The sequence below is a fragment of the Salmo trutta genome, chromosome 26 (assembly GCF_901001165.1).
Source record: "Salmo trutta chromosome 26, fSalTru1.1, whole genome shotgun sequence".
Classification (NCBI taxonomy): domain Eukaryota; kingdom Metazoa; phylum Chordata; class Actinopteri; order Salmoniformes; family Salmonidae; genus Salmo; species Salmo trutta.
Genome location: NC_042982.1, coordinates 10,397,920 through 10,686,277, shown reverse-complemented (window position 1 = coordinate 10,686,277; position 288,358 = coordinate 10,397,920). Strand labels below are relative to the sequence as shown.

The window sequence follows — 288,358 nt, the reverse complement described above, 5'->3', positions numbered from 1 at the left end:
TATGTACTCAGAATATTGCAAAATGTGCTTTCGCCGAAAAGCTATTTTAAAATCGGACATAGCGATTGCATAAAGGAGTTCTGTATCTATAATTCTTAAAATAATTGTTATGTATTTTGTCAACGTTTATCATGAGTAATTTAGTAAATTCACCGGAAGTTTTCGGTGGGTATGCTAGTTCTGAACATCACATGCTAATGTAAAAAGCTGTTTTTTGATATTAATATGAACTTGATTGAACAAAACATGCATGTATTGTATAACATAATGTCCTAGGAGTGTCATCTGATAAAGATCATCAAAGGTTAGTGCTGCATTTAGCTGTGGTTTGGGTTTATGTGACATATATGCTTGCTTGGAAAATGGCTGTGTGATTATTTGTGTCTATGTACTCTCCTAACATAATCTAATGTTTTGCTTTCGCTGTCAAGCCTTTTTGAAATCGGACAATGTGGTTAGATTAACGAGAGTCTTATCTTTAAAATGGTGTAAAATAGTTGATTGTTTGAGAAAATTGAATTGTGGTATTTTAGTTGGTTTTGTATTTCGCGCCGTGCGATGCCATTGGCTGTTGGCTAGGGGTTCCACAGGCGGAACGGGGTTCCGCTAGCGGAACGTCTGTCCTCAACAGGTTAACCAACAATGCAGTTCAATAAATAGAGTTAAGAAAATAATTACCTAATAAATGAAAGTAAAAAATGTAATAAAAAGCAACACAATAAATTAGCAATAACGAGGCTATATAGAGGGGTACCAGAACCGAGTCAATGTGCGGGAGTACAGGTTAGTCGAGGTCATTTGTACATGCAAGTGGGGGTAAAGTGACTATGCATAGATAATAAACAGCGAGTAGCAGCAGTGTAAAAACAAAGGGGGGGGGGGGTCAATGTAAATAGTTTGGGTGGCCATTTGATTCATTGTTCAGCAGTCTTATGGCTTGGGGTAGAAGCCATGTGGTAGCAGAGAGAACAGTCTATGACTTGGGTGATGGAGTCTTCCTCTGACACAGGTCTCTGAACTCCTCCCTATAGGCTGTCTCATCATTGTCGGTGATCAGGCCTACCACCGTTGTGTCGTCAGAAAACTTAATGATGGTGTTGGAGTCGTGCTTGGCCACGCAGTCGTGGATGAACAGGGAGTACAGGAGGGGACTAAGCACGCACCCTTGAGGGGTCCCTGTGTTGAGGATCAGCATGGCAGATGTGTTGTTGCCTATCCTTACCACCTGGGGGCGGCCCGTCAGGAAGTCCAGGATCCAGTTGCAGAGGGAGGTGTTTAGTCCCACGGTACTTAGATTAGTGATGAGCTTTGTGGGCACTTTGGTGTTGAATGCTGAGTTGTAGTCAATGAACAGCATTCTCACATACGTGTTCCTTTTGTACAGGTGGGAAAGGGCAGTGTGGAGTGCGATTGAGATTGCGTCATCTGAGGATCCGTTGGTGCGGTATGTGAATTGGAGTGGGTCTAGGTTTTCCGGGATGATGGTGTTGATGTGAGTCATGACCAGCCTTTCAAAGCACATCATAGCTTCCGACGTGAGTGCTACGGGCGGTTGTCATTCAGGCAGGTTACCTTGGCTTTCATGTACACAGGGACTATGATGGTCTGCTTGAAACATGTAAGTATTACAGACTCAGACAGGGAGAGGTTGAAAATGTCAGTGAAGACACTTGCCAGTTGGTCAGCGCATGCTCGGAGTACACGTCCTGGTAATCCATCTGGCCTTGTGGCCTTGTGAATGTTGACCTGTTTAAAGGTCTTAGTCACATCGGCTGCAGAAAGCGTGATCACACAGTCGTCTGGAACAGCTGGTGCTCTCATGCATGCTTCAGTGTTAAAGCAGCATTCAGACTGCTTTAACCAGGCTAGATCTGCAGGGGTGAGAAGGAAGAGATCTCCCAACAACTCCTATCCTGTCAATGTGTGTTAATTGAATATCTGGATAAATCATGGCAAATACATTTACTTCACCGATACTTAAAAATGTATTAGTGGGCTGGTAATGAGCAAAATCCACTTGCCATTCTCCAAACAATGTCTCTCAGTCCCTGAGTTGCTGGGCCAAGAGCAGCTGTTTCTTTCTGTGTTTTCATAATGAATAAATATGATTGAGCTCCTGGGGTGACGTCAGCCATGTTGCAGCACCACTCAACACTTGTAAATGTCGGACATGATTAGGGGGACGAACCAGGGGAGTACATAGACTTTGTTGTGCTCTGCCTATCTACAACAAGTGTTTGTTATTGTACTTGAATCCCTAACCGTCTAACACTCTAGTCTGCTATGTTTCTGCGTGCTTTCAGCCTTATCAGTGTAGTATGGAGAGAGAGGGGCCCAATGAAGAGTGGCGAATGACGCGTGACGAAATGAACTCAGGGATGTTTGTGGTTCGTGGTTCAGCTCTGGACCTCACCGGGCTGCTGAAGAAAGGGCTCTTCTGATGTAAAACTGAGATCCCTGATAGCGACAAGTTAGGTGTTATGCAATCCAGTAGTAGTGAGACAAAAGCAGGAAGTCAGAGAGACAAAGAAAGCATGACGCATGCATAGTCACATGCCTGTTCCTACACTCTGCTCTGGCTTCATTTCAGGGAATTGTGTTGGGCCGCATATGACATGATGACACTTGCTATATAATATGTGTAATACATGACCAACTCTCGTTGATGCTATACAGATAGTGGGATCCAGAGATACTCTCTGTGCTACATCAAGTCTTCACACAGAATTTCAGTTAGCCTTGGAATCCAAACCCGAGTCCACACTATTAGTGAAACAATAGTGAAACGTGGCATGGATTCAGTAGCAGGAGCAGAAATAGTCAAGATTTCGATTCCATGTCAGTCTGGGGATCAGTAAGAGAGGACAGAGGAAAGAGGTTGTGTTGTGAGGGGTAAAGTATGGTGACCTCTGACCTCAGAGTACTGGAAGCAGGTCAGTTGCTACAGTACCTTCGCTATTCTATTCTTGACTTCAACACGTCAATATATCAGTCAACATATTATCAAAACGGTTGATTCGTTAAGTTAGTAATAACCTTGGTTAACCCAGAACTGAAGTCTTGCGTAATTGGTCAGCTGCTAAATGAAGTTCTGGGTCCATATGTGTTAAGAGAAGAGATGCTAGAACCAGGAGCGGAAACCGTAATGAGGAGCTCCACCCTCTCTCAAGTCTACGGGCCGAATGTCCCCTCCCCTTTCTGAAACTCGGAAGATGCTAACACCTGCGAAGTCGTGATTTGTACAAATAACCAGAGATGAAAAACCCAAGCACCGGATCTATTGCTGCTCGTTAGCTATCAGTGTCCATCGTGTAAAGACAGATCTACGGTACCATTTATGTTTACGTAGTCTGCCCACTAGAGATGAAGTTAGTAAGTATAGTAATCTGCATGTAGGGTCAACATTATTCATCTCTTCAGAGGGTGCCAGGCTAAACCCCATTCCTATGTCCCCTGTAATTTCTCCTCCAACTAATGGTTTTGAGCTGTGAACATTAACAAGGAGCGCTGAAGCTTTCCCACAGAGCAGGGCTGCATCGCTACACCATTAAAACTGTACACAAACATGTCTGTCCACTCTCTTTCTCTGCACTCAACCTCCCATTAAAACTCCCAGTGTTCACGTGGAGGCTAGCACTAGTGTCTGTACTAAACAAGCCCTCCTCAGCCAGAACAAGTGCCATGCAAACACCTCTTTGTCTTCATGTATTTACGAAGTGTCTAAGAGTAGGAGGACTGATATAGGATCAGGCCCCCCAAATCTTATTCATTATAATTTACAAGGTAAAACAGATCCTAGATCAGCATTCCTACTCTGAGATGCTGTGTGAATACAGGCCCAGAGCTGCATACACTTAGCAGGGCACAACATTGGTAAACGTTCAGACCAAAATACTGTATTTGAACAAACATGGCTCTCTGATACGTAAGGGATCACGCCAGCTCTATTCATGATATTTCCATTGGCAATGTTCCATAACGTTTGCCTACTGAACGTGCCCCAGACGTCTGACAGAGGGATGGACAGAGCACTCTCACTAGGAGGGAGGAAGAGAGTGAAGGAATGCCCCGGCTGCCTCTCCTGTCTCCTGGGAAAAGATAGAATACCTGCTGGCTTTCGTCCAGCGAGACAGCCCGTTGACAAACCTGCCGATCCATCCAAAACAAAAGCCCATTTCTCTCTCTTTACCACATGTCAGCTGTGCTGTGGTTTCCCAAAAAACAAGCCTGCATGGATGTGATGACATCAAAGTTTCCATGGGAACCCTGCAGCCCCCCCAGAAATAACAGGCAGCTGATGATGTCATCGTCACTTCAAAGTAAATTTAATGAAGTGCACATGGAGCCAAGAGAGAGAGAGAGAGACAGAGAGACAGAGAGAGAGAGAGAGGGAGAGAGAGAGAGATGCACTCTTAGAAAAAAGGTGCAATCTGGAACCTTAAAGGGTTCTTCGGCTGTTCCCATAGGAGAACCCTTTTTGGCTCCAGGTAGGGTTCTACCTGGAACCAAAAAGTGTTCTCCTATTAGGACAGCCGAAGAACCCATTTGGAACCCTTTTTTCCTAAGAGAGTGTAGAGAAGAGAGAAAGAGAGAGAGAGAGAGAGGGTGAAGTATGCTAATAAAATGTATTTAATGTTACTAGCATTTTTGGCACGGTTTCTGAGGTACGTGCAGAGACATCCCGTGATGAGGTGGATTGAGAGGTTGGCTCAAGGTGAGAAGGCTGATAATTACCATTTTACGGCAGGGGTTGCATAACTCCAACCCTGCAAAACACTATCTACACTGAACATACCAGGGATGCAAACTGGTGAGGGCCCAAAAAGTGAGAGCACTGAAACATGCAAAAAATCCCTGCTTGAGGGAAATGCAGGTTTTAACTAATTAAACAGCAAAGAATATGATCGACATGATCAGTCTCTGTGTGTAAAATAAAAAGTTCTTAATGTGAACCTAACTCACAGCTAAAAAATGTAAAGAAAGAAATCCAATGTTATTTGTTGCCTAGACATAACTGCAAATGAAACTCTTGAGAAAAAACAATACACTAATATTGCAGTTAGCCATGACACTAATATTTCAGTTAGCCATGACACTAATATTGCAGTTAGCCATGACACTAATATTGCAGTTAGCCATGACACTAATATTGCAGTTAGCCATGACACTAATATTGCAGTTAGCCATGACAGCCTTTATAACAGAACACTTGTGACCACACACATGAATATTGCACTTGGGGAAAAAAACATCTTAAAATAGAAAGAAACAAACAGGAATTCTATTTTTGCTCTAATATACTGGCCACTATAGACATCGATCAAGTGCACAAGGCTACATGTGTGCAAAAATAACGTTCACTGAGTAAAAAAATGCAATAATCCCCTCGCTAACACAGGTGTTACTGTCAAATTCATCACAGCAAAAGCAATATCTTTGGGCTACATTGCACATTATTACATTGTACACTTTCTGCCTGTGGACATCTGTTCTACCCTTTGTTGGCATAATTGATCTCTTTCAGGTATAGAGTACACCTGGCATACCCCTTTTTCTCCACTGTATTGAAAAAGTGAGAAAAAGGGATAGTGTGTGGTGTTCCTTTCACGTCTGTAGTGGCATCCAGCTAAAGCCAGGCCCAGCTCCAGCTCCAGCTACACTTGATCCCTGAATCACTTGTTTAACAAGCAACGCCTCATTTTCACCTAATTCTCTCATTCTGAAAATGAACCACATACTGTAGAGGGAAAACCTTAGTTAACAGATAGTGGTTAGTTCGTTAGCTAGTTAACTAGTTAACATTTCACACAGATTGCCGGGGTCCAGTAAGCAACTAACGCGTTATAACCTGAGGAACGGCAAGGAGTCATATACCAGTTAATACTATAGCGAATTGGTTAGGTTACTAATGTTAGCTCATATGATGTTGTAACGTTAGCTAGCTAAAGTTAGCTGTCTGGCTTTATTAGACAGCAAATTTTCATAAACTCAATAATTTGATCAGACAAATAAGCTAATGTTGCTCAACATTTCTCTGGCTAGCTAACGGAGAATTCGATCCAGCTAGCAAGATTCTTAACAATGCTAACAATACTTGTTCACCTCAAACTTTCCAAATGCTAGTTGTTTTTTGGTTACAGCCCATGAAGTATGCTTCATCACCTTCTCACCCCCGTCTCAGTGGTCAGGCTTCTCACCTAACGCTACCTCTTCGTTATCGTTCAGTGGACGTGCTGCGGTAACTGGCAAGCTGTCTTTCCACTCTGCTGTCTTTCCACTCTCTGCTGTCTTTCCACTCTCTGCTGTCTTTCCAGAGTGCACACTGATGCTGTAACTTGCAAGTCAGATGTCTCTTCTCTCTTCAGTCGCATGCTGCGCTGCATTCTGTTATATGAACGATTGTCTGAGCCTTGGATACAGACAGTATTGCTCCAAATGAGCATCACTCGTTTACTACAGTCAGTAGAGATCCAAAGCCCCCCCCCAAACTTTTCTCATCGGATCTACACGAATCACGTAGCCCACCTATGTTGGATTCAAAACGGCGAATTTTGCCGAAAGGTAACTAGTTTGCATCCCTGACGTACCCCTAGAAATACACAGGCAGTGCATGAGAAGGTGACAAATATAATGAGATCCCTATAGGAGAGTTTAACTTAATCTAAACTGAAAAATACTGTCACATATCTGCCATACATAGCCTAAAGACAAGTGGGCTAGTACTGTATTATAGCTAGCAGAGAGAAAGGAGAAGGAGTGATGGAGGAGTGGAGGAGAGGGGGGAGAGGAGGATGGGAGGAGAGGGGAGAGGGGGGGTACATTCCCCAAACCCAGCTAACCTACTGAGATCACTGGCTCTGGATAATTACAGCCCTGCTCCCCCCAGCTCCCAGAGTCGGGATGGGCTGGGCCATACCGCCCGTGTCCTCACACACACACACACACACACACACACACACACACACACACACACACACACACACACACACACACACACACACACACACATTCATGCACCACACACGTGCAAACACATGCTGTTGTTTTCGGCACATTTGACCAATAACATTTGATTTGATTTAACATGCAAGCAAACGCACAAGCATGCACAGACGCACATGTAGCGTATGGGAATGTGTGAAACTTTCTCCTCAGCATGAAGTGTGGCCTCTTGCACAGTTGAATTGTTCACTTTTCGGTTGCATCGACTGGTAAGATGCTTCTGGAGGGCGGTCACGTGTGCTCGCAAAGCAGAGGTCCGGGGTTCGAGCCTCGATGTGAGCTGAATGGAGGAAGTGGTACGTGCTAACCAGGCAGCATGACGTCTGTTACACACATGTCGTGTCGCTCTGTCATCCTCATACACCACGTTTAAGATATCCTCAGAGACAGGAAATTACATTTAAAAGACAATGACCACAGGCTCAGTGGAAAGTGGCAAATCATGAATGAGAGATGAGTCACCTCCTTGGGCCTGCTCTATGGGAAAGGGGGGAAACAGACTAACCCCTACTATCAACACCCTGGGTACTCTCAGTCCACTGTCTCCAAGAGGCTAGATGTAATCGTGAGAGCTGGAGCGCATGTGAAAGATTGTGACACACACACGCGCACACACACGCTGAAACTTTCCCATGTGCCAAGAGCTATCAGTCTGTGTGCAGCTTCAACAAAAACTGATACTTCAGTGATGATGGATTCTCAAGGAAGTGAGCAGTGCTGATGTCATACTCCCAGGCCGAGCCAAAACACATCTCTGTCATATCCATCAATTGTTCCCCACAATCTGCTCTCCTATATCAAAACCTCACAACCTTCTCCCAGGCCTCCCTCCTCTGGCAACCAGACGATCCCTGATTCAGCATGATATCATCCACACACACACACACACACACACACACACACACACACACACACACACACACACACACACACACACACACACACACACACACAGAAATCAGCAGGACAATAAAGGTTGTCCGTCTGTCAAACTTAACATTTTTCACTTAAAGACCCTGAAGTGTGGTTTGGAAACAACATCACTATTTGTCCTGGCAATGAAGGTCTGTCCTCCGGAACACTCATGAAAAAAGAGAATGGTTTTCATTGAATTTGTCCACTTTAAAACCACTTCAGCTTCTCCCTCTCTCTCAGAGTTGCTTGAGGGCATAGTAGCGCTGTGGCGAGGATACACAAGATAGGTCCTTAAAATAACCTACCTAAGGCTACTTAACACTGCAGAAACTCTGGAATCACACCTTACATTTGTTTTATTGAACCTTTATTTAACTAGGCAAGTCAGTTAAGAGCAAATTCGTATTTACAATGACGGCCTACCCCGGGCCAAACCCTAACACTGACGATGCTGGGCCAATTGTGCTCCGCCCTACGGGACTCCCAATCACGGCCGGTTGTGATACAGCCTGGAATCGAACCAGGGTCTGTAGTGACGCCCCTAGCACTGAGATGCAGTGCCTTAGACAGCTGCCCCACTCGGGAGCCCTTGTTGATAAAGACACCCAAAATCTCTCTTTTTATCTCTGTACATTCTGTTGCACACCAACGGGTGTTCAGTCCTTGCACACCATATAATGGATGGTGTCATTCCAAAACACCTCTTCACTGCAGTGAACCTGCTAATTACCGAGACAGTTGAACGTTAAAATGATTGAGCGTGACTTTCACCACTAAATAAACTTCCACAGTTCGACGAAGACACGTCAGGGGAAAACAGCTCCTCACATTAAAAGCCTTTCATTATGGCGTTAGCTATTTGCTGCAGTCACTGAGAGCCAAATGAGGCCCACTATTCTCAATGCTTCTGGGGCTTGTGCAATGCAGGTGAATGTGTGTGTGTGTGTGTGTGTGTGTGTGTGTGTGTGTGTGTGTGTGTGTGTGAAATGTTGGACTGTATGGGCACAAACAGAGCGACTTATTTTGGCAACGCATGAAGCAGAGTTAAAAAACAGCTTGAGTGATGAATGACAGGCTGCTAGGAGTGGCGGACAACCCAAAGATCCCTCCTCACTCACACTCCCAGAAAAGGCTTTTGAGTTGCTGTGGATCCAGTGGTGTGTGTGTGTGTTGGTGTGTGTGTGTGCACGAGGCAGGCTGCCCCTGCCAACTCCTAATGAATGTGTTACTGAGGAGGTGAGTGATAACTCTTAGACAGATGTGCCTCAGCTCACCTGTGTTTGTATGTGTGTGTATGTGTGTGTGTGTGTGTGTGTGTGTGTGTGTGTGTGTGTGTGTGTGTGTGTGTGTGTGTGTGTGTGTGTGTGTGTGTGTGTGTGTGTGTGTGAGTGTGTGTGTGGTGGGGGGGGAGTGGGGTATGATGAACACATGACATCTGCCTGTGGCACAGATGAGAGCTCCAGGATCTAGCCCAGCCGTACTAGAAAAAACTCATCTGAGATTTGACAATAAACTACAGTTTGTAATGAAATACAGGAATGTGTCTTTGCCGTATCGGTTACTGCCACATCACTGAGCTTTCTACATTTATAGAGGTCTTAGGTCTGAATGAGGTTTCTACAGAGATGAAGCACTGTGGTCAGACAGTGGTGTTGACGCTGTGGTGGGGCTGTTAAGCATGAAACACACTGAGAATCTCACTGCCGATATACTGCCGATAGGTACTTACTTTACTTTACTGACTTTATTGTCCCCATGGGGACATTTTGTTGCAGTATCATGTACATGTTTAAAGTGGTGTTTAAATATAGTAGACACAAATTGACAATACAAAATTAGTAACAGTTACATACAGTATATACCAATGAAAGAGACTAGCCTGCTGGCCTTACTGGTGGACAGGAACATTAGCCCGAGCTGTTTAGGAGGGATATCACACCTGGCACAAATGATTGTCTAGTTGTGTTTTTCCTGCTGGGGGGTGCCCTATACCTGCACCCAGAGGTGAGTAGTTCAAAGTTCAGGTACTATACTGACTTTGTTTTACACATTTTTCATTGAGAGTATTTTGACTTTTTGCATTGTTTGTTGGTTTGGCTTGGGTCTAAAATGTTTTTGTGAGCCTTGCTGAGGGCCCTGAATTTAAAGATCTCATCACCTTGCTTGCTGTGGTGATAATCCTTCTCAGCATATTGTTCTGGCTGACAGTGGCATTGCCAAACCAACAAGCAATGCAAAAAGTTTAAATACTCTCAATTCAAGATTTGTAAAACAGCATCTGTAAAGCACAGTCAACATTAAAAGATCCCAGCTTTTTGAGAAAGTACAGTCTCTGTTGACTCTTTTTGTAGATCAGGTCTGTACATTTACTCCACTGAAACTTATTGTCCAAGAGGACACCCAGATATTTGTATTCCTCTACAATCTCTATGTTCTGACCTCTGATAGATGTTGCAGAGGTAGGTGTTGTACACTTCCTGAAGTCTATGCACATCTCTTTGGTCTTGTTGGTATTGAGGACCAAGTGTGATTCGTCACACCACTCCACAAATTCATTTAGTACTGGGCCATGACAGTGGGAGGCCGTTCCTTCTCTTGCTAGAACAAAAACGGTACCTGCTGCGTGCCAACCCAGTAGCAACAAACCTACCGATTCTACTTGTCGAATAGCAATGCTCGTCAGTGGCCAATAACTTGACTTTGAGCCAGTCAGAGAGTACAAACCCCCATATGGGGGAGCCAACAATATATATGTATTTTAAAGATGGCATTTTCTGCGTACATCCACAGATGAGCCATTCACACTTCATATGCAATGTAGGCTATGGATTATGGAGAGTGACTTAAATTGTTTCTTCGTTATCTTGCTAGGTAGTTATTTAGCTGAGGCCATCTGGCTAGTATCAACAAGGGCTTTCTACAATAGCAACATTAGGGCAGATAATGTTGGAATCTGGACCATAAGCAATACACTCATATATGCATTACCAAATAACGCTACTGCCACCTTCTGGTTTGGAGTATTTTAGCAAGGCTGAGTAGCTGAAGGTCTTTGCTGTGTGAACACATAAGAGATTGACTGCCGACACTCTGTTCAGAGGTGCTAAGTACTTTCGGCAGGCAAACGTTTGACAATCCTACCGGTGCGTCTGAGCTTTTAGAGGGGAGACACCCTTCTGTGCGTCTGTCACAGCTGAAGACCAACACAGAGGAAAAGGGCTATTGGTCTGATAGGAGGAGTGAAAAGAAAGGCAGGGGGAGAGATCAGGGCCTAATGTGCTTAACAGTCCAGAGAGAGGAGTGTGAGAAAGCCATCAAGACCACACCTCTGTTAAAATGAAGAAGCACCAGTAACCATAACGCCCTCTGCTTCCTCCCCTCCATGTCCACCCCAGGCCCTTCTCTACTATCCCCTCCCCCAGACCCTCACTACCCCTGGTGGTGCTGGAGGTAGAGCTCGGTGTTGCCAGATTAGGCAGTTTCACACCAAAAATAATGGGATGCAAGAAAACACACAAACCCCGCACACCCAGCTCACAGAGCAAACTGTTAAAATGTGGCTACTTTTTAGTGGATTGGCCAGGATTTTGGTTCCAATTGTGCTAGAAAGTGTCAGTAGAATCTGGCAACACTGGCAGAGCTATACCGGCCTTGGGATGGGGAAGAAACCCAACCAGCCTCCGAGCAGCCTCCAAGTATGCTTCTATATTTTCCTTTAAGAGTGGAAAGCATCAGATTTGTTCATGTTTAGCCTCTGGAAGACTATACAGTACCAGTCAAAAGTTTGAACACACCGACTCATTCAAGGGTTTTTCTTTATTTTGACTATTTTCTACATTGTAGAATAATAGTGAAGACATCAAAACTATGAAATAACACATACGGATTCATGTAGTAACCAAAAAAGTGTTAAACAAATATGTTAAACAAATATATTTTATATTTGAGATTCTTCAAAGTAGCGACCCTTTGCCTTGATGACAGCTTTGCACACTTTTGGCATTCTCTCAACCAGCTTCATGAGGTAGTCACCTGGAATGCATTTCAAATAAAAGGTGTGCCTTGTTAAACGTTCATTTGTGGAATTTCTTTCCTTCTTAATGCGTTTGAGCCAATCAGTTGTGTTGTGACAAGGTAGGGGTGGTATACAGAAGATAGCCCTATTTGGTAAAAGACCAAGTCCATATTATGGCAAGAACAGCTCAAATAAGCAAAGAGAAATGACAGTCCATCATTACTTTAAGACATGAAGGTCAGTCAATACGGAAAATGTCAAGAACTTTGAAAGTTTCTTCAAGTGCAGTCGCAACAACCATCAAGCGCTATGATGAAACTGGCTCTCATGAGGACCGCCACTGGAAAGGAAGAGTTACCTCTGCTGCAGAGGATAAGTTCATTAGAGTTACCATCCTTAGAAATTGCAGCCCAAATAAATGCTTCACAGAGTTCAAGTAACAGACATCTCAACATCTGTTCAGAGACTTTGTGAGTCAGGCCTTCATGGTCGAATTGCTGCAAAGAAACCACTACTAAATGACAGCAATAAGAAGAAGAGACTTGCTTGATCTATTTACAGTACCAGTCAAAAGGGATAGAGTGCAACTGGACATGCCTAGCTCTGGAACACAGTCCTAGTGGTGCTAGGATTCGTCACAGATTTATTAAGCTCTTAATGAAAGAAGAGTGAAGACAATGGAGGGAAAAACAAACAGAGAGGAAAGAGAAGGGGAAGCTGCTGGTACTTTGGGTGACGATGATGAGTCGTGTCTTATTTGCTGAGGTGCCAAGATAATTCACTGCAGAGGACTCCCACATACTCCCACATAACTGATAGACCTCTGCTGCTAAGAGAGGCCCACACTCTCACACAGAGAGTACACACACAGAGTACACAATGTACCTTTTGGAGTCATGCACTGTATGACCTGACTGCACACACACACACACACACACACACACACACACACACACACACACACACACACACACACACACACACACACACACACACACACACACACACACACATACACACACACACACACACACACACACACAGACATAACTGATTAACTGGCTCCCTGAAGGCCTGATAAAACACTGTCTGCATGACCTCATTTCCTGTTGCAGCAGCCAGAGGGAGGATGGATAGACAGTAATCCGTTGAGTGGTAGAGGAGAGGAGAACACACACACACACATTTCCACTCAGGGTGTTTTACTGGCTGGGAATCTGCCCCCCTGACCTTTCCCGTGTCATGCTTTATGGGAGGTGGTCTGATCCTGATCTGTGACCCCCACATTGGCCTTTAACAAATTAAATACATTTGTCCTTTGGGGGTTAATAATGTTTTCCATCCTATCTATCTATATACAAGTTATAAAATTGAACCTCAACTCTCAGTCTCAATTACAGTTCCAGCGAGTTTAAGAGTGATGTCTGATGTGACGACATCATCAGGTTTTCCAACTTCTATCCCTCGTCGCTTAAATCATCCTTCCATATGAATTCATTTTAAATAGTCATTTGCCTGCTGACGTCTGCCTTTAAATTACTGTATGGCTATGTAGGGAAATGCCTTTTTGGAAGTAAACCCCATCACTCAAGCTTGTGGCGTCAAGCGAGTTTTAGAAGATACATTTTCAGTGGACAACTTTCTTCTTTAATCGGTGCAATGTGCCGAGGAGTGAGGAAAAACCTGGCCACATTTCCTGGCATGTCCTGGGAGAATCTACACCTCCTATTGGGACCATGACGTCACATCAGTCCTTAGAAAAGCTGCACCGATGAAAATGCTCAGACTGTAATTACCAGGAATTGATTCTTCAAACAGGTAAGATGACAAAGGTACCCGGGAGGCCAAGGCCAGACTCAGCGAGAGGACTGAGGTACCCGGCAGGCCAAGGCCAGACTCAGCGAGAGGACTGAGGTACCCGGCAGGCCAAGGCCAGACTCAGCGAGAGGACTGAGGTACCCGGGAGGCCAAGGCCAGACTCAGCGAGAGGACTGAGGTACCTGGGAGGCCAAGGCCAGACTCAGCGAGAGGACTGAGCACGTGGGGTGTGTTCCAAAGGGCACACTATTCTCAGTGAACTACTTTTGACCAGTGCATTATATAGGGAAGAGGGGGTTGTAGGCCTATTTACCATGTTTCTGTTCTATTTACATTTACATTTACATTTAAGTCATTTAGCAGACGCTCTTATCCAGAGCGACTTACAAATTGGTGCATTCACCTTATGATATCCAGTGGAACAACCACTTTACAATAGTGCATCTAAATCTTTTAAGGGGGGGGGTTAGAAGGATTACTTTATCCTATCCCAGGTATTCCTTAAAGAGGTGGGGTTTCAGGTGTCTCCGGAAGGTGGTGATTGACTCCGCTGTCCTGGCGTCGTGAGGGAGCTTGTTCCACCATTGGGGTGCCAGAGCAGCGAACAGTTTGGACTGGGCTGAGCGGGAACCGTGCTTCCTCAGAGGTAGGGGGGCCAGCAGGCCAGAGGTGGATGAACGCAGTGCCCTTGTTTGGGTGTAGGGCCTGATCAGAGCCTGAAGGTATGGAGGTGCCGTTCCCCTCACAGCTCCGTAGGCAAGCACCATGGTCTTGTAGCGGATGCGAGCTTCAACTGGAAGCCAGTGGAGAGAGCGGAGGAGCGGGGTGACGTGAGAGAACTTGGGAAGGTTGAACACCAGACGGGCTGCGGCGTTCTGGATGAGTTGTAGGGGTATTTATTTCCTCCCTGTACTTATCTGTTCAGCACCTGACTGCCCCCCCGATTTAGATTTTTTCCCATTGATTATATACGTCTGCCAGTTGATTGAGATAACGAACTTCAATTTTTAAAGAAACCGGTTGACTTTGTCTTTTAGCTAGCTAGGTCTTTAAAATGTGCACTAAGAATTAAAACAAATACCAAATCGATGAAGGATGATGAAGACTAAATACATGAAATGTAAAATGTTTGAGGGCAGGGTTTTGTTCTTTCTGGATTCCACTAGAATGACGCTATTAGAGATCTCACACATGAAGCCCTACCTAGACTGCAAGGGATTGCTTTTTTCCCTCTGGTCTAAAATCAAATATCGCAATGCCCCAGGGCAGTGATTGGGGACATTGCCCTGTGTAGGGTGCCGTCTTTTGGATTAGACGTTAAATGGGTGTCCTGACTCTCTGTGGTCACTAAAGTTCCCATGGCACTTATCGTAAGAGTAGGGATGTTAACCCTGGTGTCCTGGCTAAATTCCCAATCTGGACCCTCATACCATTATGGCCACCTAATCCTCCCCAGCATCCAATTGGCTCATTCATCCCCCCCTCTTCTCCCCTGTAACAGGTCATTGCTGTAAATGAAAATGTGTTATCAGTCAACTTACCTGGTAAAATAACGGGCAAATAAAAATGTGGGTGGGAACTAGTGTGCTTACTAGTGTGCTTGAGAGCACAGACAACCTTCAACCGTATCATAACGTAGTCTTTCTGTTTGGGATAATGATTTAAGAAAATAAGGTAAAATAAACGGACTAAACGTATTCTTGGATTCTTCTCTTTTATTGGATTGTGCCAGATTGAATTATCCCCAGGTCGTCAGTAAGTGGCATCAAGTACTTTTTTGTATTTGTTACTACAAACTGGTGAGATGACAGAGAGGTACCGGGAGGTCCAGGCCCAGGCCAGACTCCGTGTAATAACTGAGCACGTACTATAGCGTGTGTCCCAAATGACACTCCATTCACAGTGTACTACTTTTGACCAGTGCGTCGTACACTGAGAGTACAAAACATTAGGAACACCTTCCTAATTGTCTCAAGGGTTAAAAATCTTTCTTTAACCTGTCTCCTCCCCTTCATCTACACTGAGTGAAGTGGATGTAACAGGTGACATCAATAAGGGATCATAGCTTTCACCTGGATTCACCTGGTCAGTCTATGTCATGGAAATAGGAGGTGTTCCTAATATTTGGTACACTCAGTTTATAGGGAATAGGGGGCCATTTCAGACATAAACCAAGCCAGAGACATGCACCAAAGAAATGGTTACGAGGATAATGTTTATAATGTGACCCCTCTGCTTGCCCCTCTTACTCGCCTGTGTCTGTCTGGATGCCTCTCCTTTATCACTGGATCCTGGATGAATATAGCCCACTAACGAGCACTCAGACAGGTATATTACCACTCAATCTCGGGGGACTAACTCCCATACTGTATATCCCTTTCAGTTTCCATGTAAACAAACATGTCAACAGTCCGAGGATTAAAATGTTCAAAATATATTGTTACTCAACATGAAACGCGAATCTCAAATCTCAGTAGTCAAAACAACTTCAGCTTTCAAATGCTTGCCATTAAAATCCCCACTTCCTATCACCATGGTGCACTTTACAGTTTAACTTCTCAGCCTGGCCTCAGAGCCATACGGAACACCGCCACTTCTCGGTAAAATCGCACAGGGCCTTTAGAAACTGAAGCCTCTTCTGGTCTAACTAGCAGCTGAGAGTTCATACTCTTACTCACATTGGCCCACATAAAATAACTATCCTATGACACTTATGTTTTTCTGATCGTACTTCATGTTTAGCTGTTGAAAGCCATATGAATCACACTATAGCCACTTACACTTATGTTTTTCTGATCGTACTTCATGTTTAGCTGTTGAAAGCCATATGAATCATACTATAGCCACTTACACGTTTCAACATGAAGGAAAAAAAGTCCATGCATGTGTCTTTCACATGACATCATCTCCTCCAAGCTGCTGCTTGTATTTATACCTTTCATTACACACTTGGTGAGGCCAGACCTGGGTTCAAATATTATTTGATATATTTTCAATTAATGTAGCTGCCTTTGATTGAGCTTGCCTGGTGCAATGGAAGCAATAGAACAGTGACAAAACTTTTGAAACGCGCCCATCTGGTACTCCAGGCAGTAAAGGACTCCCACAGAAGACTATACGTAGACGGAAAACTCAGAGTGGATCCTGCTGAACAACTAGCAGTGAGTAATGATAGGATGTGTAAACAGAACACAGAGGGATAGAGAGCAACTGGACATGCCTAGCTCGGGAACACAGACCTTGTGGTGCTAGGATTCTTCACTGATTTATTTAGCTCTTAATGAAAGAAGAGCGAAGACAACTGAGGGAAAGACAAACAGAGAGGAAAGAGAAGGGGAAGCTGCTAGTACTTTGGGCAACGATGATGAGTTGTGTCTCGTTTGCTGAGGTGCCAAGATGCATGTGTCTTTCACATGATGTCATCTCCTCCAAGCTGCTGCTTGTATTTATACCTTTCATTACACACTTGGTGAGGCCAGACCTGGGTTCAAATATTATTTGATATATTTCAATGAATTTAGCTGCCTTTGATTGAGCTTGCCTGGTGCAATTGAACCAACAGAACAGTCGCAAAAGCTGTGAAACCCGCCCATCTGGTACTCCAGGAAGGCTAACGCAATCATTCAAGGTTTTGGAAAAACTTCAAAGAGTATTTGAACCCATGTCTTGGTGAGGCCAGTTCAGGCAACATGACCCAGCCCAGAGACGGGTGGATAAGCAGCACTGGGAGATGAGGATCCTTTGGCTGGGACTGTGTTCAATTTACATGTGGAACACAATATTTTGCCCTCGCTATCTAGTCAACAAAACAGTTCTGAAACTTCACAACAGGTCAGAAAACTGAATTGGGACGGGGCATTGAGGGCAGTCAGGATCACTCTATCCTCTAGAGACTGCTGCATAATAAGAGCACAGGGTATTTTGTTTATAGTACATAGAGTAATGAGTAGAAAATGGTCCCAGCAGACACAGGCTGGAAGTTGAGTTAATAATAAGAAACTGTGGGATTACTTGTGAGGAGAGAGGTCAATGAGTGTTGGGTTATAAGAGAACAGCCACAGACAGATGAATGCAGGCAGACAGGCAGACAGGCAGACGGACACACACACACACAAATCTTTCCACTTGCTCTGCATGGATGTTGATTAAGTTAGTGCCAGTTAAAGTGTGTGGACTGTGGCTTTGTCACAAGGCCCGGTATGCTACTAATTCTGACTCGGGTGGACTTTCCCTGGTCTTGACCTCAACATTACACCCTGCTAGCTAGGCTTTCCATAGGTCTGCATGGAGACAACATGGCGACAGGGTCACTACCTGTCACATAGAGGGCAGACACGCACCTTGTGTGTGACATAATGTTCAAACATACACAAAAACAAGTTGATGAAAAGAGAGACAGCATGGGCCTCCCGAGTGGTGCAGTGGTCTAAGGCACTGCATCGCAGTGCTTGAGGTGTCACTACAGACCCAGATTCGATTCCAGGCTGTGCCGGCCGTGACCGGGAGACCCATGAGGCGGTGCACAATTGGCCCAGCGTTGTCCGGGTTAGGGGAGGGTTTGGCCGTCCGGGATTTCCTTGTCCCATCGCGCTCTAGCGACTCCTTGTGGCGGATCGGGCACCCGCAAGCTGACTGCGGTTGCCAGCTGGACTGTGTTTCCTCCGTCACATTGGTGCGGCTGGCTTCAGGTTAAGCGAACAGTGTGTTAAGAAGCAGTGCGGCTAGGCAGGGTTGTATTTCAGAGGACGCATGGCTCTTAACCTTTGCCTCTCCCGAGTCCGTAGGGGAGTTGCAGTGATGGGACAAGACTGTAACTATCAATTGGGGAGAAAAAGGGGATAAAAGTACAAAAAAACAGAACAGCAATAGAAGAGGAGGGTCAGACTGTCAGAAACAAAAAGACTGACTGAGGCACAAGGGGCCAAAAATGAGACAAAAGCTATGGCCAGGGGCCAGACATATGAAAACGGTTAAGGATACTAGAAGCAAGTTCATTTTATGAGGGGAGGTAAAATGCAGTGGTGTAAAGTACTTAAGTAAAAATACTTGAAAGTACTACTTAAGTCGTTTTTTGGGTATCTGTACTTTACTTTACTATTTATATTTTTTGACAACTTTTACTTCACTACATTCCTAAAGAAAATGATGTACTTTTTACTCCATACATTTTCCCTGACACCCAAAAGTACTCGTTACATTTTGAATGCTTAGCAGGACAGGGAAATGGTCTAATTCACACACTCATCAAGAGAATAAACATCCCTGGTCATCCCTACTGCGTCTGATCTGGCGGACTCATTAAACACATGCTTCGTTTGTAAATTATGTCTGAGTGTTGGAGCATGCCCCTGGCCATCCTTAAAAAAACAACAACAAAATGGTGCCGTCTGGTTTGCTTAATAAGTCATTTGAATTAAGTATATTTTAGCAATTACACTTACCTCTGATAATTAAGTATATTTAAAACCAAATACTTTGACTTTTACTCAAGTAGTATTTTACTGAGTGACTTTCACTTTTACTTGAGTCATTTTCTATCAAGGCATCTTTACTTTTACTCAAGTATTACAATTGGGTACTTTTTCCACCACTCGTAAAATGCTGTAGCTTTTTGTACACATGATGTCTGCAGCCTCTTATAGACACTAAGGTCTTATCCTGAGCAAATTGTTTAGTTAGTGTGACATCTGTGGCATTTGAAGGGATTACACAAGCAGCATTAATGAGCTCAAGCGAAACCACTACTGTGCCTGTGGCCTTAAACTACACATAACTTACCCTTGTCTCAAAAACTGGGCAAGTGAGGTTCAATGAAGTCAGTTTAATCCTAGCCAACTGGCACAACTCCTACTGTTTCTGTTCCCTTCCTTATTGTCCTTTCTGTTTGCTCTTGTTGAACATTGATTTCACCCTCCGGTAAAAGCTACTCTACCAGCACATTTACCATCATTTACCTTATAATTAGTGTTTTTCTCCCAGAACAAGCTTTACACTCCACCAGCAGGTTCACAGGTGGCTGGTTTGGAGGAAAGCCAAGTCTGGCACTGCACTGGAAAACAAAAGCACCGTTTCTTCTGCCTTAGCTTTCATTTTCTTTTACAAGCCTCCATCTACCTTCTTCCACCTCCCAGTGAGATCTAGTGCTGTTTGTTTTCCATTGGAATATTTGATTAAGCCAGGGGCCACACCACATGCCCTTTCAGCAGCGGCAGAGAGGCCCATGGGTCCCAGGGCAGACTGTTTGTAGACAGGGGACCAGGGTTGAGGGCAACTCAACAGCCCTTCCATCTGGTCCCACCTAAACTCTGTTTATCCTTCTGGCAAATTTTTATCCCTTACAGACTGACTCCTCCAGTGGAGTTGTCCTCTGTATACTTATTTGGATCCCCATTAGCTTTAGCAGAAGCAGCAACTACTCTTCCCGGGGTCCACAAAAAACACGACATGACAAGAAACAAAACACTGATAAGAGAGTCACACAAATGTAAAATACAATGATATACAAAAAATGTCACCAAAAAATAATGCAAACAATAAAACAAAAAAACAATTTGTGTTAGTGTCTCTGTGTGTTTGCGTGTCCCTCTCACAGTTTTAAAACCGTTTTTAAAGGTAATTTTACTGTTTGCTTGAGTAAGATGGAAAGGAGTTCCATGCGATCATAGCTCTGTATAAAACTGTCCATTGCCGTGAATTTGTTTTGGACTTGGGGATTGTGAAGAGACCCATGGTGGCATGTCTTGTGGGGTATGTATGGGTGTCTGAGCTGAATGTTATTTGATTGTGCAGACAATCTGGAATTTTTGTTAATAATATTTCTGATAAAAACTAGGAGAGAAGCAGTTCATCTCTAGTCAACCCTCAACCAGGAAAGACTGGCATGAATGGTGTTGATGATATGTGCAAGTAAGGGCATGGCGTGCTGCTCTGTTTTGAGCCAGCTGCAGCTTTGCTAGGTCTTTCTTTGCTGCACTTGACCATATTACTGGACAGTAATCAAGATGGGCCAAACCTCAAAGCCTGGTTCCTCTCTAGGGTTCTTCCTAGGTTCCTGCCTTTCTAGGGAGTTTTTCCTAGCCACCGTGCTTCTACACCTGCATTGCTTGCTGTTTGGGATTTCGGCTGGGTTTCTGTATAGCACCTTGTGACATCTGCTGATATAAAAAGGGCTGTATAAATACAGAGCCTGAACAACTAGTACAGTTGATTTGTGTCTAAAAACGCAGAACATCTTTTTACAACATACATACCACTCCCAATCTTCACAACAATTTTGTCAATATGACTTGCCCATGATAATTGACCATCCAATGTTATACCTAGGAGTTTAGCTTCCTCAATTTGCTCAATGGTCACACCCTTTATACACAACTCCAGTTGACGTTTAGGTCTTAGAGAATGTTTTGAAACAAATACAATGCTTTTAGTTTTAGATGTATTTAAGACCGGTTTATTATTAAATCACCCATTCTGATACTGACTGTACTCCTTATTTTACATTTCCGTGAGCTCACTGGCTTTGGGTGCTGAGATGTAGAGTGTGGAATCATCCACATACATAGTCATTCTAGCTTTGTGGAAGACCAGTGGCAAATCACTTGTAAAAAAAAAAGAAGAGTAGCGGCCCAAGGCAACTGCCCTGAGGGACACCACTCTGTACATAGACGATGTTAGAGAAGCTTCCATTGAAGAACACTCTCTGGGTTATATTGGATAAATAACTCTCCAACCACGTGATGGCAGGTGATGTATAGCCATAGCAAGTTTGTTTTTTCAATAACAATTTATGATCAATAACACAAAAGGTAGCATTGAAATATAACAATACAGTTCCAACTATCATCTTATTATCCACTGATTTTAACCAATCATCAGAGTCACAATACAAGTTGAGCGCTCTTCTCTATATGCATGCTGAAAGTCGTATTCTCGGAAAGATAGCATTGTATTTGGTCAAACAATCCTCTCCATCAGTTTACTAAGAACAGGCAGCAAACTGATTGGGCGGCTGTTAGAGCCACTAAAGGGTGCTTTACTATTTTTAGGCAGTGGAATGACTTTAGCTTCCTTCCACGCCTGTGGATACACACACTCCTTTAGGCTTTGGTTAAATATATACCAAATAGGGGTGGCAATACAGTCCCTACCATTCTCAAGACTTTCCCATCAAGGTTGTCTATACCTGGTGGCTCATCATTATTGATGGATAACCATCGTTTTTCCACCTCTCTCACACTAACTTGACGAAATTCAAAACAACAATCCTTCTATTTCATTATTAGATATTTTATACAAAAATATGATGGTTCACTGTTCAATGTCTATAGACCACAACCAATCCTGACCCCAGTAAGACCCCAGATTGTGCATCCTCATAGTTTACAGGAAGCGGATGCTTAGTTAGAACTACCCGTGGGTCTACTCTGTGCATCCTTGAGCCTCCTGATCCCATTACAGCCCTTTCCACTGGTGGAGCTCTGAGCTGGGCTGTGTGGCAGAGCGGAGCCCCCCTGGCCCTCAGCTGACTCCTGAACCACCAGGCACGCAGCTTTACACTGGCTCTGCTCTGTGATGATAGCCTCTCCAGAGCCACACTTCTCCCCATGTGCCAACACTAGAGTCCAGAGGTATGGCTTGGCATTTGCACTAGCAGGGCATTGGCATGTACTCCACTGGACAGCTCTGGAGTGCATGCCTGTCTGTTGACTGTAGACCCAGAACCAGCCACTGAGCATCTACTCTTGGGCGAAATTAAGTGCTGCGGTGGGGAGCTCTGCTTCTCAAGACCCACCGTCCGTGCAGTGGCATGAAACACTGAAGAATCATTTTCTGGATGGGATATGGGACATCTCTTCAATGCCTTGGTGAATGGCAGAATATGGGAGGTTCACTTGAGTATATATATATATATATATATATATATATAAAAGCTTGAAAGTGGAAAAGCGGCTAGTGAATGAGGGGTTGAATAAGTGTAAGAGAGGGTGATGGTGAGGGTGAGTGGGGACTTGGGTGGATGGGGGTAAGGGGGGGGGGGGGTGTACAACATGCCTTTTGAGAACAGCTGCCATTCCAGAGTGAAGTGTTTATGGATTCCATACTCAACTGGTGGACCGTGGACTGGATCCGGACTCAGAACGGGGTCAATACGGACCGCACGTCCCGAGTATGTTTTGGGCATCAACCCCTGGTATCATATAATCACACATAAGACATTGAAGAATGCATAGAATTGCAGGAAATTAGCTTTCCGCCAACAAGAGGGCAGTGCAGTTTGGGGTCGCATGGGTTGCGAGATGGGGGTTTGTTACTATGCCGATAAATTACATTATCCAGCCGGACCTTTGCCACCTCGGAAATATGTATGACCAGACCTTCTCAAATAGTACTTGAGTACCCCGGTTTATGGTATACTTGACTATGTAGCAACTGAGAGATATCATTTTGGCACAGTATTTCTCCATTTGTAGGGTACTAAAGACCTTATAACCAAGAATACTCCAAAACCTATGAGGCTTCCAGCTAGGAAACAGATTGGTTTTCAGCAGAAGACAGACAATAGTGTGTCAAACGCATTGAACTACAGCTTTTCATACTCTATCAGAAAAGGGAAAAAAGGTGGGGGGACAGCCTCTATTTTTACTAATGCCATCAGCTGTAAGGACATTTCGTTGGCGACTTCGTTTGATGCTATACTTTTTAAATGTCAGCCACCAGTGCTGGCCATAACCCTGTATAGGCCACCAAAGCACTGGCCCAGTTTCTTTACAGATTTCTCTGAACTATTGTCTATCGTCCTTGAGAACTATGATCAAATCATTGTTTTGGGTGATTTTAATATTCATGTTGACAAAGAGACTGACTCCAAGGCCATTGAATTGATTAATCTTTTGAGCTCTATGGACTGTATCCAACTTGTTACTGGGCCCACCCATAACCACAGCCATACTCTGAACCTGGTTATTACCAAGGGGCATTCTACTGACATATCCTCTATTGTTGATGTTGCTGTATCAGATCACCACTGTGGATTTTTTTAACCCTGTTGACCACAGCACATGTTGAACATATTATTAAGAAACGCTATTTAAAAACGCTGAAGTTGCTACAGATTTTATTGAGTGCATGAACAATACTCCATCACCTATTCTGCAGTCCTCTGTAGGATTTAGTTGACAACTTTAATGGGAAATGAAGAGCAACCATTGATGCTAGAGCTCCAGTAAGGTTGAGAAAGGCCACATCCAAATGGGGAGCCTCTTGGCAGCGTTATCAGAAAGCACAGCATTTCATTTCACTGCTACACAGACGATACACAACTTTACATTTCTGTGGCACCAAAGGATTTTAGCTCCAAGGATATATTATTAGACTGTATTAGTGATTTAAAGACTTGGACAGCTCACAACTTCAGCTAACCTCCAGCTAAATCATGACCGAGGTACTTATTGTTGGAGCCAAAGCACACAGAGAGAATCTGGCCGCACATTTTAATTCACAGGCAATAAATATAAAACATCAGGTGAAAAACCTAGGCTTCATTTTAGATTCTGAACTCAATTTCGAATCACACATTAGGAATGTGACCAAAATAGCTTTTTACCACCTGAGGAACATTGCCAAGGTGTGGCCGTTTCTCTCGCAGGCTAATACATAAAGATTCATCCATGCTTTTATTACAAGCAAGCTTGACTACTGTAATGTTCTCCTGTCTGGTCTGGTCTGCCCAAGAAAGCCATTGGTCAACAGCTAAACAAACAGAATGCTGCAGCATGGGTACTGACCAAGACCAGAGGGAGAGCACATATTACACAGGTCATAAGGTCTCTGCACTGGCTGCCTGTGAGTTGTGGAATTAATGTTAAGATTCTTCTATTGGTTTTTAAATCAATCCACGATTGTGCACCCCAATACATGTCAGACATGCTTTTAAGTTATGCATCCAGTAGGTCCCTCAGGTCCTCTGGCACTGGCCTTTTAACTATCCCAAAGCCTAGGACCAAGAGGCATGGAGAGGCAGCCTTCAGTTATTATGCCCCCAGCCTCTGGAATAGCCTGCCAGAGAACCCAAGGGGGGCCAAAACTGTGGACATATTTAAGAGATCTTAAAACACACCTTTTTAGCATTGCTTTTCCTTAGGGTGCTTTATAGTGTTTCAGTTTTCATTGTTATTCTTTTTGTTTTTATCCTCTTGTTTTTATTTTCATTGTTTTTATTTGTTTTCTTCCTGTGAAGCACGTTGCGTTGCATTCCATGTCGGAAATGTGCTGTATAAATAAAGCTTGATTGGATTTGACATCACACATATCACACTCTCTCTGATCCGCTAACTTAGTAGAAATCTCTAGAGCAAAAACAGTCAAAACAGCAGCAACTATTAAATTCAAATGAAAACAACAACTTCATACAAATACATTTCTTAGTGCATATTTTCATATCAAACATGATCATGCATTTTTATAAAAGACAATCATTATTCCATGTCAAGTATTTTTTATAGAAAAATTAAGCTAGTGGTATTATCATAGAGCAGTGCTATGACCTTGTGGGATAGTCCCTCATTCTCAAATAATGAAAAACACATGATCAATCTTTCTATATCTTCTGTACTTTTATAATGGGAGAGTCAGGAGAAACATTACCCTATATCAAATGACTTGATGGACAAACACTATACCCACATTCCCGAAACAAACCCCCTGATCGAGAAGTACTGAGATGAAGAGAAGGAGGGTAGGAATGGACTGCCTGTATCCATGGAGATCAGCTCTAACCACTCTGGCATGTTCTTTCAGTAGGGCTTTCTCTGAACAGGAGAGACACAGTACAAACACAATGAGCAGGGAAGTCTTTCTCTCTCTCTCTCTCACACACACACACACACACACACACACACACACACACACACACACACACACACACGTATACAGTCATGTTGGGTTGTCACGATACCAGTATCGCGATACTACAATACCTGATTCTCCATGGCAAAAAGGAAAACACAAAGCAGACTACTTTATGTAAAATATTGTGTGCTATAGCTTGTTAAAGAAACATGTGATTCTGGGTGACAACATAAGGCTGCTTGTTTCCAACATTAGGACTGTTTTCCATCAGGAAATGTAGTCTGCTTCACGTTTTGTTTCCTTGCCACGATACCTCGGAGTATCGCGATGCTGGTATCGTGACAACCCTACATTCATTCTACACACACACACACACATCACAACTGCTGCTACCAAACTCTTACTATACTGCTCAGTTTAAACACTTCTCCCCCCTTCTCCAATACACATGTAAATATTGGACTATATATTTTGCCTTCCTGTATTATACTTATGCTAAAATGTTTCTTGTATTCTACTGCCATTTACTTTATGTTCATATTCTTATCTTTCATTGTCGAGACAAAATCTGAAAGTCAGCATTTCTTTTGATGATGTATACCATGTGTATCCCGTATATACGACTAATAACACTTGAAAACGCACACACCCGCGTTATGTATGAAGATGTACCCACCTTGTTTGCTTTTCTTGCTGTGAAAGAAAAACAGTAAAAGTTCAAAAGGTTGTCCTAGCAAGCAAACAACAATTAGCAATATTTCAATTGGGTGAACTCATTAACAAACTTAACCTGGCAATGACTAAAAGGTAAAGGACAGAGTCTGTGGTGAACTAGAGACGCTCACCTGAGCTCAGGCGGGGTAGCATCACACACAAAGTGGCCACCATGACAAGGATGAATCCACAGCCAAAGAACAACCACAGGAAGTTCCAACTGTCAACCTCTGATAAAACACAACATCCAAAGTTTTATCAGTCAATGCAGTTTTTGTGGTATGCTCTCCTCTCAAAGCATATTACAGTACATACTGTATGTATTGGGGCTGCCATCAAGTGGCCATGAATTGGTGCTGCATACAGTATGGTATGTGTTTGGATCAATATCCTCTGAAGACTATATTCACGGAGTACACAAAACCTTAAGAACACCTGCTTGACATACACTGACCAGGTGAATCCAGGTGAAAGCTACGATCCCTTATTGAGGTCACTTGTTAAACCCACTTCAATCCGTGTAGATGAAGGGGGTGAGATGGGTTAAAGAAGGATTTTTAAGCCTTGAGACATGGATTATGTATGTGTGCCAATCAGAGGGTGAATGGGCAAGACAAAATATTAAAGTGCCTTTGAACGTGGTATGTTACTAGATGCCAGGCGCACCGGTTTGTGTGAACACCTGCAATGGTGCTAGGTTTTTCATGCTCAACAGTTTCCCGTATGTATCAAGAATGGTCGACCACCCAAAGGACATCCAGAAAACTTGACACAACTGTGTATAGTTGAAGTTGGAAGTTTACATACACCTTAGCCAAATTCATTTAAACTTAGTTTCACAATTCCTGACATTTAATCCTAGTAAAAATTCCATCTTAGGTCAGTTAGGATCACCACTTTAAGAAAGTGAAATGTCAGAATAATAGTAAAGAGAATGAATTATTTCTGCTTTTATTTCTTTCATCACATTCCCAGTGGGTCAGATGTTTACATACACTCAATTAGTATTTGGTAGCATTGCCTTTATGTTGTTTAACTTGGGTCAAACGTTTCAGGTAGCCTTCCACAAGCTTCCCACAATAAGTTGGGTGAATTTTGGCCCATTACTCCTGACAGAGCTAGTGTAACTGAGCCAGGTTTGTAGGCCTCCTTGCTCGCACACGCTTTTTCAGTTCTGACCACAAATTTTATATAGGATTGAGGTCTGGGCTTTGTGTTGGCCACTCCAATACCTTGACTTTGTTGTCCTTAAGCCATTTTGCCACAACTTTGGAAGTATGCTTGGGGTCATTGTCCATTTGGAAGACCCATTTGCGACCAAGCTTTAACATCCTGACTGATGTCTTGAGATGTTGCTTCAATATATCCACATAATATTCCTACCTCATGATGGCATCTATTTTGTGAAGTGTACCAGTCCCTCCTGCAGAAAAGCACCCCCACAACATGATGCTGCCACCCCCGTGCTTCACGGTTGGGATGGTGTTCTTCGGCTTGCAAGCTTCCCCCTTTTTCCTCCAAACATAACGATGGTCTTCATGGCCATTTTTGTTTCATCAGACCAGAAGACATTTCTCCAAGAAGTACGGTATTTGTCCCCATGTGCAGTTGCAAACCGTAGTCTGGCTTTTTTATGGCGGTTTTGTAGCAGTGACTTCTTCCTTGCTGAGCGGCCTTTCTGGTTATATCAATATAGGACTTGTTTTACTGAGGACATAGATACCTTTGTAAATGTTTCCTCCAGCATCTTCACAAGGTCCTTTGCTGTTGTTCTGGGATTGATTTGCAGTTTTCGCACCAAAGTACGTTCATCTCTAGGAGACAGAATGCATCTCCTTCCTGAGAGGTATGACGGCTGCGTGGTCCATGGTGTTTATACTTGCGTACTGTTGTTTGTACAGATGAACGTGGTACCTTCAGGTGTTTGGAAAATGCTCCCAAGGATGAACCAGACTTGTGGAGAGCTACAATTTCTTTCTGAGCTCTTGGCTGATTTCTTTTGATTTTCCCATGATGTCAAGCAAAGAGGCACTGAGTTTGAAGGTAGGCCTTGAAATACATCCACAGGTACACCTCCAATTGACTCAAATGATGTCAATTAGCCAATCAGAAGCTTCTAAAGCCATGACATAATTTTCTTGAATTTTCCAAGCTGTTTAAAGGCACAGTCAACTTAGTGTATGTAAACTTCTGACCCACTGGAATTGTGATACAGTGAATTATAAGTGAAATAATCTGTCTGTAAACAATTGTTGGAAAAATGACTTGTGTCATACACAAAGTAGATGTCCTAACCGACTTGCCAAAACTATAGTTTGTTAACAAGAAATTTGTGGAGTGGTTGAAAAACTAGTTTTAATGACTCCAACCTAAGTGTATGTAAACTTCCGACTTCAACTGTATATATAAAATATGCTTCTGTAAATCTGCAGAAATGTGTATGAACACATACTGTATCACCGTACATAATCAGATTGGGTTGTAAGGTACTCAACTGTGCCTGAGAAAACTACCTTTACTTGAAGACTTCATGAGAAGTTCCTAAACCACCTAACCTGTGACGATGAGGGTGAAGCTCTTGCGGATGGGCATGCGCAGGGAGCTGTGAGACACCCTGCAGAAGTACTTGGAGCCCGAGTCGTGCAGGGAAGCGTGGAGCAGGAAGAAGGCCGACAGAGAGTAGGTCCCGTCCTGGTGGTGGCGGTGGCTGGAGTACAGGACAGTGTCCAGCTTCTCTGGTAGGAGGCCTCCACCTCCACCACTGGGCTCCCTGAACCACTCCATCTCCACGTCCAGGGGGTAGTAGCCCACTGCCTCACACACCACCTTCTGCCTCTCCGTGTCCACCAAGGAGATGACAGAGTCTACGTTCAGGGACACGCGAGGAGGCTCTGAGGGACGATGTCAGAAATGACTGGCATTACAATGAGGATGTTGGCGGTATATACCGGGAGATCAAAATGGCAGTCTATGACACCTTTAATTGGTTGTTATGGTTATCATGTCATAGATATGTACATATTCATACATATGTATACCATATCAGGTAGTGATAATAAGTCATTTGTTTATCCTTTCAATTTTCAATGATCGCGCAAATGAGTGAGCAAAGTGTCAACAATTAAATGTATCTGCCTCATGTCCCGTGACCCCTAACCCCTCCACCTTACCCATGATGTGCAGAGCGATTTCATGGCTGCCAAACAGCGGAGGCACCGAGACAAGGCAGACATACGTCCCCTCGCTGCTCTGCTTGGTGAGGGGGAGCGTCAGGGATGCGTCGCCCCTACCGATGCCCTTAAGCTCCACCCCGCCCCCCTCTCTCTGGCCCGAGCGGCTGGAGTGGCTGAAGAGCGTGGTGCGTTCGCTGCGTCGCTGCAAACGCCATTCCACTGTCAGGTCGGCTGCCTTGTGGTCCACGTCAAACTGACAGTGCAGGCTCGATTGCTTCATTAGGCCCACCCACACAGAGGGAGTGCGGGTGAAGACTAGCATCACAGCTACACACAGACACAGGTCACAGCCAAGGCAGGGCAGGAAGGGGGGCAGAGGAGGGAGAGGGAGGAATTTGAGGGAAAAAAGGGAGGTTATAGCTAGGGACTTGTTCTGTTGTGTGTGTGACATAGACATACTGCACAGAATGTGACTTTCAGGAGAGAGGAGTATTTTACAATTTACATGAAAATGTAACTCACACATAGATCATAACTCAAGACAACAACTCCCTAAAGTAAATAAACAAGGGTACAAAAGGAAACACTGACACCAGGAGGTTGGTGGAGCGGAATAGGTGGAATGATATCAAATACATCAAACACATGGTTTCATGTGTTTGATGCCATTCCATTAGCTCCGTTTCAGCCATTAGTTTGTGCCGTCCTCCCCTAAGCAGCCTCCACTGACATACGCTACAGACTAGAGCAGTGCTTCCCAATCCTGGTTCAGGGGACACCAAGGGGTGTACATTTTTGTTTTTGCCCTAGCACTAACACAGTTGATTCAACTAATCAATTTATCAAGCATTTGATTAGAATCAGGTGTTAGGGCTAGGCTCAAAACTCAAATGTGCACCCCTTGGGGTTCCCATGACCAGGAATGGGAAGCACTGGACCAGAGTACAGTCTACATCTACTGCAGGGGTGTCAAACTCATTCCACAGAGGGCCGAGTGTCTGTGGGTTTTTGGTTCATCCTTTAAATTAAGGCCTAGACATCTAGGTGAGGGGAGTTCCTTGCTAATGAGTGGCCTTAATTCATCAATCAAGTTTTGGGCTCCCAAGTGGCGCAGCAGTCTAGCACATCTCAGTGCTAGAGGCGTCACTACAGACCCTGGTTCGATTCCAGGCTTTATCACAACCGGGCGTGATTGGGAGTCCCATAGGGAGGCACACAATTGGCCCAGCGTCCGGGATAGGGTTTGGCCGTCATTGTAATTAAGAATTTATTCTTAACTGACCAGTTAAATAAAAGGTTTTTAAAAAAGTGTTTAGAGAAAACCTGCAGACCCTCCGTGGAATGAGTTTGACATGAGATCTACTACATTACAAATAGACGGAATCCAACGTTTGAATTACTTGAGGTGGTTAGCATCTCTCTGTCTGCGATGGCCGCCCAGTTGCGGTAGTCTGCCTGGCCAGGTGTGGGCGTGGCAGGGGTATGTCTGAGGAAGCTGGTGATGACGAAGAGGCCGTCGGTGTGCCGTAAGGTGCAGGTGAACCAGATGTCGTGATCCTGGGCTCCTAAACCTGGCCAACGCACCTGGATACCCTCTGTGCTGTACCTGCGGATCTCACACTGCAGCTGATGCTCCACTACTGCTCCTTCAATGTACTTCCTCATGTCCACCTTAGAGCCTGAACACACACACGGTTTGAAGAGCACCTCTCAGTGTTAAAACACCAAACATGAACCATCAGCGTAGAAAACATAACCAAAGCTGACATTTGTTTAGCTGTTTCTCTCATTCACCTGTAACAAGGAAGGTGATGGCATTAGGGTTCAATGCACTGTCTCCTGGATGGCCAAACTGCAGCCCAGCGTTTCTGTGTTGGTACTGGGTTTCAGCATGTCCCTCATCATTGAACTTTACACGTTCATCCACCAGCATACAGGGCAGCCAAGGCACCTGTTCTAAAGACTGGATTCCTGGCACCTCTGTCAAATAGATGAATAAGTAGAATAATCACAATGAGTTTAACATTTTACTTCACCTTTAAAAATCAATCATAAGTATAGGCTAACAAATAGTTCATTCATAAGAACTCTGAATGAGCACAGCATGCGTGAAACCGTCTAGGGAAAGAGAAATACTCGCAAAAAATAGTTCATAAGGTAGCCTACCCGCACAGAGAAATAAACAGATAACAATGTTGACGTTTAAACGCATAATGTTACAAAACTGTCTTCGGGAGATGTCTTTCGCTGCGCCATTCGACTCCAAGAACTTTCACTTTCATTTCGGAAATTTGACGCAAGTGAAGAAAAAAAATGCAATCTGCTCGTGCAGTTGTCTGTAAGACACGTTAACGTTAGATTTTTACAATGGCTTGTAATAGTAAACTAATATCATCAGATAATATGTGAACGAGGAATAACATTTTAAAAACTGCAACTAAACATAACCCCCCATACATCCATACCATGAGCGGCGCTGTAAAGTCCTGAAAATACATTTCGTCGCTCTTCAATGAAAACACATCCTGACCACGTGACGCGGACGTACGACGAGTTGTTTTGAATGATCGAAGACGAAGAAAAAAAGTTCAACACGTTTATTTTATTGGCTTCTTGTAATATCGCATTGGAAAGTAAGTATATATTTAAATGATTAACGTACTTGTCTCCTTTTATTGTAAATCAGCATAATAATGAATTGAAGAAAAGTGTGCACGTGCTCTTCGTTGTAGTTGGCTTGGCGTGCTGTTGGGTGCAGCGTGGATGAACGGACTCACATTGAAGACTGACCTGCGCCTCACCCGAACACAATGATGACTCAAGGTTGCTATGAGATTTCAGTTGAATGCATGTGCTTTGTTTATAGCTATAAGCATGTTAGCTGTAGGCATTTGCATAACTAGCGAGCTGACACTGAATAGACATTATTTACTGTCAGTAGTACCTGTAGTGAAATGTGTATCGATATGTTGGGGTAAAACCATTTGAATCACTTTGACAGGACACCTTTTGATTTGAACTAAACCTTTCATACATATTTGCCCGTTTGACTTTTTGGACCCGAGTGGCTAAACATTATAGATAAATGTGCTCAAAGTTGACCGATTTTGCATACCCAACTATACCATGAGACATACAGTGTATTTGGAAAGTATTAAGACCGTTGACATTTAACAAAAATTGTTACAGCCTTATAAAATTGATTTATTTTTAAACCTCATATCTACACACAATACCCCATAATGACAAAGCAAAAATAGCCTTATCAAAATGTTTGCAAATGTATTACAAATAAGAAACGGAAATATCACATTCACATAAGTATTCAGACCCTTTACTCAGTACTTTGTTGAAGCACCTTTGGCAGCGATTACAGCCTTGAGTCTTCTTGGGTATGACAATACACGCTTGGCACACCAGTATATGGGGAGTTTCTCCCAGTCTTCTCTGCAGATCCTCTCAAGCTCTGTCAGGTTGGATGGGAGTATCGCTGCACAGCTATTTTCAGGTCTCTCTAGAGACGTTAGATCAGGTTCAATCCCGGGTCCAACTGCACTTAAAGAAACTTTCTTGAAATGTTCTGGAGTGACCGACTTTCATGTCTTAAAGTAATGATGTACTGTCATTTCTCTTTGCTTATTTGAGCTGTTCTTGCCATATTATGGACTTGGTCTTTTACCAAATAGGGCTAGCTTCTGTATACCACCCCAACCTTGTCACAACAACTGATTGGCTCAAATGCATTAAGAAGGAAAGAAAGTCCACAAATGAACTTAACAAGACACACCTGTTAATTGAAATGCATTCCAGGTGACTACCTCATGAAACTGGTTGAGAGTGCCAAGTGTGTGCAGAGCTGTCATCAAGGCAAAGTGTGGCTACTCTGAAGAACCTCAAATATAAACTATTATGGTTTAACACTTTTGGTTACTACTTGATTCCATATGTGTTATTTCATAGTTTTGATGTCTTCACTATTATTCTACAATGTAGAAAATAGTCAAAATAAAGAAACCCTTGAATGAGTAGTTGTCAACTTTTGACTGGTACTGTAAGTTGTACCTTCGACCCTATTTTACATCATCTGAGGTTCTTTTGACTGCCATAGGTTGAGACACAACATACTCTTGAATACAGGGTGGGTGTCATGTTTTGGCTGATAAATGTACTAATAAGTTAAAATTTCTACTTTCAAATGGTACCACAAAGATGGTTGGGATGTTGACTTGAATGGGAATATCTGTTTTAAATTACTGTTAATCCTCATAGATAATAGTATAGATGTGACCATTTAAAGGTGCCACAATTATTTTTTTTAAATTGCGTTGTAATTTCAGAAAATGTCCATAATATCTGCAGTAATAGTGGAATGATGGTGTGTTTCACAGTATTACTTACCTTCCAGTGTTGTGATTGGCTGTGATATTCGCTTATTGATTTCTCCTGCCTGAGAGGCATCCAATGTCAAAATGGGAAAGCTGTTTTGACTTTGGCTGTGTTATCTAGTGGAAATCGAGTCAAGTGGCCAATGTAGAATTCGCTCTGTCATTTCTTGGTTGCTAAAGTTCTACACTGTCGCTCAATTCCCCGTAGCTCAGTTGGTAGAGCATGGTGTTTGCAACACCAGGGTTGTGGGTTCGATTCCCACGGGGGGCCAAGTACGAAGAAAAAAAAAATATGTATGAAATGAAAATGAAATGTATGCATTCACTACTGTAAGTCGCTCTGGATAAGAGCGTCTGCTAAATGACTAAAAAAAACAACAACAAAAAACAAGCACTGAATAGTGTAGGGAATCATTGTACCATCTAAATCGCTGTGAAATCTCAAATAGAAAAATATTTTTTCTACATCTGTTTGAAGCTGGTGGACCAAAACCTAAAGTAAAAGGCTCAAGCGCAAGTCTGTTCCATGTTACGGGGAAATGGGATGCGGTGGAGGGGGAGATTTTGTTTTCAATGTAGCCTAGTGCCGTTGCAATTCACCTAGCTTCCACATGGGGGAGAAATTATAGGTGTGGCACCTTTTCAGTTGACATTTGAATATGGGCAGATCAGCGTGGTGGTAAGTTGAAGGTCAAATTTCAATGGCGTACCAGCTAAATTGCAATGGTCTGAAGAATAGGTCCATTCTATTTCTATGATTGAAATGACACCCACCCTGTATCCAAGAACATATTGTCTCAACTGAAGCTTGCAACAGTCTTTGTAAGCTTTTAAACGGTTGAGTTTGATATTATTTATATTTTCCGGTGATGAAGACATGGATGTCACATGGTATAGTGGGGTATGAAAAATGGGTAAACTTTGAGCTCCTTTATCTCTGGAATGTTTTGGCATTAGGTTACAAGTATGCAACGTTTTTTTTAAACAAAAGGGATGCTGTCAAAGTGATTAAATTCAAATGGATTTACCCTTGGCAACCTGGTTTCTGTACTGAACTAACTACTCTCTAGTCTACTCGTGTGTTCATTCGTTCTCACTGTTCTGCTTGTGCTTTCAGATTCCTGGCTGAGCTGTGAGAAGACTGCCGTTCTCCAGGGAGGCTTTCTGTTGGCCAACAGGCTATGCCAGCCAGCGTCACTCAGTGCCCTACAGAAGGAGGACTGGAGTAAGGTTGGCCACCCAATTCTACAGGCTGTCAGAGAAATCTGTGGGCAGGAGCGAGGTAGCCGTCTGAGCAGTGTCCGCTGGAAGAAGAAAATCATCTGCATCTTATGGAGCAAATTACTGGGGAGGGAGAGCGAAGAGGACATGGAAATCGGCTGGAGGGAGAATCCATTCTTCTCTCTACAGAACAGCCTACCTGACATTAACCGAACAGTGATGTTTGAGCTGGTCAAGTTGACAGGCTTCTCTCAGATCTACGCCCAGCTGCTGCTTTGCCTCCCATCGGCCCACCTGAGTGCAGAGCTAGAGAAGCTAGTTCAACACGTTACCCAAAACAGCACTGAGGAGGATGTCCGTGTCCTGCTGGAGGTGTGGTGGGAGCTGTGGAAGGGCAGGGGGGGAAGGCAAGAGGAGGATGACCTAGATAAGGTCTTTACTAACCGGTGGACCAGCCTCACCTACACCACCGGCCTTTCACCTCAGGCTGCCAAGAGGTTCAAGTCAGACCCAGACACCCCAACATCACCATCGTCCACCACTGATGTGCTGTCCATTCTTTTTCATGCTCTGGAGGAGATGAAAGGGCATCTGAGCACCTCTGACCTTTGCTACCGTGCCCTATCCAACTGCCTCGACTCCCTGTACACCTCACATCTGATAGACCAAGCTATCATCCTCCCAGCTGAGGTGCAACTTCAGAGCCTGACCAGTGCAGTGACTGTCCGAAAGAGGCATGCTGGGATAGAGAAGTTTGACCTGGTCCAGGTGATAAGCGAGGCCCAATGTGACCTGAAGGCAGCCCACACACCCTCTCAGTTTAAACCCTGTGGAATGACACTAATGCAAGCCCTGCAGACTGTCTCACAGCTCACTCAGGCCTGGGAGAAGAGAGGGCTGCTGGAGATGACCGACAGCGGGGACCCCAGTGACATGACACGCCGTTTGAAGAACAGTCTGGCCAGAGTGCTTGAGTCCCTAGAGGAACGGTCCATGTCTCAGACCATGGATGAGGGTGAGCAGCAGACACTGAACAATGTGCACAGCATTTTGAGAGGCTTGTTAGTCTCACTGTCCTTCCCCGACACAGAGAGCAACGCTGGGGAAATGGCCCACATAGCCGTAGCCATCATTAACCACCGCTTGGAGGGCTTCCAAGATTTCACTATGCTATTTGCCACTGAACTGAGCTGGTCCCTGAGCATGGAGGAGTGGATCAGCTGTCTGGAGAGAAACAAAAACGCATTCCAGCGAAAGGATATTGTCATGAAATTAGTCTCCACTCTCATTGCAAAGTGCCAAATGGATAGTGAAGTAGAGCACTGCAGAAAGCTGAAGGACATTATTGTGAACATTTTCGCAGAGCTCCCCTTACCTGAGAAAAACACAACATTAGCGGAAATGTTAACCTGCTCCAAGAGGGGTCTCCAGGGCTCTCTGCCCCTGGCTGTGACGGAGGGCTTTAGTGAGGAGCTCAACATGACGTTCAACTGCATCATCCAGGGGGGAGCGGTGCAGAACAACCTCAGCTTGGCCGTGGCCGCCATAGCCCGTGTGGCCTTTCAGAACCCAGAGGCCACCCTGCGTCGGTGCTGCCATCTGGCGGTGGTGAACCATGGGGCCCACAGCCTCCTCTCCAAGATACTCCAGCAGCTCTCGGGGCTGAGGGGCAGTGCCCCCGGTTGCACAGAGGGGACAGGCAGCTCTGCGGGGAGCTTACTGTGCAGCTGTCTTCAAGATACTGCCATGACTAAACTGTCCTCGGCTAAGGAGGAGGACCAGTTCCTGCACTTCCTGGTTGCACTTATGCAGCCGAGCATTTCGGAGAGCTCAGAGAGAGGCCAGAGTTTCCTGCACCCTGAAGAGGTTGTGTGTGCCTTCGTCCTGCCTCACCTCTCCCCCTCCTCTGGCTATAGCACCTGCAGCCTGGAGCTGTGCCTGCGTTTGCTCCACTCTGCCTTTTCTCTGGAATTCCAGGATCCATCTCCACACTGGGTCATGAACTGCTCCCCGTTCCCCCTCCTCTACGTCCTCTGCCAGATTCTGAACGAGGGCTGCCGGTGCTGGGAGCTTCCTGTAGAGGGTGAACCCCGTCACTTATCCATGGAGTCCAAGGAGATGCTTGTCACTGTGCTCACTGCACTGGGCAAGGTGGTGGGACGGGAGGTGGCCTCAGCCCCCAACACCTGGTCCAGAGCCCTCTTCTGGCTCTACAATAAAGTGGAGGCCCTGGACTGGACTGTTCGCTTCCATCTGAAGGTAGTGTGGGGAGATCACTTCAAAAACGAGGTGCCGTCCTCACTGTTGGCTGTGTGCGAGCTGCCGGAGCAGGAGTGGTCTGGCCTAAAGTTGGCCCAGTATGGGCAGGGCACAGGACTGCTGGCGTGGATGGAGTGCTGCGCTCTCTCTGACGAGGTTCAGGACACCATGCTGACCTCTCTGGCTCTGGACCAGCACCGGCCCGACGACGTCAACATGTTCAGCAAAGGCCTGCTGGTGGCCGTGACACAGACCCTACCCTGGTGCACCGTCGCCGAGTGGGGCAGGCTGCTGAGAGCCATGCGAGAGCTGCTCCGCTCAGGCCGGCTCCACGTGCCTTACTCTCTGGAGTATGTGGACTTTCTCCCCCTGCTGGACCTGCGGGCCTTCTCCTGCGAGCTGCGTCTGTCCGTGCTACTGCTGCGTGTCCTCCAGCTGCTCTGCGGCTCCAGCTGCAAGGACTGGCTGCCCTGCCAGGGCTGGGCCCACGTGGGGCGGCTGTACGCCAGCGCCACAAGGGAGCTCATAGACTCCCTGAGGGGAAAGCTGTCGCCGTCTTCCTCCAACACCTCACCCAAAGACCCAAAGGAAGAGAGGTTAGCTACCACCACCGCCAGCCAGGAGGTGCTGTTTGTACTGAGCCAGCTCTTCTGCCATGTTCAGCACGTTCAAGTGATGATGCCCGGCGGGCAGTGCGAGTCTCTGTTCCTGTGTGCCCTGGAGATCCTGACCCACTACGAGGCAGTGCTGGCCGCACACCCCAGCAGCAGCTCCCACCTGGAGACCGAGAACACTCGCCACTTCTTCACCACCATCACAGACAACCTGGAGAGCGCCGAGATGAAGGCCGTGTTGCATCAGAAAATTGCTCAGCTGTCATCTTCAGGTTGATGTACTTTTTTCCAGACAGCACTTGAATGAGGGTTTATTGTTCCCAGCCTCAAATAAAAATGTGTTCTGACCGTGTGTTGAAAATACAATTATTTTGAATAAAAAATAAAAAAAACTGACAAATTGCATGTCTTTCAATGGTTTATTAATCAAAACTCACCTATTGAAAAACTTTGCTCATCCACACTAGGAAACAAGACCAGGTTACAACTTGACAAAAGCTTGGTCTTTCAGTGCTTCACCTCTACTTAATTTTTCTATGTCAAATCTGTATTCTTGTGCAATCTTTAACAAATATTCAAGTAAACTTTGAACAATAATTTGCGGCTGGAAAGTTATCCTGATAAATCACTAAATATTTCCTGCGAGCTGCGTCTGTAGTAGTACAGACAGTATAACACACTGACCCCTGAGAATTTTGATAAATACCGGTCATTTTGTATTGATAGGCAGTTGCAGGTCCTAAATTCCACACAGACCGTTCCTTCAGAGGGAAGGATTGAAATAACTGCCAACTCATGGCATGGAAGACCAGCAGCAAAAGAAGCATAATTGACATTACATGTTGCTAACCATAGAATTAGATGGCAACTCTAATCTGTTTTTGAGCCATCTTTGTGAGCAAGTTGACCCTTTGACCTAGTCTGACGCAGGTAGAGGCGATAGGCCTTGTGACACAGCAGCACAAACCAGTAGATCTGAGGTGCCAGTATGGATAGGTTGGCTAAGTTGCAGTGGAGCGGTAGATGGAAAGGCACTTTGTGGAAGGGAATGGTGTACTGCTGACCATACACCCAGTACATGTAGGGGAAGAGCAGGACACGGCAGGTGAAGAAACTCAGCAGAACCATCACACCGTTGACTCTGTGAAGCCATGACTCCTCAAGTCCCAACTAGAGAGGAAAATATAGGAAACGTTTACTAATTGTACGGCGAGTTACAGTACACTTAATACTATGCTCAGACTTCCTAAAGCACAACCAAAAACAAAGGGGTTTATGAATCTGGGTGTGGCTTTACCTGGATCAGAACCTTTCCTAACGAGACAAAGGGAGTGCTGAATTCTGCCATGAAGAAACAGCCAATGAAGAAGTCTCCACCTAGACCAGTCCTGAGGAACTGAGAAAAAAACAGCCCTATATGAATATTAAACACTAACTTACTGAGAAATGAGCACAGCCAGCTTTTGAGGATGACACAGCAGATTCTCAATAACAGAAACTGGACTATAGTTAAGCAATAAGGCCTGAGGGGGTGTGGTATATGGCCAATATACCACGGCTAAGGGATGTTCTTAAGCGCAACGCTGAGTATCCAGCCCTTAGCCGTTGTATATTGGCCATATACCACAAACCCCCGAGGTGCCTTATAAATTGGTTAACAACGTAATTAGAGCAGTATAATTAAATGTCATACCCATGGTATACGGTCTGATATACAACGGCTGTCAGCCAATCAGCATTCAGGGCTCGAACAAACCAGTTTATAATGACAAATTTCAACTGCCGTTATAACACATCAGGCCTAACGTTACGGTCCAGTAATGTTTGTGTTCCTTCCTCACCAGAATGGTGGGCATGAAGACCGTGAGGAGGACCATGTGATGGACTACCAGCAGGGGATGCCGGAGGAGGAACAGCTTGATGGTTAGGAGGGAGTGATTTCTGTACGCCTCGTGCCCTTTTACCTTTTGACTGTGGTAGTTACTCAGATACATGGCGTAAATATCAAACGCCATGTAAGGAGCGCCAAACCACACAAATTCATTGGTCAGTCTGTGCCTAAAGAAGATGGTGACATACCGGTACATTAGGATCATGACGAAAGTAAGCACTTACAACAAAAAATCGAGTGTTGTGCGAAACAAATAGAAATGTGACTTCATCCTTATAGAAATCACAGAATCCTCTTCCTCCACCAAATGCAACTTTGGAGCTTTTAGTAAAGTATTATAAATAGGTCCCTGTGTTTTGGTTAATCATGTCACATGACCTGGATTTGAACATTTATTTTTAAAAAAAGGTCCCAAACAGTCATTCTGATTCGCATGTAAAATAACCTTTTGAGTGACTAAAATAATCAAACATTAAATATTTGCTTTGGATAGAAATGCTCAACATTTGAGAAAAAGTCATTATTCCTCTCATGGTTAACTACCAGGAAGTTTGAAGACAGGCTGAGTGGGCGGGCAGCATATATTCATGAGCTCGCCTTGAGTGACAGCTCTTTGAAACACCCATGTCAAGCAACTTGGATGTGTTGCAGTAAAATCATCAAGCAAATTTGGTGATACACAAAGCAACTCAAACACTGAAATTGCGTCAATTATGTATAAAAAATGTTTGACGTCTTCCATTTGGCATGTCTCTTGTGAGGCGGTTCACAGCAGCACTGACAGGTGTTGACTTGACAACTGCGTTGGAGTTTTGAACAACCCCTCCCCCTTTTGTTCCATGCTGGCTGAAGACCTAGCTAGCCAATAAATAGCTAACCCCAGACACAGATGAAAGGGGAAATATAAGTATCTTTGCCATAGATTAATAGGGTCAACTTTTAATTATATTTGCTGAGACCCTACAGTAAAATTTTGGCATCAGTAGAGTAGCCATCTCGCTATATAAACCTGCAAACAAGTCTTCTTTGATGTTGGTTACAAGTCGGTACTTATGACACAGGGTAGGGGACCGACCAGTAACTTTATTATTGTAGAAGCAACAGTAATTTTTCATACTTTCATCTGTTTTCATCCAAGTATCATCAAATTTCATGAAAACATGATTGACTGTTCATGACCTTTAAAGCTTTTTCAACAAACGGTCCCCTTTTATGTCAGATGGTCCAGAACCATCCTCAGACAATTGCTTTCCTTTTTGGTGTAATTCTCATTTCAGGAAAAGGCTGGAAAATCGAGGTCATGTGACATGATTCACCAAAATGCAGGGCCCTAATTATAAAGTAGAATTCTTGAGCGATGACAAACTATATCATAAACTGATCATCAATGCCAGCTGACTAGTCAGATATTTGTAGGCTTATAAGGCTATATAATACTGATAATACTGCACAGTGCACTTAGAAGCCTACCTATTCTAATCTATAACCTGTGATGTGAATAGTGTTTGGTATGAGATGATCATGTATAGAGTACTATGAATATTTGAGATACAGTTTCAGTCACTAAGGAAATAAACACAGCAAACCCCTGCTGATAATGACAATATGATCATTGAGAATGGTTGTGTAAGTTGACCACAGTGTTAAGATGTTCTGCAACCTGCAGTAGGGGAGAAGTTTGGATCTCTAGAGATTACTCTAGTGATGGGCACTTGTACAGGTCAGTCTTGTATCTCTGCCCCAAAAGCTTGTTTTTATGGCACCGGGGGTAGTGCATTCAGCCGGCAAACAAAAGTATCACTGGTACAAGTCTCACTCAGAGGAGAGGGGGGGAGATTACTCAATCACTACACGTTATGATTGCTGGTTTGATGGCAATAATCAAAATATGAATTCTTACCTGTCAGACATCACATCACTGGAGGCAGTAGCAATAATGAACCCAGCAATAGTAGCCAGAGTGGCGTGGATGGAGGACACCAACCTTGCAAAGAGATGGGATATATGATGAGGCTATGAAAGTGCACACAATTGGTTTTTCATTTGTTCTGATATTAATTTAAAATAAACACATTTGTATTTATTGGCGTGCCTGTTAAAGGGTTAAGTAGACAATATAGGCTACGTTTTAGTGATTGTATATTTGTAGATAGGCTATATTTTGTGTATTTAAAATTATATTACAAATATTGCACGAGGTACAGAAGAGGTATTTGGCCCATCCACACTTGGTCCTAAACAATATATTATTTCCAGATAAGGCATTTTTTCGGGTACACGTAACTTTTTACTTAAACCTTTTTTGGAAGTCCATCGGCCGTTGCGGCTGTAATGACGATAGTTGCTCAATGAATCTACATTATTTGGTAAGTACCGAACGTATTTTGACATTATTAAGCTTGAAAAGCTCGTGATTTGCAAGTTGGATGGCTCCTGGGTTTAAAGGAGAATCGCCAAATTCAATGTCTCCTGTAAATCCAGGTTGTGGTTCAGTTCTGATAGATTGATATCCAGAGTTGTTTTGATATAACTAGACATCTGCTCACTGAAATACCTGTTGTCACTTACTAGTGAAGTCATTCAAGGACAACAACTAGCTAGGTTATGCATATGTAAATATTAATGTAATAAAGCCTACCTTTCGCTGACCACAAACACATCTGCATCATTCCAACTTTTGAAAGCTGATTTAAGCACTTTCCTGGATATGAAGAACAATCCCGGGAAAAATGCAGTGCCCCAAGCTAACATAAACATGATACACTCGCTTTAACCCGCCCCAAAGTCAAAGTGCGAGGAAGCAGGAAGAGAACATTCACGGTGCAGATGCAAAATAATAGTAGCAGAGCGTTTTAAGGTCAGCTACTATTAAAATAATGTGCAGAGACTTTCCTGTTTTTCAGTGAGGAAACCTTCAAAATAAAAGCCCTCATTTCAAAACATTGCAATGTAGATTTAAAAAGCTATTACAATGAATCAGTGGCCATTTCTATTGTGCTAATAAGGAAATACAACAAGGAATTTCTGAAAACAATGATAAATATTCATGAAAAAAAATGACTAATATTTAAAAAAATATGTTGAGACTCGTATACAATAATTGGATGTAAAAGAGAAACTGTTCAGAGATAAAAGAGGGGTTGGAAGTACTTATTATTAGGGTCTCTACTAACCATATATTTTTGTTAGGGGGACTGTGGTCTAAATATCCAGCAGCACTTTGTAATCCGCCTATTTCATTGCCCCCAATGCAATACACCAGGGGTGTCAAACTCATTCCATGGAAGGCCTAGTGTCTGCTGAGTTTTAGTCTTTCCTCTCAATTTAGACCTAGACAACCAGGTGAGGAGAGTTCCTTACTAACCAGCGACCTTAATTCATCAAGTAAGTACAAGGGAGGAGTGAAAACCCAAAGACCCTCAGCCCTGCGTGGAATGAGTTTGACATGTGCAATACGCAGTATATGGAATTAATTTGGTTAAAAATAAAAAACGATTATTTGTGCTGAGGTTAAAGTGGGGTTGGAAGTACTCAGTAAGGTCTGTAAAATCTATATCTGATGTCATTTTCATGGGAGACTAAGGAGTGTTTAAGCAACATATCCTCAAGCCAACAACATATTTTGCATACCTGTACACAAAGTACCATCTTACACAAGATACCTTAAGGAATTCACAGGCTGCCTCCCAAATGGCACTATTCCCTATATAGTGCACTACGTTTGACCAGAGCCCTATGTCCAGACTATTACGAGGTTAACAGTATTTTTTGGCGCTTTGAAAATACTTTTGCACTACAATCATTTCACCCTTATAGTACCTTTTTACACAAGAAACCTTACACTATAAGAGGTCCGAGGTTAGGCCACTAGAGCCTGTCATTAAAGACTGTAGAGAAGACGGACCAGATAGTAGACTGGTCAGGGGCAGACTTTGGACTCCATTCCATTGTCTTGTTCTTCCAGAAATGCAGAAACTCCTATACTCTCCCCTCCCCTCTGTTCTCTCTCTTCTCCTCCCATCCTCTCCTATTCCTATCTCCCCTCCAGACCTTCAGGCTCCATCACCTCTCCTGTAGAATAATAGAATTTATACAACTGGTGGGTGTAATCCTGAATGCTGATTGGTTAAAACAGTGTCTATTCCACAAGTTGCCACCAGCAAAATCATGATTCAACTGTCATCATTTTTATGGATATATACAAAATAATGTCACTTGAAAAAGGTCAAACGAAACGCAGCTAATTTGCAGTCTTTCCCGCTTCAGTTTGAAGTGATTGTGTTACTGTACCTGTGTTGCTGGCTAGCTCCTCTGACCAACAGTGTCCTGACTAGTGAGCACATTTTCTATGCCAGGCGAAATTTCGCCTCATCAGCTTATTATGGATGTATCCAAATAAATGTCGCTAGAAAACAGCTTAAACAAATGCAAATGCAAATGCAGCTACTTTGCTGTTATTCTGTCTGCACTTTTTGACGTGACTGTAAGTTAGCTGTAGTTGGCTAGCTAGCAAGCAAGAGATAAAGAACTTTGCCAGCCAGTATGGCAATGGAACATTTAGAACCAACGACTGGGTCGAGTCCATAGATCCAGAACAGAAATACTGAACGACTGGGTAGCGTCTCTAGCAACCCTCTATTTGTGTTGGGACTATATGTTGTGGAAGGATGAAATAGTATGAGTAAATTAAGCAAAATAAAGTTTTTAATGAAAATGTTTCAATAATTATTTAAGTATGTTGGTAACCCGTTGTATAAAAGTGATAATGCCCTTGAAGCTGGTGTTTGGAGGACATATTGGCACGGTTTGCCGGCCCTCGACGAATCCTGTTCCGTTGCAACGTTCCATGCTGGCTGGACCAGACCGACAGCCTTACAGTATTGTGGTTAAGGGTGATATTAGGAATTTCTAATTCATTGATTCTTATCAGTAGCCGGGATGAAATCAAGTTATTATTTAAACAGATAATAGAAACTCCAGCTAACTGTAGCCACTACTAGCTAAAAAGCAATGGGAGTGGTTACAGTAGGGGCATAAAAAAAGTCCAAATCACCTTTAAGAGTAATGTCAAAACAAATGATTCCTCTCCTCTCTCCTCCCATCTTCTCCTCTACTCCCCTTTCTTCTCCTCTCACCAGGGGCCCTAGTCAAAAGTAGTGCACATGAAATGACACCAGATATAGATTCTACAGACCTTACTGACTACTTCCAACACCACTTTTACCTCTGCACAAAGAATCGTTTTTTCTCTATAACCCAATTTGTATTTCATATATAGTTTATTGCATTGGGTGCAATGGAATAGGCGGAGTACGCAGTGCTGCTGGATATTTATAACACAGTTCCCCTAAAAAAAACTAAACATTTGGTTAGTAGAGACCTTACTGAATAATTTCCACACCCTCTAGCTGAAACATGTAGTCAAGTATTTTTCTCTATGGCCATATGTATTTTATATATACGGTGTATTGGATTGCATTGCAATGAATGGGGTGGGTGGAGTAAGGAGTCACCAGCACTCTGTATTAAACCAGTTGCCCAGCACAATATATCATTTATATTCTACAGAATCTATTGAGTCATTCCAATAACATATAAAGTGTGTTTCATTAAATATACATAATCGTTTTTAACATAACAGTATTTGTGTAAATCTTCAAAAGAAATGCTGTTATAAATAATACAAAATATAAAAGCTAAAAATGTTTTTTTTTCCCCAAGGTCTTTGTTCTTCCAGAAACACAGAAACTAATCTCTTCTTCTCCAGACCTTCCGAACAATCATGTTTGTGCTGCCAGCATAATTTCCTCAATTCAGAGATGGAAGGTGTCGCTTGTACTGCTCAATTTCTCGGCTGGGATAATGGGATAAAGTTCTACAGCTGCACCATCGAGAGCATCCTGACCGGTTGCATCACCGCCTGGTATGGCAACTGCTCGGCATCTGACCATAAGGCGCTACAGAGGGTAGTGTGTACGGCCCATTACATCACTGGGGCCAAGCTTCCTGACATCCATGACCTATATACTAGGCAGTGTCAGAGGAAGGCCCAAAAAATTGTCAAAGACCCCAGTCACCCAAGTCATAGACTCTTCTTTCTGCTACCACATGGCAAGCGGTACCGGAGCGCCAAGTAGTCTAGGACCAAAAGGCTCCTTAACAGCTTTTACCCCCAAGCCATAAGACTGCTGAACAACTAATCAAATGACCACCCATACTATTTACGGGTGGTCATTTGCTAGCCTTGCATGCTGACGAAGAAGGCAGTTTAATTAACCTAGCAGAGCAATAGTAATGGTGTATTTTTGTAGGCACGAACTCAGCCATGGCTCATTGGCCAAAGCCTATGGGGAAATAAAAGTTTTTTTTAAAGATTTTTGGATAAACACCGAAAATATAGTAAACACAGGGTTAGGCGATCTTAAATTTTGTCCTATGAGATAATATTCATCAGCTAACGTAACCTTTTGTGGATTTTGAAGCATTTATGTAATTAAACAAGCACATAAAGGCTTCATCATTCATAAAGGTCATGTTAACTGTCTGATATCATCTCATAGAACAACACGTATAAGATATCCTAAGCCTTTATCCCCAAACCCCACAAATTTCCCTTAAGAATGGCTGAATAATCCAGAGGTAACTCATTTCTGTTTTTTAGGACAAGTTGGCGAGCCCTATTTCAATCTTCGATTTATTCCATTATCCCAGATCCGTGTACGGTTCATTCAATCAATATCCGAATTTAAACAGCTAAGACGGATAATTTAAACTGCATGAATAAATGTTTCTTATGTTGTCCACAAGATTGAATTAATGAACAGAGATGTTGCGGAGCTGCAACAGGATACCTGTGCTAGCTGTTTTCAAAGTAAAAGCTGTGTGACTATCTGACGTTACCTGACCATTGCTCCAGCTAAACTCAGCAAAAAAAGAAACGTCCTCTCACTGTCAACTGCGTTTATTTTCAGCAAACTTAACATGTGTAAACATTTGTATGAGCATAACAAGATTCAACAACTGAGACATAAACTGAACAAGTTCCACAGACATGTGACTAACAGAAATGGAATAATGTGTCCCTGAACAAAGGGGGTGGTCAAAAGTAACAGTCAGTATCTGGTGTGGCCACCAGCTGCATTAAGTACTGCAGTGCATCTCCTCCACATGGACTGCACCAGATTTGCCAGTTCTTGCCATGAGATGTTACCCCACTCTTCCACCAAGGCACCTGCAAGTTCTAGGACATTTCTGGGGGGAATGGCCCTAGCCCTCACCCTCCGATTCAACAGGTCCCAGACGTGCTCAATGGGATTGAGGTCCGGGCTCTTCGCTGGCCATGGCAGAACACTGACATTCCTGTCTTGCAGGAAATCACGCACAGAACGAGCAGTATGGCTGGTGGCATTGTCATGCTGGAGGGTCATGTTAGGATGAGCCTGCAGGAAGGGTACCACATGAGGGAGGAGGATGTCTTCCCTGTAACGCACAGCGTTGAGATTGCCTGCAATGACAACAAGCTCAGTCCGATGATGCTGTGACACACTGCCCCAGACCTTGACGGACCCTCCACCTCCAAATCGATCCTGCTCCAGAGTACAGGCCTCAGTGTAATGCTCATTCCTTCAGCGATAAACGTGAATCCGACCATCACCCCTGGTGAGACAAAACCGCGACTCGTCAGTGAAGAGCACTTTTTGCCAGTCCTGTCTGGTCCAGCGACGGTGGGTTTGTGCCCATAGGCGACGTTGTTGCCGGTGATATCTGGTGAGGACCTGCCTTACAACAGGCTTACAAGCCCTCAGTCCAGCCTCTCTCAGCCTATTGCGGACAGTCTGAGCACTGATGGAGGGATTGTGCATTCCTGATGTAACTCGAGCAGTTGTTGCCATCCTGTACCTGTCCTGCAGGTGTGATTTTGTGATGTACTGATCCTGTGCAGGTGTTGTTACACGTGGTTTGCCACTGCGAGGACGATCAGCTGTCCGTCCTGTCTCCCTGTAGCACTGCCTTAGGCGTCTCACAGTACGGACATTGCAATTTATTGCCCTGACAAGATCTGCAGTCCTCATGCCTCCTTGCAGCATGCCTAAGGCACGTTCACGCAGATGAGCAGGGACCCTGGGCATCTTTCTTTTGATGTTTTTCAGAGTCAGTAGAAAGGCATCTTTAGTGTCCTAAGTTTTCATAACTGTGACCTTAATTGCCTATCGTCTGTAAGCTGTTAGTGTCTTAACGACCGTTCCACAGGTGCATGTTCATTAGTTGTTTATGGTGAATTGAACAAGCATGGGAAAAGGTGTTTAAACCCTTTACAATGAAGATCTGTGAAGTTATTTGGATTTTGAGGAATTATCTTTGAAAGTCAGGGTCCTGAAAAAGGGACGTTTCTTTGTTTTGCTGAGTTTAGTCATAAGGGCCACCAACAAGTAACCTTACTTAGTTCAAGGGGAAGTTCACCCCAAAATACTCCTGGACCTTTTACAACACTTACTTGGCTGTTTGTCAGTACTCCAGACAGTTTTTAGGTCCATTGTTTGAGTATTTAGATTTCTGTATTTTTTATATCAAAATGCTGATATTCTGAAATTACCTAAATTGCATTAAAAACGGTGTATTCATTGTTACAGAATCAGTGATTGTGGTGTTTAATGTAAAAAGTATAAAAAACAAAGACCTACTTTGTGCAAGCGCAAAGGGCTTCCATATAGTATGTAATCCGGTAGATACTTTTCTTCGTGGTTCTAAAATGTGTGGCCACAGCCTCTCCTCTGTCTACAGTTCCCACTGAACTGGAGGATGCTACTGTACATTCTGATTCTGTATAGAAAAATGTGGAGGGGATGTCCATCTCTAAAGAGACTTTGAAGCAGTAGAATGTCTTAGGGACGTTAGATTCTCCTAAAGAGTGTCACGCCCTGACCTTAGAGATCCCTTTTATTCTCTATTTGGTTAGGTCAGGGTATAACTAGGGTGGGCAATCTATGTTTTCTATTTCTTTGTTGACCGGGTATGGTTCCCAATCAGAGGCAGCTGTCTATCGTTGTCTCTGATTGGGGATCATACTTAGGCAGCCTTTTTTCCACCTTTAGTTTGTGGGATCTTGTTTTTGGTACTGTGCTGTATGCCCTACTGAACGTTACGTTTTCGTTTTGGATAATTTTTTTATTTTGTTTCGGTGTTCATCTAATAAAGAATGATGTACGCTTACCACGCTGCACCTTGGTCCGATCCTTCAATCAACGAACGTAACAGAAGATCCCACCACCAAAAGACCAAGCAGTGTGGCCAGGAGGAGCAGGGATCCTGGGCCCGGGAGAAAGGGGAGTGGAGGACATCATGGACATGGGAGGAGGTTATGGCAGGGGACAAGACCCTGCCATGGAAGCAGGCGGAGGCAGCGAAGGAGGATCAACGGCGACTCCGAAGTATTGGGGAATATTGGGATAGACTGAGCGAGGAGTATTGTGAGATAGTTTAGGGGGGTGATGAGGTAGAGTGGATGCATTGGTGTTTGGAGCAAGACAGTCGCCGTGAGGAGCGTGGGACCAGTCAGGCACCATGTTTTGCGGAGATACGCAATGTGTCTCCAGTGCGCATCCACAGCCCGGTGCATTCTGTGCCAGGTCCTCGCACTTGCCGTGCGAAAGTGAGCATTCAGCCAGGACGGGTTGTGCCAGCTCAGCGCTCCTGGTCTCTAGTACGCCTCTTCAGTCCAGGATATCCTGCGCCAGCTCTACGCTCCAGACTTCCAGTACGCCTCCTCGGTCCAGGATATCCTGCGCCAGCTCTACGCACTGTGTCGCCAGTGCGCCTTCACAGCCCAGTGCGTCCTGTGCCAGCGCCCCGCACTTGCCGGGCTAAAGTGAGTATCCAGCCAGGACGGGTTGTGCCAGATCTACGCTCCAGACCTCCAGTGCGCCTCCATGGTCCAGTATATCCTGCACCGGTTCTACGCACCAGGTCTCCAGTGCGCTTCCACAGCCCAGTACGTCCCGTGCCTGCTCCTCGCACTCTTCCTGAAGTGCGTGTCCCCAGTCAGGTATGTCCTGTGCCTGCTCCCCGCACTCGCCTTGAGGTGCGTGTCACCAGTCTGATGCCACCTGTCCCGGCTCCACGCACCAGGCCTCCAGTGCGCCTTCCCAGTCCAGAGCTTCCGGCGACAGTTCCCAGTCCAGAGCTTCCGGCGACAGTTCCCAGTCCAGAGCTTCCGGCGACAGTTCCCAGTCCAGAGCTTCCGGCGACAGTTTCCAGTCCAGAGCTTCCGGCGACAGTTCCCAGTCCAGAGCTTCCTGAGATGGCCCACAGTCAGGAACCTCCTGAGACGGCTTACAGTCCAGAACCTCCTGAGACAGCTTACAGTCCGGCACCTCTTGAGACGGCTTACAGTCCGCAGCCTCCAGGGACGGTCGGCAGTCCAGAGCCTCCAGCGACGGTCGGCGGTCCAGAGCCTCCAGCGACGGTCGGCGGACCAGAGCCTCCAGCGACGGTCTGTGGTCCAGAGTCTCCAGCGACGGTCTGCGGTCCAGAGCCTCAAGCGACGGTCTGCGGTCCAGAGCCTCCAGCGATGGTCTGCGGTCCAGAGCCTCCAGCGACGGTCTGCGGTCCAGAGCCTCCAGCGACGGTCTGCGGTCCAGAGCCTCCAGCGACGGTTGGCGGTCCGGGACCTTCTGCGGTGATCTACGGTCCGGAGTCCCCGGCGACGATCTACGGTCTGGAGTCCCCGGCGACGATCTACGGTCCGGAGCTTCCGGCAACGATCCCTGCACCAGAGTCGCCACCGAAGATGGCGGATCCGCGAGCGGAGCGGGTTCAACGTCCCGCACCGGAGCCGTCACCGAGGCTAGATGCCCACCCGGACCCTCCCCTATAGAGTCAGGTTTTGCGGCCAGAGTCCGCACCTTTGGGGGGGGGGACTGTCACGCCCTGACCTTAGATATCCCTTTTATTCTCTATTTGGTTAGGTCAGGGTGTGACTAGGGTGGGCAATCTATGTTTTCTATTTCTTTGTTGGCCGAGAATGGTTCCCAATCAGAGGCAGCTGTCTATCGTTGTCTCTGATTGGGGATCATACTTAGGCAGCCTTTTTTCCACCTTTAGTTTGTGGGATCTTGTTTTTGGTACTGTATGCCCTACTGAACGTTACGTTTTCGTTATGTATTCTTTTTTGATTTTGTTTCGTGTTCATCTAATAAAGAATGATGTACGCTTACCACGCTGCACCTTGGTCCGATCCTTCAATCAACGAACGTAACAAAGAGATGGACCAGAGAGATCGTAAAGCAAAGGAACCGCAAGCAAATTCCATCTGCTGGCAAGTCATGTAAATAAAGTTGTTTTTTGATAATTGTTCTGTATGTGTTTATGATATCACTTGCTGTATGTGGAGCACTAGTTTCAGCATCCCTTTTCACCATATTATACAACGTTGGGCAATGTTCAGATGAAAAAAAAATGTTGTGTAGAAAAGACATGCCTCTGATATGTAACAATCGCTTTCTCAATTGTCCTTCCTTGTGGATATTTCGTTACCTCTTTCTCAACGCATTGGAGGAGAAGTTCCAAGGTCCCTCCCTGATCGGGAGTCCCATAGGGCAGCGCACAATTGGCCCACCGTCGTCCGGGTTAGGGGAGGGTTTGGCCGGGGTAGGCCATCATTGTAAAATAAGAATGTGTTCTTAACTGGCTTCCTAGTTAAAACATGTTGGGGCTAGGGGGCAGTATTTGCACGGCCGGATAAAAAACGTACCCGATTTAAACTACTCTTGCCCAGAAACGAGAATATGCATATAATTAGTAGATTTCGATAGAGAACACTCTAAAGTTTCTAAAACTGTTTGAATGGTGTCTGTGAGTATAACAGAACTCATATGGCAGGCCAAAACCTGAGAAGATTCCATACAGGAAGTGCCCTGTCTGACAATTTGTTGTCCTTCTGTTGCATCTCTATCGAAAATACAGCATCTGTGCTGTAACGTGACATTTTCTAAGGCTTCCATTGGCTCTCTAAAGCCACCAGAAAGTGGAATGGGGTGTCTGCTGTCTCTGGGCGAAGAACAGCAGGAGAGTTTGTGAGTGGTCAGCCTGGGGACAGTGAGACTGAGATGCGCTTTCACGAGAATTCTCAATTTTTTTCTTTAAGCCTTTGAATGAATACAACGTTGCCCGGTTGGAATATTATCGCAATTTTACGAGAAAAATAGCATACAAATTGATTTTAAACAGCGTTTGACATGCTTCTAAGTACGGTAATGGAATATTTTGAAATTTTTGGTCACGAAATGCGTTCGCGCATCACCCTTCGGATAGTGACCTGAACGCACGAACAAAACGGAGCTATTTGAATATAACTATGGATTATTTGGAACCAAAACAACATTTGTTGTTGAAGTAGAAGTCCTGGGAGTGCATTCTGACGAAGAACAGCAAAGGTAATCCAATTTTTCTATTAGTAATTCTGAGTTTAGTGAGCCCCAAACTTGGTGGGTGTCAAAATAGCTAGCCGTGATGGCCGAGCTATGTACTCAGAATATTGCAAAATGTGCTTTCGCCGAAAAGCTATTTTAAAATCGGAAACTGCAATTGCATAAAGGAGTTCTGTATCTATAATTCTTAAAATAATTGTTATGTTTTTTGTGAACGTTTATCATGAGTAATTTAGTAAATTCACCGGAAGTTTTCGGTGGGTATGCTAGTTCTGAACATCACATGCTAATGTAAAAAGCTGTTTTTTGATATAAATATGAACTTGATTGAACAAAACATGCATGTATTGTATAACATAATATCCTAGGAGTGTCATCTGATGAAGATCATCAAAGGTCTGTGCTGCATTTAGCTGTGGTTTTGGTTTATGTGACATATATGCTTGCTTGGAAAATGGCTGTGTGATTATTTTTGGCAGGGTACTCTCCTGACATAATCTAATGTTTTGCTTTCGCTGTAAAGCCTTTTTGAAATCGGACAATGTGGTTAGATTAACGAGAGTTGTCTTTAAAATGGTGTAAAATAGTCATATGTTTGAGAAATTGAAGTTATATCATTTTTGAGGTATTTGTATTTCGTGCCACGCGATTCCACTGGCTGTCGCCCAGGGAGGTTAAATAAAGGTTAAATAATAATTATAATAATGGATAATTACACAGTCTTACTATTGGTCTTCAAGAAAGGAAATCAGAACGAAAGGAAGTAAATAAAGAGATGGTAGCTAGCTAGGCTTAAGTAAAGTAAGGCGAATGTAATGAACACGAGGGGAGACAGAGAGCTGGTTTCAAGAGCAAGGCACAGCAGGTGTTTATTGTAAAGGACACAGGAGGAGGCAGGTAGCTGGGTCCAGGGGCAGGGCAACAGTACAGACAGGGAAAGGGCTAGTAACGTAGTCCGGGAGATCAGACAATAGGTAAATAACAGGAAATCCGATAGGCTAAAGTACAAGCAGGGAATATGCAAACGGCGTCGTTATTGAGGCAGGCAAAAACTATCATACACGGGAGGAGTAAATAAACGGAAAAATCAGAGCGCTGAAAGATGTGTCACAAAACAAACAATACCTCACAGTGATGGGGGGGCAAAGAACTGAAATAAATAGTGTGTGATAATGACATACAGGTGTGTGAACAGGTGATTAGAATTCAGGTGATTGGGATCTGGAGAGTGAGCTGCGTTCAGGGGATCTAGGTGTTTGAGATTGTGAGCTGGAAAGTGGGCTGGAAAGAGAGCTGCGTTCGGGGGATCTACGTGTTTGAGGGTGTGAGTTGGAAGCAGACATTACAGTGAATAACATTAATAGTCAAGTAGCTGAGTGAAGTTGACCAAAATGAAGTGCATTGTACCGGGGTGGAATAATGATCCGGTCAGATACAAATACACTACACATTTCCACTCTTTTCCTGACCGCGATGGAGTTTTGTGCTTATGGTGTCGATACGACACCTGAAGTCATTCACCAGCCGCTGTTGACTGTGTCCAGTTATCACTTAGTGGCCACTGACTACAATGGGTACCGGTTGAAACCGGGTTTGTTTCCCACCATCTTTCCGCCATAGACGGAAAAGCTCCAGCCGTTCAAAGTATGTTGCTAGCTAGCTAAGTTGCTAACGTTAATACCTGTAGCTAGTCACCACAAAGTCATTTATAACGCTATCTGTTTGCCGTTCCTTCAACTAATTTGTGGTGTTTTTAGCTTAGCTAACATTTACTACTTTAACGGTAACATTATCCTCTCCTACTGACTGCTTTGTTTATTTAGCTCTGTGACGCAATTCTCTTTTTCATTATAACGTATATTATTTTCTACTAGGCATCAGTTTTATGTAGTGCTATTGATTGCATAAAATGACTTGCCCTAGTTAAGGTACACGAGTAGGACACAGCCCTATCCAGAAACATATAGATAAATATATGGCTATGGCCCTAGCTGGTGCATGAGTTGTCATGACAACAAACTAACCCAACCTTACATTCTTTACATTAAAACATTTAGAATATCAGCTGAATTGACATGTAATGACTGACTCTCTGTTTTATACCAGCCAACATCACCAATCACTCTTTCTGTTTCTACCTGCCTGGGAGGGAATGGAAGAAGGAGAAGGGTGGTGCAACAGACATGAGAATAGAACAATGAACCATACTGTCTCGGATCTTTTGTATCCTTTTCACACCCTTTTCAAAGAGGGGACCCAATGTTCCTTCACTCATGCCTCCTCCAATAATTTTTCAGGAGGACGCAACGAAAGACTAATTAGGACTCGTTAAAATCTTTGTTTTGTTATTCAGTTACACATCTTTCAGGAGATCCGAGAAGCTGTGTGGAGTAATCCAAACAGGCCAAGGACTGGGTAGAGAAGAGTGTCTGAACAGAAGACATTCAACTTTAGAACCCTACTGGTCCAGCAGGCTGTCAAGCGGCGGGAAGATAAACAGATCACATGCAAAGACCCAGACTTCGAAGTTTACACACCAGACCTAGCTCCCAACATCGCACAGGTTGAAAAACCAACCAAAGAGGAGCTGGTGGCAAAACTTTTCAGCCTAATGATGGCAGTGTGATGTTGTGGAACGCCATCAGTAACATTGATGGCTGTGTGCAATGTGACTGCTATGTGGACCACCTGGAACACCACCATTCTCTACCTCAGGGTGTATTCATTCCGGTAAACTCATGGGCGTAGACATCAGAATGAATAGAACAGGCTTGGAACCTATAACTCCGGAAATATGACTGGTCGACTAATGGGTACACTTGCAGTGGATGCCTGATGTTGTCATCAAATCAAATGTTATTTGTCACATGCTTCATAAACAACAGGTGAAGACTAACAGTGAAATGCTTACTTACGGGCCCTTCCCAACAATGCAGAGAGAGAAAATAGAGAAATAATAGAAAAGTAATAACATGTAATAATAAATATACAATGAGTGACGATAACTTAACTATATACAAGGGGTAAAAGTAACGAGTCGATGTGCAGGGGTACAAGGTAAATGAGGTAGATGTGTACATATAACTAGGAATAAAGTGACAGATAATAAACAGTAACAGTAGCGTATTAGGCTTAGTGCCTTTGAATTAATTTTTAGAAACACGAGTTTGGTCAGTCTGTGGCTTCAGGCTCATGCGATGGTGCCTGGAGAGCAGGCCAGCAGCAGCAAATACCTTCTCCTCGCTTGCAGAGCAACTGGGGATGCTAAATACCCTTCAGACCACTCTTGCCAGGCTGGGCAGGGATGCAGAGTTTTTCTATTTTTTTATATTGGTAGGCCAAAAAGGTTTTTAGGCAAAATAACCCTATCAAAACAGAAAGTTACTTCAGAGGTAATATGTCAGACAGCCTGTTGGGATATCAGATTTTTTGTTTATAACTACTCTGTTACAATTACACACTTTGCTAGCTACCCATCTCATTCCTTTCTGTTAGCATGCACATGTAGTAAGTACATCATCATGCTTTCGGTATAGGTATCTTCAGATTCCACAAGGATTCTACATCACCGCACTCCCTCTTGCTCCTCCTCATCTTTGTTAGTCACCTTGATTTGTGTTTTATCAGTTTCTTTATGAAAATATTTAACAAACTGAATGACAGTAGCTAAAGCAAGGGGCTATAGCAGCACACAAATAGCCTACAAATGCCCTGAGCTCGTGAAGTGAGCGCTACTGGAGTGAAATTGGAGTAAGCGAGAAGGCCGATGCTCCAGCCTTTGGGAAACTCGCTCCAAGCTCCAGTAAAATTGGGCATGTTCCACTCCTCACTCCGCTCCAGCTCCGCTCACATACTGATTGACGCACACACACACCTGTTTGGTATGATAGCTAGTTAGCTTTAACTTGATACTTGGTGGCTTTTGACATAAGCTCCCTGTCTTGTCTGTCAGTAAAGCCACCAAGGATTGAAAGAAGGTAGCAAGCTAGTTAAAAGGAAAGTTCACCCATAAACACTTCTGGGCCCTTTATAATACGTGCCTAATCGTTGCTTGAGCATGTAGATGTACAGTGCCATGAAACAGTTTTTGCCGCTTCTGATTTTCTCTATTTTTGCCCTGAACAAGGCAGTTAACCCACTGTTCCCAGGTAGGCCATCATTGTAAATAAGAATTTGTTATTAACTGACTTGCCTAGTTAAATAAAACCTAATATTAGATAAAGGGAACCTGAGTTTACAAATAACAGGAGACAAAGGGATGTGAGACATGGGTTTAATCCTAGACACATGAAAAGTGCGATGTATATTGAGGGTACGGGGCAACAGAAGACAAACAGCAGAGGGGCTAATCTTGGAGATGGGAAAGGGCTGATAAAACGGGGGGGGGGGAGTTTGCGGGACTCCACCCGGAGGGGTAGATCTCGGGTGGACAGCCATACCAGCCACACCTTCCCGAGACGGTACCGGGGAACCGGGGTTTGGTGGCGGTCTGCTTGTCACCGATACCGATACCTGGAGGTAGTCTTGAGAAGAGCCAACTGGGTTCTCTTCCAGGTACGGTGACAGTGGCGGACAATTATCTGGGCCAAGGGTATGCCGACCTCTTCCTCTTGCTCCGGGAAGAGCGTGGGTTGATAACCCAGGGAACACTCAAAAGGCGAGAGCCCAGTGGCAGCACATGGGAGGGTGTTGCGGGCATATTCAACCCACACGAGTTGCTGGCTCCAGATGGTGGGGTTGGTGGAGACATGGTGGTGGAGACATGGTAGCGAAGAGTCGTCTTCAGGTCTTGATTAGCTTGCTCCAATTGGTCGTTGGACTGAGGGTGGAACCCGGAGGACAGGCTGGCTGACGACCCAATGAGTGTGCAGAACGCCTTCCAGAACCCGAACGAGAACTGAGGACCCCGGTTGGAGACCATGTCCACCGGGAGTCCATGGATCCGGAAGACGTGCTGCACCATGAGCTGGGCCGTCTCTTCGGCAGAGGGCAGCTTGGGGAGAGGAATGAAATGGGTGGCTTTGGAAAACCCGTCCACTTCAGTCAGGATGGGGGTGTTGCGAAGTCCCGTGATGAAGTCCAGGTATATGTGAGACCAGGGATGGTGAGGGACCGGCAGTGGTTGAAGGAGACCAGCCGGAGCTTGCCGAGGAGACATCGTGCAGGTTATCTGGGCAACCCCGGGGTTCGGCTGGGAATGCTGCGCCTCACGGCCCTGCTTCCCTATTCCTCAGCTGAGTGCCGTCGCCAGGCACGAGGTGGGAACGATGGTCTCGGGGTTCGAGGGTGCAGCCGCGGGGCTACAGCGGCGTGACAGTGCATCCGGCTTGATATTCTTGGATCCCGGTCGGTAGGAGACGGAGAAGCTCACGATTCCCCACATCGTAATTTCTCTCCGTGGCATTGAGGCGATGGGAAAAGAAGGCACAGGGATGTAACTTGAGGTCCAGGGCAGAACGCTGGGACAGGACAGTCCCCATTCCGACATCCGAAGCATCGGCCTCCACCACGAACTGACAGGATGGGTCAGGATGAACCAATATGGGAGCTGGGGTAAAGCGATGCTTGAGGTCACAGAAGGCCCGGTCAGCAGCTGGGGCCATGTGAATGGAACCTTGGGAGAGGTGAGTGCAGACAGGGGGGAAGCCAGGGTGCTTTAACCCCGGATAAAACTGCAATAAAAGTTGGAAAATCCCAGGAAACGTTACAGCTGCACTCTGGATGTAGGCTGGGGCCAATCCACTGCCGCTCTCACCTTCCCGGGATCCATCTGTACATTCCTTGCAGCAATGATGTAACCAAGGAAGGGGATGGTGGAGTGATGGAATTTGCATTTCTCCGCTTTCACAAAAAGCTTGTTCTCCAGGAGGCGCTGGAGGACCTGTCGGACGTGGTGCACGTGTTCTTGGGCTGAGTGGGAGAAAATGAGGATGTCGTCGAGGTAGACGAAGACAAAACGGTTCAACATGTCTCGGAGAACGTCATCAACCAGGGCCTGGAACACAGTTGGGGTGTTGGTAAGGCCAAATGGCATGACCAGATATTCGTTGTGACCGCTGGCCGTGTTGAAGGCAGTCTTCCACTCGTCCCCTTCCCGTATCCGCACCAGGTAGAAGGCGTTCCGCAGGTCCAACTTGGCGAAAACGGTGGCCCCCTGGAACGGCTCGAAGACCGAGGCGATGAGTGGTAGCTGGTAGCGGTTCTTCACTGTGATGTCTTTGAGACCCCGGTAGTCGATGCACGGGCGTAGGGTTTTGTCCTTCTTCTCCACAAAGTATAACCCTGCGCCGGCGGGGGAGGCAGGAGGATGGATACACCCTGCAGCGAGTGAGTCCTTGATGTAGGTCTCCATAGCCTTGGTCTCCGGACCCGACAGAGAGTACAGTCGTCCCCGGGGCGGTGTGGTGCCTGGAAGGTCGATCCCTCAGTCATAGGGTCGGTGCGGAGGAAGTGAAGTGGCCCGAGCCTTACTGAAAACCTCCCGGAGATCCTGGTTCTCCTGCTAATTAAGTCTCATCAGGTTTCCGTGGTATTAGGATTCTCTTGGCTCCAGCGAAACAATCCCCTCATAGACTGAACTGCTTGTGCCATCATGGACTGGTGCCTGTTCTGCCACGCCCATTGCCTGAAGTCAGTGCAGCCTGCCCCAGGACGTCTTCTTGTGGGCTCAGAAGTTGCCCCGGATGGAGTACCAGGATCTCCGGGAGGTTTTCAGTAAGGCCCGGGCCACTTCACTTCCTCCACACCGACCCTATGACCGAGGGATCGACCTTCCAGGCACCACACCGCCTCGGAAGAGGAATCGGCAGACTTTGGAGGCGAGGTGGATTTGGACCTCCTCTCCTTCCTATTTTCCCGTAGCCGCCCATTGATCCGGATGGTCAATGGGCTGCTAGTTCGTCCTTCACTTCCTCCGATAATCCGTGCAATAACATGTGGAACAGCGATTCCGTGTTCCGGGCACTCTCAGCTGCCAACGTGTGGAAATCCACCACATAGTCTGCCATACTGCGGGAGTCTTGCCGAAGCTGGAGTAACTTCCGGGAAGCCTCTCTCCCAGACAATGGAGAATTGAAAACCTTCTTCACCTCCGCCACGAACTCCTCCAGACTGAAGCATACAGCCGACTGTTTTTCCCACACGGCTGTCGCCCAGGCAAGAGCCCTCCCGGACATCAGCGTGGTGAGGTACGCTATCTTCGAGCAGTCCGAGCAAGGCTGCAGCTCAATGATGAGAGAACACTGCGCGAGAAACGCCCGACAGGTTCCCGACTCTCCAGCAAAGCGTTCCGGGGAGATAAGTGGGGTTCTCGGGAAACCGGGGTGGCCGGGGAGGCTGCACTGATAACAGCCGGGTTACTGTCGTGTTAGGCTGCCTGACAGACAACCCGCGGAATTGCTCCAGCAATGTGTTCAATGCGCGGTCATGGCGTTCGACCAAGGTCGGGAACCCTTCCATAAGACCACGAAGCAACTCCTCGTGCCTTCCAATGGTGGCTCCTTGGGAGGAGACGGCGTTGCGGAGCTGGTCCGAGTCTGCTGTGTCCGTCATGGCCAGTTCGTACTGTCAAGGCTCAGGAGAAGACCCAGATGCAGAACAAAAGTTTATTTCAAAAACAGGGGGGCAGGAAAATGACAGGTCAAGGGCAGGCTGAGGTCAGTAATCCAGAGCAGAGTCATAAAGGTACAGAATGGCAGGCAGGCTCAGGATCAGGGCAGGTAGAATGGTCAAAACCGGGAAAACTAGAAAACAGGAACTAGAGAAAGACAGGAGCATGGGAAAAAAACACTGGTAGGCTTGATGAAACAAAACGAACTGGCTACAGAGAACACATGTATAAATACACTGGGGATAATGAGGAAGATGGGCGACACCTGGATGGGGGTGGAGACAAGCACAAAGACAGGTGACACAGATCAGGGTGTGCCACAAACAGTCACTCAAATACATGTCACCTTGTCCTAGAGAGATTTACACGGTGTAGTGTCTGTGACTATCATTAAATGTGAAGACTTATTTTGTCAAATCAATTCTCTATGTGTAATTATTATTACGTGATTAAACTAATCATGCAAACTTTAATTAACTAGGAAGTCAGGGCACCACGGGAAAATGTCTCTATTTCCCGACTCGACTCTTCAGATATTTTCTTATCTTATCAAAACAGTCGCCTATTAATGAATTGTACCGCATCGGTTCTCATTACTGAACTTCGAAAACCCTTGGATATCTGCACAAACCCTAGCATACATTATGAATCAGCGATATACAAATTGCCTTAATTATTTATTTACTAACATACATGGGGTATTACATGATACAAAGAAAAAGTCCCTAACAGACGAAACTGGTTTGACGGCTTGGTAGACAAAGGAAAGGCGGTGGGGACCGCTCAATAACGGGAAACTCATAGATAACTACACTCATAGAAATTTCTAATAGTTTACATGCATGACCGCTCATTCGAAAATAAATTACAATTTACATATTTTCGAGTGTATGTCTTGCTGTCTCTCTCTGTGGTTGCCGGTCCATCTGCTGGAGAGAGTCGACAGAAAAGTTTGTCGTAGTTGTCACAGTCTGTCGTAGTTGTTATAATGGATACTTCAGAGTACCATTCATAAATCTTCTTAGAATTGGATGCGTTTACCAGACTTAAGTATTTAAACAGCTGCAGTCTGAATAATTATTCTTTAGTTTGTAGATTTCTTCAATATTTCAACATGGGAATGATCTCCACGTTCTCTGGTCTTGTCCTTTGGTAGTTGTAGTTTAAACCACATCACACACCAGCGTCACCCGGCATGTTTTGGTCTTAGAAATTCAACCATTTACAACCTTTGCTTACACTGTGGTTCGCGTGGTCTCGTTTGAATTGCGTCATGGGGGCTTTTATACTTTTGAGAAAAGGGGACGTCTCATCGTGTTTGTGCCCACCTGGGCATGGCTACTGACTGCATAAGTTACCATAAAACAACCAATTCTCATTTAGAAGACTAAATCACATTGTTATCTTTTCAAAAGTATTCTTATACTTATTCATCCATCTTATATAACATTCAAAAGTAAACCTGACAGCAGGGAAATGTACACTTAAAGAGATATAGTTATGTGTGTTTCCTGTCCTTCATGAGATCACCAAATGAAACACACTCGACATGACTTTCCCTTAAGTGGCCACAGACCATTCCCACATTCTCAAAAATATAAATATTGTTTAATTCTCCCATTTTGGGGATTAGGAGTTTCTAAAGAAAAGCTCTTTGTTCTCCGTAGGCTCTCTCCATCCATACTCCATGGCAGCGAAGAGAGAGCGTTTCTAGCAGGAATGTATGACCATTGTAAAACCTGACGTGGGAGAGAAAGTGAGAGAGGGGGCAGGGGGGAGAGCCACGATATACACCCCAAAAGAGCCACGTCGTGACAGTCCCCCTCTGGTGGGTTCAATCTTGTGATTATCCTGCAAGTTGCAAACCAACATAAAAATAATGACCATGTGATGTGCAGTTGGTGATCGCCGTTGCAGTCCCCCTCTGGTGGTCGACCCGGGTAGGATTTATGCAAATAGGGCAGCCACCAGGGGGAGCAGCGGATGTCCGGATTGGGATCCCTGTTCCGGACCAGTCGTCTGGTCGTTCAGCCTGGTGGATCTGGCAGATGTTAGCTTAGGCAGATGTTAACAACGCACACACACTCATGAAATACATACAGTTGAAGTCGGAAGTTTACATACACCTTAGCCAAATACATTTAAACTCAGTTTTTCACAATTCCTGACATTTAACCCTAGTAAAAATTCCCTGTTTTAGGATCACCACTTTATTTTAAGAATGTGAAATGTCAGAATAATAGTAGAGAGAATGATTTATTTCAGCAAGCGTCCCACCCCTGGTACACCCTATCAACAGCAGGTGAAATATCAAGGGCGCCAAATTTGAAAACAATTAAATGTCATAATTCAAATTTCTCAAACATACAACTATCTTACACCCTTTGAAAGATAAACATCTCCTTAATCTAACCACGTTGTCCGATTTCAAAAAGGCTTTACGGCGAAAGCATAAAGTTAGATTATGTTAGGACAGTACATTGAAAATAGCTGTGTGTAATCTTTTGTCAATGCAAAGACAGGCGTCACCAAAAGCAGAAAACCAGCTAAAATTATGCACTAACCTTTGACAATCTTCATCAGATGACACTCCTAGGACATTATGTTAGACAATACATGCATTTTTTGTTCTATCAAGTTCATATTTATATCCAAAAACAGCGTTTTACTATGGCGTTGATGTTGAGGAAATATTTTCCCTCCAATACCGCCAGTCAATCAGCACAACAAATGAAATAATTACTATTTGAAAACATTGGTAAAATATTATATTGTCATTCAAAGAATTATAGATTAACATCTCGTGAACGCAACCGCATTGCCAGATTTAAAAATAACTTTACTGGGAAATCACACTTTGCAATAATCTGAGTACTGCGCCCAGAAAAATAGGCTTTGCGATACAGACTAGGCGCCATGTTGGAGACATCAAAAATAAAAAATAAAAAATACTATGTAAATAATCCCTTACCTTTGATTATCTTCATCAGAAGGCACTTTCAAGTCCCAGGTCCATAACAAATGTAGTTTTGTTCGAAAAAGCTCATAATTTATGTCCAAAAAGCTCTGTGTTGTTAGCGCGTTCTGTAGGCTACTCAAAAACATGAACGACGCTCGCCGGACTTGTCTTCACCAAAGAGGGGAAAAAAAATATTTACGTTCGTTCAAACATGTCAAACGTTGTATAGCATAAATCATTAGGGCCTTTTTCAATCAGAACTTCAATAATATTCAAGGCGGACGATTGCATTCTCTTTTAAAACGTATTGGAACGAGAGTACCCAAACATGCACTCGCGCGCCAGAGTAGTATTGGCCATCCGCTTATGACCAACGTTCCAAGTCTCTTGTTCGGTCAGTTTTCACAGTAAAAGACTCAAACCACTTTGTAAAGACTGGTGACATCTAGTGGATGGCGTAGGAAGTGCTCAATGATAAATAAGTCCCTGTGTGTTTCAATGGCATAGGCTTAAAAGTAATTCAACACATCAGGTATCCACTTCCTGTCAGAATTTGTCTCAGGGTTTTGACTGCCATATGAGTTCTGTTATACTTACAGACACCATTCAAACAGTTTTAGAAAATTCAGAGTGTTTTCTATCCAAATCTACTAATAATATGCATATCCTAGCTTCTGAGTTGGTGTAGGAGGCAGTTAAAAATGGGCACATATTTTTTTCAAAATTCTCAATACTGCCCCCTAGCCCCAACAGGTTAAATTATTTAACTTGGTTCAAACATTTCGGGTAGCTTTCCACAAGCTTCCCACAATAAGTTGGGTGAATTTTGGCCCATTCCCCCTGACAGAGCTGGTGTCAGGTTTGTAAGCCTCCTTGCTCGCACACGGTTTTTCAGTTCTGACCACAAATTGTCTATAGGATTGAGGCCAGGGCTTTGTGATGGCCACTCCAATACCTTGACTTTGTTGTCCTTAAGCCATTTTGTCACAACTTTGGAAATATGCTTGGGGTCATTGTCCATTTGGGAGACCCAATTGTGACCAAGCTTTAACTTCCTGACAGATGTCTTGAGAGCTTGCTGCAATATAAACACATAATTTTCCTACCTCATGATGCCATCTATTTTGTGAAGTGCACCAGTCCCTCCTGCAGCAAAGCACCACCACAACATGATGCTGCCACCCCCGTGCTTCATGGTTGGGATGGTGTTCTTCGGCTTGCAAGCCTCCCCCTTTTTCCTCCAAACATAGCAATGGTCATTATGGCCAAACAGTTCTATTTTTGTTTCATCAGACCAGAGGACATTTCTCCAAAAAGTACGATCTTTGTCCCCATGTGCATTGCAAACCGTAGTCTGGCTTTTTATGGTGGTTTTGGAGCAGTGGCTTCCTCCTTGCTGAGCTGCCTTTCAGGTTATGTTGATATAGGACTCGTTTTACTGTGGATATAGATACTTTTATACCTGTTTCCTCCAGCATCTTCACAAGGTCCTTTGCTGTTGTTCTGGGATTGATTTGCACTTTTCGCACCAAAGTACATTCATCTTTAGGAGAGAAGCGAACAGGTCGATTGTAGCGGTAGTCGTTTCGATGGCGACATACTTTACAGTTATTTTGACAGCGGTGGTTATTGGATTTGTGCTTTTGTGGTAGAAACCATTGTTGTGCGTCATCTCTCAATGCTCCAATACCTGATAATGCACCCTCTAACTGGGGTGAGTGCTCCTGGTCAAGCTTCAAAACCGACTTGTCAGGGCTCTTAGCGTGGCGAGCTTTTGATGCCTCAAAAGCTGTGCCTGCAAGCTTTCTGAGTTGTAAGATAGGCAAGCCAACGTGGGCTGTAGGGCCCAAGTAGGTAATGAAGGTGGGATACATGTTCGACAGAAACATTTGTTTGAATGGTAACAGCTCTTCCATTCCTGTTTCAGTGAGTAGGCCAAAGTTAGCTGAACAAAGCCTATGATAGTAAGCTTGGGGGTGTTCATTCCGAGCTTGTTTGACAGTGTTAGTCATTGAGCTATCGTGTTTACGAGTTGCAGAACCACTGAATTCTAATTTCAAAGCTGTTGTAGAGACAGACGAACCTTGTCACGTGTCTATTCGACATTCGCTTCAACAGGTAAACCCTGTGTCATGTCGTTGTCCTCTGGGTTTTCTATGCACCATCCCCCGACCTCTATACTTCTGACACAAGGCTGTGTGAAGGCGGTCGTAAAATTCCAAAGGAGAATGTCCTACCTCATGGCCCCAGTATAAAGAGACAGAGTGTTTTCATGGAGAGAACAAAGGATTCTTCCACCTCACAGAATTGGAGAACCGAACGACATTTATGTTCTGGAGAAGGTATAAAAGATCGGTGAAGAATCCAGCTACGAACTGGTCCGCTTGGTACAATTTTGTGAGGCTCATTAGAGACAATATGGCCATATTACCATGCTAAGGTTTATATACTAGCCTCAGCGATGAGACTTACATCTAATGGTTGTATAAAATGATTTAATAAGATTAAAGCTATTTGGAATATGTTGAGATGCTATGTACTGATGTTAATGTGAGAGAATTGTATTTCTGTACAAAGCTTAACTCAGTCATCGGCACACCCCCAGGGACACAGACTGGACAAGGCGTCATGTGACAGCTTTTCTATGTTCAGCATAAAACCCCCACCCAGAATTTCTTTCTTTAGACCAGGCCTCCACTCCATTACGAGTTGGCCAATAGGTTTGACCATGCATCCCTCTACTGAACTTTAACCATACCATGTGGTTAAACTTTTAGACTATCAATACCGACAGAATAATAACAAGTCTTTGATATTAATTACTAGTCTGCACCTAGAAATTCGGTACCATTGTACGCGAAGACCGACGAAACATCCATTCTATAACGACATTAATGAATGTCGCTTTGAAAGATCCATTCTAACCAAGAGAGAGAGAGAGAGGACGAAACTCTCCAACAAAGATCACGACGACACACTGAGCGTAAATATATATATTGATTGCAATTGTTTCCGAATGAGTGAGCGTTCATGTGCAAAGGATTAGCGTATCAATTGTTAATATTTATCAACACTGTTGTGCCTTCTCCTCTGCCCCCAACCCCCTTGTTTGTTTAACAAGCCGCCATGCCGGTTTAGCCCACTAGGGCACATTACTCTACCATTTCTTTGTAATGATACTGTTTTGTATGCTTTCTGTGAATTACTTAGTTTAGTAAATAAATGATTTTAAGACAATTGATGTATGGATGACTTAGCCTCTCTAGGACCGGCGGGACGAATTCGTCTCACCTACGTAACAGCCAGTTGAATGCTGTGGCGCAATTTTCAAATACCTTTGAAATGCTATTACTTAAATTTCTCAAACATATGACTATTTTACAGCATTTTAAAGACAAGACTCTCGTTAATCTAACCACACTGTCCGATTTCAAAAAGGCTTTACAACGAAAGCAAAACATTAGATTATGTCAGCAGAGTACCCAGCCAGAAATAATCAGACACCCATTTTTCAAGCTAGCATATAATGTCACAAAAACCCAGAAGACAGCTAAATGCAGCACTAACCTTTGATGATCTTCATCAGATGACACACCTAGGACATTATGTTATACAATACATGCATGTTTTGTTCAATCAAGTTCATATTTATATCAAAAACCAGCTTTTTACATTAGCATGTGACGTTCAGAACTAGCATACCCCCCGCAAACTTCCGGCGAATTTACTAACAATTTACTAAATTACTCATGATAAACGTTCACAAAAAGCATAACAATTATTTTAAGAATTATAGATACATTACTCCTCTATGCACTCGATATGTCTGATTTTAAAATAGCTTTTCGGTGAAAGCACATTTTGCAATATTCTAAGTAGATAGCCCGGCATCACAGGGCTAGCTATTTAGACACCCACCAAGTTTAGCCTTCACCAAAGTCAGATTTACTATTAGAAAAGTTTGATTACCTTTCCTGTTCTTCGTCAGAATGCACTCCCAGGACTTCTACTTCAATAACAAATGTAGGTTTGGTCCAAAATAATCCATAGTTATGTTCCAACAGCGATGTTTTGTTTGTGCGTTCTAGACACTATCCCAATGGTAAATAACGGTCGCGCGCACGGCGCATTTCGTGACAAAAGATTTCTAAATATTTCATTACCGTACTTCGAAGCATGTCAACCGCTGTTTAAAATCAATTTTTATGCAATTTTTCTCGTAAAAAAGCGATAATATTCCGACCGGGAATCTGCAATTAGGTAAACAGCCGAAAGAAAATATATCACTGGGTCGACTCGGGCACGAGCCTAAGCCCTTTGTCCTCTGATGGGCCACTTGGCAAAGGCGATAATGTGTTTCAGCCAGAGGCTGCCTCATCATCGTTCAGGTTTTTCCCGGGCTCTGAGAGCCTATTGGAGCCGTAGGAAGTGTCACGTTACAGCTAAGATCCTGACTCTTCAATAAACAGAAGCAAGAACAACAACACCTTGTCAGACAGGCCACTTCCTGCATGAAACCTTCTCAGGTTTTTGCCTGCCAAATGAGTTCTGTTATACTCACAGACACCATTCAAACAGTTTTAGAAACTTTAGGGTGTTTTCTATCCGAATCAAACAATTATATGCATATTCTAGTTACTGGGCAGGAGTAGTAACCAGATTAAATTGGGTACGTTTTTTATCCGGCTGTGCAAATACTGCCCCCTATCCCCAACAAGTTAGTGAAGACTGGGTTCGTGCAGATAACAACAATTTACGACGTTTGGAATGAGACTGGACGCGAGGTAATAACACATCATTAAAACAAGAAGATAATAGATCAGATCTTATAATATATGATGTTATAATATCTGACAGTTATATTAGGAAAATTATAACTGTGTAATCTGAATATTTGGTGCCCCGACCTAGTTAATTACAGTTACACAATTAATCAGTTAATCGCGTAATAATAATTACAGAGAGTTATTTGATAAACATGTCTTCAAGTTAATGATGCCCAAAGACACGACACCTGTCAGAACCCGTAGTGTTCGGGTAGCCATCCAATACGTCCTCTATGTCAACTAGGAACGTCTCAGTATCGTTTGGCTGACCTGGAATGGGGTCAAAGGTGGGGAAATTTTAGACGAGTTTGTCAAGGCGTTCCGCGTCAAGCGGGTGGAGAGGGTTGGCTTCATCCTTTGGGGAAATTGGGGCCGAAAGGCCAAGAGGAGAAGCCAAGCTTTGGCTTTGTTGGCGAAGAGGCGCATATTGCTCATTGCCAAATGGCCAAGAGGAGAAGACTGAGGGACACATGAGGGAGGCAAAGTCTTAAACCTTCTATCGTCTTCACTCCTTTGAGTACCGGGCTCCGGTTGCTTGGTTGGGTAGTCACGCTGTAGCACGTGACCGTTCTGGAATTCCACCAGATTGTACCTAAGGGTGGTATTCTGCTGCATTGCAGAGTCTACTTGAGCGCTTAGACTACTAATTTTGGACACGTGAGTGTCGCACTTGCTACTTTTGGTCTCATACTTATCTGTCATGGTTTGCAGATAGAGGTCGTGAGTACGAGAGATTCAGTGATGAGATTTCCTCCGCTTGCTTAGAAATCAATATTTCCATTTGCCTCATCTAAGTTCTCTCATCATTCATTTGGTCAGCGACTTCAATAAGTTCTGCTGACCTGTCATCCAACTTAGTCATTGTGTAAACTTTAATTAACCTGAAAGTGTTGCTTCATCTAGATTAATATGGAAAAGTTTAAAATGTCTCATTTACTTGGAAGAACCTGAAAAGGTATGTTCGACAATTTAACTTATTAAATTGAATGAGACGATTACATCCAATCAATTGAGATTGGCTGGACTATCATAAGTGTAAACCGTAGTTCAAATGTTAGGGTACATTTACCACTAGGGTCACTTAAAAAAAAAAAGAAACAAAAACATCTGAATATAGCCTGTGCAGTTATACAATGCTACTAAGTAGCCTAATGTTCTCTATTTGAAATGGTATTCTTTAACCTTTGCCACAAACAGGAAATTTTACACCCCAGCTCATCATTCTCGCGAAGGCGGGACTTCCTTCAGTACTGGGTAGTACTGCAAATGTACTTATTAGTTAGTATCATGCCTCATACTGTGGTACGCTATTAACCAATTTAACACATGGTGATGTCACTATGGAAAGCTGAAACTCCTGCCGATGCAAACCTGCTGATTAGAAAATCCTGTGTAGATTGTATTTTCAACCCGCAATGATCAGGAAATAACAGTGATCACATTTTCAAATCAAATCAAGGTTTATTTGTCACGTGCGCTGAATACAACAGGTGTAAACTTTACAGTGAAATGCTTACTTACAGGCTCTAATCAATAGTGCAAAAAAGGTATTACTTTTACAGTGTTAGTTTCATCAGCTACAATGTGATACAAAACACAGGAAAAACAATGTTGACTGCACTGTTTGCGGCCAACATTTTTCAAGACTATTTAGCCCCCTGGGGGGTATTACGTTCGGTGTAAATTAAACCTAATGTTTGAGCAGAATAAACACAGATTTAACTATTTGAGAACTATCAATTCCGTTGAAATTGATAGTAGCTATTTCCTCGTTTACAAGAGAGAATCTACTGTGGCAATTTACTCGACACATTTTATTAATGCAAAGCTTGTGTTGGTTTACTTACTTTTCATTTCCAATGTATTTAATACATTAATAAAAACGTAATACAGTCTTAATACAGTATGATCATTTCTTATCAATAGGGAAAAAGTAAGTATTCCTGAATTGTCTACATCTAACATTGGTAACTTAAATCAAGCCAATCATGATTTAATTAATATAATCTATGTTTTCATTCACATATAGTCTAATCAAGGAATGTCAAATTACACCATGGTGATGTCACCATGGAAAGACCAAAACTATATCCCACCAAAACAGGCAGAAATTTCACGTGGTCTTATCAAACAACTCACTGAAAGGACATTATCATCATTTTCACAATTTCACAGTATTATTCCAACCTCATGGTGTGGAAATATATATTAAACCACATTTTTGGCTGCAGTGGCCCTTTAAATTATTTGACTGGATACAGAGAAACATAAACATTGTTTTAGACAAGGCCATACAAGAACTTACTTTAAATAATTCAGCGCAAATAACATCGATGTATAATTTCAAACATTTTATATAACAGGGTGTTTTCCGCAGAGGTGAATGATCCAGTGTCTACAACTGCTCCACCATCTGCAGCAGCTCAATAACCTGGGTGAGGTCGCCCTTAATATTGTTATCTAAGACGTGGTACCTGTGACCACACTTCCCCAGCAGCCCACGGAGGGGCTCTCCAGTCTCCTCAATGTGCTCCTCAATGGTCCTGCCTCTTAACTCATCACCATAGGTGAAAAGCACCATGGTGCTTCTCCATACCCCCTCACCCAAAACACTCAGGTATTTCTCCACAGCACACCTATCTTTCTCTGTGAAGGAGTCAACCGGTATGGCCAAGAGGAATGTACAAACTGCCCCACAGGGGCACAGGGATGCACTGCCTCTCATCTCCAGTCTGACCTGCTTCGGGTTGGACAGACCGTAGAGACTCCAACCGGGAGTGTCCACCACCGTGACTGTCCTCCCTTCCACCTCTCCCTGTCCCACCACACAATGGACTGTTCTTTTGCCACTAACAAACTGTCTTCTGCAAAGAATGGTATTTCCTGCTGAACTCTTCCCAGAAACTCTTCTTCCCAGCAGCACAAGGCCAAACGCAGCTGGCCTACATTTAGATGTCTCTGTCAGAAAAAGAAACAAAAACATCTGAATATAGCCTGTGCAGTTATACAATGCTACTAAGTAGCCTAATGTTCTCTATTTGAAATGGTATTCTTTAACCTTTGCCACAAACAGGAAATTTTACACCCCAGCTCATCATTGAGCCTTGTGAGAGCAGAGCACTTACCTATGGGTACCACTGCTGTGACCTGCTGGTTCTGCCTTGTCCACATGTCTTGCATGACAAGCATTTCCATGTCCTCTCCTTGTTTTCCTCCTCCCATCATCAAGCTCTCTCTCACCTGGGTGTACAACCTCTCCTGTATTTCCCTTGGACGCCTATTTATCTCAACCATCCTATCAATTTTCTCCAACAGCAATTGGACCTTAACCTCTTTGTCCCTGGCATGGCTGTCCAGAACATGGAACTTGTTCCCACACCTCTCCACAAGCCACAAGAGACTCTTGCCCTTCCCTCGGATGTGTTCCTCAGCGGTGGTTCCTCTTGGTATCTCAGCTCCGTGGGTGAGGAGCACTATAGCTCGCTGCCAGATAGGGGCCTGGATCTGCCTCAGATGCTCCTCCATGGCCCTCCATTCTCCCTGACTGAAGTCCCCTATGGCAGAGACCACCAGGAGGATGGCATGGGGCTCCAGGGAACAGAGGGACAGGGCTCGCCCCAGCTCCTGTGCCACGCTGCCAGGGGTGCTGCGCCCCACGTACCATCCAGGCGTGTCCACCACAGTCACCTGTCTTCCTGCAACAGTGCCCTTCCTCTTGGAGCTGTGAGTTGTCATTATCCCTGTGTCAAATTCCCTCTTGCCCAAGATGGTGTTCCCCACTGAGCTCTTTCCACTCAGTCTCTCTCCAAGTAAAAGCATGATTAGCTTTGAAATACATGGGTCTTGACCTAATATGGAGTTAAAGAGTTAAACACACCTCAAACGTATTTTATATCTATTCATGCTTTCATTTTATTGAGTAACAACACATGATCTTATTAAGAAATAAGGCCCGAGGAGGTGTGGTATATGGCCAAATATCACAAACCCCCGAGGTGCCTTATTGCTATTAGAAACTGGTTACCAACGTAATTAGACCAGTAAAAATAAACGTTTTGTCATACCCATGGTATACGGTCTGATATACCATGGCTGTCATCCAATCAGCATTCAGGGCTTGAAACACTCAGTTTATAATTATAGCTAATGCATGTGTGGCACTATTAATGATACAAGAATAGAATAACAGTCAAAAGACTTACCAAGAGTGGTTGAACTGTGAGCTGCCATTTGAAGGTGCCACTCTTTCTGTTACGATTGAGAAGTGCAGTAGATTGCAACAGCCAAGTCCATGCTCCTGTGACTTACGTTCCGGCGATAACACAACATCTCTTCTCTAGCCTGCTACATTGCATAGAAGGTACCTTCCATTTGCTTCAAAAGTACCCATTGATTAGTATAACAAACCCACCCTATGATAAGTGGTATCGTAGATTAGTCATGCCCAAGGCATTCACAACAGTTCCAAATTACACTTTACAGTTCTTCAGAAGTTGTTTCTAGTTAATATGCAACTAACCAGGCGTGTCATACGTGAGTTGATTCAAGCCAATATACAGCGAGTGTACAAAACATTATGAACACCTGTTCTTTCCATGACATAGACTGACCAGGTGAAAGCCATGATCCCTTATTTCTGTCACTTGTTAAATTCACTTCACTCGGTGTAGACGAAGGGAAGGGTTATCAGTGTGTATCAGGAATGGTCCACCACCCAAAAGACATCCAGCCAACTTAACACAACTGGGGGAAACATTGAAGTCAACATGGGCCAAAGTTTGGTATACTCAGTGTATTTACTGATATACTGTAGACTCAAAGCAAACGAGGTAAAAATGTACTTCCCATTATGTCTTTAAGAATGACTCCTCCCAGTATTCTCTGTAGAGTGATGTCATCCATTGTAACCAGGGGGCAAAGTGAGCAGTACTATTTCTGGGTGTTGTACTTACACGGTATCAGCCCTCGGCAGGACAGTGACATCCATAGGCTACAGAAATAGATCTGAGCTAAGGGAAGACCTCAATCCAGGAGGCAAGTCTGGGATTCCCATAAACAAAGTGTTGAATGGCTGGGGGGGGGGGGGGGGGGGGGGGGGTTTCCTCAATACAGGGAAATCATTTTAGAATACATGCCGATCAAGTGGACATACAGCATTGGATGAGCTTGGTGGTTTGTTATTAACACGATCTTTTAGCAGAGCCTTTTATCCAGACCAACAGAACTGTTAACCTCGTCCCCAGGCTAATTGTGTCCAGCAGCTGAAAGGGGAAGTTGATCAGTATCTTTGTTTTCGAGCATTGGGAGGAAGTGTTTGGTGAATGAGATTACAGCACGGTCAAAATTGAAAGTGATACACATTCAGTATGTTAACCAAGCGGGAATTTAACCCACAAACCTGGTGTTGGTGCTATGCTCTAGCCCATAAACCACCAACCACGGTCTTCGACCATTTAAAGCCACAACACAGGCGGATGTAGATGATGATAATCAAATATATAGGTGAAGATCTGTTTGCTCTATTAGCCGCCCCAATAAAAAGCCAGTTGTTTTATAACGTGACTATTTTAAAATACGTGCACAAGCATCCAGGGGCTATGTGCCTTGGCAGCACAATGTTATTCTCGTGTCTGTAGTGAAAAAATATAAAACCCATAACTGACTGAACATCAACACAAAATACGAAACTAAAAGCCACTGTTTTTTAAAATTAATTTATATATAATAAATTCATGTGTTTTGACTGCCACTGTTAAAAAGTATGACTCGTATCACATGTAAGTCACCTGTAAGCATAATTAAGAGCCTTTCTCATTCACCTGTTAAATGAACTGAAAACAGTAACAGGTCTTTTCAGCACCACTGTATAGTACATTCTCTATATTGCATCAGAATATAAAAATATACAGATATGTTTTTTTGAAAACATTCTTTCCATGTTGTTCAATGGCATGACAATTGAGGATGAACAAATTCATACGGAGAAGATTGTGATCAATAGTATTACTTCCTACTGGATCGTCCTTTCATTCACAGCACTGTAAAACATCAGTAGCAGCCACACTGAAAAAAATAACATAAGGTACAGGGCATCCTCTGAACACGTAGCACTCTCAAGAGGACAACCTGCCCCCCCCCCCCCCACACACACCTTCAGAGGAAGATACAGGACAAGGAGAGCGAGAGAGCAGCCGAGAGAGAGAGAGAAGCCGAGAGGAGAGAGAGAGAGAGAGAGAGAGAGCAGAAGTGAGAGAGAGAGAAGCCGAGAGGAGAGAGAGAGAGAGCAGAAGTGAGAGAGAGAGAGAAGCCGAGAGGAGAGAGAGAGAGAGAGAGAGCAGAAGTGAGAGAGAGAGAGCAGAAGTGAGAGAGAGAGAGCGCAGAAGTGAGAGAGAGCGAGCGCAGAAGTGAGAGAGAGCGAGCGCAGAAGTGAGAGAGAGAGAGCAGAAGTGAGAGAGAGAGAGCGCAGAAGTGAGAGAGAGCGAGCGCAGAAGTGAGAGAGAGCGAGCGCAGAAGTGAGAGAGAGCGAGCGCAGAAGTGAGAGAGAGCGAGCGCAGAAGTGAGAGAGAGCGAGCGCAGAAGTGAGAGAGAGAGAGCGCAGAAGTGAGAGAGAGAGAGCGCAGAAGTGAGAGAGAGCGAGCGCGCAGAAGTGAGAGAGAGAGAGAGAGAGAGCGAGCGCGCAGAAGTGAGAGAGAGAGAGCGCAGAAGTGAGAGAGAGCGAGCGCAGAAGTGAGAGAGAGAGAGCGCAGAAGTGAGAGAGAGCGAGCGCGCAGAAGTGAGAGAGAGAGAGAGAGAGAGCGAGCGCGCAGAAGTGAGAGAGAGAGAGCGAGCACGCAGAAGTGAGAGAGAGAGAGAGAGCGCAGAAGTGAGAGAGAGAGAGCGCAGAAGTGAGAGAGAGCAGAAGTGAGAGGACAGAGTAGTACTATACACAGCCGAACAGAGAAACTGGGATGAGACATTGCAGTGTGTTTGCAGGAGGGGGCACTCAGGTTTGTGTGAGCGGTGTGGTAAGAAGAATTTCTGACGGCTTCTTGTTGTCCTACTCCAACCCGTCAGCAGGGGGCGACGCAGCAACACAGTTCAGTTAATCTTCCACCGTGATGATGGTGGTGGTAATACCAATACAAAAATCAACAAGAAAATCCAAAACAAAAATTGAAACAATGTCTTTGAATATTGAGGTGATCTCGAACAAGAAGAGAAGAAGGTGCGGTCGGGACGAGAGTTTGGTTTGTTGCAGTGCATAGAGAGGGACTTCGGAGACGGAGATGCTCCCCTGTCTTAGCCTAACACACATACTCTCTGAGACACACACACACGCAAGCACAGGCACAGGCCGACTCCCCCGACCACCCTGCTCTCCAAGAGCAGAGAGAGAGCGAGGCGGCAGAGAGAAGAGAGAGTGAGGAGGGCTGGGTTGAACGGCAACTGCAAAGATGACAGATTCCTGTAGTGTTTCCAAAGTCTGAGCGTGGACGTCCAGCAGTAGAAGTAGCCTCTCTCTGTTGTGGATGGAGTTGGGGAGGGGGGAGTAGTAGTCTCTCTCTGTTGTGGATGGAGTTGGGGAGGGGGGAGTAGTAGTCTCTCTCTGTTGTGGATGGAGTTGGGGAGGGGGGAGTAGTAGTCTCTCTCTGTTGTGGATGGAGTTGGGGAGGGGGGAGTAGTAGTCTCTCTCTGTTGTGGATGGAGTTTGGGAGGGGGGAGTAGTAGTCTCTCTCTGTTGTGGATGGAGTTGGGGAGGGGGGAGTAGTAGTCTCTCTCTGTTGTGGATGGAGTTGGGGAGGGGGGAGTAGTAGTCTCTTGTAGATGTGATTAGTCCTAAAGGGCCTGGCTTTGCCCTCCTCCTCCTCCCTCCCGCCCGCCGTCCGCAGTGCCCTCCACCTCCTCCTCCGGGAGGCCCTCACATCCGCGAGGAGGAGGCCAGCTCGTAGAACAGCACGTAGGCGTCACTGCTGCGCACTTGGCTGGAGGACATTGGCGATACTCTGTGAGGGGAGAGAGGAAGAGGGGATGCATGTGAATGAGCTGTAATGTTGTTGACAGTCATAACGGTGCAACAAATTGACAATATTATTGGAGCAATGCAATTATGTTGAACTGGGAACAGCCATATTGAGGATCCCTTCCACTATTATGTCACAAAACCATGAAAATGGATGGTGTATTCAGACGGTTGTTTTCTAACAAAGGTACTAGTTTTACGGCAGTTTTTTGAATAACATTGCGTGGGTACTATCATACTGTGCATTAAGCATAGAGCAGGTTAAAGGAGGAAAGGGAGGGAAAAACAGGAGAGAGAGAACTGCATAATGAATGAGAGTGGAGGAGCAGGGAAAGAAGACACAGGTAGCTGCTGGGAGAGAGAGAGAAGCAGATAGGCTCTCACGAGGCAATGAGTGGGAGAGAGGTGAGAGAGCGAGGAGAAGAGAGGGGGAGGTAGGCTACTGCACACTTGACAGAATTTAGGGGAGGTACTGTTATTAAGAAAGTAAGTAGCTCTGGGTGAGTGGTATGTAGCCAGCAAGCAGGACAGACCGACAGACGGACGGACACAGGCTCTTCATGTCCTCTCTCTGCTCTAGCACTCTCAACATGAGGCCCAGCAGATCAGTTGTTACACAGAGGTCCTACACTGTGGTGTACATCCTATTCCCTACTGTGTAAAGTGGTGCACTACCGTTGACCAGACTAGTGATAAAAGTAGTGCACTATAAAGGGAATAGGGTGCCATTTCAGATGTACCTGTGCATGGAGTGAGGTGGAAGAGTGCTCGAATGTTCTAAACAGGAGTATTTCCAGTGTTCTAAGATTTCCAGTCGATTCAACGCATATGAGCTCAGTTCTGAGCATGGTTTGCTAGCAGAGCCTTGTGGGTAGTGTAGTTTGATAAAGGGAGAGGGAAAGCTATACCTGGAGTCATTGAACGTGTACCATTCTCCCGAGGTGGGGTTGCGACAGTACGCTGTGTAGTGGCCGCCCATGGTCGTGCCTGAGTGATTGGACACCGCGTACAGGTTATAAACTGCATTTACTGTGGGGGGGAAAGGGACAGGGGAAAGAGAGGAATCAGTAGAATGCCATTGTCGTACCTCGACAGACGATTCTACCCGACAGACGATGGTACTCACTGCTGTTTTCCGAGGCAAACTCCCTGAGGTCCAGTTTCTCCATGGGGAAGTTGACAAATGTGGACAGTTTGCTGGTTCGCCGCGCTTCAGAGAAGCGTTTCAGATCTGGACAAGTAGGTGGGTAAAGGAAAACGTAGTGCAGGGAGGAAGCGTCCGTAAATACACAGACAGGGGCTTCATGTGGAACCTTGGGTGGGTTTCATATGAAGGTTCACATACATACATTAACACATAGGCAAGCCTCTTATAGCAACGGAGAGCACTTCTAGGCTGGTCCCAGATCTGTGTGTTTTAGATGAACCATAACCAACTCCTCGGACTACAATTGTCTCATACATGATGTGTTGGCGTAAGCACATTATATACAGATCTGGGACCAGGCGTCAGCCAAATCCTCTCTCCTCTATAACATCTACTGGGATACTATCAGACAAACGGAGCCCACAAATATGAGCGGCTTGAGAAAGGATACGGAGCACTAAGATCTTGGGGAATTTCTGTACAGTGAACTTCTTCGTGCATCTTCTTCTGGCTTTACACCTGTAGCACGTTGGTTTTTCATCTCCGTCGAGCACATCCTCTTTGGTGAAGAGACTCACGCAGTCCATCAGACTCACTTCTCCGTAGCCCTTCTTGACACACAGACACACGGCACATTTAGGTCACATAAAAAACGCTGGGGCTGTATGTGGGTCTGGTGAACGTGCAACACTGTGGGGAAGAAGCTGGTGTGGATTGTCGACACTGACCTTGGCGATGGGTAGTGAGAGATCCCAGAAGGGGTCAAAGACAGTGGAGCAGTAGCCACACGTGCTGCATGTCAACGAGCTCTTCAGCTGACCCACAAACAGGTCTGTGGAGGGCAGGGCAGAGAGAGACCATTACTACCCCCTTACACACACACACACACACACACACACACACACACACACACACACACACACACACACACACACACACACACACACACACACACACACACACACACACACACACGGGAGATTGATGTTTATTGTCATGAATCTTGCCCTGGAGGCAAAACTGAGCAACTTCCGCTAGATGGGCCAGCTGCAAAGTCAAAATTGCCTAGTTATATTGTAAAAATGTACAATAACAAAAAGTAGCTTTTTGGTCTTCATTTAAGGTTAGGCATTAGGGTTAGCGATGTGGTTAAGATTAAGGTTAAAAAAATGGATTTATTTGACTTTGTGGCAGTGCCAGCTAGTGACCACTCTGCAGAGCTGCCCCCAGGGAAAGATTCATGACAATAAATGCCAACCTGCGCACAAACGCACTACATCAATCAACAGACTACACATGACCAGGAAACACAATTTATTAACAGCACAGAGTGTTACTCAACCCCTGTGGGTGTTGATGCGTGCCCTTACCCACTACTTTGCTGTCCTCTCTCTCCAGGTACTTGCTCCACATTCTATCCCCTTTCTCTCGGTCACTGTGGGAGGGACGACCGGACAGGAGAGGGTGTGTCAGTATTCATGCTCCCTGCTCCCACGCCTCCCCTCTTGTAAACCCACGAGGCGTCACGCCTCCACACCGACTGATGTGTACTAATAATATGGGACGTGCTGCAGCCCTGGCTTTGCCCTACTCTCCCAGTTAACATTCTCTTGACCATAGTCCCACGGTAGTTCATGGAGAGAGAAAGAGCAGGAGGCGAGAGCAACACTCACGGCAAGTGGTCAAAGTCCTCCGAGCTGCCCCGCGGCCGCACCGTGACCCGGTTTACCTCGTTGTGCAGCCCGTCCAGCAGGAAGCGCAGGAACTCCTGGGCGTCCTGTTGGCTGGAGGGAGGGACACAGACAGACAAAACACGAGTCATTTTTTTACGCATTGGAAAATCCTCTACAATACCATTACTGATACAAAGGTATTCGATTTGGAGTGCCTCTGAAATGGCAACCTATTCCCTACAGATGTAGGATCTTAGGAAATGTCAAACTTGTAGTGTATTTGAAGTTTAAAAACGCTTCTGAAGTTTGTCATTTCCACTTTGAAATTTCTGACCTGATTTTCCCTCACGAAAAATATATCAACCTCTACAAAAAATGTCTGTTAATTATAATCCACATAATAATTCACATTACCTTTTGCTGCTGAATTATTTTCCTGCTGTAGCATACTGGCTCAAATTAAGATCTTACATCTGTATAAAGTGCACACATTTTCACTAAGGCCCATAGGGCTCTGCTGTTGTCAAAAGTAGTACACTATATAGGAAATAGGGTGCCATAGGGCTCTGGTCAAAAGTAGTGCACTATATAGGGAATAGGGTGCCATTTCACAGGTAGCCTTGGTGAATAGTTAGTTGAAAAACAACACATACTTGTATCCCACGAATCGGGGGGCGTATCTCTGGATCTGAGTTTTGAACTCTGAGGGGCCGACCGCCTCGCTGCTCGAGGACGTCCACATGGTCTGGAGGAGCTTGGCAAATTCTAGAAGCACAACCAGGAAGATAGATCAGATTCCCTCGGAATAGGGGCAGACATTGTAAAATGGGGGACTGGCTGGTAAATACTATGTTCAGCATTCATTGACTGCAGGGGACTTAGGCTAGCTGTCTCACCCTCCATGAGCGCTCCGGTGTTGGTGCGGCTGTTTTTGTTAAGGTCGCGTCGGTGGGAGTTGTGGAGACAGTAGTCCCGGAGGTTGTGCGTGTTGCTGAGACACTGCAGGATGGAGTTCATGAAGCACTGTAGACACACACACACACACACACACACACACACACACACACACACACACACACACACACACACACACACACACACACACACACACACACACACACACACACACACACACACACACACATACACACCTTTAGAAGAGGGTTAACACACACACTACCATGCTGTTTGTGGTGCAGGAAGTTACAGCTTTAAAATCGAGATTTTTGAGAAATATATAAAAAATAATTCCTGCATACACAATAATTTGACAATAACGGTTTCAATGTTGAAGATAAATGTGCAGAGGTGAAATTGTGTCTGCTGAAGTTATTTTTAGATATTGTTTTTTACATACATGCATGCATGCATGTATGTATGGAGTGGCAGGTAGCCTAGTGGTTAGAGCGTTGGGCCAGTAACCGCAAGGTTGCTAGATCGAATCCCTGAGCTGACAAGGTAAAAATCTGTCGCTCTGCCCCCGAACAAGGCAGTTAACCCACTGTTCCTAGGCCGTCATTGTAAATAAGAATTTATTTGACTTGCCTAGTTAAATAAAAAATGAACAATTAACATCACATGTTACACATGCTAGCATGGGGGAAAACAAGGAACAGCGGGCTGAGTGAATGAAAGGTAGCAGGGACAGAGAGAGCGAGAGACAGTCAAGTCCCCCAGCCGGTACAGAGTGCAGCAGAAGCACTCTGATAAGGTTACTGTGCAAGTAGACAGTTTATTTCGGGACCCATCCTTCTCCCTGTTGCCTGGCAAATGCCCCCTCCCCTCCTGTTTGTAGAGCCATGAGATGGCATGGCAAATCATCTCAGCTAATGGAAATAGACTAGCTAAGGGAAAGGCGTTCGTGATATCAAAACACAGCCCTTAAGCCGATGGCAGAGGATAGGACATGTGGATTACACTATTTTTCGGTACACTGACAATATTCCACGTTTATTACACAACACATATAAATAGAGGCCTAAATATAGTATAAATATGTGTGTGTGTACACATGTATGAGTGTGTGTGCGCGTGTGCACCCAGGCCCTTACTTACGGTATTTCCTAGGTTCCGTAGGCCCACCAGGCCCTGGGTACTCTTGGAGTTCTGGGGAGGAGAAGAACACGACAAGGAAAACATTTACGACGAAAGCATGTGAGAGAATGTGATCTCTGCATAGGCCTACGGTGGAAGGACGTGTGCGATAAACACGGGGGCCATGCTCAGAAAACAGGGGGCCGTTCTACTGTAGGCTAGGCTACTAGAAACGCTATGAGATGTAAAGACGGACATATTCTTTGTCGAACATTAGCCTGGTCCTGTTTCAATTCAGAGGGAATCACGCCGAACGCACCACCTCAGATGTGCAGCGTTTTCTACACAACTGAAAAGTCTTGGCTTAGCAATAGCCTAAAGGCTAACAGTCTAAAATTGTAGAATAAGGGCTTTGTAGGAAAAAAAAACATGACTAACGTCACTGCAGTTTAATTATATAAGTTAAGTCGTTTAATAATTGAGTAGTAATGGAAATAATTACCAAAGCACCAATGTGACTGTGGACAAAACTTTACATGAAGTACATATCTCTTTAATATGGAATGCAATGTGTTGTGCCTTAAGGCCTCTGTAGAAATGCTACAATCAATGATTTATGCCTAGGTACTTTGAACATAAGTGAACACAAGGCCCCATCACAATGATACAGTCCCCACATTTAGACCAGGAGGAAGGGAGACTGGGATAGGTAGAGTACAGTTCACGCAGAGTCAGACAGGCCAACAACCTGACACAATTATGTTCATATGGGTTGATGTAGAGCACAGCGCTGCTGGGGCACAGGAGAGGAAACCCGATCCAGCTTCCAGCGGAACTCAATATAACACTGAAGTGACCCTGACTGAAGCTCTCCAGTAACCCTCACCTGCATGTTCTGTTCCGGGCTGGCTCATATACCCTCCCTCCCTAGTCTCTCCCCATGACCGCAGGAGTGACCAATCACCACGGGACACACAGTGAAAAACACACACACACACACACACCCATGTGCTCCTGGTGTCTGGGAGTTCAACCAGAGAGTGTGTTCCAGTTATGAGAACACAAACTTGGGATGGGCTGTAGCGATTTACTATTACATAAATAACCCAACGCCATCTGTCCCCATTTCCCAAAAGAACGGAAAAACCCATCCAACAGTTTAATTAACTCAGGATTATCTAAATCCTTCTTTCTCAATTCCAACGTAAAATAAAGTGATTTATTAGTCCGCAACCACGTGAACAAAACATGTCCTGTTGTCAGTTATTGGTATACAGTCAGTGCCTTGTAGTGGGTTGATTCCTACTGACCAAGGCAATAATCTCACTCTCCCCCCCAAGTATTCACTTGTTCACTTCCCTTCATTTGAAAGGAATTGACTGGTATGATTCCTTTTGTAGCCTACACAAATCCAATGCTTTTACATTTGTGGCAAGTAGTGTGCGAGTGTAGGCTACACTTCAGGAGGACGGGCAGATGATTAGGTCGCTGCAAGGCAAGGATCATACTGGATAACGCTCATTACAAACTCACACCGCTTTTCACCTCCAGAACAGTTTTCCAGAACGAGCCCCATGACGTCACAACTCGCCGTACTTTGCTGAGTAATATCATCGGAGCCCAAAATAGCACCTTTCCTTCGGAACTTGCTGCCGCGTTCTCATTGGCTGGTTGCCGTCAGAGCGGTGTGACTGTCACTGCAGAAGTCATCCTGACAGCCTCTCTCCCAGGGAACGCTATTTTTACATGAACAAGCTAGAGGACAATATGACAAACGCACAACATCTGGCAAGGGCTTTAGTGTGACTTACTGATTAACTGACTGACCGACCGGTGTTCTTCTGTGGACAAGCAACAGATGAATCAGTGTCACCCATTATGAAAATGGTCTTATTCATTAACCTTTGATGATAAACTTAGTTATAGAACTCTAGTCTTCACAGTGGCGTGACAAGCCCCGGCACATGCAAGAAGCCCACTGCTGTTAATCATCATAGCAGTGCACTAATCACCTTGTGATCGGAAAGGTTGCCGGTTCAAACCCGGCCCCCCCCCGAGCTGCCTGCGGTGAAATTTGCAGAACAGGCAGCGTTACCGGCTTCAATATCCCTGTATGCTGCTCCCAGCCTGTGTCGTGTGACAGCAAAAAATGAAGAATATCTGTGCAAATGGACCAATATTGTACTCTCTGTCTGAATGCTAGCCGTGCAAGTCCCATGCTGTCTTGCCAACTCCTATTGTCATGCAAGAACACCTCCGGACTATGTGGAGCGTTAAAACATGCCCAGGCACAGCCATTACTCCAATCCATGACGGAGGCCATTCGGTAATAGGCAGTGTTTGGTTCAAAATGTAGCTACAGTAGTCCAATCTCTAGTCTACAGTCATTCCATTTACAGATACAAATTTGGCCTAGTTTTCACATAACACAGAGACTGATTAATGAATTGCCTTGCATTCCCAATGTATTTACACATAACATGATTACTGCCACCACGCTATCAATCCGAGACATTTGATTTAAATGTTATCTGTTGTTTAGCTGTTTTGGGTTCCGTGGCCCTTAGCAGTCACTGACATTGATACTGAGCTGAACTATCTCATGCTGAAACAGCCAGGTACAAGTTGAGCCCTGAATGGGTTGAGTAGGCCTGGCCCGGCCTGCCTGACACTGTTCCACCTTGCTCCATGGAATGCGCTATAATCATTAGCTGGCAGCAGTGTTGTGTTGCGTTGAGTGAGAGCTGCTGGAGATGGAGAACAGCATGTTCTGACCTTCCTGTGCCTGGCCCCTGCTGGGGGGGACAACAACAGCAACCCACCAACTGTCTTCACATGGAGTGACGGACCAGTCATGGACCAGTCACGGACGAGTCATAGACCAGCTTAACCCATTGATATTTACATCCACTGTCTCTCAAGACTATTCAAGACCAAGATAATGCACTGAAACAATAGCAACAAGTTCCCAAAACAGGTTATAGAAAAGCCTCACAAGACCTAATATGAGCCATAGATAAAACATTTGAGGGACAAGCGAGAGAGAGAGAAAAAAACACACTCTTCATCGTGATAGCCAGATACTAGCGTCTGCCACAGATAGAGTAGCCAGGTGCTTTCAGTCACGCCCCTCCGCTCCTTCTATTGACTTTATTCCGGTGAAACGCTCAATACAACACATTCTCTCTAGGACGAGCCCAGATTATTGAAGATGATCAATGAAGTGTCAACGTTGAAGGTTATAATGAAATGGTTAATCAGAATATAGTGGATGACTGTGGACCAACGAGTTATCCAGTCACTGCTAGAGCCATAAACACCATTAGCTCATGTCAGATGATTTCAACATCAGTCTGAAAATAGACCCCTTGACCAACAATTTTACCTTGATTTGTTTCTCTCTATGGACATGGAACTATGGATAAAAATAGGGAGAGGGTGGGACATATTGTCTCATATGATATTACAGATGTTGCATAATAAAAAAGAATACAAAACCCCATTCTAAATATATTTTGATACAGGCCTAGGCTATGTAATATAATGTATCAAAGGCCTGCTATGGAGTGAGATTAATTTGAGATTATATAACTAGTTTAATGACCTGCCAGAATACTGATCCTCCACACAGGTTTAGCGGGGTTTAGGCTACTGCTGGAGTGACTGCAATGCTATACCGCTGTCAATGCTGTGTAGAAGAACCCCTAGTGATTTTCATCCAGGAAACGCAACATCAATCCTCCTAGATCCTTATTGATTAACAACACATATATTACTGTAACTAATACGCAGACAAACATTCGATAGATTATCTTGGTGCCAATATATCCTCTCTTGTTTTACCTTGGCTTGATTAATGAGAAGTCCTACAAAGGTTGACACCAGCACCGAGCCAGACATGCTCGAGCTTTTCCGCCGCATCTCTTGCTTCAAGAACGGGAAAGCAGAGGCCGGGGGTTCTTCGGGAACGGTCACCGTGTATGACTGTCTCATGCTGGGCATGATGACTGTCTGATATAGTCGGCTACCGGTGTGTTCTGATGCTCTGCCGGTATCAGGCAGATAGAGCCGGTGCGCTCTTGATTCACCGGGAGTTGCTCTCGTTCTCCTGATATTCTATGTCGCAGGATCTTTGTGTGAAAGTGGAGCCTACGTTACGAATATATTAGTATTTTTGCTCGAGTTTGTTGTTTCCTTTTTGCGGTCGTCATGAACAACCGAGCCATTCATCTACACTCGATTTACAAGCGATACATACCAGACTGGCACTCCTGATATCATGAAAAAACACATAAACAATACACTCATTAAATAGTTTCGCAATGAAAACAGACTGAGCAATGTCTCATTTTCTCCCCTATATATATTTCAGAAATCGAAGACCTTCAGTATACGTAAATCAAAAGAATTTCACTCGTGCAGTAATCAATCCCCGGGCTGTTTGAGAAGTGAACGACCACCGCCTCTCCATCGTTTCACAACACCGAAGACACGCCTCTCTTCGGCTTAGTACTACAGACGTCAGCCGCTGCCACAAACCTCTCCGACGTCAAACAGGGTCAGAGTGGTCCATTCACATTTCTACGAATTATGCTTATGCGTATTACTCGAATGGTGCTTCCGAGGACACCCGTGGAACATTCATTCCCGTTGTCCATACATCAAGCAATGAGATACAAAACATTCACTGTCGAATATGACCTTTCTGAAGGGCTACCCAGCGTGAGACCCATTCATTCAATGCAGGTCTACATTTCAGAGGAGTACAGTATATCGTGTTGGGGAGAGTAGCCTATTACTACTGTACTACATGCTCATAATCTGTTAGGCTATTGACTATGGCTGTAATAATACAGCTCTTCATACAGTTGAAGTCGGAAGTTTACATACACTTTAGCCAAATACATTTAAACTCAGTTTTTCACAATTCCTGACATTTAATCCTAGTAAAAATTCCCTGTTTTAGGTCAGTTAGGATCACCACTTCATTTTAAGAATGTGAAATGTCATAATAATAGTAGAGAGAATGATTTCTTTCAGCTTTCAATTCGTTCATTACATTCCCAGTGGGTCAGAAGTTTACATACACTCATTTAGTATTTGGTAGCATTGCCTTTAAACTGTTAGACTTGGGTCAAATGTTTTGCGTAGCCTTCCACAAGCTTCCCACAATAAGTTGGGTGAATTTTGGTCCATTCCTCCTGACAGAGCTGGTGTAACTGAGTCAGGTTTGTAGGCCTCCTTGTTCACACGCTTTTTCAGTTCTGCCCACAAATTGTCTATAGGCTTGAGGTCAGGCTTTGTGATGGCCACTCCAATACCTTGACTTTGATGTCCTTAAGTCATTTTGCCACAACTTTGGAAGTATGCTTCCTGACTGATGTCTTGAAATTTTGCTTCAATATATCCACATAATTTTCATGCCTCATGATACCATCTATTTTGTGAAGTGCACCAGTCCCTCCTGCAGCAAAGCAGCCCCCACAACATGACGCTGCCACCCCGTGCTTCACGGTTGGGATGGTGTTCTTCGGCTTGCAAGCCTCCCCCTTTTCCCTTCAAACATAACGATGGTCATTATGGCCAAACAGTACTATTTTTATTTCATCAGACCAGAGGACATTTTTCCAAAAAGTACGATCTTTGTCCCCATGTGCAGTTGAAAACCGTAGTCTGGCTTTTTTTATGGCGGTTTTGGAGGAGTGGCTTCTTCCTTGCTGAGCAGCCTTTCAGGTTATGTCGATATAGGACTCGTTTTACTGTGGACATAGATACTTTTGTACCCGTTTCCTCCAGCATCTTCACAAGGTCCTTTGCTATTGTTCTGGGATTGATTTGCACTTTTTCGCACCAAACTACGTTCATCTCTAGGAGACAGAACACGTCTCCTTCCTGAGCAGTATGACGGCTGCGTGGTCCCATGGTGTTTATACTTGCGTACTATTGTTTGTGCAGATGAACGTGGTACCTTCAGGCGTTTGGAAATTGCTCCCAAGGATGAACCAGACTTGTGGAGGTCTACAATTTTTTTTCTGAGATCTTGGCTGATTTCTTTTGATTTTCCCATGATGTCAAGCAAAGAGGCACTGAGTTTGAAGGTAGGCCTTGAAATACATCCACAGGTAGACCTCAAATTGACTCAAATTATGTCAATAAGCCTATCAGAAGCTTCTAAAGCCATGACATCATTTTCTGGAATTTTCCAAGCTGTTTAAAGGCACAGTCAACTTAGTGTATGTAAACTTCTTACCCACTAGAATTGTGATACAGTGAATCTTAAGTGAAATAATCTGTCTGTAAACAATTGCTGGAAAAGTTACTTGTATCATGCACAAAGTAGATGTCCTAACCGACTTGCCAAAACTATAGTTTGTTAACAAGAAATTTGTGGAGTGGTTGAAAAACAAGTTTTAACGACTCCAACCTAAGTGTATGTAAACTTCCGACTTCAACTGTAGTTAGCTTCACAGAGGAAGACTGTTAATTCTGACACCTGCAACTCAGCCACAGCATGAGGTTTTCAGGCTATTTGAAGGTCAAACTGTGATCCCTACAGTATGGCTCTTCTGTTCGTGGTGGCAGATGGGGAGTAACATCAGGATCAAACCTTTTGTAAATTCCTAGTAAAGAAGAGCTCCTTCTCTGCAATGTGAACATTCTGCTGAAGGAGAATATGGTAGGCCTAATATATTTGAGCTACATTCAGTACCAAAGGTGAGAAGTACAAAAGGTGAGGTTTTACAACATGGTAAAACAGATTGTAGTGTAGAACATGTTTTCCTCATGGAACAAATAGGATTAATTGACAAACCATTGTCAATTTGCTGTTAATCAATACAAATAAAAGTGCTGACTGCACCCTCTGTAATAAACATTTAGCACTGTTAGTTCTGAACTCTCACCTATGAGAGACAAACATGTTTGCTTGTTTACAGGCTTCAACACTCAATCTCGTTGCTCACCCCTCTTGCTCAAAGTCTAAAAATACCCTGATTTATTAGGACTCAAAAAGTGAGTGGGAAAATACAGATGGCTTTATGCAGCTAAAAATTCCATCACTCCATTTCAATTTCACCACCTCTCTTAAAACCTAACAAATGACATAAGCATTGGAAAAGTACAGAGTCCCCGACACAGCTAATTGTATTTGCAATGATGTTGCCTATTACATTTGAGGAGATCAGAATGACATTTCCTCACACCACTCACACGTAGAACAGCAGTCTGCCAAGAAAGGGGATTGGTAAACAGGAGACATTATGAAGCGGGTCTAAACATCGTCAGCCATCAAGTCAAGTCAGCCTCAGTCAGAGTTGGATAACGGCTGCAGAAAGTAGCATAGGCCTAGCGTGAACAGCAGACTGCTGCCAGGAGGCCTGTCTACCTATAGGCTACCTAGACTATTGCCTTGATTCCATATGAAATTATCTACTAAATAGGTCTACTAAAATATAATAACGCTACCATAGGTTATGGGTTAATGAACCATAACTGCTTTCATGCTGCCACAGCTACTTTAGCCTTTGGGCTTTAGACATGTCTTCCTCTGTAATTGTGCTTCTGATCTAGAAGGAATCTGACGTTCATTTCACATGTCCTACCAAAAGCGTCGCTGGCTGTGACGTGACTCATGCTCATCTGAGCTAAATTGTACCAGACTAACTTTATTAAAAGCCGTGAGCATTGCGTCTGTAATGTATGTGTCGTCTACGGCCACATTCTGTTTATGGTGTCTAGGTCTGTAAGTTGTGATGTCTTGTATTTGTCTGAGACATTGTTCCCCCCTACAACTGCTGTCTTGTCTGAATCAGGTCTCTTTTGAAACATAGATTTGATCTCAATGAGACTAACCTTGATAAATAAAGGTTCAATAAAATAATCAAAACATGAGTGTGAGTCAAGAGGGGAGGTATATTGTTGTACATACTGGGTTTCATTGAAGTGATGTGTAGGCTAAATAGGAGAGAGAGCAGTATGTCCTGAGCTCAGTCTTGTGACCTAGCATGTGTACACAACAAATAGCCAAGGAACACATTCCATTACTCACCAGGCTGAGCGTGTGTGTGTTTGTGTGTGTGTGTGTGAAACAATCCCGCTATCAGGGGAGATGCAAGAAAACACAGAGCCTAAAGGATAGCAAACTACAAAACACGACAAAGAAATCCATTTTTGTATTTTGACTTCTGAGATAAAGACCTGGTTAGCTAGGCAAATCATTACACATTTGATCAATGAACATCTGCCGACCACATTTCCTAGTTAAGGGCACATCAAGCAGATTAATTTGTTTAAGTAAACGCCCAAATTGGTTAGCACAACCAAAAGGAAAGTAATACCGTGGTTCAGCATAAAGCTAGGCTAGGCTACCTTTCAAAGTTCTGAAACTAGGCTAAATGCAGCAGTCACTCAAATACAGAACACAACATTAATGAAAAGGACTTTCTGTTTCTGTCGATATTTATGCTACTGATCATTCTGCGGGCACAGACTGTAACGGAACAGAGGAAAACGCTCTGAATGGTCATCGTTGCACTTAAAATACCAACATCAAAAGGCCTGCTGTTCTCAGTGCCAAGTACAGATACAGTTTTGCTACACACTGAACTGTTTGAATCCACTCCCCAAGGCTTTAAATTCAACAGCCAACAAGATTTTGACGTTGAGCAGTGTGAATGTTAGGCTACTGTTTGGCATCATGGGCAGCTTGCTGAGTGGTAGACCTATTTCTCACGATCCAGCCGTCTAAACTCCGCAGAATTAATACGATGCCTAATGAGTTCTGGGTAATTGTTTTCCAGAGGGCTCAGTATTAAAGCTCTCACACAGACCAGACTGGCGTTACATTTTCACCAAAGCATTATGCTACTGTATTGGACTGAACAAGGTGGCAAGACATGCAAAATATTGTTGGTTCCACGGGAGTCTAGACTTAGGCTAAAGCAACCAAGAGACAAACCACAGACAAATTTCACCCACGTGTGATAGGCTGGCATCACTTATGCAGGGTTGCGGACACATAATGGGAAGCCGGGGGTCCCATCTGACAGGAGTTGTACAATGGTTCTGAAAATGTGTTAATACCTGTTGTAATGACCTGGGCACTAATTCAGCCACCCAAAACTCCTCCTAGCCCTCTGAGGTAAAGGGAAAAGGGTTGCTGTGCGGATTATAGAACACAGTGGGCCTATGTAACTCAAATTTAGCGCTAAGGGTGATAGAGAAGTAGCCTAAAAGCTAGGCTACTGGATCAAAACCTTTGCATGAGGTAGGCATTTTACTTTTTTTTTTCTTCATTTAACTGCTTCCATTTCTGCTTCCATTTTAAAGCCCAGGCTTTTCCACCCCAGACTAGAGTACAGTATAAAGACAGAACAGCAGGCTGTGCATGAAGGTGCAGCGCTACATAGCGTTATTATTACAGTGTCCAGGACTGTGCCAGCCAGCTCGTCCCGGGTAAAGAGATAGGATGGAGTTGACTTTACTGCCAGGGCCATTTCTAGGACCACTGCCACGAGGGAGTTTAGAGTTAGATGCCACCACACCAGTGATTTTGCATTGAAAATGAGTTTATGGGATTTGGTGAAAATAACAGCTATTATGCTCAGTGCCACTTCTAATGTCGATGCCATTGTTCGTTGTAACTAGGAGCTGTGTATTGGGGTCGTATTATGCTCCAAATGGAAGAAAACTAACTGAATTAGGGAAGGAGTATCTGAACCTGACCGGTAAGAAACCCTCATTTTCTTTTTCTGTTGCAGAACATTTTGCTACAGTGTGCCTTAATGAATACAACCCAGGGCACTTGGTAGTGTGCAACAGCTGGAGCAGGCAGCACTGAGCTTTAGGATTAAACCGTTTGCCTGGCCGTGCCTGGCTGGATGACCTAAAATGGCATGATGTGAGATCAGGATGGCGTCACAAAAGCCTTCGTTTTAACTAACTGGACTTTTCCTTCACAATGTTTTCCCATGGTTCGTCGGTCAGTCAGCTTTGTGAGGCTAAACACAAATCCCACGCAGTAGGCCTATGTGGATCGACTCCCAAGGATGCGCAGTATAATAGGCTCTTAATTAGGAACGGTTTCAGTTGACCAGGCATCATCACAGCCGAATACATCGAGTTTACCTTGGAAACAGTATCTGTGAAGGATCTCGTTGTTACTCTAAGTCTGGACCCTGATCTCTCTTTTGACGAACATATTAAAAAAATATTTGAAGACCAGCTTTTTAACATCTTTGTAACATTGCAAAAATCGGAAACTTTGTCCAGAAACGATGCAGAAAAGCTAATCCATGCTTTTGTCACTTCAAGATTAGACTAATGCAATGCTCTACTCTCCGGCTACCTGGATAAGGCACTAAAACTTCAGCTAGTACAAAATACAGCTGCTAGAATCGTGACTAGAACCCCAAAATTTGATCATACTGTATTATTCCAGTGCTAGCCTCTCTACTGTCTTCCTGTTAAGGCTAGGGCTGATAACCTGATAACTGTTAACCTACAAAGCATTGTATAGACTTGCTTGTACTTATCTCTCTGATTTGGTCCTGCCGTACATACCTACACGTATGCTACGGTCAATAAGATTCCTTATTGTTCCTAGAATTTCTAAGCAAATAGCTGAAGGCAGGGCTTTCTCCTTTAGAGCTCCTCTTTTATGGAATGGTCTGCCGATCCATGTGAGAGACGCAGACTCAGTCTCAACCTATAAGTCTTTACTGAAGACTCATCTCTTCAGTAGGTCCTACGATTGAGTGTAGTCTGGGCCAGGGGTGCAAAGGTGAACGGCAAGGCACTGGAGTGACGAACCACCCTACTCTCCACTGGGAACCTTATTACGGGGGCTGAGTCACTATTTTGCTCGCACTCCCCCATTCTGTCCCTCTCCCATTCTGCCAGGCTTTTTTTCGCTATACTCAACTCCCCTGGGTGGGTTGAGTTATTGACTTAATCTTCCTGTCCGGTTCTGCGCCCCCTCAGGCTCGTGCGGTGGGGAGAGATCATTGTGGGCTATACTCAGCCTTGTCTCAGGGTAGTAAGTCAATTGTCTGTTGATATCACTTAAAGGGCAACTGCCCTTTGTGATTTGGCCTCGTTTTAGATTTGGTTCATTAAGAAATGGTAGTGGCCATGACTGAATTCAAACGTGAGTTTCAAATTATTTTGCCAATTGGCTTTAGCCAGCTGGTGTGCGACCATGGCAAAGTTGGTTTGACATTGGATAGCCTATCTCCCAGGGATAGTTAAGGACTGTCAATAAATTACACAATGTAAATTAGACAATATTTTCATGTTTCACACCTTTTATTTTCTTCATTAAATAATTTCAATATTTGTATATGAATTTCTACAATTTATAGTTGGTTTGAGGTTTTTAAGTCATTGAAATTTGGAGATATTGGAATTTTAACATATTGTCCCATGTACATTGTGTAATTTACCAATGGTCCAAATTAGCCCAATAGGCAGCTGCAGTCCAAATCGATGATCACTTGTGTAATGCCAGCTGTGGGCATGTGTGCAGGATTGTAACAAACCCAACCTTCATTAAAGTTGTGATGCAGTCACAACCACAATTCTCACAGAACTCTAAAAATTATCTTATTTTCACTTTGTAGTACATTTTGACAGTAGAATAAATGTTTGACTCACATCGATGCCACATGGCCTGTTTTCTAAATGAGAAGTCGGTTTTTAGGGGCAGTTGCTCTTTAAGTGGTGTGGGGGCTGTGCTTTGGCAAAGTGGGTGGGGTTATATCCTGCATGGTTGGCCAGGGGTAACTTTGAACGGGGCTACAGTGTCCTCCGACCTTCCCTGTCTCAGTTCCCAGTATCTATGCTGCAATAGCCAAAATTATTGGCACCCTTGATAAAGATGAGCAAGGAATACAGTATAAAATTAATAATACAAATACTGAGCTATATTGTATTCTCCAAAAATGTATATTATTTTATACTAATAAAATTGCTCAGAGAAAGAGATTTTGTTAGCAAGTAACAAATCTAAAAATGATAGGGGTCAAAATTATTGGCACCCCTGTTTTCAATACTCTAGTACCCTTTCCTTGCGAGGATAACGACACTGGCCTTTTTCTAAAATGTTTTATGACATTGAAAGAACACATTGGGAGGGATCTTGGACCATTCCTCCATACAGAATCTTTCCAGATCCTTGATACCCTTTGTCTGCGCTTATGGACTGCCCTCTTCAATTAAAATCACAGGTTTTCAATGAGATGGTCATTGCAAAATGTTGATTTTGTGGTCAATTAACCATTTATTTGTGGAATTTGATGTGCGCTTGGGGTTCTTGTCTTGCTGGAAGATCCACTTGCGGCCAAGTTTCAGCCTCCTGGCAGAGGCAACCAGGTTTTTGGCTAAAATGTCCCGGTACTGGGTAGAGTTCATGATGCTGTTGACCTTAACAAGGGAAAAGGGCTTTATAAAATACAATTGATTGATTGATATCATTAGCTAGGTTTCCCTTTAATTGGCGACAGATTTTCACCTGAATATTCAAAATGTTCCCACAATAGATGATTCCATCAAAGTGTGCGTGATGACGTAGTGCACATGAAAATAACTTCTGCAGTTAAATTCCCATGTACCGAATACAAATTGCATTTTAAACTCTACCGATGGTTTTGTCACAAAACCTGTTGCGTTAAATTATAGCAAATGTGCCCACTCTGGTCTTGGCACCTGCGCTCTAGCCAGCAGCTCGCAGATCAAGTGCGGGAAGCTAGCCTACATTATGATGAGATTATCTTGGATAAGAGCGAGATCATTTGATAATTTGTCAAATGGCAGCCATCGTCATCATGTCACCAGAATAAGACCCTCAATATTTATTGGAAAGGAGTATCAAGATCATCACCACGCACTTTCACCACCCTGTGGAAAATTCATTAACGAAGTTCATCTGTAGCCTAACAAACTGCATGCTTTCCCGAGTCATAGTGGGAAGACCACGCAACATGCCATCGCGTGACCCAAAACCTGTGTTTGAATACCCATACTATAAAATCATTATTTGTCACATGTGCCAAATACAACAGGTGTAGTAGACCTTACAGTGGAATTCTTACCTTCAAGCCCTTAACCAAGAATAAAAAAAAGTAAAAGATAAGAAAAACGAATAATTAAAGAGCAGCAGTAAATAACAACAGCGGGGAAAAGAGTCAACGTGTCAATGTGCGGGGGCACTACTGTCGAGGTAATTAAGGTAATTATGTACATGTAGGTAGAGTTATTAAAGCGGCTATGCATAGATAATAACAGAGAGTAGCAGCAGCATGGGGGGGGGGCAATGCAAATAGTCTGGGTAGCCATTTGATTAGCTGTTCAGGAGTCTTATGGCTTGGGGGTACAAGCTGTTTAGAAGCCTCTTGGACCTAGACTTGGCGCTCCAGTACTGCTTGCTGTGCGGTAGCAGAGAGAACAGTCTATGACAAGGGTGGCTGGAGTCTTTGATCATTTTTAGGGCCTTCCCTCTGATGCCGCCTGGTATAGAGGTCCTGGATGGCAGGAAGCGTGGTCCCGATGATGTATTGGGCCGTACGCACTACCCTCTGTAGTGCCTTGCGGTTGGAGGCCGAGCAGTTGCCATACCAGGCAGTGATGCAACCCGTCAGGATGCTCTCGATGGTGCAGCTGTAAAACCTTTTGAGGATCTGAGGACCCATGCCAAAGCTTTTCAGTCTCCTGAGGGGGAATAGGTTTTGTAGTGCCCTCCTCACAACTGTCTTGGTGTGCTTGGACCATGTTAGTTTGTTGGTGATGTGGACGCCAAGGAACTTGAAGCTCTCAACCTGCTCCACTACAGCCTTGTCGATGAGAATGGGTGCGTGCTCGGTCCTCCTTTTCCTGTAGTCCACAATCATCTCCTTTGTCTTGATCACGTTGAGGGAGAGGTTGTTGTCCTTGCACCACACGGTCAGGTCTCTGACCTCCTCCCTATAGGCTGTCTCATCGTTGTCGGTGATCAGGCCTACCACTGTTGTGTCATCAGCAAACTTAATGATGGTGTTGGAGTCGTGCCTGGCCGTGCAGTCATGAGTGAACAGGGAGTACAGGAGGGGACTGAGCACACACCCCTGAGGGGCCCCCGTGTTGAGGATCAGCGTGGCGGATTTGTTGTTGCCTACCCTTACCAACTGGGGGCGACCCGTCAGGAAGTCCAGGATCCAGTTGCAGAGGGAGGTGTTAAGTTCCAGGGTCCTTAGCTTAGTGATGAGCTTTGAGGGCACTATGGTGCTGAACGCTGAGCTGTAGTCAATGAATAGCATTCTCACATAGGTGTTCCTTTTGTCCAGGTGGGAAAGGGCAGTGTGGAGTGCAATAGAGATTGCATCATCTGTGGATCTGTTGGTGCGATATGCAAATTGGAGTGGGTCTAGGGTTTCTGGGATAATGTTGTTAATGTGAGCCATTACCAGCCTTTCAAAACATTTCATGGCTACAGGTGTGAGTGCTACGGGTCGGTAGTCATTTAGGCAGGTTACCTTAGTGTTCTTGGGCACAGGGACTACGGTGGTCTGCTTGAAACATGTTGGTATTACAGACTCAGACAGGGAGAGGTTGAAAATGTCAGTGAAGACACTTGCCAGTTGGTCAGTGCATGCTCGGAGTACACGTCCTGGTAATCCGTCTGGCCCAACGGCCTTGTGAATGTTGACCTGTTTAAAGGTCTTACTCACATCGGCTGCGGAGAGCGTGATCACACAGTCATCCAGAACAGCTGATGCTCTCATGCATGTTTCAGTGTTACTTGCCTCGAAGCGAGCATAGAAGTTATTTAGCTCGTCTGGTAGGCTCGTGTCACTGGGCAGCTCATGGCTATGCTTCCCTTTGTAGTCTGCAATACTTTGCAAGCCCTGCCACATCCGACGAGAGTCGGAGCTGGTGTAGTACGATTTGATCTTATTCCTGTATTGACGCTTTGCATGTTTGATGGTTCGTTGGAGGGCATAGCGGGATTTCTTATAAGCTTTCGGGTTAGAGTCCCGCTCCTTGAAAGCGTCAGCTCTACCCTTTAGCTCAGTGCGAATGTTGCCTGTATTCCATGGCTTCTGGTTGGGGTATGTACGTACAGTCACTGTGGGGACGACGTCCTCAATGCACTTATTGATAAAGCCAGTGATTGATGTGGTGTACTCCTCAATGCCATCGGAAGAATACCGGAATATAGTCCAGTCTGTGATAGCAAAACAGTCATGTAGTTTAGCATCTGCGTCATCTGACCACTACTTTATAGACTGAGTCACTTGTGCTTCCAGCTTTAATTTTTACTTGTAAGCAGGAATCAGGAGGATAGAATTATGGTCAGATTTACCAAATGGAGGGCGAGGGAGAGCTTTGTACGCGTCTCTGTGTGTGGAGTAAAGGTGGTCTCTAATTGTTTTCCCTCTGGTTGCACATTTAACATGCTGATAGAAAATAGGTAAAACTGATTTAAGTTTCCCTGCATTAAAGTCCCCGGCCACTAGGAGAGCCGCCACTGGATGAGCGTTTTCCTGTGTGCTTATAACGGAATACAGCTCATTGAGTGCGGTTTTAGTGCCAGCCTAGGTCTGTGGTGGTATGTAGACGATATGTAGACAATTTAATTACGCTTTTTTGCCGACGTTTACTGACATCGGCCATATTCAACGGGTGTTGAACGCTCGTAAATTAAATATTCTGTGCTCTGGTACACTCAGACGAGAGTCCTCTGAAATCGGAGTAGATAGGCAGAGCGAATTTACGAAAGCACCCGAATATCCATTGAGAATGCACAAAGACTATACCATTTAGCTAAGCTAACAATGACGGGAATAATCAAGTCAATAAACGTTGGGTAGTTAGTTAGATAGGCTATAGTTAATATACTGGCAAGTTTGAAGTATAAGTAGCCAAATAACATTAGGTAGCTAGCTAACAACATACCGGTACATACTGGTGTAATGATATGCTATGTGGTTCGTTAGGACAACGTACAGTTGAAGTCTGAAGTTTACATACTTAGGTTGGAGTCATTAAAACTTGTTTTTCAACCACTCCACAAATTTCTTGTTAACAAACTACAGTTTTGGCAAGTTGGTTAGGACATCTACTTTGTGCATGACACAAGTAATTTTTCCAACAAATGTTTAGAGACAGATTATTTCACTTATAATTCACTGTATCACAATTCCAGTGGGTCAGAAGTTTACATACACTAAGTTGACTGTGCCTTTAAACAGCTTGGAAAATTCCAGAAAATGATGTCATGGCTTTAGAAGCTTCTGATAGGCTTATTGACATCATTTGAGTCAATTGGAGGTGTACCTGTGGATGTATTTCAAGGCCTACCTTCAAACTCAGTGCCTCTTTGCTTGACATCATGGGAAAATCAAAAGAAATCAGCCAAGACCTCAGAAAGAAAATTGTAGACCTCCACAAGTCTGGTTCATATTTGGGAGAAATTTCCAAACGCCTGAAGGTACCACTTTCATCTATACAAACAATAGTACGCAAGTATAAACACCATGGGACCACGCAGTCGTCATACCGCTCAGGAAGGAGACGCTTTCTGTCTCCTAGAGATGAACGTACTTTGGTGCGAAAACTGCAAATCAATCCCAGAACAACAGCAAAGGTCCTTGTGAAGATGCTGGAGGAAACAGGTACAAAAGTATCTATAGCCACAGTAAAACGAGTCTTATATCGACATAACCTGAAAGGCCGCTCAGCAAGGAAGATCCGCAAGGAAGAAGCCACTGCTCCAAACCCGCATAAAAAAGACTATGGTTTGCAACTGCACATGGGGACAAAGATCGTACTTTTTAGAGAAATGCCCTCTGGTCTGATGAAACAAAAACTGAACTGTTTGGCCATAATGACCATCGTTATGTTTGGAGGAAAAAGGGGGAGGCTTGCAAGCCGAAGAACATCATCCCAACCGTGAAGCACGGGGTTGGCAGCATCATGTTGTGGTGGTGCTTTGCTGCAGGAGGGACTGATGCACTTCACAAAATAGATGGCATCATGAGGAGGGAAATTATGTAGATATATTGAAGCAACATCTCAAAACATCAGTCAGGAAGTTAAAGCTTGGTTGCAAATGGGTCTTCCAAATGGACAATGACACCAAGCATACTTCCAAAGTTGTGGCAAAATGGCTTAAGGACAACAAAGTCAAGGTATTGGAGTGGACAACACAAAGCCCTGACCTCAATTCTATATAAAATGTGTGGGCAGAACTGAAAAAGCGTGTGCGAGCAAGGAGGCCTACAAACCTGACTCAGTTACACCAGCTCTGTCAGGAGGAATGGGCCAAAATTCACCCAACTTATTGTGGGAAGCTTGTGGAAGGCTACCTAAATGTTTGACCCAAGTTAAAAAATGTAAAGGCAATGCTACCAAATACTAATTGAGTGTATTTAAACTTCTAACCCACTGGGAATGTGAGGGAAGAAATAAAAGCTGAAATAAATCATCCTCTCTACTATTATTCTGACATTTCACATTCTTAAAATAAAGTGGTGATCCTAACTGACCTAAGACAGGGAATTTTTACTAGGATTAAATGTCAGGAATTGTGAAACTGAGTTGAAATGTATTTGGCTAAGGTGTACTTCCGACTTCAAAACTGTAGATTACAAATTGTCAGCCAATATAACGTGTAAGGTAACTTATTTGAAAAGTCATTACTTAATTACATTGCTCAACTTCGACTGCATATTTTCCACCATTTTCTTCAAATCTGGAAACGATGTGAAGCCACGCCCATTTCCTGAAGAATTGCATTATGGGCCTTAAAGTACGGAAATAGTGTCCTCTCCATGTATACTTCATATTTTGGTGAATTTAGTACAACATCTAGGAACTTTTGGCATACCAACTATATCCATACTATGACCAATAAGCATACTATATACTCAATTCACGTCACAAACAGTACGGTTATTGTGGTTATTCTGAGTATTCGAACACAGCTCCAGTTTACTTCGATATGGTGCTTATTATATCAATTATTATATCAATATTTGCACATAAAGACGTCTCCACATTCATTTCTCGCATCATTCATTTTACAGACAAAAAGGTCCCACCACGTCGGGCGAACAAATTGTTTATCAACAATTATTGAATTGTACAGGAATGTCCTGTTCCCATCAGCCCTGTCGTGACTTTTTTCATGCATCAGATAATTCATGGATGGAAACCTGGTTAAAGTAAGCAGCTAGGCCAGTTGTCTTTTGGTGCCTGTGTAAAACACAACATCTTGTTTATCAATGAGAGAGAGGTGAATAATTAGATGTCTTTGAGAGCGGGCAGGGAAGGGCCGAAAATCAGTTTTCCTAGAATGATCAATACAGCAGTGTACTTGACCGACACAACCTCTCTTCTTCCATCCTGACCTCCCAGCACTCAGCCTGGGAGAGAGCTGCTCTGATGAGGAGCTGCTGGTCCGACTGGTCTCTCTGAGTCATAATCCAACACATTCCTCAAAACATGACTCCTCCTAATCCATAACGAGAACAAAGGCTTTCTTTTCATCCATTGGACTGGATGAGCTGACAGAACATTGTGACTCAGCCAACAGGGATGCCTGACAGTCAGGACAAAGATTCAGCGCAGATATTTATTTATGCTGACCTTTATATACCCAGGAAAGACCCTTGCGGTTTGGCAAGTTTGGCAAACCCCTTTGGCAAGTTGATCTTTTAGAGTGGGGTGAACTATCAGCCCATATCTCCTAAATCAAACCCACATACAGCGCAATCACAGTTATCACACAAAGTGTGCATACATGCCCCCCCTAGCCCTTACTTCACCTGCTCTGGGCACCTGCCTACTCTCCTGTCATAGTAAGGGGATTTATTGTATAAACTCCCTGCTCTAAACCCGGTCCGGGTCGAACATTATGAGAATTAGGAAGGATAATTAAAATGACTTGATGAGAACATTCGAGCACAGGGCTCACGAAATCCTCTCGTGGCATTAATTACAAAATGTGAACCTCTTGGTCCAATAGGCAACCCAGTTCCACTGTTCCACGTCCAGGAGATTCATTCCCTCATTGATTGATAACTGTTAATTACCGAGAAGATTCCATACCACCTTTGAGTGGCTTCAGTAATGCAGATATGGTGGCAAACAACTGTTAGCCTCGATGCATCCTTCACTGAAGAGTTTCATTACAGCACATCAACAGCCTCTTTGCCTGCCTGAGCCTGACGCTAATTGTGATAGATGTTTGCGAAAGCAGCCCCGTAACAACAACTAAACAGTCTTGTCAAAGAGATTGGCTTGGCTGGTTGTGAAACAAATGTCCTCCTCCTTCTCCTTCCCACAGTGGTCAGCAATCAGGGCTAAACCCAGTAAGTGGGTTAATTCACACTCCGCTCTCTAAGGAGAGGGAGAGGAGGATAGCCAGGCCAGCCACTCCCACAGATGTCATTACTCTCCATGCAAGGTCTCCTGAGTGGAGCAGCGGTCTAAGGCACTGCATCGCAGTGCTTGAGGCGTCACTACAGACCCGGGTTTGAATCCCGGGCTGTGTCGCAGAAGGCCGCGACCAGGAGACCCATGAGATGGCGCACAATTAGCCCAGCGTCGTCCGGGTTAGGGGAGGGTTTGGCTGGCCGGGATGTCCTTGTCCCATTGTGCTCTAGCGACTCCTTGTGGCGGGCCGGGCGCATGCACACTGAATTCGATCGCCAGCTATACAGTGTTTCCTCTGACACATTGGTGCGGCTGGCTTCCGGGTTAAGCGAGCAGTGTGTCAAGAAGCAGTGCGGCTTGGCAGTTTCGTGTTTCGGAGGACGCATGGCTCTCGACCTTCACCTCTCCCGAGTCCATACTGGAGTTGCAGCAATGGGACAAGACTGCAACTACCAATTGGATATCACGAAAAAGGGGTAAAAAGTACCAATATTTTTTATTTGATTTACTCTCCATGCGTCACAGAGGGAACACAAGGAGTCTAGTCAATGGGACACCTACCTCTCTGACAGTCAGTAAGCAGGTTTCCATCGACCCAGGTTTATTCGACATAAGCAATGTCGCAAACAAAATCTTTGCGACATTTGTAATGGAAACAGCAGATATAGGAGACATTTTCTAAAGATTGACAATATTTTTAGTCGTTCCACAGGGGTGGATTTTTCTTCTAACTTTCTTTATTGCGACCAATGATGATGGAAACAGTGTTTTTCTAATAAATGATGATTCCTGAATACTTTTGAAGGTATGCGGGGCACGTGATGTAATCGCGTAACTATAAGCTCCAGTCCTGATTTAATTCTACATGGCTACTGCTTGCAAAATCGATTCTTTAAACAACAAAGTTTCTTTGCAGGACAAGGATTATCCTGACTTTAAAGGCCTGAATTGCTTCGCCTTGCTTTTCTGGTTGGCTGGCAATTATTACAGATCTACGGGAGTGCAAGTCTCACCTTGGCACGAACCGTGGCGATACGTTGGCACATAAGAATCATTAGAATATGGCAAACATTAGTAAATTATTGCATTCTATCCATGCTGGCTTTTGCGGTCTACCTGAGACATGATAGGGGGGATGTCATACAGGCTGTCGACGATTTATAAAATGCACAATTTCCCTAAACGGGTCATTTTTTGTTGTTGGTATGACATCATTACATCCAGCTGTTTTTAACGACACACGATAGATTTATTTAACTATTTTCTATGCAAACTTTCTAAATGTTGACTTTTTTTAAAATCACTGGACAAGTTCATGGAAACATAGCTAGAGACACACAGACAGACACACAGCCTGTTTGGCTAGCCTGGTCCCACTGCCTTGCCAACCCCTATGGTCACTGTCACGTCAAACATGCAGGACCCATAGGAGTTGGCAATACAGCAAAAACAGATCTGGGACCAGGCTATAGCTACGGACTCACTGAGGAACTTCCTGATTCATCATCATAGAGAGAAATTGAATTTCTGAGGACCTTATGGGAGCTATGGCAACAGGAATGATTTTGTTAAGCATGTTCTTGTCTCTGTGAGATTCATTTCCTTTCTTATAGGAAATAGACCTAATATAGCTAGCTGACATAGATGCATTTTCTAATTCAATACTGTACGAATGAATGAATACTGTGACAATTGTGTAAGGCCTATTTTATACTGTGTAGTGAGTGACAGTGTTCCCCAACGCAGGATCTTAGTACTGTACAGTAGCAGTGCAGAGCATCTGTACTGACCATGAGTGCCCCCACATGGTGTCAGTCTGCCATGTCAGTGGCCTGAGAGGCTAAATCTAAGATCACAGAAAAACAGTTGAGCAAACAAAAGAACACTGGTCTTACCAGGGAGTCCCTGGTGGGGGAGCTGGATCGTCCGTTGCTGCTGCTGTCGCTCCTCTCATAGGAGGAGGTGAAGCGGCTACCACCACCGCTCTTCAGGCTGCTGCTGCTCAAGGCCTCCTGTGTGGCGCTGTGGGACAGGCCATAGCTGGAGCTCTGCAGGCTGCTATTGTAGGAGTCAGCCACATCGCTGGCCCTGCTCCGGTAACCCCTCAGGGCGCTGGAGGTGGAGGAGGGGGACGTGGGCTCGTTGAGGCCCAGGGACGACAGGTCCCGCGTCAGGTCACTCTGGCTCGACGACCTGCGGCGGCTGAGGGAGATGCTGGAGGTCCCGGGCGACGAGGAGAGGTAGCTGGAGCGGCTGGGCGTGGTGGACGAGGAGTAGCTGCTGTAGCCAGTGTAACCGGAGCCGCCGCTCAGGCCCGACGAGCCATAGGTCTTCACCGGGGTGCGGCTCAGGCTCTCGCTGCGCCGGCTGCTGCTGCTCAGGAGGTCAGTGCGGGGGATGAGCCGGCCCCGGTCGAGCTCTGAGGAGGTGCTGTAGTTGCGGGCGCGGCTGGCGGCGCTGCTCAGGTAGCTGGAGGAGGAGTAGCCCGAGGAGGAGGCAGCGTTGCTCCTGTAGGAGGGCAGCCTGTCCCGGTCGGAGGTGTAGGAGCTGAGGGAGGAGGGCGTCAGGGAGGAGCCATAGGAGCTATAGGCACTGGTATAGGAGGAGCCGGTGTAACGCTTGGCGGTGGTGGAGACGCGAGACATGCTGTATTCTCAGCCACGTGTGATGCGGTGGAAGACCGCATCGACTGCAAGACAAGAGAAAGAACAGAAATCAGTGCGTTTCTATTTTCAGACTGTGAGCGGGAAAAACTTCATTTCCAAAAATGAAAACTTACTTAGCAACATTTGAATCTTTAAAACCACAAAATTCAATTGTATATTTTATATCATATCGGTTCCATCTTAGTTTTTATGGGTTAGTCTTGTCTGATCACGAGAGAGGTAGGATGCCATCTGATTACGAGGTAGGATGCCATCTGATTACGAGAGAGGTAGGATGCCATCTGATTACGAGAGAGGTAGGATGCCATCTGATTACGAGAGAGGTAGGATGCCATCTGATTACGAGAGAGGTAGGATGCCATCTGATTACGAGAGAGGTAGGATGCCATCTGATTACGAGAGAGGTAGGATGCCATCTGATCACGAGAGAGGTAGGATGCCAAAGGTCACTAGGGCATCATCCAACTCTTAACATATGGGTGCACTATTTATCAACAGGCTGAATATACTGTACCATGGGTCATTGCTCAAGCCTGAGGTTTTACTCGTGTACAGGATACAGATATTTGACAAACAACGTTATGTGATCCTCCTTGGAACACATTACACAATATCAGCTGTGTCATCAGTATTCACCCTGTAGTAGAACGCTGAAACACTGTTTACGCAACCAACTGGGAAGTCATGCTTGATAATGTGATGTACTGTCGTATCGATGGGTTGCACAACGTTGTTGCCGGCTGAACGCACCCCTGGGAATCCTGTAATGGGAGAAGCACCTCAGCGAAGCGCCGAATGTTTCTGGTGGCACAGTCTGTTCCTGAGGAGAGACAGGCAGTGCACCGTCTGAATAAATAAAAGTATCTGGTGTTGTCGGTCCGTGTTGGGTTCAGTGGGGGGAGCTCTCTCTCCCTCTCCCTCTCTCTCTCTCTCTCTCTCTCTCAGGGGCATCAATAATTCAGCATATGGATCGTGGATCTGGAATAGGTAGAGCACTGGGGCCAGGCGGAGCACTACTGCTAGGTTAGCTTAGCTAGGCCATGCCCAACCTAGCCTTGCTTAGGCTCTTACCAAAACCCCACCGTGGGTATAAGAGGCCCCTGCACCCTACCATTTCGCCTATATCCTGCGCAAAGATGGCTGGACTGTAAAGGTACACAGCTGATAAACACGGGCCAGTATCTCAAGTCAATATACAGTAGTCTGCATCACTATTGTTTTGTTACCCCCCCCCCCTAAATAAAACAGCAGTACTATAACACCCCTAGGTCCTAGAGTACACAGACATAATGTAGCTTGTTTGTGATTCCCTGTTTCCCCTGGGATGAATGTTTTCAAGTCAACCTCTCTCAGTGTGTTGTTTAAACAGGCAGAGAACAGGTGATAACAAACATAGAGCACTACCGCCACCACACTACCAAACAACAGTGACAGTGCCAATTTGCACCACAAGGCAAACCTGGCCATGTCTATCTAAATGTACAAACAGAGAGAGTGCTTGTACTTGTAATCCCTGACTCCTACTTCCACCCTTTCCTAATTGCCCTCGCTATAAACATACACATCATTTAGGCTGCTGCAGGCGTCTCGTCCAAAAAACGAGGGCCTTGACTGAGACGAGTTCAGGCTAGCTTGGCGGCGTCACTTCAAAAAAGAAAACGCAAACAACATCCGTGGGGAATACAGCCTAAATGGACATGGGATTTATAAGATGACGGTAGCACAGCACTATTATGTTATTCACTTCTCAAACCAAAACACACAAATATGCTAGTTGCCCTGCGTTTCAGCTTACCCAGAGGCTCTGTTAAACGGTGGTTTCCATGACTACATGGCAGCAAGCGCCATTTGACTGCCACACAATCTCACTGTCAAAACAGGAAAGCAGGTGTTGCACTGATCCCATTGACTTCCTGATTCCCTTGCACTGCAGAAACACAAGGTCTATCTAGCTAAGGCCTAGGGGCCAGTAGATTGGACTCTACTTGAGAATACAGAAAGGGCAGATAGTCTTTTCAATCTATAGGCCTAATCCAAGTTTATTGCCGAAGAGGATATATTCCTATTACCATCTTTACCTGTAAAATCCAGTGATTCCCAAGCAGGTGTAGGCTATATAATTGAATAGGGCCTAAACTCTGAAACCTCACACTGAGCCACTCTTTCCCACAGTCTGTCCATTCCTACTTCTCCCACTTATCACAGTGTAACAGTGATCTTCTGATCTCTCAGAGAGAATGCCAAGCGTGTACAAAGCTGTCATCAAGGCAAAGGGTGGCTATTCAATATTTTTTGTTTACTACTTGATTCCATATGTGTTATTTCATAGTTTTGATGTCTTCACTATTATTCTACAATGTAGAAAATAGTCAAAATAAAGAAAAACCCTTGAATGAGTAGGTGTGTCCAGACTTTTGACCGGTACTGTATGTATGTATGTATGTATGTATGTATGTATGTATGTATGTATGTATGTATGTATGTATGTATGTATGTATCTATGTATCTATGTATGTATATATATATATATTAGTCATCTTACAAAACCAAACGCTATTGGGAATACTGTTAGAAATCAGAGCACGTAATGTACCTTGTTGGCTGGATCTAGGGGGGAGCTATATTTACCCTGAAATGTGAGCAGATAAGAGACTCGTGTCTGTGAGGTGCCACACTGACGCCAAAGCCCTAACTCGGTCCACCGGCAATCGCACCAAACTGTCCATGCCAGCTTAGTCTACATCACAACGCTATGCACAAAAAAAACTACATTGATTCAACGTACAATTGTAAGGCAACCAGCTGCAATAGGATTGTGAGTTTGCTCAACATTTGGGCATATAGCTGACCCAACATATATTCTCAATTTTATGTTCACTCAATGTTTTATTTTCGGTTGAGCAAACATACAATTCAACTTGAGAATTTATTCTATCATATTTGCATATTTCCCAGTGTAAAATTAAATTCTTTATGACAATACAAATATCAAATTTGAGAAAAGTCAACCAGTGCTGTTTATCTCATTTCAACCAGCATTGTAAACGTTGAAATTAGTTTAAAACTTCAACTTAAATACATTGACTTAACAGGTTGCTACATCAATATAATATCAACATAATCATCAGAACTATGTATTTTGACAAATCTTTTTCATCCTATATTCAATTAGTTGGTTGAAATTATGTTGAATTTCATATTTGATTAGACATATTTAATGTGACCTTTTTATCAACGTTGATAGTAAAATGGTTTGTTTGAATCCACATCATTGTTTCAGTGCCACGCTATAGCAACATAAATAAAGATTGAATTAAAATGTGACGCTGCAGTCCAACATCTACTGGTGAATATGAGGGGTAACGCATTTCAGTGAGAACTAGTCTACCATCCAGATGCTCAGCTGAGCTATCATGTCAACACATTTAGACATTGATCCGCTTCCATACTCATTTACATTGACTACCTAAATAACATTGAAAAGTTGAAAGTTACTCCTACAGGACACCCAGCTACAAAAGACTAGTCCTTTTTCTTCTCAAAGTATGAAAAGCTATTCAAGAATTGACTACATTTAAAAACAAAATGCCCTCTACAACACATTGGGATGTAAAATCCATGATATAGCGATGCCAGATCATTCATGCTTAATTACACCAACAGAAAATACGCTTAGTGACAGAATATGGGGAATGAACAGAGCGCATCTTCAAGACCCGAAATGTATTAAATACATAAACAAAAAAATAAAGACCTTTATCATTACAAATGTAGACATAGAGGACACAGAATAGCCGACCCGCGACATGATTTGGGAGACTTAAGGCGTGCATTAGGGGAATGATAATCTCTTATTCGGCAAAAGATAAATCTGTGTTAGAAACCACTATCTTAAAAAAGGACCATAAAAAAAATCTTTACAAGGTAAAGAAAATACAATTTCTGAACTTAAGCAGGATTATGATCTTTTACTTTTGAAGAGAGCCAACCACTACAAGTTAAACTCAAATAAAGCACACCATTTAATGGCAAACAAACCTGGTAAACACCTCGCAGCCCTCACAGAACGAATACACGGCAAACCAGTTATCATTTTGAAAGATAAGGATACAAATGATTTAATTAGAAAAAAACAACACTATTAATAACTTTGAAAATCTATACCAATCAGAATGAAATAACAGTTGAACTGATCCTACAGCCTTCTTAGACTCGATAACCATGAAGCAACTTTCAGCAGATAAAAAATAATCACAAAAATAGGTATCACCCCCCCCCCCAACAACAAAATGTGACACTGTAAAAGTGTATTATCAATATCATACATTTGGTATCCTATTTATAGGGCTAATGGTAACTACTTCTAAACTTCCAAAGATCTAAATCAGTTATGGATGAATGAAAGTACCTAGCCACATGTTGAAATCATAGTGTCCTTTGTTGGGCAGATCAGATGTTAATGTATCCTACATCAACCCAACCTCACTCCAAATGGACTTTCACATACAGCTTGTGTAAGAATGAGTTCTTAACTGACTTGCCTAGTTAAATAAAGGTTACATGTAAGAAAAGTTAGTTACTGGCCTTCCCTGTGGCTCAGTTGGTAGAGCATGGTGTTTGCAACGCCAGGGTTGTGGGTTCAATTCCCACGGGGGGCCAGTACAAAAAAATGCATGAAATGAAATGTATGCATTCACTACTGTAAGTTGCTCTGGATAAGAGCGTCTGCTAAATGACTAAAATGTAAATGTACTTTCAACGCTATTTAGGTAGTCAATGCAAATGAGTATGGAAGCTGATCAGTGTATGAATGTGTTGACGTCATAGCTCAGCTGACAATAATGCCGCTTTTTCCAAAAGCCAAGCGGGATACATAGAGGCAGGCATCTGGATGGTGGATGAATTCACACTGAAGTGCAATACCCCTCGTTGGACTGTGGCTTCACATTTTATTTCAATCTAAGTCTTTATTTAGGTTGATAGCATGACGTTGAAACAATTGAGTTGATTCGAACATAGCATTTTACTATCAACATTGAAACAAGGTCAAGTAAAATATGTCTAATCTAATCTAAAATTCAACATAATTTCAACCACCCAATATAGACTGAGCGTACAAAACATTATGAACACCTGCTCTTTCCATGACATAGCTTTCACCTGGTCAGTCTATGATCCTTTATTGATGTCACTTGTTAAATCCACTTCAATCAGTCTAGATGAAGGGGAGGAGAAAGGTTAAAGAAGGATTTTTAAGCCTTGAGACAATTGAGACATGGATTGTGTATCTGTGCCATTCCGAGGGTGAATGGGCAAGACAAAAAATGTAAGTGCCTTTGAACGGGGTATGGTAGTAGGTACCAGACGCACCGGTTTGTGTCAAGAACTGCAACGCTGCTGGGTGTTTCACACTCAACAGTTTCCAGTGTGCATCAAGAATGGTCCACTACCCAAAGCACATCCAACCAACTTGACACAACTGTGGGAAGCATTGGAGTCAACATGGGCGAGCATCCCTGTGGAACACTTTCGACACCTTTTAGAGTCCATTGCAACTCAATATTAGGAAGGTGTTCTTAATGTTTTGTACACTCGGTGTACTGTATATTGAACATAGGATGAAAAATATATTTTACGTTTCTATGTGAAATTTTCAACACAATTTCAACGTATACATAGTTCTGATGATTATGTTGAAATTAGATCGATGTAACAACATGTTAGTCGGGTTAAGTCAATATATTTACATTGAAGTTTTACCCTAATTTCAATGTTTACAACGCTGGTAGAAATCAGATGGAAGCTGAGAAATGGGGTTGGAGAAATGTAACCACTCTCAAAAAACACTCTCAAATATAATTTTAACCGTGTTTTGAGGCTACAGTATACACTGTTTGTTTACATTTATTTTGTTTACAAACAAGCTTATATTTTGGGTCCTGATTGGGGTAAGACAGTTGAACTAAGCTCATGAGGAATTTATAAATTATATTCTTCAAGAATCAATGGGTACATATCATTAATTTAGAAGTCCACAAATGGATGTTGCAACTGCTGATTGCCCGCTTAAGCCTCGTGTCTGTGTGAGCGTCGGAGCCACGGCATTCTGTGAACGTGTTTTCACTACCAAAGTACCATCAGTCCTTGAGAAAGTATTGCCGCTCATCGTGTTTGTGAGATGCATGCTGATTGCTGACAGTGTGTATGTGGGCATGTGCGCGTGCGTTTATACAGTTATGATCACCTGCTTTGTATAGAGCGGCGTCTCTCAGTCCCCACGGGCAGCGATAGAGTGGGGCCCGCTCATCCTAATGCATCTCACAGACCCATTCACAGTCACAGGGACCTCTCACTGATCAGACCTGTGGGGAGACAGACACATCAAATGAGAGACACACATCACACAGCCGTGCGGACATTACCTGGGCGAAAATGACTAAGGTAATGGATTTGCAGTCTCGCTAATGTGGACTTTGTTGGATACCACTGCCATGAGGCTAGCAGATCGATGTTGAGGCATCAGAACATACATTTTCTAACATTACTGATTCGATCACGTCCAATTATCCTCTTCAATTTACACAGAATTCAATGAATTGCATTGAAACAACACTGCTCTATGACTGCTTTATGGGAGGAGCAAAACATCCCATAACAAAACAATCTACCAGAAGCCTAAAGTAGCCTAGGCTACACCTCATTCCTCATCAACTGCATCACTTGACAGGCATAGAAATAGGTCCAAGTGATCATTCACCACAGGTCTCCAGTCAACAAGTTGTCAGTGTTTTAGATTCATCTATAGATTCATCTATAATATCTATATAAAATAGCATAATGACTGTTTGTTGTCAAATCCACAAAAATTATCTTCCTTGAAAATATGGTTTCAGGAAAAAAAAGATTTTGCCTGCCTATTTAAAGTCCTGTTTCAGAAATACTGTACTTGTTGAGTATCTTAATAATCCAGCACTTGCGTCCCAATATGGTCCAAACACACCATACCAACAGACCTGCGTCCCCACAACCCTGGAAGTTCAATGAAGTTCAATGAATAGGTCTAGCACAGCCAACAGACAATTACCAATTAATAAATAAGTCTCAAGATGATTTTCTGAGTAATGTTATCCCTTGCTCTTTAACAAAACAAAATATGGATAAGCTAAATGAAAAAACAGTAGGCCTAGGCTTCAAACAGCCAATACCACACACAATGTTTGTCAGGTAAAATAACAGAAAGGTACCCTTGTAAAAGGGAAACAAATTGTAAATTGGTGGAGAGGCTCACCAGTGGCGTATCAAGCGGGCAGGCAGAGTAGGCTGCTGTATAGGAGGCTGTGGCACCAGAGTGAGAGGAGCCAGGGAGGGATTGTATGAGCACAGCGATCCAGAATGCCAGAGATCAAGTTACAGAGACGGTAAATATAGCAGTTGCCTATGACCTCCACAGGTCACTCAACACTCACTGGCATTCCAATTTGCTCTTAAAGGACTAGCATTAAGGTTTTTAATAGGCCACGAACAGGCCACGCTGCGTAGGCCAGCAGCAACAGCAGCAACCACTGGGATGTGCTCTCTCTGTTATCTAAAGGTGCTTTCATTGTAAACCTACAAGGAATGGTAGTCAGTGAAATGTCCCCATACATTTCATCCAAAAGTGGAAAAAAACTAATTGAAATATCGTTTATCTACTAACCATGGCTAGTTTTATATTAAATATATAAATGATACTTGTATTATAATGGGTGTATGACACCATTTGGATACAAACAGGCAGCTATTGTCATAATTTGTGTTAGGCCTATTTTAAAAACGGGGGTAGTTCACCTGCAATATTACATAGTCTGACTTGAAATGCACATCACATAATGGATAGTTGAAAGTGCTGAAAACTGAAACCCTGGGCTGATGGCTACTTTGAGCGCAGGGATGAGCGCAGGGATGAGCGTAGGTGTACGGGGGCGCGGAAGCAGTAACATTACAGCTAGCTACTGTCAGCGCCAAATTCAATGATAGCGAGCCTCTATGACACCGACCTAAAAAGTCAGCCAGAAGTTGTTTTAAGCTTCTATAGCAATTCATGAATTATCTCGATCAACGGTTATGCATTTGCAGTGGATGAAGGACTAACGGTTAACACACTAGGAGCTTAGCAGCTCCCCAAAATGATATACTGTAGCGGTAGGTTGGAACCTCGTACCACTCCCAGGGCAGGCAAGTTGGCTAGCTAGGCTAACGTGTTAGCAGAGCGTGCACGCGAACTAGTCAGAGCGCGGGCGTGTGTTTTATTTTAGAAGGGGCCGAATGTGACTCAAGACCACCGGTTTTTAGCTTAGACCCATTCATATTAAGAGATGAAGCATACACATATGAAGCGTACACATTTGAGATAAACTATCCGAGTGGCAACAGAGCAACTGATCAAGGTTTGCCTGCAGCTACTGACCACTGCATTTTTCACTCACCCCAGTCCGAGATCATCCCGTCTATTGTCCGTCCGGCTGGCAGAGCGTCCCCAAAGTGGCTTCTAGCTAGTCTATCCGCGTCGTTAGACCACAATTCTGAATATCGGTATGCTGAACCGATAACATTGGACAGATAAAAAGAGCTAGATACTTTTCGCTATCTCTCCCTTTGCGTTTCAATTGTTTTTAGCTGACCCAAGTAACGGACGTTTCTCTTTAACTGTGACGTTGGTTCAGCAAATAGCTGTCGTGGATTGGTTTATTCTGGTCCACGAACGGAAAACCAGAGGGCCGCCTCCCACACCGATCACCCTTAGTGACGGACGTCAACAGCAAGCAGACCACCACACTGATTCAGGTCCACACACTCACATATGATCTGACGTTGCTCACGCAACTGCTTGCAAATCATTTTAGATGTATCACAACTCCCCCTTGCGTCCCGTTGAGTTCTAGACTCGGACTCCCGTCGCTTGCCTTTCCTTTTTTCTGCCGGCCGGGGGAAAATAATCACGTAAAAAAAACGACAATCCAGAAGAGGGCAGTGTTGTGTCATAAGTGACTGTTATGTCACAACAAAGCTTTTCTATTATCCATCTGGACACATAACCACACAGACATGTTTATACATGACATGGCTAAGGATAAGGATAGTGGATGGAATTCAGTAATAACACATTCACACACCCAACACCATACAATATTTAATACATGTTTAATGCAAGATTCAATTAGATAAATTAAAAGGTGCACGTGTGTCCCTTGGTTACAAATCCTTTAGTTTTGTTTCACAGCTACCAAAGCTGATGAGAATAATTTAGTTATTTGCATTCTAGTTACTCACATTGCAGCGACCAATTGTCTTTTTTTGTAATTCAGCAGGGGGACACAGATAATTCACATAATGCAAATCATAAATTTACAATCTGTGTCATTGAATGTTTTATCACCTGCCTCTTATGGAAAGAATGGTTTAGAAGCCAACATTTTACATTTACATTTAAGTCATTTAGCAGACGCTCTTATCCAGAGCGACTTACAAATAATCTTTAACATTATTGTAGCAGCACCTCTATAAGTCCCATGCCCTAAAAAAATGGGCCACATTTATTTGGATTTATAGAGTTGCAATGTATTTCTGCTGAAATGGGGCCATTTTTTTGTAACTTCCACCAATGCAATGGACAGTAAAATAACTGGGGCTGGAAACAATACCACAGACAACTTCATAATAAGCCAGCCTTACAAAACCGAGGCTGACTGCAATGACTGCATAGACAAGATCAATGTCTTCAACATCTCACAATCAAAGCAATAGTAGAATAATTGAATGCACTGTAGAAAGAACACTGCTATTTATTCTTGTATGCATCTTTCTCTACACAGATAAGTAATATGGAGTTCAGAGGGATTACATCAGTCTGCTCATTTACCATTCAAATTGCATTCGATCATGTAAACTCATAAAGCCAATCAATGAATGATACATGTTCCATACTTATATTTATGCCACACAGATATACCTTTTCTAAACATTTGCATGTACTGTAGTAAGCACATTTGTACAGCACTGTTACATCCAGGAGGCAGACAATCAGAAAAAACCATGGAACACACAGATATCAGGTGTTTAGAATCATGCTAATTTCAATGTAGCTAGCTGCCCAGTTTACCTAGCCTGTAATGGCTGAAATGGTCAGATTATTTTGCCACACGTAAACCCATTCCCTTCAATAAAACAGTGGTACGCTACTTTAGTATTCCTTTCTTCTTCTTCCTACATTTTACACAATGATGAGAATACACTAGGTTAGGTTGAATAAGAAGGTTTCGTACCCACAACAGAACAGCAGGAGATATATGTACTGTACCTGATTATTGTGGAGCTGCATAATGGCTTTATAAATGATTTGCAGTTCAGGATAGGCACTGACCCACAACAATGATAAATAGTTTTACTGCTCCGGAACAAATAAACACATGAATGAATTCTAAAGCATTGGCTATCAAAGCCAGACAAGAGTGAGGTGGTGACATGGAATAGATCAAAAGACAGATCCTTCACACTAAAACCTACCTAGTGCACCAATTCAGTGTGTGCTGACACTACTAGGGAAAGCATATCAAACAAAAAGAAAGAAAAATGTATTACAAATTTCTGCACTTCAAACATGTCAAACTTCAGCAGATATAAGTTGATAGCTTGATTCAGAATCCTTAAAATGTGCAACGTTTATGCTGATGAAACTGAAATAAAAACATTGCAGTAAGAACTGGACGTCCAGGGAGCGATGGTTACAGGCTCAGATGACTGTCGCGTACCACTAGCCAATAGCTGATTCAATTTTCCTTTAAAATGACTACTGTGCCACTCAATTTTCACACTAAGCAGTGGTGCCTACTGCCTACACTGAAGCATTATTTCAGAAACCACGGGAAGCCATTACATCTAGGCCTATGACATTATCTAAATGTACATGGAGCCACGGCTCCAGATGAACGTTTTATTCCTTTATATTTGATTAAATCTTTATCCCTTTATACAGTGCCACTCTCAGTAGTAACATTCATGCATTAAGTGTGCCTGCCAGTGCATGCTGACTCCATTAAAGCATGAGTTCACTAACCAAGGGAAGCTGTCTAGACCACATAAAAAGACTAGGCCCAACGAAAATAATGGACCCTTACTGCTTATTACTATCTAATGGCAAAATACATACAACAAGCAATATAAAATATATTGCTATGGTCTAACGTTCAATCATTTGAGAGATCTAACTCTGCTAAGTGCATCTTCCAATACTTTACTGTCTTCCAAATCAGACAATGACATAAATCTAACAAATTCTGTACATTTCTGGGAAACAAGCAGCCTGGAAATTGGGATTTAAAGTGGCGGTGCCCCTCGGCTGTGAAGTACCAAGCAATGCCTTAGTTCTACTGGCCCAGCTACTGACCTAGTGACCTTTGCCCTCGCGATGACAAAAATAACACCAAGCGTGAGCCTCTACACACAAGGAAAATGCGTCAACAATGCAATGAATAGCACACAGAGTTCATACAAATCTTTGGTGAACACAGAAAGTCTCTGTCTGCAATAGACCTAAAATACTGTGGCTCTGGCACAGAAGCAAACGTGTCAATCGGTGTTCAAACGTAACCTAGACCTAACATGTACTGACGGTCCCAGACAGTGGAAGGATCCCCACGAAAGCAAAAAAACTGAACACAAACTACATAAAAACATACTTCGCAAAGGACATTGTCATGCAGCACTATATGGTACATCATTTTTTTCAGTCAGAGGCATCAATAGCCTAAAAACACTACGGTACAACTGGCCAAAGAAAGCCAATTTGAAAACTCAAGGTGATTTGAGTTTGAATATCAAGTATCCTCCAAAAATACTAATCTTACTGAACACAACTTAGAATAACTAAACCTAACTTAGAATAACCCATCAAAAACTATGGCTCGGTCTTGTGAGGAAGTGGAATGACAGCGCAATGAAGACTTCCGTTAGCTACAGTACAATCCCCCTAGTACACTCAAAACAGAGTCTGTGGCACAGCAGTATACCATATCCTTTCATCAACATCCTCTGCATACCACAGGGTATGCAATGGGAGATTGATTGTCTTAAAGATAAAAGATACACTGGTTGTACTCTGCAATATCTCCAGTGCTCCTCCCCCGAAGATAATACTTTTTGGGAGTCAAGGGCAGAGGTGCTACACCAAAACGAAGAGGGGACTCAGTCACACAGAATATGCACACCTTTAGAGGGCAGCATACAAGACACATTTGTTGTGATTAGTTGGTGTGTGTGCATGTGTGGTGCAGTGAGGTGAAACACAACAAAGCCAGTCAGAATCAGTCAGAGTCGCTGTTATTCCTGATAGTGTGTCCCACACTGAATGTAGAACATAGGACGGGCGAAAGGAGGGGTGCAGGGAGCACTTCAGACAAGATTAGGATGGGGAAGGGTATGAGCATAGAAATGTAATTACTAGAACTGCACCCCCTTCAAATCAATGTGTCATGATAGGTGGACCGTTCTAGTAATTATATTTCTATGGCGGGGGAGTTAAGGTTTTGGAGTTAAGGTTTGATAGTGGTTTGGCAGTGGTGGTAGTCCCCCGGCCAGCCTTAGGCACCACCAGAAGTTCATCCCCGTCCTGGATACTGTAGGAGTGGAGGGCTCTGGTGTGGTACTTCATCTCCTCCGGCCCAAAGACACACTCCTTGTCGATGTAGTAAAGACGCATCTGATTGGCCGACAGCTGCACCACTGTCCTCAGCTGTTTCTTCAGCTCGGCCACAGTCTGGTCCAGGCGGATACTCACCTCCGCCACCTTGTCCTCACAGTGCACCTCCACCTTGGCGTGGCAGCGGGGTCGAAGGTCGATCTCAGCCAAGGGTTCCAGCTTCCCGTATTTGGTCACCAGGCAGTGGTACCTAGAACGGCAGGTATAGACGGGTTTAGCAACACACAAACACACTAAATATACCACAGTCATCTAGACTAAGTTGTTTAACATTACGGTTAGGTGAGGTTACAGTCATTATTTTTAACGAACATGAAGATTTTATTTTGAATGTGCACATTTGAATAGGCACCTGATACTACAGTTAAGCCAGTAAAGTGTGTGCCAAATCCTATTGAATGGATATATGCAGTCTCATTGGACCAGTTAAAGGAGTAGCATAGTGTGGTATACCTGTAAGGTAGCTCCTCCTCTGGGTAGTCGACATGGTAACGGATGAAGAACCTCTCGGAGTCCTCTCTCTCCCCGTCCGTCACCACACTGCCATTGAGTGATGATACAGAGGGCAGGCTGCGAGGATAAAGGATGAGCTTTTCACTATCTAGAGATATATGGCACTGTTGCAGTATTGTGTGTGTGTGTGTGTTAACGCAATGCCACAGTGAGTACGTTTACATGCAGAGGAATAATTTGATATTAAACTGATTATGGCAGTAGGCAGATTATGCAATAGTCATGTAAACACCTTAGTCTGTTTAGCATAATTGGCGCAAGGTCAAAATCGAAGTAAGCATACACCGATTAAAACACCTGCTTTTCTGAATAATCTTTCTAATTATTAGGACACATAAACAACTTAATTGGGGTTCCAGCAGTGTCTTTGATCTGCGCATTCGCAAGCCTCAGCAGAGCGAGCCTCCCTCGTTAGAGCGAGTGAAGTGAGTTCGGAACAAACTAGAAGTAGTTTTCACATACAAACTTTATATGTCCGAACTTCGGATGAAAATTGCCTCCCAAAAACAACATGGTGGCTGTGGTGGAATGTTTATTTCTGATTGGCGATGTTCTGCACTCATCAGAGTCCCATCAGACAGCCTGATTTCAGATGTGTCCATGTGAACAAGGTGATTAGGGAAATGGTTATTTCCAACAAAGCATGTAAACATTTTAATCAAACTATTATATTCATCTGACAATCCACAATTATCACATTATTGTGTGCATGTAACCGTACTCAGCGAAAAATGATATCTTTCAACTATTTGTGTGTTGAGGTCTGTGTGGTTGCCTCACACACCCAGTAGCTCCCAGAGAAACTTACTGTGCTACCATGAGGCTCCGACGCTCTGTGTTGGTGTAGGTCTGCAGTAAGGGAATCCCCTGCAGCCTCACATCTTCCAGTTTAGGAAACTGGTTCAGCTTCTCTATGTCCTCCCATCGGTTAAGACCTGGCACACAAAGAGACGCATAGGAGACCGCACACCCGTGCGCACGCACATAAGCACACACACCTTATTAAACACATTTCCATAAACAGTCAAACAGAATGATCTTTACATTTGTGCCCTGGCTCTGTCACAAACGGTTGAGATAACTGATGGTCAAAGAGGATAGATAAGATAGATAAGATAGATCAGAGAAAGTAGAGGGGTGTTAGCGATCAGGATGTTGGGTAAACTTCAAATATCAATCTCAAGAACTGAAAGGAGTCCAAGGACAGTTTCCAGTGAAGGACACAACCAATAGATTCTGCTCTGGTTGATACCTGAGTTGTGCAGATTGATGCTGCGTAGGTTGGGGAAGAGGCGTCGCAGCATTTCTTCTGAGTCCTGAATGGAGCTCAGGTTGCAGTTGGACATGACCAGAGTTTCCAGGCCGGGGAACATGGGGCCAATCTTGCGCACCTCGGCCCAGTCCTGCAGGTTGTTGTCGGTGATGTGCAGTAGGCGCAGCGTGGGGCAGGGCACAGTAGAGGCTGACACGGTGGTGTACTCATTAAGGCACAGGAACAGCTCCTCCAGCCTGGCGGGCAGGGCAGGGCAGGGAGCAACACAAGCCTCAGTATATAGACCACTAACTTTTCTTAATGCTTCTACTGTAATGTACTGTTGGCTGCCTGCAACCTGGACCTCATGACAGATGACCACTCACTACTCTCTCCAGTCCACAATACTCAAGAAAGACACAAAATCCCTCTAACTGACTTAGGAAAACACACTTCTCTCTCTTGAGAAGTGAACAATCAGAGTTGCCTTTGATAAAAAGGTGTTTAAAAGCAGTGTAGCGTTAAGGTTTATCTTACTCAGGCATCTCCCGTGTTAGTACGAGCACCGTGTTCCAGGACACTTGAGTGTTGTTGAGAACCAGGCGTCGGACTCGGGCAAAGGCCTTAGCACCGCTAGGCTCCAAGACAACCTCACTTAGCGGGTTGGAGCTCAGGTTGAGGAAGTCCAGGTTGGGGATGTTTGACACAATCTTACTGATCTGAAAGGAGTGGCTTGAAACTTAGTGTGACATCCTCAAATTAATTATTCATACATACATGTAAATAGCTACAAGGATATGGGTGAGATTGCATACTGGTAGAGGAATTATTGTACAAAGTTACCATAAAATGTACCCAATTCTTGTACTCAATGTTTCCCATCTTGGCAGAGTATCCTAGTTGAGCCTACCCACCTCATGCCAGTCCTGGAGCTTGTTGTGGGACAGGTCGAGCTCCATCACGTGGGCACAGAAGGCTGCGATCTCTCTCTGCTCTCCCGCATGGCTGATTCCACAGCCAGCCAGGACGAGCACACTGGGAAGGTTCAAACGATCTGGAGAGAGAGAGCAGAATAACTTGAGTAAACCAGGCCTATCTATACCACCGCTCAAGCATCAAAATCCTCATCATCATCCTAACTGAGCTGCTGAAGAGGAAAGAACCTACTCAGGGATGCCAATGGCATTTTTAAAACAAGGTTCAAATGGGTAAAACTGGATGGATCATATCGAAGACCTCACCTTTCATGGGCGAGCCTTGTGGGAGAGTTGGCACTACCACCACGCCCATGCCGGGCCCTCGGCGGTACGGGAAGTTCTCCGGGCTGTACTTCTCACTGAGAACCTGCATGAAGGTGCGGCCCTCCTCCTCGGGTGGATCCACGGCCCCACTGTCCCACATCCCCTCTGGGTTGGCTGGGTCGCCGAAGTGGTAAAAGAGCCAAACACTCATAGAGGTTAGCCTGGCAAGGTGAGCTGGCTGAGACAATATTGGAAGTCATTCACCTTCACGCCCACATTCAATCCCTCGGAGGGGCTCGGCCATCACTGACATTAGCCTGACCCGTTTCACCTTCTAAACACTTATGGTCATACAGTGCATTCGGAAAGTATTCAGACCCCTTGACATTTTGTTACAGTATAGCCTTATTCTAAAATTAATTGAATTGTTGTTTTTCATCAATCTACACACGGAGATGTTCGATCGGATTCAAGTCCGGGCTCTGGCTGGGCCACTCAAAGACATTCAGAGACTTGTCCAGAAGCCACTCCTGCATTGTCTTGGCTGTGTACTTAGGGTCGTTGTCCTGTTGGAAGGTGAACCTTCACCCCAGTCTGAGATCCTGAGTGCTCTGGAACAGGTTTTCATCAAGGATCTCTCTGTACTTTGCTCCGTTCATCTTTCCCTCAATCCTGACTAGTCTCCCAGTCCCTGCCACTGAAAAACATCCCCACAGCATGATGCTGCCACCACCATGCTTCACCATAGGAATGGTGCCAGGTTTCCTCCAAACGTGACACTTGGCATTCAGGCCAAATAGTTCAATCTTGGTTTCATCAGGCCCGAGAATCTTGTTTCTCATGGTCTGAGAGTCCATTAGATGCCAAACTCCAAGCGGGCCGTCATGTGCCTTTTACTGAGGAGTGGCTTCCGTCTGGCCACTCGACACAATCCTGTCTCGGAGCACTACGGACAATTCCTTCGACCTCATGGCTTGGTTTTTGCTCTGACATGCACTGTCAGCTGTGGGACCTTATATAGACAGGTGTGTGCCTTTCCAAATCATGTCCAATCAATTGAATTTACCACAGGTGGACTCCAAACAAGTTGTAGAAACATCTCAAGGATGATCAATGGAAACAAGACGCACCTGAGCTCAATTTCGAGTCCCATAGCAAAGGGTCTGAATACTTATGTAATATAAGGTATTTCTGTTTTTTATATTTAATACATTTGCAAACATTTCTAAAAACCTGTTTTCGCTTTGTCATTATGGGGTATTGTGTGTAGATTGATGACGAAAAAAAATAATTTAATACATTTTAGTTTCTATACTTTATGAATGCACTTTCCAATACATACCAGTCTTCACTGAAAAGTATGCTATTCACATGCAACACGTTCCATTTTCATCTACAGTATTTCAATCTGGAATGTTAACAGATTAGATCAACAACACATTCCATTTTCATCTACAGTATTTCAATCAGGAATGTTAACAGATTAGATCAACAACACATTCCATTTTCATCTACAGTATTTCAATCAGGAATGTTAACAGATTAGATCAACAACATATTGCCTTTTCATCTACAGTATTTCAATCAGGAACGTTAACAGATTAGATCAACTAGATTCTGGGGCGGCAGGTAGCCTAGTGGTTAGAGTGTTGGGCCAGTAACCGCGAGGTTGCTGGATAGAATCCCTGAGTTGACAAGGTAAAAATCTGTCGTTCTGGCCCTGAACAAAGTAGTTAACCCACTGTACCCCGGTAGGCCGTCATTGTAAATAAGAATTTGTTCTTAACTGACTTGCCCAGTTAAATAAAGGTTAAATTACAGTTACTATTTTACATGGTCATTCAGTTGATGCTGCTTGATATAAATGCCTTGGAGACAAAACAGCCAGAGCATAATAATATGTATTTCAATATGTATTTCAATATGTACTTCAATATGTATTTCAATATTTATTTCAATATGTATTTCAATATGTACTTCAATATGTATTTCAACATGTATTTCAACATGTATTTCAATATGTATTTCAATATGTATTTCCCTATAAGAGGGAAAATGAGGCTCAGTGATAATACTAAAGAAGGGAGTGACGGAGGGAGTCGTCTGTCCTAAAGTCCTTATCAGTAAAACGCAGTGAGACTTTGCCATTTAAACTTTAAAGCCCTCTGAACGCCTGAGGATAGGGTAGGCCTATCCCAGTGATTCTCTTTTTATGTACTCGAGACCAAAAACGAATGAATTGAAAAAGTGGATAGACTTCTGTTCTAACCAACTGAGCAGGCAAAGTCTGACATAACCCGGGAAACACTGATGACATCATCTGGTGTGCGTCATGTGATTTTAAACAGCTATGAGCAGGCAAACGTTAGTAGTGTTTGACTTCAAAACATAGAAACCGTCATTTTCAAATATGTTGATATTGGGGTGGTGCTAGAGATGATGAATGAGGACGTCAAGTGTTGAAATTTCGACAACAAAAAAGACAAAAAGAACGATATTCAACTGTGAAAAAAACAAAACACATTTTTGAATGCCTCAGGTTGCTGGCTATATAAATAATGTTGAGGTTTTACTGAAATGAAAGTTATAGTATCATATTAAAGTACTTCACCAGCAGGTGTAGGTCACAGTAAACACTTTTCCCCTTTTGCTTATTTATTTCACCTCCTGTTGTATACTCATTGTTTCTAAGTCAGTGTTTATGGTCGTCACTACGTGTAAATGTTTTATGTTCCACAGTGTCATATTGATAAGTACAAGAGAACGGTAATGAAATGCTATAGAAATATTACCTATGATGACATGTTCTTAAACAGTGGAATTTTCCTTTATCTGTGATATTACAACAACCATAAAAGGAAATGATAGATTACAGTATCCCCAATATACTTATCATTGTACAAAACTGACACGTTATTATTAGGCTATTGACTAATATGATCAAAATGATGTCATTAACATAAATGAGAGTGAGGAAAATAATAGGTAGTATAAAGTACAATGATAATACAGTAACAAGTGTGCTCTGTAGGCTAAGTGTCTTACCTTCAGCAATGTTCCTCTCCACCAGTCCACTATCACAGCTCATTGTGGGTTTCTGCAGAGAAGGCCTGTCAGAGGAACACAGTTTTTGGAATTGAGGGCCAGTCATGTGCTGGTGGGACGGACTTGCGAGTAACAAATCTCTCTTACTCCCAAAGTTTGACTAGATGGATAAACCTGTTTTGACATGGACATTGCCATTTAGTACTCACGCCATTTTAAAGTAGTCAACTGGGTGGGACTTCATATGGGTTAAAGGAGGATCACATGATTCTATCCAGATCATCAGGATTGTACTTGTGAGCAAACATTCCATAACTGTAGGCGGCAGTAAATCGATAAACCTTGGCTTTATACCTGTTCATTCAAAACACACTCTAGGTGGCAGTATGCACCCTTTCAGTTTGTTTGCCAAAATGGACTACTTCAAAATTGAGATGCCTCAATGGAACCAAAGATATTTATAACTAACCCAAAATCTAATTTCCAATGGGAGCAAATTAAGCATAGTGGGCAGAACAAGCAAGGAGGTGGGCAGAGCCAAGCACGAGCTAGAGAGATCCTATTGACGTATTCAATCATGCATTTGCATATTTCCATTAGGGAACACCTTCTTTGAACAGTGTGCAATAACTCAATTTCCCATTGCATTCCTTGTAAACAATGCAATCTTTTTTAATTTGTCAAAGGGTCAAGTCTACAAAGCTTAGTGCACTCTGTTCACAACAGATTCTAGTTTAGGGAACTTTAAACTGTATTGAGATTGGGCTTTTCTTCAATGAGAAGATCAGCAGAATGTCGGCCCAGTTCCATCTCGGTCCATGCTCTCCCACTGCCGGCCACTGGGCTTCCTGTCCTCACCATATTTAATTGATACATCTGATGAAACATCTGTCTCCTTGTTCTCTGTGATGGCGCTGCCTGTGCGCACACAGACGCCATAATGGGACATTTATAAAGATGATATCTCTAGCGTTCTCAATGCTTACTCCATAGTGGCTGGCTGGGCAGGGGAAGAGAGGCTGAGCCCTCCTCCTTCAGACTTCTCTCCAGTGAGGGGCTGCTAGGTGAACAGGAGGGACACGCAGACACCACGTGAGAGTACACACTGGAATCAAAACAAACCATATGCAGTTATGCATGATATTCAAATTACATTAAAGAAATGTACATAAACATATATGGTAAATAGGCTTAGGCCTACTAACTATATTAGTTTGAGTGACAGAAACAGAAACAATCCCAAACAGATATAATATTTGACTAAAACATAATCATTTCAAACCTTGCATACAATCACATGCTGTATCTCTCAATTATGCCTGGGAATACTTTGGAACAGATTTCCAAAATTAAAATCACTTGGGGCTGATTTGCTGGTGCTTTCAGTCTTTTATATCCAACATCGAAAAAATTGTTGGACATTTTGCACAGACAAATTGAGGGGCCAAATAAAATCAGTTGGGGAACCCTGGCCTAGGTTATGTCACTGACATTTTATCATGTTTTGTGAATAGCTTGGCTCTGATGAATATCAAGTGGCACATAAACTGTCCATAATATGGTGCTTTTAGCTTCAGAATAGAGGGAATAGAAGGACCAAATGACATATCTGAACCTCTGTTAAAAAGCTATGGTCATAAGATAGGTTTATTGCCAATTACATTTCTGTCATTGTCAAGCCAAATATTATGTTTGTGCAATCCATGCCAAATACCTGTCACTCATTCTGTGAGAATAGCTATCTAGCTAATTTACAGCTCAGATTTTGCTCAAACTAAGTCTTTGATATACTAGCTAGTACTACAGTACAGTAAATGTACATAATGAGTACTGCAGAGAGCTAGCTGATAATATGCCAATCATATCAGCGACAATTACGTGCAGATTGACTCGAGCACGAAAAAGAACACGAAACAAGAACCGTGAACGGGCAACGCTACGTTAGAAAAGAAATATGTCAAGCGTGGAACGTATTTTATAGCGAGGATAAACGTCGAGGTTGATTACAACGTGATTTCATAAACGTTACACATAATCATTGTGTACAATTTGACTGCTAGTTATCTGCAGGATCGGTGGTTTGCAATCTTGCAATTTATTACGATTACACTAGTACGATTAGCAAACTAGATTAGCTAACCAAAACGTTACATGGCATCTTCTCCTCTACGAATGGTCAGACTGGTCCAGACTCCACACTCAGCATCATTGAATGACCCATGTAAAGACAATGCATCAACATCACACAACTACTATTGTCATCATACGATTGCATTAGCTAGATATAATCCAAAGCGATAGACATACATTTAATATTTTCGCATTTCCAAACTCACCTTTATTGACCTACTCTGTGTAAACGTCTTGTTGTTGATCCAGCTGTCATTGCCCCCCCTCTCATCCCGGAAATGACGCCACTTAATGAAACGTCTGGATATTTCGTTAGATCGTGGATGCGCAGCTTTGTACAGTATACTACATGTCTTTGAATACATCATTGGTAATAACCCATTTACAGTCATAGGTAATATTACTATAGCTGACTAGACTTAACACTGGTAATGATGGAAAGGCTTGACAATCAGTTTGCTGACTAAATATGGTGCATGTCGGTATCTCTGCTAAAATTTGTTCAGGGATATACTTCCTTCTCTTCTTGCTGTTGCATACAAATACAAATGATGAATTAAGTTTGATGACTTTGACTGGGCAAAACCTAGTACATTCACTTGTTCATGACAAGTGCCACTGAAATTCACTTTCTTGCCCTGTCCTACACCGCTCTCTCCTGGTAGAGAAGCTTGTTGTTTCGGCTCAATCTGAAGAGGCGCCATCTCTACTGAACATCCCAGCCTAGTTTCATACTAGACGTAACATAGTAAATGTAAATTCGAGACACTCAAATGAGTATATTACTTTTGATACTGTATGTTATTTTTGGTATGGTTATGTAAGGCAGATGGCTACTTAAGGCAAAAATTGAAAGGAGGATGGTTGGTCGGGGTGGATGTATAATGCAAACGTCTAGCAACCCAAAGGGTGCATGTTCAAATTTGACCAACTTTTCAACTGTTTAATACTTTTTAGCTACTTTACACCTACTTAGCATGTTAGCTAACCCTTCCCCTTAACCCTAACTGATCGTAACATATTGTAGGTTTTGCAAATTCATAACATTTTTAGCTTTAGCAAATTCGGAACATATCATACGAATTGTAATTTGTAACATATCATACGAAATGGATGATGGAAATCCACAAATTACTACACCCATATGAAACGCAACATATCGTACTAAATGGAGTGTCTCGGATTTACATAAAGAATAATACAAAATGCTCTGAGACCAGATTGAACACCCTGGTGGAGTAGAAGAGAGCCAGGGCTTGGAGGACCACCACTGTGTACTAAACACACTGCAGGCTCAAATGGCTGTTGCTGTTTTTGTTGTTAAGGTAAATTACTGTTGTTACAAGTGTGTAACAGAAAAGCTTCTTGGGAAAAAAACGACTACAGGAAGTTTCCTCCCACTGAGTGGTGTAAATGTGGCTCAACTAAACATTTTATTTTGCCACCTAGTTGGACAACAGGAAAGCTCTGTTTACTGAAAAATAAGCTTCTCTGTAAGCATTATTAGAAGTCCTATACTCTTGAACTGACCAAGCACTTTTTCCACATTGCCCAAATACACCACCTACCCCTATGACCCACCCCGCTGTTTTCTTTCGGAAACCAAGCTTGAGTCTCGTCTCTTTTACACTCCTAAGTAATGAGAGAGGGACTCTTTGGGTGGATGGGTGGAAAACAAAACAGAAAGAAATAGCATTGTAAAACACAAATAGATGCAGACCTACACACAACAGTTGTGCTGTAACTTTGTGACCCTGTAGTTAGGGGCCAGAAAACAGCCAGGCCAGATGACCCCATCCAGACAGCGCATGGTAAGATCTGTCTGTGAACCTCGTTTTCCATTCAGGTTGGTTACCCAGGAGTTGTCAGCTCAGCTCTGTCAATGAAAACTTTACATGATTGTTTTAACCCTTCTCTCATCAATGAAATAAAGGAAAGTAAACAGCAGGCCCTTCACAACGCTGAGATGACTTGGGAGTGAGGTCCCATCAACATCCCATCCTTAATGCTCATTTCAAACAAAGGCAAAATATTTGATCTCTGTTGTCGTTTATTCTCATTTAATTCAATGATTTATGTACAATTTCAAGGTAGATCGATTATTACATCCAGCTGTTCAATTATGGAACATCACAGGCAGGGTGAACCGATGAAACGTTTTAAATCAGTGTGTGATCAAAGAACAGGTGGAGTAGTCTCAGTCCACAATGTCTGCTTGTTGATTAAAAAAAATTATAATAATAAGGCTAATTAAAATAAAATAAAAAGGTGCAGTATCAATCTAATTATCTGAGGATTAGAATATTTAAATGATCAACAATCATGAATAACAGTCATTATTAACTGTTTAATTTACAGAGGTAAAAGTACACAGCTGAAAATAATCTTAATCTTGGATGATGGCTGTCGGATTATTTTAGTCAGGGTCTCAGCATTTGACAAAACCTGGAGAAAACACACGCATGAAATGACTATACATTCGTTTGACTGGGATTTAGAGTTTGACATGGATTACAAGACAATCAAACCACACTACAATAAATACGTCATTGGTTGGTACATAAATAGGCAGTTATGATTTCATCCATTCACACAGGCTTCAATCATCTCTTGAGTTGCTCAACATACATTAGCCCATATACTGTATATCACAAAATGAAAATAAACTATCAATCTTTTATTTTAAATACAATGAAAATCAGCACAGAGATGATAGATAATAAAAATGATGTAGTACCTTAGATCGAGCGTTTATCATGTGCAACTATAAAACAGACTCCAACTTTACCCATATCAATGTCAGCACGTTATGGGATTGTATGTGACATTTTGATTTATTTATTCCAAACAGTGCTCTTGATCAGTAGTACTGATTTAAACCATAGTTCCTATGTAACCCTCATAGTCACATACAGTATGTGCAGTATTAAGAATCTTCCCCAATAGGTTGCTTGTGTCTCTTTCCACTGCCGTTTGTCAAAAGGAGTCAATGCCAACAAACCACAGAGATTCAAGTCCACAAAGTCCTCTTAAATTGGTCTTTTTAAATTTGCACTTATGAAAGCTCTCCCCAGTCTTTCTCTAGATGAGCAAGGACTAGGCATATCGCTCACAAGGGAAACAGCCATCACACTTTCTTTATCTAGATGGCTGTGAAAGGTGAAAACATGGCTATTCTTTCCATGTGTTGTTCCACTTCCTCAATGTGTTGTGCTGTCCGCCCCTGGTATCGCCACCATGTGCAGAACTTGACAACGAGCTCCATTGTGACTTGCTGTTGAACAGCTGTCTGTCTGCTTGAGTCATCAGAACGTTTCCAGAGCGGTTAGGGCCGTTAGAGCATGTCGTCGTACGCCTCTCTGACCGGGGCTCTCTTGGTACGGCGTGGTCTCAGGCTGGAGAAGCAGGAGGAGGCGGTGAGGGCGATGCGGCTCAGACCCAAGTTCAGGCAGTGCACCTCGGATGTGACGGGCACCTCGGAGAAGAGGGCACGGTCGCGGGACATCCGCGTCAGTGTGTCACTGTTCTCAATGTCCTTCACGATATTCAGGATCTCCTGGCGCTCCGTCTGCCGAGTCATCCCGCGGATGTTCAAGATGGCCGACACATGTTTTTTCCTGCCAACAGAGGGGGAGAAAGCGGGCTTAGTCTAGTTCATGTTTTGATCTACCAATAACAATTGATATACAACAAAGATGTCATATAGGCCACATCTAGCCAATAAAACCTTGATTGACTTGATTTGAGAAGAGTGTATCTTGCATCGCTGCAATGGCAGAGTCAACCATCACGAGGACATGATAAGGGTAGGAATAAAGAGAATCATGAAAATACATTATAGAGTGGGCAGTCGGCCCTGAGGCAAGTCACTAAGGAACAGGGAAAATTGTACGAAAGAGTTTGCAAAATACAGTTAGTTAGAGAACATTCCCAATGGTTGGATCACACACTTACATACAAACACACACACAAGATGAATAAAACATCTGTCCCTGTTCGAGGGTGCCTGACTGGCATTCGATTCGACAGCTTGGCCTCTGGAAGTCTCCCTGCAGGAAAGCAGGAGCTGCTCTGATGCCGCTTCCTGTCTGTGGCGACACAAGCTGAGCAGCAGCACGAGGCTGAATGACAACCAGCTCTGAAGACTAAAAGCAGCCCTAACCCTGGGACGGTAGTAACTCCACCTTACCTGACACCCTAGACCCACTACCTTCAACACCATAGTGCCCTCCAACCTCATCACTAAGTTTGGGGCCCTGGGTCTGAAACCCTCCCTGTGCAACTGGGTCCTGGACTTCCTGACGGGCTGACCCCAGGTGGTGAAGGTAGGCAACAACACCTCCGCTACTCTGATCCTCAACACGGGGGCCCCACAAGGGTGCGTGCTCAGCCCCTCCTGTACTTCCTGTCCACCCATGACTGGGTGGCCACGCATGTCTCCAAGTAAACCATCAAGTTTGCAGACGACACAAAAGTGGTGAGCCTGATTTCCAACAATGACGACACAGCCTACAGGGAGGAAATGAGGGCCCTGGTGAAGTGGTGCAAAATGAAGGAGATAATCGTGGACTTCAGGAGACAGCAGAGGGAACACGCCCCCATCCACATTGACAGGGCCGCAGTGGAGAGGGTGAAACGCTTCAAGTTCCTCGGCGGGCACATCACTGACCACCTGAAATTGTCCATTCACACAGAAAGTGTGGTGAAGAAGGCGCAACAGTGCGTCTTCAACGAAATTCTACAGATGCACCATTGAGCGCATCCTGTTGGGCTGTATCACCGCCTGGTATGGCAACTGTACCGTCCGCAACCACAGGGCTCTCAAGAGGGTAGTGCGGTCAGCCCAAAGCATCACCGGGGGCACACTTCCTGCCTTCCAGGACATCTTCAGCACCCAGTGTCACAGGAAGGCCAAGAAGATCAACAAGGACCTCAGCCACCCGAGCCACGGCCTGTTCACCCCACTACCATCCAGAAGGCAGAGACAGTCCAGCTTCTATCTCCAGGCCATCAGACTGTTAAATATTCACCACTAGCCGGCCTCCGCCCAGTACCCTGCCCTGAACTTTAGTCACTGTTACTTACCGGCTACCACTCGAACTCAACCCTGCACCTTAGAGACTGCTGCCCTATGCACATATTGAACATTGGTCACTTTAATTATATTTACATACTGTTTTACCAACTTCATATGTATATACTGTATTCTAGTCAAGGCTCATCCTATATAACTACTGCTGTACACACCTTTTCTATTCAAATACTGTCCATATTGTCTACAAACACTATCATATACATTTATATTTATATTCCGGACAACGACATTGCTCGTTCTAATATTTCTCAATTCCTTTCTTAATTTTTTGGGGGATTTGCGTGTGTTTTTTTTGTATTGTTAGGTATTACTGCACTGTTGAAGCTGGGAACATAAGCGTTTCGCTACACCCGCGATAACTTCTGCAAAATATGTGTATGTGACCAATAACATTTGATTTGATTTTGATGATGGAGCCTAAACTCAATTCCCACCGTGACTAGTGATTATCACCCAAAAGAATACAACGATAAAGTGGTGGGCATAAACCTGAATTTAAACTTTCTTTTCCTGTTAGCTACTACGGAGGCTTAACTAGCAGTTACGTGAAACCAGTTGATTGCAATTGGTTTTTGGAGCGAATGATGCCATAAAACCAATGAGGGTATTATTCTACATAGTGTATAGGATAGTACGAGACTCTGAAGGGTCAATGCCTGGCACAGTTGCAAACATCAGGTGTGTACTTTACAGGGGGATTTAACATTCTTGCAATATGTCAAGGATTGTACGGTACAGTTCCTGTTTTCAAAAGGAACTGGGAGAACCCATTGGGCAACGGTTAGCATTCTCCAGATCCAAGTCAAGATTCCAAACAATACATGTGGGTCTGTTATGAGTTAAGGATGGAGACAAATCTTAATTTAGAAAAGATTCCATTGAGGACTGCCTCCTCACGCCTGTGTGTTCCTACGGGACTCTTTAGTAGCCGACTGCCAACGCCAGGTTATGCTACACAGCTACCATGTCACGCCTGGGCAGGAAGTCCGTGTTTTTGCTTCGTCTTCGCCCAGGACCCGAGACGGACAAACGGACAAGACCCCCCCCCCCCATCCTTTCATGTGCGCCAGCGACGGCCAAACAGCTCCCCATAAAAATAAGGAAACGACTCAGCTCTTGTTTGCTTTTAACAAGTCCCTCATTTGCCATCCACAATCAAGACAGAACAGTAGCCATGTTTGTTTTGGGATGTTTCAGTCAACCTGAGCTTTTGGAAATGTTGGCGATCGTATGGCTCGATGGAAGTCCTGAAAATATGACTGTCATTCCGCATAGGTGATCGCTGCCTCCCGTGTTCCTTACCGAATGTCTGGGAACTCCCTCACCAGGACCCCCACCTCCATTTGGATGGAGGGGATGTCTTCCAGTAGGATGATCTCAGAGAGGTGTGGGATAGCACTGTCCAGCCAGGAGGAGGGAGATTCCTAAAGGGGAGCGATAGAGAGAGAGAGATGTGATCAGAACAGATCCTCTACACAGCACAGATGAATCTAAGACCTTGGCAACGGATTAAACCCAGAACTAGATTACGTGGTTTCAAGTCTTAATGGTTACAACTAGATTGGTGATGTTCACACATTCGTTTGACCAGAAGGAACCATCAGATAACATAGACCCAAAACACCAAGGTTAGAAGTACGGTGACAGTACTGAGCATGCAAACTCAATTACCTGAGCATCAAAGTGACCCTGTTATTCTGAGAAGACTAAACCGTGTGGTCGACCAGAGGTCCATCCTGGTCCTCCACTCGACCCGAAAGGCCGGTCAGGGCTTCTAAAGTCCAGGGCAGGATGCCAGACCACTTGTCTGTAAACAACGCTATCCTGTTGTCCAGAGAGGTGACAAACGGATGTTTTATCTAGAGCAAGGGGCGGACGCCACAGAGGAAGGATAGGGAGTGGGCTGGGGTGAGGTGATTGCCCACTTGTGCATACGGCCTGTCTGGTCATCCATCTCTATCTCGGCTACAGTATCCATTCTTCACTTGTCTCCTTTGTTTGAACTCATCCGGAGTTGTTTCAGTAACCCTCACAGACAGGCCACATACCAGTCAAACGTGATTAATGAGCACGCACTCATGAGTGCAAACACACACACACACACACACACACACACACACACACACACTGTTCGTTGTGTCATGTCACAGGCAACACTGTTGCTCTGACTACGCTTCTCTAATATAGTTGTTCTAGAATGGCTCACCAGATCTTTGAAGAGCACTTCGATCTGCTTGCCCTCGTCGCGCAGTCGTCCCGCCATCCTCTTCCTCATTCTGAATGACGTGCAGATGATCCTCCCCCTCATGATGGAGCGCAGGTATTCCATCAGAACCCTTCTATGCACCTCTCCCACCAGGACCTGGGAGAACAAGGGAAAAATAGAATGAATCAATCAATCAACCAATCATCCATTCAGTCAATCGATTTAAAAAAAACATGTTGCTTAGAATTAAAAACAGTACCAGAACTTTGAGTTATTAGTGTACATTGTGCCAGAGGACCTTAGCACCTCCCCATGTTTACATGGCTCATACTTGCTGTGTCTCTGCCATGTACCTGATAGGGTGGGCTGTCCACCCTGCGGAACTTCTTGAAATGTTCCTTAATATGAGACTCGATTTGCTCATAGGTCTCTGTGTTGTTCAGCCACTTCCTCTTCACCAGCTTGTCAAAGAAGGGCTAAATATGTCCAGGAGAGGGAAAATGTGAGGGAGCGAGAGAGACAGGAAAATGGTGAGAGAATGAAGAAGAGGAGGCAAAGAGATGTGGGTGTGGAGACGGCCACGTTACCTGAGTCAGATCCTTGTCTGACGCAGAACTAAACTGTCCGACTGGGGCTGTGTCTTCCTATCAGGATGTGTGGGCCGTTCGGACCAAGAATTCCATATATTGTGACTTCCTACCCGACGACAACAGCATAAAAAGCCCCAGCTCGGTCAAGAGGATGCGACATGCGGCTCTGTGCCTCTGGAGGACTGGCAATGCCCGTCTCTATGGCGGCTACTGAAGAGGAGTGGAACTTCATAGCCTGCCAGTAACTATGTGGCATGCTGCCAATCTAATCTTATTTAGCCACGTTTGTCACATTGGAGCGGCTATTTTAGGGCCTGAGTTCCTCAGCACATCCCTGAGAACTTTGAGGGCAAGCCATGTGGAGACCAATGATAAGATGGGCTTTATATTCTGGGACACTTGGCAGACAGAGGGACGCTTGAGGGTGTGTGTCTGTGTGTGTGTGTGATGGGTGTGTGGGTGTGTGTAAACGTTTTACTATATTTGTGAGTACCAGGAGTCATCATAAGAATAGTAAACCAACTAAAATTCTGAGAAGTGAGGACAAAAAGGCTATTTTAGGTTTATGTGTTAGGTTTTGGGTTAGGGTAAGAATTAGGGTTAGGGTTAGAATTAGGGTTAGGGGTTAGGTTTAGGGAATAGGGTTAGGGAATCAATTGTTGGTCCCCAAAAAGTCCTCACAAGTATAGTAAGACATAGCTGTGTGTGTGTGTGTGTGTGTGTGTGTGTGTGTGTGTGTGTGTGTGTGTGTGCGTGTGAGCTGGTTTGCATGTTGTTTTGGAAAGCTGTGACCATGGGTGTGTTTATGAATCCTTTGTGTGTCGTGTGTGTGTTCGCCTGCGTGCGTGTGTGTTTTAAGAACACTTACCCTTATGCGCTCATACAGTCTGTCGCTCAGCACCTTCACTCCCTGGTTGACTATTCGGTCCAGGGAAGTGTTTGCTCGCCTGGCTGAGTCCTCACTGATGGCAGGGTCGCACTGCACACAGCGCTGGACAAAACCCCTGCACACACACAGTCACAGCAGACTAATGAATACATTGTACACTTACATGATTTATGCATGTTTTTTTAGTCCATTGTTGATATAGTCTCAGGTTGTTTTGCATGTCTGCAATCCATCTTTCAAGATATATAACTTAAAATATATCGAAACGATGCTGCGTTTTGCATCATACTGGCTGTATTTCTGTATTATTGGAGAAATGGACCTACTGTAACACAATGCAGGCTAGCCTACTCCTGCTACAACAGTCCTACCTGAAAGGAGGACAGCAGTTGACCAGGGCGATGGTCTTGGAGACATATCCATCCTCGTTATCCCCAACCATGTTGACCAGACCCTCGTGGAACATCTCCACTTTCCTTTGGAAGCTGGAAGTTAAGCAGTATTGACAGTATTAGAATGTCTCATAGAGATGTTCCTTTCCATATTCCAGTTGAACTGGTTGATTCCAGTTGATATATTCTAGAAAGTTTGCACAATAAAATGCTGCTGGCAGTGAGGAAACTATAGGTTTGGCCCTGTTTCATTCTATGAATGATGACAGAGACTTTGTTCTAGGCCTTGGTATGTCATATGGAATGATACAGTGTGTTCTAGGCCTTAGTATGTCATATGGAATGATACACTGTGTTCTAGGCCTTAGTATGTCATATGGAATAATACAGTGTGTTCTAGGCCTTAGTATGTCATATGGAATGATACACTGTGTTCTAGGCCTTAGTATGTCATATGGAATGATACAGTGTGTTCTAGGCCTTAGTATGTCATATTAATGATACAGTGTGTTCTAGGCCTTAGTATGTCATATGGAATGATACAGTGTGTTCTAGGCCTTAGTATGTCATATGGAATGATACAGTGTGTTCTAGGCCTTAGTATGTCATATGGAATGATACAGTGTGTTCTAGGCCTTAGTATGTCATATGGAATGATACAGTGTGTTATAGGCCTTAGTATGTCATATGGAATGATACACTGTGTTCTAGGCCTTAGTATGTCATATGGACTGATACAGTGTGTTCTAGGCCTTAGTATGTCATATGGAATGATACAGTGTGTTCTAGGCCTTAGTATGTAATATGTAATGATACAGTGTGTTCTAGGACTACTACAGTGTGTAACATGTCATTCTACAGTGTGTGGTCCTCTCACCTGTACAGGAAGTCAGCTAGACCATTCAGACTGCACTGAGCCACACGGGAACCCAGGTTTCTGTTGATGGCAGCTGACTGTTCAAGATCTACCTGCAGCCTCTGCGCACACACACACACACACACACACACACACACACACACACACACACACACACACACACACACACACACACACACACACACACACACACACACAGTTACGTTGGCAAATGTGTATTATGTGTGAAGTGCTAACAGACGCTTTCTTTTTCTCTTCCACGGCATCTGTGAAACATGAACTGATGCATGAATGACGATGTATAGAAAGTGTTAGTATCAATCATGGCCACTAGAGGCCAGTGAAGTGACTCTAAAACAGTGAGCTGTGATGGAGTTCTACGGGAACTGTCTTTATTGACTTTGGCTGCTGCTTGAGGAATGTTTTCTCTGCTCCACCAGATGGATGAGCTTATCCTCAAAATACAAAATGACCACATTTTGCGTGCAATACAAAACAATCATGACCGGCCTCATCAAAATCAGGGGAAGAAATCAGTTATTTACATAAGCTCCTGAAATCTATCCCTGTGTGTGTGTGTGCGTGCGTGCGTGCGTGCGTGTGTGTGTGTGTGTGTGCGTGCGTCTGTGTGTGTGCGTGCGTGCGTGTGTGTGTGCGTGTGTGCGTGCGTGCGTGTACGTACCTGGATGACGGTGCGAGCCAGTGTGATCTGATACTCTTCGATGTGCAGCGTCTCCATCCAACGCTTCTCCTCCTCGTCCAGCACCTGAGACAGCTCTGTGGTCACCTTCTCCTGAAACGCAACCAGACCGCGCGGTCAGACACAACTCAACCATGCACTGAACCACTGTGAGCTCTCCAGCCACAAACCATCAAAATATTTCCAATTGATGCCATCAAGACATCAAGACAGAAAAAGGTATAGAATCACAGATAATACTGTAAATCTGACTTGGTTTGTTATGATATATAATATATCCCCAGTAACAGCTAACCCCTTGTAAATACCCCCCTGTATTTTAAGTTAAGGTTTCCTCCCATTGTTGCTTGACCCAGCTGGGGCATGAGTGATTGCCAGCCGACAGGCCACGCTGCCAATAACCCCTGCTCTCTTTTTCCTCTGCAGGATTGACTTGTGGACTATCATGTCTACCTACGTGGATCTCAAACACTGACTGGAATACCACATACAACAGTGTTCTAGCCTACTTGGACCTGATAATGACCTAAGCTAAATGGCCTGTTGTCTGGCTTCCATTGTGTGGTGGCCGTTGCAGACAGGAAAACCCATGGGCTGACCCTGAGACGCCGCGCACTGATTGGCTGCACTGGTCGGAGTGATAGCCCTCCCTTTAGGTGGACAGGAAGGACCATAGGTGCACCCTTTCCTTAGGCCGGTAGGGAGACGCGGGGCGCACCAAATGAAGGGGGGCCGGGGGTCGAGGGGTGGATGGTCGGCCCTTACCCTGACGGAGTTGAGGCAGTCCAGCTCCAGTTTGTCCACGGTCTCCGAGGGCAACAGCGGCCCCAGCTTGGACCTGTTGAAGGGCATCGTCATGCTGACTGTTCCAAGGACGTCCCTGGAGCGATTACAGTAGGAGGACAGAGTCAGTGGCATACTCATACAGTAACACTTAACTAATAAACGATTGTTTATGTACAGTACAATTGACAGTATTTATGTACAGTATTATGGACAATAACATTACACCACCATGTAACATGCGTTACAGTGAAAGCATATAGTGAAAATGAAATGAAACATTTCTGACAAGTTATGCAAGTTCTTTACAACCTGACATTTAGCTATATACTTCTGTTCTTTCTTGTTTTTTTATGCAATTCTGCTACTTCCAGAATCTGATATGCATAAAACCACAAGTTGCAATACACAATTATTGAATGGATGGACACCCACTTGTTATAGATGTTGTAGAGCCAGTCCAGCAAAGAGTAGATATCAGTAATCAGCAGCTGGTCGTCAGTGATGCTCTGCAGTCTGCGGGCCACAGCCTGGTGGTAGCTCTGTAGGTACACCTGGAAGGGTTCATACTCCTCTGGGTACACTGGCACCACATTCCTCTTGGCCGCCCCCAGGTCCTCCACCACCCGGGTCCGCACCCTGTCCAGGTAGTCCGCCAGCTCCCCGCCCTGGGCCTCGTTCCTCTGGGGAAGGCTCCCGTTTGCTGCCTCCGCCAACGCCTCCTTCCACTGCTGCTTCAGCTGCCTGGGTCTGGGGCCTCCGGGGAGCGCCCCCTCACCCTGCGCCCAGTCCCGGTCCGCCTGCTCCTCCTGCTGCAGCACCTGTACCACCAGCCCCAGGTTGGGCCCTGCCGTGGGGGAGCGCAGCGACTCACGCACCACCGCCCACAGCTCCTTCTGCAGGGCTTCGTACAGCAGCTCCACGTCTTTAGCTTTGCGCCTGCCGCCGTCTTTGCTCCCGGGGCTGTTGAGGTCCTCTGGGATAGCACCACCTGCTGGCGATGAGGGCAGGGTCGCAGCGGCCGCCTCGTTACACTCCTGCTCCAGCTCCAGGATGTGTGTGTCAGCCAGGAACAGGTCTCTCTTAGTCACCAGCTGCAGAATTTCTAGAACTAAAGGAGAGAGGAGGAAAATGCATGATACAACTCCACATAACACATGATAAACCATGCGTAGGCAATACAGCTGTATTAAGTCAAAAGGTATAATGGAGACACGATCCTAATGGAAAGATCTGGGCTCTCACCTGTCTATCTGTTATGGTACACAACCCACAACCTGGTCAAATGGATCAAGTCCTATGTAAATCCAAGACCTACTCAAATAAACATGACTATTCTTTGCTTTGAACGTGTCAAAGAGCTATGTTTGTTTTCACATCAAGCTAAAGGCTAAGCCACAGTGTCACTTCCAACACAGGTTCCCACATCAGGTCCTATCCATATCAGAGGCTCCAGGCCTGAGAGACAGATGTTGTTTGTCCCCTTTTGGCGTGTTGTTTTTGGGCAGATTGGACACGGTTAGACTGATCTCTCTGGAGGTGGGTTAGTTTCATCTCTACTTCAGTTGCACACTTCAAAAGATCCCATCAGGGACATGTGGGTGCCAAACATAAATCATCCTACAGTAGATTCCCACAGAATGGCTAATCGTGTGTCCACTCACTGTCCTCTCCTTAGACGCTTCCCTATCAGTTTGAGGCCTCTTATACGGCTAGCATAGCTATGGAATAGTATTTAATAAAAGTACACAGTGCTTTGCATTAAAGTGGAGAAATTGTATTTCTTGTGGAACTCCATCTTGGCTTCAGAGAGTTCCATTAAGTGTATATAGACTTTTAGAGCCCAGTCTCACCCATTGAGGTGATCTCATCATCTCTTACTCTGATGTGGTCTGAGAAAAAGTTTAGTACTATTAGTACTAAAACCAGTGATGAAGTTGACCATTTCCCATCGAAGTCACCAGACACTCCTCTCTGACATCACCCCTCGCCCTCCGGGAGGAGCAACACAGCCCGTCAAAATCAATGACGTCTGATTGTGAAGACCAAGCCCGTACTTTATGTCTAATAGCCCTTTTTGATTCAGTTCACAGAAAAGTCTGTGTGTCAAATCAAATCAAATTGTATTTGTCACATGCACTGAATACAACAGATACATTTCACCTTACAGTGAAATGCTTATTTACAAGCCCTTAACCAACAATGATTTAAGAAGTTTTAAGAAAACGAAGTGTTAAGTAAAAAATGGATAAGTAAAAAAAATTGAAAAATAAAAGTAACAAATAATTAAAGAGCAGCAGTAAAATAACAATAGCGAGGCTATGTACAGGGGATACCGGTGCGGGGGCACCGGTTAGTCGAGGTTATTGAGGTAATATGTACATGTAGGAAGAGTTAAAGTGACTATGCATAGATAATGAACAGAGAGTAGCAGCAGCGTAAAAGAGAGGTCTGGGTAGCCCTCAGGAGTCTTTTGGCTTGGGGGTAGAAGCTGTTAAGAAGCCTTTAGGTCCTCAACTAGAGGATAACACAAAGTAGAGGCGTCATACAAGGGCACGTGCGCACTCAGATTTGTCCAGTTTAAAAAAATATATATATATATGATATTCTTTGGAAGGCAAGAAGGGTTCTTTGGAAGGCATTAAGTGTTGTACATATAACTATACCTGTACATCATATCTTCCCAGCATGCTCTATTGCAGGGTGATTTTAAGAATTGTTTGTTTTAAAATCTGTGTTTTTGCATATACATTGATTGGTTGAATAATTGTATGCTACACAAAGATAAATAACATATCTTTTTCTAAACTAATCCAATCTGTTAGAAGTTGGGCTTATTGCATCCGTTACTGAAATGGTTGTTCCAGTTTAGATGATTGAGATAGTCTCAGTACTCAATCTTCCCTACCCTGGCAGTCATTCTGAATGCAGGTTGCGGTTGATTAGAAGTTAAAATTGTTGGATATCCTAACTCCTAACTGGGTGGATTCCAATAGGAATTACACATCACTTTGCAAACCAGCTTAATGTGACTTGCAAGCGTGATGTGGTCTGTGTTAGGGTATAACTAGGCCATCAAAGAAAGGCCTACATATATATACTGCTCAAAAAAATAAAGGGAACACTAAAATAACACATCCTAGATCTGAATGAATGAAATAATCTTATTAAATACTTTTTTCTTTACATAGTTGAATGTGCTGACAACAAAATCACACAAAAATAATCAATGGAAATCCAATTTATCAACCCATGGAGGTCTAGATTTGGAGTCACACTCAAAATTAAAGTGGAAAACCACACTACAGGCTGATCCAACTTTGATGTAATGTCCTTAAAACAAGTCAAAATGAGGCTCAGTAGTGTGTGTGGCCTCCACGTGCCTGTATGACCTCCCTACAACGCCTGGGCATGCTCCTGATGAAGTGGCGGATGGTCTCCTGAGGGATCTCCTCTCAGACCTGGACTAAAGCATCTGCCAACTCCTAGACAGTCTGTGGTGCAACGTGGCATTGGTGGATGGAGCGAGACATGATGTCCCAGATGTGCTCAATTGGATTCAGGACTGGGGAACGGGCGGGCCAGTCCATAGCATCAATGCCTTCCTCTTGCAGGAACTGCTGACACACTCCAGCCACATGAGGTCTAGCATTGTCTTGCATTAGGAGGAACCCAGGGCCAACCGCACCAGCATATGGTCTCACAAGGGGTCTGAGGATCTCATCTCGGTACCTAATGGCAGTCAGGCTACCTCTGGCGAGCACATGGAGGGCTGTGCGGCCCCCCAAAGAAATGCCACCCCACACCATGACTGACCCACCGCCAAACCGGTCATGCTGGAGGATGTTGCAGGCAGCAGAACGTTCTCCACGGTGTCTCCAGACCCTGTCACGTCTGTCACACGTGCTCAGTGTGAACCTGCTTCATCTGTGAAGAGCACAGGGCGCTAGTGGCAAATTTGCCAATCTGGTGTTCTCTGGCAAATGCCAAACGTCCTGCACGGTGTTGGGCTGTAAGCACAACCCCCACCTGTGGACGTCGGGCCCTCATACCACCCTCAGGGAGTCTGTTTCTGACCGTTTGAGCAGACACATGCACATTTGTGGCCTGCTGGAGGTCATTTTTGCAGGGCTCTGGCAGTGCTCCTCCTGCTCCTCCTTGCACAAAGGCGGAGGTAGCGGTCCTGCTGCTGGGTTGTTGCCCTCCTACGGCCTCCTCCACATCTCCTGATGTACTGGCCTGTCTCCTGGTAGCGTCTCCATGCTCTGGACACTACGCTGACAGACACAGCAAACCTTCTTGCCATAGCTCGCATTGATGTGCCATCCTGGATGAGCTGCACTACCTGAGCCACTTGTGTGGGTTGTAGACTCCGTCTCATGCTACCACTTGAGTGAAAGATCAAAACATCAGCCAGGAAGCATAAGAACTGAGAAGTGGTCTGTGGTCACCACCTGCCGAACCACTCCTTTATTGGGGGTGTCTTGCTAATTGCCTATAATTTCCACCTGTTATCTATTCCATTTGCACAACAGCATGTGAAATGTATTGTCAATCAGTGTTGCTTCCTAAGTGGACAGTTTGATTTCACAGAAGTGTGATTGACTTGGAGTTACATTGTGTTGTTTAAGTGTTCCCTTTATTTTTTTGAGCAGTGTATATATATATATATATCTCATAAAAGAAGCTGTTTTTCAGTCTCGGTCACAGCTTTGATGCATCTGTACTGACCTCGCTTTCTGGATGATGTGTGTGAACAGTAGTGTGAACAGGCGGTGGCTCGGGTGGTTGTTGTCCTTGATGATCTTTTTAGCCTTTCTGTGACATCGGGTGCTGTAGGTGTCATGGAGAGCAGGTAGTTTCCCCCGGTGATGTGTTGTGCAGACCTCACCACCCTCTGAAGAGCCTTGTGGTTGAGGGCGGTGCAGTTGCCGTACCAGGCTGTGATACAGCCCGACAGGATGCTCTTGATTGTGCATCTGTAAAAGTTTGTCAGGGTTTTGGGTGACAAGACAAATTTTGTCAGCCTTCTGAGGATGAAGAGGCGCAGTTGCTCCTTCGTCACCACACTGTCTGTATGGGTGGACCATTTCAGTTTGTCTGTGATGTGTACGCCGAGGAACTTAAAACTGACCACCTTCTCCACTGCTGTCCCTTCGATGTGGATGGGGGGGTGCTCCCTCTGCTGTTTACTGAAGTCCACAATCGTCTCCTTTGTTTTGTTGATGTTGAGTGAGAGGTTGTTTTCCTGACACCACACTCTGAGTGCCCTCACTTCCTCCCTGTAGGCTGTCTCGTCGTTGTTGGTAATCAAGCCCACTACTGTTGTGTCGACTGCAAACTTGATGATTGAGTTGGAGGCGTGCATGGCCACGCAGTCGTGGGTGAACAGGGAGTACAGGAGGGGGCTGAGCATGCACACTTGTGGAGCCCCAGTGTTGAGGGTCACCGAAGTGGAGATGTTGTTTCCTACCTTCACTACTTGGGGGCGGCCCATCAGAAAGTCCAGGACCCAATTGCACAGGGTGGGATTGAGACCCAGGACCTCCAGCTTGATGATGAGCTTGCAGGGTACTATGCTGTTGAATGCTGAGCTGTAGTCAATGAACAGCATTCTTACATAGGTATTCCTCTTGTCCAGATGGGATAGGACAGTGTGCAGTGCGATGGCGATTGTATCGTTTGTGGACCTGTTGGGGCGGTATGCAAACTGAAGTGGGTCTAGGGTGGCCGGTAAGGAGGAGGTGATATGATCCTTGACTAGTCTCTCAAAGCACTTCATGATGACAGAAGTGAGTGCTACGGGGCAGTAGTCATTTAGTTCAGTTATGTTTGTCTTCTTGGGTACAGGAACTATGGTGGCCATCTTGAAGCATGTGGGGACAGCAGACTGGGATAGGGAGCGATTAAATATGTCCGTAAACACACCGGCCAGTTGGTCTGCACATGCTCTGAGGACGCGGCTAGGGATGCCGTCTGGGCCAGCAGCCTTGCGAGGGTTAACACGTTTAAATATTTTACTCAGGTCGGCCACGGAGGAGGAGAGGGGGGCACAGTTCTTGTTAGCAGACCACAACAGTGGCACTGTATGATCCTCAAAGAAGGTGTTTAGTTTGTCTTGAAGCGTGACGTCGGTGTTCGTGACGTGGCTGGTTTTCATTTTATAGTCCGTGATTTCCTGTAGACCCTGCCACATACGTCTCGTGTCTGAGCCGTTGAATTACAAATACACTTTTCCCCGTACCGGCATTTTGCACTTCTTTATGAACTCACTCACCGAGTCAGCGTATAGATCAATGTTGTTCTCTGAGGCTGACTGGAACATATCCCAGTCCGCGTGATCAAAACAATCATGAAGCGTGGATTCCGATTGGTCAGACCGGCGTTGAATGGTTCTAGTCACTAGTATATCCTGTTTGAGTTTCTGCCTATAAGACGGTAGGAGCAAGATGGCGTCGTGGTCGGATTTGCCGAAGGGAGGGCGGGTGAGGGCTTTGTATGCATCGCGGAAGTTAGAGTAGCAGTGATCGAGTGTATTACCCCCGCGCGTAGTGCAATCAATATGCTGATAGAATTTAGGTAGCCTTGTTCTCAAATTTTCTTCGTTAAAATCCACAGCTAAAATAAATGCAGCCTCCGGATATATGGTATTCAGTTTACATAGAGTCCAGTGATGTTCCTTGAGGGCCGTCTTGGTGTCTGCTTGAGAGGGAATGTACACAGCTGTGATGATATCTGACGAAAATTCTCTTGGGTGATAATATGGCCGGCATTTGATGGTAAGGAATTCTAGGTTGGGTGAGCAGAAGGACTTGAGTTCCTGTATGTTATGATTACACCATGAGTTGTTAATCATGACGCATACACCCCCGCCCTTCCACTTCCCAGAGCGGTATTTATCTCCGTCGGCGCAATGCATGGAGAAGCCCGGTGGCTGAACCGATTCCGACAACATATCCAGAGAGAGCCATGTTTCTGTGAAACAGAGAATGTTACAAACTCTGATGTCTTTCTGGAAGGCAACCCTTGCTCGAATTTCATCTACCTTGTCAAGAGACTGGACATTGGTGAGTAGTATACTCGGGAGCGGTGAGTGATGTGCACGTCTACGGAGCCTGACCAGGAGGCCGCTCCGTCTGCCCTTTCTGCAGCGCCGTTGTTTTCGGTCGGCTTCTGGGATTAGATCCATTGTCCTGGGTGGTGGTCCAAACAGAGGATCCGCTTCAGGAAAGTCGTATTCCTGGTCATAATGTTGGTAAGTTGACATCGCGCATATATCCAATAGTTCTTCCCGGTTGTATGTAATAAGACTTAAGATTTCCTGGGGTAACAATGTAAGAAATAATACATTAAAAAAAAATACTGCATAATTTCCTAAGGACTCGAAGCGAGGCGACCATCTCTACGACCACCCCTACCTTGTCACAACACAACCGATTGGCTCAAACGCATTAAGAAGGAAAGAAATTCCACAAATGAATTTTTAACAAGGCACACTTGTTAATTGAAATGCATTCTAGGTGACTACCTCATGAAGCTGGTTGAGAGAATGCCAAGCGTGTGCAAAGCTGTCATGAAGGCAAAGGATGGCTACCTTGAAGAATCTGAAATATAACAAATACTTTGATTTGTTTAATACTTTTTTGGTTACTACACGATTCCATATGTGTTATTTCATAGTATTGATGTCTTCACTATTATTCTATGTAGAATAATAGTAAAATAAAGAAAAACCCTATATATATATATATATATATATATATATATATATATATATATATATATATATATATATATATGGTCAGGGATGATTTGATGAGGGAAGTGAGGAAGTGTACAGACAGCTCAAGAGGTATGCTTAGATATAAAAATGCTTGGTTTAAATGTAATCTGGCACCTTATGATAATATCATGATTGTGTATTCATTAGGATGAGATGATATGTGCCTGTATTGATGATGTGTGTTATGATCCCATGTACTGTGTTGTAACTTCGATGTAATATCCTAGGCATGTTCGTGCAGTATATTAAGATGTGTGATTTCTAGCAGTCAGAATAAAACCCTCATTAAAATGAAAATGTAACGGGTAAAGAGGTATGCTTAGATAACTAAAGCAGAAAAATATACTCTTTTTACATAGCGATTATGGCTGTAGATTGCAGGAAAAAGCTTTCCTCACATGCTTTGTGCCACCTCTAAAACAATGGGTGCATGACGCCTCGGAGACCAAGCCCTACTTTATGGCTTTGGTTCAGTCCGTGGTTTTGCCGCCCTAATGTAATTGGCTCCTTGAGTCCTTTTCACTTGACCTCACTCACTGACCTCACACACTGAATGCAATTGTGGAACGGAACAGACCCTTTTTTACAGATATTGTGCAAAACACTGTGGCTCATTTACATCGTTCATTCCAATAAACAGTCATAAGTGCCATCCTTTTACAGGAATACACCCTTCAGGTACTGATGTTTTTCTAGAGCAGAGAGCTTTGAAATGCTCTTCTTGTCTGGGCCCCATGAAGTGTATACTGCGATAACATTTCAGACCAAAGTTCAGTCAGTTTTTATCTGATGGCAAAGTACCCATGTTGATTAACTTATTGGTGGTTATGGGAGTTGGCAGGCAAAAGTGCCTCTCCGCATTTTTTTTATTTAACCTTTATTTAACTAGGCAAGTCAGGTACGAACAAATTCTTATTTACAATGACGGCCTACACCGGCCAAATACAGACGACGTTGGGCCAACCGCCCTATGGGACTCCCAAACACGGCCAGTTGTGATACAGCCTGGATTCAAACCAGGGTGTCTGTAGTGTCGCCTCTACCACTGAGATGCAGTGCCTTCGACCGCTGCGCCACTCGGAAGCCCATTGTGGGATCCGGCGGGCAACTAAAGCATAGCAGAAGTTCAAGAGGACATTAGGACAAATGGGGAACAGTCTCACATTCTAAGTTGCTTATTAACTGACCAATCCAAAGATCAGCCATCGGCAGAGTGTTCCCAGTACCTGAAAGTGTTCCCAGTACCTGAAACAGGTGGATGGAGGAAGCTTTCTAATCATACCTACAAAGCAATATAGCTAGCATTATGTATATTTCAATACAGACATATTTAAAGCTTCTAAGCTCTATACGGCAAGGAACACGTCAAGGTATTTATTATCAGGTTTTACCGCACCAATAAACCAAACAGTTTTATGACTTACAGAGAACTAGTTATGGGTCCAAGCTATCAGAGTACGGGAAAACTACACCTTTATAAAGCCAACCCCTCCATTCAAAGCAACTAACTACAGTTTGAAAAAAACCTATTGAATGCTTGCTTGTGTAACATGCAGTTGAAGTCGGAAGTTTACATACACCTTAGCCAAATACATTTAAACTGTCACGCTTGTCGTTAGAAATGGAGGACCAAAACGCAGCAGGGACATGTATACTCATCTTCTTTATTTATGGGAAAAGAAGGGAAAAACCAAACAAACACGTATACAAAAATAACAAAACGATGAACGACAGAATAACAGTCTTGAAGGCAACACAGCAATCCAAGAACAATCTCCCACAAATACACAGACAAACACACCCAACTAATATAGGACTTCCAATCAAAGGCAACACCAAACAGCTGCCTTCAATTGGAAGTCCACCCCAATTAACTCAACATAGAAACACACTTACTAGACTACACATAGAAATACATAAACATAGACCATAACTCAAAACCCGGAAATACTAAATCAAACGCCCTCCTAACTAACACACCACCCTGAACCACATAAAACAAATACCCTCTGCCACGTCCTGACCAAACTACAATAACAATTAACCCTTATACTGGCCAGGACGTGACATAAACTCAGTTTTTCACAATTCCTGACATATAATCCCTGTAAAAATTCCCTGTTTTAGGTCAGTTAGGATCACCACTTTATTTTAAGAATGTGAAATGTCAGAATAATAGTAGAGAGAATGATTTATTTCAGCTTTTATTTATTTCATCACATTCCCAATGGGTCATAAGTTTACATATAGTCAATTAATGTTTGGTAGCATTGCCTTTAAATTGTTTAACTTGGGTCAAATGTTTCAGGTAGCATGCTTTTTCAGTTCTGCCCACACATTTTCCATAGGATTGAGGTCAGGGCTTTGTGATGGCCACTCCAATACCTTGACTTTGTTGTCCTAAAGCCATTTTGCCACAACTTTGGAAGTATGCTTGGGGTCAATGTCCATTTGGAAGACCCATTTGCAACCAAGCTTTAACTTCCGGACTGATGTCTTGAGATGTTGCTTCAATATATCCACATACTTTTCCTGCCTCATGATGCCATCTATTTTGTGAAGTGCACCAGTCCCTCCTGCAGCAAAGCACCCCCACAACATGAAACTTCCACCCCCTTGCTTCACGGCTGGGATGGTGTTCTTCGGCTTGCAAACCTCCCCCTTTTTCCTCCAAACATAATGATGGTCATTATGGCCAAACAGTTCTGTTTTTGTTTCATCAAACCAGAGGACATTTCTCCAAAAAGTACGATCTTTGTCCCCATGTGCAGTTGCAAACCATAGACTGGCTTTTTTATGGCAGTTTTGGAGCAGTGGCTTCTTCCTTGCTGAGCGGCCTTTCAGGTTATGTCGATATAGGACTCGTTTTACTGTGGATATAGATACTTTTGTACCTGTTTCCTCCAGCATCTTCACAAGGTATTTTGCTGTTGTTCTGGGATTGATTTGCGCTTTTCGCACCGAAGTACATTCATCTCTAGGAGACAGAACGTGTCTCCTTCCTGAGCGGTATGACGGCTGTGTGGTCCCATGGTGTTTATACTTGCGTACTATTGTTTGTACAGATGAATGTGGTACTTTCAGGCATTTGGAAATTGCTCACAAGGATGAACCAGACTTGTGGAGGTCTACAATTCTTTTTCTGAGGTCTTGGTTGATTTATTTTGATTTTCCCATGATGTCAAGCAAAGAGGCACTGAGTTTGAAGGTAGGCCTTGAAATACATCAACAGGTACACCTCCAATTGACTCAAATGATGTCAATTAGCCTATCAGAAGCTTCTAAAGCCATGACATAATTTTCTGGAATTTTCCAAGCTGTTTAAAGGCACAGACAACTTAGTGTATGTAAACTTCTGACCCACTGGAATTGTGATACAGTGAATTATAAGTGAAATAATCTGTCTGTAAACAATTACTGGAAAAATGACTTGTGTCATGCACAAAGTAGATGTCCTAACCAACTTGCCAAAACTATAATTATTAACAAGAAATTTGTGGAGTGGTTGAAAAATGAGTTTTAATGACTCAAACCTAAGTGTATGTAAACTTCTGACGCAAACTGTACATGGAATGTTATTGTGTTACAATAGTTTACTCAAAAGAAACCTCAAAGAGTTGTTTACACATTCTGTGTGATAAGTGCAAGGTTACACAATGTGATGAGAGGGGTTAGTGTAGTGAATCACTGTGTCCTAGAGTGTTTGGAGATGCTTGTCTCAGCATACCGGCCAGCCCAAGTGAGGTGACTGGAGCATAGCACTTGGAGGAGAAGGAAACTGTCGGATGAGGACCAGGAGGAGTCAACCATGTCTTTGACTGTCTGCTAATGATTGGGCTGCTGTGTGTATCAGCATCAGGTGTCAAACTCAATAAGGCTCCCGATCTGCTTGCATAGCTCATTTGTGGCTCTGGACAGCCGGATAGCAATTCACATGCTGTTGTCCTGCATAGCCCAGCAGCATGGCAGGAAATGATGTAATTTCCTACTCCTCCAGTCCAGTGGCGTGGTAACTGAACACAACAACCCCAGGAAAAGGGGCAGGGAGGTGTGGGGCTGGGGCGGTGACATGACACCACTTTGGGGGACTCTCTCTTATAGGCCTACGAAGCACATCGCACCACTGCTATGGTGCGTCACAGATCAGCTGTGTAAATAACCGTCCCTCTCTCTCTGTTCGGGGCACCGCACGGCTTCCAGGAGCCTTTGCAGTGCTGAGTTGCCCGTTTTTTATCCCATAAAGGAACTAGAGGATGCGGGGGCGCTCCGCTTCCGGCCTGCCGCCTTGCTGATCCTTCCCTGTCCCGCTTGAGGAAGAGAAGTAGCGCCCAGCGATGCCATGGCTCCGCCGATACCCCTCCCCCCAGCAACACTCCATCATGGCCAAAGTTGCCTGCCAACGCAGCGGAAGGACATCTAAATATAAAACACAATGCAGCCAGGCATATCTCCCTTAAAGAGAGTGGGAGGTGGAAAATGACTGTTCTTCCTCCCTTTAGGAGGACACCACGTCTTCCACATGATGGGTGTCTCCCCCCAGACAGAGCCCTCAGCCCGGGCGTTACCTGTCACATGATGTAGCTGGTGGTGACTTGTCACAGAGAGGGTGTAACTGTGTCACCCACTGGGACGGTTAGTCCGCCGTGGCTCAGCCTGCGCCCAATCACCACGTTAAGGTGAGAGGTCAGTGGCCCTCATGTTTAGTAGAGATGGGGGAATTTTTAGAGACCCAAAACGCACCAGAACTGGATTGCCAGATCTTTGACGGCCTATCCAGGAGTCATTAAAAGCACGGATTGGCCTGGAATGGGCAGTTCCACAGATTCTTAGCTAAGCTATACAGAACAGGCGAACACTTGTCTTTTGTTCCAAGGCACTTGCCCTCTAAACCTGTCATAAGCAACAAACCCAGCTAATGTATAGCAGTGGCACCACCCTTCCTTATTGAAAACCACAAAAGGTATAATGTTGTGAGGGCCGCCTATGGGATCTATGAAGGCTTACATATTAAGTAACTTTACCTTGAGGTATTTAGGGGGAAATTTGGGGCTTTTTTATTCCCAAAGGGAGTAAAATAAATTCTTCACTCAAATAAAAGCACTGACTGAGCAAGATATGTAGTGTACTCTCTTTTCAAATTATGCAGGGTATCAACGCACCTGCAGAACTGCCATTGAGACGCTCTCCAGTCATGCTGCTCAGAGCCTAGCAGCACAGAGGGTTATATTGTCCGGGGGTGTCAAGCATGAAGTAAAATATGAGCCTCCTTCCTGGACGGCAAAACCACAGTTCTCTCTGCAGTGAATTCAAAGCAGCATCATATGATCCCTTTAAACTATACGTCTAAGATCTAAGACCCCCATCTACGCCCACCACCTCCTCAGTCCTCTGCAGGCTTTCTATGGGTACTGTATGTGGACACCTGAGCTCTAGAACCTCATCTCCTATTCTCTGGTACCCATTCAGCCTTTATCTAGACAGAAGCTGTTTGTGCTGTCGTAAAGACAACTGCTATGGTTGTTGTCAATGCCAAACAGATATGGGACCAAGCTAGAGGCAGCCTGCCCACCTTCACATCTAAGCGTGCGCGATCCAAAAGCAAAAAATCAAATAAGCAGAGGAGCATCCAACAACCTTCCCACAGCTCCACCAAAATCCCCCATATTCCTGCAGGCACAGCTGGGTCAAATCTGTTCCCCCCTTTCCTTCCTACCCTCTCCTTCCATCCCTTTCTCCACAATCCTAAGCTCAGCCACAACAAAGCAAACCTGGGCCAGTCCTGGCCATGTCCTGAGAAAGCCTTTGGTCCCAGGCCAGCCCTCCAAGCCTCGGTTGTCCCTCTGGATGGAGAGTGACATGGCGTCCATGTGAAGTGAGCGGCGGCCCAGAAACAAAGAGGCCTCCTCCCCAGCCACTCCCTCCCGTCAGCACACGCCCCGGCAGGGCTGGGACTGATCACATTAACTCATCCTGGGAGTCAATAGTGCACTGCACTCAAATTCCCCTTTCTCCTCATTGCTCTGGACATTCAACTGACACTGACATAACAAACACTAATCGGATCATAGGAAAAGTGCACTGCCTGGGTTGTCACTCCGGCAGAAAAGGCAGCTCTGCCCAGTTTGAATATTGTTTTTTTTACCAACTGATTGCTCGTTATACTGTTTTTCTTTTGGCACACGGAAACTTGAAACTGACTGTGTTACAGCTGGTGTGTTTCAAGGTCATATATTGAATATGAGAGGAAGCAGCATGCATTTCATCATGGCTAATATAGCCATTTGTTGCTAGGATCCTGAGCTGGACACAGTTTTCCCACCAGTTACTGCAGGACATGAGCCAGCGCTAGTTAGGGTTTTATGGTCCAGGGGCCTTGGGGTTGTCATTTGGCAAAGCCTGGAAATCATTCACTAGGCTGTGGCCTGCACCTCCTATATGGCCCTGTTATCAAGGCGCTCTCGGATGCCGTCTGGACCGCTGTGAACTCAACCCAATGTGGACGCACCCAGCCAATCAGAGGAGTATGACACACAGAGATTACGACTACCATGTTAGCTGGGTAACCAGAGATGATGGGGAAAGTGGGTTGGAACAGGAGGCTGTGGGCTGAGGGCTTGGTCAGAATATGTTGTAATCTGACCCTAGCTTTCTGAATACCTGAGGCCAGGTTGGTTGCCACACTTATCTGATTGGAAGAAGACTGAAGGGAAAATCCCATGCGGAGGTACAGGGAGCAGTGTTGAGGTTGCTCTAGTTTTGTGCCCTTTCACACTATACATATTTAACTGCTTTACTTTCAAGGTACAGATGGGTTGCCAGATGTGCTGTGGTTTCAATACCTACCATGACTGCATTCTCGTTTCTATATTCTGTCTTGAATTATTTAGTATCAACACGCTGCATCTTTGATTGAGGGATCATTCAAATGTAGCTTCCAATACGTCTGAAACAGTTGGCAAATAATCTGAATAGTCACTCACTCTCCATTACTGAGGTATTTCCTGACACTTGAGCACAGCCACACAGTCTACTTAGCCGAGCACAGACTGTTTTCTTTCTGGAATGAATGCCACAGTACTGATGTCCGCAAACATACACCGTCCGTTCTGTCTTCCTTAGCTCCTGGCTCTTTTCTTTAAGGGCCAGTCTAGAAACAAACAGCCTCAAGGAACAAAGGCTTGTTCCATGTTGAAGGAGGGGCCAACTCTTTACAGAGGGATGGTCTGGTGAGAATGTTACTGCTACTGCCATTAAACCATCTTGTCTTAATTGTTTTATTTAACTAGGCAAGTCAGTTTTAAGAAGAAATTCATTGGGTTAACTGCCTTGTTCAGGGGCAGGACGACAGAGTTTTACCTTGTCAGCTCGGGGATTCCATCCAGCAACCTTCCTTTAGAAGACAATGATGGTGTTAAATATTTACCAGCTTCAACATAACCCTGAAAAGACCTTTAAAGTAGAAGTTTCAGTTTTGTAGAATGAGGAAATGAATCTAACAAGCTATGACTGAAAGAAACAAGAGTTCCCTACTGGTCACGTCTTTGTGATTTAAGGGGGCCTACAACCACCGTCACTGTTCTGCTGCACAACAGTTTGTGCTGACAGCTGAGAGAACAATGCCAGAAAGAGCTGTGTTTTCCCCTAACAAACACGGTCAAATAAACAAATATAACGCCTCTTCGCTGTGGGTCAGCTGGCGGGAGGGGGGGGGGGGGGGTGGTTCATCCAAGAAATAACACACATGGTCGAAAGAACCAGAGCGGAGCACGCATCCCATTCCTCCTCTGTGGATCCCTCTTTCATCACTCTCTCCGTACGGCACTCATGCATGGATCCCCGGGGCGAGGTGTAATGGTGTAAAGCTTTGATATGACAGCCTGTATGGCTGAATTTCTAAGGCGATAAGGCCATTCTGTCCTGCTTCACTAGTCTCAGATACGTCATGGGGCCCAGTGGCGCAGGTAAAATGGCATGAACATGGAGAAGCAGCGTCTATATAAAGGTCACATCAATGGAGCCATGAAGTAAACAACACATCTCAGTGATATTTTGAGCCTGATACGATGGTATTTGGACTGCTTGCTTAGTGAAAGGCCAGGACAAAGAGCGAACATGTCTGATCCTGAGCTCTCAGCAGTTTCTATGTGCTGTTGGTGAAGCTGGTTAAATGGACTTGTGCATTCTTTATAAAACTTTTTTTTTTTAAATGGGGCTGTTGCTACCGCCTTATCTTTACTCTTCACACAGAGAGACAGGCACATCCTGTTGGTATTAAACATGAAAGCTGATCTCTAGCCATGCTGACATGGTGGAATACCATTACTGAGTGCCCTCACGCTATCCCGAACGTTAAGCTCTGGATTATTAAATTCAGACTCAAGGAATCAAGTTCTATGCTTTATAAAGATTTAAAAGACCTTTCGTTAGAAAATGATTAGTGTATAATAAGGATTCAATAAAAAAGTCATTTTCCAGCAGTGGTTATTCTAAGCAGAATGGAGTACATTTTCCAGCAATTGTGTTAACTGTAGCCTTCAATACCGGAGATGCAATTTAATGAACAAAGGTGGGGGATGGAGCAGCACATATTCCATGGAGAGGAAGGCCAGTGTAATAGTGAATAAAGCCCCACAGCCCCATCTTACATCAAATATTTCTGTGGGAAACCCTTTGGTTGGTCCTCCTGCATGGGAATGACCGCATCTCTCAGCAGTGGCCTAGTTGGACCTGGTCTCCTCTATCCCAGCGACATCTTTCTCCCATTGTTTCCAAAGTGTCCAAAAATAGCCCAGACATTGAGACATTCATAACATCATCTCTGTTGTGAAAATAGTAACATACTGCAGAGAATATAACGGGAATGATTGTTTACTGGAAGGGAGTCTGACACTGTTTTGTGATAGACCTGTGAAACATGGAATGCTCAGCTGAACTGAAGTAAACCTTGGCCATAACTATCAACTAACTGTTTGGGTTAATATCAGCCATGATCTCCATTCATTTTAACAGTATCTTATCTCTTCAAATGTAATGGGGAGATAGCATAACCTTACTGGTTCAGTTACCAATCAACAGTCATTGAAAGTCATCATAAGACCCCCCCCGTTGGAATCATTCAGAGTGGATCCCAGTGTATACTGGCTGACCCTTAGTAACCCAGCGCTCCACTGAGGGATGTCCTTACCTGAGAGGGGCTCTCTTGGCTTCACCTCCTCCACCACTTCCTCCTCCACCACTTCCTCTTCATGAGACGAGTGGTCGGCCATGGACTCCCTCTTCAGCTTACCCAGGCCCACCATCTTCATGAAGGAGATCCGGCGGCTGGAAGAGTCGCCCCCCTCGCTCTCTGAGCACAGCTCCCCGTTGGGCAGGCTTTCCTTGCGAAGGCTCTCCCTGCACTTCCCTGCAAATCTGTGCAGAGAAGATGCGGAGTTAAGGGTTAAGGGGTTATGTTATAGGAGATGTGGGCTGAGCGCAACATCCTCTACTAAGCCACTCCTCAACAGCTTTTCTCTACACCTCTCGTACCTGAGTAAGCTTCCCTCTGAGCTCCGTCGGCCCTTCTTCTTCTTCTCTGAGGTGGGGGTGCTTGCTACAGACCCCTGAGGGGAAGGGGTGGCAGTGCCCTTACTGCGGCCTGACATACGGAGCCCCTTGCCCAGCTTGCCCAGAGTCTTCAGCGGGGAGACGCCTCGGATGCGGTCCAAGGTGCCCTTGAACGAACTCTTCCCGCCACGTCTCTCCTCGTTCGCCTCGTTTTCATCCTCCTCGTCCTCGAAGGGGTTACGGTCTCGTGGCGCGCCCCCGTCCAGGAGTGAGTTTGCCTGAGCCCATTTCTCATTGTCACTGGGCTCCTCAAAGGCGCTGGATTTCAGGTTCAGGCTCATTTTGCGAAGGATCAGCTCGCCACGCGTGTTCTCTAACTCCCCGTTCACCCTGCTGCCTCCCTTCAGCCGCACTGGGAGGTTCTTGAGGATGGGCATGCTTCCACTTGGGGTTTAAACTAAGGAACAGAGAGAGAGAGAGAGAGAGAGCGAGAGAGAGGAAGAGATGTGGAATGATTACATAGGACCTCTTCCAAGAGATGCTTCCATTAAATTGGACCTGAATGAAACTGATAGCACAGTATGTCACACATCTTTCTTTGTTCATTGTAGTAGGCTACCTAATAAGATTTTGTCTGATACAGCTAACGAGGATGGTTACTAAAGTAACTCAGATATACAGTTTAAGATAAGTCATCTGTTCACCCAATGTTATCGCCCTACCCTTGTGTCAGGTAATGGGAGAGTTCAGATATAGGATGGTTATCAGCAATCATTAATCATCTTTAAAGAGAGAGTCATCTGATAAAACATTAACAGGTAACCTTCTGCCTTACCACCCAAACAGGAATCACCATGGAAACCCCAACCCTGCTTCCGTTTGGGTGGGAAGATGGTTGTGAATAGATGTGCTATGCTATCATGGTCATGTGGCTGAGGTCCAGGATCTGGGCCTATTTTATTAGGTTTCAGATCCTTGTTCTACTTGTTTATGCGCTACAGTCTTTGATGCCCTTTGACCCTTTTCAAGAAAACATGTTTGTCCCTCTTCATGGGCTTCCTGCCACACCGAGCACCCTGGGATATTTACAGCTGGTGACAAGGGGAAGGGACAACGCTGAATCACTTCCTCCTTATGTGTATGTGTGTGCTCAACAAGCTTTGGGAAAATGAAGGAGACCGCTATTTCCGTGCCCTTATTTTGGGGAAATTGAAAGTGACCTCTGAGAACATTTGAGTGGAAAGTCCTGAATTGATCACTTGAAAACTCAAGAGACCTCTGCTCACCAGTTTACAATGTTCTCCTTCCTACTCCTACTGATACCTGATACAAACATAAAAAGTATTGATTTTGTTCTAATGAATAAAAATTCCTTGATGAATTCTGGGTAAACTATAAACTAAGTCAAACATTATGAATGATACGCTTGGATATAGCATATTCTAAAACACATTCCATATTAGATGAAAAAAATTACTTGATTTATGATGTTTCACAATAACGTGAATGGCCTTACACAAATTATTATGGTCAGGGCATTTTAAATTCCTAAAGAAGACCTATTGTTTCGTAGCTTCCCTAAGTGTTTTAGAATGACAGTGCTTCTGGATGCTTTTTCCATGTGGATAGCTGGGCATTCAAGGTTTCCATGCACAATCAGAGAGCCAACCTTCAGGGGAACCACACTGAGAATATTGTGATATTGTATAGGAGCTTTATACACAGCTGAACTTATTTAGACCAGGTCGCCGGCTTGGAAAAAGACCCACCTGTCTAGAGAGGGGATGTGACCATGGGGCAAAGGAAACTGCTACGACTGAAACATACAACTGATGACTGGTTTGTGGCAAGGGATATTATATAACAGTGAACCCTTTCATTTTTGTTTACACAACATGAACTTAACCTATACAATGGCTATATGAGTCCAATAGATGTGACCGAATAGGCCTGTACATGAATCTGGTTATAAATGTGTTATTACACACCCTTACTAATGAAGTTAGATCTTGTCCATTTGCTTCCAGAAAACGCATATGATCAAACAACAAGAAGCAAGCGCAACTAGCGGCATGACAAGGAAACCAAAAAGATAGCGAATAGTTCTGCAAAGCAAATGATAGGCCTATCCTTGACCTTTAGTAGTCAACACAAAGCCTCATGAACAATGGCTTTCTAAATTCACAGGCATCAACATGAAACGTGATGTTGACAACCCGAGTTACGTAAGCATGTGGCATTGCAGACAGTTGGTGACACCAGCGACACGGATGTCTGATAAGCTTATGAGAGCGGCTGTAACAAGTGGTCCCGTGGACAGACCTCCCTGTTGTTTATCCCGTGCTCTCCCACACCTCCTCATCTACTCAGCTACTAAAGCCACACTGCAATTCCTGCTCTAATTATAACCTAATCAGAGCTGCCGTTATGAAAGCAGCGGTTAGATCACTGGGGGAGATACGGGGACCACTTTCCCAGACTAACTCCACTTCCTGTCTCGTCCAGGACCATGTAGCAGACAAAAGGGACAGGTCCCCATTGGTCCCCTCCTCTCCACCTCTCCAACAGGCCAACAGCACAACTCACCAGCCAGGCCAGACATCTCTGTTTCGTTAACACACACTATCGAGGGTCTCATCTCTCTTGACACAGATAAACTTAAAAAGCTTGTACATCATGTCCTTCTGGATTGGCTGGATATGTATGATGCCAATGTGTTGTTTTTTTGCCATATCAACAAATAACACTATTTAATCTTAGGCTTAGAATAAGTTTGAACTGTTGAACTGAACACAATAGTGTGTAATTAAAGACTTCACTTGGTCCAAAGTCCCCTCTCTGCAGACATCTTGTCTCTTCAGAAGGGAGAGAGCGGGCATCAGGCTACTGCAGAGAGGCCAGGCCTGCCGTCAAGATGTGTCAGATATGAGGGGCTCCGCTGCGGCTCCGTTCTGGCCCAAGGCCACTCACTGAAGGCAGTGGTTAGAGGACAGGCCCAATATTGTTGGAAGGGCCCCAAATACACACGGTCTTGTATAACTTTCCTTGAGGACAGAAGCTGTTCTGAGAGTGACAGTGTAATGGAGACTGGCGACATGGGTAGGTGAATCCAATAAAACATATTAGCAGCATAGGAAATACCTGTATGAGTAAGTACGATTACTTTGGAAAGGCTGCTTTTTTTTCTCAATTATTTCCTCATCTATGAGGTAAAATGTATCAACATGTGATTTCGCCCTTCAACGTCCTTGATTGGCCAGATTTCATCTCAATCAAAGCTTCCAATCTCAGTGTTGGCTTTGAACAATGAGCTCTAATACCTTGCCAATCATCAGGATCATATTAAAGGATGAAGCAAAGCAGCTCACTATCATATCAGCATTGCTCAGTAGCTGCAACAGTTAACACAATGGCTATGCGTGCCCTACAAGACTTCTGCAAAGATTGTGTTTTTTCCATGACACTTCCCTTATTTCAACATATTTAGGGCAGTAAATTGTTAACTGACACAGGGCTGGCTGTGAGCAGAGCTAAATGGGGGGAAGGGGGTAGATCTAAAGGGGGGGGGGGGGATTTTCTTCTGCAGGAAGTTTTGGGATTTTCTTCTGCAGGAAGAAAATATGTCACAGTCAGCTCATTTAGAGTTCAGTTCTCCTGAGAGCACAGAGGAATAAATCATGAATCTCTTGAAAATGCTTGAGTTTATAAAGAGAGTTAATAAATCATATTTATTCGACAAAGGTTTGGCCTGAGTTGTCTCAGAATGAATCTGATTTATTAACTGATCAGGTTAGTCTCTAACCAGAACCCTGAGCTTGACTATCTTTAGAAACTCAAGCATTTTCTAGAGATTCAGGAATGAGTTACATCCCTCAACTAGCTACAGATTGTAACACCAGATAATGTGTAATAATTGTTCAATTGTCTATTATTACAATCTGTAGCTAATCCTAGACCAGAGTTTGTCATAGCCTACTGCCACAAAAATATAACACAAATGCAAAAAATCGGAGATGATCTCTGCAAATACCTTTCAATTAAAGACCCCCCAAAATATAGCACTTTATGTTTCATCATACACAACATAACAACACTGAAAACGAATTCATACAATAGCAACGTCTAAATGTGTCACATTTCCCTAGACATTACTGTTTGTAGGTTAATGCCATTTGTCAATGTCATCAGTGTCAGTCTATTAGTGACAAAATCATAATGAATATCCAATATCAAACTGAGAAACACACAACAGATTCACCTACTTACATGATTCATGATTAGTCGCTTATTAAAAACATGCACCAAAAATACAAATAAAAGTGAAATCCTTGAGCTTGTTAAAATCAAGATAAGGTCGTCTCGTCAGGTGAGAGACTGCTGCGCTCAGTGCGCTGCGGAAAGTTCCATAAAGCGTCCACCCTTTATTTTCTGTGGGCTGGATTCTGGACTCCTCGCCTATCGCTGTCACTCGCAGCAGCCGCGTTGGCATCGCGCAAAGGCATTGACAACTGTGCGACTGAAGTCTCCAGAGTTGCTGTTAGAATCAAGTTCCTAAGTTTTATCTTACAGACTTGTAATGCCACTTTCCATTACAATAGTATACATCCGCGCAATGGAAGAAAAAATATAGATGGGATTCCCCTTGAATTTCCAATTAGGTGCTACAGTAGGCTACCAGTACCTGTCACATTATGACTCAGGATCAGCCAATATCATGAGCTTCTGGCAATCATCCCAACTGATGATTTATTAGGAATGTAGACAGTTTATTCACGAAAGAGATGCAGTATGAAATGTTCTGTGTTATGCATTACATTATTGTGTTATGCAAGCCTACCTATCATGATGAGCATTGATGGCAATATTCAATGACGGATATTGTAGGGTAGGTGTTGCCATAGAGTTAGAATTTAATCCTAACAGGCTCCCTACACATATTTTTCCAAAAGAAAATGTCCATTAACCTCCACAGGATTGGTGGGTCCCCCGCTGGACAGTTGAGCTAACGTAGGCTAATGTGATTAGCATGAGATTGTAAGTAACAAGAAAATTTACCAGATATTGTCAGAAAGCTTAAATTCTTGTTAATCTAACTGCGCTGTCCAATTTACAGTAGCTATTACAGTGAAAGAATAACATGCAATTGTTTGAGGAGAGTGCACAGTTATGAACTTGAAAATGTATGAATAAACCAATTAGGCACATATGGGCAGTCTTGATACAAAATTTGGAACAGAAATGCAATGGTTCATTGGATCAGCCTAAAACGTTGTACATTCACTGCTGCCATCTAGTGGCCAAAATCTAAACTGCGCCTGGGCTGGAATAATACATTATGGCCTTTCTCTTGCATTTCAAAGATGATGGTACAAAAAAACTACAAAATAACGCATGTTTTTTTCTTTGTATTATCTCTTACTAGATCTAATGTGTTATATTCTCCTACATTAATTTAACATTTCCACAAACTTCAAAGTGTTTCCTTTCAAATGGTATCAAGAAAATGCATATCCTTGCTTCAGGTCCTGAGCTACAGGCAGTTAGATTTGGGTATGTCATTTTAGGCGAAAATGGAAAAATAACGGGCGGATCCTTTAAGATTGAACGTAAAAGTTCATCTTGTGCCTTGTGAACGAATGGAGCACACCCCTCAACAGGTCAATGCCCTGTCTCTGTCCTTCTCTCTAGCCTCACTGGCCTGTAAGTTGTCCAGAACAAACGGCCTCAGCACGCGCTGAAAGGAAGTCACTCAAATACAAATCAGTTCACTCTCAAAAAGACAATAGGAGTTTTGTACGAGTGCGTCTCGGCGGGATACGTTTCATTTGTGGCAGCCAATAAGGACGCCATTGTTTGGAGCCGTGTTGGACGAAGCACCCCAGACAACATAAACCCCCGTTTTCCTCGCAATTCTGGCACTCAATATAAACATTGAGAAATCAGTTTGAGCCTGGGAGGCTGAGAGTACTGTAAACAATTGGGTAAAGCTTAGCCGCTGATGTATTGATGCATAAACAAAAGGATGGTCCGGAGAGTACCCTTTCAGCCTGGCTGACCTGGAAAACCATCTTAACATTCTAAAAAGTTATGTCATGGGGGCAAGTCAGAGAGTCTAATACGCATTCATTACAAATATTTACTCTGCATAGCTGGTGGACACTTTAGAACAATCTAAAAGAAAAAGAAACGCACACCTATTAAGGCGAGGTGCTGGCTAGCGGAGTAGAAAACTTGAAAATAAGGGAGAGCTCAGATGCACCTGAGCTCCTAGAGTGTGCAGCTCTCCCTTATTTTCAAGGACACTTTAGAACAGCAATAGTTTCTTATAAGTGTTTTTTTGCACAACACTCACCAAACAAGCATCAACCTTTTAGGGATTTTGACTTTGAAAATGGATGGTGATACTGATTAACCTGGGCTGCCGCCGGACACAGACTCTGAACCGAAATAATGAGTGGCACCACCTTGGCTAAAGCCTTCAGTTCTGGACAGTTGTGTACTCAGTTACCCCACCTCGCATAGTGCCAAGTCATGGTGGAATGCCATTATGCACAATAACTTATTAGTCAGGACCAATGAGTTGCATGAAGATACACTACAGCAGGGGTGTCAAACTCATTCCATGGAGGGCCTGGTGTATGCGGGTTGAGAGTACTGCATGGATGAGAGTTGGAATGAAAGATATCATCTTTGCCACTTTTCAGCATTCCATTGAGTCAGTCCCCGCACGTCCTGTCTCAAACAGCCCGAATTAATCAATTACAGAGCAGCGATTGGATCTGTCTGAGTGGAAGCACTGTGAGCACACCACTAGTCAGGTCTGTTCCTGTTGATTGCCATGGGGGTGGTGAGAGGGACAGGAAACATGGCTCCTGGCAGCACATCTAAGGCCTGCCGTGAATACAGAGTGGCTATTTCACTGTGTGCCTTGGCTTCTATATGGAGGAGCCTGCAATTGGAGTGTATTTCAGGCTTTAGGGAACAGGAAATAGCAACACATAAGATTGCCTTCTTCATTGTTAAGTGCAACATTCTCTCTCTGTCTCTCCATCCTTTTCCCAAAGCTGTCACCACAGTCCACCTTGGCAGCGTTTCAACGGTTTCGCAACGGCCCCCAGCAGACCTGTTGGTTCATGTTGGATCCTAAAGGGCCAGATGTACTATTATTTTGGTTTCAGATAGTGAGTTATCTTCAGGACATCTTCCTGACTGCGGAAGATAGGTAACAGAATGAGGGTAGTTCTAGTTGCTCAATACTTTTTGTTGTAGAAGTTCTACCACTGAAGTTGAGGAATTCCTAAACGAACAAGATTATATAACTTTCACATTCTCAAAGTCTGCATAAATGGGCAGGTAACATTTTGCTGCTGATAAGCTATAAGATACTAAAAACCAATCCAATCAGGACATTTTTGTTGTTTGTCGCCATGGTTATGTAACATTCCCCAATGCAGCACCTGTGTGTGGGGTCAACGGGGGGCGCTCCAATCATAGCCTGCCTGCATCCTGTACTGATCGCCCCACACGGGCCACAGGAAGCCCCCTCGGAGCACCTCTACCACCCCTCACTGAGTGAAGGGCCCCTATTGAATGCCCTCGGTTCATCAGTCTCAGTGCATCAATCTGTCCCCTGTCCCACTCAAACACACACAGCCAACAGCACAGGAGGAATTAAGGTTATCCTTTATTTGCGCTGACTGCAGTAAGTAGCATCCTGGTGCTTTCACGATTCACCCATCTAGGGAGCGGATAGACGTCAAACTCGTTCCTTGACCTGAAGAGGTTTAGATTGTTCTAATTCAATGCTAATTCAGGTGGACGGAGGAGGAAGGTAGCCAGCCAATCACTCAGCAGGCGAGTCATTTGTAATGTAGACTGTAGAAATAAGAGGATAAAAAAGGATCTCACGGAACAATTTTTGTCACCAAAGGGTGTGCTGTAATGGCTTGGTGACAAACATAATTATGTACAGTATACTCACACACATCCCATGTTTCTCTCTCTGCCTCAGGTTTTCCTTCCTGAGTTAAACTCTTTTATAATCATGACATTGGTTCCGCTGACCTTGGCAACAGGGCCATGATGTCCTTAGTTTGGCAGGCCTTATTGTTGACAATTAAGTTGCTCTTTGTTTGTTACGTTTGTATTGCTTGCTTCTGTTTACTGGTCATAGAACACTGTGCAAATAGAAAGTCTCAAAACACCATGATTGTGTAATGAAACTATGAAAAGTAATGCCTCTAAGCTGAGATCTGGTGTTTGGAGCGTGCTGGAATGTAAACCCAATGTACAGTACCAGTCAAAAGTTTGGACACACCTACTCATTCAAGGGTTTTTCTTTATTTTTTACTATTTTCTACATTGTAGAATAATAGTGAAGACATCAAAACTATGAAATAACACATATGGAATCATGTAGTAACCAAAAAAGTGTGAAACAAATCTAAATATATTTTATATTTGAGATTCTTCAAAGTAGCCACCCTTTGTATTGATGACAGGCTTTGCACACTCTTGGCATTCTCCTTCAAGTTGGTGGCAGCTCAGTTGCCACTCATTTTGGGCGTTACAAAGCAATTCATTTTAACTGTGTAGCTATCCACTTAACACACTTTATAGCCTGAAAACATTGTATTATCTCTCATAAGGTACTGTGACTGCTATATCTACTGCATTACTGTACTGACTACAGCATTATGTTATATCACACCATGTAGCATCATTTAGGTTAGACAGAAACTCTTTCATTAGAAGTTTTGAAGTATTGGTCAGATCGTTCAATGTTAAAATCCTTAGTGGGAATAGGTCTTGTTCTCTTGAACTGTCCTAACTTTAATTGTCTAGGTGTACCTGTGCCCACAGTATTAAGGAGTGAATAATGGGGGCCTTGGTTGCATGGTTCCTCGTTATGAGACATCTCACAAGAAGGCTTATACTGGCCACTGTACATTGCACTGTAGGCTTATATTAAGCTACTGTTCATGTGTTGCATCTTTAGACGTTGTCATTGTTGCTCTAATATTTCTAGAAAATGTTATTGAGATTTTCCTGTGACTGTGCGTGCGTCACAAACATGCAGGGATAAACAATACAAACAGAGATTCCCTGAAGGACACTCAGATAACCATCAATGACTCATCAGATTGGTACTCCCTCAACACTGGACATGTGGTCAGCGGTCAGTGGAATTCAAATGTGCTTCACCGCATCAAACAAGGATTTTATACCATTGAAACATTGATTAAAACGGCACCGAAGTTAGAGCTTCACCCACGAAATTCTGTGGGGAAAAAATGACAATGTACTCTTCACATTTCATCCATAAAACATGATAAAAACAGCCAACAGATGAACAGCTGTGGAAAGTCCACTATGTGGGCTGTTTCTAGAAGGACTAAAGTTAAGCAAATCTGCTCTGTATGTACAGTGCATTCAGAAGGTCATCAGACCCCTTGACTTTTTCCACATTTTGTTACGTTACAGCCTTATTCTAAAATTGATTCAATTGTTTTTTCCCTCCTCATCAATCTACACACAATACCCCATAATGACAAAGCAAAAACAGGCTTTACATAAGTATTCAGACCCTTTACTCAGTACTTGGTTGAAGCACCTTTGGCAGCGATTACAGCTTGGGTATGACGCTACAAGCTTGGCACACCTGTATTTAGCTGTGTGCTTAGGGTTGTTGTCCTTTTGGAAAGTGAACCCTATTAGATGTTCCAGAACCCCAGTCTGAGGTCCTGAGCGCTCTGGAGCAGGTTTTCATCAAGGAGCTCTCTGTACTTTGCTCCATTCATCTTTTCAGAGTGACCATCGGGTTCTTGGTCACCTCCCTGACCAAGGCGTTTCTCCCCCGATTGCTCAGTTTGGCCGGGTGGCCAGCACTAGGAAGAGTTTTGGTGGTTCCAAACTTCTTCCATTTAAGAATGATGGAGGCCACCGTTCTAGGGGACCTTCAATGCTGCAGACATTTTTTGGTACCCTTCCCCAGATCTGTACCTCGACACAATCTTGTCTCGGTGCTCTACTGACAATCTCTTCGACCTCATGACTTGGTTTTTGCTCTGACATGCACTGTCAACTGGGGGACCTTATATAGACAAGTGTATAAATTAGCAAACATTACTAAAAACCTGTTTTCAATTTGTCTTTATGGGGTATTGTGTGTAGATTGATGAGGATTTTTTATTTTATTTAATCCATTTTAGAATAAGACTGTAACATAACAAAATGTGGAAAAAGGGAAGGGGTCTGAATACTTTCCGAAATGCACTGTATATTCATGTAGTTATCTATGCATGGCTTTTCCTGATCCACAAGGCTTTGGAGCCCTGTCTGTATTATGTGCTGCAAGTGCTGCAATACATGCTAACAAAATACTGATCTTGGCAGAAGTTGTATTTAAATTATGTTATTCTATAGGCCCTAGTAGAGACACAACAGCAGACAGATAAATATTCCATAAAGACTACACATGAAACAACAGTGATATACTGTATGACTCTGAAGAAAGCAAACAGAATGTTATCCACTGAATACTGCCGCTCACTGGTCTCTCATTGGTCTCCGCTCTGACCAATACGGAACCCAAGCCCTGCTCTCTATGAGTGGGTGAGGACACATGCTTCTGAGGGGAGTTCTGACTGGACCCAACCAAACCAGGGGCACCTGGACAACATGAAACTGAGATGAAAAGTCTTAAATGGCTTCACCCGGGCCTAGAGTCCAGCTCTTACCTTGTTATGCTGTTAAGAAGAAGATCCCTGTGGTTCTCACAGCAGTGGCATCCCTGGCCACACGGGCAATGTAGCTGGTCGAAGTGGGTGTGTGAGTGGCTGTGTCCTCGTAGGTCCGACAGCTCAGAAGTAATGCCTGCTTCTCTGTTCCAGAGGCTCGTCTGGACTCCGGGGCTGGCGTTGGCCATTTCCTGGCTATAGCAAAAGATGCTTTTTCCTGAGGAAGCGGGCCATCCCATTTTTGCCCCCCCATCCCTGCCTCCTCCTCCACAGCGAGCTACAGGCCCCTCAGGGAGAGAGGCTGATTATACTAATTGCCTTTGGAGAGGGGGGGGGGGGGGGGGGGCTATTGTGGCTAGACTTTCATTTAGTTTATTAATTTGTTTGTTTGTTTTAGACCCATATGTATATTGAATCCCCCCACCTCATAGAGATGATCTATTTTAAGTAATCTACCATAGGCAACCCCCTATGCCCTATCCACCGGATCTGGGATTTGTTTTGGAGTATTCTCCCGTTACCTAGTTGTTTTGAACTTTGTTTATGAACGTATTCTGCACTGAACACACCTACACACGGATGTGGCCATAGAGTTCATGTGTACGCTCTTTGTTTTAGGCCCATGTTTGTTTATGTGCTTTGAGCATCTGTGAGACTTTAGGATGTATTGATGCTGTGGAACAATGCACTTGGAATTCTAACCCTTTACTGTATACTGTTTGTCCAGCCTACATAATACACTTAGTCTTTTGGAGCATGAATCGTCAACCTTTTGAGTAGTGTAAAAATATATTTTTTTGGATTTCCTCTCATTTTAACATTCTGTCATAAAGAGCACATGTTCAACTTCATAAAAAGTGTTTTTCCATCTCAAGAGGTTAAATGTAGTACTATAGTAAATACCTACTAAGAAACAGGGTTGATGATTTCATCTTAAAACAGAGGTAAACGGGGGAATGGAACGTTGTTGTGCGCAACACAGAGAGGCGATTGAAATTAAGCTTAACAATTTGTATTTTATTATTTCTTTTTACATTTACAGCCTGTCTAACTATGGGTAACAGGGTTGACATCTATGTTCGATCAGCTCATTTTCCCACCACAAAACACCAGAACATAGCCAAAATTAGTAGAACCAGCTCACCTGCTTTTACTCTATGGTTTGACTATTAGATGTTCAATGTTTATTTTGAGAATTTTTTTTTTTTAAGGAATAGTTTCACCACATAAAAACGAGAGTTCAGTTCACGTTACAGGGTTGACTTTTAAATGAGGTAGACATAAATGATTCACTAATCACATTAAATAAATCATCATTTTTCAGAAATGGCTTTGACTTTGTCAAAGCAGCAAAATACAACGATGATGAAAACTTGGGAGAAATTTGCAGATTAAGTGGGTTAAAATCTTCCTAGAAGTCACTGGGGGTGCACGGAGGGACATGTCAAAATGCTGAATTTTTACACTTTAGCAAGTCTTAATTAAAAGAAAATCTGATTTTAAATAGGAATAATGTATCTAGTCTGTATTAAAAGGGCAGATTTATTAATATAACAGGCTTTTAAAATGCAATAGTCGTGCACAATTTCTACTTCAAATATCAAAAGGACGCAAAATGCAATCATTTTGTGGAACGACACTTACAAGGTCTAAATGCATACGCATACCAAACCATCATGTCAACGGGGAAAGTTCACTTCACAAGTCCATCTGATTCCATGATCATGACACACGAAGACATTTCTAAATGTGCACCTTACAGACCAGAAGTCCTTAATGCCGGGTGGAATTTGTCATGTTTACTTCACAAACATAGACAAAGGTGTGTTGAGCCTGGTTGGTCTGTGGTGGAACAGCGGAGCTTCAGCAACAAACAGACATATACATACACAGAGCGTTTTTTCGAGCAACGGAAAATTCCACAGAAAATTGTTAAATTGAGGCTAATGTCCGTAGCATGATGCTGAGCTAAAAGGAGATGCGGCATGATGTACTACGGTACCCATAATGCTCTGTAAGCGTATCTGGTTGTATCTTACTAAAGACGTTCCTGAAGCTGACTCTGTGGTGTCCTTAATATAATGAGAAAGGAAATGTTGACTTGTGTTCTCCTGCCATCTACAGGTTATTCCAATGAACCATGACAGTCTGTCAGATGAGATAGTATTGGATTGGTTTGAGCAAGAGTTCATACTGTAGGATTGCTATGAGAAAGTTACGGGTGCTTGAAAAATCTGACCCGTCTGATATTTCATGCATCCTCGGGCTGACACTTAAGTTCGCATCATATAGGCTACTATCTATCTATCTATCTACCTACCCTCAGTCACACCCTAGCAATCTATTTACAATGATGGTAAATGGGTTGACCCCTATGGGATTAAATAAACACCCTGTTTGTCAAATGTGTGTAGAGTAGACTGTCATGCCCAAAATGTAATGTTGTTGTAAATGACTCCGTACATTTAGCCGGAAGAGGGCGCTGTTTATCCATACGACTCAGCATTCTTTTTTTTGTTTAAACACGGGCCTTCTCTGGTACAGCAGCATGTAAAGACAGCCTCAAATCTATAAAACACTATGCTGGTAATGATTCAAAGTTACTCTAGGAAACATTGAATTCAAAATGTATTTAAACCAATACAACCAACCGAGATCTGCACATTTACAAACCGTGTTGAAACTCATGTAAAAAAACAACAACAATAAAAACATTAGGAAACATTGTGTACCTGAGGTGGCACATAGGAGCACAGTAAAGCAGTTGGGTTTTTATCCTTTAGCTGACTGAAAATCCTCTACAGATATACAAACACTTTGGTAAGAAATGAATTACCTGGTTTTCCTGACAGCTTAAATGATCCTTAATAGCTAGTCTAAACCGGCTTTCTGAGGGGCAGTTGACAACCTACCAAGCAATACTGCTTGCTCTTCATAAACAATATCCTTTGTAGCTTTATCTATATGGTCATTAAAATTATTGGGAATATCACAACAATATTTCTCCCCTTTTTAATATATATATATATATATGTTTTTCCCAGTTGACCTCATGAGCTATTGTCTCTTACGTTACTGGATGCAGTTTGAAAATACGGTAGGCCTGCTTGTAGCCAGGAACCGTTGACTAACCCATTTGGGTATATGGAAGCTCTATAGAGTCTTTATTACCTTCAGACTGACATTGGTATCTACAGTACATTGCTGGACTCCTTGGCTCTGGTTTATGAGCTAAACAGAATCAGAGGTGCATCTCACAACATAAGACACACCGACCAACAGTCGATACCCTAATGAGTTTTCCAAGAAAAGCAATTCATGGAAACACAGGACACAAGTAGCGGTAGCGACTCAACAGAGAGCAGCACGTTTCAAACATTTCAGACACGGAGTTAACGAAAATAAAACAGAATCCATTTGACATCGTAGAGGTACAAATGTTGCAGGGACTGCCTGTGCATTGTGGTTGTGTGTGTGGACAGAAGATAAGGTGTCTGCAAAGTTTGTGATAAGTTGTCCGATTCTGGCTAGCTGTTTGATGTGTATTTGACAGTGTGTAGAGCACAGTGTAAAGACCAGCAAGACCCCATGTTTTTCAGATGAGGTCAGTGGCATCGGGCTGAGGGATGGGGAGTCGGGTTCTGGGGTTGAAGGGTAACATAACAGGGCCTTCAGATCACCTCTCGGTCTGCAGAGTTTTGCCGGTTGGGGAAGATGTGTAGCTGGGGTTGTTCGATGCCATTGTTGTGGAGGTCCTCCTGTTTCTGCAGCCCGTGGAGTTTCAACACCAGCTCCTTGATGAAAACCTGTGTGTGCGGGGAAAAAGGGCAGGCGGTCAACATAAGAAACATGCTCAGAATGGACACAGTGAGAGGCAGTGACACACAGCGTTGGTAATGTTGAATAACTCACAGTGAAACAACAAGGAAACATGTTTCAGAGATATCACTTAATTTTGTGTGTATGATATCAATGTGTGTGGGGGGGGGGAGGGGGGGGGGGGGGGTTGAGACAGGTTGAGTAATGCTGACCACGAAGGATACAGGGACAGTGTGAAAGAAAGACCTCGCATACAAGGGACAAGACTAGCATTGTCAGCTACTATATGTGGAGTCATCATTGGTTACTTCTGTTGTAGTACTTGAGTTTAAGACTTGGACTCAAGTCACAATTGTCATGAATTGTGACTTGGTCCTTTTATAATGACATGGTCATAACCCTGTTCTCTGATTGGTCCCTTAATAATGACTTCGTAATCCTGTAATCTGATTGGTCCCTTCAACATGCTCTCTGATTGGCCCTTTCATAATGATATAGTCATAACTGCTCTCTGATTGGGTCCCTTCACCGTGACATCATTCTGTATAGTCAGTCTCTGGACATAAATGGCATAAAAATACTACCCAAAACAATCTTAAAACACATGGTTAGATATTACCCTTTTATATAGATTACCTCACTTACCTCTGTGTTATTGCACGTGCGAAACATTTCCTGGAAAAAAATCCCCAGACCAAAGAAGATTTTAGTTCATCTGGCCAGCCTGCTGCTGAAACAATATATTTAAAACAGCAACCAAATCTACAGCCATTACTGTTATTCCCACAATCAAAACAGTACAACTTGTTCACACAGCTTTTAATTGATAAAATGATTAAGTCCACAGATGATTTTGCTAGTGAGTAGTACAGTTCACCTGGAGCCTGTGCGTTCTCTCCTCATCACTCTTCAGGTCTAACAGCTCGTCAATGTTCACCTCCTCTGGCATCTCCTCCTCCTGGGGACACAAGGTGACCGAGCGTCAGTCAAACTGTAGGCATCCTCCACTACACTCTACCCAGGGCAGTATGTTACGATACAACTATCACATAACCCATATGAAAAGGGACAGGCTCAGATACAAGCATATAAAATATACGTCACTCGCATAAAAAGGACAAATGAGGTCTTGCCATGTTCTGAGTTGCGTGGGTCTTACAGACAGAGAGGAAGAGCTGTGCGTGTTTTTAGAGTGCAACACACCATGAGATATTCAGAGACCCTGAAGCACTGCAGTGTGCGTGTGTGTGTAAGTGAGCGTCCATGGTGGCTGTTGAGTCAACATATGCATGATGCAGGATGCGTGGGCTGGCAGTTAAGGGCTAGGGATGATTTGGGGGGAGGGGGGACTATTATTTAGATGGCTGCGCTGTTTTGGAATCGGTCAACAAAGTGCCTCCATAATCTTAGGATTTAGTTTCAGTAGGAACACTGCATGTGAGGAAATGCCTTTGAGGAGGAGAAGGGAGAGGAGAGAGGTGATAGGAAGGGGGGGGATTAGAACCAGGCTACTAGTCTAGGTATGCTGTAAGGACGGAAGCCACCACCAAGGACAGATATTCTCCATCACAAATAATGAATACTATGCGTTCTCACGGCTTTCTAAAATTGGTCATACTCAAACAGTGCCATCAGCTCCCTCCAAGTCTCAGACGAAAGCAGAGACTATTTGCATAACAGTCTATGCCCTTAATGATCTGTGAAAATGTCCCAAATGAACTACACTGAACAAAAATATAAAAATACTGTCACAGGTGTATACGTGTTGAATCGACCAAAATGCAGCTGGGATGTGAATACTCATTTTTATATTTTGAATAAAGCATACACGGGAAAACAATAAACAAGAACGACTAGTGACAGTTTCACAGGCTATACATTCACTAGCAGTGCGAAATACAACAACCCACAAAAACCAGGTGACAAACACACTCCTAATATATGACTCCCAATCAGGAACAACGATAACCAGCTGTCCCTGATCGGGAGCCACACAGACCAACATAGAAACAGAAATACTAGACAAACACATACCCAGTACTTCTGCCACGTCCTGACCACAATACTAAACAACTACTCCCTCTGCTGGTCAGGACGTGACAAATACATGCAACAATTTCAAAGATTTTACTTCAGTTCAAATAAGGAAAAAAGAAAAATCAATCAATTAAAATAAATTCATTAGGCCATAATCTATGGATTTCACATGGCTGAGAATACAGATACTGTATGTATCTGTTGGTCACAGATACAGTACCTTTAAAAAAGGTAGAGGCGCGGATCAGAAAGAAGAAAAAATAAAATCACTCAGTATCTGGTGTGACCACCATGTCTCATGCAGCGCAACATCTCCTTCGCATAAAGTTGATCAGGCTGTTGATTGTGCGAAGTTGCTGGATATGGGCATGAACTGGAATACGCTGTCGTACACATTGATCCAGAACATCCCAAACATGCTCAATGGGTAACATGTCTAGTGAGTATGCAGGCCATGGAAGAACTGGGACATTTTCCAGCTTCCAGGAACTGTGTACAGATCCTTGCGACATGGGGCCGTGCATTATCACGCTGAAACAAGAGGTGATGGCGGCGGATGAATGGCACGACAATGGGCCTCAGGATCTCGTTTACATGGCATCTTTGTGCATTGAAATTGCCATAAAAAAAACGCAATTGGGTTCATTGTCCATAGTTTATGCCTGCCCATAGCATAACCCCACCACCATGGGGCACTCTGTTTACAACGTTGACATCAGCAAACCGTTCACCGTGAAGAGCACACTTCTCCAGAGTGCCAGTGGCCATTGAAGGTGAGCATTTTCCCACTGAAGTCAGTTACGACACCAAACTGCAGTCAGGTCAAGACCCTGGTAAGGATGAGCACACAGATGAGCGTCCCGGAGACAGTTTCTGACGGTTTGTGCAGAAATGTTTTGGTTGTGTAAACCCACAGTTTCATCAGCTGTCCAGGTGGCTGGTCTCAGACGATCCCGCAGGTGAAGCCAGATGAAGGTCCTGGGCTGGCTTGGTTACACGTGGTCTGCGGTTGTGAGGCCGGTTGGATGTACTGCCAAGTTCTCTAAAACGACATTGAAGGCAAAGTGGACTTTTGTCACCAGCACAAGGTGCATCTGTGTAATGACTTATTTTATCTTTTATTTCAGTTCATGAAACATGGGACCAACACTCCACATGTTGTGTTTCCACATGTTGTGTTTATATTTTTGTTCGGCATAAGATGTAGTCGCCCCGAACACACCCTGTTTTCAAACTACTTCTCTCATTCTGAACAGGAAAACATTCCACAATGGCTTTTAGCCAAACACTTACCAAGAGTCTCATGGTGAGATTCCACCTTATTTATTTTTCCCTTGGGGCAAGTCTGCTCATTGGCACAAACAGCACATTCAAAGGGAATTATTAATGATGTGCTGCTATCAACATCGTGAGCCAAAAATGAACCCTGATTTTATTGCCCTTTTTGGTAATGCAAAGATTCTTTGAATAACAATATATGGAAATTGATGAAGACTGCAAATATCACTTTAGACTAGATGGGAGGCTGTCTTCAGAACCTAATCCAAACATCAACCACAGTACACAACAGAGACAGCGTGTGTGTGTGCGAGCGCACACACGTGACATGTTGACTAGTGACACTCATGCAACAGGCCATAGGAGAGTTGTCTGACCTGAATGCTCAGCAGTAAGGTTAACCAGCCCCGTTGGGTCTGTCTGTGGGTGCCGTCGGGGCGGGGAGACTTAGTGAGTCGGATACCGGTAGTGTAAAGGTCCGTCCAGGAAGATCCAAGCAGTCCCTTCCTACCCAGGCATCCCTGACCTTTCTTTCAACTCCAAATGCCAATGAAATACTGTCTCATTCTGCCCACACACACAGGCATATATAAAAAATAGTCACGTGAGCAAGTCCACAATCCCTCTCATACCACACAGACAATGTAATACCTGGTGTTGTAATATACATATGCAATGAATCGACATGTGCACACCAGCAGATCTATTCCGTAATCTGGCAGGAGCTGGTAAAAAAAAATCTTCATTCAAACACTAACATCAAAAATGATTATTGTAATGCTCAACTCATGCTGGGCATAATGAGGCTCAGTAAGCAGCTAAAAATCCCATTCCTGGCAGGGTTGAGTAAACACAGCCTCCATCGTGAGACAAACATGATGACTCAGGCCTGTCAGGATGCGTTAAGTCACTTTAGGCTGATGCAATTTATTTATTTATTTTTAAGAAAAATCGGGATTCAACTGCTTTCATTGTCCACGTCTGGATTTCACATTATGCTTAGATCAAATGAGTTTTCTGTGAGGGGATGTGTGATGTCAGATGGGCTAATGTGTCCCATCCTTTTTTCCTATCTTACCTGTGCAGGAGGCTAATAGTAAAGGTGAGCAGACGGGTGCAGATACAGCCCTTTCATGTAAAAAAAAAAAAGTGCCCTTTTGTTTGGTGGCATAATTTATTTCGTCTGCGTTCTCTCGTAACTTTGAATGCAACGAATTGGCCATCAAAGTAGACCATCTCATAAACATATTGCTGCACTCTTCCTGCATACACGAGTGTGAAATTAATTCCACCAGTAGTAGGTTACAAGCAAAGACTAGTTCGCAAGCATAAATAACTGATTCACGTAGCCTACATTCGCGATGATCTGACGATATAGCCCACCCCAGTATTTTCAGCAGTCGTTGATTTCCAGCAACGATCATTTTAACAAACTCCCTTTCATCTGTTGTTTTAGTTTAGCCTGCACTGTGTGACGACTGTGTTTTTAGCGGAACATTAAGGACTGTTAGGGGCAGTGCAATTCTATGAGCATAATTAAAAAGGTGAGAATGTAACACCAGCAACATTATCATATCACGGTGGTACTTTGAAATGAGTACAGCCGGACCGTCCCTCCTCTGTAGCAGAGACAGAGAAAGAAAATGGGAGCGAGTCATTCCACCCAGTTTCACATCAGTCGAGGGCTCGAAAGGCAGCAATTTAGTCCACATCACTTCCAGGCCAGTGGGTTGAGGTTAATGTGTTTTTTGTTTGCTTGGGTACTCTGGATGATAGTCCACTGGTCCCTGTGTCAGTGTCCAGCTGTGCACCTGTGTCCGTGTGTGTGTGTGTGTAATGTTTTCCATAGCCAACACCCTGACACAGTAAGTGGTCTGTCCCACACTGGTGACAAAAGAAATCTGGGTCAAAATACCCCGTCAGGTTGAACTGAAGACTAACGTAAAGTAAATACATTTATAAGAGAAGCGAACACGCTTTAAAAATGCACATGAATTTCCATAACCCATTGAGGTGGAAGGTCATAATTAAAAAAATAATTGAAACCAATCAATATACACATAAAACATTCAGCCTCAATACATTTCACTGATGATGAGCCATTTTACTGGACTGACAAATGATTAGAAATGTCTCATCATTAAAGTCATTGTTGTGGGTCGGGTTGTGTACACCATGTTAACCCTCAACTGTTGACTTTACTCTGGAGCCTGCGGTGTTGACAGACGCTTATCTGGCTTGACTCAAGTTTCCAAACCACCATTTCCTCCAACCCCCTTTCATTCTACCATTGCATATCCTGCGACAGGCTGACTGCTAAATGCAGACCCACGACAATATCTATTTACCCCTAATACAGTACACTGACATGTCACTTCCAGATTCATGATTGGTCTTCTCCGTTTAATATTCATATCCTCGTTTCTGCCTGTGTGACATGCCATTACACGTTTCCTCTCCTCTACCGTTTCTCACACCTTCTCTCTAGGCCATCCCCTGCTGTCAACTCCTAACAAGTCCTTCCTATTCAAAACATGATCAGCATAACTAGTTTCCACCAGGTGCGTTCCCACAGATACTTACTGCTACAGCAGATAGATTCTACACCTGCATTGCTTGCTGTTTGGGGGTTTTAGGCTGGGTTTCTGTACAGCACTTTGAGATATCAGCTGATGTAAGAAGGGCTTTATAAATACATTTGATTTGATTAAAATGATCTAGTACAGGGGTGCGAAACCTGCAGACACTCGTCCCGCCGTGGAACGAGTTTGACGCGCGATCTAGTATTAATTACAACAGTATTAGCATGTGGGCAGAGCACTACCAAAATGTATCAGTAAAAAAATAAATGATGGTTTAGTGCCGTCAGTGAAATCATGGTAGTTGATTGGGTGGTTGACTTTATTTCAAAGTAAAAACCATAATGATTGAGATATATGATCGGCACAGATTTCCAAGAGGTTCTCGCTACACCAGGAAATGGGCCTGTTCATCAGGAGATTGATGACCGTTTCATCTACATAGGCATGCAAATGAAATGCATTTCCATTAGGTTATTCATTTATCACTAAATTGTGGGCAGATGTTCTGGTTCAAGACATACACAATTATGTGACGTTATGTGATTTATATATTTGATGAGTCTTATGAGATCCGTCCGGGAACCAGCTGTTATAGATCAGTTACAATAGATGTTTCACCTCCATTAGATATTTATTGTTCCTACAAAAGTAAACAATTGCACTCTAAAAACCTTAGTTCGCCGATGTTTTTCCTCTCTCAGTTTGCAGTGGTAAATTGCATAACAACTGGCTGTCACATCTGTGTGGCTTAGTGGGCAGTGACGACTCAATAGAATGGTTATAAATGGCTGGGTGTCGGGGTGGGTACTAAAGATGAAAAGACCTCGAGCTTCGCAGACAATCACGCAGATAGCAGAACACTGCGGGGGGGGGGGGGGGGGGTCTTAATCTGGGCCTCCGATTGAGCATTGATAGAGTGTTGATAGAGAGTTGATAGAGCGTCGATACGAGACTAATTGCCCAAGCAATGTTCTACAGTCAATGCTTTGAGCTTCGACAACAGGCTCTGTGATGGGGGGAGGTATTCTCTTTGTGCTATTTGGTGACATATGGGACCTTCACTTCCTCCAACCCTCCCCCATCCTCCCATTCATAAGAATCCCCCCAGGAGACAAAGATGTCATCAATCAATAACTGGGATAGTTAGCGTCCATTCAGGCATGGTCAAGGGGTTTTCCCGTTGCAGGGGCAGCCAGTGTGGGCTTTGGTCTAGGAGGAAATTGGTATGGGGGAAATCTGATTACGCCATCATTACACAAGCCTGTTCCACTATCAGCACAGCAATTAACTCATTAACAAAATATATAAAGCTGTGGCCATGTGTTTGTGAGAAAGCATAAACATAAAAAGCATCCACAAGAAACAGAATGGTACACTAGGTCAAATTGTCATGAACACTAATTGGGATCAAAAGCTATATTTATATATTCTCTATTCTTTCAGTGGTTGTAGAGAGACCCTATAAAAATATGATGGCTCACTGATGCAGTTTTTACTGTCGTTGTGTGTGTCAGGTGGTGGTCTTTGCAGAAGACACATTGTTTTTAATACCATGTTTCATTACTATGTTATAAATTGGATGTCGAGAGTAGATGCTGAAGAAAGAAAAACACCCAGAAGGCTGTGGATTCAAATAGGTCTCAACACATCATACAAACAGAATTTGACACAGGCCGTCCAATTTCTATAGTTAAATACATTCTGAGCAGGAGATGGTCGTGTCTGATGGAGAGATTATTGGTATGGAACCCCAACATCTGTACCATAGCACTGACCCCATCCCTACATCAACCATCCTCCCCATCCTCGCTCAGACTCCACCATGCAGTGCCTTGGCCCAACGCCCACCAACATCCTTTAGCGGCCCCTGCCCTCGCTGGTGATGCCACACACCGCACCTGGTCCCTCAGGATCCTCCTGTTGTGTCAGCCAGAAGCCATAAACCCTCAAGGCTGTCCATGTTAAGCAACAAGCGACAAGCCACTGACCATGTTTCTGGGAGCACTTTCAATGGGACCTCTGATCTTTCCCCATGTCACCCCTGGCAAAGAGACAGACTTTCCCACTCCCAGGGAGTATACTGACCCCTCCATGTCTTCCAATGACTGTCCATCCCCTTACAACGGGAAGGGAACAACATGAAGGGAATCTACCATATTTACTTTTGTATTTTGCCTTGGGTGCCAAGTCTATTTTTGTGCTAGGTCTTTACTCTCTTTGCTAATATGAGGAAGCATGCCAGGCAGGTGTATAACACCTTGGCTGGTGCTCTTCCTACAGCAGAATAAACCTGTTAAACTGTGGTGTGTGAAGTGTGATAGATATTTGTTCAGCTAATAAAATACACAGAAGACACCCTCATTTCCTTAATGACTGTAGAGAAGGATGACATGCTTACAGCATTGATGTCATGGGCTAACAAGGGTGTATAGGGAAAACAAAGCTTGACATGGTTAACCTTATTGTCCTCTGCACGTGCTCCATGGCCTTGCTAATAATAGCTTTGTAGATCATTCTAATCCCACTTCTTCTGGCGACAGAGAAATGTTTGCTTTTATTATTAACTAAAGGACAAGTGTCCAGTCAATAGTGTCTGATAAGAAAACACATGCACAATACTATTCATCTGGATTTGATGAGACCATGAATTTACCAATATGACAGCCAGTGTTGACTAGACAGTCAAAACACTAGAAGGCATCCATCTACACATTATTGATTCATCGAATGTCAAGCAGACAGGGCGCAAGGGGACAAGGCAGCCAACCCCCCCATGTAAAATGGATTAACGTCGCAGCCACATCCCATATGTTAAGGGACACGAGGCAGTACGATCTCTGAAAAACAGACTTAATGACATTCTGTGAATAGTTGTATTTACATATCTCGAGGAGACTGAAAATACGCCATTGCTGCGTAACAGCTCACATCAGTGACTATGACTATTATGTTTCCAAATGCGCCAACCCAATATATTCATTATAGCGATTAAGTCCCACTGAAGAGTGATGTGCCACGCTACAATGAATTTCGTCCACCGAAGCTGCTGCCAAAGTCGCTTTATGTCATTCAGTGGACACTGATGCTAAGATGAATAATTGTTATTGCGTAAAACCCGTTTTGTATTCTTACAATAAATCAAATAAACGTTTCCCATTGGTAAGTGACTGTATGCGTAGCCTATCAATAGAGATCAGTTTCACTTCATATAGATGGGACTCACCCTGCCCACATAGAGCTCGTCCAGACTACAGTCAATCCACTTCTCCACATCCAAGCGTCTTTGGAGCTCCTTTCTGTTGTACTTTACCGTGACCCGTGCTTGCCTCTTCTGCAAGCTAAGCCCCGGATCCCTACCTGGACCCCTACTCGGGGAATGGACCTTGTTGTTACATCTCCTCCCGACACGGTTCGCTGCCATATCGACTTCGGATCACAGACACGTGCAAACGGTGGCTAGCGAGTGGAAGAGGTGCGCTATCATTGGCAATAGTAGGGCACTGCTGGAGAACTCGGCTATGGGTCCTAGTGCCACACCTATACCGGTCCGGGAAACAGTTGTGCGCCGAGGGCAACGTCATAAGTATTTAATTGAACTTAGCTCTGTACAATTGTGTCTATAAGGAAGTTCTACACTTTCTGAATTGTGTGATAATCATTTACAAAGCAAATACCTACAGGACAGTAGCTCTCCAGGAACAGGGTTGGAGAGCCCTGAACTAGAGGGTTGCAGATTCAAATCCAATGTCAGACGGAAAGAATTATGGTCAAGAGTGGGCCAGCAACGGGAGAGTTACTGGCATCAGTGTCCTAAATGCCATCTCCTGCCGTTGTGCCCTTGAGCAAGGCACCTAAAACTGTGCAGGCGCTCCACTGTGGCTGTCCGCCAACCTTTGACTGCGTCTGTCTTTGTCATACTTTGTCTTGCTCTTGACTGCACTCTAGTGGGGTGACATACCATGTACGACTGGACATCAAGTTTATGGCAGAAGGGTAATGGTGACATCTTGTGGTATCTAAATACAATGGATTCTCTATTGGGAGAGTGTAATGTTGACTACCTCAGGTATAGTATCTGTCAGTCTACGACAACAACAAAATAACTCAACTAGTGATTAGATTGAACGAATCCGAAGGCCTAACAATGGCTAAGTAAATATCGGATACGTCCGAATGTCACGCAAAAGTACATAGAAAAGGGACATTTTGAAAAAGTTCAACCTGACGTCACGCCCATAAGGACCCTTGGGGCGCTTCAGCAGGACGGAACGGGTTGGAACTTTCAGATAGAAATATGAACAAATAATCATCTCTAGGTCATTAGGAATCTAGTCTGGTCTCTAGACGTAACACAGTAAATGTCAATCCGGGACACTCAAATTAGTATGACTACTTTGCAACTACTTAGCATGTTAGCTAACCCTTCCCCTAACCTTAACCCCTGGCCAACAATAGCCAGCCAGCTAACATTAGCCACAACAAATTAGAATTCGTAACATATCATATGTTTAGCAAATTCGTAAGGTATTGTACTTTTAGAAAATTCATAACAAATCATTTGAATTGTAAAACGTAACATATCATACGACATGGATGGTGGACATCCAAAAATGAGTATACCATACGAAACGTAATATACTTGAATTGAATTTACCTACAGAATAATACGGAATGCTCTGAGACCAGGTTGAGGAGTCACATTGACTCTAGTCACAACATTCATATCTGCAACGTTGGAAAACGTTTGGTGACTGAACGTGGCCTTGTTCATTATTCAATGGGCGGGGAAAAGAGTACCTCGGCTACGGTGTATTCAAGACAAAGGGAAGTCGCTTCAACAGGGAAGTAGTTTAACCTACTTCTTATAGCCTGAGAGAAATTGCTACTTCGATCAATAAAAGCGTATTTGGAAGACGATTATTTACCTGGACGAAGGCTTTTACGATACAACAACAACTATGAAACAGGTGTGGAGCTGTGGTGTACTGTTCCTACTGCTCGCGGTACCGGTCCGCGGTCAGTCGGACGACGAGAAACAAGGATGCGCTTGGGATGTGGACACCAACCCCGACCAAGGTCTTGACCCAAAATCCCTTGAAGCTGGAGCCAGACATTTGGCTCACCTGCCGGAGATATCAGATAGCAAGGGGTGTCAGGATGCATGCTGCGGCAACCGGGACTGTCAGCTCGCGTTGATTGGAACCCCAGCGGATGGAACACCGGAGTGTTTTCTCGTCAGCTGCATGAAAGATGGAAAGGACGTCTGCGTGTTACAGTTCGATACACAGTTCAAGGTCTACCGCAAAAAGACTCAGCCCGAGACTACAAAAGTCGAAGTTGAAGCTGTTGTCCCCAGGGAAGTCAACTCAACAGGTATGCACATTGGTCTTTAGGACAATGGAAATTCAGGTGCGTCATTGGCACTTCTAGGGACTGCTTTAGCCAAGTAACGTTAGGCTAGCCTAGGCTATATCAGCCCTTTGCCAATAGCCGATTTTTTTGGGGGGTGGGGGGCAATATGGCTTATAAATTAGGGTCATGTGGCAGAGGACCATTCCACAGTTTTTGTCCTGGTTTTGCAATCATTTTTTACCTAAGGAGTCATAGTGTAAAAGTTAAGCACTCTAACAATTCAATATGACCTGGACTTTATTAAGCGCCTCAGTCAGTTTAAGTGAGAAAATGACTCGTGGACTACCACTCAAGTGTATACAGTTTTCTCTACTTGCTTCTTACAATACACATGAACCCAGTAGCGACCTGTGCTCATTCTTCTGGATTTCATTCTCATTATTTCTAGCTCGATCAATGGTGCTGTGTTTGCATCTCACATACATCATGCACTTTTTTGCATAAATTCGTAGCCAGGCCAGGTGCGTTTTACAAAGTGGAACAATTAGGAAAGAGTGGTTTATCTGTGCCTGGGGTATTGACTCCCATTGGAGTTTACAGGAAGTTGTTGTTGTGTAGCAACTCCACCCAATTTCTCTGGCACCGACACTTACTTCCTGATAGGTGAGCTTTCATGGGGACAGATGTTGCTTTCAAGACAACTGGGAACTCGGAAAACGAGGTCAAATATGACGAAATTCGGAGGTCTAGTCAAGAAAGAGGCCCGAGTTCCCGAGTTGGATGAGCGTTAAACGATTTTTTTCCCCCGTCGGAGCTCGTTTTTTCCGAGTTCCCAGTTGTCTTGAACGCTCGGAAGTCGGAGAGTTCCGAGTTCCCACTTCGCAGTTGTTTTGAACAACGTAAGAGACTGGGCCAACCAGTCAACCAGGTTTGCATGTGCACGACGGGATTGATTTGTGTAATCGGATGGAATGTTTTTCTGACGTGTAATCAAGTCGTGCTGAATGCAAATAATGTCCCAGAATATACATGTCTATAGTAATGTGTGCTAGGACACACAAACATGCCTACAGTACACAATGTCTCTCATTTGAAATGCTATGAAGCACATTGTGGTTTTGACTGTCCTATGTGTCCACCCTGCTCCATAGGTGTGGAGAGATGTGGGTCTCAGCTCTTTTTCTCCTGTTTTGTTTGTCCATTCCAGCTCTCATGGTTTCACTCGGTGTGTAAATCATAGGGAAATGAAAGCTTGAGAGACCTACAGTAGACCTATTAACTAACTCCCCTCCTAGAAAGGGGATTTTTCTTTGGCAGCTAGGCCCTCATCGTACATTTTATTTATACTTATATTATTTTGTATTGGTGTTTAATCAGATTTTCATCTTGACCGATGACGTTCACGATTTACTACTCTTTGACTATAAAAATGGCACTTTTTAAGCATGTAATTTAGGTGACAAATGAAATGTTTCCTTGTGAATTGAGCTGATCATCGTGACCAGCTTCAGTGTTAAACTATGGTCGGCTCTTTCCTCTTCCCACAGATAAGTGCCGCATGCCCATGGTAGTGGGTTCCTCCCATGCAACTCTATGCACAATGACGACGACTGAACAATTTTCCGCAGTAAATTAAACATTTACTGGGAAAAACTGTGCCGATGCAAAGTTTGGTAACAGAATAAAACCGAGGGCTCTTTTACTGTAAATGTGTTACCCAACTTTGCATCTGCAGTTTTTCCAATGTTTTTTTTTTATTTACTGTGTAAATTGTCATCGTTGTGCATAGTTTGAAGTCAATGGTTTTACATTTTTTTTTGAGTGAGTGTAATTCTGTCACTGTGGAAATGCCCCGGGTTAAAAGACATGCCATGTTAGGGTTAAGTATGTTTTCTTGGTAATTAGGCCAACCTATTCTTTTTTTTTTTCTCTCTACATCTTACATTTCCCCCAGCCCCAATTTGTGTATTGTTGATCATTATTTAATGTGCATTTAATCTCCCAAAGTCATAACTCCTAAACTGGATTTGGCAGTACGTGTTTTGTTTCAACTCAAATTGCCAAAACACAGAATGATTGTGTCAACACCTTTTTCAGCAGGCTAAACTAACTCTACTGCTTAGTGAATTCCCTTGTCTTTTTCACAGCAATCGGTAGTGGTTCTATTGTTGTTGCTTTGCTGTAGGGCAGGGATGAGCAACTTTGATGGGGGTGGGGGCCCCAAAAAATCGGAACTCATGGGCTAATTGAGTGACTGTCAGTGACTGACATAACAATAGAAAAACTGCTGATGCACAACCAAATTTCGATAGTGCATCTTGTGTATGCTACACTTAACAAAAATATAAATGCAACATGTAAAGTGTTGGTTTCATGAGCTGAAATAAAATATCCCAGAAATGTTCAATTTCTCTCATTTTGTACACTATTTTCTTTATATCCCTGTTAGTGAGCATTTCTCTTCTGCCAAAATAATCAATCCACCTGACAGGTGTGGCATATCAAGAAGCTGTTTAAATGGCATGATCATTACACAGGTGCACCTTGTGCTGTGGACAATAAAAAGACACTAAAATGTGCAGTTTTATCTTACAACACAATGCCACAGATGTCTCAGATTGTATGGCGTCGTGTGGGCGAGCGGTTTACTGATGTCAACATTGTGAACAGACTGCCCCGTGGTGGTGGGGTTACGGTATGGGCAGGCATAAGCTACGGACAACAAACACAATTGGGTCTGTACACAGTTCCTGGAAGCTAAAAAATGTCCCAGTTCTTCCATGGCCTGCATACTCACTAGACATGTCACCCGTTGAGCATGTTTGGGATGTGGGACAACATTCGGTCTACAATTTAAAGTGAATTAAATTTGAGTCTCAGTGTAATTCTGTTACCTTGGAAAGTGTGAAGTTTTAACCTGCATGACTATGGTAGTTTACTGCATATACTGTTGTCCTTTAAAAAAAATTGTCACAATAGCATCTTCTCCTTAAGGTCACAAGCCTTGTCAGTGGTCATACACAGAGCATTAAGCCTCTTGAAATGGTAATCTACTGTTCAACAAAGTGTCCCACTCCAAATCATAGAAACCTCCACCACAGTGCACCCCATGGAGGGACAGGGAGACAGGCCAAAATTAATCTGTGGCTTGTGTTCAGACACACTCACTCCACTAGGGTCCTGGCAGCATCCTTAAGTGCTTCACATCAGTCCAGCAGGCTTCTAGTCCAACTCATGTCTATGTTTTCTACTTTATGAGTAGGCTACTGAAAATAGAATTTATGGCTGTCCCCGACAAAAAAAATATATATATATATATTGGTTGTCTGTTCTTTCGACCAATCGAATTGCATCTACTGTATATGCATTGAGCTTTTCTGATGCTTTAAGGGTACTGTTTGACAAAACAATGAAGACACACATGACTAAAGGCAGTCCAACCGCAATTGATTTGATTGCGCCTTCTGGCTCAGGAAAAAAAAGACAGTGAGAGACTGTGTGACTAGCACCTGTTGTCTCTCTCCTCCCTGCTGCAGCGACCGCCACAGAACATCAATGTACAGCGCTGTGCGTGTTGCTGAAGCTGCAACATAATTACAGCCATTTGTAACTGAAAGTTACCTTACCGAATTCCCTAATTTGTTTCGCATTTACGTGACCAATAGGACCTATAGCATATCATAATCACATCGATAAATTGGTTAAAATGAGAAAATACTGGAGATCAAGAAGAATAAGGTATGGAGCCAGCTCTGTGTGCATTTTAGGCCTATGTGTACCAAACAGGTGTTGTTGGATTAGAAAATAATTTCTCTGACTGTTTGGAACAATGTAAGCAACACTAAATAAATTGTAAGCATGCCAGAGTTTCTAGTAAAGCCTGCATTACAGCGAAGACTAAACAGTCTCATTCATTCTTGAATGCAATTTCCGAAATGGAACGGTTTAGGCCTATTTATTGTTTTACGCTAATTATTCAACGGTCGCTTTGTTTTATTTAAAACTTAAACGCTTGATTGCATTTCACGTCATGAATGACTCGTGATGACATGAACAAATAAATGATTGATACTGTAGCCTATATAAGTATTGAAATATAGGCCTAAGTAAATTATGGTATTAAAACTAAATCAGGATGTGCTCTTAGGGCTACAGCTCAACGGTGGTTATACAAGGCTGCTATACTAAGCTTACTAATGATAATGACATGATCATAATTAATAACAATAAGGAGATCAAGGAGGATGATTATTATTATAGACTATCAACCAAAAACTCAAACAGGGAACAGAAGCTGGATCTGTCTTATACTAATATACAGTGCATTCTGAAAGTATTCAGACCATTCACTTTATCCACAAATTGTGGAGCTTACCAGTCAAATGTTTGGACACACCTACTCATTCCAGAGTTTTTGTTTATTTTTACTATTTTCTACATTGCAGAATAATAGTGAAGACATCAAATCTATGAAATAACACATATGTTATCATATAGTAACCAAAGAAAGTGTTAAGATTCTTCAAAGTAGCCACCCTTTACCTTGATGACAGCTTTGCACACTCTTGGCATTCTCTCAACCACCTTCATGAGGTAGTCAACTGGAATGCATTTCAATTAACAGGTGTGCCTTGTTAATTTGTGGAAATAATTTTCTTCTTAATGGGTTTGAGCCAGTCAGTTATGTTGTGACAAGGTAGGGGTGGTATACAGAAGATAGCCCTATTTGGTAAAAGACCAAGTCCATGTTATGGCAAGAACAGCTCAAATAAGCAAAGACAAACAACAGTCCATCATTACTTTAAGACATGAAGGTCAGTCAATCTGGAACATTTTCAAGAAGTTTCTTCAAGTGCAGTCGCAAAAACCATCAAGCTCTCATGAGGACTGCCACAATTAACTCAGGTCATTTTTAAAGGCTCAGTTGGAACAATACAACAGAACCAGGGCCATTTAATGTGAGTCTCAACTACTAAGCTAGTTAGTTTGACATCACCCTTTTGAGGTGTAGAGTGTTTGTCATGAGTGTGTCGAGCATAGCTAGTGTTATGATTGTTTGAGCTTACCCTATACCAAACCTGTTAAGCGACCTCTAGATGATGAGATTAACTGCATTTTTCACAGGGGTTGGCTTGAGCCGTGCTCTACAAAGTCTCACATCATAATAAACTGTTCACGGTCAGGCTCTTGCAGTTGGAGCTAATGTGTATATATCTGATCATATCTGTGCTGTGTCTATTGTCGCTCAGGCTTACTTCCACAAACATCCAATGAACCTCTTCTCTGGTTCCTTTGGGTCATGTGAGCCTTCTGGCATTGTGTTTTCCAAATTCTTATTGGACTAGTAGAAAATGTCTTGCCAAAGGATCTAGCATATTTAAAAAAATACAAAAAAATATTGAAAGATGTCTGCAGAAAGAATGGAGTGTCTCTTTTTGGTTATTGAACTACAGTAAATAAATTGCATTTATTCCCTGTAACACAATTACGGTAACGGAATTTCATCATGGGTCCTTGAGCTGTACTACACAGAAATGCATAATTATGGATATGAATGTAATTCTCTTCATAGTGACGTATCCTAAATAGGTAAACAAAGGTAGAAATCTGCAATATCCATTTTTTTTTGCATATTTAGGTCTTATTCTAAACACTGGCTATTATTTTAATGAGCTCCGCACTCAAACAAGACAAAATGTGGTTGGACCGGACCAAAACTGAACCAATTGTAGACGTCTGTTTTTATAAGTTTGGACATCAAAGTACAGCACAGTACAGTGTGCATGGTCAAAGAGCTCTATTTTCATGTCATCCAACAAATGTAAACGTCTGGAGCTTGCTAAACGGCATTGGCACTTGGATTGAAACCAGTGATATGGTCAGATTGCATGAAAATAGAACTCTTTGGCCACGCACACCAGTGGTGGGTTTAGTGTCAATAAGGATGCATGAGAAGAAAATAACCCCATACCTACTGTAAAATATAGTGGTGGATCTTTGTTATGGGTCTATTTTGCTTCCATTGGTCCTGGGGCCCTTGTTAAGGTCAACGGCATCATGAACTTTACCTAGTACCAGGACATTTTAGCCCAAAATCTGGTTGCTCCCGCCCGTAGACTGAAGCTTGGCCGCAAGTGGATCTTCCAGCAAGACAATATCCTCAAGCGCACATGAAAATTGTTAATTGACCACAAAATAAACGTTTTGCAATGGCCATCTCAGTCTCTGGATTTGAATCCCATTGAAGAACCACAGACGCCTAAAGTCCTCAACTGGCAGCTTCATTAAATAGTACCTGCAAATCACCAGTCTCAACATCAACAGTGAAGAGGCGACTCCGGGAAGCTGGCCTTTTAGGCAGAGTTGCAAAGAAAAACCATATCTCAGACTGGCCAATAAAAAGAAAAGATTAAGATGGGCAAAAGAACAGACACTGGACAGAGGAGCTCTGCCTAGAAGGCCAACATCCCGGAGTTGCTTCTTCACTGTTGACGTTGAGACTGGTGTTTTGTGGGTACTATTTAATGAAGCTGCCAGTTCAGGACTTGTAAGGCGTCTGTTTCTCAAACTAGACACTCTAATGTACTTGTCCTCTTGTTCAGTTGTGCACCGGGGCCTCCCACTCTTTCTCTTCTGTTTAGAGCCCCCCAAAAAATGTAATACTTTCTGAAGGCTCTGCTGGTCTCACTAAGTAGGGCTGGGCGATATGGCCTTAAGATCATATATCTTTTTCCAGACTTATTGTCAATTCAAGATACAGTGCATTTGGGAAGTATTCAGACCCCTTCCCATTTTCTTACATTACAGCCTTATTCTGAAATTGATTAAATACATTTTCCACCGATCAATCTACACTCAATACCACATAATGACAAAGCGAAAACCCAAACTCAACAAATAAAAAAACATTTACATAAGTATTCAGACCCTTTACTCAGTACTTTGTTGAAGCACCTTTTTAGCAGCAATTACAGCCTCGAGTCTTCTTGGGTATGATGCTACAAGCTTGGCACACCTGTATTTGGCGAGTTTTTCCCAGTCTTCTCTGCAGATCCTCTCAAGCTCTGTCAGATTGGATGGGGAGCGTTGCTACACAGCTATTTTCAGGTCTCTCCAGAGATGTTCTATCATGTTCAAGTCCAGGCTCTGGCTGGGCCACTCAAGGACATTCAGAGACTTGTCCCGAAGCCACTCCTGCGTTGTCTTTGCTGTGTGCTTAGGGTTGTTGTCTGTTGGAAGGTGAACCTTCACCCCAGTCTGAGGTCCTGAGCAGTCTGGAGCAGGTTTTCATCAAGGATCTCTCTCTATACTTGCCTTTGTTCATCTGCCCTTCGATCCTGACTAGTCTCCCAGTCCCTGCCGCTGAAAAACATCCCCACAGCATGACGCTTCCACCACCGTGCTTCATTGTAGGGTTGGTGCCAGGGTTCTTCCAGACGTGACTTTTAGCATTCAGGCCAAAGAGTTCAATCTTGGTTTCATCAGACCAGAGAATATTGTTTTTCATGGTCTGATAGTCTTTAGGTGCTTTTACTGAGGAGTGGCTTTCGTCTGGAAGTCACTTCTGTTTTTTAATTTTTAATACATTTGTAAACATTTCTAAAAACTTGTTTTTCGCTTTGGCATTATGCGGTATTGTGTGTATAGATTAATGAGGGAGAAAAATGTATTTGATACATTTTAGAATAAGGTTGTGATGTAACATGTGGAAAAAGTAGAGGGGGATGAATACTTTCCGAATGCACTGTGTGCGTGCATACATGCATGCGTGCGTGCATGCATGCATGTTCAATATGGTAGTTATTGCATTTGTCTGTTTATAAAGTTTACAAACTATAATTTAAAGTTGATCAAAGTTTAATATCTTCAACTTCTCAGATTCAGTTTTCAAATTCAGTTCTCTAATTCAGTTCTCTAAATTCAGATTAAAAACCAGAGGCAACATCCTGGTACTTTGACAGATGGGAAGGATAAGACCAAAAAGACAACATGAGAACAAGCGGACATAAATGAAAATTTAAATAAAATAAAAAACTGGTTCTTGTGATACAGGCATTTGGAATATTGTGCAAAAACAAACTTCTCGCCCAGCCCTAACTCCTAGGCATGCTCTGAATCCTGAATATGTGCATTTTCTTACTATGAAGATTAGCTAAATAAATTTGTCTTGACACATTGCATCATTGGTTAATAACAGGGAAGCTGATCTCTGATTCGCTGAGATTATTTTGCTATGCCAAAAGCAGAAGTACGGGCCTATTCAAGTACACTGGCTGGGTAGCATGTGATTTTTACGGCATTAAGGTCAACATACTGTATCCACGGTGACAGTGTAGCGTGGGATCACTGTAATTCAAACATGTTTGACTAATGTTAAAATGGGTCCCTAGCTGCCAGTTCTGAGGATCCTGCCAGTTCTAAGGATCTCCTTCCCAAGATGACATCAGATGACTTTATCGGCAAGTTGTCTATTTTTCTCACTCCTGTTTCTTTTTATTCCTGTTGTCTTCCCTTCCCTGTAAATTTAAATGGATAACTGTCCTAACTGTGTTTAGTGAATGATATGCTCGCTCTCCTTCCTATTCTCAATCTGTCACTTCCTGTTTTAGTAGTGCTGACCTTCAAACTTTTATTCTCCTGTCCAATTAGAGCTGTGCCAGGCCAGTCCAGAAACAGGGCCGTGCCGCGCCTCCCATCGCCACTACTACTACGACAGCTCCACCGGCGCCTGCCAGCTCTTCACCTACGGAGGCTGCCTTGGCAACAAGAACAACTATGATACCGCCGAGAGGTGCCTCGCCACCTGCACAGGTGCTCGTCAACCTCCCCCCCTCTGACACTACTCACCTCCCACCAACCCCAACAGGCCTCCCCACCCAGCAACCCCTCCCTCTCTGACATTGACTTATTTTTTTATTTTTCCAGTGACCGTCATCCCTGGCTCTAAGGGAAGGAAAGGGTCTGGTGCAAACAAACCTACAGATGAAAAGCGCATTGAATATAAAGGTAACTGGATAGAGGACATATATTTCTGCAGTATGGCTTTTGGCTAGCTCCTTTATGTTGAGTTTCAGTGTAAACCATTCCTCCTGCACAGTGTAGTTAGCTGTTCTGGGTTCAGTCTCAAACATGTCCTTCCTGATGTGATTGCCTTTTTCACAAGTTGAGGTCATCAGGTTTGAGATCAGTTCTGATTGTCCCCTGCCCCTCTCCTCCACAGATGCTTGCATGGTGGCCTCGGACTCGGGCCCTTGCCGTGCTGCCTTCACTATGTTCTACTTTGACCACAGCACTAGCTCCTGCCAGTATTTCATCTACGGTGGCTGCAAAGGAAACCACAACCGTTACCTCACACTGGACGACTGCATGGCCCGGTGCACTGGAGAGGACGGTAAGGATGGACTGCATTTCAGCGATATGACAAATAGGATGATAATATAAATTGTGTGGTTATGGGAGTGATTTTAAGTTAGCTTTTCAGCCTTCTCACAGAGTTCAAAATCCCCCTTGGAATGTTTCACATTTTGTTGCGTGACAAAGTGATTGAAATGGATTTCGTTGGGATTGTTTTTGTCATTGATCTACACAATTTACTTCATGATGTCAAAATGAAAAGGAAATTCGACAAATGTTTACAAATTAATATAAATATATACCCCTTTGTTTAGGCAAGCCTACATTAGTTCAGGAGTAACATTTGGCTTAACAAATCACATAATAAGCTACATGGACTCACTCTGTGTGAAATAATGAGGGTAGACATGATTTTGTTTTATGACGAACCCTTCCTCTGTCCCCCATACACACACAAAGACCAGGGAGCTTTTCAATAGCTTCATAAAGAAAGAAGGGCAGTGATTGGTAGACTGGTAACAATAACAAATGTAATGTCTCTTTAAGCATGGTCAAGTTAATAATTATGCTGTGGAGGATGTATTAAAGCCATCCAGACACAACAAAGAACCAGTAGTCTTTCCGAACTGAGCTGCAGGATAGGAAGGAAATGTCGCCATGAGGCCATTGGTGATTTTTTTAAACAGCTACGGGGTTCAATGGCTGTGAAGGGAGACAACTGAGGATGGATCAACAACATTGTAGTTACTCCACAATAGTGCTGAACGATTAGTGCTTTTTGAGGTTGGTTCGATTATTAAAAAAAGTCATAATCACCTCATTTTCTTTTAAACATTAAATGCATAATGTGGTTGAATTCTGTAACACGGAATAAAACAATGAACAAGTCTTATGGTGGTAGTGACTTCCCATGACTGCTTATCACTTATTAACCATCAGTTATACACAACAAATATTTTATTAAAATAGTCGTGTGAGTTACATTGTTTTATTCGATGACTTGATTGCATTCCAAGTCATCTCTTCTCTATAGAGCTGCTGTCTTGACAACGTCACTCTTTTAGTAATTCTTCAAAGTAAATAAGCATACTTTCATAACTGCTGAATACCAATACTTTGCGTAGCGACTGCTCTCTATGTATCCCCTCTCAATCCCCACGTTCTTGTCTCTTACATAGCAGACGTAAAAGAAACAGACCGGACAAGTAGCAATGGATTATGGTCAATGTAGTTAGTTTATCACAGAAAACGTGATAGTTTTGTAGAACATTGGCCTGTTGAAAACATTGCACAGTTCGTGCATGATCATATTTATATCTAGAGCAACTGCAGCGCAATAGGATGGCTCAAACCCGAAAATGAGTTCTCTAGTTCGTTCAGCCATTCCTATAGGCACTAAACCACGATAATCACCTAAATAACAGACTGAAAACAATATGAATATTTCAAAACATGCATTCACGTAATACTGCAAAAAACAGCAAAGGAACAACGTTTTTTTTGCACTAAGCCTCATGTTTGGGGAAAATCCAACAGAATACGTCACTGAGTAACTGCCGCCTTATTTTGAAGCACGGTGGTGGCTGCATCATGGTATGGGTATTGGCAAAGACCGGGGAGCTTTTCAGGATAAAATAAATGGGATGGAGCTAAGTACATGCAAAATCCTAGAGTTCAGTATGCTTTACACCAGACACTGGGAGAGGAATTCACCTTTCCTACTTGGAGACAATGAAATGTGAGCGTTCAATGCCTGCGCTCCCATTCCAACACCAAATTGAATATTCATGGTCTTCAGACTTTCAATAGTCAAGTCAACAAGATGGAATTTGGAAGGATGTTCACGTGAGGCAAGGATGTAGTGATATTTTTCTCTTTTCTGATTCCATCCTTTTCACAGGCGAGCATGGGCAACACAATGGCCGTAGCCGCTTGACACCAGGTAAGCTAACCTTCCTTAAGTTCTAGGCTGGCTGGGAGGTTTAAAGGGTTGTGTTCCACCGGGTGTGAATAGCAGCACTTAACAGTTCTGAATACAACTTCAGGAGAGTCTCTAAAGAGTTTTGGGATTCAACTTTTTTTGGGGGGGGGGGGGGGGGTGTAGTATGTGAACTTGGCTTGTGCGAGTCGGAATGGCTCCTAGGAGCAGAAGCCCATCTCCTGTTTCTGCAGCTTGAGGTACAAGTACAACCCCTGGACAGAACGCTAGTCTATCGCAGGGCATTACCACCAATCTCCTTAATGCTGAGTGCCTCAGGTCCCATTTGTACAGTCTTTGGTATGACCCGGCCGGGGATCCAACTCCAAACCTTTCAATCTGAGGGCGGACACTAACCACAAGCCACTGAGTTGGTCTCATTGAGAAAATTAGACACTTATAAACAACACCACGTGATGTGAAACCAAAGAGCGATAACGAACAACCGATACATTCACTGAGAATATACTGTGTAGAAAACCATTAGAAACACCTTTCTTTTGCCTCAATTCGTCAGGGCATGGACTCTACAAGGTGTCAAGTTTGCTGGTCGGCCTTTGGGACCGTTCTTGATACACAAGGGAAACTGTTGAGCGAGGAAAAACCCAGCAGTGTTTCAGTTCTTGATACTCAAACGGTGTGCTTGGCACCTACTACCATACCCTCTTCAAGGCACTTAAATCTTCTGTCTTGCCCATTCAGCCTCTGAATGGCACACACACACACAAGCCATTTCGCAATTGTTTCGAGGCTTAAAAATCCTTCTTTAACCTGTCTCCTCCACTTCATCTACACTGATTTTGAAGTGGATTTAACGGCCAATAAGGGATCATAGCTTTCACCTAGTCAGTGGAAAGTGCTGGTGTTCATAATGTTTTGTACACTCACTGTATACTCCCCTACGTATTTATTTGGACAGTGAAGCTACAACTTTTGGATTTGAGATCAAATGTTTCAGCGACAGTACAGACAGAATGTCACCTTTTTGAGGCTATTTTCATACATACAGTGCCTTCGGAAAGTATTCAGATCCCTTCACTCTGCTTCAACAGAGTACTGAGTAAAGTGATTTAAAAAATAAAAATGTATTCAATTTGTCCAAATACTTTTATAGCACTTTCAAATGGGAGGACTAGATACATAAAGTGATTTAAGTGGTAAAACGGGTATTTATGAAAATACCCTCAAATAAAATATCTGTACTATTGCCTCATGAAACGTTTGATCCAAAATCCTGGAGTATAGAGCCAAATTAAAAGTTTTAGCTTCACTGTCCAAGTAAATATGTAGGGGAGTGTCCTTTAATAAATAAATGCGTCCCTCCTTCCCCTCCAGCGTTCTTCCTGGTGGCTACGCTGGCAGTGATTTCAGCTCTGATCCTGGTTGGTCTGATCCTCATCACCATCCGGCGCTCCAGGCTGCAGCATGACCACCGCCTCCTCAGCGACAAGGACCTGCTCCCCTACGAGCAGCTGTCTGAGGAGCAGCTGTCCGAGGACGAGCTCCCCAAAGTGAGCACCGCACCATAAGGAGGGAGCCCCCCCTCCCTCCCGCTCCTGCAGAACACTATAGAGCCACTGTCACCTCACTCCACTGTCACTTTCCATTCTAAATACTCACCCAGAATGCCTGCATCTGCTGATTTTGTCAAGGGATGTATTCATATACAATGGGAAAGTGTTAATTTGTTAATTGTGGCTTTTTGTCCGAACAGCCACTGTACTAATTACTTAGATAAATTGAACACCTGAGAGGTGTTTCGGCCAGGGTTTGACGTTTTAGTGAGTGATTTAGACTGTGCTTGACTTTTTCAGATCGTAGTGAATTTCTGCTGCTGTCATTTACCTTTGTTTATTTAAAAGGCTGAAAATTTGACGGGCAGTCTCCCGGTCACAGATTAAGCCTAATCCTGGAGTAAAACACCAACTCAATGGAGAATCTCCATTTAAAATACTTTTTAGTCCAGGATTAGGCACGTCAATGTGTGTCTGGGAAACCTCACCTGAATGTGGTTTTAAAACCCTTTGTGACCTTTGCTTTAGTTAATGAACGAACTGCTATTCTATGCAATCTTTTACCTGTGAGATGTTATTTTGTATGCCTATATTCAGTGGCAAAATTGCCTTTTTAAATCAAAATATAATAAAGTAAATTTTAATGAATGACTAAAATATGTAATTCAACATGTTTGACTTACAATTTAAATCTTAAAAGTGACATGGATGACATGACCATTATTTTTCATGACTTACACTAATACCAAACACTTATCTCCTCCATATTGAATGTAAATGTTCAGTGGCTTATTGTGGGCTTCGCTGTTCTACTTGTAATTCAGCAGAGAGATGGATGATGTCAACAGTGCGTTCTCTGTATTAACTACTGAATGCATTTAATAAAGAAATTTGCAGAATGTCTCTTTATAAAGCAAATTCTGTACAATGCAGTGCAAAGTGCTTCACATACATAATGACTAAAACATAATACATTTATAAATGAAGATGGTAAAACAGTAGACAATTGAAAGTGCCCTAGGTAAAAGGTATGAGCTTTTTCTTAATGTCAACAGTTTGTCAACTCACCCCCATCTGCATGTTTTACTAGAGATTGGAGAGGACAGGGCTGGAGTTGTTCTTACCTCTAGAGGGCAGAAGTGACCATGATACATGCCAGTGGTGGAAAAAGTACCCAATTGTCATACTTGAGTAAAAGTAAAGATACCTTAATAGAAAATGACTCAAGTAAAAGTGAAAGTCACCCAGTAAAATACTACTTGAGTTAGTCTAGAAGTATTTGGTTTTAAATATACTTAAGTATTGAAAGTAAAAGTATAAATCATTTCAAATTCCTTCTATTAAGCAAACCAGACGGCACCATTTTGTTATTTTTTACATTTACGGATAGCCAGGGGCACACTCCAACATTCAGACATAATTTCCAAATTAAGCATGTGTGTTTAATGAGTCCACCAGATCAGAGGCAGTAGGGATGACCAGGGATGTTCTCTTGATAAGTGTGAATTGGACCATTTTCCTATTCTGCTAAGCATTCAAAATGTAATGAGTACTTTTGGGTGTCAGGTAAACTGTATGGAGTAAAAAGTACAATATTTTCTTAAGGAATGTAGTGAAGTAAAAGTTGTCAAAAATATAAATAGTAAAGTACAAATACCCCAAAAAACTACTTAAGTAAAAATACTTTAAAGTACTACTTAAGTACTTTACACCACTGATACATACTCAGGATCTTCCTGGTGAAGAAACTAGACTGATATTTGAGGGCGCTCCTTAAACTGACCCTATTAGTACATTTTACGTGAAGTTTTTTTCTACATCAAAACATCCTATTCAGAATGATCATAGTAAAGTAGGTTCTTAAATGCCATTTGTATTTCACTATCAATTTATCACTTTGCACATTTCGTCGCCACGCAAAAAAGCTCATAACCTCTTAGTTTATTTTGATGGGGTGAGTCGTTTTGTATTAATTGCAGAAATGGGCTAAACATTTTCATTCCGATTTTGAAAATGACCTAGCTAATTGAGCAAACTTAATTCTGTATGAATTGGTTCCAGGCCTGGGAAATGGTTAGTGATAAAGTAGGTAGCCTACTACAGAGGCTGTGGAGTGGGTGTGGTTCTGTGTTGTGTTCCTGGCTCTTTCTCAATTCATTTATCTCGATTGAGATAGCGCCCCCCCCCCCCCCCCCCCCCCCCCGCCGCCAGTTCACCTTCTTCTCCTGTTATTTTCTGCTGAAGAGACTCAATAAGAAGCTGCTGGCCTCCTTGGCGTTGTCTCCTTGGGTACTAAAGTCCTCTGCTTTCGCTGAGCTTTAAAATAAGGCCCCGAAGACAAAATGATTAGCTCATTTCCGAACCATGTAAATCCAACTTCTCCTCCCGCAAACACACACACGCAATCACACTCTCATTATTAGTCAATCAGATTCAAACTAATTTCCATAAACAGTCAAACAGAGTGATCCTTCTAGTTGTGCCCTGGCTCTGACACAAAATGTTGAGGTAACTGACGATCAAAGAGGATGGTGGGGGTAGGAGGAGAGGGGGATAGATAGAGAAACCAGAGCGAAAGTACAGGGGAGTGTTAGCGATAAGGATGTTGGGTAGAGCAGAGAGACTTCAAAAGCAGAACTCCAACAGCGCAGCATGGGGGATCATGTTTATAGAGAGCCTGTAACCCTCACTCACTGTCTGAAAGCAGATACTCTGGACACTGCCCACCCCTATAACTCTCACTGACTGTCCAAGGTAAGTCCATAGGACACTGTCAGCCCTGCTTCTACAGTCTAATCCTTCTCTTCTCTCCACAGCGTGCTTCCAGGCCTGTAACCTATAACTCTCCTCCTGCAGTTCCAGTGGTGTGCATTATGCAGGGCTTTGTTTGGCCCGGTGTGTACCCTGGCCTTGGTAATCTCTCTCAGTGTTGTTGTCAGTGCCTGTGATCATCTGTTTTCCATCCGGTGTTGGTGTAATTGTGCTTATTTAGCAAGACACCCCCTCTCCTCCTCAGCCCCTAACCCCCCACCCCCTTTACACCTCTACCACTCACCAGCTGCCTGCAAATTTGAGGGATGCTCTGCATTCCTGGGGCATGAGTGTGAGTGTGGTCCCCCCCTTTTTTCCCTTTCTCCAACAAAAATTCTGACCTGTGTGTGTGTTAGGGTGTGTGTGTGTCAGGAAGTTATAGATGGTGTGTTTGTCTGTTTGGTATTATGGCAAGGAAAAGTGAGTGAGTTTGTGTGTTTATGTGTGAGTAAGCTCTTCATTCTGAAAGACACCTCAGTCTGTCCGCCCCCCCCCCCCAGCAGGGTAGGACCTGTAACAGGGGGCCAGTTCACCCCCGGTACTCCCCCTCTCCTCAAGCCCGCTCCCACCCATCACCTCATCTTTAGCAGGCTGATGACAGAGCCCTGAAACTCCACAGAGCCAACCACAGGAACTGACCCCAAATCAGCCATGCCAGAGACGAGGAACAGAGGCGAGGAAGAGAGAGGGAAGGAAGGAAGTTATCAAAGGAACGAATTAGAGTGAGCAAGAGTTGGAGAGGTTATGGTGTGATAATAGAAAAGAGTAAGAGACAAAAAGGGAGGAAAGACAAAGGGAATGTGAGGAAAAGCGAGAGAAAGAAAGTATTGAGGTGAAAGCCAAGAAGAGTACTTCTCCACTAAGTATGATGTCATGACTTTGGCTCTCTAGAGCGTGGAGGGAAGGTCCTAAAGGGAAGTTGATATCTTGGTAGAAAAGGGGACTGAAATCCGAGTGACCCCGAGTAAAATTGAAAGCAGTTGCGAATTCTCTGGAGGGCCGAAGTGTTTGCGATCCAGACTCCGCTCCCAGTTCCCACGACACCAAGCGACCTCCACTTCTCTTTTTTTCTCTCATTCTTTCATTGGTCCCCATGCCTATAAATGGGAAGTCTGGTGGCATTTTGGACCGTTGGTCATGACCAGTCACACTTAAAAAGGCAAAACGAAGAGGGGGATGGGTTCACTGGGTTGGAGTGGAAGATGCTTATAAAAAGCGACCTTGAGAATGATAAAATGGCTATGAAATGGAAAAAGGTTTTGGCGGATGGTTTAGGAGATGGTGAGGTGGCTAGACTACACCATGTCCTTTGACCCCTCTTTTCCTCCAAACACTTCCTGGTATGTGGCTCTATTTCGCTGATGATTTTGATTTGTGAAAGTGTGAGAGAAAAAACGAGAGCAGTATGATGATAGAGGGAATGTGTGGAGGAGGGAAAGTGTTGTAAAAGACACATGTTGGGCGAAGTGTTGATGGGTTTATACATGTTTGTAAGTCGAGGCCATGAGAACCTCTCAGGCCATGAGAACCTCTCAGGCCATGAGAACCTCTCAAGCATAAAACAAGATTGACAAGATACAAGATATGTTATGTAGTGTTAATATAATAATAACAATATATAACATTTAGCAGAAGCTTTTATCCAAAGCGACATACATTTTACGTATGGACACCGGGAATCGTACCCTCAATCCTGCCGTTGCAAGTGCCATGCTCTACCAACTGAGTCAATGATGGTGAAGTGTTGTGTATGGGTATTTAGTCTATTTAACAGTATCCATGTTAAATATGTGGCTACATCTGTATGAAGAGGTACATACTCTGTATGTTCTCCCAACCTCTTCATAACCATAACAAATATTGGTCTTTCTTTTAATGCAGACTGTAATGCAGACTGTAAATGCCGCCAGACTACCTGTTGCATCAGGGATACGTTTATAACCTATTGTTACCTTGAGATGAAGACCAAATGGCCCTTGATGGCTGTACGTCTCTAAACCTCCCTTGCCAGGACAACAGACCAATCAGGGTATTGTATCTACTGCGAGTTAAAGCCAGGTGAAATCTGTGTCGTGTTCCTCATGGTAGCCAAGTTGATGTGTGTGGTAAACTTTATAGGCAATTAACTATATTTATGACATTAGAGGAATGGGAGAGAGGCGTTCTTAATCGAGCAGCTATTCACCTCCGGGGTAGGACTCTTCAGTTTGGTGTCAAACCTGAGGGAAGTTAAGCTGTTTTAAGGTCATTTCAGTTGTGGTGAAACTGAACGACTTGGACTTTTGTCAGAATGACCCTATTGTGTTATTACGAGATACAATCATCAGTGTTTAGGAATGTTTTGGTGGAGACTCAAATATGTAATTAACCACTAGGCATACAACGTTGTGCGTAGAGACTGAGAAAAAAGTTGAAGACATGCACATTTTTACTACAGTCAGTATTTCATTCTTATGGTTATACCGGTAATGTGGAAACCGTGTTAGTGCTTTGCTTGTAACGACATGATGAGGTTAAATTAGGCCTATGAAACGCTGGCTATGAAAAGCTCTACCCATAATGCTTCTCCTCCTCCTCTCTTGACGCCTTCTCCCAGACACATGTCCGTCACACCACTCAGACGCAAACAGGGAAATACTCTGGAGAGAGACATGAGTGGGGTAGACACTTTGTAGTTTGCCAGCGATGATTACAGACCACATCGAGCTATTGAGCTATTTCATCTGAGCCAATGAAAACAGAGATACCAGGAGTTTACCTGGGGGGGGGGGGGGGGGGGGGGGGGGGGGTGAGAAGCAACTGTACTCTCTCATTGCCATCAGAGACATTTCCATGGTGATTCTGCCTCAGGGAACAGATGAGTAATAGATAATGGTGCAGACATAATGGATGATTCATTGTAGGCAAGGCGACAAAGTTAACACTGGCACGGTCATGAGTTAAAATGCGGCTACATACATTGCGCAACTCTGCGATCATTTTTCTGTCAGTCTTTATGAATAATCCATGTTTACTGTTCGAAGGTAGTGCTGCTGGTTTGAACGTGACTAGCTCTCTGTATGCATATGACCATGTTAGGTAACTGAAGTCATCTAAGAGCTGGCTTTTATTTCCCATACACCTGGAGGGATGGAGCTTCATCTGACACTTATATTTGGCTGAATCATTTTGTGGTTTGAGCTGTAAGGGCTAAGTGAAACCAGACGAGTCTCCCCAGGCCAGAGGCTCGGAGTGGGTCTTTCACCACGGTTGTGGAGGTAGAGAGAGGACCCACCTCAGGGAAAAAAGATGAGAGGCTTTTAAAGTTGTGCTGACAAAGGTATTATGAACAGGGAGACAATAAGGCAGTGTAACAAACTCGTCTCTCTCTCTCTCTCTCTCTCGCTCTCGCTCTCGCTCTCGCTCTCTCTCGCTATCTCCCAGGCAATCATGAAGTACACACATTCCAGTCTAACCAACACATCCTAGTAGGCTACAGAGATATTTACATAAATAACTTCCCAGACACATCATCATATGCTACGGTCACAAGACGCAGGCTTCCTTACTGTCCCTAGAGTTTCTAAGCAAACAGCTGGAGGCAGGGCTTTCTCCAATAGAGCTCAATTTTTATGGAATGGTCTGCCTATCCATGTGAGAGACGCAGACTCGGTCTCGACCTTTAAGTCTTTATTGAAGACTCATCTCTTCAGTAGGTCCTATGATTGAGTGTAGTCTGGCCCAGGAGTGTGAAGGTGAACGGAAAGGCACTGGAGCAACAAACCGCCCTTGCTGTCTCTGCCTGGCCTGTTCCCCTCTCTCCACTGGGATTCTCTGCCTCAAACCCTATTACAGGGACTGAGTCACTGGCTTACTGGTGCTCTTCCATGCCGTCCCTAGGAGGGATGCGTCACTTGAGTGGGTTGAGTCACTAATGTGATCTTCCTGTCCGGGTTGGCGCCCCCACAGGTTCGTGCCATGGCGGAGATCTTTGTGGGCTATACTCGGCCATGTCTCAGGATAGTAAAGTTGCTGGTTGGAAATATCCCTCTAGTGGTGTGGGGGCTGTGCTTTGGCAAAGTGGGTGGGGTTATATCCTGCCTGTTTTGCCCTGTCCGGGGGTATCATTGAACGGGGCCACAGTGTCTCCCGACCCCTCCTCTCTCAGCCTCCAGTATTTATGCTGCAATAGTTTATGTGTCGGGGGGCTAGGGTCAGTCTGTTATATCTGGAGTATTTCTCCTGTCTTATCCGGTGTCCTGTGTGAATTTAAGTATGCTCTCTCTAATTCTCTCTCTTTCTCTCTCTCTCTTTTTCTCTCTCTTTTTCTCTTTCTTTCTTTCTTTCTTTCTTTCTTTCTTTCTCTCGGAGGACCTGAGCCCTAGGACCATGCCTCAGGACTACCTGGCCTGATGACTTCTTGCTGTCCCCAGTCCACCTGGTCGTGCTGCTGCTCCAGTTTCAACTGTTCTGCCTGTGGCTATGGAACCCTGACCTGTTCACTGGATTTGCTACCTTGTCCCAGACCTGCTGTTTTCAACTCTCTGGAGACAGCAAGAGCGGTAGAGATACTCTGAATGATCGGCTATGAAAAGCCAACTGACATTTACTCCTGAGGTGCTGACCTGTTCCACCCTCTACAACCACTGAGATTATTATTATTTGACCCTGCTGGTCATCTATGAACATTTGAACATCTTGGCCATGTTCTGTTATAATCTCCACCCGGCACAGCCAGAAGAGGACTGGCCACCCCTCATAGCCTGGTTCCTCTCTATGTTTCTTCCTAGGTTCCGGCCTTTCTAGGGAGTTTTTCCTAGCCACCGTGCTTCTACACCTGCATTGCTTGCTGTTTGGGGTTTTAGGCTGGGTTTCTGTACAGCACTTTGTGACATCAGCTGATGTAAGAAGGGCTCTATAAATACAATTGATTGATAAATAGTATTGTAAACAGTCATTCAGACACACAGACACATCCTAACCAACTCGTACCCTACTATTTCCACAGTGAGAACAGGAACCGTGCTTATGCAGCAAATGCCACTTGACTTGATCCAGTCACACACGCACACGCACACGCACACGCACACACACACACACACACACACACACACACACACACACACACACACAGACAGAAACAGAAACATACACACACAGATACATAGCTGCAGGAAGTAGGGGTGCTGCACCCCCTGAAATATTGTAATGAATGAAGTAAAAATGTAAAAAAATTGTAATGTATTTTTTCACAAAAGTAGTGCACTGGGCCTTTAAATGTCCTGTATTAGCGGACCGATATAGCCGTCTGCAGCGTGGACAAAACCTTTTTTCCAGCCCCCTCCCAGAGAGAAACACACACACATAGTATATGCCAATACCAGGAAAGAGGGTGACAAACAGTTAGGGAATGTCTGCCACCCGGGGGCTTAAATCGAGGGCCCGCCTCCCGTTAGGGGAGCCTGCTGTATTCAATTTGTGTGTATTCACCACATCATGAAAATACATGTCCCTTTCCCTGACCTCCTTTGGGTCTTTTAACCCTTTCTCTATCATGATGTAGGTAGTCACATGTTGTCCTATGTGGTAGTGTCACACCCTGGTCTGTTTCATCTGTCTTTGTCCTTGTCTCCAACCCCTCCAGGTGTCGCCCATCTTCCCCATTTTCCCCTGTGTATTTATACCTGTGTTTTCTGTCTATCTGTGCCAGTTCGTCTTGTTTGTCAAGTCATCCAGCGTTTTTGTCTCAGCTCTTGCTTTTCCCCAGTCTCTCTTTCTTGCCCTCCTGGTTTTGTCCTTTGCCTGTCCTGACTCTGAACCCGCCTGCCTGACCACTCTGCCTGCCCCTGACCCTGAGCCTGCCTGCCATCCTGTACCTTTGCCCCACCTCTGGATTATTGACCTCTGCCTGCCCTGACTCTGAGCCTGCCTGCCGTCCTGTACCTTTGCCCCACCTCTGGTTTACTGACCCCTGTCTGCCCTTGACCTGTCTATGGCCTGCCCCTGATGGATTATTAAACTGTTCTTTATTCGACGTTGTCTGCATCTGGGTCTTACCTTCAAACCTGATAGTACGAACTGGCCATGACTGACCCAGCAGACCCGGGGTAGCTGCACAATGCCATCTCCACCCAAGGAACCACCATCAGGTAGGCGAGGAATTGCTTCCTGGCCTTATAGAGGGGGTCCAAATGTTGGCTGAACACCATGATCGGGCGTTTGCTGGAGCAATTCCTCGCGTTGTCTGGGAGGCAGCCTACCCTGGTGGTAACCCCACAGCCCCTCAGTAACTCAGCTGTGACCAGCGCCCCCTCATCGGTCACTCTACCTTCTCGGGAGCCCCACTTACCTCACCCCGGAATGCTTCAATGGAGAGTCGAGCACTTGTCGGGTGGTTCTAGCTCAGTGTGCCCTCATCTTCGAACTCTAGCCCTCCTCTTTCGCCTCGAATCGCTCCAAGATAGCCTACCTCATCATGCTGATGTCCGGGAGGGCATATGCGTTAGCCTGAAGGGGTTCGTGGTAGAGGTGAAGAAGGTTTTTGATGCCTGTTCTCCGGGAGAGAAGCTGCCCAGAATCTAATCCAGCTTCAGCAGGACTCCTGCAGTGTGGCAGACTATGTTGTGGATTTCCGCACATTGGCAGCGGAGAGTGTTTCGAACCAGGAAGCACTGTTCGATATGTACCTGAACAGTGTCTCGGAGGAGGTCAAGGGCGAGCTTGCTGCTCTGGAGTTACCTACGGATCTTGATTCCCTAATATCGATTTGACCATCCGAATCGATGGGCGATTAAACGAACGACAGAGGGAGAGGAAATTCGATTTTGCTCGCTCGTCCAGAGATCCCACCTTGTCTTCAAGTCATCCCGGAAGTCCCTGACGGTCCCGTTACCGAGAGAACCCGAGGCTTCCCAACCTCCCCCAAGAGTCGCCGAAGACGGCCTTGTCACCGCTTCCCGAGCCTATGCAACTAGGCAGAGCTGGGCAGAGCTGGGCTGTCCCCAGCGGAACGGCAACACAGGATCAACACGAAGAGTTGTCTGTATTGCGGGACTTTGGGTCATTTCGTGTCCTCTTACCCTTTAAAAGACCAGGCTCAACGGTAGGAGCGAGTACTCCGGTGGGCCATATGGGGAACTTTTCTGCTTCCCTTGCTCGCACCCCTTTTCATGCCATTCTGCTGTGGGGAAACCAGTCTAAATCTCTCTGGGTCCTCATTGACTCTGGACCGATGAGAGCTTTTTGGACGCTACCCTGGCTTCGAAGCTGAGTATTCCCACTCAGCCCTTTTCCATTCCTATGGATGTTAGAGTGCTGGATGGGCGCTGTATAGGCCGGGTCACTCATAATACCACTCCCATCAACCTACGGGTGTCAGGGAATCACAGCGAGACTATTCAATTTCTGCTCATCAAGTCTCTTCAGATTCATGTGGTTTTGTGATTCTCCTGGCTCCAGCGACACAATCCTCTCATCAACTGGTCTACGGGTGCCATCATGGGCTGGAGTCCGTTCTACCTCACCCATTGTCTGATGTCAGCACAGCCCGCCCCGGGATGTCTTCCTGGGGGCTCAGAAGGTGCCCCGGAGCTCTCCGCCATCCCCGCGGATTACCAGAACCTCCAGGAGGTGTTCAGCAAAACCCGGGCCACGTTGCTTCCGCTGCACCGACTCTATGACTGTGGGATTGACCTTCTCCCAGCACCACGGGCCCCAGGGACATCTGTACTCCCTGTCGAGACCGGAGACCAAGGCTATGGAGACCTACATTGGGGACTCCCTAGCTACAGGATTTATCTGTCCCTCTTCCTCTCCCGCCGGCACAATTTTCTTCTTCGTGGAGAAAAAGGTCAAGACCCTGCGCCCGTGCATTGACTACCGGGGACTCAATGACATTACAGTTAAGAACCATTGCCCGCAACCGCTCATCTCCTCGGCCTTCGAGGCGCTCCAGGGGGCCACTGTGTTTTCCAAGCTGGATCTACAGAACACCTACCACCTGGTGCGAATATGAGAGGGGACGAGTGGAAGACCGCCTTCAACACGGCCAGCGGCCACTACGAGTATCTGGTCATGCCCTTTGGCCTCACCAACGCCCTTGCTGTGTTCCAGGCTCTGGTGAATGATCTTCTCCATGACATGTTGAACCAGTTCATCTTCGTCTGCATTGATGACATCCTCGTCTTCTCCCGCTCCCCCCAAGAACACGTGCTCCACGTCCGGCAGGTTCTTCAGAGCCTTCTGGAGAATCAGCTGTCCAAAGCATCTGGAGGCCGATGCATCTGGAGGCCAAAGCATCTGGAGGCCGATGCTTTGGATGTCGGAGTGCGGGCTGTCCTGTCCCAATGTTCTACCCTGGACCTTAAGCTGCATCCCTGCGCCTTCTTCTCCTACCGCCTCAATGCCACGGAGAGGAACTACGATGTGGGGAATTGAGAGCTTCTCGCGGTGAAGATGGCATTGGAGGAATGGAGGCACTGGCTGGAAGGGGCAGAACATCCGTTCATTGTATGGACCGACCACAAAAACTAGGAGTATCTCCGCACCGCCAAGCACCTCAGCTCCAGGCAAGCAAGATGGTCCCTGCTGTTTACCCAGTTCAACTTTTCCCTCTCTTACCGGCCGGGGTCCAAGAACGTCAAGCCGGATGCCCTGTCTCACCTCTATAGACCCTCGGTTACCACCCCGGAGGCCGAGACCACCCTTCCCACCTCCTGCCTGGTGACGGCACTCATTTGGGGCAAAGGGAAACCGGTCCGGGAGGCGCAGCGGTCCCAGTCATTTGTCGCCGCCTGCACGGTCTGCGCTCAGAACAAGACTCCTCAGCAAGCTCCGGCTGGCATTCTGCAACCACTGCCTGTCCCTCACCATCCCTGGTCCCACATATCCCTGGATTTCATCACTGGTCTCCCCCCGTGTGAGGGCAACACTGCCATCCTGACTGTGGTCGACCGGTTTTCCAAAGCAGCCCACTTCATTCCTCTCCCCAAACTACCCTCGGCCAAGGAGACGGACCAGCTCATGGTGCAGCATGTCTTCCGTGGACATGGTCTCCAACCGGGGTCCTCAGTTCTCATCCCGGTTCTGGAAGGCGTTCTGCACCCTCATTGGGTCGTCGTCCAGCCTGTCCTCTGGGTCCACCCCCAGTCCAATGGCCAGTCGGAGCGAGCCAACCAGGACCTTGAGACTACTCTGCGCTGCATGGTCTCCACCAACCCCACCACCTGGAGCCAGCAGCTTGTGTGGGTGGAATACACCCGCAACACCCTTCCCTACTCTGCCACGGGCCTGTCGCCTTTGAGTGTTCCCGGGGGTATCAGCCCCCGCTCTCCCCCTAGCAGGAAGAAGAGGTCAGCGTACCTTCTGCCCAGATGTTTGGCCGCCGCTGTCGTCGTACCTGGAGGAGTGCCTGGTCGGTTCTCCTCAAGACTCCCGTCCAGGTATCGACGACAAGCAGATCGTCATCGGACCCCGGCTCCCCGGTATCATCTCAGGCAGAAGGTATGGCTATACACCCGGGATCTACCACTCCAGGTGGAATCCCGCAACCTCTCCCCACGGTTCATTGGCCTGGTTCCCATCTCTAAAATTATTAGCCCCTCTGCTGTTCGTCTTCTGTTGCCCCGTACCCTTCGTATACACCCCATCTTTTATGTGTCCAGAGTTAAACCCATGTCTCACAGCCCTTTGTCTCCCATTTTCTGAGCTTGCCTGCCGTCCTGTAACTTTGCCCCACCTCTGGATTATTGACCACTGCCTACCTTGACCCTGAGCCTGCCTGCCGTCCTGTACCTTTGCCCCGCCTCTAGTTTACTAACCTCTGCCTGCCCTTGACCTGTCTATTGCCTGCCCCTGTTGGATTATTAAACTGTTGTTTATTCGATGTTGTCTGCATCTGGGTCTAATACAATAATACATGACTTCTCCTTTAGGGGCTCTCCTATTGTCTGATGGGTTATTGCTGTCTCAGCGATTAGTAGCCACGACTGCAGACCGTCTTGATCTCCCAGACTCCAACATCTGTCACGAGTTTCTATCTCTATCGGCCTCCCTTTCTCTCTCTCTCTGTTTCTTCATCAAAATGTTCCCATATCTGGTGAGCTGGAGCCAGGATCCCTGCATAGTGAGAGTAGTAATCAAAGCATTGGGTTCTTATTCATCCTCGTATGACATCAGAGGGTGATGTCATCTGCCAAATTAGACACACAGAATGTTCTACCACAGCCCTCTCTTTTCCCCAAAGAGACCCTATAAAGTACACATCTTAATGTTCGTTCTAAGCATACGGAACTGAGAGACAAAGGAAAGTGATGATGTGCAAAATAGTTTGGAGACACAGTTAAGCCATCTTGATAAACTAATCTGTCTGTCGCTATCTTTCCATCTCTTTGTTTTTCGCTTAGTCTCAAATCTGTTCATTCCTTCTCGGTTGCTCTCCCCAATTCCTTCCCCTCCTCCCTCTCTTCCTCTCTTCCCTCTCCCCTGCTCTCTCCAGCCTCACGCTAGAGGATGTGACAGTCTGTGTGGGGTGGAGGCTGTTCATCTCTTCCCCCTAACCTCTACCCCACAACGCCCTCCCTATGACGCTACTAGTTTGACACACCTGTATTTGGAGAGTTTCTCCCATTCTTCTCTGCACATCCTCTCAAGCTCTGTCAGGTTGGATGGGGAACGTCGCTGCACAGCTATTTTCAGGTCTCTCCAGAGATGTTCGATCAGGTTCAAGTCCGGGCTCTGGCTGGGCCACTCAAGGACATTCAGAGACTTGTCCCAAAGCCACTCCTGCGTTGTCTTGGCTGTGTGCTTAGGGTCATTGTCCTGTTGGAAGGTGAACCTTCGCCCCAGTCTGGGGTCCTGAGTGCTCTGGGGCAGGTTTTCATCAAGGATCTCTCTGTACTTTACTCCATTTATCTTTCCATCGATCCTGAGTAGTCCCCCAGTCCCTGCCACTGAAAAACATCCCCACAGCATGACGCTGCCACCACCATGCTTTACCATAGGGATGGTGCCAGGTTTCCTCCAGACATTATGCTTGGCATTCAGGCCAAAGAGTTCAATCTTGGTTACATCAGACCAGAGAATCTTGTTTCTCACGGTTGAGAGTCTTTAGGTGCCTTTTAGCAAACCCAAGCGGGTTGTCCTGTGCCTTTTACTGAGGAGTGGCTTCCGTCTGGCCACTTTACCATAGGAAGGTTCTCCCATCTCCACAGAGGAACTCTGGAGCGCTGTCAGAGCGCTGTCATTGTATTTTATTTTATTTTCACCTGAGCTCAATTTTGAGTCTCATAGCAAAGGTTCTGAAAATTATGGAAATAAGGTATTTCATTATTTTTTATACATTTGCAAACATTTCTAAAAACCTGTTTTTGTTATGTCATTACAAGGTATTGTCTGTAGATTGATGAGAATTTGTATTTATTTAATCAATTTTAGAATAAGGCTGTAACATAACAAAATGTGGAAAAAGTCAAGGGGTCTGAATACTTTCCGAATGCTCTGTACATGGGGTTCATGTACAGTGAGGGAAAAAAGTATTTGATCCCCTGCTGATTTTGTACGTTTGCCCACTGACAAAGAAATGATCAGTCTATAATTTAAATGGTAGGTTTATTTGAACAGTGAGAGACAGAATAACAACAAAAAAATCCAGAAAAATGCATGTCAAAAATGTTATAAATTGATTTGCATTTTAATGAGGGAAATAAGTATTTGACCCCCTCTCAATCAGAAAGATTTCTGGCTCCCAGGTGTCTTTTATACAGGTAACGAGCTGAGATTAGGAGCACACTCTTAAAGGGAGTGCTCCTAACCGCAGCTTGTTACCTGTATAAAAGACACCTGTCCACAGAAGCAACCAATCAATCAGATTCCAAACTCTCCACCATGGCCAAGACCAAAGAGCTCTCCAAGGATGTCAGGGACAAGATTGTAGACCTACACAAGGCTGGAATGGGCTACAAGACCACCGCCAAGCAGCTTGGTGAGAAGGTGACAACAGTTTGTGCGATTATTCGCAAATGGAAGAAACACAAAAGAACTGTCAATCTCCCTCGGCCTGGGGCTCCATGCAAGATCTCACCTCGTGGAGTTGCAATGATCATGAGAACGATGAGGAATCAGCCCAGAACTACACGGGAGGATCTTGTCAATAATCTCAAGGCAACTGGGACCATAGTCACCAAGAAAACAATTGGTAACACACTTCGCCGTGAAGGACTGAAATCCTGCAGCGCCCACAAGGTCCCCCTGCTCAAGAAAGCACATATACATGCCCGTCTGAAGTTTGCCAATGAACATCTGAATGATTCAGAGGACAACTGGGTGAAAGTGTTGTGGTCAGATGAGACCAAAATGGAGCTCTTTGGCATCAACTCAACTCGCCGTGTTTGGAGGAGGAGGAATGCTGCCTATGACCCCAAGAACACCATCCCCACCGTCAAACATGAGGTGGAAACATTATGCTTTGGGGGTGTTTTTCTGCAAAGGGAACAGGACAACTTCACCGCATCAAATGGACGATGGACGGGGCCATGTACCGTCGACTCTTGGGTGAGAACCTCCTTCCCTCAGCCAGGGCATTGAAAATGGGTCGTCGATGGGTATTCCAGCATGACAATGACCATAAACACACGGCCAAGGCAATAAAGGAGTGGCTCAAAAGAAGCACATTAAGGTCCTGGAGTGGCCTAGCCAGTCTCCAGACCTTAATCCCATAGAAAATCTGTGGAGGCAGCTGAATGTTCGAGTTGCCAAACGTCAGCCTTGAAACCTTAATGACTTGGACAAGATGTGCAAAGAGGAGTGGGACAAAATCCCTCCTGAGATGTGTGCAAACCTGGTGGCCAACTACAAGAAACGTCTGACCTCTGTGATTGCCAACAAGGGTTTTGCCACCAAGTACTAAGTCATGTTTTGCAGAGGGGTCAAATACTTATTTCCCTCATTAAAATGCAAATCATTTTATAACATTTTTGACATGCGTTTTTCCGGATTGTTTTGTTGTTATTCTGTCTCTCACTGTTCAAATAAACCTACCTTTAAAATTATAGACTGATCATTTCTTTGTCAGTGGGCTAACGTACAAAATCAGCAGGGGATCAAATAGTTTTTTCCCCCACTGTTGCTGTGAATGCTCATCTCAGAGAGGCTTTCCTTAGATTCTCTTCCTGATCCACACTTTATGGGTGGTCAGTAATCATATGGCTCTGCACAGCTGCCCCTACCAAGAAGACCTCAGGGACTAGATTACAGACAATTAGTACAACTCCACCAGGTCCACTTATTCAACTCTTCCCTTTGTCGACTAATGACCACATCTGTTTGGGGAGTTATTTTTTTACAGTGTGTCAGTGTAGTGTGTCTTGGCCCTGTTGCTAATGTGTAGATTTATCCTCCTTAAGATTTGGATCCCATGTGGGGTGATTACCCCCCCCCCCCCCCCCCCCCGTGGCGCACCTCAACTCCAACATTTTCAGACACCATTTAAGAGTGTGAGGGTCTTGAGGTAGAGGAGAGAGGGGGGTTTAAGGACAAGGGTGCAAACACTGTAACTGCCACCAGCTATGGCAATAGAACACAATTGGCAAAGCACTTCTTATACCCCTGTTGTCATAGCAACGGGTGAAAGGGAGGGCAAAGGGGTAATTTTCCTGAACTTCGGGGTCCTGGGCAACACACTGCTGGACGGTGAGCATCGTCTTCTAGTCTCAAGCTGCACAGGGCAGGAAGTTGGGGGACTGTTTTCTTGGCCAAAGGCTACGACCATTTGCTGTTGTTGGTCTGGTCACTGCATGCTCAGGCCTGGGGTCGATGGACCCTGTGTCGGTTACCGTGCTCATTGTCAAAATATAGTGTCAACGCTACAGTATGAGCCGCACAAAAGCTGAAACTGGGAAAGCCCATGTGTGCATTACACTCTTAGAAATCAAGGTGGAACCAAAAAAGATTATTGAGAGCGATGCCATAGGGAACCATTTTAGGGTATCTGAAGAGCCATAAATGTAATGGTTCTTTGAAGAACCATACAAAAATCCAAAACGAGAAATGTTTCAGCTCTCCAGGACTGGAATTGAATAGTCCTGCTGAAGGGTTTTAAGCCTTATTTGCATGTATCCCAGGGTGCATTTTGAGTGAATTTTAGAGTTAACAGTGCCACCTAATACTGTGTTTGCTAGTAACAGAGACATGTTTGTTGCATTCATTCATTTTCAGATCTGTGGCTTTCACCAAGTGAGATCCTAAGTGAATAAGGGTGTCATTAAAATGTTATTATTTAAGACGATACAATACATTTTTTCATAAGGCCTTCTTTTGGGGGACCTGGTTTTAGCCTAGCACAGGGACCTGAAACTCATAGTTTACAGGCAACATCAGGCTTGGAAGTCACATTATGCTGGCTCGCAAATGATGTGTAATTCCTATTCAGCCAAAGTGTGGATATCCAACATTATTCATTTTTATTCACCCGCAACCTGCATTCGAAATGACTGCCAGGGTTGGGAAAAATAACATATGAGACCGTCTTAAATATCTAAACTGGAACAACCATTTCAATAGCGGGTGCAATAAGTCCAGGTAACAGATTGGAATAGTTTAGAACATTTTACAAGACTAATTAGTCCATCAATATACACGCAAAAACATATATATTAAAACCAAAAAATTCTAAAAATCAACCTGCAATAGTGCATGCTGAGAAATATGATAATGATAGGCTAGCTTTTGGTTCAATTCTGGTTATTAACACCAACACAGCTTCTTTTACAACGCTGCGTTTTGAATCATCATGATGATGTGGCCGTTGACACTTTGCTTCTTGAAAGTGCAATATCTTTAAAACTTGACTGCTGACATGCAAAACATTTTGGGACTGTATCGACAGTGAACTAATGACAAAAATTACCAAAATATTGTTTTTGAGTGGAGTTTTCCTTATCAGGTAAGAGATCTCCAAGGAACCTTAAGAGCTGAGAAAGAACCATTTAAGAACCTTTATTGTTTTTCAGTGTAGGGAAAGGGGAGGGGTTACTTAAAAAAAAACATATGGTCAAGGTTTTTCCAAGACCCAGAGTTCTCTCTGAATAAAATTATTACTGCTTGTTCTTATCTGCTCTGGAGATTCTAATGTAAAACATGACACTAATTATTTTATGTGTTTGGTAAGCTAGTTGTTGAAGGAACATGTTCTCCTAGATAGCATTCATTACATCAGAAGATAATGAAAATACTTATCAGCTTTTTAACTTCTATCTTGAGGAAAAAGTTGTTCATAAGGATAGGATTTTGGACACCAGTAATGTTAAGTAACAAGAACATCCACATCTGAATTGTTGCATCACTTGTTCTTGAAATGACAAACCGCAGAGGACAAAATTACATGGCCGCTTCCACTGACACTGTTCCCCCATACTTCTCAAAATATCGGCCTAACTACAGCCTCTGTCGGAGGCCTGTAATTTCCTCCACTGAAACAGGCCTAGAGCTAGTGACTGGCAGCTGTGTGTGTTCCCTAGCACGTGCTCTGACTCATCCAGGTGACCTTCGCAATCCCTCCTCAGGGATGTTCAGTCGCCATTTTAAAATCCAAAAACCCTTCTAGCAGCTCACTCACCTTATTACTCCAGCCAAACTGCCCCACCTCGGCTGTTGCTACAAGTCTGACGTGATGACTGGTTTCCCACGGCAGGTGTCTGACAGGGTGATTAGTCAAAGGGCCAATCCCTGGCTTCCTAGGGTGAGAGGTGACCTGTGCTGGAAAGCGGGTGTGTCTGTGTAAACCACTGGGTACAGTAGTCACCTGAGGGCTGCCACTCAGTCCCTCATCATAGTGCGGATGGAGCTCTGTGCAGTTAAACAGCTACGGGTCAATGCCAATGACCAGGCAAGGGTAATTAAGAGTAACATGAGCCTACGCTCCTCTGGGCCCGGACAGTGCTAGCTGCTAGCAGTAACAAGGCTCACAGGGCCAGGCAGGGGCTAAAAACCACCGCAGTGTATATGTAGGTCATTGGGATGCGTGTGGCTTTGGCTGGGCCCCGGGCCTAATCTATGGGCTTGCTCCAGTCAAGCACTTTCAGCTGTGGTGGAGATGGAGCGTGTGTTTCTTCCCCTGCACTCTGCGGCTGGTGGTTTAGGTTTAGCAAGGCTGGCTGCAGAGACGCTGGCTATAGTCCTGTGATATTTCAACATAGTGGAATGAATGATATTCTAGCTCCGGGGGCCAGAGATTCCTCTCTTTAATCACCATTCCTGCTGTTCGTTTCGATCCCGCTCTGTGCTTTGAGGTGCATATTAAAAAGCTATATCTAAGACCATATGGACCTGTTCTAGTAGTATTGTTGCATGGTGAAATATGTAGCCTTTCCTCTCCTTCAACGCCTGTCCTGTACAATTCTCCTACCCTCTTTCCTCCTTGATCAACTATTCAGCAGCTTCAGCGCAAGCAGGTCAGTCGTTGAAACAATGCTAAACCATATTACGACTTCTGTTTGGCTTCCCTCCCCTGACCTAGAATGGAATGCAGGATTCTCTGGATAGTTTTGACTATTGGGCTTGAAGGCCTCTACATGTTTAAAGCACCAGTCTCCCATCAGACATCTGCAGACCCCCTCTGGCCCAGCTTCCTGCTAGCTTCCTGTTTCTACCCAAGATGCACTGGAGTGGAGCGTCATGGGATGGCATTATGTTCAGCTATATCTGAACTCCAGAATGTTCTGTGGAATCACTTAGAGTTTTCAGCTGTCTGCTGCAAATTCCGTCTGGTCATCAGATTCAGACTGGGTTGGATGCGTCAATGTGACCTGCTGGGTCTTCAACAGTAATAGTTTTGGAAACGGTTCCACATGGCTGCAGTGTGTGATTATTATCAATGAAAAAGTATTGGATTATTGGTATTGCAATAGTAAATCAAAGACGGTGTTTGATGACACAACAGATCAAGGAGCATAGAATATGGTCATCATGTGGAACTACAGTAGTTTGAGCTGTGCTTATTTTATTGACAAAGCACTGTAATCATTTGACATTCCATGACCCCTAGTATGGGTATCCACTCCAATGTGTTACTGGCTCCTCATTTGAATGGAACGTTAGCAGAGAAAATGGGACTCAAAAATGTCTCATCTGTGGCACCAAAGACTCACATGAACGGAGCAAACATGACATTTCTCTTTATCTTCCCAAAATAAACCTTGTGCCCATGCAGACGGGTAAACTCCTGGTCAGTCTGATCCTTTTCAAAGCAGGGATGCTGTTTGTTTGTGTTGAAGTCAGATGTGCCTTTGGAATGTCTTACGCTTCCCCTCCTCTACCCTTTCTCCCCACACTCTCATTATGCTTAGTGGGCCTCTGGCCATTGCACGTGTTTGTGTTCAGTTGTGCATGACTGAATGTGCCTGAGTGTCTAAGCGCATACAGTGTACAGTACGACAGTGTGCAAATATGGACCTCTAAAAATGTGGGTCTTTTGTATCACTATGTTTCATTGGAGATCTTTAAAGCATTCCAATGAGCGTTTAGTTCTGTGCATGTGTATACACAACAGCAGTGGCTTGGCTCTGGATACCAAACCACCTTATGTCTCAGAATGCTTGGTTTCTGTACACTTGAGCAAGATCCTTCACCAGCATTATAGAGCAGACCTCAGGTGTGGGAATGAATATTTGTAAACCCCCAAAAATTCTGGGTTGTGCTGCAAAACTGCACGCTATAGGTTGGAAAAAATCATGGCAATTTACGGATGTGAGGCAATTTAAGCAATGTGTGAATTTCAGATGTGTTAAAATTCTCATGTAGAATGAAAAGCTCATATGATTAGCAATACTTTTTCATCTTGTTTTTTTACACAGCTGTTAATTGGTCACTACTCTATTATATAGAAGTAAAGACAAGTACAGTAAAATGACAAAGTAAGTAATTACAAAACAGTGACTGATGTTACTACTGTGTAATTACAGGTAGGCTATACGAGCAACTTAATGTTAAATGCTCCTATAACGACCGTAGTCAAATGAATTCAAAGGAATGAACTATACTATTTCTATAGGCCAAGGCCACACTATCATTTTTACTAGGTGAACCCACAAATGGTTTCCTGACGTGTCCAAGACAACCTTCTGTGTTGTTGGTAATGAAAAACCTGTCCAGATGTCAGAGTACATCAGTTGACTATGGGAACCCCAGGCTATGAGTGAGGACTCACATTGTTTCACCTAGCTTATGTTGCTATGTCTGAACCGTGACTGACTCACACCATATTAGGATGATTTTCCTACTATAGGCTTTTATGTGTTTCAGGTGTAGATTCTCTAAAACAACGTTGGAGGCGGCTTATGGTAGAGAAATTAAATTACATTTTCTGGTAACAGAAATTGTGAACCCACAAATGGTTTCCTGCAGTCAGTCTGCTAATTGCACACTCCCTCAAAACATGTGACATCAGTGGCACAGCACATTTTAGAATGACCTTTTATTGTCCACAACACAAAGTGCACCTGTGTAATGATCATGCTGTTTAATCAGCTTCTTGATATTCCATACTTGTCAGGTGGGTAGATTATCTTGGCAAAGGAGAAATGCTCACTAACAGGGATGTAAACAAATTTGTGCAAAAAATTTGAGAGAATATGTGCATATGGAACATTTCTGGGATCTTTTGTTTCAGCTCATGAAACATGGGACCAACACTTTACATGTTGCGTTTATATTTTTATACTTAACGGCCTAATACATGTATTTCAATTGACTGATTTCCTCATATGAAATGTAACTCAGTAAAATCTTTGAAATTGTTGCATGTTGTGTTTATATTTTTATTCAGTATATATAGTGTTTATTTACAGTCGGGCCTCAACTTACTATTGAGAGTAAAAATAGTCGCTAACAGTCACTCAATTAACAATTTTTTGATTGGTAGTTAGTCTAGCCAGCCTAAACAACACTACTTTCCCTCATTTCAACGCTTTTCTGTCAACATTTTTTAATAAACTGAATCAGAATTGTTGGTGCAAATGCCAGCTTGCCACACGTTTGCCGGTGGCCCTGCTGTGCTGATCTCTGCAACATGGAGAGATAGAAATCACCACATAATGCTACAAATGAAGGAACATATCCTACATGCATGTTCTATTATCTCAACATTTCAAGTTAGTATTTTGAAATTTTGAGTTAGTGTCTAAAAATGTCAACTTAGTATCGCAAATGTTTTGTTAGTATCTTGAAATGTTGAGATAGTGTCTGGAAATGTTGAGTTAGTATCTAAAAAAAATGTAGATAGCATCTCAAGATTTTTAGATAGTATCTTGACATTTTGAGACGGTATTGATCTTTTTTGTTTTCGCGGGGGAAATGGGCTTCCATAGCCAGGAGTTCTTCCAGGACCTGATTAGAAAAAATGACCTCATTAGAAAACCACTGTCTATCAGTGTATCAGTGTTCTGTTACTTGTCATGTGTTGTGTTTTATTGTGGACCCCCTGGAAGAGTAGCTGCTGCAAAAGCTAACAGCTATCCAATTAAACAAATAAACATATTATATTATAAATAGCCTATTATATTAAAACATTACATTATAAACGTTTTACAGCTGATTTATTACTATGTCATACACTTCAACTAAGGCCCAGAGTTGTACCTGGTTAGGTTAGCCTACCAGATCAGGAAAATCTCTTGGCCACACCACAGAAAAACAATCCCCCCGCACCACCACTCTGGGATGCCACCTCTGAAATCTCCACACAAGGTTACAAATTAAGAAACATATCTGTATGATCTACTGACAAATGTTAACATACTATCTAAAAATGTTGACTTGCGTATCTCAACAATTTGAAATAATATCACAAAATTCTGGCTAATGTACATGTCTCTCCATTTTTTTGCCGCTGAGTATTTTTCTCCGTTCATACAGGAGTAATAATACCCTAGTGCACTAATTTAGTGGGGGATTTTTTTCAATATACATATTTTTATATTCATTATTTGTGTATTGTGATGTATCGGGGTGCTGCAGCACCCTCAGCACCCTTAATTCCCGCGGCTATGCACACAGGCCTACTGTTAGACACCATAATACTATTAGTGCATGTCTAATGTAGTACTGGTAATCAGAGACGTTCGCGACGCCTTTTCAAGGAGGAAAGAAAAGGAAAACCATATACGTGCATGAGTTTTCAGAGGCGGTGGGAAATCGGACTTTTCCTTGGACTCGGAGCACTTTTATCAAGTGCTGGGTGATATATGTTGAGGAGACCTAGAGGTGCATTGATGTGTCACATTTTCCCAGGATTGTCATACAATTGCGAACGCTCGCGTGGTGTGAAACCGTTACTTTGTGACGATGATCGATCAAGTGAAGCAGTGATTCAAGCCAAAGGGGATGGTTCCTGGCATCAAGCAACAAGCGAGGCTTGTGCCAAGAAGGGGGAAGACCAAGAATTGAAAGCGGGGTTTAATTTCTCGTTTTTTGGAGGTCTTGTGTGCCGAAGACACCGACATCAAAATATTTTCGTGTTAGGGAAAGGCGTTATCCACCCCAAAGCGTCCGGACTGTGTGATAAATCAACAGCATAATAGAGTGACAAGGTACAGGTTGAGTCAAAGGAGTTTATCGGAGTGCGGTGGGAAGAGGAACACTGATCAAGACAGCATCACAGCAGCATAGGCTTTCATGTCTCCTCTCAACACACCTGTAAAGGTAAGTTTATTCTCTCTATAATAATGGATTATTAGATGATAATGCCAAGCGATTTATTTAGTTTCACCTCACTGAATGACAACGTCGCGTGATTAACACCCCTGGACCAACCTATGATAAAAACATGTCTATGTTTTTTGTTTCTCTTTTTTATATACATATTGATAATGGCACGTGTTTGTCTGCCACAAAGTGAATGAGGATAGCCGTTGTATGGTAGATAAGACACAGACAGTACAGTATATGTGTTACTGATCATATAAATGATTTACTGGTGTAATAATAACCAACTTTCTGAGCATGTCAAACAAAACGAATGAATGTGACTGATCATTTGTCGGCCGCGTTGAGTCATTGATAGCATATTCTAATGAGTACGCAGAGACGTGATCAAAAACCCACAGTTGAATCAAAAATGATTTATTTGGCCACAGTAACATTTCTGTAGTTATTCACGATAATCTTCACCACAATTTAAAGTGTTTAATGGAGTATTTCTTTGCCGGTTTTGAAAGCCTGTCCCCGGCCCGCTTGCCAAAACCGCACTGTAGCCTACAGTACTGCATGCATGGGGAATGTCCAAGATCTCACCCAGAGATGCTGAAACAAGTTTTCATTGCAGACTTTTTGGTCTGGTTTCCTGGACATAGATTAAGCCTATAGTCCTGGACTAAAAAGCATGTTCCTTAAAGTCGCTCAGGAGGGCACTTCTTGCTCTAACAACATGAAGTTCTCTAGCAAATCAACTGGAAAGTAATCTATCCAGAGTGGACAAATAAAACATCTCAGTATCCCTTATGATCTTAATTAAAGCCATAAAGATTCTATTAAATTACTAGAGGGGCTGTGTCATAATATAATGGGGCAAAAATGTCAGCCATCTTGTTCAGGGAGAAATCCAAAACCAGTCTCATTGCAAATGAATGGCAGTAGAGGTGTAGGTGATGCATTTCCTGCTTTTATTTATACAGGAAAATAAAAGTAAGGCATGTGATGTATCAGAAATTGTGTGATAGAACTATAGCCAACCTAAAATATTGTCATATAATTATGAATACAGTTTATACAGTTTTTATACCAATTTTCTGTATAAATAGCCTCTAAAATATATATCATAGCATTGTTGGATACTTATTTCTGCTTGTCTTGAAGGGCATTCTAGAGTGTGCATTATTTCCCTATAACAGATGGTATATTAGCACGGTAGAATTCAATGGCTATAGTTCATTCATACTGTACATGTTCTACGTTAGAGCTGTTTTTGAAAGCAAAAGTCAAATTTAAAACATTATTGGCATTGTTGAATTCGATTTTCCTAATAGTGAGCTAGGACTGATGGTTTGGTTAGCTAAACAATCAAGTCTATGTGTTTGGTTACCAAGCCAACCACTCTAGCTATCTAGTAAACTTGCTAGCTACTTCAGTGGGTGTTGAACACATTTCTACCGGCAAGTGAACAAATGTCTAGTGGCAAATGTGTTAAATTATAGTCATGGCATGAAAGGGATAATCAACTTAGCGCTCTATGCGTTCTCTGGAAAATAATGCAACTCTTTGGAAGGTTAGTTCCACTCCGCTAGCAAGTCGCTGAACACACCTTCCACGTCGTTCATTATTTTCCGTAGAGTGCATAGCCCCTCGTTGATTATCCCTTAAGTAAACAGACCATAAATGTCTCAAATTTCGATTTAATGGAAAGCTGTGAGTCCTATTATATGATACAATTTCACTACTTGTTACATTTACGACTTGTCTAAGTCCTCAACTGAATTGAGCCAGTGTATGGCTGTGGAGATTGACTGCATTGTTTAAATAGAATGTTGGCATATTGGCAGTTAATTTCAAAAATATGTCATTCCTCTACAACTGTCAGTCTAGCTAGCTAACACACATACAGTGCATAAATGTTATTCACATTCATTGTTTTACACAATATCTTATCGCAGCCCTGGCAAACCATGGTTGACCAACTCCCTGACCAACATGGCAGACCTTTGGACCATCATAAGAAGGTTCATTCGCCATTCTAGTATTCTAATTTCTAATTCTATGATTGAGTACCCCTCCCCATTCCCTCTCTTGGCCCTTGACAGCATATTGGTCATGGGAGAGATCATGGCAGAAAAAGAGAGTGAGGATTGTATTTGTGTAGTAATAGTTTAATCTGAAACAATCACAGTCATCCCTGGGTATATTTACAGTATATATTTACAGTTGAAGTCGGAAGTTTACATACACCTTAGCCAAATACATTAAAACTTCTCACAATTCCTGACATTTAATCCTAGATAAAATTCCCTGTTTTAGGTCAGTTAGGATCACCACTTTATTTTAAGAATGTGAAATGTCAGAATAATAGTAGAGAGAATGATTTATTTCAGCTTTTATTTCTTTCATCACATTCCCAGTGGGTCAGGAGTTTACATACAGTGGGGGGAAAAAAGTATTTGATCCCCTGCTGATTTTGTACGTTTGCCCACTGACAAAGAAAGGATCAGTCTATAATTTTAATGGTAGGTTTATCTGAACAGTGAGAGACAGAATAACAACAAAAAAATGGAGCTCTTTGACATCAACTCAACTCGCCGTGTTTGGAGGAGGAGGAATGCTGCCTATGACCCCAAGAACACCATCTCCACCGTTAAACATGGAGGTGGAAACATTATGCTTTGGGGGTGTTTTTCTGCTAAGGGGACAGGACAACTTCACCGCATCAAAGGGACGATGGACGGGGCCATGTACCGTCAAATCTTGGGTGAAAACCTCCTTCCCTCAGCCAGGGCATTGAAAATGGGTCGTGGATGGGTATTCCAGCATGACAATGACCCAAAACACATGGCCAAGGCAACAAAGGAGGGGCTCAAGAAGAAGCACATTAAGGTCTTGGAGTGGCCTAGCCAGTCTCCAGACCTTAATGCCATAGAAAATCTGTGGAGGGAGTTGAAGGTTCGAGTTGCCAAACGTCAGCCTCGAAACCTTAATGACTTGGAGAAGATCTGCAAAGAGGAGTGGGACAAAATCCCTCCTGAGATGTGTGCAAACCTGGTGGCCAACTACAAGAAACGTCTGACTTCTGTGATTGCTAACAAGGGTTTTGCCACCAAGTACTAAGTCATGTTTTGCAGAGGAGTCAAATACTTATTTCCCTCATTAAAATGCAAATAATTGAATACAATTTTTGACATGCATTTTTCTGGATTTTTTTGTTGTTATTCTGTCTCTCACTGTTCAAATAAACCTACTATTAAAATTATAGACTGATCATTTCTTTGTAAGTGGGCAAACGTACAAAATCAGCAGGGGATCAAATACTTTTTTCCCCACTGTACACTCAATTAGTATTTGGTAGCATTGCCTTTAAATTGTTTAATTTGGGTCAAACGTTTTGGGTAGCCTTTCACAACCGTCCCACAATAAATTGGGTGAATGATGGCCCATTCCTCCTGACAGAGCTGGTGTAACTGAGTCAGGTCTGTAGGCCTCCTTGCTCGCACATGCTTTTTCAGTTCTGCCCACAAATTTTCTATAGGATTGAGGTCAGGGCTTTGTGATGGTCACTCCAATACCTTGACTGTTGTCCTTAAGCCATATGCCACAACTTTGGAGGTATGCTTGGGGTCATTGTCCATTTGGAAGAACCATTTGTGACCAAGCTTTAACTTCCTGACTGATGTCTTGAGATGTTGCTTCAATATATCCACAGAATTTTCCTACCTCATGATACCATCTAGTTTGTGAAGTGCACCAGTCCCTCCGGCAGCAAAGCACCCCCACAACTTGATGCTGCCACCCCCGTGCTTCACGGTTGGGATGGTGTTCTTCGTTTTGCAAGCCTCCCCCTTTTTCCTCCAAACATAATGATGGTCATTATGGCCAAACAGTTCTATTTTTGTTTCATCAGACCAGAGGATATTTCTCCAAAATGTATTATCTTTGTCCCCATATGCAATTGCAAACCGTAGTCTGGCTTTTTTATGGCGGTTTTGGAGCAATGGCTTCTTCCTTGCTGAGCGGCCTTTCAGGTTATGTCGATATAGGACTTGTTTTACTGTTGATATAGATACTTTTGTACTGTTTCCTCCAGAATCTTCACAAGGTCCTTTGCTGCTGTTCTGGGATTGATTTGCACTTTTCGCTCACCAAAGTACGTTCATCTCTAGGAGACAGAACGCGTCTCCTTCCTGAGCGGTATGATGGGTGCATGGTCCCATGGTGTTTATACTTGCGTACTATTGTTTGTACAGATGAACGTGGTACCTTCAGCCGTTTGGAAATTGCTCCCAAGGATGAACCAGACTTGTGGAGGTCTACAATTTTTTTCTGAGGACTTGGCTGATTTCTTTTGATTTTCCCATGATGTCAAGCAAAGAGGCACTGAGTTTGAAGGTAGGCCTTGAAATACATCCACAGGGACACCTCCAATTGACTAAAATGAGGTCAATTAACCCATCAGAAGCTTCTAAAGCCATGACATCATTTTCTGTAATTTTCCAAGCTGTTTAAAGGCACAGTCAACTTAGTGTATGTAAACTTCTGACCCACTGGAATTGTGATACAGTGAATTATAAGTGAAATAATCTGTCTGTAAACAATTGTTGGAAAAATTACTTGTGTCATGCACAAAGTAGATGTCCTAACCGACTTGCCAAAACTATAGTTTGTTAACAAGAAATTTGTGGAGTGGTTGAAAAACGAGTTTTAATGACTCCAACCTAAGTGTATGTAAACTTCTGACTTCAACTGTTTAGTCAAGGTGGATGAATTAATATCAGCCAGGTCTTTAGCAGGGATCAACTGGTTGGAGCTATTTTCAACGAACATCCCTCCTTCAGTGTCACTCACTGCCAATATAAACGGACAAGATTTCCCCTGCAAACATGTTGTGTGCATATGCACCTATTCAATAGCAAACACGGATTACTCACTGGCATTGAACTGAATTGAATTAGAATTCCTTGTCTCCTTTGACAAGCCTTCTGAAGATCTTTGTTGGACGATTTCCAAACGCGTAATTCATCATTATTTTCTCGTCCAACGCAGTCCGGACTTACTAGACAAGCATTTGAGTGTTGGAAAACACTTGATAGGCAAGGCCTTTGGTGTAGAAATCTTAATAATTCCTGTCTAACAGCAAAACATCTAGGAAAACACGCAGTGAACTGTGGTTTTCCTGTCTCTTACTTATTTTGAACATGGCCGTGTAGCGCGATCGTATACATCATCTTGGGAGCTGGGCTGAAGCCGGAGTCTTGGGGGAGAAAGAGTATTGTTTGGCTATTTGGATCATATCAAAGGGAAGAATGGGAATAGGTATTGGTCATGGAATTTGAACGGAGCAACAGGAAGCGTCCCAAACCCTCCCTCTCTGCCCTGAGTTTTCAGGCCCCTGCAGTGTGGAGCTTACATGCAGATAAGTCCTGTTTGCTTTGAAAGCTGGCATTCCGTTCCTTCCTCAGCCCAGTTCCAGCCTATTTGAAATAGAAAACAGCCCCCTCTCTTTCAGCAACGTGTCCTCTCTTCGTTCCCCCTAACTCCCTAACTTCAGGAGTGTGAGTCCCCTTCCCCCAAATGCTCAGAGGGAATAGGCTTAATCCCCATATCCTCCTGGAGCACAGGTCTCCAGCGCCACGAATTTGGACTGATGAGCTTCCCAGCTCTGTGTAACTGGGTCCCCCAGCAGAAGCAAAGAGACAGCCAGCAAATACCAGCAACGCACATCTGATTATACAATGTACTCTTAGTTTGGCCTCTAGATTTTTATAAACTTGTGATGTATGGAAACAGAAGTTTGCGTATGTCTTATTGGTCTATGTGGGTTTGCCTGCATATGATGAAAGTATATGTCTATAAATGGCAAGATATGGTGATCTGCATTTTGGTCTTATCTCCGTTGAAGCAGACACACACGGCTCTGATTTGACTGTCACTTTTTAGGACTCTCTACATCCTAAATTAACAATAATTGTAGAGCATTTGGCTGGGACAGAGAAAGAACTACCATATTCCTCTGAGAAGAGCAGCCTCTACGCTGCTCAGAATTTAGCGGCGACAGTGAGCGAACGGGTTACCACAATATTACGGACCTCACAGCTCACTTAGTGGCCTGTGGAGGAACAAGACCCTGGAAGCTTTTCAAAGGGCTGTCTCCTCTCCCCTTCTCTCCTCTTTTTCCTCACTCTCCCCTTTCTCCTCTCCTCTTTCTCCTCTCGTCTTACTCCTCTCCACTTCTCCTCTTTCTCCTCTCCTCTTTCTCCTCTCGTCTTTCCCCTCCCCTCTTTCTCTTCTCTTCTTTCTCCTCTCCTCTTTCTCCTCTCCTCTTTCTCCTCCCCTCTTTCTCTTCTACTCTTTCTCCTCTCCTCTTTCTCATGTTTCTCCTCTCCTCTTTCTCCTTTTTCTCCTCTCCTCTTTCTGCTCTCCTCATTCTCATCTCCTCTTTCTCCTCTCCTCTTCCTCATCTCCTCTTTCTCATCTCCTCTTTCTCCTTTTCACCTCCTTCTCCGCCCCTCTTTCTCCTCTCATCTTTGTCTTCTTTCTCCTCTCCTCTTTCTCCATGTTCTCCTCTCCTCTTTCTCCACGTTCTCCCCTCCTCTTTCTCTTCTCCTCTCCTCTTTCTCATCTCCTCTTTCTCCTTTCCTTTCCTCTAATTTTTCTCCTCTCCTCTATCTCCTGTCCTGTCCTCTCCTTTTTCTCCTCTCCTCTTTCTCCTCTCCTGTTTCTCCTCTCCTCTCACTTTCTCCTCTCCTCTTTCTCCACTCCTCTTTCACCTCCCCTCTTTCTCCTCTCCTCTTTCTCCTCTTGTCCTCTTTCTCCTCTCCTCTTTCTCCTCTTTCTCCTCTCCCCTTCTCTCCTCTTTCTCCTCTCTCCCCTTTCTCTTCTTCCCCTCTTTCTCCTCTACTCTTTATCCTCGTTCTACTGTCGTCTTTCTCCTTTCCTCTCCTTCTCCTTTTTCTCCTCTGCTCGTTCTCCTCTCTTCTTTTTCCTCTCTTCTTTTTCCTCTTCTCTTTCTCCTCTCTCTCCTCTCCTCTTTCTCCACTTCTCCTCTTTCTCCTCCCCTCTTTCTCCTCTCATGTTTCTCTTCTTTCTCCTCTCTTCTTTCTCCTCTCCTCTTACTCCTCTCCTCTTACTTCTCTCCTCTTTCTCCTTTCCTCTATCTCCCCTCCTCCCTCTTTCTCCTCTCCTCTTTCTCCTCTCCTCTTTCTCCTCTCGTCTTCCCCCTCCCCTCTTTCTCTTCTCCTCATTCTCATATCCTCTTTCTCCTCTCTTCTTTCACCTCTTCTCTTTCTCTTCTCCTCTTTCTCATCTCCTCTTTCTCATATCCTCTTTCTACCCTCCTCCCCTCTTTCTCCTCTTTCTCCTTCCCTCTTTCTCCTCTTCTCTTTCTCCGCGTTCTCCTCTCGTCTTTCTCCTCTCCCCTCCTTCTCCCCTTTCTCCTCTCCTCTTCCCCTCTTTCTCCTCTCCTCTTTCTCCTCTACTCTTTCTCCTCTCCTCTACTCTTTCTCCACTCCTCTTTCTCCTCTTTCTCCTCTCCTGTCTCTCCTCTCCTCTTTCTCCTCTCCAGACTCTTTCTTCTCTCCTCTTTCTCCTCTCGTCTTTCCCCTCCACTCTTTCTCTTCTCCTCTTTCTCATCTCCTCTCCTCTTTCTCCTCCCCTATTTCTCCTCTTTCTCCTTTCCTCTTTCTCCCCTACTCTTTCTCATCTCCTCTTTCTCCTCTCCTCTTTCTCATCTTTCTCCTCTCCTCTTTCTCATCTTTCTCCTCTCGTCTTACTCCTCTCCACTTCTCCTCTTTCTCCTCTCCTCTTCTTCTCTGCTTCCTCCTCTCTTGTTTCTCTTCTCCTCTTGCTTTCTCCTCTCCTCTTTCTCCTCTCTCCTCTTTCACCTCCCCTTTTTTTCCTCACCTCTTTGTCCTCTCTTCTCTCTCCTCTCCCCTTCTCTCGTCTTTCCCCTCCACTCTTTCTCTTCTCCTCTTTCTCCTCCCCTCTTTCCCCTCTCCTCTTTCTCCTCGTTCTCCTATCGTCTTCCTCCTCTCCTCTCCTTCTCCTTTTTCTCCCCTCCTCTTTCTCCTTCTCTTCTCCGCCCCTTTTTCTCCTCTCATCTTTTTCTTTTTTCTCCTCTCCTCTGTCTCGACGTTCTCCCCTCTTCTTTCTCCTCTTTCTCCTCTCCTCTTTCTCCTTTCCTCTTTCACCTCTCCTCTTTCTCCTTTCCTCTCATTTTTCTCCTCAATTCTTTTGCTCTCCTCTTTCTCATCTCCTCTCCTTTTTCTACTCTCCTCTTTCTCCTCTCCTTTTTTTCCTCTCGTCTTTCGCCTCCCCTCTTTTTCTTCTCCTCTTTCTCATCTCCTCTTTCTCCTCTCCTCTTTCTCATCTTTCTCCTCTCGCCTTACTCCTCTCCACTTCTCCTCTTTCTCCTCTCCTCTTCTTCTCTGCTTCCTCCTCTCTTGTTTCTCCTCTCCTCTCGCTTTCTCCTCGCCTCTTTCTCCTCTCCTCTTTCACCTCCCCTATTTTTCCTCACCTCTTTGTCCTCTCTTCTCCCCTTCTCTCCTCTTTATCCTCTCTCTCCAACTTTCTCCTCTTCCCCTCTTTCTACTCTACTCTTTCTCATTGTTCTCCTCTTGTCTTTCTCCACTCCTCTCCTCCTTTTTTTCCTCTCCTCATTCTCCTCTTCTTTTCATCTCTTCTTTTTCTCTTCTCTTTCTCCTCCCCTCTTTCTCCTCTCATTTTTCTCTTCTTTCTCCTGTCCTCCTTCTCCTTTCCTCTATCTCCCCTCCGCCCTCTTTCTCCTCTTCTCTTTCTCCTCTCCTCTTTCTACTTTCCTCTCATTTTTCTCCTCTCCTCTTTCTCCTGTCCTCTCCTTTTTCTCCTCTCCTCTTTCTCCTCTACTGTTTCTCCCCTCATCTCCTCTTTCTTCTCTCTTCTCCCCTTTCTCCTCTTCTCCCCTTTCTCTTCTCCTCTTTCTCTCCGCTTTCTCCTCTTCTACTCTTTCTCATTGTTCTCCTCTCGTCTTTCTCCACTCCTCTCCTCCTTTTTCTCTCATCTCTCCCTTCTCCTCTTCTCTCCTCTTTCTCCTCTTTCTCCTCTCGTCTTTCTCCTCTTTCTCCTCACTCTCCCCTTTCTCCTCTTCCCCTCTTTCTCCTCTCCTCTCCTTCTTCTTTGTCTCCTCTCCTCGTTCTCCTCTCCTCGTTCTCCTCTCTTCTTTCTCCTCTCCTCTTTCTCCTCTTTCTCCACTTCTCCTCTTACTCCTCTCCTCTTACTCCTCTCCTCTTTCTCCTCTCATCTTTCTCCTCTTTCTCCTCACTCTCCCCTTTCTCCTCTTCCCCTCTTTCTCCTCTCCTCTTTCTCCTCCCCTCTTTCTCCTCGTTCTCCTCTCTTCTTTTTCCTGTCTTCTTTTTCCTCCCCTCTTTCTCCTCTCCTCATTCTCCTCTCGTCTTTCTCCTCTCTTCTCTTTCTCCTCTCCTCTTTCTCTTCTTTCTCCTCTCCCCTCCTCCCTCTTTCTCCTCTCCTCTTTCTCCTCTCCTCTTTCCCCTCTCATCTCTCCCTTCTCCTCTTCTTTCTTCTCTTCTTTTTCTCCTCTCGTCTTTCCTCTCACTTCTTACTCCTCTCCTCTTACTCCTCTCCTCTTTCTCCTCTTTCTCCTCTTTCTCCTCTTTCTCCTCTTTCTCCTCTTTCTCCTCTCCTCTCCTCTCCTCTCCTCTTATGTTGGGGAGCCCTTTGGTTTTCCTTGAGGCAGCTGGGATTTTTTCCCCATGTGCAGGTATGTATATTGTGGGTTTGTGTGGTTCTGTGATTTTATTTCCATGTGTAGGTGTGTATATGTGTGTGTGTGGTTGTGATTTTATTTTCATGTGCAGGTGTGTATATTGTGTATGTGTGTGGTTGTGATTTTATTCCCATGTGCAGGTGTGTATATTGTGTATGTGTGTGGTTCTGTGATTTTATTCCCATGTGCAGGTGTGTATATTGTGGTTGTGTGTGGCTGTGAATGTGTTCATTTGTGTCAGGTGACTCAGGACCACACTGTCTCTTGGGAAGGTTTTCCATGAGTCATCAATCCCACCTCTCCCTCTCACGGCACACACACATAAATGTGTCTCCTCCCCCAGGTCCATGGCCCCCACTCTATCCTTGCGACCCCTTCATTGTAAATACCCCGTCTCCCCATCCTCACTCCTCCAACTTACCTCCCCATCTCTTTCCTGATACCTCTTCAGCTCTTTCTTTCCCAACGTCTCTCCCTCCCTGGCTCCATGGACTGTGTATAACACCTTACTGCCTTACCTGGCACCTCTGTGCCCATTAACACCCTACAGTACAGTACAAAGACAGCAGACTGTGTTGTCACCCCCTACAGTACAGTGCAACACCACACAGACAGACACTTATTCTCTTCTATAGTACGTCTCAGCATCTATAATTAGTCCCGTGCATGCACGAAGAGAAATGGAATTTCCCTCCTGGCACGCTGTTTGACTGCCTCTTGGATCCCAGTGCCTCCCCCATTGCCTTTCGTTATGGCCCCATTCTTTACTACAGCCGATGACACTTTTATAGAGCTCCAGGAAGTTTGGATGTTACAGCTTTACCGGGATAATTTTATGGATTTTCTTCCCCCCTTATGGAAGTTCTCTAGGGGATTGATGGCCAGAAAGGAGCAGAACACAGGATAATTCTAGTCTCTAGTCTCTGATTGCTGACATCACCAGGTCGATGTCAACTACCCCATCCATGCTGGGTAGTGTCCCTGTTACACCAACTTTTCCCTGTTGGCCACATTGTTTACTTGGTAATTGCTCACATGAAGCATGTTACTGAAGAACACAGCTGTTATTTTGATGGAGCGGCTGCTTGACGTAGTTAACCAGAATTGCAACTTCTCCGTTTTGGACAGAGGACCCCCTGAGAGTTGTGGTTGGGCGTGAAATAAATAAACAGTATAATTTCATAAAATGGGCCTACATAGGCCAACAGATGTTAACCCTATGTCAACCCGCCTCAAAACAGAACGCCTGTCCATCACACCCAATTGAAAATCTTCTAAAATCACATTTTGTGTTCGTCGTTGGCCACAGCAGCACGACTGTGTCCGCCTGCTTCAAATAACTTCCGATGACCAGTCCAGATCAGAAATAAATTGTCTGCTATGAAATGGCACATATTACATCTATATATTTAGATAACATTTAAATCAATGAGCTTTTAACCCTTGCTCCTCTGAACCACTGAGTCTACTGTAATTCACCATGACTCAACAAAACTCAATTTATTATCCGCTCCTGGTCAGCGGACTCGACAGAAGAATATTGTCTCTGACTACAATTCTGAGGGTCATATTCATTCAGCGGTTGAGACGACTGAGTGTTCAGCTCATTAACCGAGCGCCAAGATAACAAAAGAACAACTGTTGCACGGCGCGACCATGAGCGAACAGAGACAACGTACCGTGTGCCCTACATACAGTAGCTTATACTCCACCACTGGACCGGATCTCTTTAGACTACCACCCTTACCTCTCTTGACCAAACACTTTCAGTTTATTCTATGTGCCTGTGTGTATATTTCTGGGCGACTGTATGAGTTTGTCTATGCGTGTTAATGTGTGTTCCACATGCGCGTGCCGTCCCCCTACCCAGCGTTTTCCATTAGGATCGTGGGCTTGTCCAGCCCTCCCTCCCTACTCCCTCCCTGACACAAAAGAAGCCCTTTGTTGTCTGAGAGAATAAGGAGGTGGCAGGAGAGAAGAGTCTGGGCTGTGGCCCACTATGGGCTGCTGGGCCTCTCTGATCCAGGGGGAACATGGAGGTCAGATGGTCCTTTAACAATGGCCGCTGCCCGCTCTGCCTCTGGATGGACAATGGAGCGGCCTCTCTGTCGCTGACGCACGCCCCCGTTGTTGTGGTCCCCAGCGGTCATCGTCCCTCTCTCTCTCTCTCTCTCTCTCTCTCTCTGTATTTATTTGTGTTTTTGTAGCCCCCCATCCCCCCTTCCTCCAAAACGGACCCCATCTGTGACCCTGTGAACTGTTGAACATCCCAAGGTTGTCCCCCCTCTCCCTCCCTCCCCACTCTCTCCCTCCCTCCCCACGCGCATACTGTGTGTTCAAGTACAGTGTGTGCGTGTGCGTGTGTGCGTTCAGTAGGTTGACCGTTTCTCTCGTCACATCCTTGACACAGATTCCAGGGAAGTTTGATGAGGTCATAAACATGGCGCTGTGAATTTGCGCTGCGAATTTGCATATCTAAAACAACAATCTCACAAATCCAATGTTACCTCGTGATTTTCCCAGGATCACTTTGTGTGTTTTTGAGATTGTGACATCAGTTATCTCAAGTTAGTAGAGCTATAAGCTGTCAGCTCAGATGGTAGAGCTGAGGAACCTATGGCAGTGGGTAGAGATTTACAACAGTTCAATTGTTGTATTATTGTTTCTAGTAAATTTAGCTAGCTAGCTTTCTGGATAGCCAATAATTGTTTGGAATCCTATCTTGCGTCACGCCTATAATTTTGAGATAGCCAGCCAGATGGGACCAGTCGGCTGGAATTGTTAATAGGAATCAACTATAACGGCTCGACTGACGTCTGCATGGTTCTGTGGATTGGATCTATGTGTCAGGTTTCAGGTAAGACCCAAGTGCAGACTGTGTTGAAGTAACAATGTTTATTGTAGCAACAGGGGCAGGCAAACGACAGGTCAAGGCAGGCAGGGGTCGATAATGTAGAGAAGCGGCAAAGGTACAGGATGGCAGGCAGTCTCAGGGACCGGCAGAGTGGTCAGGCAGGCGGGCTCAGAGTCAGGACAGGCAAGGGTCAAAACCAGGAGGACGAGAAAAAGAGAGACTGGGGAAAAACAGGAGCTGAGAAAACACTGGTTGACTTGAACAAACAAGACGAACTGGCACAGACAGACAGAAAACACAGGTATAAATACACAGGGGATACGTGGGGAAGATGGACGACACCTGGAGGGGGGTGGAGACAAGCACAAGGACAGGTAAAACAGATCAAGACATGACACTATGCGTTCAACAGCATAACAGACACTTGATCAATCAATCAATCAAATGTATTTATGAAGCCCTTCTTACATCAGCTGATGTCACAAAGTGCTGTACAGAAACCCAGCCTAAAACCCCAAACAGCAAGCAATGCAGGTGTAGAAGCACGGTGGCTAGGAAAAACTCCCTAGAAAGGCCGGAACCTAGGAAGAAACCTAGAGAGGAACCAGGCTATGAGGGGTGGCCAGTCCTCTTCTGGCTGTGCCGGGTGGAGATTATAACAGAACATGGCTAAGATGTTCAAATGTTCATAAATGACCAGCAGGGTCAAATAATAATAATCACAGTGGTTGTAGAGGGTGCAACAGGTCAGCACCTCAGGAGTAAATGTCAGTTGGCTTTTCATAGCCGATCAATGAGTTCAACAGCATAACAGACACTTGATCAATGAGCTCAACAGCATAACAGACACTTGGTCAATGAGTTCAACTGCATAACAGACACTTGATCAATGAGCTCAACAGCATAACAGACACTTGATCAATGAGCTCAACAGCATAACAGACACTTGATCAATGAGCTCAACAGCATAACAGACACTTGATCAATGTGCTCAACAGCATAACAGACACTTGATCAATGAGCTCAACAGCATAACAGACACTTGATCAATGAGCTCAACAGCATAACAGACACTTGATCAATGAGCTCAACAGCATAACAGACACTTGATCAATGAGCTCAACAGCATAACAGACACTTGCATTAGAATAACAAAGTTCAGAGCATGATAGTTAAGCTGAGTGCAGAAAATTCACTTTTGAAAGGATGCCTGGAATTAGAACACAAAGTCATTTTACTGGATTTTAAGTGTATGATTAGACTCGTAGTGGTTTTGATTAGAGTCATATCAACTTTTGTTTAACTAGGAATAGAGCTTTATCTATTATGGCCTTAATGAGCCACATTATGGTTTTGTTTTTTAGTAACTGTTTTATGGAAAAGGAACACATCTGTTGCTAAAACTGTACATCCCCACAGAAAAGTACAGGCTGAGCTTGAACTAAGTTAAAAATATACAACTCAAGGCTATGGTCAGTGAAAAATGCACATCTAGTGCAATTTTATTTGACTAACACAAACAGGCATGCACTGACACAATCACACATACACTGACACAGTCACACACAGACACACAGAACAGACACACAGCGCACACACAGATGCACACACACACACACTCTGAAGCAGCTGTTCTCTCCCGTAGTTGGGTTCTGTCAGCGCAAAGGTTGGTTTCTATCCGTCGGCTGTGTCAGAGAGCATAGCTGAGCTGAAAGAGCTCTCGGATGCAGCTGGAGAAGCAGCATGAGAGATGCGACCGAAATGTGCCAAATTACAGAGTCTGGAGACGCTTCTCACAGGCTATCCTTCATAAGGATGTACCAGGAACATGGTGGAGTGCTCAGAGAACAGTACAGTACACACTGTTGTACAAGGGGGCTTGCGGGTGGCTGCTATGCTTCACGCTTCAGCAAAGTCCCTCTAACCTCACTGTAACCTCAGAGTTAACCAGATGTTGCACCCCCCCACACAGACAAACACTATTAGAAACTACACTTAGGAGGTTTTGTGGGGGAAGCAAAGTTAATTCTTACCACAATTCAGGAATTTCTCAGCAAACAAGCGGTGGAGCCAAGAAAGTATATATGGGGTCTACCCACAGGGCCAAGTGGTGTTGTGAAGTATTCTGAAGGATTCATCGTAGCGCTTACAGGAAGAGACGTGGCTTTTAATTAGGTAATACAGTACTGGAAACAGGCCCTGGAAATGAAATGGGGGAGTTGGGGTGAGATCATTTTTTGAGGACATGGCTTGGAATAGCTCCAGGGCAATTTCTTAATTTCTTATGGTTGCAAAAAGTCCAGAACAGATCATTGAACTTGACTAATGAAGTAACGTTTGATTTCCATCGCAGACATGAAGCATTATGATAGATGGAGAGAGGCCTATGTGGCCTGCGTCATGCCAACACAAACACAAAGACACGGTTCTTTGTTCCCAATATTGAGGCTTTCAATTTGAACTCCTACACAACCCACAGAAAGGTCTTCAGTTGGAGGACAATGACAGATTAGAGGGATTGCTTCATTCCCAGTAGATGAAGCGCTTTCCTTGCTCTGTCATGCTGTGGAATTCTTGGCAAAACAAGCAAGTTAGAAGATTTCAAACAGAAATGTCAAATGTCGGTGTCAAGAATATTTCCCTCCGATACTGGACATGGACTACCCTAATCGTTGCCACTCGCCTTACTTCCTCAATTATGTTTCGGCTGTGGAGAAAGCGACGGCCGGGGTAGGTGCTGAGGAAGTCAGGGCCCTGTCTCCCGGACATAAGCAAACACCTAACATCTACTGTAACACGGAGCTCTGAACCTTTCCTTGTCCCAGTCTGTAATCCCCAGATATTTTAGGATGACTTCCATCATTCCTGTTCCCAACAACTCTAAAGTTTCAAGCCACAGTGTCTAATGCCCTGTGCTCACATCTGCAATCATGAAGTGCTTTGAAAGGCTGGTTATAGCACACATCAACTCTAGCTCAAGTAACGTTTAACACCATTGTTCCCTCCAAGCTCGTCACCAAGCTTAGGACCCTGAGAGTGAACACCTCTCTCCACAACTGGATCCTGGACTTCCTGACGGGCTGACCCCAGGTAGTGAGGGTATGCAACATCACCCCCGCCCCGCTGACCCTCTACATGGGAGCCCCACAGGGGTGTATGCTTCAGTGGCGGTCAGTGCCCTTTAAGATGAGGGAGGACAATTTATTTTTCATGAGCATGGCCTTATTTCTATTACAGCATATTGGATGACTCTCATCCAAAATGCAGGTATGTTTACCCCCTGATCACACGTAAACTCAGTTCACCCTCATAACAGCCACGTTGTGGTCCTTCTCTTCCCTTCGCTTGTGGTCTTCAATGCACAACACGTCAGCTGTATGTGACCAGGCGAAAAAACCTTTCCAAGCCAAACCATATCATAACCGCTACACACAGCCTACATCGTTGTCACCATATTAGCTAAAGTAACATCATAGTCAGCACAGCTAATAGAACTAAGTCATTAGTAAACCCGCTACAATCATGCAGTAACGTTAGTATACAGTCAGTAAGCATTTACACCGGCGGGCCACGGTGGCAATAAATGAGTAATACCAAAAGCTTACCTTGACTTGGAAGAGTTCCAGTGTTGTGTTGGAAAGTCATAGCCAGCTAGCTAACATAGAATCCCTCTGTTTGAGCAGGGTGTTTCATTAGGCTAAACTAGCTAGCTGCATTTGCTAGCTAAGTAAGTGAAACTGAAAGTGAAAAAACATGACAGTCTCTCTCTCTCTATTTCTCTCTCTTGCTTCTCCTTCATTTTGGAAGAAATACATTTCATCAAAACTGTTCAACTATTGTCTTTCTCTCTCTTTGAGTGAACTACTTACCACATTTTGTACAATACAGTGCTAGCTAGCTGTAGCTTATGCTTTCAGTACTAGATTCGTTCTCTGATCCATTGATTGGGTGGATAGCATGTCAGTTCAGGCTGCAAGTGCTCTGATATGCTCTGATATGTTGAAGGACGTCCCCCGGAAGTTGTCATAATTATTGTGTAAGTCTATGGAGGGGGCTGAGAACCATGAACCTCCAGAACCAAAGACTCCAGCCACCCAAACCATAGACTGTTCTCTCTGCTTCCGCACGGCAAGCGGTACCGGTGCATCAAGTCTGACAACAACAGGCTCCTGAACAGCTTCTATCCCCAAGCCAAAATGACTGCTAAATGGCGAACAAAATGGCTACACAGACCATATGAGTTGACCCTTGTATTTTTTATTTTTTTGCACTGTTTCTACACACGTACGCACACTGACACTCCAACACACACACACCCACACACACACACACACACACACACACACACACACACACACACACACACACACACACACACACACACACACACACACACACACACACACACACACACACACACACACACACACACACACACAGCTTCCAATACTCGACTCAGCAAACTGGATGTAGTCTATCACAGTGCCATCCGTTTTGTTACCAAAGCCCCTTATAACACCCGCCACTGTGGCCTGTATGCTCTAATCGGCTGGCCCTCGTTACATATTTGGCACCAGACCCACTGGCTCCAGGTCATCTATAAGTCTATGCTAGGTAAAGCTCTGCCTTATCTCAGCTCACTGGTCACGATAACAACACCCACCCGTGGCACCCGCTCCAGCAGGTATATCTCACTGGTCATCCCCAAAGCCAACACCTCCTTTGGCCGCCTTTCCTTCCAGTCCTCTGCTGCCAGTGACTGGAACGAATTGCAAACATCGCTGAAGCTGGAGACTTATATTTCCCTCACTAACTTTAAACATCAGCTATCTGAGCAGCTAACTGATCGCTGCAGCTGTACATAGCCCATCTGTAAATAGCCCATCCAATCTACCTACCTCATCCCCATATTGTTTTTATTTACTTTTCTGCTCTTTTGCACACCAGTATCACTACTTGCACATCATCATCTGCTCATCTATCACTCCAGTGTTAATCTGCTAAATTGTAATTACTTCGCTACTATGGCCTATTTATTGCCTTACCTCCTCACGCCATTTGCACACACTGTATATAGACTTTCTTTTTTTTCTATTGTGTTATTGACTATACGCTTGTTTATTCCATGTGTAACTCTGTGTTTGTCACGCCCTGACCTGAGAGAGAGGGTTTGTTTCTCTATGTGGTTAGGTCAGGGTGTGGGGTGGGCATTCTATGTTTTTGTATTTCTTTGTTTTGGGCCGAGTATGGTTCCTAATCAGAGGCAGCTGTCTATCATTGTCTCTGATTAGGAATCATACTTAGGCAGCCTGTTCCCCACCTGTATTTGTGGGTTAATGTTATTTCTGTGTGTGTACGGCACACTGCGTTACGTTTCTTGCTGCATAGCTGTTCATTGTTTTGGTTTCGGTTTCCTTCAATAAAGATGTGGAATTACCGGCACGCTGCGCCTTGGCTCCTATATGACAGGGAATTTGAAGACAGCACTCGTGACAGTGTTGTTGTTTGTGTCGTACTGCTTTGCTTTATCTTGGCCAGATCGCAGTTGTAAATGAGAACTTGTTCTCAACTAGCCTCCCTGGTTAAATAAAGGTGAAATAAAATGTTTAAAAAAAAAAATAAAAAAAACACACACTCACACTCACACACACTCACCACATACAATCTTAATTTATGCTGTTGCTACTCTGTTTATCATACATCCTGATGCCTAGTCACCTTACCCCTATACATATCTACCTCTATCACTCCAGTCTCCCTGCACATTGTAAATATGGTATAGGAACTGACCCTGTATCATAGCTTCTTACTTTCTTGTGTTCTTCTTATTTCAAATGTTTATTTCTTGTGTGCTTTTGTTCAACCTCACGTTATTTTTAGTGCTACTTTGACATTGTTCACTGCGTTGTTGGGTTTAGAGCTTGCAAGAAAGGCATTTCACTGTACTTGTGCACGTGACATTAAAACGTGAAACGTGAACGTCGCTCATAAAGACTTCCTGTCTGCCAGCGCCACAGCCCTGGTCCCCTTCCTCCACAGCGCATGCTCAACACACTGCTATAGAACCAGAGAAGAGCACATTCTTGTTTCACAGCCAAATATTACATATGTTCTGTTTCCTCATTTTTTTTGTGTGTGTGTGTGGAGAAAGAAAAGAATTCTTCCATGCCCTCCTCCTCCCCTCTTATTTCCCAAACAGCATCTCTCATGTTTCAGCCTTTTAATTGCTTTGGCTCCAAGCTTTCCTTTCCCCCCCCCCTCTCCCTTTCTATGCTTTCATCTCCGAGTGAAAGTAACGGAAGGCACTTCAGTGCTGATAAAGTCTGCTTTTGGCTTCACTCTGTCTAAACCAAAGGGAGTGGGCTTCACTGGATTGGAATCATAGCCTGAGAAATGCCCGTTTGAGTTAGAAGCTCTTGCAACTCTGGTACTTTCTCAGGTATTTGTTCTGCGTCTTTGTTTAAGAGACCTCAGAAGTGACACCCAACCAGTAGAGAGAATGTATCTGTGGAACATCCACTGTGTGTCGTTGTAAAGGTGGTTTAAAGCAGCCACCTGAATGCGGTGAACGGTGAAAGAATACATTCCTAAAGTCTGTTAAGAGATAGAACCCGAGTGAAGTCATGCCCTAATTCTCTGCTAGTGCACATTGCAGAGCCTTTTTTTGTATTCCCATCAAAAGGACTGTGTAATGGGGGTCCAATTCAGATTTACACCGTAAATGGGGGTCCAGTTCAGATTGACTTAGGTACTTGTGGGCAATAGATAGAAAATAAGTTTCTTTGCAGAAATAATCCTACTTTCATCGCAGTGCTGTCTGTCCCACAGTATGCCCTACAGTATGCCCTACAGTATGTCCTATGTTGCACAATGACAACTGTATTTTGCTAATTTCTTTCATTGTTGTGATGTTTTGGTTGATTGTCCTTTACAGGTTTCCACTTCCTGTGACACCATCACACCATGCCTGAGGGGGCGGGCCGAGGCAGCCAGAGAAAGCCCAGCAACCAAGGTCAGAGGTCAACACTGATACTGTCACACCTGTGACGTTATTGTTGTGTAACGTCAGAGCATTATGAAGAGCCACTAAGGTTGATTTTTGGTGTAACATTGGAGTTCTTGTTAACGGGATAGAATTAGAGTGCATGTTCTGTTTACTGTATGTTTCGTGGCCGCTCGCAAAGTATAATGTTGAACAATGTTTAGGGTTAAAAAGAGAAGAAATCTCTCTATTCAGATTATACAGAAAAAATAGGCTACAGAGCATGCCCAAGATAAGGGTGTCAAGTTGGCATAGGAATGACAACATGCCCAAATTGTCAAATTGACGAGAGGGAAGTGGTGAGACTATAGGAGGGCACGACACGTGACGGTATTTAGGCCTTAGTCTGCCCCTCTACCACACCCCAGGTTTTCCCAACAAAGAGAGTGCTTATATTAACGAAGTCGATCATGACTGAAAATGTTGTGCAAATGCACATACAATATGGATTGTTTAAGGGTGTTCACTTCTCATTGGAAAGTCCTCTGTAAACATAGGGAAGTTGGAAGGCCTTAGAGTGACCTAACTTTGGCTCAGCATTGTGAAGGGTCACAAGATCAAATGTATGGGATTTATTGTACTGCATTGCAGGATCATTTATTCCAACGTAGAAAATACTGTTTCACATAATGCAAAGTATATTGTACTGCTTTTATAAGTATTTTTATGGATTTGTTTTCTCACCCTCTATTTAACCAGAGAAGCCCTTTAGTCGTTCAGGGGTCCACTATAGTTTCACTCACTTCCTTATATTATGTTTTCTTTCAGGTTACTAGTACAGTCTCCCAACTAATTTGTACCATCTAAAGCATTATCTTTCACTGACTGCCTGTCCCTCAGGTGTATTTAACTCAAGTGAGAATTTTTGTTTTGCAGAATGCCCAGTGAGTTTCATCTAGATTAACACCCAGAAACACAGCGTGCTTGTTTGTCATACTCACGGAGCCCAGTGGAGGCCCACCAGGCAGCCCACTGTACTTTATGTCAAAAACATCTCACAGAGACTCAGCCAGAGGAAAAGAGAGCTACTTTGTTGCCTTGTGAGCACTGGGTCAGTGTGACTTGGCCAGTTTGTGGTTAGTCGGACTCCCTACTAGTTTGATGTTGCTGATGTTTTGGAATCTGCAAATTAACCTTCAAAGTCCAGTTAACATGTCTCTCATTGAGCTCATTTGCACTTTCCCCCTGTCGCCCCTAGCAACTGCACCAAAGTCAAGCGTGTTCTCAGCTAAAAACAGTGTGTTGTTGGTGCCAACCACATCCTCTGGTGGGTTGTCAGGTGCAGGCCTCGTTCTACACACAACAGGCTGTACTGTTTTTGTCAGATAGCAGAAGATCATCTTCCCCCTAAACTGTGTCATCTGTTTACGTTCTTTTTCTCAATATCAGACCTCAGGATAAGACCCAGATGCCGACAGTTCGAAGTAACAAAAGTTTATTGCAAAAACAGGAGGCAGCAAACGACAGGTCAAGGGCAGGCAGAGGTCGGTAATCCAGAGCGGAGTCAGAAAGGTACAAAATGGGAGTCAGGCTCAGGGTCAGGGCAGGCAGAAAACTAGAAAACAGGGACTAGAGAGAAAACAGGAGTACGGGGAAAATGCTGGTAGGCTTGATGAGACAAGATGAACTGGCAACAGACAAACAGAGAACACAGGTATAAATACACAGGGGATAATGGGGCTGATGGGCTACACCTAAAGGGGGGTGGAGACAAGTACAAGTATAGGTGAAACAGATCAGGGTGTGACACTCAAAGCCCGTCTTTGACACACACACATCTGACTTGAAACTCCCCCAAATAACCAGTATTCTAAAACACCAAATAAGGCGAATGCAACATGAAAGGACAGCATATCCTTGTGGTTTTCTCTGCATGGTTCAGAGTTTTTTTTTCAGTTTCAGAAAGAGCAGAAAATAGCAGCTGTGCCAAGCTCTCACCTCCTGTCTGCCCTTGCTTCATAAGTGGCTTGCACCCTGACGTGTACTAAAGCAGGAAATCAAAAAAATTCTCTCTCTCTCTCTCTCTCTCTCTCTCTCTCTCTCTCTCTCTCTCTCTCTCTCTCTCTCTCTCTCGCTCTCTCTCTCTCTCTCTAACACTGACAGTTCCTGTCTCTGTAGTCTGTACAGTCAGACTCACAAAGTGCTCTAGATAGGCCATTGCCAGATGAACGAGGTGAGATGGAGGTGTGCTGTCGGGAAAAAAACGATCTATTGTAGTAACTGTTAGTTGAGTTGGAGTGTGGTTGACGTAACTGAGTTTGGTTTAACGCCGGGCGGGCGGTGGATGCAGGCCAGAGGGTTCAGTGTGGGGTGTGGAGCTGGCTGGTCAGTGGTCTGAGAACTCTGCCTGAATGGGACTGTCTGGGAGCCGAGCCCAAGTGTGTCAGTAGCAGCAGCAGTGTGGTGAATTAGTCGTTGACAGGGACATGGCTGTGGTTTGGATCCGGTAGTTTAAACAGGCTGACCTCGTGCATTCTGGAGGGCAGGGGAGAGGCTGAGCTCACTGTTAAGCAGGTAGGTGACTGTTGCTGTTTGCTGGAGTAGGTCTCTAATAGATTAGAACCATCAGGAGATGAAGGCATGCCCCTTTTGGCCTCATTGGACCATTACTGGATAAATGGAAATAGTAGACTGTTCAAGGCCTATACTGTGTCAGAAAGTACCCATTGATGCCATGTAATGTCTTAGCAAATACTAGGGAAATGGCAGCTGTAACAAATAAACCGCCGTTTATAAACTGTGTGGTTCCAGCCCTGAATGCTGATTGGCTGATAGCCATGGTATATCAGACCGTATGCCACGGGCATGACAAAACACTTAGTTTTACTGCTCTAATTACGTTGGTAAATAGTTTATAATAGCAATAAGGCACCTCAGGGGTTTGTGGTACATGGCCAATATACCACGGCTAAGGGCTGTATCCAGGCACGTTGCGTCGTGCATAAGAACATCCCTTAGCCGTGGTATATTGGCCATATACCACACCCACCTCGTGTCTTATTGCTTAAATATACAGCTATGGTTATTAGATAGGTTAGTGTGCACAGGAATTGTCACCTCAGATATGGCTTTGGCCATATATCCTGTTCTAGCACAATATGTTAACATGTTTAACCCTGATTGTGGCAGTATTGTTCAGAGTGTGACCTGTATCCACTCCAGACCTTTCTGGGCTCTCTCTCAGACCTCGTCTCTGATCTCATCTCAGCCCAGATGTCTGTGTTTTGGTGGGCTGATTTAAACATTTTGACGCCAGGGGAAAATACTGCAATTGTATATGCCTACCATGGAGCAGCTTCGGTGATACGTCAAGTGTTCCACTTGAGCCCACATGGGTCTCGAGTTGAATTCATTATACTCTTACGACTCAATTGCCAGTTTTCCCCCCAATTTTTTTTAAATTACAGTGACATTATTGTATAGAAAATGATTAGTTGAATCAACAAAATCCTACTCATGCTAGTAGCCCAGATTGGCTACACTCTTAGAGAAAAGGGTTCTACTTAGAACCAACAAGGGTTATTCAAAGGGTTCGTCTATAGGGACAGCCGCAGAACCCTTTTAGGTTCTAGATAGCACCTTTTTTTGAAAAGTGTTAGTTTTTCCTGAATGGGAGTGTTGGAAAACAACAGCTACCGCCCCAGCTTCAGGGTGAGGATAAAGACAATGGGTCAGGCATCATCTTTGACTGAAGCAATAAATATAGCACTGCGTATGCCCATGGAAACTCTATCCATATATACATACTGCAAGTTTATAGTCTGTGTTAGCCTCGAATAAGGTCATTCCCAATTGGGCAGCCATGAGGTGGATACTCTTCATGGAAAACCACTCAGATTGATTGTAAAAAATGTCTGCAATTTGAAAGTATAATATGAGTTTGGAGCAATTATACTGATTATTCCATTTTTCAATATAATTATTGGTTAACGATGCATCTGCCCCTTTGCAGTCAAGTGTCTTAACATAAATATCCAATGTGTTTATGGAATAAGGGCTATTTGACCTCATTTTAACCCATTGTAAAAACAAAACAATAAAAAAAAAGTAATTGAATCCTTGTTTATAATACAATTAATTTTAATAGGATAGCTTATCATAATTGACCTTTTTGTATCCCAAAGTGCTAAGATTTTTTTTATGTACAGTGAGTCTCACCCGGCATCTTACTAAATAGATTACAACCAGTCAATGATTCATTTCTATGTTTAGCTGGAGGGCATATTTCGCTGTCTTTCTCTTTTTTCTCTACTGAAGCCAAGTCATTTTCCGTCCATATAAGACTGGAGTCGTTCTACTGCTTTTCTTGGAACCAGGCCAACGTAGATAAACACTGCCCTTCAAGCAGCTCATGAGTTTGCTTAAATCAAATTCGGGACAATTCATTTTGGCCAAAATGCTTTAGAATCTTGTGTGAATGCCCTCGAGCAAGGAAACCATAGTGAATGTCTACAACAGCTAGCTGGTGGTTAAATGAAGCTTTTGATAGATGGGGGTACACACCACGGTCGCGCAATCATGGTTCATTGCAATTCATAGTGATTCATGATTACTTGGTGTAATATGGGTAAGATTTGAACAAGAAAGCAGTGGCCCTTGGTTCTGCTGAACATTATGTAGCTAAATAAGGAGTTGTTGTTTTCGTTGTCGTCGTTTGAGGGTTAGTGAGCTAGCGAGGCATGTCCCAGTCGTCTGAATTGAACAATTATGCCACAGGCCGTTATGGATTTTTCCCCTCCCTTTCTAAAGTGGGCAGCCACTACATTTTACTCTCAACAAAGTCATTTTTTTTGTAGCCTGGGCTTATTTCATGCTCATTTACCGTGACAACCAGTCTATTTTCTCTCCAAATGTTTGATTTCAGACAGAACCGTTCTCTGTCTAGTGTTCTGTTCCCTGTGTTTAATTGGCCTTGCCTGACAATGCTGAGATGGTCCCAATAAAGGGGGTCTCTGGGACCTCAGCGAATCTACTCCACCGACCGGCGGATAAAGCTGGGGGGGGGGAGGAAATTGGTCTCTCTGTTTCCTGTCAGCCCTGATTTGTCTTTGTGTGTTTTTGCATAAAAGTGCAGGAGGTTGCCAGAACAAGAACATTGACGGCGCGATTGTAGCAAACAAACTGTGGAAAAAAAGAGTTGTTCTCGTAGTTACACTTTCTTTTGACACCCCTTGTTTCCTGCGTGCCAGCTTTGTGGTCATGTTCAGAGGAACACAAAGTATGCTGTTCAGTCAGCCTGTTCTGACGTCCATGGCAGAAATCAACCTGCACATTAGTCTTGTTGTACTGTAAGTCTTTTGTCTTATTGTTCCCCAAGAGAAGAAGTCAAAGTGTTCTGGCACCTATTTCCCAACTGCTGAGGGTTGGTTGGAATAGTTTGTGTTGATTTATGTTGACCTGACATTGACTGTCTCCTCCTTTTCTCTCCTCCTTTCCCATCTTCTCCCTTCTTCCCTCACCCAGCTGCCAAGCGCCCCTCCTCCGTGTCCTCCCTGAGCAGCATTGTGGGTAGGATGGCCTCGTCGGAGAGCGCCTGCCGCGGGAGCTGCACCTCGGTCAACACGGTGTGCTCGGACAGCGACCGCACGGCCAGCCTCAGCTCCTCTGCCTCCTCCGCCTCCCTGCAGGACGTACACTCTTCCTCCTCCTCCTCGTCGCTGCCCTACGGGGCCGTGCCTGCCTACCCTTCCTCGCCGCAGCGCAATGGGTCCGACATCAGCCTGGACCTCACCCCCCTCTCCCAGCTCCCAACGGGGGTAACCCCTGCCACTGCCGCGTCCCTGCCCAAGTTGTCTCGCTTGGAGAGGGTGGCGCTGGAGATAGTGGAGACGGAGCAGGCGTATGTGAGGGACCTGAAGAGCATTGTAGAGGTAAGAAAGAAGTCCTCCTCTCCACTTTCCTCCCCTCTCATCTCCTTTCCTCTCCTCCTGTCCTCAGTACAGTCAGTGTGTCTCCTCTCTGTGATCTGGCCTGCTGCTGGTACTGGGCAGTAAATCTAGCTACGGCCATTACCACCACCATTCCTGGTACTTGGTACCATATTGACATGGAAAGAATAGGGTTTAACATGATCACCATCTGATTTACATATTGGCATGTATACAGTTTACAGTATACATATTGAGTTGATCATTTCTGAATTGGAATTACCACAATGCCTAATGACTATAATGAAACTGGAACTCATGGATACTGTAGCAGTTTTTCAGCCCCTTTCTACCGAAGAACTCCTCGACTCCCACCAGCTTCCGATAAATAAAATGTGAACAATGCCTTCATCCCCTCCTCGTTCAGTGGCCATCTTAGAGCCCTGTCTAGCCTCCCCGTGTGCCTCTGTGGCTACATCCATCAGTGGCCCAGGTGGAACGCGAGGCGGGCAAGAGGAGGGCATGGCACAGGATGAAAGCAGCAGTAAATCCAAGTCGTTACTTCAAAAGGATGTTTCATACTCCTATCCAACAGGGTCAGCTGACTTGTGACAATGAGGAGTCTGTGACTGATCACTCACACACGCTAACGCTCGCATACGCACACACATACTCACACTCACACACACTGATACCACACACGGGCGCGCACATATACATGCACGCACACACACAGATGGAGGATTCGTTTGAGAAGGAACAGAGTGTGGTTGTTGAGTCAGGGGCCCTTTGGGTGGACGACAGTCAACACGTTTATCATATTGCCATTGGAAGCGGATGGAACTAGAGGATTTAGCTGTGACCTTTAAGGTAGGTCAGGAATCAGGAGTCTCTCTACGTGATTGAGGAGGAAAAGAGAGGAAAGACAGCCTTAAAGAAATATCACTTTGATGCCTCATTCTTGTTTTGGCCAGCGCTCCCTTGAAAAAGTAATTTCCATCTCTTTTCCTGGTTTAGTGTTAGGTTTAGGTTTAGGGTTAGGTTTAGGTTTAGGGTTAGGTTTAGGTTTAGATATAGGGTTAGGTTTAGGGTTAGGGTTAGGTTTAGGGTTAGGGTTAGGTTTAGGGTTAGGTTTAGGTTTAGATATTGGGTAGAGGTTAGGGTAAAAGTCAATTTATACTTGATCTGAAAACGTGGTCGGAAGCACCATATGTGTGAAGCTTCCAGAGGCATGCAGAGGCCAAATCAAGCTTCGTACCACATCGCCGTGCGCCTCTCACATTTTGTAACAATGCGGAGAGCTCTGCATTGACAGGATTGGCTGACGGTAGGTGAGGGTGGGAGGCCCTATATAAACACAAACTCACTTCCTTGACAACTTCCTCCACAACAGCTCTGCTCCGTTATGTACAAGAAGTATGAAAGCCCTGACGCCTGCGGAGGCGGCGTTGCAGTAAATGCTGTAAATCAAATCAAATCAAATGTTATTGGTCACATACACATGGTTAGCAGATGTTATTGCGAGTGTAGCAAAAATGCTTGTGCTTCTAGTTCTGACAGTGCAGAATCTAAAAAGTAATCTAACAATTAAACCACAACTACCTAATACACACAAATCTAAAGGGATGGAATAAGAATATATCCATATAAATATATGGATGAGCAATGACAGAGCGGCATAGGCAAGATGCAATAGATTATATAAAATACAGTATATACATTTGAGATGAGTAATGCAAGATGTGGAAACATTATTAAAGTGGCATTATTAAAGTGACTAGTGATCCATGTAATAAAGTGGCCAATGATTTCAAGTCTGTATGTAGGCAGCAGCCTCTCTGTGTTAGTGATGTCTATTTAACAGTCCGATGGCCTTGAGATAGAAGCTGTTTTTCAGTTTCTCGGTCCCAGCTTTGATGCATCTGTACTGACCTCGCCTTCTGGATGCACGGCCACTTCAGACGTTGGATTGACCGTGCAGAGCCTTTAAGGGTTATGGTGGTGTAAGGGTTATGGTTAGGGGCATGGCTAGGGTAAAGGCTCATGGATAGTTAGTTGAACAGTTTGTTGATAGCTACTTGATCATCTTTAAACAGCCTTTTGGTTGTATTTTCTTTTTTGTTTTATTGTGAAAGCCAACCTGATGGACCTAGGGTCAGAGTTGAGGTACAAGACAGTGTGGTTCATGCAGGTCAGGTCGGTGCTGGAGTGATCTGATTCAGGGGTTCTGCCTCTGCTTTGATGTGGAGACAGAGCGGGAATGTTGCCAATGGCGCTCATTAGCAAGTGGAAGTCAGCAGGTGGTGCAATCAGCACTCTGGGAGAGCGGTGCTGAGAGCAGAGGGTTAAATGTGCATCTGTGTGTGCTGCTTACGAGAGAGAGAGAGAGAGAGAGAGAGAGAGAGAGAGAGGGTGGGAGAAAAGAGAGAGGGAGAGAACGTTTCTTCAGGACATGTGATGATAGGTGTGTGGGGTGTGGGTTAGAATGCATGAAATGGAACCCTTGTTCCTTTTGCTTGACAGTTCTTTTGAAGTTCAGCCTTTACGAGCCAATAAAAAGAGCAGGCATTTAACTGAGCTAGCCTGTGCAGGGATGCCTTCCAGATCAAATGTCCATACATTTGTTTTTGCGGACAGGGATTTGGGCCAGACCACGGCTGTTTTATCGATCTGTGGGCCCCTGAGTTGATGGAATGGAGTTCGGTGTTGGCTGACCCAGAGTGCTGACTGTGTGAGTTGCACATGTGATGTCTATTGGCTCGAGCGTTCATTAGGCTCAGCCTTTACCAGTTATGGAAATCTGGTTTTGATCCAGCGATGATGTCAAAGTTGCTGGTAATAAGAACCAAGTATGATGATTGGAGTCTGTGTGTGTGTGTGTGTGTGTGTGTGTGTGTGTGTGTGTGTGTGTGTGTGTGTGTGTGTGTGTGTGTGTGTGTGTGTGTGTGTGTGTGTGTGTTTGTGAACAGTTTATTAGCTTGCCTTCTGGTGTGTGTGCATGTGTGAGCTCCCATATTGCTCCTATAGGTCTTGAATGTGCGATATACAGTGTTTTGGAAGACACAGGAGAAGAAAGGGGGAGAGAAAATGGGGAGAGCCGGGGAGAGCCGGGGAGAGTGAAGCCCCCTTTCGTTCTCGCTGTACTCCTGCCAAATAGGACAGGAAATTGGGAGTGGGGGTTTGGGGGAACGGAGCGTTTTTAGCCTCTCTTTGGCTGTAACCCCCAGTTTGGGGCACATGAGGAGGGGATGGAGAGGCCCTCGCAGGCAGCACAGAGGGACAAACTCCTTTCTCCAAATTCTGACCTAGATTCTCAGACAAAGAGACCAAAACCTGCCAGCTGCTCCAGCCTCTCTTTCTCTCTCTCTCTTTCTCTCTCTCTCTCTCTCTCTCTCTCTTTGTCTCTTTCATTCTAGCTGTCTTTCTTCCTTTCATAGTGAAACATTTCTCTTTCTCAATTTCTTCTGCCTTTCTTTTCTTGTGCTCTCTTGCGTTTAACCCTCTTATGTCTCAATTTCCCCTCTAGTCTCTTCCTCATTCTTACTTTCTTCTCTCTTCTTCTGTCAATTTCTCACTCATCTGTCTGTCTCTCTCTCTCCTCCTCTCACTATGGACCCTAATTGCCCTCCCAAAGGAGTGTGTGTGTGTGTATATGTATGTGTGTATGTAGGCTTATGTGTGTGTGCGCGTGTGTGTGCGTGTGTGTGTGTGTGTGTGCGTGTGCGTGTGCGTGTGTGTGTGTGTGTGTGCGTGTGCGCGTGAGGGGGAATTCTTGTTCACTCATGACTGCCTATAAGTCGACAATAATTACAGTGCCAGTGTACCCTTGCCTTTAAAAGGTGATGAGTGTGAAGGGAGCCCCACTTATTTTCGCCACATTTTGCCCTACCTCGACCTGTTTGCTTTTCCCAGAACCCCGGTGGCTCTGGAAACAAACACAACTGGAGACAAAGCAACAACAAAAAACTCCACATTTTACCCTCCAGGAATGTACCCTAGGAGCGCTCCCCTCTGCTCGACTCCGTCAGGGTTGGGGGCCATTGAAGCTCCCTTCCCAGTCATAACGCCCTGCCATCCCCACTTCTTACCCCCTCCCACCTCCCTGTTCTCCCATGCATACTTTATCTGTTTGTTTATTTACACCCGTTTATTTTTGCATTCTAGTTGGCTTCATCTTATTTTAACACCTCTTTGTTTTTCTGTTGTTGGCTCGTTCTCACGGGCCAGAATGGTAACTGGGCCTCTGGGTGGGCCGCAGCCAACCTCACGGTTACTCAGATCTCTCTGTTAAACTCAGACCAACAGAATGAACAGCAACCCTGGATAGGATCCTTTGTGGTTTCCCCATTGGGTTGGCATCTGGAGAGAGAGTTGTCTGTAGGATGTGGCGTTATCAGATGGGCTTGTTGGCCACTTAAAAAGCCTGCTGGTTATGGGACTATTGGGCCCTGGAGGCCTCTGATAAAGCACTGACAGCTAGCCTAGATAAGGCCTTTTAGCCTGACTACTGATCACTACATTGGAGGTGGTAGACTTGGAGAGTATTGTGCTCTGGGCCTGTGGATTGGCCAGACACATTTTGAAGCCCCCTTCTTTCCTAAGGCCCTTAGCCCAGCTCGGAGTGCTCTCTCCCAGGCTTCGCGGAGCAACGTGCCCTGAGGGTGGTGGTATTTGGGGATGTTACTCTGTGTTTTTAGGGGGGACATATCATTTTTCTCATGAGACTAGAGCATGGCTTTATTTCCCAGGTCAGAGAGAGGAGCACGAAAGGAAAATACAAATATTGTAACTGTCAGGCCTTTGACACTTTATTAATTGCTAGGTTTGCTTTCTTGGGCTTCTCAGTGTGTTTACAATAAGGATCGGTGTAGGGCTCAAGTATACCTTTTTTTTCTCACGAAGAAAGCCTTCATGATAATTCAATTACAAATGACCCTAAGACAGCTAACAGAGAATCATCTGGATGAACTGAAGGGACGACGCTGGGGAGGGACAAAGAAGGGACTTTTGTCCATTTGAGCAACTATGCTTAGGCATTTTGTGTTATGAAGTCAGAAACAAATGAACATGAAGTATGAATGATGAGATTATGATGAAGATTGTATTTTGTTTATTTTGTCAATAAACATACTGACATGCATTTACAGAATCACATTCACAGTATCTCTCTCTCTCTCTCTCTCTCTCTCTCTCTCTCTCTCTCTCTCTCTCTCTCTCTCTCTCTCTCTCTCTCTCTCTCCCTCAGGACTACCTGGGTTGTATCATTGACTGTGGGGACCTGCCACTCAAGCCGGAAGAAGTCAGCACTCTGTTCTGCAACATTGAGGACATCTATGAGTTCAACAGGTGGGTTAGTGTGTGTGTTCTCTGTCTGCTTACATGTTAGACCTACTTCATCCTTACTGGTCGCCACAGCTGTTAGACTGTATCAGCCCTGAACTGGGGTCGATGAGATGTGTCCTCATGCTTTTGTGTCGATCTTAGCTTGTCGCAGGTAGGCTACGTCTTTCATCTAAGTGCAATGTCTTAATGGTGATCAATGATACCACCTGTCAGCGAAAATTGAAACTTTTCCATTTTACTCTGCTCAATTTCACTCAGCTCTGATCCGTGTAAAATCCTACAACTATGGTGGTGAAATCTCTCCTGCAGCTGCTTTTAAACCCTACCCTCCCTTCTCCTCTGTTTCTCCGCTTGTCTCTGTCCTCTCACTCCTCTGCTCCATGCTCTCTCTCTCTCTTTCTGTGTCGAGGCAGCTTGTGTACAGGCTGCAGCCTGGGTGGCAGGGATGTCCGTTTAATGTGCTGCAGACACAATGGCTGGCCCAGGCCCCAGGCCTCCACCAGACAGACAATGTGCAGACACAGGGACAGAGAGACAGAGAGACAGAGAGAGTATAAGACAGAGAGACAGAGACAGAAAGAGTATAAAGACAGAGAGAGAGAGAGGGGTGGGAGAGAGAGAGAGATGCAGACAAAAAAAAGACAATGAGAGAGATTTGGAATAAGGGATACTTTCCAGCGAGCCCAGTTATGGTCACAGCAGGTCTCAAGGTTAACTAGTATGGGCTAGGTGGGATGCTAGTGTCCCACCTGCGGGACACACTATTCAACAGCCAGTGAAATAGCATGGCGCGAAATACAAAACAGCAAAAATCTCATAATTTCATTTTCTCAAACAATCAACTATTTTACACAATTTTAAAGATAAACTTCTCGTTAATCTAACCGCATTGTCCGATTTCAAAAAGGCTTTACGGCGAAAGCATAAAATTAGATTATGTTATGGACATAAACTTCACAAGAAAAACCACACAGCCATTTTCCAAGCAAGGAGATGCATCACAAAAACCAAAAGTACAGCTAAAATATTCACTAACCTTTGATGATCTTCATCAGATGGCACTCATAGGACTTCATGTTACACAATACATGTATTCGATAAAGTTCATATTTATATCCAAAACCCCCATTTTACATTGGCTCGTGATGTTCAGAAAATGTATTCTCACCAAAACTTCCTGTGAATGAGCACATCAATTTACAAAAATACTCATCATAAATGTTGATAAAATTTACAACAGTTATTGAAAGAATTATAGATATACTTCTCCTTAATGCAACCGCTGTGTCAGATTTTAAAATAGCTTTACGGAGAAAGCACATTTTTCAATATTCTGAGTACAAAGCTCAGCCATCAAAGCAAGCTATACAGATACCCGCCAAGTTCTGGGGTCAACTAAACTCAGAATTAGTATTATAAATATTCTCTTACCTTTGCTGATCTTCATCAGAATGCACTCCCAGGACTCCTACTTCCACAAGAAATTTTCGTTTTGTTCGAAATACTCCATATTTATGTCCAAATACCTCTGTTTTGTTCGTGCGTTCAGATCACTATCCAAAGGCATAATGCGCGAGCATAAATCCAGACACGAAAAGTCAAAATGTTCCATTACCGTTCGTAGAAACATGTCAAATGTTGTTTACAATCAATCCTTTGGGTCTTTTTAACATAAAAATGCGATAATATTCCAACCGGACAATAGCGTATTCATTCCAGAAGAAAAAGAAGGAACGGCTTGCGCGTAACCAAGTCCTTTGTCCTCAGGCAGTCCACTCATTGACTGAGCTCCTATTCTCTGCCCAGTAACAGGAGAAGGAGGAAACAAGTTTCTAAAGGCTGTTGACAGCCAATGGAAGCCTTAGGAAGTGTAACGTGACCCCACAGACACTGTAGTTTCGATAGGGATTCAAAAGAAGAACTACAATTCTCAGATTTCCCACTTCCTGGTTGGATTTTTCTCAGGTTTTTGCCTGCCATATGAGTTCTGTTATACTCACAGACATCATTCAAACAGTTTTAGAAACTTCAGAGTGATTTCTATCCAAATCTACTAATAATATGCATATCCTACGTTCTGAGCCCGAGTAGTAGGCAGTTTAATTTGGGCATGTTATTCATCCGAATTTCCGAATACTGCCCCGTCACTAAAAAGTTAAGGTATAAGTCTCGGTTCACCAGATTTTACATTCCACAACCACAGAGGAGGGTTGAGATTGATTATATGTGTGAGATAATGTTCCGTACACAGTGGCACGGCAGCGTATCTGAGCTGCACTCCAGCTAGATGTTTTCAGATTGCTGTTTACACTGGAAGTAGAGATCCATTTATATGTTTCCTGGAAACCGTTTACAGGAGAGTAAGGAGACAACCATTTGGCTCACTATAGTTCCTCAAGCTATTTGACTTTGTTTAACTGTACCCTAATTTTCATACATTTCCCAGTTTCAGGAGTGATGCATTGGTACAGTATTTATGATTATTTGTCTGGAATAGTGAATGTGTCAATGAAAAACATAAATTATTACTATGTCAGTAGTTCAGTTGAGTGATGGGAACGTTGAGGAGGGAGAAATGGCACGGATGAGTTTGGACCCGGCGGCTTCCAGTGAAGCCCTGGGAAGAGTACCGCTCATATTTTTCATATTTCCTCAAAGCTCCTCGCCCTGCCCCCCTGCTGACACTCTTGTTTTCACACTTCAGTCTCAGGGCCCATGCCAAGTCGTCTCTTTTCATTACATACCCCCCCCCACATGAGTAAGTACTCACACCCTTCTCCAACTCCAATATGCTTCCTGCCCCCGGTTCTCATGGGAAATGGCTTCACTGTTGCAGGAAGAAACAGAGCGAGGGAGAGTTAGGGATTTCTCCCGTCTGCTCCAGGCTCTGTGCAGTGTAACTCATTGCAGTACAGTAAAGTATGTGCATCAGTGCCAGGGGTTTATCCCCATCGCTCGTTGCTGTGGGGCTAGCTAGGCCATAAATTACATTTGTTTGTAATGAACAGAATGAGAGCAGTCAGTTCCCTAACAGGCTCCCAGGGAGAGAAAAAAAACGAATTGTTTGCTAACTCTCTTTCTTTTTTTCATCACTCAAAGTAGCACACTGTTCATCTGAGAAAAAAAAGGATTGACCTCTTTTTTATCCTCTCCTTTCCCCAATAAGTAGAGAAAAAAATCTACCTTTTTCTCCCTGGTCCTTTTTCTTGTTCTGCCTTTTCTAAATCTCATCTCCTCATCGCTGTGGTATGCAGCCCCTGTATCCACACTGGTGTTGTTATGTCTACTTTCTTGGCCTGTTCTCCAGGCAGCATACGGATGTCGTTTGCCGTGGCCCGCCGCGGTGGACAAAGCATAGTGTAGAGTTCTGGACCCTGCTGTGAGCAGACCGAAACCGCAGCAAGAGACAGGGCACAGCCTGGTGAACAGTACAGCCAGGACAGACACAGACACAGACACAGAGACAGAGACAGAGACAGAGACAGAGACAGAGACAGAGACAGACAGACAGACAGACAGACAGACAGACAGACAGACAGACAGACAGACAGACAGACAGACAGACAGACAGACAGACAGACAGACAGACAGACAGACAGACAGACAGACAGACAGACAGACAGACAGACATGCTCTGTACTATTCCAGTAGTTAGTCAAAGACCAGTAGTGCGTTCAATCTTGTCCATCTTTATTAGATTCAAGCTGAGTAGAAACTGTGGCTGAACAGGCCACTATGATAGTCAGATAAGTGCTAAATTGTCTAGTCTGTCACGGAAAAAGGATCCTACATCACTGGCCTAGTAGCTTATAGATTTATCTCTATGGATACGTGACTATACGTGGAATCGTGACCTCTAACTTTTTCAAACCCAACTCATAATGAGTGACCGAGAGACAGACACGGAGACAGAGAGATTAGTCAGGCCTGAGCTTATCAAGATGACTTAACTGTCTCTTGCTTAGAATCCCTGCCCATCCTCTCTTTTGTCTCTCTGTTCCAAATCCCTAATTTGGAAAGTTTGCCAGAGACGTTGAATCCTCAGTAGGCTAATACAGCGAGTATGAGAAACACAGAAACAGAGAGACAGAGAGACAAAGAGACAGAGAGACAGAGAAACACAGAAACAAAGAGAGAGAGAGAGAGAGAGAGAGATAGAGAGACAGAGAGATAGAGAGAGATACTTTACTACTGCACATGAAGATGTTTAACTGCATTGTCTGAGTGCCATGATTTATCTCTTGTGTCTGTCTAAGGCCTGGTGCGAAGCCAGCCACGACTCACACGCAAAGTACATTTACACTAGAAACGTAGACCTTTCAAAATGAACACATTTCACTTTCGCGTGCAGCTCCTGTACAGTATAATGATAACGAGAGGTAGAGGATCTGATAGAATAGCCTAATAAGAAACACATGTTCTGTATAATATCACGAGTTTCAAAGCTGGCTATGGACAGCGTATAATGAGAGTTCCTGACGTTACAGTATAAACAGCTCAATTACCTCCAGTGACTGTGGATAATGGTTTTATTACCCGTTTGGTGTACCACTACTATTACTTATACTGCTGGTATTTAAGTTGTGCCATAGAGTTGAAGTCAATTGGAATGTGGACGCGTGGCACCATAGAAATATAGAAGTATAGTTATTGCAATGGTCTGAGGGGCTTTCCCCCCCCCCCCTCTAGAAATTATATTTCTATATGTGGCTATGTATGTATGATTCATTCAACTTCTCATGGAGTAGACGCATTGCTTGTGGAACGTACAGTAGGGGGGCTGGACTCTGTGCGGTGACATTTAGTCAAGCCTGGTTAGTTCCTCCACTACGTGTGATTTAGGCCTCGCTGTGACCCCTGCATGCTTGGCTCGGGTCACGGCTCCTATGAAGTCCCACACGAGAGACATAACCCCTTACCCTCTCACTCCTGTCCAGTCAGAGTCAGTCTGAGTGCTAAGCCCCCTCACCCGTTCACAGTCATCCCTGTGACCCGGAGGTCTGCCTGGGAGGGAATCTTCCCTCTTACCCTGGCTGGCTGGGATCCAGGAAGGGCCAGTCCCCCAAACGGTGCTCTGTTTTTATCTGCCGTGGCTCGTGTGGGAGTGGCTGGTGTTGCTGAGGATGCGGTGTCACATGAAAGAAGTTCTCACTTTGAGAGAGGCGATGAAGTCGGCATGTGAAGATACTCAGGGAATGGATTGGGAACATATAGCCAGCAAGGTTCAAGTGCATATAAACATTCTGATTTGGGGATGTAGATAGGTCTCTGTTGTTTTTGTCTGGCACTTACTGTCTAGTTACTAAAGAGGAAACAGATCTGCAAGTGCTTTAATCTAATGCAGAGATCGCACTCCATGAGAGAGGGATGCTTATTGAAGGAGAAAGGAGTGAAGTGAGGCGTACAGGAGGAAAAGAGAAGGGGGAACTGGCTGTATGGAAGGTAAATAAACTAAGGCTCCCCACAAGCACAATGAAAAGAGAGGTTCAGAAGTGCATCAATGGAAAGAATGAAACAAAGGGAGGGAGCGTGTGAGTTCATTGATGCAGTGCGCCTCGCAGGTGACCCCTCCCTGTTTGACTGTAACGCTTTGTGAAATATATGACTGTAGAAGGATCATCTGGAGGAGGCTCCTCTTTCCTCTCACAGTTCACCCTCTATCTAGAGGAGGAGCACATGCACATACGTTAATAACCAGATTGTCATGTGTCATCTAGCACAGGGAAGAACAATACACAAATAGTGAGGAAATAAAATCAGTAGGCTTGATTTAAAAGTCTAGTTTTTCACTGACCTCAAATATGGAGCATCTCTGTTAAAAGTCTATGGATGGAGTGTTTTAGTAACGAAAAGCTGGGAAAGTAATTAGTATGTTTGTTACAAGCATAACTCAAGTCCAAGGCCCTGACAGCCAAATACTTTCCAGGGCTTTTGTCTTAAAGTACCAGGCCCTGCTAGTAAGTGCCAAGCCTTAATTAAATCCAATGTTTGCAAACATGCTACAGCACTGCAGATGTAGTCTTGTTGAAAGCCCTTTGCTCTTGCAGATGGAGGAAATGTCTCCGTGGTGGAATGTTCTTTGTTCCCTCTTTCCCTTTGTCTTTGTCTGTCAACAACAGGATTCAGACATCAGTCAGGGCCAGTGGCACGCAGAGACACCCTGCTCTGTGGCCATTTGATAAAAACCACCCATAATTCCCCCTTGCTTCCCGCAAAACCCTAATGACGCCCTCTTACCGCGGCGGGCAGCCACGGAACAAGCCTCGTCTCCGAGGGAGGAGAGAGTGCCGCGAAAGAATGGAGGGCTGCGGTTTCGCTCCAAACTTTTCCCCCCATCCATATGAAGGCGATCTCTGGGTGTTTACAGAGGGCCTCTGTTTTCCTTTGGAAGAGGGGGGATCCCGGGAGACTGACCAGTCCGGCAGCCCTGGGACTCTCAGAGATGCGGGGAAGTTGGGCTTCGGTAATGAATTGAGTGCAGATGGGCTGCTCATCACGTCGTGTAACCTCAGATACGGGCTGATGGGGCTGCGGTGAATGACACCTTCCGTTTCAGCTCGCTGTCCAGCAATGTGAGGCTAGTTGTCTCTGTTGAGATGTCCCAGTAACCACCAGAGACTGCCATTACAGCCATTAGCCACATCAACATCCATCTTCTCCTAATCAGATCCGGAATTCAAAACGCATCGCTGTCCCTCAACTCTCCCCTCCTCACTACTATTCCTTACCTTTTCCACCATCTCCAGCCAAGAAAATTCTGCACCGATAGTTTTGATTCATTCAGATACTGAATGGAGAGACCCGCTGCTCTCTCCCCCCACTGACATCCATGAAGTAGGATGTTATTCAAAAGTTACAGGCTCCTGGAGAGAGCTTGCATATGTGTTTCATAAGAGTTCTGTCCATGGTGATGACGGGGCTAGGGTGAGCTCGTGGCGTGGGACCACAGGTGAAACGGGTGCAAGCGGTTATTTGACCCTTGAAGCAAACACTCGCCCCCTCTCCCCTGTTAAAAGTAGTCTGATCCAGGTCTGTGTTTGTAAGGTGTGGGGGTTGGGGAGGCGGGGGGCTGTAGTGGGACAGCTGGCTGATGTGGGGCTAGATGTGTCCCATCTGCATGCATTTAGGAGATAGTTTGGAAGGATCGGAAGGGGAGACATAAATGAATCCTTTGTGGAAATGGAGTTGGGATTTGGGATCCGTCCCTGCCAGGATCGTCTTCGACACCAGCTCCAATGGCCTCGGTGGAGACGGAATAACAGTCTCCAAACAAAGTTCTCATGAACTGTCCTAGACCTTGACAAACTCACATGCACTCACAAGCACTGCACAGTGTCTACCAAGCAATGTCTGTGCTGTCCATTTGATTTAGCAGTGTATGTGCTCATCATTATGTGTTATGAGTAGTTGTTACATGGATGTTACAGTATTTGACAGTGGTATGTTTTATCATGACTGAGAGCTGTTGTACTGATTTGTAGAGCATGAGTTCCAGGGATGTAGACGAGTTACAGTGATGTTTCCATGACCTCTGTGGGTTGCAGTGATACGTTTACATTGCTGTACTGGTGTTCTCATGGCCCAAGACTGACCTCTGTCTGTCTGTCTCTCCCACAGTGAGCTTCTGGAGGACCTGGAGAGGAGTCCTCATGCGGCTGCCATCGCCGAGTGCTTCGTTGAGAGGGTGAGCCACCACATTGCCATGATAAAGCACAAACAACCAGTACATTCACATTACACATTTTCTTTGTGGGTGTTTCCTGATTGGTTGGTCACTGCCAGCCCCTCTTGGGTCATTGCTTAAGACTGGCTTGCTGTGTGGGCTAATGAAGGCTATGACAATATGGTGCTTGTATACAGTAGCTATTTTGTTCTCTGGATGCAGAGCGCTGTTAAAATGTCAAGCAAGCAGATCGTGTGAAACAAACTTTTGTTTCGGCCAAGTAGAGAACCACAGCTGTTTGAAGTGGGCCGCTGACATTGGGTAGTGTGTCAGAGGAAATGTTTGTACTTGGGCTATGTGAGTGTGCGTAGGCCCGTGACCAGAGAGGCATGGTGATTGGTTCTGGTTCTGAAGCGGTGGTGGCGCTGACCCTTTAACCCATGTGCTCACTACAGTTGAGTGGGTCTGCACACCCGCATGGTGCTGTACTGTAGTCGCCTGAGTAATGACACAGAACCACCGCTGATAAAACAGGAACAGTGAAGGGTCCAATCGACCAGGGAAACAGGCTCTCCTTTGTGTCGGCTGGGAAAATGGCCAGCGTCTATGTCCCTGACTCCCAGGGTATGCTTCCATATGTGGGGCTGCAGACGGACACGCCTGGCCCTGCCAAAGCAAGACCAAGACCCAAGAACCAGGATCCCATTTGCGGTCCAGGATCCAAGGGTGCCTATTCTTAGTCCTGTCTCCAGCCTGTACTTTCCTCTTTGGCGCCCAGACCCTCTTATCCAGCAAGTCCCTATAGTTCTCTGCTATTGAATGGGCTACTGTTGTGGCCAATTATAGATGGCTGCGGAAAAAAGAGTACATTCGATTAAGCCATTACCGGCAAGGTTATTCTGGGTTTTGCGATGCTGCTCTGAGCTAGACTAACCTCTCTAAACCGGGTGAGGACAATGGCCCCTCGCTACTGCAGAGTATGTGGAGGTGGCGATATAGGAAATAATCAGAGCCAGAGTGGAACGTGGGAAACGCAGTTCAAACGTGACCGTTTCTGCTTGGAATTAGGCCGTACGTGCTCTTAGGTTAGGTGTGGTCAGACACTGGGTCTGTATGGAGTCAGCTGTAGCCTGTAACAATTCACCATCTGCTAAGCTATGACTCTCCGACCCTAGACCTGCTGGCTCTATGTACGACTGAGTGGTAAAGACAAGTATACATACATACACACGTTTTTGGAACATAATATTCAGTTGACCTCACAGAACCATTATCTAAACCTGTAGGAGCCATTTTGGACTGTTTATGAGTTGTGTGTATGTTGTTTGTCAAGGGTTATTTTTTTGCTTGTTTTGTACACTAGAGGGGTCATGGGTCACTGGTCGCGTGTGTATATAGGTAGCACAGGTGACCAGGAAGGGTTAGCACAGGTGACCAGGAAGGGTTGGCACAGGTGACCAGGAAGGGTTAGCACAGGTGACCAGGAAGGGTTAGCACAGGTGACCAGGAAGGGTTGGCTCAGGTGACCAGGAAGGGTTAGCACAGGTGACCAGGAAGGGTTAGCACAGGTGACCAGGAAGGGTTGGCTCAGGTGACCAGGAAGGGTTGGCACAGGTGACCAGGAAGGGTTAGCACAGGTGACCAGGAAGGGTTAGCACAGGTGACCAGGAAGGGTTGGCACAGGTGACCAGGAAGGGTTAGCACAGGTGACCAGGAAGGGTTAGCACAGGTGACCAGGAAGGGTTAGCACAGCTGACCAGGAAGGGTTAGCACAGGTGACAGGAGAGGGCATACAGTTCTTACCGTATCACATATACACCTTATAGAATGCCTCTCTGCACCTTTTGTACAGGAATATGTGTTTCGGAGCTATTTATATTTACAGACACAATAAATGGGAACTTCACCCCAAAAGAGTAACGTTTTGTAAAGCTGATTTGTGGATGTGGACAGCTCTCTCCTGTGCCAGTGGCAGTCATAGGGAATCGCCACTACAAAACCTACTTAAATGTAAAATGCAATTAGGTTTCTTTAACTTTCTTAGATAAGCTGTTTAGATGAGATGTTTCTTGGATGAGAATACATGTTTACATAAGTCGGGGAATGGGGTTTTGTAAAGAGATAAAGACAAAGTATTTATTTCTGAGTGAGACCTGGAGAATGATCCTCTTGTGAGGGGAGCTGTCACATGATCATAGGGGGGTTTGTAGCAGAATGAACATGGAGACCAAAGCTCAGTGTCTCTGGTCTTTCTCACACATCTCTCTTCTCTGCCATCGGTTTATTTTCTCTCCCTCTTGTTTAGAGCGAAGCCTTCGACATATATACCCTCTACTGTATGAACTACCCCAAGTAAGTCACACACACACACACACCACTGTACTGGTGTGCTCTGTCATTTGACCTAGATCATTGAATGATAGCTATTGTGAAGGGACCTGAGGTGAGAATGTAATGAGTTAAACACAGTGGACAAGTGAAGTTCAAAATACATTTTTGAAATTGTTACAGTGGTATAAATATACAATTGTATATTATGGTGGTGGGAAAGAGTACAGCTGTAATCACAATCCTTTATAGAGAGACATCATTATTTCTAATGGTCATTAAGTACGTTTACATGCACACAAATAAATTGATATTAAACTGACTATGGCAGAAGGCTGAGTGTAACATTACTCATGTAAACACCTTACTCTGCTTATCTTAATCGGCGTAAGGTCAAAATCGAAGTAAGCATACAGTATGCCGATTAAAACACCCGTTTTTCTGAGCAATCTTTCGAATTATTAGGACATAAACAGCTTAATCGGCGTTCCAGCTGTGTATTTGATCTGCATATGTGCCAGCACCAGGAAGCGCAAGCCTCCCTCTTAAGTGAGTTCGGAAAAACTGAAAGTATGCATCTTGTAAATAGTTTTCACATACAAATGTACAAACTCAGAATCAAAAAGTCTTCGCAAAAATAACACCGCCATTGTGGTAGAACGTTTGTCGTGACTGCCGATTTTCTGCATTTATCAAAATGACCATCAGGTAACCTGAATTCAGATGTGTCCACGTAAACAGGATTATTAGGGAAATCATTCTACTTGCAAAGCATGTAAACGTTTTATACAAACTATTAGATTAACCTGACTATCTACAATAATCACATTATTGTGTGCATGTAACCGTAGTCAGCGTCTTGAATAGATCTATTTCAACTACTCAGTGGTCGGACTGACAAGTGAAACCATCAAATCAGAATTAGGTTCATCCAGTGAAAGACTATAGCGACTGATTTAATGATCGCGGTTAGATTCGGTCACTGTTCAAACAGGCTAACTCACAGTGTGCTGTGCGTGCAAAATACAAACCCGTCACAAGCGTTTTAGAGGCGGCATCTTTCAAGGCCCGTCAATTCTAATCCCAAGGGCCACTACTATTTGACTGGCAGATGTTTGAATAGGACTGGATCGCTGCCCGTCACCATGACGATGCGGTGTTCCACATGCTCCGTGTAAACAGCCTTTCGTGTGTCTGTCACAGAGAATAGAAACAGAATTATGTTGGTTATGAGACATTGATGGTGCCCTGACCCTGTACGTGAGCTGTGCGCATTCCTCCAGTGATGTCTTAAAAAGACCTCGTTCATAACTCATACCGAGATATGCTGATAACAGGTATCAGAGCTTTTGTCTGAGAAAGATATCCCAGTCGGACAGCAAGGGGACTGCAGCAGAATGTTTTACTGTATCTAAATAGTTGTGTTCAGACAAAAAGAGGCCCCTCTGAAGGGGGGACCGGAGGCATATGCTGAACACATTACTGTACGCTTCACCATGAGATTAAGTGCTGTCTGGCATAGCAATGAGCCAACTGATGAGTCTTACTGTGACCCCCTCCCCCCCTTCCACCAACAACCTCCACCCCCTCTCCTCTTGGATCTCTTTCCCCAGCTCGGTGGCTGTTCTGAGGGACTGCATGAAGAACAAGAGCCTGGTGGGCTTCTTCCAGGAGAGGCAGACCACCCTGTGCCACTCCCTGCCCCTGGAGACCTACCTGCTGAAGCCAGTGCAGAGGATCCTCAAGTACCACCTCCTGTTGCAGGTCAGTATAGGTCATGGCCTGGGTCACAGAGACAATATGATGATACTGATCCAATACTATCAATGTCAAACTTATTCAGAGAATACGACTATATGTTTAAACCCTTTATTTTACACAGAGGAATGGTACAGGGCCCGTTGTAGACTGAGTTTCCCTTCAATCCAAAGCATCCTGTTTCTTACTCTGCACTCCTTGCCTTTATTAGTGTGTGATGCTCCGCAGATCAGGGCTGCAGCTAGCGAGTAAATAAAGCATGGAGATGCTGTGAAATGAAATAAGGACCCTATCATTAACCGAAAACCCCCAAGTCACGCAGACTCTCAACTCATGGCATTTAACTAGCTGTATTTGGACACTGATCAGCTACCTAGGCTTCTCTCTCCAAGTCCATCTCTGTGGTGGTTATTCTCAAGTATGGGTAGCTGCAGCCCAATATGGCAAGTGGGTGTGTTGAAAGGAGTGGGTTTATGGAAAGTGAAGCAGCTCATTTCACAGTCGATAAACCAGTGCAAATGAGGGAGTTCTATTAACCTGAGCCATGGTGCGCTGGTCTATGGCCCCATTGGCCTGTGATGTGAACAATAATCTGTGCCGCTCTGTCATGTTGTCAACAAGGCAGCATGGTGCATCATCCAGAAACATCTCTTTTCCATAAAATATATATTGGAATTTAGGCTATGTCACTATTGTTTTGAGACAACTTTGCCGTGGGCTTTGAACGGGGCGTCTGAGTCACACCCGGGAGGCAGCCTGGTTCCAAACGTATGCAGTCACTTTTCACCCAATGCATACTCCTCATTGACTAACGCACCAGTGTTGTATGGAGATGACTGCCGACCAGAGGTGCTTCCCACTAAGGGGGGGGGGGGGGGGGGGGGGGGGGTCTTATCACAGTGTCACAGGCGGTAGATAACGTAGCAATTTTTCCCTCCCATGATTTTATATGTTGGATATCAGCCTACACAAGAAATAACTAATATTGACAACCATCTCGATGTCTCTTTGACACATACAGTAAGCAACAACACCGGGACACAGTGTCCTTCGCTCTCGCTTGCCAAGCACTACTGTCCTGCAATGTTGTGGGCAGTAGATACCTAGTAGCCAATATTAGGGTGACAGTCACGGTAAGAACACACGTACAACGCATACAAGCAACAATACACCCATCATCAGTGCTTTTAATAAAAAATGGTCAGTTTTACAACTGAAAATGCACAATCATTTGTGTAAACTAAACACTGAAATACAACTCAGACTCATCCTCTGACTCAAAAACAGAAGTTCAAACTCTCGCGGTACGGTAGTTGCCTGGTTACTCCTTTCCTTTCGACACACCCACTCGCTCGGTCTCTGGTCGCCGTATTAGGCTGCAGCTACCCCGTCTCGTTATACCGACACTAATAGAAGCCTAACCTCACTCTCACCCCCGTGTGGCAGGAGCTGGCCAAACACTTTGATAAAAGTGACCCTGGCTATGAGGTGGTGGAGGATGCCATCATCACCATGACAGCTGTGGCCTGGTACATCAACGACATGAAGAGAAAGCAGGAGCACGCCATCAGGCTGCAGGTATGGACCACCAGTCAGGCTCTGCCCAGTCACTCACTACAGCAGTTCTGAGGAAACTACAGGATGTGTTATCTATGACTCTGTTTTTGAAGGTTAGAGGTCAACCTTGGGTCAACACAAACATTGCTTTTCTTTTGGCTCTGGCAGGAGATTGAGAGCTTGTTGACCAACTGGACAGGTCCAGACCTGAATGGCTTTGGGGAGCTGGTGTTGGAGGGCTCCTTCAGGGTCCAACGGGTCAAGAAGGAGAGGGCATTCTTCCTCTTCGACAAGATGCTGCTTATCGCTAAAAAGAGGCTGGAGCTTTTCATCTACAGCACCCATATATTTGTGAGTGACGTGCGGACAGCGGAATGAATCGATCAGATTATTTTGTTTCTGTAAATGCTATGGGCATGTATCTTTAGAGATGACGCCTACACCAATCAAAAAAGTGAAATGTTTTTGTTTGTCGCTTGATTCTTTATCGTGTTCTGATATCCTTATTTCCCCTCCACTGCCTTTCCTCTCATATTTCACTCTCTCCTTTCCCCCCATCTCTCCACCCTTCTCTCCATTCAGTGTTGTAATCTACTTCTGGTAGAAACCATGAAGGACCCCCTGTGTTTTAAGGTGTCCGATCAGACCATCCCCAAACAGCAGCACATTGTACAGGTACGAGTAAACCAAAGAACAGGAAATTGTATTGTGTCAGACCAGTGTACATAAACTACCCTCCTACCCATATTACAGACCAAGAACCAGGAGGAGAAACGCCTTTGGCTGCACTACCTCAAGAGACTGATAGTGGAGAACCATCTTGCCTCTCTACCCCAGAAGGTGAGACATTACGGTCAATGCTGCCAATATGAATGGCAATACTTTTCAGCCAAATTTAACACTGAAGGCTGTGGCTGTACTGAAATTGAGAATATTGTATTCACTCTGTAAGGTTGTGCTGCCACCTCATGGCTATTTGAAGTTAATGCAAACACTGTCGCAAGTCGAACAATCATTGAAATACCATACATGTATTTTTCAGGCAAGGCAGGTACTCGGTGACAACTTCTGTCAATGTGAGTTTCACATTTGAAAGCATCATACTTTCACACACCTACACTTTTCACTTTCAATTTACACTGTATTTGACACCAATCGTGCACAGCTTACGATCATGTACAACTCAGTAACTTGCAATTTCTATTTCACAGCTCCTCAGTTTGATCAGGATCATTTAAAAAAGTCATCTCCAAGATGCAATGAATATCATCGAGGAAGACGCCAATCAGGTCAGGACAAGCCATTCTTACCTGTAATGCACCTAGTATCTCATTTGTGTGCGAACCACTTTTATTTTCTGTTGGATATCTTTACTGGTTTTAAGCACCTTTTTTGTCATAAATCTAGCAAATAACAAAGGCCTTTTGCCTGTCTGGTCTGTGTTTGCTGAGTTAACTGAATGCTGTGTGTGTGTGTGTGTGTGTGTGTGTGTGTGTGTGTGTGTGTGTGTGTGTGTGTGTGTGTGTGTGTGTGTGTGTGTGTGTGTGTGTGTGTCCAGAGCCCCCAGAGTTCATCTACACCCCAGAGAAGGCCAAGAAGAGCCTTCCCCTGCTTCTGGAGGGGAACTTGTCCTACCGCCGCGGCAGGAGGCAGTCTGGTGAGACTTCTTAGAGTAGGAGTGCTGATTTAGCCACAGTTTAGCCTTTTAGATCATAATGAATAAGGTAATATGGACAGATCCTAGATCAGCTTTCCTACTCAGGAGGCAGTCTGGTGAGACTTCATGTCTATAGAACAGGGTCCACATTCATAAAGAGTCTCAAAGCAGAAGTGCTGATGAAGTATCAGTTAGATCATATATATATTTTTTAAATGTACATTTAACCTTTATTTTAGTCAGTTAAGATCTAATTATACCGGGGAACAGTGCCTCGTACTAGGGCAGAACGACCGATTTTGACCTTGTCAGCTCGGGGATTCAATCCAGCAACCTTTCGGTTACTGGCCCAACGCTCTAACCACTAGGCTACCTGCCGCCCCAGTACTGAATAATTAATAAGATTACATGGACAAGGAGCACCTGATCCTGAGACGCTTTATGAACAAGGGCCCAGAGAGGAATCACCTACGGCACATTACTTGGACTAAACGTACAGTTAGCTAGGAAATTTAAATGCATAAATGTAATAATTGGAAATGACTAATTCATGGATGCTTATGGGTGTTTCTTTCCAGCTCCAACTAAAGACTTCGAAACAGCATTTCATGGTGAGAGTGGTGAGAATGCTTCTTAAAGGATTTTGTTTGTCTTGCTTCCTGGTAGTACTTCGGTCTGTCAGGGCTGAAAGATTTTGTATGTTTATAATGGAAAGTAAACACACACTTGTTTGTTTCCCACGAACCATTCCCATCTTCTCATGGAATCCAGTCTCTTCAAAGGTAAGCTTGATTCCCGACTTGTTCCACACTAAACCACCCACACAACTGTCGTACACATAAATCAATCATCAAATGATATCTCATTGGAAATAATTACTATGAGCAATGCCTTGTTGGCGTTAGAAATGCTATTGAGTAACACCCTCCCTTCCTGACTTTCTCTGTCTCCGTGTTTATACGCATGTCCATCTCCATAGGCTGGCAGCGAGGGGGAGCTGTGTCATGGGGCAGATAGCCTGGGATCCTCAGGCAGCACCAACACCCTGGCCTCCTCTGTGATGGAGGTGGAGGCTGAGACAGAGCGGCCGGACCCCTGCCCGGGCCTGGAAGATGAGGATCTATCCCCCCTGAGCCTCCCGCCCACCCTCTCCATCACCGAGGAGATCATGCAGTTCATTAACCAGAGCCGCGTGCGAGAGGGAATGGCCGAACTCAAGCATGACATAGTATGGGTGGGCTATATTGTCTTTCACAATTCACACATTGTTAAACAGTTGCCATGGATTTGAAGCAACCTGTGCCACTTGTCTAGTCACTAGACATTAGTGTCTAGTTTTATGAGCTATCAATTCCTTCCTGAGTTAGTGCTGCATTACTTTACCGTGTACGTATTGTATGAGCTGCAGGGATGACTGACTTTTTGGTTTTTGTTTCTGTCTCTCCACAGGATTCACCCCTGGATGAGTCTCTGGAGGACCCAACAACTGAGCCAACTCCATGTCCAGTTGCTCAGCAAGGAAATGACCAGCCGCTTGCTTCCCCTACAGAGGAGACTTACGAGTCGCAAGACCTCCATCCCAATAGTCCAGAGGAGATAACAGTGCAACTGGAGGGGAGCAGAACCAAAATGGAAGACCAAACTCTTCCACCCCGTCTGTCCAGTGAGTCCTTAGAGGGAGGTTGTGAAGGTGGAGAGTCAACACCTTTGCCATCTGATGTCATAGAGGAGATGCCTCAGGAGGAGAGCACATCAGCCAAAGAAACCGAGACAGTTGAGGAAAGAACTGCATCAGAGGTGGAGGACGAGCAAACGATCAAAACCACGACACCTCTCTCTCCTGTAAGCCTACCTGACAAAAGGGAGAGGGAGAAAGAACTCTGCTTTGACCTCCCCAATGAGGACAAACCCTCAGAAGCTCCTGTCTCTCATCTCTCCGTCCCAGAGGACACAATACAGAGCCCTCTGGCGCCCAAGAAAGAGACCCAGCTCACCAGGTCCGACAGGCAGATCATCGAGAAGATCCGCAGCTACTACGAGGCAGCTGAGGCCGAGGCAGGAGATGCAGGAGAAGGTGACAGCAGCCCCACCCCCAGGAGAAACAGCTTCTCCCTCATCATCCCCACCGGCCTGGTCAAAGACTCTGTGTCCCGCTTTGCTGTCTTTGGCCACCAGGACAGCCTGTGTGACTCGGAGAGTGGGCGCTCCGATGGGGGGGCAGAACCAGAGCCTGAGTTAGAGCTGCCCTCCCCCCTTCCATCAGTGCCTGACCAGGGAGAGGGAGCCCTCAGCCCAGACTGTACCTCTACTTCTACTGCAGGTTCCCAGGAAGATCACAGCCAGGCACCAGGTCAGGGTGAGCCTGCTGTGAAGGAATGTAGCGGGTTTGAGCCAGGGAGCGAGCTCCTCCCCTACAAAGAGTTGATGAAGGAGTGGAAAGAGAAGGAGAAAGTAGGAGCCGCTGTTAGTACAGAGAGGGAAATCGCACTTAACCTGTTAACAGACATAAACAAAGAGGCCTCATGCAGTGATGAAGCAGCCAAAGTGATCACAGAAGACCAGCAAGTAATCAACGGCCAGAGACCAAGTCCAAGTGATCTGGACACAGAAACTAAAGAGGCCCAGAAAGACTCCACTGTCCCTCCACCTACAGGTCTCCACGACAGTAAGACCGCTCCAGTATCCCAGGCTGGGTTGGGCAGAATCAGAGACAGGAGTTCCCTCACTGGGAACCTAGAGGGCCTACCTAGCCAGATCAAGGTGGGCCGCTGGTCCCGCCACTGTAAAATGGTGTCCTCCAGCCAGACCCTGTACGAGGGGGCAACGGTCGCAGACGTGGCAGGGATAGGCCTGTTCGAGGCCAGCCCCGGTGATCCATGTCTGGTGGAGAACTCGGAGAGGATCCTCAGTAAGGTTCAAATGCTGGCTCGCATGTACAGCGCAAAGGCCAGCATCATGAAGGTGCCACTTCACCACAAGAGGGTGTGTGTGGGTCGTGCACCGTGGACCGTCACCACCAGGCACAGTGTCCCCCCTCAGGCCCAGCCGCCACAGCAGCATCGTGGGGAGAAGATTACAGTAAAGAGAGCTCAGAGCCATTCCACTGGTCAGTACATTTAACATCCTTTAGGAATGGCTATGATTTGATTTAATAGTGTAGTTGTGATGAAATCTGAAGACTTCTTGGTGTCTTATTGTTTCATTTTCACTGAATTTGTTTTAGTAAACACTATTAATAATGGAATAACACTTATAAACTGTGATTTACCATGTTTGATAGTGAAAGTAAAGCCTTCATATGGTTAGTTAGGAAACACTACGAATAAAACATGACATGTAAAGCCTCCATATTGTGTATCAGTGAATGACAGTGTTTGGGATGTTTTTTGTGGGTTTTACAGGTTGCCAGGAGATTACTTCAGTTTCCTCAGAACCCCAGCTCTTTGGCCACGTCCTTGTCAGTGAACAGCTGTCCCCCACCTACCGCCAGCAGGAGAATAGCTACGTCCTGGCCAGACCCAGGGACAGTGTTTCCAACCTGGGAAACACGTCCATTACCTCTCCACCCTCCTCCCCTCTGACCACCCCACCAAAAACCCCTCAGGTTGGGCCTGAGGAGGTAGTGACGACTGCTGTGGAGGGGAAGCTTATGGAGAACGAGTCTGAGGAAGCAATCTCAGAAGCTGAGATGCAGAGACCTCACTCCAAGAAGGGCTTCCCAGTCCAGGAAGGCCCCATCCAAGGGGTAAGGATTGAGGTTCCAGCTGATGGTCATCCAGGGACCCCAGAGATGTCTGTGAATCTCAGCAGGACTCAGGCAGAGCAGAAAGGACATCATCTGTACTCCATCAGGGAAGATCCTTCTCTGGGGACAGCATCCTCTTCAGCAGGCCCATGTGGGAACGAAGATGGGTCTCCAGGGGTTGGAGCTGCAGAGGAACTGCTGAAGACCATTCAACAGCAGGCTCCAACTGAACCAGAGACAAGCCAGGTGGTGAAGCCAGACGAAGACAATTTAAACACCAATATAATGTCACCTTATGTGGCCAGTGGGGCTCAGAGGGGGAGTTCACCCCAGATGGCCCCTGGTCATCAAAGTAAAGCTGAATCCACCAAAGAGAAACTACGAGATGGCACTCTAGATGATCGGGATGTTTCACCGGCATCGTCAAAGATTTCCCCACACATCTCCGACACATCTCCCACACAACAGAGGTCCATCTCTGGGCTAACTGAGGGGTCAAACCCCTTAGTGTGGCATCCCACTCAGTCACCTATGACTGAACCCATGCAAGCAACACATACATCTGGTCAGAGAGTCAAGGAGAGTCAAGTCCCAGAGGATTCCAAAGAAAAAGAAAAAGAAAAAGAGGGGGACATGGTTCCCCATCCGTGGTTATCGCTCCAAAGCCCGACACCTATACATCCGCCAGGGGTGCAGTCCTCTGACTGTCTGCCTAAGTTCACCAGCCAAAGACCACCCAACCTGCACCTGCCCACTAGCATGGGTAGAAGGAGCATTCCTACCAATTGGAACGGATCAAACAACGCCACACTCCCCAGCCAAAGGTACAGTATTTAATAGGACTTAATAGTACAGTAGTAACACAATTTCACCGGTCCATTGCTTAATTCTTCCACGAAGAGTTCTTGTAGATAATAAGCAGAATCTACCACACACCCAAAACCAATTTGTGAAGGTGCTGGAGGCAAAAGGCAAAACTGGAAAAACATTAAAGAAATTTGCATCTGACTGGAAGAGTGCAGAGACTTTTTCCTGTTTCTCGACTAAGAGTTCTTAAAGAAATTCCATGAATAAGATAAGACAGTACATTGTTATTCACAGAGTAGATGGAAAGAAAGCATTTTAGTGAAATGCTATATGCATTATGATTTATTTTTACTATTTTCTACATTGTAGAATAATAGTGAAGACATCAAAACTATGAAACGACACATATGGAATCATGTAGTAACCAAAAAGGTATTTAACAAATCTAAATATATTTTAAATTTTAGATTCTCTAAAGCAGCCAATCTTTGCCTTGATGACAGCTTTGCACACTCTTGGCATTCTCTCAACCAGCTTCACCTGGAATGCTTTTCCAACAGTCTTAAAGGAGTTCCCACATATGCTGAGCACTTGTTGGCTGCTTTTCCTTTACTCTGCGGTCCAACTCATCCCAAACCATTTCAATTGGGTTGAGGTCGGGTGATTGTGGAGGCCAGGTCATCCGATGCAGCACTCCATCACTCTCCTTCAGCCTGGAGGTGTGTTGGGTCATTGTCCTGATAGTCCAACTAAGCACAAACCAGGTGGGATGGCATATCGCTGCAGAATGCTGTGGTATCCATGCTGGTTAAGTGTGCCTTGAATTCTAAATAAATCACTGACAGTGTCACAAGCAAAGCACCCCCACACCATCACGCCTCCTCCTCCATGCTTCATGGTGGGAACCACACATGTGGAGATCATCCGTTCACCTACTCTGCCTCTCACAAAGACACAGTGGAACCAAAACTCTCAAATTTGGACTCATCAGACCAAAGGTCAGATTTCTAATGTCCATTGCTCGTGTTTCTTGGTCCAAGCAAGTCTCTTCTTATTGGTGTCCTTTAGTAATGGTTTCTTTGCAGCAATTTGACCATGAAGGAAAGATTCACACAGTATCCTCTGAACAGTTGATGTTTAGATGTGTCTGTTACTTGAACTCTGTGAAGCATTTATTTGGGCAGCAATATCTAAGGCTGGGAACTCTAATGAACTTATCCTCTGCAGCAGACATTAACTCTGGGTCTTCCTTTCCTGTGATGGTCCTCATGACAGGCAGTTTCATCATAGCGCTTGATGGTTTTTGCAACTGCACTTTAAAAAACGTTCAAAGTTGTAAATGGCTCAAACGCATTAAGAAGGAAAGAAATTCCACAAATTAACTTTTAAAAAGGCACACCTGTTAATTGAAATGCATTCCAGGTGACTACCTCATGAAGCTGGTTCAGAGAATGCCAAGAGTGGGCAAAGCTGTCATCAAGGCAAAGGGTGGATACTTTGAAGAATCTCAAATATAAAATATATTTTGATTTGTTTAACACTTTTTTGGTTACTACATGTTTCCATATGTGTTATTTAATAGTTTTGATGTCTCCACTATTATTCTACAATGTAGAAAATAGTAAAAATAAAGAAAAGCCCTTGAATGAGTAGGTGTGTCCAAACTTTTGACTGATACTGTAAGTATTCACACCCCTGAGTCAATACATGTTAGAATCATCTTTGCCAGCTATTACAGCTGTGAGTCTTTCTGGGTAAGTCTCTAAGAGCTTTGCACACCTGGATTGTACAACATTTTCTAATTATTCTTTTTAATTTCTTCAGACTGTCGAGTTGGTTGCTGATCGTGGCTAGACAGCCATTTTCAAGTATTGCCATAGATTTTTAAGCCAATTATTTTCAAAACTAACTAGGCCACTCAGAAACATTCAATGTCATCTTGGTAAGCATCACCAGTGTATGTTTGGCCTTGTGTTTTAGGTTATTGTCCTGCTGAAAGGTGAATTTGTCTCCCAGTGTTTTTTGGAAAGCAGACTGAACTAGGTTTTCCTTTTGCCTGTGCTTAGCTCTATTCCATGTATTTTTATCCTTAAAAAAATCTCCCTAGTGCTTGCCGATGACAAGCCTACCCATACCATGATGCAGCCACCACCATGCTTGAAAATATGAAGACTGGTACTCAGTGATGTGTTGTGTTGGATTTGCCCCAAACATAACGCTTTGTATTCAGGACATAAAGTTCATTTCTTTGCCACATTTTTTGCAGTTTTACTTTAGTTCCTTATTGTAAACAGGATGCATGTTTTGGAATATTTTTTATTCTGTACAGGCTTCCTTCTTTTCACTCTGTCATTTAGGTTAGTATTGTGGAGTAACTACAATGATGTTGATCCATCCTCAGTTTTATCCCATCACAGCCACTAAACTCTGTAACTGTTTTAAAATCACCATTGGCCTCTTGGTGAAATCCCTGAGCGGTTTCTTTCCTCTCCGGCAACTGAGTTAGGAACGACGCCTGTATCTTTGTAGTGACTGGGGTGTATTGATACACCATTCAAAGTGTAATTAATAACTTCACCATGCTCAAAGGCATATTCAATGTCTGCTTTTTTTTAAAAATCCATCTTCAAATAGGTGCCCTTCTTTGTGAGGCATTGGAAAACCTTCCTGGTCTTTCTGGTTGAATCTGTGTTTGAAATTCACTGAGAGACTGAGAGACCTTACAGATAATTTAATGTGTGGGGTACAGAGATGAGGTAGTCATGTTAAACACTATTATTGTACACAGAGTCCATGCAACTTATTATGTGTGTAACGGGGTGCGTACTGGCGGCAGAGAAGTCAGGCGCAGGAAAGCGAAAACTGATTTACAACGGTGTCGTTTAATTAACATAAAAACCACCGCAAACAGAACAATCAATGAATGGGTCAAACAAAACCCGGTATCCACCAGCATAACGTACACAAGCACTACAAGAAACAATTCCGGACAAGGACATGGGGGGAACAGTGGGTTAAATACACAACATGTAATTGATGGAATTGAAACCAGGTGTGAGGGAAGACAAGACAAAACCAATGGAAAATGAAAGGTGGATTGGTGACGTCGACCGCCGAACGTCGCCCGAACTAGGAGAGGGACAGACTTCGGCAGAAGTCGTGTGTCACGTCCTGACCAGTAAAGGGGTCACTTGTAATTGTAATATGGTCAGGGGGTGTTTGTTTTGGGGTTTGTTTGTTTCCAGTGGAGTGTTCACTCTCTCTTTAATAAATTACGAAGATGAGCACTATACCCGCTGCGTTTTGGTAACCTTTCATCGACGCCTGGGACAGAACCACCCACAAGAAGAAGACCAAGCAGCGGAAGAAGGAGCAGCAGGAGAAGTATTTGGAGTCATGGACGTGGGAGGAGATCCTCGATGGCAAGTGTCCATGGAGCCAGGCTGAGGAGTACCAGCGATTGAAGAAGGAGCTGGAGGAAGCAAAGAGGGAACGACGGAGGTACGAGGCGTTGTATCCTCCTATTCAGGAGGTGAAGAGGCAAGAGGGGGGGGGCGGCATAAGGGGAGTGTTGCTAGGTCAGGGGGGAACCCTGACCTAACTTCCTGGGCTATACGGAGGGAGCCATGGTGGAAACCAGAGCCGGTCGAGAAGTCAAGAGCGGATGACGATGCTGGATTCCGGAGAAGGGGACTAGTGGAGAGCGCACGACGGAGCAGACGCACAGAGGGAGGAGGTAGGCAGCATGGAGGTATGCGCACTATGTCGCCCATAAGCACTCAGAGCCCGGTGCGGTTGATACAGGCTCCGCAACATTGTCGTGCGACAGCTAGCCGGCAGCCAGGAAAAAGTGCGCCGGCGCAGCGTATCTGGCCTCCAGTGCGGCTCCTCGGCCCAGGATATCCCACGCCTGGTCCACGCATGATACCCTGCATTCCCCAGCACAGCCCAGTTCGTCCAGTGCCAGCGCTTTGCCCTTGCCGGGCTAGAGTGAGCATTGAGCCAGGACGGGTTATACTGGCTGTAAGTGTCAGACCTCCAGGGAGAATCCTGCACCCAGGATATCCTACGCCTGCTCCAGGTACGGTGCGCCGCATTCCCCAGCACAGCCCAGCTCGTCCGGTGCCAGCGCTCCGCCCTTACTGGGTTATAGTCAGCATTGGGCCGGGACGGGTTGTGCCAGCCCTGAGCGCCAGACCTCCAGTGTGCCTCCAAGGCCCAGTACGTCCTGTGCCTGCTCTGCGCACTCTCCGTCCAGTGTCGCTCCTCAGACCGGAGCTTCCAGCGACGCTCCCCAGTCAGGAGCCTCCAGTGACGCTCCTCAGCCCGGAGCCTCCAGCGATGCTCCCCAGTCAGGAGCCTCCAGCGACGCTCCTCAGCCCGGAGCCTCCAGCGACGCGCCTCAGCCCGGAGCCTCCAGCGACGCCTCTCAGCCCGGAGCCTCCAGCGACGCCTCTCAGCCCGGGGCCTCCAGCGACGCCTCTCAGCCCGGGGCCTCCAGCGACGCCTCTCAGCCCGGGGCTCCAGCGACGCCTCTCAGCCCAGAGTCTTCTGAACGGGAGCTACGCCCAGAGCCAGAGCCACCTCCGTAGTGGGAGGATTGGCGAAAGGGGGGTGTAGCACAGGAACGGTGGCCACCCTCCCTTCCCTCCCTTTAGGTTTGGGGTTGGTTTTGTGGGTTTCTTTTGTTTTGGAGGTGCAGTCAGGGTCTGCACCTTCGGGGGGGGGGGGTACTGTCACGTCCTGACCAGTAAAGGTGTCATTTGTAATTGTAGTATGGTAAGGGCGTGGCAGGGGGGTGTTTGTTTTGTGTCTTTTGGGGTTTGTTTGTTTCCAGGGGATATGTTCTAGTTTTCTTTTTCTATGTGTGGCCAGATATGGCTTCCAATCAGAGCCAGGTGTCTTTCGTTGTCTCTGATTTGAAGCCATACTTAGGCAGCCTGTTTTTCCTGTGTTTTTGTGGGTGGTTTTCTGTATAGCCGTGTGCCTTACAGAACTGTTGATGGTCGTTTGTTATTTTTGTTTAAGTGTTCACTCTCTCTTTAATAAATTACGAAGATGAGCACTATACCTGCTGCGTTTTGGTCACCTTTCATTGACGCCTGTGACATCGTGACAATGTGACTTGTTAAGCGCATGTTTACAAGACCATGGTGCTTGCCTACGGAGCTGTGAGGGGAACGGCACCTCCATACCTTCAGGCTCTGATCAGGCCCTACACCCAAACAAGGGCACTGCGTTCATCCACCTCTGGCCTGCTGGCCCCCCTACCTCTGAGGAAGCACGGTTCCCGCTCAGCCCAGTCCAAACTGTTCACTGCTCTGGCACCCCAATGGTGGAACAAGCTCCCTCACGACGCCAGGACAGCGGAGTCAATCACCACCTTCCGGAGACAACTGAAACCCCACCTCTTTAAGGAATACCTGGGATAGGATAAAGTAATCCTTCTAACCCCCCCCCCCCCCTTAAAAGATTTAGATGCACTATTGTAAAGTGGTTGTTCCACTGGATATCATAAGGTGAATGCACCAATTTGTAAGTCGCTCTGGATAAGAGCGTCTGCTAAATGACTTAAATGTAATGTAAATGTAATGTACTCCTGAACGTATTTAGGCTTGCCATAACAAAGAAGTTGAATACTTATTAACTCAAGACATTTCAGCTTAAAAAATGTATTAATTTGTAAACATTTCTAAACGCATCATTCCACTTTGACATTATGGGGTATTGTGTGTAGGCCAGTGTCACAAAATCTAAATTTCATCCATTTTAAATTCATGCTGTAACACTATATAATATGAAAAAAATCAAGGGGTGTGAATACTTTCTGAAGGCACTGTAGACGCAAAGTATGTGAAAAGGCCCCTGAATGTCCACAGCTTTAGAGGTTATATCGAGTGGTAAAATGATCCATTGTTCCTATTTTGCTGTATAATAATAAATATATAAATTGTTTAGTTTTATTTTGTGTACATCGCTGCTAAGAGCTGAATTGCATATATAAAAGTACACACGGTGTCACACTCTGACCTAGGAGAGGTGTGTTTTCTCTGTTTAGCTAGGCCAGGGTGTGATAGGTGGGTGTGCATTCTATGTTTTGCGTTCTATTTTTTGGCCGGGTATGGTTTCCAATCAGAGGCAGGTGTCTATCGTTGTCTCTGATTGGAAGCCATACTTAGGCAGCCTGTTTTTCCTTTGTTGTTGGTGGGTAGTTGTTTTCCGTTTTGTCAGTGTACCTTACGGAACTGTCGTCAGTCGTTTTATTGTTTTGGTTCGAGTGTCTTCATTAAAAGTTTAAATATGAGCACTATACAGGCTGCGCTTTGGTCTACTCATTTCCACGCCTGTGACACGCGGACTGTCAAAGTAGTTTATATACACGAGACTGAGCCATCGCTGCCTGCAGTCCTCTCCTCTCAATTCTGCTTCTCCTCAAGCCAGTGTTGTGGCATTAATCAGTCCCTCCAGGATTTCGTAGGGATTTTTTGTGATATTTTGCATGGCAATATGCAGTGATTTAATCGAATTTGTAGTGAAAATGCACTGACGAGGATTTTTTTCTTTTTGCGTGTGGCTTGATTGATCCATATTATGCAGTGATTGGTTGAAATTCCGAGCCCTCTTTTTGTACTGCGCTGATGGGTCAGTTTTATGCGATAATATTGCGATGATTTGGCTGTTTTATGTGGAGATAGTGCAGTGATTGGTCAAATTTGCAAGCCCTTGCATATTATGTGTGAAATTGTTGATTTTGCTCAAAATGTTGCCATCGCGGAATCCTGGAGGGACTGATTAATCAAGTCCATTAATTTCCTCTTCTCTTTCCTTTGGTTATAGACTACCACCTGCTCCACTGAAGTCCAGAGAGCCAGGCCAGGATCCTTCAGTCCCATCCATCCACACCTCAGTGTTGTCCCCCATCAGACAGCCTTCCTCCCAGTCTACACTGGAGAGATCAGCCACCCTGCCTCCAGGTATCGGCCATCCCATGGATGCCAAGCCCCCCTCCGCCTTTAGCCCCAGTCTCCACCATCGCTCTCCCTCTCCAATCAGGGGACTCCCCTGCTCCTCTCCCACCCCTTCTGCCTTGACCAAGTCCCTGGCTGCCTTCTGCATCAGCCAGTCCATCAGCCAGAGTCTGGCCAAGAAGAACGCTCGCCTCCAGGACCAGGCCACCCCTCCCCCAGATAGTCCAGTCCCTCTGGCTCCCGCTCCCACTGCATCCCCACTCAGGATGAGGTCTCCCTCCCCCAAACTCTCCCCTGGCCCTAGCGGCCCCCCTCAGTGTCCCCCTTCCCCTCTCCGGGCTAATTCACTTCGCTCCAGCCCATGCGCATCCCCATCCCCAGCCCTGTCCCCCCCACCATACCGCAGCCAGCACTCAGTCTCCCCAGCCCCCCCAGTCAGCCTGCATCACACCGCCTCTTCCTCTGCCTCCCCCCAGCCCAGGCCTGTTGCCCTAGACCAGCCACGTTATATTGGTTTGAATGGAAATAGCAACAACAACAACAACACCACTAGCGGAGGATTGGCCGTGAATCACCGGAAGCCACCGTTAGCGAGTGCCAATAGTATACCCCATCCCCATGATTCTCTTTGGAGTGGTTCTACTCACACTTCCAACAGAGTGGCAAGGCCCTTCTCTGCCTCGGAGCCCAGCTCACGAGTACAGTCCCCCTCTCACTCCCCATCTCCATTCAGCAGGATCTGCTCCCCACCCCCTGTCCAGAATCATACAGGCCCTCTGATGAACAAGCCCCCCAACCCTAGGAGCACCCGGGCAGGAGGGGCTAGCCCCTTCAACCACCTGGGCCTCTCCCTGGAGCTCCCCAGGGCCTCCTCAGCCTGCTCCTCAGGCATCACCTCCCCTCGTATTACCTCCCCTCCGCCCATTGGGGTTCCTGCCAATGTGTGGGGAGTCGCCGCTCCTCAGCCGCGGAATGCCAAATTGGCATTCCCTCCCTCCTCCATAGCCTCACCCACATGGAGAGATGGCTTATCCCCCTCCCCCTCCATTCAGAGAAGCTACAGCACCACCTCCCCTCCCCCATCTGGTTTCTCCTCATGCTCTCCAAACCCTTCTCAGAACCTGCGGAGGACCAAGGGGAGCAGCCTGCCCTTCCTCAGCCTGGCTGACCGACCACCCAGCCCAGTCAAGAATGGGAGAAGGTCATGGGGAGAGAGCGGAAGGCGCAGGGCTATGAGTGCGGAGCAGGAGTCTGGGCTGATGAGCCCCCGAGGGGGATCCTACTCCAACAGTGGCTCCTACAGCGGCTCCAACAGCGGCTCCCCATCCTGCCTCAGCCCCGGCGCCTTGTCCCCTGTCAGACTGGCCCCTGGGAAGAGCAACCACGGCGGGCAACACTTCACCAGCATTGCCTGGCCCGACGTACGAGAACTCCTGACCAAGTATGACAGTGGAGACAGCCCTGACCGGAGCACTCCGACCTCCCCTGTCTGGCCTCAGGATGAGTGGGGTGACCCAGACCTTGGGGAGGACAGTTGCCGGAGCCGCCTGATCTGTGCCTATGTGCCTCGGGCCTCCCCAGCCCCAGACATGGGCGTGCCCATCCAGTACCCTCACAGGAGTGAGCCAAAGCCAGAGGACACCTCCTCAATGCAGGCAGCCAGAAGGACTCTAAAGACTAGCTATGCTACCACAGTGAACCTGCAGATTGCTGGCAGTGGACGAATCACTTCCTTCAGCAACACCCAGGTGAGCTTGAGCCAGACCTTAGCCCCTGTGGTAGACAGCCAGGGCAGACGGAGGGTCAGCATCAATGCCTGCAACCTCACCCTTCCTGTTCCCCAGAACTGCAAGAGGCTGTGAGGGGCTGCGACTGGGGGACCTCCTCCAAGGTGCCTTATGCCTCAGTGAAAGTCTAAATAGGCACTTTACCCTGAAACAGTGGTGCTCATATGGATCCTATGAGATATAACTCCAGGTCATAAGGTAATGAATTACATTAGACTTAATTGGACAGTAGACTGAATCACCTGTTCTTCCAGATGACAATCTGACAATGTCAGGGATTCTGCAACCAACTCCACGTACCACCGTCTGGCCACCTACATCACTGTCCAACAGGACACCGACTGAACCCACAGACAAATGACTTTTCCGGTGTCGTTTTTATTAGTCTTTTTGTTCTTGTTTGTTCTTTCCAAATAAATTCTGTTAAACAAAAAACAATGTATCGTTTACCAAACTCCTGTGTTTGTGCTTGTAGCTGGCATGGTGAAAACTGTCAATTATTTTCTTTTATTTATGAAGTAGTCTTATTTTGTCTGCATTTCTGGCACTTAATTTTATGTCTTTATTTTGCACAATGTCCTCAGCTGTTGTCACGACTTCCGCCGAAGTCGGCTCCTCTCCTTGTTCGGGCGGCGTTCGGCGGTGGACGTCACTGGCTTTCTAGCCATCGCCGCTCCATTTTTCATGTATCCATTTGTTTTGTCTTGTTCCCTGCACACCTGGTTTTCATTCCCCAATCAATCTACATGTATTTATTCCTCTGTCCCCATCATGTCTTTGTGAAAGATTGTTTGTGTTACGTGTTTATTGTTAACGCGCCAGACTGGTTTGTTTTTTCCGTGGTATTTCACGAAGATGTTTATTGTTAAACATAATTCTTGTGACTGTTTTGTGCGTTTTGCACTTTTGCCTCAATAAAGTGTGCTCCTGTTCACAAATCTCTGCTCTCCTGCACCTGACTTCGCTACCAGTACGCACACACCTGACAGCTGTGTGTGTTGTTAAGACGTATCTGTGAAGGTAGATATTATTTCACACCAAATCATGATATTATGTGTTCTAACCTATGTAGTTTTATCAGTGATTCAAAAATATGATTTATTTGGTTACATAAGAGCTGAAAATAAGGGCAACAAATTTCAGGGAAAACAAAGTGTAAGAAAATGTATGTTGTGAGTCATTCACACGCATTTTTATTGCTGTACAACACAGTGTCTTCAGGCTACTGTGTCCCATTTTGATAGTATAGACCTAGCTACTTTTTTAAGTACGTATTTAAATATCAGTTTTGAAATTGTGTGAGCTCCTGTGGTCAAAAGACTCAAAAAACAACTACTGTGTTTATTACTTATGTGTATTTCAGTTATTTGTACTCCAATAATAAAAATATTAAAGACCCTTTGATGTTGTCTGTCTCCTGTATAAATCCTCCAAGTATACCTATTATTGATTAGTCAATATCCTAGAAAACATAATTATTAACTGAATGCTAATTTTTCAATGCCTACTTTTCCGAAGGAACATCGTTCCCTGCACCTGATCGACGTGCCTGTGTCAAGGTCGATCGGAACTGGGTGAATGATTATGAAGAATAGTGCTGGAAGTTCGGCTCTTTTTACTGACTCGGATCTTTTCGACTCGTTCAGTCAAAATAAACCTTTCGACTCATTTCGTTCATTTGAGTCATTAATCCTGCTGTAGAATTAAACGAACGACTGAAATGAACGATTCAATAAGAAAAATGAATCATGACTCTCGAGTCAGTATAAAAAGTAGCGTTCAGAAGAAAAAAAATCGTTCGCGAACTGCACATCACTAATAAAGAACTGGGGCTGTGTTTGGGTTGGACTCTCTAGGCTACGCTCTGAGTCTAACATTTGAGCATTTGAAATTTCAGGATTTTGTTGCAGTACAAATATTATAGATTTTAGCTACACAATTTGAACTTCAACTGTGGATTTTAAAGTGTCCTAGATCAACTCATCTGCTTCTTGACGGAATTACTTTTGTTTTCACTTTGTACCTACATATGGTGCAAACGTCAGTAGCCTTCCAAGCTGATTCACCATGTCCGGGTAAGTTACTGCTATATGTGTGAACCAGTAGCCTACTGTAATAGAGAATAATGTTGTATTTCTTTTGAGTACCTATCCCAAATGCCACTGAAAAAACGGAACTATCTTCTTTGCATAAATCGCGCGGTGACTTCCTTTTACAGTAGGCTAGGCTGTATGAGATTCATATTTTTTATGTATTTAACTGGGCAATAATTTCCCGTAAAATAGATTTCATGAATCCTGTGGTGTTTATTTAGCCCTGGTAGCACACGCTTTCAGGTGAATGTTCAAAGTGCAATAACGACCATGTCAGACATTGCTTACATAGCTATCCTATTGGATTCTAAGCTGCGGGACGATCTCAGAAAATCGATTTTCTTCACTACTACAACTTCTGGAGATATTTCAACAAAACGATTTTGTGAAATGTTGAAAAAAATATATACAAGCAGGAAAGCCTTAATAAGATAAATAAAACAAGTTTTAGATCATTTTTGAACAAAGTAGTAATATGTTGGATGACTGTGTTGGGGGCAACTCGCCCCTCGCTCCCTAGTACACTACTGTTACGTCATGTCATTTCATTATAACATCATTTTGCTCCCAAATCAGGTTTGGTGTTCATAAATTAACTCTGGAGTGCCAGAGTGCGCTCGTAAATTCAGAGCCTTCGCTCTCAGATTGTTCAGGGCGCACACTGAAACTGGACGCTCACGCCGAGTAGTAGGGTTGATCGGAAGTTCTGACCTCACAACGGCAGTCACGCTAGCTTGCCAGCAATTTAATTAGGCTACGTTTTTTGGCAACGTTTTTACTGACAACGGTCATATTCAACGGGTGTTGCGCGTTCGTAAATTCGCCAGTTATTCTGCGCTCTGGCACACTCCGACAAGAGTGCTTTGGGAAATCGGAGCCAGACTGAATTTACGAACACACCCTACACCCTACACTTATCGACCCCGTCCAGAGGAGACGTAGAGCCACGCGGACCGTGTGGCGCAAGTGGAGATTTGGGGAGCTTGCTGATGATTAGTAAGTGTCCTTTGGGCTGCAAAAGTGTTCTAAATAAAAGGGCTTTTAACTAACTTTTACGACTTGCTCTTTTTATTATTAGATGGTTATGTGTTTATTTATTTATTATTTGATTTAGAATTGTAGGACCCTGTCACGTTGTATAAATGATAGGAGACAGGCGCAGGAATACGAAATAAGCTTTTTATTTACTTCACCCAAGATAGCGCATGTCGTGAACATGACGGGGACGAAACCAAAAACAAACACGTAAAATATAACACAAGGCTGTAACCCAAACAAAGAGCGAGGTTTAAACCTCGAATATATATACACAGGACGAGACCCGTAATAACAAGAGCACAATAACGCGTAGTACCAAAGCCGAAACAGAGCACAGGTGCTCACAAGACCAACGGACATGGAACGATAACCGACAAGGACAAGGGGGGACAGAGGGCACCTATATGCACATACTAATCAGGGAAAATGGGAACGTCCGGTGTCGTAAAAATCTGCCGTTTCCAGCTACAATAGTAATTTACAACATTAACAATGTCTACACTGTATTTCTGATCAATTTCATGTTATTTTAATGGACATAAAATGTGCTTTTCTTTAAAAAAAACAAGGACATTTCTAAGTGACCCCAAACTTTTGAACGTAGTGTGTTTGTGTGTGTGTGTGTATATATATATATATATATATATATATATATATATATATATATATATATATATACAGTACCAGTCAAACGTTTGGACACACCTACTCATTCCAGGGTTTTTCTTTGTTTTTACTGTTTTCTACATTATAGAATGATAGTGAAGACATCAAAACTATGAAATAAAACATATGAATCATGTAGTAGCCAAAAAAGTGTAAACAAATCAAAATATATTTCATATTTGTGATTCTTCAAAGTAGCCACCCTTTGCCTTGATGACAGCTTTGCATTCTCTCAACCAGCTTCATGAGGTAGTCACCTGGAAAGGATTTCTATTTACAGGTGTGCCTTGTAAAAAGTTAATTTGTGGAATTTCTTTCCTTGTTAATGTGTTTGAGCCAATCAGTTGTGTTGTGACAAGATAGGGGTGGTATACAGAAGATAGCCCTATTTGGTAAAAGACCAAGTCCATATTATTACAAGAACAGCTCAAATAAGCAAAGATAAATGACAGTCCATCATTATTTTAAGGCATGAAGGTCAGTCAATCTGGAACATTTCAAGAACATTGAACGTTTTTTCAAGTGCAATCGCAAAAACCATCAAGAGCTATGATGAAACTGGCTCTCATGAGGACCGCCACAGGAAAGGAAGACCCAGAGTTACCTCTACCGTAGAGGATAAGTTCATTAGAGTTACCAGCTTCAGAAACACGAGCAATGGAAAGCTGCCAGAGCGAGTGGGGACATTGCTTACGTCCACTATGACAGGCTCATTGTCGACCCTCCCTCCCAGAAGCCTGGAAGGGATGAGAGAGCCTATGGGTTTGCAGCTTCAACCCCGCAACACAGACACACCAATTGATTAATGGACTGCTGAATGTATATTTTTTTCTCTTGCTTTGTTTGCTCTTTTCCATATTATATCTATCTCTGATAAGCTACCCAGGGAAGGGCCGAAAATAGCTCATATTGATATATGTAGCCTTAGAAATAAGGTTCATGAAATCAATAACTTGCTAACATCAGATAACATTAATATATTAACAATTTCTGAGCAATACAAGGATATAACATCTATAGAAGAGACAGAAATACTTACGGGAGAGATGTTGCTGTATATATTCAGAGCCATATCCCTGTAATGTTTATAGAAGATCTTATGTCAAGTGGTATTGAAGTGTTGTGGTTGCAGGTTTACTTGGCACATCTAAAGCCTTTTCTTTTGGGGTGTTGCTATAGGCCACCAAGTGCTAACAGTCAGTATCTAAATAATATGTGTGAAATGCTTGATAGTGTATGTGATGTAAACAGAGAGGTCTACTTTCTTGGGGACCTGAATATTGACTGGTTTTCATCAAGCTGTCTGCTCAAGAGGAAGCTTCTTACTGTAACCAGTGCCTGTAATCTGGTTCAGGTTATTAAAGACCCTTGCTCCCTTCGGTCTCAATGTAGACTTTGATCTGAAGCCATTCTTGTGATTTTGCTATTGCAAATGTTTGTAGGCTTATGTAGCCAAATTGTATCTATGATCATATGCTATCCATTTATGTTTTTTGGTATGCTATTTTAATATATGAGAATGATATCAGGCCACAACTGGCCACCATAACCTGTTGTTGAAAAAACATGTGTGTTATTGCTTTTCAACCTCTGCCATATTGTGGATTCAGAGCTATCTATCTAATAGAACTCAAAGGGTTTTCTTTAACCTCTCTGGGAAATACTACTAGCGTCCCACCCCGCCAACAGCCAGTGAAATAGCAGAGCACCAAATTCAAAACAACAATCTCATAATTCAAATTTCTCACACATTATTATTATTATTATTATTATTATACATTATTATACACCATTTTAAAGATAAACTTCTCGTTAATCCAACCACAGTGTCCGATTTCAAAAAGGCTTTACGGCGAAAGCATACCATTAGATTATGTTAGAACAGCACCTAGACAAGAAAAACCACACAGCCATTTTCCAAGCAAGGAGAGACGTCACAAAAACCAGAAATACAGCTAAAATGAATCACTAACCTTTTATGATCTTCATCAGATGGCACTCACAGGACTTCATGTTACACAATACATGTATGTTTTGCTCGATAAAGTTCATATTTATATCCAAAAACCCCATTTTACATTGGCGTGTAATGTTCAGAAATGTTTTGCCTCCAAAACGTCCGGTGAATGAGCACATCAATTTACAGAAATACTCATCATAAATGTTGATAAAATATACAACTGTTATGCATAGAATTAAAGATAAACATCTCCTTAATGCAACCGCTGTGTCAGATTTCAAAAAAGCTTTACGGCGAAAGCACTTTGCAATAATCTGAGTACAGCGCTCAGTCACCAAAACAAGCCATACAGATACCCACCATGTTGTGGAGCATTATAAATATTCACTTACCTTTGATGATCTTCATCGGAATGCACTCCCAGGAATCCCAGTTCCACAATAAATGTTTGTTTTGTTTCAATAAAGGTCATCTTTATCTCCAAATACCTCCTTTTCGTTCGCGCGTTTAGTCCAGCATTCCAAATTCACAAGAGCGCCCGTTTAGTCCAGACAAAAAGTCAAAAAGTTACATTACAGTTCGTAGAAACATGTCAAACGATGTATTAAATCAATCTTTAGGATGTTTTTATCATAAGTCTTCAATAATTTTCAAACCGGACAATTCCTTTGACTTCATAAAGGAAAGAGAAGGGAGCTCGTGCTCACGCCCGTGCGCGTGACTGAGAAGATGGCCTACTGCCAGACACCTGATTCCAACAGCTCTCATTCTCTTCCCATTCACAGTAGAAGCCTGAAACAACGTTCTAAAGACTGTTGACATCTAGTGGAAGCCTTAGGAAGTGCAATATGACCCAACAGACACTGTATATTGGATAGGCAGTCAATGGAAAAACTACAAACCTCAGATTTCCCACTTCCTGGTTGGATTTGTTCTCAGGTTTTTGCCTGCCATATGAGTTATGTTATACTCACAGACATCATTCAAACAGTTGTAGAAACTTCAGAGTGGTTTCTATCCAAATATACTAATTATATGCATATTCTAGCTTTTGGGCCTGAGTAGCAGGCAGTTTACTCTGGGCACCTCATTCATCCAAGCATACTCAATACTTCCCCCCCCTTTCCCAGAGAAGTTAATCGAAGCTTCTCTAATGTCAAACATGTAAAGTGTGGAGTACCGCAGGGCAGCTCTCTAGGCCCTCCACTCTTTTCTATTTTTACCAATGACCTGCCACTGGCATTAAACAAAGCATGTGTGTCCATGTATGCTGATGATTCAACCATATACGCATCAGCAACCACAGCCAATGAAGTCACTGAAACCCTTAACAAAGACTTGCAGTCTGTTTTGGAATGGGTGGCCGGTAATAAACTGGTCCTGAACATCTCTAAAACTAAGAGCATTGTATTTGGTACAAATCATTCCTTAATTTCTAGACCTCACCTGAATCTGGTAATGAATGGTGTGGCTGTTGAACAGGTTGAGGAGACTAAATTACTTGGCATTACCTTAGATTGTAAACTGTCATGGTTAAAACATATAGATTCAATGGTTGTACAGATGGGGAGAGGTCTGTTTGTAATAAAGAGATGCTCTGCATTTTTGACACCACACTCCAAAAGGAAAGTTCTGCAGGCTCTAGTGTTGCCTAATCTTGATTATTGTCCAGTCGTGTGGTCCAGTGCTGCAAGGAAAGACCTAGTTAAGCTGCAGCTGGCCCAGAACAGAGCAGCACGTTTTGTTCTTCATTGTAATCAGAGGGCTGATATAAATACTATGCATGTCAGTCTGTCTGTCACGACTTCCGCCAAAGTCGGTCCCTCTCCTTGTTCGGGCGGCGTTCGGCGGTCGACGTCACCGGCCTTCTAGCCACCGCCGATCCACTTTTCATTTTCCATTTGTTTTGTCTTAGTCTTACACACCTGGTTTCAGTCACCCAATTACCTGTTTATTATTTAACCCTCTGTTCCCCATGTTTGTTTGTTGTATTGTGGTCCGTATTGTGGGCTTGGTAATTCTCTTGTATTTTGATGACTTTGAGTAAAGTTGCTTTTATTTACTCATCTCTGTTGTCCTGCGCCTGACTCCTCTGCACCAGCTACACATAGATCCTTACACTCTCTTGGCTAAGAGTTGAGGAGAGACTGACTGCATCACTTCTTCTTATCAGAAACATTAATGTCTTGGAAATCCCAAATTGTTTGTGTAGTCAACTTACACACAGCTCTGACAGACACACCTACCCCGCCAGACATGCCACCATGTATTTTTTCACAGTCCCCAAATCCAGAACAAATTCAAGAAAGCGTACAGTATTATATAGAGTCCTTATTGCATGGGACTTCCTTCCATCTCATATTGCTCAAATAAACAGCAAAACTGGTTTAAAAAAAAGATAAAGCAACACCTCACAGCACAACGGCTCTCCCCTATTTGACCTAGATAGTTTGTGTGTATGCATTGATATGTAGGCTACATGTGCCTTTTTAAAAAATGTATGTAGTTCTGTCCTTGAGCTGTTCTTGTCTATTGATGTTCTGTATTATGTCATGTTTCATGTTTAGTGTGGACCCCAGGAAGAGTAGCTGTTGCTTTCGCAACAGCTATTCAGTATCCTAAAAAAATCCCAAATCCCAAAATGCACATTAGACCATTGAAAATCTGTTCTTTGGTCTGATGAGTCAAAATTAGAGATTTTGGGTTCCAACCACCGTGTCTTTGTGAGACGCAGAGTAGGTGAATGGATGATCTCCGTATGTGTGGTTCCCACTGTGAAGCATGGAGGAGGAGGTGTGGTGGTGTAGGGGTGCTTTGCTGGTGACACTGTCAGTGATTTATTTAGAATTCAAGGCACAGCATGGTTACCACAGCGATACGCCATCCCATCTGGTTTGCGCTTAGTGGGGCTATCATTTGTTTTTCAACAGGACAATGACCCAAAACACCCCCAGGTTGTGTAAGGGCTATTTGACCAAGGAGAGTGATGGAGTGCTGCATCAGATGATCTGGCCTCCACAATCACCCGACCTTGACCCAATTGAGATGGTTTGGGAAAAAAAAATGTTTTGAAAGGGTGGCTACTTTAAATAATCTATAATCTAAAATGTATTTAGATTTAGATTTGTTTAACACTTTTTTAGTTACTTCATGAATCCATATGTGTTATTTCGTAGTTTTGATGTCTTCGCTATTATTCTACAATGTAGAAAATAGTACAAATAAAGAAAACCCTTGAATGAGTAGGTGCGTCCAACATATATGTATATATACATATATATGTATATATGTATATATTTTTTGTTTTTACACTTATTTAACCCCTTTTTTGGGTAGGCACAAAACTACTTTCATACATTTTTTTTTTACCTGAACCGGTTACCTTCAGATACAATGGGGGAAAAAAGTATTTGATCCCCTGCTGATTTTGTACGTTTGTACTTATTTCCCTCATTAAAATGCAAATCAATTTATACAATTTTTGACATGCGTTTTTATGGATTTTTTTGTTTTTATTCTGTCTCTCACTGTTCAAATAAACCTACCATTAAAATTATAGACTGATCATTTCTTTGTCAGTGGGCAAACGTCCAAAATCAGCAGGGGATCAAATATTTTTTCCCTCACTGTAATAGCCGGAGCAGTTTTAATTCCATAACCCAAGGCAATACAAAAAGAAACCTACATGGGTACAAAACCCGATGCGCACCAGTAACATAGCGTATAAGCACTTACAAACAAACAAACAATTCCACACAAGGACATGGGTGGAACATAGGGTTAAATACACAACAATTAATGATGGAAATGGAAACCAGGTGTTTAAGAAAACAAGACAAAACAAATGGAAAATGAAAAGTGGATCGATGACGGCTAGTAGACCGGTGACGCCGACCGCCGAACACTGCCCGAACAAGGAGAGGAAACGACTTTGGTGGAAGTCGTGACAGGGTCGTAGAGCACCATCGTGTTTGTGAAAGTCTCCCCTTTCCATAGAATGGTAGGTCAGACGTTTTCGTGAGAAAACCTACTTTCGGGATGTCTTATGGTCTGACAAACACCCCTCCAGCTCTGCCACCTTTCACTGCAGATGCGGAAGTGCGCCATCGGCGAATGGGGTGGATTGAGACGCATCCAATGCAAAAAAGATATCTCTAGCTTAAGTTTATGTATTTTGATGGGGATTTTTTTATTATGTTACTGTGTCAATCGACTCATAAACTAATCCTTAAATCCTTTCAGATAATGAGTCAAATAAGCACTAGGACTTAAACATAAGTAACAACCGTGAGTGAGCTGGTAGGCACACTTTAGAGGTGGAAATTCCACTTCCACGCTTGGATGTGGTCGCATCCGTGCGAGATACAAATTCTAGTTGGTCACTTCACTCAAAACTGTCTATTTTTGAGGGCAGCTAAAACCATGATTTGGTCAGTAGCGTCCTGATTTCTGCATTAAAATGTTTGCCCTGCCCCTGCTTCTCCCTGTGCACTCTGAGTAGAAGGGGAAAAGGGGAGGAAGAGAACAAAATATATTCTTTTTGCACAACATTTCACAATGCAATAGCACTACAAAAACAGTAGGCTATTGTTCAAATCAAATTATATTTGTCACATGCGCTGAATACAAAAGGTGTAGACCCAGTGGCGATTTTATCATGTAAATCTTGGTGGGGCAAAATCAAAGATATTTGGGGAGATGCATGCCAGCAAAGCCACTAAACAACACAACACTAAACAATACATTAATTACACTATAACGGTAACAAACGGTGCCCACAAACTGTTAGGACCTACATAAAGCTGTCCCAACAGCAGAGCTTTCTTTTCAGCACCATGGAGTGAATCCTTACTGCTGCTACACCTGGCTATCAGCAGAGTCTTGTCTGGTAGCGAAACAATTCATTCAGCCTCATTTACTGCCTTTTTTAAATACATAGCTGATATGTCTGACTTGCTTTAACAAATGTGCTTTCTACTGACAACTGAGATGTACAAACTATGGCAGAAGGGGACGATGAGCGGATAAGAGGCCATCCGTAATTTCAATTAAGATATTAATGAGCGAGCTAGGACGGACGTAGTCAATATAACTCTTTGTTCAGTACCTTTGAAACATAGAATTCAGAACATGGGTCGTTCTTACAGTATTCTCCCTGTACACTAAGTCAGAACTATAGGATTAATAAAGGGGGCATATAAGCAGACAATGAAAGCTCTTACAATAGGCTACATATACACCACCAACAGCTAACAGCTTACTACACAACACACAGTGCATTCGGAAAGTATTCAGACCCCTTGACTTTTTCCACATTTTGTTATGTTACAGCCTTATTATACAATTGATTAAGTAGGCTTTTTCCCTCATCAATCTACACACAATACCCCATGTAAAACATTTTAACAGAAATATTACATTTCTATAAGTATTCAGACCCTTTACTCAGTACGTTGAAGAACCTTTGGGAGCGATTACAGCTTCAAGTATTATTGGGTATGACGCTACAAGCTTGGCACACCTGTATTTGGGGAGTTTCTCCCATTCTTCTCTGCAGATCCTCTCAAACTCTGTCAGATTGGATTGGGAGCTTTGCTGCAGAGCTTTTTTCAGGTCTCTCCAGAGATGTTTGATCGGGTTCAAGTCCGGGCTCTGGCTGGGCCACTCAAAGACATTCAGAGACTTGTCCCAAAGCCACTTCTCCGTTGTCTTGGCTGTGTGCTTAGGTCGTTGTCCTGTTGGAAGATGAACCTTCGCCCCAATCTGAGGTCCTGAGCGCTCTGGAGCAGGTTTTCATCAATGATCTCTCTGTACTTTGCTCCGTTCACCTTTCCCTCAACCCTGAGTAGTCTCCCCATCCAAACACCCCCACAGCATGATGCTGCCACCACCATGCTTCACCGTAGGGATGGTGCCAGGTTTCCTTCAGACGTGACGATTGGAATTCAGGCCAAAGAGTTCAGTCTTGGTTTCATCAGACCAGAGAATCTTGTTTCTCATGCTCTGAGAGTCTTTAGGTGCCTTTTGGCAAACTCCAAGTGAGCTGTCATGTGCCTTTTACTGAGGAGTGGCTTCTGACTGGCCACTCTACCAAAAAGGCCTGTTTGGTGGAGTGCTGCAGAGATGGTTGTCCTTCTAGAAGTTTCTCCCATCTCCACAGAGGAACTCTGAAGCTCTGTCAGATTGACCATCAGGTTCTTAGTCACCTCCCTGACCAAAGCCCTTCTCTCCCGATTGCTCAGTTTGGCCGGATGGCCAACTTTAGGAAGAGTCTTGGTCGTTCCAATCTTCTTCCATTCAAGAATTATGGAGGCCACTGTGTTCTTAGGGAACTTAAATGCTGCAGACATTTTTTGGTAACCTTCCCCAGATCTGTGCCTCGACACAATCTTGTCTCGGAGCTCTACCGGCAATTCCTTCAACCTCATGGATTGGTTTTTGCTCTGACATGCACTATCAACTGTGGGACCTTATACAGACAGGTGTGTGCCTTTCCAAATCATGTCCAATGAATTGAATTTACTACAGGTGGACTCCAATCAAGTTGTAGAAAGATCTTAAGGATGATCAATGGAAAGAGGATGCACCTGAGCTCAATTTCGAGGAAGGTTGTTTGGCGGTATTTGGTGGGCAAATTTTGTCATCAAACTATGGCATTCTCTGGATTTATGGTGCTTTCAAGAAAACTGGGAACTCAGGGGAAAAAAGGTTGATTCATGACGTCAGTGATCTTCAGGTTGGGGCTCTAGAAATTCCAAGTTGGATGACCGTTCAAAATGTATTTTCCCATTCGGAGCTTGTTTTTTCAGTCTGAGATTTCCCAGATCCGAGTTTCCAGTTGTTTTGAACGTGGCAGAAGTCATGTTGGATTGATAGCATGGCCAATGTTGAATATTTATCCTTTTAAGCTTGGAATAGAGACCCTTATACCCAGACTTGTACCACACACCCACTCCCCTGAATAGCAGGCTAGTGGTTGCTTTGTATCACTTGCAGTTAGCCACTGATTCCTTCAAAACCACTCATTGTTGAATTTTCAATTTCCAATTTGTTGTGTAATGTTTATGTCCAATGGCAGATGAGCATTGGTACATTTTATCTACAATTTCTCTTCATATGACAAGAACTGAAAAGGATGTGACAGTAAATTGTCGATTTGATTCATGATGATGACTGCTAGCTTGCTAGTTAAGATTTTGAAAGTATGATGTTGACATGATCAGTCCAATCAAAGCTACGGTAGATATAACATGATTTGACGTAATTTTATCTGTGGCCAATGACCTTAAGCCTTCTTGGATGGACACTTCTAATGTAACTCTATGTCAGCACCCAAGGGGTTTGAATTTTCGAGCTCTCCCTGTAGATTTTGCAGTGACGTATTGTCCCCATGACTGACAGAACACTGCAATCACGGCACAAATAGAGAACATTCCCAACCCCTAGGCCCGTATTTTCCGCTGGCTGCCTCACCACCGCAGAAAACACAGAGCTAGACTGAAACACCTGCATTTTGTAGCTGCCTTACTTAAGAAAGCAAAAAAGAGACATGTTTGTATGGGACTTTATTAACTCAATTATCATTATTTTTTACATTGTTTGCTAACTGATATGTGACACGTATTAATGCCAAAATAACATCCAAGCAGGCAACAATTTTATTACATTTTTTTGCCAAGAGTGTGCAAAGCTGTCATTAAGGCAAAGGGTGGCTACTTTGAAGAATCTCAAATCTAAAATATATTTTGATTTGTTTACATTTTTTTTGGTTACTACGTGATTCCATATGTTTTATTTCATAGTTTTGATGTCTTCGCTATTATTTTAAAATGTAGAAAATAGTAAAATAAAGAAAAACCCTTGAATGAGTAGGTATGTCCAAACTTTTGACTGGTACTGTACATAGTTTTTGCTAAACAGGTGGGGCTCAGAACAGCCCTGAATGACGGGTCGCCACTGTGTAGACCTTACAGTGAAATGCTTATTTACAAGCCCCTAACCAACAATGCAGTTTTAAGAAAAATAAGAGTTAAGAAAATATTTACGAAATAAACTAAATAAAAAAATAATAAAATAACAATAACAAGGCTGTATACAGGGGGTACCGGCACCGAGTCAATGTGCAGGGGTACAGATTAGTCAAGGTAATTGAGGTAATATGTACACTACCGTTCAAAAGTTTGCGGTCACTTAGAAATGTCCTTGTTTTTAAAGAAAAGCACATTTTTTTGTCCATTAAAATAGCATCAAATTGATCAGAAATACAGTGTAGATATTGACTATTGTAGCTGGAAATACAGTTGTGCTTGACTATTGTATCTGGAAAGGGCAGATTTTTTGTGGAATATCTACATAGGTGTAGAGGCCCATTATCCTGTGTTCCAATGGCCCGTTGTGTTAGCTAATCCAAGTTGATCATTTTAAAAGGCTAATTGAAAACCTTTTTGCAATTATGTTAGCACAACTGAAAACTGTTCTGATTAAAAAAGCAATAGACTAGTTGAGTATCTGGAGCATCAGCATTTGTGGGTTCGATTACAGGCCCAAAATGGCCAGAAACAAGGCACTTTCTTCTGAAACTCGTCAGTCTATTCTTGTTCTGAGAAATGAAGGCTAGTCCATGCAAGAAATTGCCAAGAAACTGAAGATCTCGTACAACGCTGTGTACTACTCCCTTCACATAACAGCGTGACTCCGGGATGCTGGCAGATTTCCTCTGTCCAATATCTGTTATTTTTATTGGCCAATCTGAGATATGGCTTTTTCTTTGCAACTCTGCCTAGAAGGCCAGCATCCCGATTAGAATTCCCTGCTTTTATTTCGTCACACTCACAACTGCAAGCAGTTTTCTGTAATTAGCTCGCCATTAACTTCTAAGTAATGATCTTGTTGTGAGTTTATTTTCCCTGAAATAATGAATAAATGATTTGCTAAAGCTAAGACGTTGTCAGCTATGATAT

The 288,358-nt window shown here is 44.2% G+C and overlaps 10 protein-coding genes across 24 annotated transcripts; 3 read left to right on the top strand and 7 right to left on the bottom strand.

Annotated features, from left to right (window-relative positions):
* Positions 1–25,152: 25,152 nt before the first annotated feature.
* On the bottom strand, positions 25,153–31,960 carry LOC115163091 (tapasin-related protein). The gene is made up of 8 exons (XM_029714696.1): positions 31,651–31,960; positions 31,279–31,464; positions 30,885–31,163; positions 29,482–29,811; positions 28,867–29,202; positions 26,443–26,541; positions 26,274–26,290; positions 25,153–25,557 (listed from the first exon to the last, which is right to left on the bottom strand). The coding sequence occupies exons 1-8, from the start codon at positions 31,694–31,696 to the stop codon at positions 25,543–25,545; spliced, it is 1,308 nt and encodes a 435-aa protein (XP_029570556.1). The 5' UTR covers positions 31,697–31,960; the 3' UTR covers positions 25,153–25,542.
* Positions 31,961–31,991: 31 nt separating this feature from the next.
* Positions 31,992–38,347, top strand: LOC115163090 (gem-associated protein 4). 2 transcript variants are annotated; one of them, XM_029714694.1, is made up of 3 exons: positions 31,992–32,117; positions 32,217–32,307; positions 34,987–38,347. In XM_029714694.1, the coding sequence occupies exons 2-3, from the start codon at positions 32,295–32,297 to the stop codon at positions 38,238–38,240; spliced, it is 3,267 nt and encodes a 1,088-aa protein (XP_029570554.1). In that variant the 5' UTR covers positions 31,992–32,117; positions 32,217–32,294; the 3' UTR covers positions 38,241–38,347. The 2 variants fall into 2 exon arrangements, with proteins under 2 accessions (XP_029570554.1, XP_029570555.1); XM_029714695.1 differs by having other exon boundaries at positions 31,993–32,117; positions 32,194–32,307.
* Positions 38,348–38,368: 21 nt separating this feature from the next.
* On the bottom strand, positions 38,369–42,670 carry LOC115163092 (protein FAM57A). The gene is made up of 5 exons (XM_029714697.1): positions 42,493–42,670; positions 41,755–41,838; positions 39,805–40,021; positions 39,261–39,359; positions 38,369–39,133 (listed from the first exon to the last, which is right to left on the bottom strand). The coding sequence occupies exons 1-5, from the start codon at positions 42,609–42,611 to the stop codon at positions 38,834–38,836; spliced, it is 819 nt and encodes a 272-aa protein (XP_029570557.1). The 5' UTR covers positions 42,612–42,670; the 3' UTR covers positions 38,369–38,833.
* A 26,459-nt stretch (positions 42,671–69,129) lies between these two features.
* Positions 69,130–72,393, bottom strand: LOC115163088 (GTPase IMAP family member 8-like). The gene is made up of 3 exons (XM_029714693.1): positions 71,876–72,393; positions 70,799–71,521; positions 69,130–70,631 (listed from the first exon to the last, which is right to left on the bottom strand). Exons 1-3 carry the CDS (start codon positions 71,901–71,903, stop codon positions 70,069–70,071), a joined length of 1,314 nt encoding a protein of 437 aa, XP_029570553.1. The 5' UTR covers positions 71,904–72,393; the 3' UTR covers positions 69,130–70,068.
* Positions 72,394–75,444: 3,051 nt separating this feature from the next.
* Positions 75,445–111,404, bottom strand: LOC115163086 (ubiquitin carboxyl-terminal hydrolase 2). Of its 5 annotated transcripts, none has more exons than XM_029714683.1 (13): positions 111,068–111,404; positions 108,847–108,964; positions 101,832–102,625; positions 80,548–80,598; positions 79,389–79,515; positions 79,146–79,257; positions 78,493–78,603; positions 78,190–78,254; positions 77,548–77,651; positions 77,271–77,430; positions 76,799–76,903; positions 76,581–76,701; positions 75,445–75,655 (listed from the first exon to the last, which is right to left on the bottom strand). In XM_029714683.1, the coding sequence occupies exons 3-13, from the start codon at positions 102,579–102,581 to the stop codon at positions 75,571–75,573; spliced, it is 1,791 nt and encodes a 596-aa protein (XP_029570543.1). In that variant the 5' UTR covers positions 102,582–102,625; positions 108,847–108,964; positions 111,068–111,404; the 3' UTR covers positions 75,445–75,570. The 5 variants fall into 5 exon arrangements, with proteins under 5 accessions (XP_029570543.1, XP_029570542.1, XP_029570545.1 ...); XM_029714682.1 differs by lacking the exon at positions 111,068–111,404 and adding an exon at positions 109,891–109,995; XM_029714685.1 differs by lacking the exon at positions 111,068–111,404 and adding an exon at positions 109,891–109,995 and having other exon boundaries at positions 77,271–77,427.
* A 361-nt stretch (positions 111,405–111,765) lies between these two features.
* LOC115163087 (tubulin-specific chaperone cofactor E-like protein) lies at positions 111,766–123,795 on the bottom strand. Of its 5 annotated transcripts, none has more exons than XM_029714689.1 (10): positions 123,723–123,795; positions 122,373–122,491; positions 121,387–121,451; positions 118,342–118,515; positions 118,015–118,154; positions 117,638–117,819; positions 117,101–117,357; positions 116,657–116,783; positions 115,789–115,905; positions 111,766–115,525 (listed from the first exon to the last, which is right to left on the bottom strand). In XM_029714689.1, the coding sequence occupies exons 2-10, from the start codon at positions 122,375–122,377 to the stop codon at positions 115,141–115,143; spliced, it is 1,452 nt and encodes a 483-aa protein (XP_029570549.1). In that variant the 5' UTR covers positions 122,378–122,491; positions 123,723–123,795; the 3' UTR covers positions 111,766–115,140. The 5 variants fall into 5 exon arrangements, with proteins under 5 accessions (XP_029570549.1, XP_029570550.1, XP_029570548.1 ...); XM_029714690.1 differs by having other exon boundaries at positions 122,373–122,443; positions 123,723–123,773; XM_029714688.1 differs by lacking the exon at positions 123,723–123,795 and adding an exon at positions 123,527–123,559 and having other exon boundaries at positions 122,373–122,443.
* Positions 123,796–125,548: 1,753 nt separating this feature from the next.
* Positions 125,549–163,267, bottom strand: LOC115163085 (tumor necrosis factor alpha-induced protein 2). Of its 2 annotated transcripts, none has more exons than XM_029714681.1 (13): positions 163,117–163,267; positions 152,360–152,834; positions 152,016–152,242; positions 135,484–136,159; positions 135,031–135,145; positions 134,248–134,358; positions 133,566–133,666; positions 132,668–132,781; positions 132,276–132,411; positions 131,171–131,293; positions 130,818–130,973; positions 129,914–130,035; positions 125,549–127,133 (listed from the first exon to the last, which is right to left on the bottom strand). In XM_029714681.1, exons 2-13 carry the CDS (start codon positions 152,812–152,814, stop codon positions 126,851–126,853), a joined length of 2,619 nt encoding a protein of 872 aa, XP_029570541.1. In that variant the 5' UTR covers positions 152,815–152,834; positions 163,117–163,267; the 3' UTR covers positions 125,549–126,850. The 2 variants fall into 2 exon arrangements, with proteins under 2 accessions (XP_029570541.1, XP_029570540.1); XM_029714680.1 differs by lacking the exon at positions 163,117–163,267 and adding an exon at positions 156,644–156,811.
* Positions 163,268–164,115: 848 nt separating this feature from the next.
* Positions 164,116–176,376, bottom strand: LOC115163083 (protein phosphatase 1 regulatory subunit 14A). Its single transcript, XM_029714679.1, has 4 exons — positions 176,056–176,376; positions 167,813–167,893; positions 167,581–167,610; positions 164,116–166,922 (listed from the first exon to the last, which is right to left on the bottom strand). The coding sequence occupies exons 1-4, from the start codon at positions 176,251–176,253 to the stop codon at positions 166,788–166,790; spliced, it is 444 nt and encodes a 147-aa protein (XP_029570539.1). The 5' UTR covers positions 176,254–176,376; the 3' UTR covers positions 164,116–166,787.
* A 1,218-nt stretch (positions 176,377–177,594) lies between these two features.
* LOC115163082 (kunitz-type protease inhibitor 2) lies at positions 177,595–191,931 on the top strand. The gene is made up of 7 exons (XM_029714678.1): positions 177,595–178,205; positions 186,575–186,643; positions 186,834–186,995; positions 187,110–187,190; positions 187,405–187,575; positions 189,439–189,480; positions 190,852–191,931. The coding sequence occupies exons 1-7, from the start codon at positions 177,791–177,793 to the stop codon at positions 191,043–191,045; spliced, it is 1,134 nt and encodes a 377-aa protein (XP_029570538.1). The 5' UTR covers positions 177,595–177,790; the 3' UTR covers positions 191,046–191,931.
* Positions 191,932–213,985: 22,054 nt separating this feature from the next.
* LOC115163081 (uncharacterized) lies at positions 213,986–274,076 on the top strand. 5 transcript variants are annotated; one of them, XM_029714673.1, is made up of 20 exons: positions 213,986–214,511; positions 234,054–234,131; positions 239,625–240,031; positions 245,274–245,374; positions 252,989–253,055; positions 255,340–255,386; positions 256,976–257,126; positions 258,567–258,698; positions 258,846–259,028; positions 259,260–259,352; positions 259,431–259,517; positions 259,720–259,753; positions 259,889–259,966; positions 260,236–260,334; positions 260,913–260,954; positions 261,106–261,116; positions 261,314–261,568; positions 261,784–263,440; positions 263,736–264,903; positions 271,724–274,076. In XM_029714673.1, the coding sequence occupies exons 2-20, from the start codon at positions 234,083–234,085 to the stop codon at positions 273,714–273,716; spliced, it is 6,654 nt and encodes a 2,217-aa protein (XP_029570533.1). In that variant the 5' UTR covers positions 213,986–214,511; positions 234,054–234,082; the 3' UTR covers positions 273,717–274,076. The 5 variants fall into 5 exon arrangements, with proteins under 5 accessions (XP_029570533.1, XP_029570535.1, XP_029570534.1 ...); XM_029714675.1 differs by having other exon boundaries at positions 213,987–214,511; positions 260,913–260,945; XM_029714674.1 differs by having other exon boundaries at positions 213,987–214,511; positions 261,314–261,562.
* Positions 274,077–288,358: the final 14,282 nt, after the last annotated feature.

Bases quoted from the DNA above. Each gene is read 5' to 3' on its own strand.
- LOC115163091 (XM_029714696.1), bottom strand. From the start codon at position 31,696: ATGCGTTTAAACGTCAACATTGTTATCTGTTTATTTCTCTGTGCGG. The intron at 31,164-31,278 runs GTGAATGAGAGA...GTGTGTGTTCAG, and splicing joins CATCACCTTCCTTGTTACAG to GCTCTAAGGTGGACATGAGG. The intron at 29,203-29,481 runs GTAAGGTGGAGG...ATCGTCCCTCAG, and splicing joins AATCGCTCTGCACATCATGG to AGCCTCCTCGCGTGTCCCTG.
- LOC115163092 (XM_029714697.1), bottom strand. From the start codon at position 42,611: ATGTTTATGTTAGCTTGGGGCACTGCATTTTTCCCGGGATTGTTCTTC. The intron at 39,360-39,804 runs GTGAGGAAGGAA...TTTTTTTCTCAG, and splicing joins TCTTCATGCCCACCATTCTG to TTCCTCAGGACTGGTCTAGG. The intron at 39,134-39,260 runs GTAAAGCCACAC...TTTCCTCTCTAG, and splicing joins TAGGAAAGGTTCTGATCCAG to TTGGGACTTGAGGAGTCATG.
- LOC115163088 (XM_029714693.1), bottom strand. From the start codon at position 71,903: ATGGCAGCTCACAGTTCAACCACTCTTG. The intron at 71,522-71,875 runs GTAAGTCTTTTG...ACTCCATATTAG, and splicing joins TCACAGTTCAACCACTCTTG to GTCAAGACCCATGTATTTCA. The intron at 70,632-70,798 runs GTAAGTGCTCTG...TTTTTCTGACAG, and splicing joins CACAGCAGTGGTACCCATAG to AGACATCTAAATGTAGGCCA.
- LOC115163086 (XM_029714683.1), bottom strand. From the start codon at position 102,581: ATGTCTCGCGTCTCCACCACCGCCAAGCGTTACACCGGCTCCTCCTAT. The intron at 78,604-79,145 runs GTATGTGTTGTT...CCCTCCCTCCAG, and splicing joins CCCCGATTCGTGGGATACAA to CCAACAGGACGCCCAGGAGT. The intron at 77,652-78,189 runs GTAAGGGCACGC...TGCCCTCCACAG, and splicing joins AGAGGACAGCAAAGTAGTGG to ACCTGTTTGTGGGTCAGCTG.
- LOC115163087 (XM_029714688.1), bottom strand. The intron at 117,358-117,637 runs GTAAGATAAACC...CCTGCCCGCCAG, and splicing joins CTAACACGGGAGATGCCTGA to GCTGGAGGAGCTGTTCCTGT. The intron at 116,784-117,100 runs GTATCAACCAGA...TTTGTGTGCCAG, and splicing joins CATCAATCTGCACAACTCAG to GTCTTAACCGATGGGAGGAC.
- LOC115163085 (XM_029714681.1), bottom strand. From the start codon at position 152,814: ATGCCCATCCTCAAGAACCTCCCAGTGCGGCTGAAGGGAGGCAGCAGG. The intron at 152,243-152,359 runs GTACGAGAGGTG...TTCTCTGCACAG, and splicing joins TCAGAGGGAAGCTTACTCAG to ATTTGCAGGGAAGTGCAGGG. The intron at 130,974-131,170 runs GTACATGGCAGA...TTGTTCTCCCAG, and splicing joins TGGACAGCCCACCCTATCAG to GTCCTGGTGGGAGAGGTGCA.
- LOC115163083 (XM_029714679.1), bottom strand. From the start codon at position 176,253: ATGGCAGCGAACCGTGTCGGGAGGAGATGTAACAACAAGGTCCATTCC. The intron at 167,894-176,055 runs GTGAGTCCCATC...TTGTGTCCCCAG, and splicing joins ACGAGCTCTATGTGGGCAGG to GAGGAGGAGATGCCAGAGGA. The intron at 167,611-167,812 runs GTGAACTGTACT...ATTTTTTTCCAG, and splicing joins AGAGAACGCACAGGCTCCAG to GAAATGTTTCGCACGTGCAA.
- LOC115163082 (XM_029714678.1), top strand. From the start codon at position 177,791: ATGAAACAGGTGTGGAGCTGTGGTGTACTGTTCCTACTGCTCGCGGTA. The intron at 178,206-186,574 runs GTATGCACATTG...ATGGGTCCCTAG, and splicing joins CAGGGAAGTCAACTCAACAG to CTGCCAGTTCTGAGGATCCT. The intron at 187,576-189,438 runs GTAAGGATGGAC...TCCTTTTCACAG, and splicing joins CCGGTGCACTGGAGAGGACG to GCGAGCATGGGCAACACAAT.
- LOC115163081 (XM_029714673.1), top strand. From the start codon at position 234,083: ATGCCTGAGGGGGCGGGCCGAGGCAGCCAGAGAAAGCCCAGCAACCAA. The intron at 255,387-256,975 runs GTAAGTCACACA...CTCTTTCCCCAG, and splicing joins TACTGTATGAACTACCCCAA to CTCGGTGGCTGTTCTGAGGG. The intron at 257,127-258,566 runs GTCAGTATAGGT...CCCGTGTGGCAG, and splicing joins AGTACCACCTCCTGTTGCAG to GAGCTGGCCAAACACTTTGA.